This window comes from Haliotis cracherodii, unplaced genomic scaffold (assembly GCF_022045235.1).
Source record: "Haliotis cracherodii isolate W230 unplaced genomic scaffold, xgHalCrac1.p SCAF_34, whole genome shotgun sequence".
Lineage (NCBI taxonomy): Eukaryota > Metazoa > Mollusca > Gastropoda > Lepetellida > Haliotidae > Haliotis > Haliotis cracherodii.
This window is the reverse complement of record NW_027266291.1, coordinates 212734-494113: the sequence shown is the minus strand read 5'-3', so window position 1 is coordinate 494113 and position 281380 is coordinate 212734. Positions and strand designations below refer to the sequence as shown.

The following is a 281380-nucleotide window of genomic DNA, read 5'->3' as shown; positions in this document are numbered from 1 at the left end:
TGATAGCAACAATGTTGTGGACTACACAACCATGATAACAGCAATGTAGCGGAGTACACAACCATGATAACAATAATGTAGGGGAGTTAAGAACTATGGTAAAAGTACTTTAGTGGACTGCACAACCATGATAAGAGCAATGTCGTTAACTACACAACCATCCATGATAACAGCAATGTAGCGGGCTCGTGATAAAAGTCCCCCCCCCCCCCCCCCCCCCAGCCCCTCCATTAAGCTCATAAACTGTTCAAAGTGACGTATATTAAAAGATATTTTCATATATGCGGTCACAGCGACATGGATAATCAAGAAGCTATTTGAGTGCAGAACATGTGTGGCCATGGCGTCCAGGTCCAGGTCCACACCTGGCTTTGATGACTTCATCACGCTTCTTCCGTCAACGTATTTTAACCGTTGTAATATACAGGCGATCAGATTGAGTTCATGTGCCGAGAACTGTTGCCAGGTGATCACAATAAACTGTGGACGCACCAGATGCACCACTCATATGGACTCAATACATGTATAACATGTGTATGTGTGTATACAAAGAAAACATAGCACTTTTTTCTATGCATTGTGACAATTTACTTCAATAATCAGGCACGTATAAAATATGGTAATTGCGATCAATTATATCTTTAGACAAACAATGCATTGTCAGTAGCAAAGTGTAATTAGTCACAAAAATGACTGCAGACACAGACACTGCAGATTAGTTCAAACAAATTATAGTGTTCAGAAATAAATTGCTCTGTTACGAGCCAAATATGAAATACAATTATTTCCCTCGTTACAGGCAAGTAACATAAAAGGCAATGGGGGGGGGGGGGGGGTAACTGACACATGTTTTCATCGCAATTTAGCGGGGTACAAAACGATGATTACAACAATGTAGCAGGCGACACAACTAAGATAGCAGCAACTTAGCGGGGTACACAAGTATGATAACAGCAATGTAGCGGGGTACACAACTATGATAACAGCAATGTAGCAGGCGACACAACTATGATAGCAGCAACTTAGCGGGGTACACAAGTATGATAACAGCAATGTAGCGGGCGACACAACTATGATAGCAACAATGTTGTGGACTACACAACCATGATAACAGCAATCTAGCGCCCCCCCCCCCCCCCTCCCCCCTCTCCTCCTCACACCCCCCTCCCTCCCATCCGCCGAACACAGCGGTTATGAGTTTAAATCCTTAAAAAAGAGCCCAGGAAGTCTGTTCTTAATAAAATAAAAAAATAAATAAACTCCAGCAAAGTTGAAATCGTAAATCATGAATCAGATACTGGTAACGCTTTCACTCCGCAAACATTTCTTTTTGTATCAAAGCATCAAACAATCAAACAATACCAATCCTAGTTCATCTCGGTACCCCTGAGCATCCCCCCCCCCCCCCCGCCCCCCTCCCTCCCCCAGGACCTTGTTTACCACACAGTAGAGCGCTATACTGGTAATATACTGCGTCAGATACTGTCTGTGATATTTGTTTATGTGGCCATTCAAGTGAAAAATATGTTCCAAGTTAACCCTGTGACTGGAAGGAAGGAGAGGAACTTGTTCATGTGTAATCTTCATTCTAAACAACGCCAGTGCCGGTTGTGGTTGGCTGTTTACCCGAAGTACACCCCACCTCGCTGAAGGTTATCTTGACCCTTCAAAGCTTCACGGAGTTTAAGTATATGATCGAACCTGGAGTAGATACATCATTTATTGATAGGCAAAGTTGTCTGTCTGACCAACTATACTAAGCTAACCTATCTGTACATGTATATTTCACTGATGTAGATAGCCTGAGGCATGAGTACTGCAGTGGTACAGGCAGATTGTAGGTTAATCAACGTCTATGCTTTGCACCACATCTGTTCTGTTTGACTGTCAACCCAACTCACACTTGCATGCGTACAAAAAACATAATGACACAACTGATGTAGAAATAATAACTGTAATTGATAAGAACAGTTCATTTATACAACTCTGCCATTATTATCGCGCAAGGACACGTGTCATTTGATCACTCAACTTACCCCTATACCTCGACGTCGAATATACACAGATGTCGACTTTCAAATATATCAGACAACCCAGTGAAAGATCCCCAGGTACCCATTTACTGTGATGAATGTAACTAGTACCATTTCAAACTCTTAAAGCCAATCTTTAGTCGAGCCTCGTTGTGTCGAACTCGTGGGGACTTCGGGGTTCGAGATATCATGGGGATTTTATGCTTAATTTGGATACTTGGGACTCCGAATAAGTTCGAAACATCAGCGAATTCGGCACATCCAAGTTCGACACAACGATAAGGAAGTTAAGTTAGATATTCATCAATATTAGTTCATTCATGTTTATACAAGATGAATGTATCCGGTCGCATATCCCGCTTGCATTCTGACATAGGTGCTGCTGTTGAGGAAACAGTTGTAAACACTCGCTTGCACTGGCACACCATACGGGATGGTATGTGTCGCACACCCTGCTCCACAATGTTGCATGTCTACTGCATAGGACAGGGGAAGTGCGTCACGCCTCCCTTCCATTGACCTTAATCTTACTCAACCCGGATCTGATTGGATTAGAGGCTTGCACTAGGCTGCACCTGTTGAACAGATTATTAATGACGTCATAATTGAACTTGCCAAAAGTTTTGAGTATAAATATGCCAGTTGTACTGATGGGCACTTATTAAAATGCGTTTCTTCTTGCAGGTAGTTATGGTATGTTTGTACGTGGGGGTGGGGGAAAGTGCCTGTCCCCACCTAGAGGCTGGGCTGGAGAACTGGGGGGATACAACGTCCTGGACATCGGGGGTACTGCCGAAAGAAGGGGACAAACTCTTTATCCAATCAGGTAAATTTTGAATAGTTTCGTGACCATTCCACTCTTTCGTAGTCAGAGGTTCTGTAAAGTCGTGACCGCGGATACAGGTGTACGACATGATGTTAACACGATCAAAACAAGCAAAAGTTGCCTCTAAAATTGACTAAGCGTCATCACCTCTGTTTGACAAACAAATAAATACACCTTTATAGTAACAATTTGTCTTAAATACTGCCGATGTGACTTTTAGACTTAGAAGTATATTCAAAAGTGTTTGTTCATGTGGCCAGTCCCGTCTAGATGAAAACTTCACGGTGAAGGTCACTGTCAGCAGAGCATCATCAAGTACTAGATACCCTAAGAAATATACAATTTCATATTCAACACTATCTATATGTTATCCTGATTCAATTTACTCAAAACTATTTACGGTTGAAGTTGAACAATTGAAGTCAAGTAGTCAAACTGTTTCATTGTTAAGCACGGTCTGCCGGCTACAGCACTTCAAGTGCGTTGCCTTTAACCTTTACGGTAATTGTCTAAATACTCGAAATAATTACATCAAGTGAGGGAAGTAATTTTAGAATGTTTCATAAAAGCAAATTCATGATGTCATCCATTTACTCGTGAACACTTTTGGCATTTTACTATCATAATAATAGCCACTACTTACTGGAAAACGCAATCTGGTAATTTTAAACAGCAACATTATATGTCATATATTTCGTGTCTTCTATCTTAATATTTGCAAAATAATTAATCGTTATGCTTCGCTCATTTTGGATTAAATAAACCTATATTGTATGTATTAAAACAATGTGTCATAAAAGTATGGCCTCTCTAAATAATGACTCTTCATAAATGTCTACCTATGTGGCATATTGATTTAAGAGCGGTTTCAAAGTTCACTCGGAATTAATCTGATCTGAGAGTCACAGATACAACGCACCAATGCCCATTGTTAGACGTTCGAACTAACATCTACGAAAACCACTTTTTTCAATGAAAGCATCTAAAATCGTAGGACACACCGCGACCGAAAAAGTCCCCGGTCCATTTAGGACATTCGTAACATAGTTTGAGCTTAAGTTTCATTCCAGGCAAGAAGCTCCTCCTGAACGTGTCCCCGCCCTGTCTGTCCTCCATCACCATCGAAGCAGGGGCAGCGTTAGTCTGGGGCGACGTGGACAACCTCAACGTCTGTGTCAGCTACATCCTCATCAGAGGCCGCCTCCAGATCGGCAGCGAAGACTGCAGGTTCACCAGGAAAACTCACATCAGACTTATAGGTAGGACATAAGATTTATTAAGAGTCAGATATATCGTTGTGTCTGAATGCCTGGTGGATACAGAAACTATGAAACCACAAAGGGGCATATGGATCATGCGAAGTGTATATAGAACATATTTAAACAACATAACAGTGAAGTAAATGCAATGGGAAATTTTGTAGGTATTGTTTTACTTTCTTCATAGAAATGTTCCCCATTTACCAAGAGCCGTTGGACCCTAGGGACCTTATGGTTAGTACATACTTCAGTGGTCAATGCCAATGTATCGATGAAGACAATCTGCCTAAATAAATACCCATCATCTCTGCTCTGTATACCATGAAACACGTGCATATCAATGCAAATGAATCGTGGGATGACTTTAAGAAAGAATTCTGAGATCTGCAACATTTCCCTTCCCCAGGCGAAAGTAACTCCACACTGTCTGTTTCTGGCTTTGGGAGGAAGTTTATTGGCGTGGCTGCAGGAGGCACGATTGAGGTGCACGGAGAAGAGAAACCATCATGGACGAAGTTGATCCAGACAGCTAAACCCGGCTCCTGTGACAGCCTCTTTGATTTCCAGGTGAGTTGGTGTTGTGTTCAGATACTTTCACACAGTGGTCGCTGTTGAGAAATCGATGACAGCTCCTTCAACTTACAGCCAGTCGATGTAGTGCTGAGATACCGATGACAGCCCCTTTAACTTACAGGTGAGTCGATGTGGTGCTGAGATACCCGTGACAAGCTCTTTAACTTACAGATGATCATGAGTCAGTGTAGTGTTCAGTTAGCCGTGACATACACTTCCAGCTGAGTCAAGGTAGTGTTCAGTTACCCGTGACATACACTTTCAGCTGAGTCAAGGTCGTATTCAGTTACCCGTGACATACACTTTCAGCTGAGTCAAGGTCGTTTTCAGTTACCCGTGACATACACTTTCAGCTGAGTCAAGATCGTAATCAGTTACCCGTGACATACACCTTCAGCTGAGTCAAGGTCGTGTTCAGATAGCCGTGACATACACTTTCAGCTGAGTCAAAGTCGTGTTCATATAGCCGTGACCTCTTCTTCTAGCTAAGTCAAGGTCGTGAACAGACAGTCGTGACAACCACTTCCAGCTAAGTCACGGTCGTGTTCAGTAAAACCGTGACAGCCACTTCCATCTGGGTCAAGGTTGTGTTCATTTAACCGTAACAACCACTTCCAGCTGAGTCAAGGTCGTGTTCAGTTAAGCGTGACAACCACTTCCAGCTGAGTCAAGGTTGTGTTAAGATAGACGTGATAACCACTTTCAGCTGAGTCAAGGTCGTGTTCAGTTACCCGTGACATACACTTCCAGCTGAGTCAAGGTCGTGTTCAGTTAACCGTGACAACCAGTTTCAGCTGAGTCAAGGCCGTGTTCAGTTAAGCGAAACAAACCACTTCCAGCTGAGTCAAGGTCGTGTTCAGTTAACCGTGACAACCACTTTCAGCTGAGTCAAGGTCGTGTTCAGTTAAGCGTGACATACACTTCCAGCTGAGTCAAGGTCGTGTTCAGTTAACCGTGACAACCACTTTCAGCTGAGTCAAGGTCGTGTTCAGTTAAGCGTGACAACCACTTCCAGCTGAGTCAAGGTCGTGTTCAGTTAACTGTGACAACCACTTTCAGCTGAGTCAAGGTCGTGTTCAGTTAAGCGTGACATACACTTCCAGCTGAGTCAAGGTCGTGTTCAGTTAACTGTGACAACCACGTTCAGCTGAGTCAAGGTCGTGTTCAGTTAAGCGTGACATACACTTCCAGCTGAGTCAAGGTCGTGTTCAGTTAACCGTGACAACCACTTTCAGCTGAGTCAAGGTCGTGTTCAGTTAAGCGTGACAACCACTTCCACCAAATCAAGGTTGTGTTCAGATAGTCGTGACAGCCACTTCCAGCTAAGTCATTTTAAGGTCGTGTTCATTTAACCGTGACAACCACTTCCAGCTGAGTCGAGGTCGTGTTTAGATAGCCGTGACAGTCACTTCCAGCTGAGTCAAGGTCGTGTCCAGTTACCCGTGACAACCTCTTTAACTCATAGGTGATCATGAGGCAGTGTAGTGTTCAGTTACCCGTGACAAACACTCCCAAGTGGCAAAAACAAATTAAGAACAAATGTTGATGATTAATAACCTTCAGTCAACAAAATATACTGGAGTTCTCTAGGTGCGATATCTTAGGTTTTCATTATCTAGTATTAACTAAATATGGGATACTGAGATACACGAGGAATATATATTAGAAAAGACGAATAATTGTGTGCTATCTTACAGAAGAGCGTGTTCCAGGCGGAGTCTGCCCGAGGCCTGTACGTGTCTGTGTTTAATGAGGACAGCTCTCTGTGGGACTTTGCCGTGTTCAGGACCGGGGAGGACATCGCTGACGAGGACCTCCAGTTCCAGGAATTTGTAGAAAGTGAGTTAATCAAGAAAGCGATTTCATTATAGTTTTTGTAAAAAGAGGTTATTTTGCTTTTTTGCTTGGCATTGGTTGTATTATTATGCCACTCACATACATTGACGACTTGTCCGAACATCAAAGGTTCTGCTTCATTTTGCTTCACCCTACTAGGTGTGGCGTGCATTTGTTAATTTACAACAATATGCCATCCCGTCGATATTTGTATTGGTGGCACAAGTACATGTATTTACTGTTAGAACAAGTCACGGTTCCATTTCAGGAGTGATCCAAAATTGGATTCGCAATTTAAACTCATGACGAAACGTAGTCATCTTGTGGTATGATTTGAAAAGCGACACTTTTAAATTAGTATTGCTTGTGTTGCACTCACAGGTATTCCCCAAGACAAGATCCTGGCAGTCGCTCTTCAAGGTGAACTTGGTAGTGGGGACATGGCCGCTGTGTACGAAACACTGGAGACAGCTGGGGGTCTGACGTCATCAGCCATCAGGAACGTCACAGGCAGACAGGCTTACGCCTTTATCACAAGAACAGGTGAGAATTAATTGTATTCACCCGACATCGACGAAAACCGATTGTTTCATTTTAACATTGTGTGTAGGATTTCATCCCCAGCAATATCTGCTTGTCAACTGCTGAAATTATTTGACCTTCAATAAACTAATTGTCGCTTTCAATCGATTTCAATTAATCATGAGTCCATAAACATTACATATAAACCCCTATGTCAATGTAATAGTGTACATTCTATCAGGTCACAGTGATACTACAGCCGAGAGACATGTCCTCAACCCACGTCACAAAGAAGTTGCTGAAACGGGCTATCTGGCTGTCGATGTCAAAGGATTCCAGTTCAGTGTGAACAGCAAAGTTTTTTCAAATACGAATATAAGGAAAGGTGTGGACTTCCGGGTTCTTCCAGCAGAAACAGCTTACCCATGCCTGAAGCTGAATGCCGAAGTCTCAACCTGGAGGCCGGGTGTGTGAATAAACTAGAATTCTAAACCACGTACACATATGAAGAATGTGTGCGCAGCGGAATCTATTTAACACAACCTTCTGCAACATCTACATATTTACAAACCGCGTCAATCCGGAAATGTGTTTAACTTAAAGTGAGACGTTGCTCGGCCAAATTGTCAGTCCTGGCAAGTAAGTTCCAGGTCAGAGACCACTTAATGCGTCAATCAATTTAACACATACATAAACACAATGTCTGAAGTTCGTTCAAACTATAGGATCTAGATTAGGGCATGTACAGCAGACCGCGGAGCACACTCCCCCTTTAACCATGTTAGTGTGGTTTCACTGTACAGTTTGTGCGTCTCAGGACATACGTACATCGGTCTACAAACTGTATCGAACCACCAAATGCTAGGGTGGATTCGAAATAGTCCACGTCCACGGCGAAGCTAAGTGCAACTTTATACGCGTGTTAATTGTAGATTTGCTTATTGTGTTGTATATGCAAGTGCTTGTGAAAATATAACTTGGAACTGGGTTACTGTTAAACATATGAATGGTGTTTGAATCCGTTTGATTTTATGATCATAAAATGAAAATGAACGACAGTCCATCGACTTCGCACCACATATCCAACTACATTTAATCAGTTCAAAACGTCTCCCATTAGTCTAATACATCTCCAACTACAAAACACCTCCTACCGGTCCCGTAACACCAAGTACCGTTAGTTCAAAACGTATCCCATAACACATAGTACCATAAGTTTATCACCTCTTCAATGAACAGGTTTTACTTTGTGTACATGAAGAAGTTGTTCAATGAAGAAAAGGCCAAACAGAGGGCACACTGGGCCCAGTCGCCTCAGGAAATTCTCTGTGCAGAGTTGTCTTCATTTGGAGTTACACACTCCAATCATCGTGGTCTAGAACCCCATATTCAGATTCTGGGTTTGTCAGAACCCTACCCGTTTACGATGGTTTTCACCAACTTGTAAAATCTTTTCGAGTTTTCCTCAACATTCAGCTGCCACGACTGAAATAATGTTCAAAGCGGCTTTAAACCCAACTCAATCCCAGTAGGACAGTGTCATGACAATTACATTCATCACACTGACCAGACAGCTGTTCCCGCCCAGAGGCTGTAGGGATCAGGTAACAGCAATCCAACAGTTTTATTTGATAATGCAAATGGTATGGAAAAAAAACTTATGTTTCGCATTGCGCATCAGGTGACAAGATCGTCATAGCATCCACCGACTTCGACTGGAGACAGGCTGAAGAAATGACCATCAAGAGTTGTCCTTCTTGTGCGGTCAACGAGATCTGTCTGACAGGTATGTAGAGCTGGGGGATCTGGGTTGCTGTCAATGTTTCCGTAGATCAACACGTTTCCTGTATTCAAAGTCAACAAACAGTCTATTACTTTCCCTAAACATATGTCAGATGTATAAAAACATGAACAGGACATTAAGCTCATACATGTAATATTTTGTACAATTTAATAACTTTTATGACCAGGTTTTATATCCATTTATTCTACAACAGAGCCACTGGAATACATGCACTATGGGGAGGTAACTCTTGGTGTAGACGAGAGGGCGGAAGTGGGGCTGCTGAGTCGGAACATCCTCATAGAGGGCGTGATACCGGAAGACGGGTGCAGTGTCAACGAGCCGGAAGATCAGTACCTCTGTGACCTGTTTGGATTTGACACATTTGGAGGTCATATCAAGGTGAATAAACATAGTTTTCACTCTTGCTCAGAAGTCACGAAATATTTGTCTGAAACCAACATTTAAACAGGGAGTACAGCAGAGTTGCATCAACCAGTTGTACACCACAGTTAATCTAATTCCAACATCCTCACATTTCAGACTTGCAGACAAAGTGTACATAGTTGTACATTTTGGAAAAAAACAACATTTGTTAATTCTTAGAAAGACAAATAATATGTTTTGATGTTTGATAATGATTTGCTCTGGTTTAGGTTTTGAGAGGTTTCACAGCTGCTCACATCCAGGGCGTTGAACTCTACCACATGGGGCAGCAGCGATTTGTCGGTGAGTTCCTAATGTCAGCTTGGAGGGTTAATGTCATGATTGTGTTTTGATTAGAGAGGACATGGTTGGCAAGTGATGTTAACTGCAGCTGGTTGATGTGCGTAGCCACCAGCTGTGCCATGATCCGCGAGTCCTGGGTTTGATTCCCATATCATTCACCCCGATTGTAAATGTCCATACTCATAGGTGTTCGTCTTCGGACTGCGTCACTTTATGTTTTTCTCTACTTGAATCTGGTACATCGTTATATAACTGGTACTGCTCTTCCAAGCAGCGTTAAACACTCGCTCAGTAGAAATTTGGTGTTCACGTGAAATATAAAAAGCATATTCTCTTCCTCAGGCACCTACCCACTTCACTTCCACATGTGCGACGACGTGGACGGCAACTGGTTCCGTCACAACTCCATCCACCACTCTCTGACGAGATGCGTCACTGTCCACGGCTCAGATGGAGCTGAGGTTCGTGAAGTGTTGAGCTATCTGTATTCACTGCGTCTGCTGATCTTGTCTTCTGGTGACATAAGTACATTGCTTTTAAACTACTATCTGTTTGCGGTCTCCCTATTTGTTTAGCATGGTACGTGGGTTATCTGTATCTCATAGAACGTGTCACACATTACCTTCTACCTGAAATACACTGTAGGTTTGCTATATACATGTACGTCTCCTGACATATACGCATACATCTATGTTCACACCATATTGGCTGGTGCGCGTCATTTGTACAAAACAAGGTCGTCTTACAGCTTGTCGTTAATGATATTTTGGAACACCAAAAGTAGGGTTTATATGAAGGCACGTGACACCAAATATCTCGCAACGTATGATTTCTTTACATTTCTGACAGAAAGTCATTGCTATATTTTTCTCAACACCAGGTGTCTGACAATGTGTGCTACCTCCATCACGGGCACGGCTTCTTCCTGGAGGACAGCGCGGAGCAGAGGAACGTCTTCAACAGCAACCTGTGTATCGGCACCATGCATGGCACCCACATCATGTCCGACATGAAGAAGGAATGGTGCAATGCTACCATGAAGGAATTCTGCGAGTAAGGAGGATGGGTTTTTAGTAGGGCCCTGTGTTGGGGTGGGGGTGGGGTGGGGGCTTCGGGGGTGGGTGGCTGTGATTGAAAGAGATATTTGATCGTTAATCATTCAAGACAAATATTATTGGTGTTATTCTTTGAGCGTGGGTTTTGTTATTCACGTGTTTGGGGTTAATTTTACCCCTTGTGCTTGCAGCGCCGTATCCTCCTACTGGATCACACACCCAAACAACACCTTCATCAACAACGTGGCCGCCGGCTCAGATGTAAGTTACCTGTACAGTATAATTAAACTTAAAATAAAGCTAAAGGCCGGACTCTAATATGGAGGATCTCTTCGCATTGTTTTACACGAGAGAATGAATAACATATCTGGGTCTATGTTTTCGTATAGCGAAAGTAGAATACAATAACCAGGAATTACATGAGTAATTGTTCATGCGTTTTGTAAGACGATGGCAAATCATCGATGCGTCCGTGGTGTGCATGTATCAATAGTAATAGTGAATGTTTGCTTCAAACATGGAGTTAATGGATTGATGGATTATAGGTAATTTAACATTCCTTAACTATTTATCAGCATGCAGGATTCTGGATCCTTGCGTCTCGTCTCCCCCTCGGCCCCTCCCGACAACGCCAGCGACAGAGGGGGCTGGTGCCCGAGTTCCATGCCATGCAGACCAAGGTCAAAGAATTCAGAAACAACACGGCTCACTCTAATATGAATGTACGTTCCAAACCGTTTCATATTTCCTAAAGTTTATTGACTTAATTGTTCTTATTTCGATGTAAAATGTGTGAGAAAATCCCGAAAGGGTGCAGGTTGTAGACTCTTGCCACTTAGCTACGAGCAATGATATGGTACTGCCGAACCTAGTGAACCATGTGGGATTCGAACTGAGCATCAGCGGATTTGGACGGGTATAGGACCTCAACTCTGTCTAACGAATTGCGACACCTTAGACAGAACACTTGGTACTTCGTGGCCGCACGGTCCACGTGTAAGGTGTCCATTGTTTTCTCAGTACTTACTTTATAAACAGCACAGTCGCACGGTGCGGAGGTTAATCATAGCATTCATGGCACTACAATTTAGATTGACTCTGTCTCAACAGAGAGGTCTTCGAATTGACAGACGTATTTCGCACGGAGAATACAGAGACAAAGTATACATCCCCGAGAATGGCGTTCTTGGTGCCCAAGTGTCTCACACACCCATGACTACCCCAACAGACACCGGAGGACCGTTTGATAAGTCCTACCTATATGAGTAAGTGTTACTTAATCATGTAATACATTCTATGCCGATAAGCAATTTATATAGAGTTGTGTGTGGTAAATATATATTGTTATTTGATAGTATTCTGTATCCAATAAAGCGACAAAACGCCTTTCATAATTATAAGAAATCTCTGCTAAAAGTCCATTGTGTCATTTCGACTACAGCAAAGCACGCGTTCACGAAAACATGTAATACTTCTGCTGTGCATGAGGTCATTCAATCATTACAAATATGTGAACTGTTGTTTTATTAAGTTAAATGTGACATGAAAGACTTATGCACTTGCCGTGAGTAGTTTCCTTGAAATACAGATTTACAGCATACAAAAACAGAGGCCACAATGTTTGGACTAAAGCTGGAATCGTCATTATGAGTAATTTCACGTAAGTATTTTCTGAATATCTGAAATGGTGTTATCTCTGTTCCAGGACATACATTCCTCTATAACCACAGTGTGTCCCCTTGATTTACTCCGGTCCGTTCCAGTACATACATTCCTCTATAACTAAAGTGTATCCCCTTGAAGTACTCCAGTCCGTTCCAGGACATACATTCCTCTATAACCAAAGTGTATCCCCATGGAGTACTCCAGTCCGTTCCAGTACATACATTCCTCTATAACCAAAGTGTATCCACTTGAAGTACTCCAGTCCGTTCCAGTACATACATTCCTCTATAACCAAAGTGTATCCCCTGGAAGTACTCCAGTCCGTTCCAGTACATACATTCCTCTATAACCAAAGTGTATCCACTTGAAGTACTCCAGTCCGTTCCAGGACATACATTCCTCTATAACCAAAGTGTATCCCCTTGAAATACTCCAGTCCGTTCCAGTACATACATTCCTCTATAACCAAAGTGTATCCCCTTGAAGTACTCCAGTCCGTTCCAGTACATACATTCCTCTATAACCAAAGTGTATCCCCTTGAAGTGCTCCAGTCCATTCCAGTACATACATTCCTCTATAACCAAAGTGTATCCACTTGAAGTACTCCAGTCCGTTCCAGTACATACATTCCTCTATAACCAAAGTGTATCCCCTGGAAGTACTCCAGTCCGTTCCAGTACATACATTCCTCTATAACTAAAGTGTATCCACTTGAAGTACTCCAGTCCGTTCCAGGACATACATTCCTCTATAACCAAAGTGTATCCCATGGAGTACTCCAGTGTGTTACAGTTCATACATTGCTCTATAACCAAAGTGTATCCCCATGGAGTAATCCAGTCTGTTACAGTCTTAAAGCGATGTCGTATTACGACTACTTTCCAAACATATTTATTTATCAATATATGTACTGAACGTGAAACTAGTCTTGCAATCGGGGATAAACATTTAATACATAGGACACTAAAATGTTCGTTTGAGTATATTCTATGAATATTTCATAAGATGAGAATAGTGTACTATGATAGAGTACTGTGATATCTAAGTTGCAATACGCGACAGAGACGCATAACTGTTCCATCTGCATTAATGGTGCGCAATCCGACTGCATCCTCAGCCTGGCGGATGCTGCGCAGGGTATCACTATGGCCGCGGCTTCAACAGGGACGTACGCCAAGCTGACCAACTCCATGCTGGTGGGCGAGACAGATAACCTAGGTCTATCCCAAGAACCATTCGGACGTTCCAGATCTGGAATAGCGTATGTTGTTTCCTGGACATTATTTCTCTAACTGTGCGACTCAATGTACTTCAGTTTGTTCAACAAATCAAATCTTAGCACAACGTATCGTCTTTAACATATGAATGAAAGTACTAATATGTCTTTCTTCATTATGTGCATGTAGCATTTATTTAAGTTGTTGGTGTCGTAAGAGGCTGCCTTCAGCTGCCCCTGTGTTGACGCCTCGGAAACCCAGTGTTGGCCTGCTGATTGTCACTCACTCACTCTCGACCCTGGATTTCAGGGTGGAATTGGTCCGAAGAAACTAATGCTTGTCGACAAGGACGACTAAAGTGGCTCGGTGACTTAACTGCGTGTCACGGCTCATTCTTTCATTCACCTGTTTGCCTATTATATACCTTATTATTATTATCATTAGGCTTGGGAGAGAATCAAAGTGTCAGTGAACTTTGTCTTCAGAGATGAACCTCTACAAGGGGTGGTCTTCTACCAGGGTCCAGGTCATGTGATTAATACCTTCTTTGACAAGTATGAGACGATTACATCAAATCAGAATATCACCAGATACGCGGGGGCCATCAGTGTGAAGCGCAGCAACCCCTACCCCCCTAAAGCCAGCAGCCATGTTGAGGGGATCAAGTTCGGTTTCTGCGATGTGGTGCGTTCTCTGCTTACAATGTTCGATCTTCTGAACATTAGGGAAACAATGTTGTGCTTTGCTAGTGTTCTGGTCTGTTATATATAAGCACCTGGGTTTATAAAGGAGACTTAATCTATAATGTGGCACATACCCTACAGGCTTATGACGGGATCTGGTCGGTGGGACCTACTTACTATTGTGCAATCTGTGGGATGTGGGACCATCATGTAATGTGGAACTGATCTCTGGTATGTGGAACCATGTCATATAGAGCTATTCCGCGGCATATGGGCCTGTTCTGTGGTATGTAGGGCGCTGTCATCATATAGAATTGTTCTGTGTTATGAAGGACCCTGTCATCATATAGAACTGTTCTGTGTTATGCAGGACCCTGTCATGATATAGAACTGTTCTGTGGTATGTACGACCTTGTCATCATATAGAACTGTTCTGTGGTATGCAGGGCCCTGTCATCATATAGAATTGTTCTGTGTTATGTACGACCTTGTCATCATATAGAACTGTTCTGTGTTATGTACGACCTTGTCATCATATAGAACTGTTCTGTGTTATGTACGACCTTGTCATCATATAGAACTGTTCTGTGGTATGCAGGGCCCTGTCATCATATAGAATTGTTCTGTGTTATGTACGACCTTGTCATCATATAGAACTGTTCTGTGTTATGTAAGCCGCTGTCATCATATAGAACTGTTCTTTGGTATGTACGACCTTGTCATCATATAGAACTGTTCTGTGGTATGCAGGGCCCTGTCATCATATGGAATTGTTCTGTGTTATGTACGACCTTGGCATCATATTAAACTGTTCTGTGGTATGTAGGGCCCTGTCATCATATGGAATTGTTCTGTGTTATGTACGACCTTGTCATCATATAAAACTGTTCTGTGTTATGTACGACCTTGTCATCATATAGAACTGTTCTGTGTTATGTACGACCTTGTCATCATATAGAACTGTTCTGTGTTATGTACGACCTTGTCATCATATAGAACTGTTCTGTGTTATGTACGACTTTGTCATCATATAGAACTGTTCTGTGTTATGTACGACTTTGTCATCATATTGAACTGCTCTGTGGTGTGTACGACCTTGTCATCAAATAGAACTTTTCTGTGTTATGCAGGACCCTGTCATCATATAAAACTATTCTGTGTTATATAGGAACCTGTCATGACGAAGAACTGTTATATAGAAATGCTCTGTCTTATGTAGGACTCTGTCATCATAGAATTGTTTTTTTATATGTAGAACTGTGTAATGGTATAGAACTGTTCTGTGGTATGTAGGACTGTGTCATGATATAGAACTGTTCTTCGCCTTGTTCCAGATTGAGGGGAACTGGGCTTATAAGGGAGACCCATCTGTTCCGCTGATGAGAAACAGGGACGGCAACAGACAGATCACCTTCAGGGACATCGACGGCAGCGTGTCGGGGATGGCAGGGACCCAGTTCGTGCCGAACACACGTTTCCACACCACCAACCAGTGTGACTACAGACCTGTGTCTAACTTTGCTGTGTGCCCTCATGACTACGCTAAGGTATCACATTTTTACAAAATCTCTTATTTTTATTCGCACGCTCTGTCTTTGTCTCTTGAGCCTGTTCAAACAATCCCGTATTGCTGTATTCAGAAACGTATCCATTATTAGATGACTAAATGTTTATACTACATGTTGTAGCGGTATTGACATCCAGCCTTTTTACCGAGTTAAATACGAGAGCCTTTTTCTGTTTCAAGAGAACGCGCTCATTTATTTAAATGTACCTTGATTGGTCAATGTACTTACCAAATGTGTATCTACAGACCGATCAGCGCCACTTCCGACTCACGATTCCATATGCTATATTCCAGGCTGTCTTTAGTGGAGACGGAGCTCTTAAAACATTGAAGGAGAAGTACCCCATGTACATGCGCCGGGACGACAGACCTGATGATCCCTTTGCCTTGCAAGGTAGTTGAGTATGCTTTTTGTATCTAAATACTATCACCTTGAAGGCTATATTTGGTGTCCCCTTCTAACTGACTGAATATTTTAAAGGCGGCCGTGAAGATCCGGATTTTTAATTGGTCTTCAGCAACCCGTGCTTGTCATAAGAGGCGATTGACGGGATCGGGTAGTAAGACTCGCTGACTTGGTTGATGCATGTCATGGTATCCCATTTGCGTGTATCGATGCTCATTATATCAATCACTGGATTGTCTGGTCCAGACTCGTTTATTTAAAGACCGCCGTCATGTAGCTGGAATATTGCTGAGTTCGGCGTGAAACAACAAACAAACAAACTAACAAAAGGCGGCATAAAAGCACATTAAGTGGGAACTAAAGTGATTCAAATGTACGTTTCTGTCATCATATTTCAGCTTTCCGTCAGTCAGTGGAGACAGAAACATGCGTCTGTTGATGATGACGTTGTCTAAGTGCATGCAGTAAATGTATTCCATTATGAAACTGTATATTCCAAATTTAGGCACAAAGGGAAATGCCTACCTGGTGATCAAGAAGAAATCATACACGGTATATTTCAACGGAACAGCTCCAACTAAACTAAAGGTCGCAGGACAGAACTTAGAAAGGTAGGTGGACATAAAAAGGTCTAAAACGTCTTCAGTTCGGGGACGATCATAAACTATAACAGTTCTGTTTACACATAGCTAATACTTGTCTATGATGGGGTAGCCTAGTGCTTAACGCGTTCGCTCGGCACGCCGAAGACCCGGGTTTGATTCCCCGCATGGGTAAAATGTGTGAAGCCTTTTTCTGTTGTCCCCCGCCGTGATATTGCTGGAATATTGCTAAAAGAGGCGTTTAAACCATACTCACTCACTCACTTAACTATGATAGCGAAATGCTTAGTATGTTGGCGTTACAACGAGCGTCATTGAAACTGTTCAAGCTTTTGGGGTGGCCTGCAGAAAAACTATAAATAATTGGGAATGTTATAACTAAAGAAAGCTGGTGTCTCCTTGAATAAGACATGTTGCAGTGTTGCAGGCCGAACACATCTGTTTAATCTGTTACGACTGTTCTATGTTTCAGGGGGGACTATGTCAGACTCGGCCTGTGTTACCCGAAAGACGTGACAAGCTTCAGCTTCTCCAGTGGACTTCCCAAGATAGGGTCAGCTACTCCTGCAATCAGCGTCAGCAGCATCAGCGACCTGGACCGCGACACCACGGGGAGGGCCTACTTCTGGGATACGTCCACAGGGTGGGTATAGGTACAGCAGAGTATGGAAGGGCCAAGACATAGTGGTGTTCACAGGGTGGGTATAGGTACAGCAGAGTATGGAAGGGCCAAGACATAGTGGTGTTCACAGGGTGGGTATAGGTACAGCAGAGTATGGAAAGGCCAAGACATAGTGGTGTTTACAGGGGGGGTATAGGTACAGCAGAGTATGGAAAGGCCAAGACATAGTGGTGTTTACAGGGTGGGTATAGGTACAGCAGAGTATGGAAGGGCCAAGACATAGTGGTGTTCACAGGGGGGGGGGGGGGGGTATAGGTACAGCAGAGTATGGAAGGGCCAAGACATAGTGGTGTTTACAGGGTGGGTATAGGTACAGCAGAGGATGGAAGGGCCAAGACATAGTGGTGTTTACAGGGTGGGTATAGGTGCTGCAGAGTATGGAAGGGCCAAGACATAGTGGTGTTTACAGGGGGGGTATAGGTACAGCAGAGTATGGAAGGGCCAAGACATAGTGGTGTTTACAGGGTGGCTATAGGTGCTGCAGAGGATGGAAGGGCCAAGACATAGTGGTGTTTACAGGGTGGGTATAGGTACAGCAGAGTATGGAAGGGCCAAGACATAGTGGTGTTCACAGGGTGGGTATAGGTACAGCAGAGGATGGAAGGGCCAAGACATAGTGGTGTTTACAGGGTGGGTATAGGTACAGCAGAGTATGGAAGGGCCAAGACATAGTGGTGTTCACAGGGTGGGTATAGGTACAGCAGAGGATGGAAGGGCCAAGACATAGTGGTGTTCACAGGGTGGGTATAGGTACAGCAGAGTATGGAAGGGCCAAGACATAGTGGTGTTCACAGGGTGGGTATAGGTACAGCAGAGTATGGAAGGGCCAAGACATAGTGGTGTTCACAGGGTGGGTATAGGTACAGCAGAGTATGGAAGGGCCAAGACATAGTGGTGTTTACAGGGTGGGTATAGGTACAGCAGAGTATGGAAAGGCCAAGACATAGTGGTGTTTACAGGGGGGGTATAGGTACAGCAGAGTATGGAAAGGCCAAGACATAGTGGTGTTTACAGGGTGGGTATAGGTACAGCAGAGTATGGAAGGGCCAAGACATAGTGGTGTTTACAGGGTGGGTATAGGTACAGCAGAGTATGGAAGGGCCAAGACATAGTGGTGTTCACAGGGGGGGGGGGGGGGTATAGGTACAGCAGAGTATGGAAGGGCCAAGACATAGTGGTGTTTACAGGGTGGGTATAGGTACAGCAGAGGATGGAAGGGCCAAGACATAGTGGTGTTTACAGGGTGGGTATAGGTGCTGCAGAGTATGGAAGGGCCAAGACATAGTGGTGTTTACAGGGGGGGTATAGGTACAGCAGAGTATGGAAGGGCCAAGACATAGTGGTGTTTACAGGGTGGCTATAGGTGCTGCAGAGGATGGAAGGGCCAAGACATAGTGGTGTTTACAGGGTGGGTATAGGTACAGCAGAGTATGGAAGGGCCAAGACATAGTGGTGTTCACAGGGTGGGTATAGGTACAGCAGGGGATGGAAGGGCCAAGACATAGTGGTGTTTACAGGGTGGGTATAGGTACAGCAGAGTATGGAAGGGCCAAGACATAGTGGTGTTCACAGGGTGGGTATAGGTACAGCAGAGGATGGAAGGGCCAAGACATAGTGGTGTTCACAGGGTGGGTATAGGTACAGCAGAGTATGGAAGGGCCAAGACATAGTGGTGTTCACAGGGTGGGTATAGGTACAGCAGAGTATGGAAGGGCCAAGACATAGTGGTGTTCACAGGGTGGGTATAGGTACAGCAGAGGATGGAAAGGCCAAGACATAGTGGTGTTCACAGGGTGGGTATAGGTACAGCAGAGTATGGAAGGGCCAAGACATAGTGGTGTTCACAGGGTGGGTATAGGTACAGCAGAGGATGGAAAGGCCAAGACATAGTGGTGTTTACAGGGTGGGTATAGGTACAGCAGAGGATGGAAAGGCCAAGACATAGTGGTGTTTACAGGGTGGGTATAGGTACAGCAGAGTATGGAAGGGCCAAGACATAGTGGTGTTCACAGGGTGGGTATAGGTACAGCAGAGTATGGAAGGGCCAAGACATAGTGGTGTTCACAGGGTGGGTATAGGTACAGCAGAGTATGGAAGGGCCAAGACATAGTGGTGTTTACAGGGTGGGTATAGGTACAGCAAAGGATGGAAAGGCCAAGACATAGTGGTGTTTACAGGGTGGGTATAGGTACAGCAGAGTATGGAAGGGCCAAGACATAGTGGTGTTCACAGGGTGGGTATAGGTACAGCAGAGTATGGAAGGGCCAAGACATAGTGGTGTTCACAGGGTGGGTATAGGTACAGCAGAGTATGGAAGGGCCAAGACATAGTGGTGTTCACAGGGTGGGTATAGGTACAGCAGAGTATGGAAGGGCCAAAACATAGTGGTGTTTACAGGGTGGCTATAGGTGCTGCAGAGGATGGAAGGGCCAAGACATAGTGGTGTTTACAGGGTGGGTATAGATACAGCAGAGTATGGAAGGGCCAAGACATAGTGGTGTTTACAGGGTGGGTATAGGTACAGCAGAGTATGGAAGGGCCAAGACATATTGGTGTTTACAGGGTGTGTATAGGTACAGCAGAGTGTGGAAGGGCCAAGACATAGTGGTGTTTACAGGGTGGGTATAGGTACAGCAGAGTATGGAAGGGCCAAGACATAGTGGTGTTTACAGGGTGGCTATAGGTGCTGCAGAGGATGGAAGGGCCAAGACATAGTGGTGTTTACAGGGGGGGTATAGGTACAGCAGAGTATGGAAGGGCCAAGACATAGTGGTGTTTACAGGGTGGCTATAGGTGCTGCAGAGGATGGAAGGGCCAAGACATAGTGGTGTTTACAGGGTGGGTATAGGTGCTGCAGAGACTGGAAAGGCCAAGACATAGTGGTGTTTACAGGGTGGGTATAGGTGCTGCAGAGACTGGAAAGGCCAAGACATAGTGGTGTTTACAGGGTGGGTATAGGTACAGCAGAGTATGGAAGGGCCAAGACATAGTGGTGTTTACAGGGTGGCTATAGGTGCTGCAGAGGATGGAAGGGCCAAGACATAGTGGTGTTTACAGGGTGGGTATAGGTACAGCAGAGTATGGAAGGGCCAAGACATAGTGGTGTTTACAGGGGGGGTATAGGTACAGCAGAGGATGGAAGGGCCAAGACATAGTGGTGTTTACAGGGTGGGTATAGGTACAGCAGAGTATGGAAGGGCCAAGACATAGTGGTGTTTACAGGGGGGGGGTATAGGTACAGCAGAGTATGGAAGGGCCAAGACATAGTGGTGTTTACAGGGTGGGTATAGGTACAGCAGAGGATGGAAAGGCCAAGACATAGTGGTGTTTACAGGGTGGGTATAGGTACAGCAGAGTATGGAAGGGCCAAGACATAGTGGTGTTCACAGGGTGGGTATAGGTACAGCAGAGTATGGAAGGGCCAAGACATAGTGGTGTTCACAGGGTGGGTATAGGTACAGCAGAGTATGGAAGGGCCAAGACATAGTGGTGTTCACAGGGTGGGTATAGGTACAGCAGAGTATGGAAGGGCCAAGACATAGTGGTGTTTACAGGGTGGCTATAGGTGCTGCAGAGGATGGAAGGGCCAAGACATAGTGGTGTTTACAGGGTGGGTATAGGTACAGCAGAGTATGGAAGGGCCAAGACATAGTGGTGTTTACAGGGTGGCTATAGGTACAGCAGAGTATGGAAGGGCCAAGACATATTGGTGTTTACAGGGTGTGTATAGGTGCTGCAGAGTATGGAAGGGCCAAGACATAGTGGTGTTTACAGGGTGGGTATAGGTACAGCAGAGTATGGAAGGGCCAAGACATAGTGGTGTTTACAGGGTGGCTATAGGTGCTGCAGAGGATGGAAGGGCCAAGACATAGTGGTGTTTACAGGGGGGGTATAGGTACAGCAGAGTATGGAAGGGCCAAGACATAGTGGTGTTTACAGGATGGCTATAGGTGCTGCAGAGGATGGAAGGGCCAAGACATAGTGGTGTTTACAGGGTGGGTATAGGTGCTGCAGAGACTGGAAAGGCCAAGACATAGTGGTGTTTACAGGGTGGGTATAGGTAAAGCAGAGTATGGAAGGGCCAAGACATAGTGGTGTTTACAGGGTGGCTATAGGTGCTGCAGAGGATGGAAGGGCCAAGACATAGTGGTGTTTACAGGGTGGGTATAGGTACAGCAGAGTATGGAAGGGCCAAGACATAGTGGTGTTTACAGGGGGGGTATAGGTACAGCAGAGGATGGAAGGGCCAAGACATAGTGGTGTTTACAGGGTGGGTATAGGTACAGCAGAGTATGGAAGGGCCAAGACATAGTGGTGTTTACAGGGGGGGGTATAGGTACAGCAGAGTATGGAAGGGCCAAGACATAGTGGTGTTTACAGGGGGGTATAGGTACAGCAGAGTATGGAAGGGCCAAGACATAGTGGTGTTTACAGGGGAGGGTATAGGTACAGCAGAGTATGGAAGGGCCAAGACATAGTGGTGTTTACAGGGTGGGTATAGGTACAGCAGAGTATGGAAGGGCCAAGACATAGTGGTGTTTACAGGGTGGGTATAGGTACAGCAGAGTATGGAAGGGCCAAGACATAGTGGTGTTTACAGGGTGGGTATAGGTACAGCAGAGTATGGAAGGGCCAAGACATAGTGGTGTTTACAGGGTGGGTATAGGTACAGCAGAGACTGGAAAGGCCAAGACATAGTGGTGTTTACAGGGTGGGTATAGGTACAGCAGAGACTGGAAAGGCCAAGACATAGTGGTGTTTACAGGGTGGGTATAGGTACAGCAGAGACTGGAAAGGCCAAGACATAGTGGTGTTTACAGGGTGGCTATAGGTGCTGCAGAATATGAAGGGCCACATCACAGTGAGTAGAGAGCGTCCACAGGCAGGCTATAGATGCTGCAGAATATGAAGGGTTAAATCACAGTCAGGAGAAAGTGTCACAGAGAGGTGTTTAAATTGTGTTCGTAGTATGTTGTTATTATATTCAAGCTGATGCATTCATCTCTGAAACCGACAGTCGACTTGCCGCATAAATCTGATTCGACCTGTGTTGAGTGGGTTAGCTGGTCAAGCCCACTGGCGCTGAATACGCAGGTTCCATACCCTACATGCATAATGTTTGATGCCCATTCGTGTCGCCTCATTTGTGTTCCTAATACCTACTCATTTAGACAATGCATTGGGTTCGACTCAGGTACCTTGCGAAATCATTTTTCCGACAGGAAAGCAACACACATGGTTACGATATGAGTTAAGTAAACTTATATTTACTTCATATGACCCTTGATGCATATACAGGAAATATATATTGACATTAGGCAGTATTCACAAGAGTGAGGCAGTGTTCGTTTTTACGAACGGGTGCGAACTACATTTGGAACATACCAATTAAGAGATGTCACATATATCCTCTTGAGTGGAATATTGCATGCACGAAGTTTGATATTGCAGTTATGTCTTGATTTAAGTAATGATACTGATACACTAATACTCGCCAATACTATTGGTGATTATTACAAACTAGTCTAATCTCTTATTTGAAATACATATAAATATCTTACTTACGATATTTCACAACGTTATGCCTCTGTAGCTGTAAGGATAATTACCGCTACCCTTCTAAAACAATTGGATGCTCAAACCAATAGGGTTTAACCACGTACATTATATCTGATTAAATAAAATGATTAAATTGGGAACTAGACAATACTCTGCTGGAATACCTTCACCTGGTTTTAGCTTACTATTACCTTCTGAAAGTTCTGATTCACTAAGGTCACCAAAATGTAAAATTATTGCAGCTTACCAAATATATTCCCATACGATTTGAGCAGGGATATTTTTATCAACTGTTATTTGTAAATGTCTTTATTAACCCCCAAACTGTTTAACAGTCCCCTATTGCAGCTGTGGATAAATCAGAAACTTTAGGCTGGAATTAGGGCTTCTTTAACTCGCATGGTTGTTGAAACATTCTTCTAGCCTCTTTTAAAAAACAAAAGACAAAACATTATAATGAGTAGAACATCTACGGTATACGTTTAACTTTCCGTATTCTGCCCTTTTGGAAAATTTACATTCCAAATCAAACCTTTAGTAAATATACCGTCTCATAGTGAGCCACAAACATTGAATATATCAACCATTTCATAAACGACAGAGCGAATACACGTTTACCTTAAAGGTCTTTGATATTTCCTGTACGATTGGTCTTTATAAACTTTCACCTTCTTTCCATATATATTGTATCCAACATAGCAAACTTCCATTTTAGTGCTTGGGGTCACAACATTCTGAAATGGTCAAAACATTCTCGACATCGAGATGCACGGGACATCACCGCCAATTGTTTAACATATTCAAAAAGGGACACGCATGTGTAATCTGGGGTACTCTTTCCATTATGCCTAGTATTATTATAATCAGTGGAAATATCCGGAAATCGTCCATTACAAATATGAATATCAACCATTTACCTAGTTTTAAAATAATAACTTACATCGCGGTCTTAACACTCAACGTCTGCATCTTGCATAATCTTGGATGAATGTATTTTTTCAGCCTACTTTTCATCAAGATATATTCGAATGTCGACCGTGTTGATGGAGAGAGATGTCCAGGGTACAGATGTCCGTCCATCATCATCACTAGAACCGGTGGCAGTAACGACCTTGCAGACTGCTATCACGACGCGTACGATGGGACGTACAACCAGCCTGAAGATGTATGTTGTCAAGCACAGTTCTGCCGTGCAACATTTCTTCATGTCCAGAATTAACAACCAATCCTTGCTACAGAAATCGACCATAAAGAAACTCGCCAGATAGTATCAGTATTTAACATGCTGAAAACTAACCGACAATACGTGCATAGCGGTGGTGGCATATTCAACCAATCCACATCTTCTTTGTGAAGACACACAAAGTGTCTAATGTGATTTTAGACGATAAAGAACAGGAATTAAACAATATAAAAACAGTATATATCTTTTAAAGGCTGAATCACTGTCGGTGTGATGTGCACATTGTTCTCACTATTGTCTGCATGAGTGTACGTTGTCCCTCCAGAAAATAGATTGATGAGTGAATGAGTTAGTTAGGTTCCAGGACTATTTTACCATCATTCATGTCATATCATGGATGAGGACACCGAGATTGAGCTTCACACACACCTTTTTGCCAACTATTTAACTGTAAGATTACTCTACTGCACACATTAGTATGTAACACACCAAGTACACCATGTGTGACAAGCTTCCACGCAGTCGTGTTCGTGTGCTCACGTTTATCATGTTTAACCCTGATGTTGTTGTAATTGCAGAATGCAGTGAATATCCCTAAAGCTAAGCCTTGTGTCAAGACTAAATCAAAGGTGAGTTGTAACGGCAACCTTCCCCATTCTTGTCGGTCAGACCCCTTCAGTGCGTGTCATCATTATAACAGTGATTCGCGTGTTCAGGTTCTTGTCGCTTCCTTGTCGCTACCTTAACGGTAGCTCTATCACAATACTTTCATCGCTTGTCTTCATTGTCTTCTATTTAATCTAAATCAGTATATTTCTCTTTAAGGCATTTGGTGCCGAGGTGGAGCCGAACTTCTTCAGTGCTAGACCTTCTACCCCAGTGTGTCCCTCTGACCCTGTACATCAAGGTATATACTCTACCCCAGTGTGTCCTTCTGAACCTGTACATCAAGGTAAGTAGTCTACACCAGTCTGTCCCTCTCACCCTGTTCATCAAGGTAAATACTCCACACCAGTATGTCCCTCTGACCCTGTACATCAAGGTAAGTACTCCACACCAGTGTGTCCTTCTGACCCTGTACATCAAGGTTAGTACTCCACACCAGTATGTCCTTCTGACCCTGTACATCAAGGTAAATACTCCACACCAGTATGTCCTTCTGACCCTGTACATCAAGGTAAATACTCCACACCAGTATGTCCTTCTGACCCTGTACATCAAGGTTAGTACTCCACACCAGTGTGTCCCTCTGAACCTGTACATCAAGGTACGTACTCCACACCAGTATGTCCCTCTGACCCTGTACATCAAGGTACGTACTCCACACCAGTGTGTCCCTCTGATCCTGTACATCAAGGTAAGTACTCCACACCAGTATGTCCCTCTGACCCTGTACATCAAGGTAAGTACTCCACACCAGTATGTCCCTCTGAACCTGTACATCAAGGTACGTACTCCACACCAGTATGTCCCTCTGATCCTGTACATCAAGGTACGTACTCCACACCAGAGTGTCCCTCTGAACCTGTACATCAAGGTTAGTACTCCACACCAGTATGTCCCTCTGACCCTGTACATCAAGGTTAGTACTCCACACCAGTGTGTCCCTCTGACCCTGTACATCAAGGTAAGTACTCCACACCAGTATGTCCTTCTGAACCTGTACATCAAGGTTAGTACTCTACTTCTGTGTGTCCCTCGTGTATCAGGTTTCATGTATCTTTCCACGTCGTGCATTATTTAGAATTCTTGTTTGTTGGCATGTGTTTTTAATCTGTACTACTCCATGGATATTGTTATGCTCCCTTGCCATTGCCAGGTCGATCCAACCCAGAATCGAAGGGCTGTTTCAAAGACTCCCCATACAGAGATCTCCCCTACGCCCTTCTCGAACTACCACTGTCAATGACAGTGAGTTTCTGTGTTGAAAGGTATTTACAAAACTGACGTAATGAAATTGACGTTAATGGACGATAACGATCATAACTGTTGTGGAGAAACGCCAAGGGATACTCATATCATGAAACATACAGGCCAAAACCAAAGGATCAAAATCAGTATGAATCTGGGATTCGAACCGACGATCAGCGGATTCTGGAGCGACAAAAACGTCATCATAATTGTCTGGGCCAAAGTTGTTCATACCACAAACTAAGCATTTTTCTGACATCTAGATAACTGGATGCACAGAACCTCCTAGGTGTAAACGAGCAGGAACACAAACACAAATATTGTAATATGCTTAGTGTTAAAGAATGGTCAAACATGTGGAAAACTGAAATGTGGTCAAATATGAAGGAAAGTATATTTTTCAGATGCTACTACCGGGGCTATGTGTACGCTGCTCTACAGAACGGTAACGAATGCCGATGTGGGAATATGTACGGAGGCTTTGGAAACAGCACCATGTGCTCCAAGTCCTGCTCTGGCGACAACACCGTCAACTGTGGGGGTTCTCTGGCTAACGCTGTCTACACCACCGGCAACCGTGAGCATCTATATCTGATAAAACAATAGGTAACATCATCCAGCAGGATTAAACGTGCCTGGGTTGTACCGAAATAACAACATTGTGTGTGTGTGTGTGTGGGGGGGGGGGGCATGACACTCGACATATATGTTACCAGATATCAATATATATAGGTGAATGTATTTTGTGAGAGTGTACATGAAAGGACCATATGAATCTTTGATCATGTCTTTTTCAGCTGTAAGTCCGGCCATGATCACGTGTGGACCTGGCGACAATGGCACAGTGATTGACGGGAAGTGTTATTACCTCACTTCCGGAAGTTACTCTTACGTGGAAGCTCAAAGGCAGTGTGTCCAACATGGAGGTGACCTGGCGACCATCATCTCGGGAACTGTCCAGGTTCCATGTGTCGTCTCATATAGAGTGGCATTTAAGACATAAATTGTCTGTTTTCTGTATTTGAAAGCATAACTATTTCTCCCTTCTTTACATGGTTTAAGTAACATTTCGTAAATTCGAAATGTTTATAAAGTGGGGTAATTGGTGAGATGAAATGCGAAAGAATTACATTTTTTACGAGGCAAAGGTTACAGGAAATTGATAAAGTAAAAAGAGTCGTAGCCTGCCCCAGTGGTTGCACCCGTCACTAGCACATGCAAAGGCAAGTCAATTGTTCACCTGAGAAGCCAGGGGAGCATATGGTGCAAGTCAAAATAGGAAATTGCATTGTACATCATATGTTTTACTGATGCGTCAACGAGTGTATGCGTAGTCCAATCTAAATGGCGTAACGAAATCAACATCAGGTTCATAAACTGTCGTGCATCATTTGGTCGATTGCAGGATTTATAATGCATGTATACCGTCAACTTAGCGCCGACAGATATTCAAATCGTTTCATGTTTTTAATCGAATTGCTCACGTGATTTGATGCACCTCGCGATGTAAGACCCGTTTTCTTACAATATAAATATTGATTATGAACCAGATTCTCTTCACTGAAGGCCGCCATTTTGTTTGAAGCAAATACAAGTGATGTCAGAGGTGGAATCTGATTGGTCGCTAGGAGGAACATAGAAGGGACAACACTCGTATTGGCCACTAGTGGCGCTACGTACGATCGAGCCCAGAGTTCCCATATCGTGGGTTTTTTCTTTTCAGTTTGAAGTGGAGCGCTACATGAGACCCTTCAAGACTGATGCCTGGTTTGGTCTGAACGACGTTGCCAGGGATGGCACCTACGTCTTCATCGATGGGACTACACTTGGCAGTTACAGCAACTTCATTAAAAAAAAAGCCATGTCATCAAACCCTGACTTTGGAGGTTGGTATACATCAGCCTGTGCTAGTGTTGTTGTTTTTTTATTATGGGTTATAGAGGACATATGGCTGTCGGGGGGTATACTAACTAAGGATAAGATGTATTGATGAACAACTTCTCTATTACAATTAAGAGTTATAACTTCAACTTGTAAATGTCTCTCAAAGAACTAGACCTACCCCAGCCGAGATATACAAAAAGAAAGAGATATTTAGCTACACTAGAGTCCTTGGGGGGCCTGCGAACTGCAAGGCTAGACCCCCGGGTGGTTGTCTCCGGGGAGCGATTGACTGTAATGAAGTATTCTGGTATAGGATTGTAGGGAATAAAATACCTCGATGTTTCTCTTTCAGTGCTGAAAGCAAATAGCCTGTACCGTTGGGGCGTTAGAGAAGACGGGAGTTATCCCGCTTTGTGTCAACTCCCCGTCCTTGTCACAACGCCAGGTATGAGTCAGTGAAAGGTTACCGTCACACAATATACAGTTGTCGAGTTGCTAAACGTCTCTTGAAAGCTTCCTATTTACGTCGATCAAAATATTCGGAACTTATTTCGAGAACTTAATTTCATAAGGCGCAATTTGAAATATTGCAATGCATGGTAACGAAGAAATAATACTCTTTCAGTACGTTGTGGCCAGAATAATCACGGTCAGCAACTGCAAGGCGGCGACTGTTACCTTGTCATCAACACAGCCCTTGACTACACCATGGCTCGCTACGCCTGCCACACCAGACGGGGAACACTGGCGGATGTCTCGACTCCCCGCGAGCTGGTAGGCACAATGTAGCTCCATACCGTGTCTATCGGCACCCCATAGATAGTTGCCATGTGTGTCGGTGATTTGTAGCTACTTCCCATGTGAGAGCGGTAATTTGGTGGCCCGATACCATGGCCATGCAATTCCAAAAGACGTTAAAAGATATGATAGTTATTGTTACCCTGCCTAGCGATGGGGATTTGGGGATAAAACAAACACACAGTGGGTCATCACCTGCATGCACATAGCTAAAGGAAAATATTTTTGAATTTCACCTCACCCTCACCTGACTTGCTGTGTGTATCGGTTACCGCGTATCTACTTGCATGCACACCACTCAAAAGACGTTTAGGGTCACTCGATTTTTTTCTTATTGCTACAGTTACTTATTCGTATATTCTTCAGTACCTCGGAGCTACTTGTCATGTATATAGGTACCCCGTAGCTTCTCTGTCTCGGTTTAACGGTTTAACGGTTTAATGTTTCACAACAATGACATAGTGTGTGGCAAACATGCTTGCTGCATGCATGACCCGAGGTCACTTCACCATCCAGCCCGATGAATAGGGGATGTCTTAAAGACTTAATTTTAAATGAGTTATGAGATGGATTTAGATACCTGTAGTACTTAATATATGAAAAACTGATGATATACATAGACACGCTGATTCCGTGCTCTTCATTCAAGATTTTATGTTCTCTTTTTGAAACAACCGAGAGATGTCGAGATTGAGTCTCTCTATATATATAACACTAAACGAATAATATCACGGACATACGGTGACATCATCTCCAGGTTACACAAGATTTCTCGCCTATACCGATACTGCTGTTACAAACAGAGGTGTTAGGTGACCTTGGGTCATGCATGCAGGAAGCATATCTGACATACATTGCGTCCTTGTTGTGAGACGTTAAACCGTCTGTATTTAACCCAAACTACAGCACCATGTCAAATGTCACCAAACCACATGATAATAGATAAGGAGGTGTTTATATTCGGAAATGAAATATTACAAAACTGGTATGTCTAGTTAGGTCAATAATAATTATTAAAAAATAACCATCTTTTGTCACGTGATTTTGGTGTTAATGGAAAATAATTGAGACTAACCTGGTGGCAATATGATCGTTGGCGGACTATACTGTGTGTTCCAACTGAACCTGTGTGTGCCGTTTTAACCACAGGCCGCGGTGACGGAACACATCTTCAGGTTCGGTGGGGCAATGGACTACTGGATAGCTGAAGAAGGAGGCGACATTATTGGTGAGTTGTTTTCGTGTCTTTGTACTGTACTACGGGCATTTGTTTTCTTACACATTGATACCAACGACTGATTTAGTGGCGTCTTCTACGTTGGTAGCCAGTCAGGCGTTCTGGGAGAAACGTTTAACCTTGAAACTAAAGTAGCCTTATACCGTTCCCCCGTGTCGAGCTTCTATCAAACGCATTTCCACTTTGTATCGAGTGTTCAGGTAGCCACATTCACTGTATTATGTCTTGGTCAGTCAAATTATTTCGGTCTCGGGGAACATATACAGTTAACTGACATGAATAAAATATGTTACATGGTAAACTGTTTACATCGGGACATGGGGCGCGCAGCATTGCTTTGCTGTAAGAAATTGTCTATTTTCACTTAGTCATCGTTCGTTATACAGACGGATAGTATTAACTTCACTACTGTCTTCAAATTACGTGCCCCGTGAAGATCCGGATTAGACTAGGTCTTCAGCAACCCATGCTTGCCATAAGAGGCAACTAACGGGATCGGGTGGTTCAGGCTCGCTGACTTGGTTGATACATGTCATGATATCCCAATTGCGTATATCGATGCGCCTGATGTCAATCACTGGATTGTCTGGTCCAGAATCGATTTTTTACAGACAACCGTCATATACCTGGAATATTGCTGAGTACAGCGTTTAACAACAAACAAACAAAAACAAATCAAAGTACGAGGGGTCACGTCCCGGACCCTTAAGGCGTCGTAATATGTGGTGAACGTCACTATGGGCTTTCCCCCACATTAGTTATGTAACCCAAACTCACTCACTCACACATTTCAGAGTTGGACCACGCCCTGATTTACAATAAGAAGAAGGGGAACGAGGGGACCAAGAACGGTGTCGTGTGCAGCATTGGTGAGCATATGCAGGGACATCAACTACCGTGAATACTGTAACGAGTGTATGATCTATAGCATCATTGTATCCCGACAAAAGAACGGCCTTCTATAGTATATGACATGTTAGGTACTCGTGTATGCTGATTGTACGCTCTCCTACATTTCCAGAATCCCTGTCTGCTGCAAGGCCGTGTTCAACCGGTAGGTTATTTTATAGTATAAGACTACAACAGTTTACGATCTTTTTGTTTTATTCATCTAAAGTGAGGATAGTGTTTTTAGACGACCAATTGATAGTATTATGTTCTCTTGTATAAGCGCCAGTTAGTCAATGATTTAGTTAGTTATTGATTTTGAATCCATTTTCCTTCAGTTGAGTATTACGGTATTTGCTTTTGACCCTATATATTAATGCAAAATTGGGAATTAATGGGCAAACTATTGCGACCTCAAGAATTATCAATCAAATCACTATACAAAATTTGAAGTCGATGGTCTGAGGTGAGGTGAGGTGAAATTGGGTTTTAACGTAATGGGGTTTTAAGTGTTGCACTTAAAAAGCGACGTGCACGCACGTGTGTGAGTGTGTGTGTCTGCTAATCCGGACAAATGCCGAGTTTATAGTGCTAGGCCACTGAGATACAATGCCGCAGTTTAACAAGAATACCCCTACCACTAGACCACGGAGGCGATACCTCAAGGTTCTGAAGCTTATTGGTTGTTAAAAATACATACGAAAATCATTTAGTAATACTCTAACAATCGGATACCGTGTCTATTTGTCGCAAGGTGTTTGAGATATCGAGAGTCGAACTGACTCTTGCATGAGGAATGTTTGGTCACGCGCACACTGTCAGTTGCGGAAATAACGATGTCCGCTCCAGTGCAAACTGCTTACTACGGCTGCAAGTGTCCAGTAGTTGTGTATATGGCACACGTGATTAACGCATTTGGCAGACAACTAACTGATATGAAATGTGACAGGGATTGTGACCTCTATCCTTCAGACTGGCTCCACAACGATGGCAAGTGTTACCTGTACAGCGGGGACCGCGGCGACTACGACAAGACCAAGCTGTTCTGTAACCAGTGAGTGTTGCGGTCATGGTCAGTGTGTAGCAGGGTTGACTGGCTGTGATTGTAATGAGTGGTACTTTAATCTCAGTTTTCATTATTCATCAATGTCGTACTGTTTCTGTTGAACGTTTCTTACACAATGTTTTCAATATGTCTTTTCATTTATCATTTTGAATAGCTTCGGGCAGCTACTATGGCACTGTTTGTATTACAGGGGTGACAGCCAGGTTCTCACGGTTCTCAGTGACGCTGAAAACACCTTCGTGGGAGACACTGTGAAGACAGAGACGCTCAATCCACAAGTCCATATCGGTGAGTATACTTGCGTCAGAAATGCACCATTGCCTCATTTCCGATTAGCTCTCAATGCCTCCTCCATGGAGATATGGAAATTATCATTCTGTTCATAGATTCAATATCAAGCACAATTAAATCGTCCCGTTGGTCTACGGCGCCGGGTCTTCTTGTGCGAAACCGGGTACCTCAGTCGAGCCAAGGCTCAATAGTTGTATGTTCGAATCCCACATGTACACAACTATGTTCCTTCAACATAGCCATGGTCGTAGACTCTACTAACTAATGTAAGCCTCCTTGTCTCTACCCCGCTGCAGGGTATGTCTACAAGAATGCCACCAGTGCCTATGAGTGGGAGGACGGGTCTTACTCAGCCTACACCAAGTGGGACAACATGCAGGGGGAGGACAACGTGGCCAAAGGAAGCTGCGTTGTACTAAAATCTCACAACTCCAAATGGCGGAACACCAAGTGCAGCAAGATCGGCGCCATTATGTGTAAGTCGCGGGCCGCGCAATGAGAAATGCATTGCTGGGGTACAGCCTGTGGGTCTGGTGTTTACAGATGTCTACCCTGATATTATAGTGAATAAGTTTATGTTTCAAAATGAACATTATCGCTTTACAAAATGTCACTCATGACAATATGACCTTCCCTATACTGTAATGCAGACCCTGAAACAAATATATTCGATACAGCCCATACAAGTCTATAATAGTTGGCAAGTCTAGATTACTACAGTCTGAAAATGAAGAGCGTCTCTGGGCTCCTTTTTGATATATTTTAGATAAATTTAACAACTGTTTTTGTGTAAACTATTTCCATTTCAGAGACTAGATGTTAGTGTAGACCCTCTCTTTAAGATCGGTGTCTGGTGTTTGGATTTCATTTATAAACCATTAAAATGTAATGGTCCATTTCTAACGTAGACTTCCTCACTAATATTAATACGTCATTATGTCATGTCATTACCAACACGAGAGCAGGACAATGTTCTGTTATGTAAACTGTTTCATGACGTTCTGTCATAATTGTATTGTTTATTATGTGTTTTTTATGTGTTGGACTCGTGCAATAGTAGAACTGCATCTGATGTCGGTCATGTCCACATGTCTATTGTATGCTGTGACAAACATTTTGACTTCCTCACATTATCATGTTATTTATAGTTAAACCCGTTACTGGATGTTGTCTTCCATGACTTTAATGTTTGTGATTCACGTGTTATTATCGTATTGTTTGAATAAATCATAATTGGTATAAATCTTTGTTAAATATTTGACTTGGAAGCGAATCAGCAGTTATACGAGGTAAGTATCATGCAAAAACGTGCCTTATATGTTACCAATGTACTTGGGCTTTGATTATGGAAACCTCCAGTAAATCTGCCCCTTGTAGACAGGTCAAAAACAAATCTGTGACTTTCTGTATATACACGACACGAAACCCTATTTTCATTTCACGCTGGCGGACCTGGTTTCAGTAGCATATTCCAGAGACCTAACACCGCAATGTTTGTTTGTTTGTTTCTTGTTTAAAGCCGCACTCAGCAATATTCAAGCTATATGAAGGCGGTCTTTAAATAACTGAGTCAATCCAGTGATTGACATCATGAGCATCTATCTACGCAAACGGGATGCCATAACATGCATCAAAGAAGTCTGACCACCTGATCGCGTTCGTCGCCACTTAAGACAAGCATGGGTTGCTGAAGACCTATCTTAACCCGGTATACCGATTTGGCATGATGAAGCTTATTATTAACATTAGTTCCATCGTTATCCTCATTGCGTAGAAATGGCACAATACATTCTATATATAACAACATGAGCAGATGAACATGAAGAGGATGCAGATGCATACCAGGGCGGATGACGCGGAAAAAAAGGGCGGGCGACTTCTGGGTAGGTCCGAGCCCGATACTTCCGGTCCCCTTGTCAGAGCCTGAAGTGTTCGAGCCGACTGCAATTTTAAATAACGAAACGTAACACCAATATATTTATGAATAATTTTGTCGAACAAATCTATTCTTTCTCGTCCTGTAGCAAATGGATGCGATTCTTCATGAATCCCATTGCAGATTGTCCATTAAACCTTAATTCATGGCTACAGCTTAATATCAGATAAGGTACAAAGGTACCTGTAAAACGGCTATGTAATGGACAGAAGTACTATTGTCAGTGACCCCATTGTTTGATCTATCCAGTAAACCATGACTAAATTTCACTGTATTCAAAAGTCGAATGTGCAAAGGGGAAAAAATAAAAAGGTTGCAAAGATGCATACTCATTGCTGAGCTATACCTGCATAAGTGCGTAAATGGCTTTCCGGGATATGCAAATTGCCACTTATGACTCAACATAACATTCACTCAACATTCAGAGTGTGTCTGAATGCGACGTCTGTGTGGCTCAGTGCTCACGATGTCGGCCACATGTTTCCACGTTGGCGATCTAGTCACACAAGAAGCTGCTCAGAAGTGGCTGTGCCATTGATGGATACATTAAACGTATATTAGTCAACGGAGTCAAGCGTGTTTCTTTACTCACCGAATACCCATGCAGCTACTTCTCCGGAACCATTCACAACCATGGCAACACTATATGTGATTGGCAGTCGTTTAAGTGCTACCTTCTCGGTGCCACTCCCGACTCCGAACACGTACTCTCCTTCGTCCCAGCTCACACACAGATGATCGAGGCTGGAGCACATCTCGATGATGGGCATGGCCACTTTTATGGAGTCAGTTTCACATTGATCATTGCATGTTAGGAAGGCGAAGTGAGTTCCGGATTCGGGATGTTGAAGGTGACGCTGTGGTTCCTAGTCCAGTTGGCGTAAGTACGAAGCCGGTGCCACACGTAGTAATCCTGAAGGGCAGAAATGTTCTTGAGGTCACGCTAATACCGGTTGAGAACAGGAAGGCTATAGCCTCCACAGCTGTCTCCAAAGAAGTCATGCACGAACAGGGTGTGGATGCTAAGGTAAGAGAACAATGTATTATCCGGTATTGGCATTTACCTGACCGCCTCCGTGATCTAGTGGGTAGAGCGTCTGCCCGGAGAGCGTAAGGTCGTGGGTTCGATCCCCGGACGCGTCATACAAAAAGACATTAAACATGGTACTAGTTGTTACCCTGTCTGTTTCTCGGCATTAAGGGGCTAAGGACTCGTCGGCTCGGAGTCAGTGTACTCCCCACGTGGCATCGTCACGAGGCAAGGGAGTTAACTGACTCTAAAAGTCCAGTTTCCACGTGAAAACTAGACTTTTACTTGCCTCGTGGTGATACCCCCATGGGGACAATCTGTGAAACAACATAGGTATTTCTAATCATCATGTTACGTATGTAACATGCACTCAAGATTTCATTATAAGGATTGCTTAATGGTTTACAAACTGTTAATGTTCATTTTGTTTACTTGCTGAGTCAGCATGAACAGTGTTGAGGGAGAATTGACTCTCTGCATACTGGGATGAACTTCGCAGAGACAAAATGATGCCACTTTAAAGCATACGTCATATTCGCTCCGCCTTCCTGTGAACGCTAAGTCTACATGTACCCACCTCTAAGAATCCCTGACAGGATGAATGCAATCTATAGCTATCAGAGCCTTGGCTGTCGAACGTCTGTCATGGTGTTACTACAGATTACCTTGCCATCAAAAAGATCTGATGTTATTGCAAGTCATTTTAATGCCCAATCTGACTGTGCATTGCATGGCTATCTAAGATTTCATATGTTGTCCTCATAAACTCTTTGATATGTTCTGGCTGTGTCCTTGAGCTATACCTGTGACGCACCTCTGTAATGAAAGCGATGCATTGACAGGCAGCACGCACCCATTCACATTATCGTTCATGTAAGATCCGAGTGAGTTGAGCCGGATTTGAACAGTTGTCCGTTTGTTGTTTAACACCCCACTCAGCAATATGACGACGGTATGTAAATAATCTAGTCTGGACCAGACAATCATTCTACCATGAGCACCGATCCACGTAATTGGGATACGATGACATGCAGCAACCAAGTCAGCGTGAGCCTGACCACCCGATCTCGTTAGTCGCCTCTTACTACAAGTATAGTCGCCTAGGCGGTAAGCATGGGTTCATAAAACCTATTCTAACCCGGATCTTCACGGTTACCACGTTAAACAGTATGTCAATTCTATCACGCATTCATGACCTGCTCGTCCCATTCCGAAACAAGCTGAACGTAGACTCGGGCCCCTCTCGAAGGTTTCCATTTGGGCGTATGAACAGGACTATACTTCAAACAAGAACGATAACTCTTATTCTACCCGCGCCTCAGTAAAATTGATGTAGGCGTTACAGCAACGCTCGCTTATCAAATCCCGTTGTAAAAATATTGAACCTCTCTGATATCAATACTAGAATATTCTTTTGTACAATAGTATATTTCGCAAGCCATTCAACTCATTCATTCTCAGCTGTTCAACTTTTGTTTGCAAATTATTAATTTATGAATAACATTAAAATTAGATGAAGAAAACAGACAAGACGAAGGCGATTTTCGGATTTAAATTATTTCAACAATAATTTTTTCAGACATATTCAGTTAAGCGTGGCAAATTTGTCGTTGTCTTTCCAATGCTTGAAACACATTATAAAAAAAACTCCTTTATTTCATGTCTGAATCTGTCCTTTCATGGACAGCGTTAACAAATAGTACACAGATTCTATATGAATTAATTAAATAAAAATTATGAAGAACAGCTATATCCGTCATGTCTAAGAGATGTATAGAAATATTTCTTAACATATACCAACAACATTGTGAGACCATGTTAATATTCAAACCCCGTGGGATTTCCCAAGTAGCGCCATGCCTGACTTAATGGATGGGGTGATCAGACTCGGGAACGTGGTTGACTGGTGCCGTCGTATCTCGACCGCTTGAATCGCTGCTTACAATGAAGTGAAGTCTCGATTATGTAGGAGCAGCCGTCATATAGGTGGGCTATAATGTGGCGTTAAACAACAAACAAGCTTTGTATATTCAAAGCTTGTCCAAATTTCAAATTTTAGGAAAAAAGGAAGAATTACAATCTTATCAACTTATGTAAAGACATGTTGGTGAGTACAAACTATACGGGCTAGGTATAACATTAATAGCTCTAACTGATTAAATTGTGTTGGAGTAACGCACTAAACTAAAGGGCAAAAGAAACTCCACCAAACAATTTTCTGAAAACAGGCGCAATATTTAGTATGTTTTATTATAAAAATATAATTATTCAAAAGCGGTATTTGAAAATGACAAAAAAACATGGGTCATGGTTTGTTTTTTGTTTTTTTTTAAATGTACTTAGAATTCTGCAGACACGTTTATCATGCTGGGTGCACTGTCCAGTATTCGATCACACCCGCAGAATCGATGTCGATCTCTTTTAAAGTCCCGTGCTAGACACATGGCTCAGTATCAGATGTGACCCCCTCCAGCAACGATGCAGGCCCTAACACGACGTCGAACTGATTACGCGAGTCTCCTGACATCCTGATTAGGTATCCTATGTCATTTGTCCTGCATGGCAATTGCCAAGGCATCCCTCGTCAATGGCGGCTGTGGACGTTTCCGAATCCTGCGTCCAAGTTGGTCCCAGATGTGCTCTATGAGCGACAGGTCTGGTGATCTGGCTGGCCAGTGTAATACGGTCACGTTGTTAGTGTTAAGAAAGTCGCTAGTGACTCGAGCTGTGTGAGGGGTGGCGTTGTCCTGCTGAAACAGCGTCCGTGGGTGTCGGTCAGGAAGGCAGAACATAGGCCGCAATGGGATGTCCTCAGATTAGTTTGGTTGGTTTAGCGGCAGCGAGAACGTAGGTCTGATTTGAGTGAGGTTGGTAGACAGGTGGCTATCTGGACCATTACCGCTGTCACTACAAGTGTTTCAGTAGAAGAGTATAATGATCAATGAACGAAATGTTGGCAAAGAGGCAAAACACGTTTTTTAAAGAAAACACTTTAAAATAGAAAAAAAGAGTTGGGATTCATTACTGTACAGTTGCACATATATACAGAAATTCACACAATAATGACAATGACACAACATGATTTGTTCACCAACATGTCTCAACGATATGTTCTATATATGTATATTTATACTGTTATTATTCGCGGGGTATACACAGTCGTTTGACGTATTTGTCAAATGAGTGGTAATCAGACCATGAATGTCAACAAACTACACCCTATTATATAAATGAAAGACAGGTGTAGCCATGCGGGGAACTGAACAAATTAAACAAAATATCATGAAGTCACAGTATCTGTCCACCCCTACTGTTGACCGTTATATTTTTTATTTATACCTGTGACACAGCAGTTCTACAAAGTGTACTAATTAGAAAATAAATATCATAAATACTAGTAATCTTCTTGCATACCTATTGACAGAAACCAATAATTCCTCCTGGAATGACTACGGATAAAACTTGCTCATAATATAACTCCAAATAGCATATTGCTAATCATAGCTTGGTTTGACCAATCTTTTCTTTCCCGGTGCGTTCCTGTGACCACACAGTTCAGGGGCCAGTCGTCTGGCAGGTGGCATCCATACACTGGTGGAGTCTACATTCTCATTCCAGCCAAATGACTTCTCCTAAAATATTCTGATTTGCACAAATGATACACGTTTATGGTGAAATACATACATTACATTATTGAAAGATTCTACATAGGCAGTGTCCATTTTGAAGTGCAATAACATTTTTTTCTGCTTTCGCATCATTTATGATAATCTATGATGATTCATAATGTTTCTCTCTTCTACACCTGGATTGCATCACACTCATGCTGTATTGTGTAATGATTTCCAATATTAACTACCGAAGATTTAAATTTGATTTCATACCCCTCTGAATGCCTCATAGCATAATTAATGTGTGTTCTAATTGAAGAAATGTTGTCAACCCTCATGCCCGGTAACACCATGCCTGTGCTGGGATTCACTGGAAGGTTTCCTTAGCTCACTCTCCACAGGGCCGCCTCCGTGGTCGAGTGGTAGAGTGGGGAATTCATGTAGTATCTCAGTCAGCTAGCACTATAAATCGGCATCAGTACAAGCAGCCACACACACACACTCACACACACACACACACACACACACACACACACACACACACACACACACACGTGCATGCACGTCAGTGCAGTAATCTCGGACCCAATTTCACCTCACCTCACCTCTTTCCACAGCCTTCAAGGCATGCCAGGTATCATTCTGGTTGAGAGTGAGATGCAGCGGCGTATGAATGTACTTGTTAAAAGTCATGCTTCTATCATGGGCATGTACTCTCACAGATACAGGTCCATCTGGGTGAGTCCAGATGGGTAAGGATACTCTCTGTACCCAGTCGTTCATGGCGCTGTGAAACTGAATCATCTTCCGTGGTTACGATTTCGTCTCTGAGAACTTTGTGGCTCTTAATTCCGATGCACACAACATTGTGTTGACATTTCTTACGCCATCCATGTCGCTCTTCTGTCATGATGTCAGTTCCTGCCTCAGCACCCTGATCTGACATGAATGTAATATCGATCTCTTCTCTCAAAGCATTGTCACAGCTGTCTTGATATTCCACTGCCACACAGTTGTTATAGACAGTTTCATCACCTTGCATATTCTCTCGCATATACCCAAGAGATACATGTCCAGTATTGGCAGCTTGGCACATGCTCGTACTGCACATGGAGCATTCCACTACAGAAGTATCCATGGGCCATTCTATAGTTCACGAAAAACTGTTTATTTGGGAGGTATGGTGACGATGCCCGTGGGGGGAGAGGTGTTTTGCAAGTCTCACAGGATATGTCCAAAACCGCTGCATGTCCACGACAGTACTTTTTGACTGCAGAGAACATTTCTGCAGGTTTGTACATGAACAGCAGTGTATCCAGGACATAAATATGCACTGGTTGACACCCCCCAGTAGGTGGTGCTGTAGTTGGTTGACATCCCCCAGTCGGTGGTGCTGTAGTTTGGTTGACATCCCCCTATCGGTGGTGCTGTAGTTGGTTGACACCCCCCTGTAGGTGGTGCTGTAGTTGGTTGACACCCCCCTGTAGGTGGTGATGTAGTTGGTTGACATCCCCCCTGTCGGTGATGTTGTAGTTTGAGTGACATCCCCCTGTCGGTGATGTTGTAGTTTGAGTGACATCCCCCTGTCGGTGGTGCTGTAGTTTGGTTGACATCCCCTGTCGGTGGTGCTGTAGTTTGGTTGACATCCCCCTGTAGATGGTGCTACAGTTTGGTTGACATCCCCGATGTCGGTGGTGCTGTAGTTTGGTTGACATCCCCCTGTCGGTGGTGCTGTAGTTTGGTTGACATCCCCCTGTCGGTGATTTTGAAGTTTGATTGATATTCCCCTGTCGGTGATGTTGTAGTTTGGTTGACATTCCCCTTTCGGTGGTGCTGTAGTTTGGTTGACATCCCCCTGTAGGTGGTGCTGTAGTTTGGTTGACATCCCCCTGTAGGTGGTGCTGTTGACATCCCCCAGTCGGTGGTGCTGTAGTTTGGTTGACATCCCCCTGTCGGTGGCGCTGTAGTTTGGTTGACATCCCCCTGTCGGTGGTGTTGTAGTTTGGTTGACATCCCCCTGTCGGTAGTGCTGTAGTTTGAGTAACATCCCCCAGTCGGTGGTGCTGTAGTTTGGTTGACATCCCCCAGTCGGTGGTGCTGTAGTTTGGTTGACATCCCCCTGTCGGTGGTGCTGTAGTTTGGTAGACATCCCCTTGTCGGTGGCGCTGTAGTTTGGTTGACATCCCCCTGTCGGTGGTGTTGTAGTTTGAGTGACATCCCCCTGTCGGTAGTGCTGTAGTTTGAGTAACATCCCCCTGTCGGCGGTGCTGTAGTTTGGTTGACATCCCCCAGTCGGTGGTGCTGTAGTTTGGTTGACATCCCCCTGTCGGTGGTGTTGTAGTTTGAGTGACATCCCCCTGTCGGTAGTGCTGTAGTTTGAGTAACATCCCCCTGTCGGCGGTGCTGTAGTTTGGTTGACATCCCCCAGTCGGTGGTGCTGTAGTTTGGTTGACATCCCCCTGTCGGTGGCGCTGTAGTTTGGTTGACATCCCCCTGTCGGTGGTGTTGTAGTTTGAGTGACATCCCCCTGTCGGTAGTGCTGTAGTTTGAGTAACATCCCCCTGTCGGTGGTGCTGTAGTTTGGTTGACATCCCCCAGTCGGTGGTGCTGTAGTTTGGTTGACATCCCCCAGTCGGTGGTGCTGTAGTTTGGTTGACATCCCTCTGTCGGTGGTGCTGTAGTTTGATTGACATCCCCCAGTCGGTGGTGCTGTAGTTTGGTTGACATCCCCCAGTCGGTGGTGCTGTAGTTTTGTTGACATCCCCCTGTCGGTGGTGTTGTAGTTTGGTTGACATCCCCCTGTCGGTGGCGCTGTAGTTTGGTTGACATCCCCCTGTCGGTGATGTTGTAGTTTGAGTAACATCCCCCTGTCGGTGGTGCTGTAGTTTGGTTGGCATCCCCCAGTCGGTGGTGCTGTAGTTTGGTTGACATCCCCCTGTAGGTGGTGCTGTAGTTTGGTTGACATCCCCCAGTCGGTGATGTTGTAGTTTGAGTAACATCCCCCTGTCGGCGGTGCTGTAGTTTGATTGACATCCCCTTGTCGGTGGTGCTGTAGTTTGAGTAACATCCCCCTGTCGGTGGTGTTGTAGTTTGAGTAACATCCCCCTGTCGGTGGTGCTGTAGTTTGGTTGACCTCCCCCTGTCGGTGGTGCTGTAGTTTGGTTGACATCCCCCTGTCGGTGGTGCTGTAGTTTGGTTGACATCCCCCTGTCGGTGGTGCTGTAGTGTGTTGTTCCCTTACGTGCAGGAGTCTACATCTCTGTAAATTATGACTTCTGTTGGAAAGCTTCTGCGGAAACATGTGCAGACACCGACAAAGGCGTTTGACCGCACGTCGCGGGAAGCTGATACAGTAGTGGGTTGGGGGAGGGAGAGATACGAGTCTTTCTTACATTTACACTATGTTAAACAAACTCCTAAACATGGTCAGATCCTTCAAAACGTCACAATAGATGACATTAAAGATATTGGCATTACCATGACATGAATGGTGACATCTTTCATGAATCTATTTCCGGTTCGGAAGATGTCAATTCCAGTTCTGACGTCACTTCACATACTTAATCTCACCAGTCATCTTAATTTCAAAGGGTTTCTTTTCATAATTAACATAGCTACCAGTTAGTGTGGACTGTGGGACATCAGGCATTAGGACATCAAACAGGAAAAACACTTCTTTCATTCAGGGAGCTAGTGGGGTATCCGGGTGAAGACCTGGTTGAAGATGACATCTGGGTTTCCCTGTGTGCTATATGCCATGTGGCATGAGAAGATGGGCACTCTGCAGCTTTGACATTCAAAACAATCAGGAATGTAAGTGAAACAATTGGGAACAAATCGTCATATTTGTTTGAGCGCCATTGCCTATTTTCAATGATTATATTCATTGTCTTTGGGCAGGGTTATCAAGTTAGGACTGTTACATTCACAGAAAGAGTTTGAAGCAAGTCAAATTAATACTACGTCCATTCACAAAAAAATATAGTATTGGCTTGACTTTTCGCAATCACAGTTTAATTCTGTCAAAACATTTGATTTTTCAACCGGAGCATGAGGCTATGTTTTTATACATGGTGACCATAGATATAGTTACATCTCCCTCCTCAGACGTTCAGGACAACTTGTCAAACATGAAAGCAAATGTCATTTACTAAGAAAACAGTATGCCAAATGCTGGACATCCTCATTGATAACATCTATGTAACATTGGGGGGTAAGGCATTAAGTAGGCATTAAGAAGTAGGCATCCCCATGGACACTCATTGTGCTCCCCTCCGGACTAATCTGTTTCTTTATGCACATTCATCAGAATTTCTGATCGGATTGGCAAAATCAAAACAAGGTAATTGTCATGAATTTACAATGTAGTTCAATAATGGTCAAATAACTAACTCCTTTCCACTGATTTACCCACCGAACTAGAAATGGAAACCAGTGAGACTGCTTCATCTGTTTCATATTTAGATTTATGCATAAAAATTCAGAGTGACAAAAAAAACTCTCCACAAGACTCATGCCAAGAATGATGACTTCAACTATCAAATTGTCAACTTTCCCTTCATGTTGAACAATATTCCAGCAGCACCAAACTTTTGGTGTCGCCATTGCACAGTACAATCAAGCATGCTCTTTCATTGAAGATTAAAAAAAGCGTCACACAACTCTTGCTAATAAGTAAATTGATCAAGGTTACAACATTCAGAGCCTCAGGAGAGCTTTCAAACTGTTTTATGCTTTACATGTGGAGAACATTTCCAGATTTGACGCATCATGGACTAAAATGATGTCAGATTCTATTACCTATTTTTACTCATTCCATATGTTCTCGTGTTTTTTCAGGTGTACATTTGACTTGCCTGTGCATGTGTTTGTGATCGGGGCAAAATATGCTCAATATTTGGCATTCAACTGGTATTATCATCATTTCATAGTGATTCCTTTACACATGCTCATTATATACTGGAATCGTACAACTGACAATCTTATGAATATTTTCATTACTGAACAACAAAAGTTCCTGTGACATTGAATAAGATTTAATGCAAAGTTATGATTTTTACCAAATCTGAAACAATTTCGGTTGGCAACATATAAATGACTCCTCTAAGTGTTCAAATGGTTTAATTTGCCATACTGACTTCAGAAAATGCGTGATTTCATAAAGAACCATGAACATGCCAAAATGTCAATTTGCAAGTCAATAGCGTGTGTGTCCTACTCTGGTTGCGCTGCAAGCAACACATCTCCGTCTCATGGAATGGATCAGACGTCTCACAAAGTTCTGTGGGATATCTGTCCATATCTGCTGGAGCATGTTTCGAAGTTCCTGAAGTGTCTGTGGTGAGAGATCAAGGGAACGAGCCGGCCATCGGACGACATTCACGTTATTTTGTTGAAGAGAATCCTGAACAAGTCGAGCAATAAGAGGCCGGGCGTTGTCATGTTGAAAGGTAATGCCTGGGCCATGACGACGCAAAAACGGTAGAACAACAGGGCCGATGATCTCGTCGCGGTAGCGCTGTCCATTAAGATTTCCCTCTACCACTATCAAACGGGTCCCCTGTTTGGCTGTAATCCCACCCCATACCATAACGCTGCCGCCCACGAACCAATCTTCTTCCATGACACAATTATTGACGTTACAGTCACTTCGACGTCGGTACACTCGAATCCGTCCGTCCCTGTGGCTGAGGTGAAAACGAGACTCGTCAGTGAATAGAACTTGTCCCCACTGCATGGCCGTCCAGCGTAGACGCTGTCTGCACCACTGTAGACGTGCTTGACGGTGGTTTCCTATCAAAATGGGACGTCTGGCGACAATCCCTGTACATCTGAGGCGACGACGTACGGTTTGTGAAGATATTCGTCGAAGGCTTCTTGCAGTCACTGTTGGTGGCTGGAATCGATTTCGTAGGTGTGTTGTTCGAATCCAGTTGTCTTGTCGATTATTGGTTACGCGTGGCCTGCCACTCCGAGGATGGTCTCTGCTGTATTCGTCTGTTGCCAACGTTGCCATAAACACCAAGTTGTGTTTCTGTGGACGTTAAATTGTCTTGCAACATCACGTTGACTCGATCCTGCTTCAAGCATACCAGTGGCTCGCTGACGCGTGGCATTTCGTTATGTTGAATAATTGCGTAACTCTGTTGTTTTTCTGAGCGGTTGTTGTCAGCACTATGCTAAACAATGCATTTGGAATCCCGTTAACGTCCCTATTTTTATACCCATTCTTGGGTATTGAAATGATTGTGGCTTGCATAAAAGTCAACTTTTGCATGGAATGCATGCTTTTCTGTAGCAGCTGCATTTTTGTGACTTGATTCCATTCATGTTCTACAATACTGAAAACCAAACTTTTACTTGTTTGAAAAATGCACTAAAATATTGGTGTCACAGGAACGTTTGTTGTTGAGTATATATTCTCATGGTCACCAGGTTAGTCTTCAGGAACCCATGTTTGCCGTAAAAAGCGACTATGCTTGAAATATTAGGCGGCTAACATGATCGGGTGGTCAGGCTTGCTGACTTGGTAGATGCATCTCATGGTATCCCATTAGTGTGGATTGATGCTCATGATGTCAGTAACTGGATTGTGTGGTCCAAAATTGATTATTTACTGACCGCCATCATATAGCAAGAATATTGCTGAGTGAAGCGTTAAATGACAAACAAACAAATTCTCATGTTACTTCAACAAAGAAACCCAGTCAACTATTAACCAATCTGTGACTTAATATGGGAGGATAGAATTTTTAGCCAACTTATCTGCATGTACCATTAAACAGACGTTGAAGTTTATACCTGAAGGCCATCTTGTGACACTACTTCAGACAAGCTTACAATGCACTGATTATCAAGAACCATGCTGAGTCACAATTCTCTATTACTTGTAGACACGGAAAAGGTTTACAATGCTTGCAGAAACAAGGCCACCACATATATATTCATATCAGTTTATTTTTAGATCCACATATGCATCAAACATTAATCAGTGTAGAAAGTAGGCTATCAGTACAACTACTTCATCAGTAAAATCTGGATATCAGACAGCATTTCATTTCTTGCTCTAAAGCAAAAACATAATTTTGACAAAAAAGTGACATACATTTCAGACTAAAGAAGTGGCTGTGTGGCTGCATAATTTTAGAAAATCATGCTGCCTTAAAATCAATATTCCCCAAAACCTCATTTCCATGGTTGCAGATATTTTTCTCATGTTTGTGAAAGCTTGTACAAACAAAACATGGGACATTGACATTGCTATATTCTTTAAAAGTACTTGGTAACAATATTATTCACTTAACAGAAGTGTATGCTATCACAAATGTACAAAAGTACTACCTAATTTGTAAGAGAAAACAGTGAAAGTTAGTAATCTAAGTATGATATCATATTATTTAAGACTCACTCACTCTTGCAATTAATCAATACACACAAAGTATGGAGTCTAGTTGTGAACAGATGATGTGTCACTGAAAGTAAGCCACTAAACATGTAAGACTAGCCCTCCTTGTAACTGTGTCGTCAGTAAGGCAGGAACACGTCCACAGTCACAGGCACATTTTGGGGTTGCAGGTTGTAACCCATTTATGTCTTTACACTCACATCAGCATGATCAGTGCCACATTTCACTAAGTTGTGAAGCTACAAAACATACTCCTGGATCTCAAGCTCTCCAATAATGCCACTGCACTGTACTTCACATGGATATGTAGTCCAGTTTCAAATGTCAGCTAAGACAAATAATTATTTTCTGCATACATTAAATAACAAACATGAAACAAGAAATTTCATGAACATTTCTTTTTCTGTCAAAACGAATTCCACATGGCATAATGTAAAGCATCACATACGCAACACTAAGTGGCCTTTTGTGCCAGTGAGGATTGTTCTTTCCGGTCACTACATTATTTTTACTTGTTTCACAAACCATAAACTCTTACATTTGATGCCTTTTGCTAAACTAAATCTCAATATTTCAGTCCCCAGCATCTTAGAAAAAGGTTCAGAAACTAAGCATTTCTGTATTACATAGATGCAGACCCATCACATCCTTTCCCCATGATGCACTGAGCACACTTGACTCTACATACAGCCATGATCATTCACAATAACAACTTCCTTATCTCGGACTTTTGAGAAGATGTTTTAAGTTTTCATGGAATTTCATTTTATTTTCATATTATTAATAAAAGAACAAATGCCAACAATTGGAAGAAACTATGCTGTCATAATTAAGAACAAACATGCATGTCAAACTGTAATTTCATCAGAGAAAATATATTTGCAGAGGCCATAATGTACTTGGGGATAACTTAAGGCTTCTGTTGAGTGTGAGTGAGTGAGTTTGGTTTTACGTCGCTTTTAGCAATATTCCAGCAATATCACGGCGGGGGACACCAGAAATGGGCTTCACACATTGTACCCATGTCGGGAATCGAACCCAGATCTTCGGCCTGACAAGCGAACGCTTTAACCACTAGGCTACCCGACCGCCCCTGGCTTCTGTTGAAGTTATTCCAAATAACTAAACTACTAAGCATATATGATGTGCCCCAAATAAAACTATCAATACATACCTAGAGTTAAACTTTTTAAATCTGAGGTGGCCTAATTAGCAGGAACAAACATTCCAAGTTTCAGTTTCAAGGGTCCTGAAGTTTTTGAGAAGGTGAAGTTTCCATGTGCCAGTGCTACCAACGGTTGCCAGACAACTAGACCATAGCAGATGCTCTTACAGTCGGATGAGCTAAGAAGTTTACACCTTAGGAGTACAAGTTTTATACAGTGAAAAAGAAGCCTTGATAACTAATTGCCTGAGAACCAATTATGTCTTTGATCCAGCCTAGAAGGAAAGAAGATTCTCTGCTGGTTGGGCTGGTTGGATCTCAACATGAGGCAGGGCTGACTATACCACAGCATGTCAGATAACACACATATCATTCACTCCTATGTTAGAAATCAACAATGACATATATACAATAGGTTTCACAGCATGCATAGATTAAAATTACACTTGCTATGTGCAAATGAGAACAAAAAGCTAGGTGTTTTGATCAACCTCAAACTTCTTTGATTGATAAGCATTTGCTAAGTGCAATACAAATGGAAGTAGAAACATTAGACAATGTACATATTCTACATATAATTATGATAAATTCAGTAAAATACAGGTGGCTATCACAAGGTTTGAAAGACGTGAAAATGAATTAAATTATACATGTATGAACAATATGAATCTTTGCTGTTATTCTGCTTAATAGGCCTTATTCACAAAGAGCAAGCATGATTATCAACATTGGTTTTGATACCTTCACTTCAAAATGTCTGCAAGGAAAGATATACATTTAGGTTTCCGAAAGTTTAAATGATAGAGATCTGTCCTCAGTCTTGTAGGAAGTTGCTGGTATTAAATGGTTTGCAAGCATCTTTACTTTCAGGCAAGTTAATATTTATATTAATTAATCCTTACTGTTTCTGCTTACAGTTAAATGACAATTCCCTTGGCTAATGTTTAATGAATATCCTGACTAGAGCATATCAATTGTTACCATGCCAACCAGTTCACAGTACCAGACAGCAATGCTCATGACAAGAACACCAGTGTGTGGTCATAGACTATGTGATCAGCTTCAAGGATGAGAGAGTCGGTGATATTCCCGCATCAGCAATTTCCCGTCTGGGTCTACCCTCGGTATGTTGTCAGTTTTTTTTCCTCCTCATCAGACTCAGACAAGAATAATTACATCAGAAGAAGGGGTCCAAAACAGTGCTGTACGTCCATGGTCTGAGCAATAAGTTAAATAGCAAAACCACTGTATCTAGTAAACTGAACACCATTCTTTCATTTCTTGAGGTCTCCTATCTGCTCATATAATAGTATTGGTCACTATATGGCTGAAATATTGCTGATGTGACGTTAAACTTTAACTCACTCACTATAATAGTATTGATTAATCTTAATTAATTACTATTTAAAATATGTTGCAAATCCTTGAACCAAACAGGACAAATCAAACAGAATTCACTAACATAAAAGTATAGAATAACATAACTTCACTTGAACATAACTATACCTATCGGTATTCAGTATAGCATAACATGACTTATTACAGAAAATGACAGCATTTCATTGAGAAACCCCAGGAACATCAACTTTCACTATCAGTAGCTTACATCAACAACTGACTCTTATGTCTATCATCGCCCTTGTGGGTCAAAAGGTCATTATGATACTTTCAAACTTTATGCAGCTGAAAGAAAATTGAAAATATGCGCATAAAAGGAATACCTGCCATTTTCATTGGCAATCGAAAGAAGGCATGCACAATTTGGAAGGTGCATGCTCACTACATTGAAAGTATACGGCGAGAGACCATCACAATTTTCAATTATGCTGTGTGGTGATACAGAACAACACTTATATACTTGGTAAATACAACTTGGAACTATTCTGGCCATGATCACGGCTGACTGATATCCCCCGGTAATATGACAGGCTATTTTGTGTAGCATCCATGCACTGTGTTCATCACTGGCCCATGTTTGACTTTTCTCTACAAAAATAAGGTAGTCATCACAGACTTGATAGACATTTTGAATCTATATACATGTAAAATTACAACTCAGGAAGAGTGGGTGAGATGTTCTTAATGCTGTTTGGAACAGTAATCCCAATACGTCACCCCATTTCAGCTGAACCACCTGCACAAAACCCACCAGCACATTCAGCACAGAGAAACATTTGTACAATATGTAGTTGTGTTCTGAGATATAAAAATAGATATTATTTCAAAGGTTTAAGACACACATCAAACTTCAAATCAGTCCTCTTTTGTCCTGCATTCCATGGCCAGGGGATAATCACAGTCTTACAAGACAACAGAGCTGGTGACCGGCATGCAGGAGTAGATTATACCAGTACTCCGGTGAGCCATGCCATACTTCATCAAACATCATTTCTTATTATAGATGCCCCACAAGTGGAATCAACAAATATCTCCCCAAGTTTTTGCATAAAATGTATGATACTTGTATCATTCAACAACATAATTTGTCAAGTGTTAACGTGTAAAATTGGAGACTCCCATGATCCCATTATGCAACAGCAATTGTTCTTCACTTCACATATTTCCAAGTCCAGTCATTAACAATTCTTGGAAATGTTTAATCACTCATCACAAATAAAAGCACTTGTAACTGCCCTGTCCCTTTGGTCATTTATGTCATCCTTTGCTTTTATAAGCAATACAAACAACTGGAACTTATACAACTTTCTGTCCTCAGATGACAAGTCTTCGATTGGCTGTGTGAATATGTAGCATGAAGCCTACAAATGACAAGTTTAGTTCTGAACAATCTTTCTGTTCATTTGTATAAAGACCAATCTAATTCCTAAATAGCTTTTTCTGTTCAGAAGTTCTTGTAGATAAATCCGCAGAATGTCCGACACATTCAAAGGATCAAAACAACCTGAAGGAATAATCAATTCATTTCTCCAGTACATACGCTCACTTGAGTCCCGTGGTAATGTTACAACATCACTGTCACAGATTCTCCCTGCACTTCCTGCAATCAACTTGTGCACCAATGTGCCATCACGTTTACAACTCGGCTTAACATACACATTTGTCTCCAATGTTAGTATGATGGCTACTGAGTACAATGTCCTAACACCATCTTCCAGACACATACAGCTGGCCTTGTTCCAGTCAACTGTCACTCAAGACACTAATGACCAGTTACACATCTCTGGCTGACAGGTCCACTGGGCATAGAATCTTTGCCGAAAGCAGTGCATCCTCGTACCATCAATATATATGCTCTTCACCAAACTGTTACTCCTTGTACTCTGGTCCACTCATTTGCATAATTACATATTATGCTTCATCAAATTTGGCTAGAGTTGACTCTAGCTTCTGTGTTATCTGAAAATGAATAGACAAATGTGTCACATGAGGTGTTCAATGCCACATTGAACTGTGTTATATTATATCACTGTGTGTCAGCTGGCAGGAGAGCCTGAAGAGATGCAGATCTGACGGTCCACAAGGATAGGGACAAATCTGGATCCTAAACCACTGACAAGTCAGCAGACACTGACAGCTGAGGGGTCAGCAGTGCAGCAGCTCTTTACAACACTAGGCCACTCATGCATGTTTCACGTATACATCCATCCATCACAAAATAGTTGATGTAGTTACAACAATAATTGTGGTGGGATACAAAGGCATAACTTTGCAACAAGTTATCACTGGAGTATTTATAGGACACATCCTCATCTTATCTCATTATTATTACAAAATGTATACAATATGAAGACATTGAGTTACCGTTTTAAAGAATTTGATTTGTTCCTGCAGAAAGCTCTTGGTCATTTTCTTGTAGTCATTGACCCTTTCCTTCTGGAAGTGGTTCATCTCGGCCAATGTCCCATAGGAGATGATGTCCGACTTCTGCATGACCTCCTGCACTTCTTTATCTGTCATCTTCCCCTCATCTTGCAGCTTCTGACACTCCTTTGCCTTCCCAATAGCTCCCTAGTGGAAGAAAATACACAAAATAAAACAAACGTAGGGTCTAACACCAGTATCAGAGACAAGTAAGCTCTGCAAATGCACTACAAGAGTCATGTCACAGCTGCCTGTAGTGGGCAATATTAGTAATACAGTCATACCACAGCTGTCTGTAGTGGGCAATATTAGTAATACAGTCATACCACAGCTGCCTGTAGTGGGCAATATTAGTAATACAGTCATACCACAGCTGCCTGTTGTGGGCAATATTAGTAATTGTCATACCACAGCTGCCTGTAGTGGGCAATATCAGTAATACACTCATACCACAGCTGCCTGTACTTGGCAATATTAGTAATACAGTCATACCACATCTGCCTGTAGTGGGCAATATTAGTAATACAGTCATACCATATCTGTCTGTAGTGGGCAATATTAGTAATACAGTCATACCACAGCTGCCTGTTGTGGGCAATATTAGTAATACAGTCATACCACAGCTGCCTGTACTGGGCAATCAATAATACAGTCATACCATTGCTGTCTGAAGTTGGCAATATTAGTAATACAGTCATACCACAGCTGTCTGTACTGGGCAATATTAGTAATACAGTCATACCACAGCTGCCTGTAGTGGGCAATATCAGTAACACAGTCATACCATAGCTGTCTGTACTGGGCAATATTAGTAATACAGTCATACTATAGCTGTCTGTACTGGGCAATATCAGTAATACAGTCATACCAAGGCTGTCTGTACTGGGCAATATTAGTAATACAGTCATACTATTGCTGTCTGTACTGGGAAATATTAGTAATACAGTCATACTATAGCTGTCTGTACTGGGCATTATTAGTAATACAGTCATACCATAGCTGTCTGTACTGGGCAATATTAGTAATACAGTCATACCACAGCTGCCTGTACTGGGCAATATTAGTAATACAGTCATACCATTGCTGTCTGAAGTTGGCAATATTAGTAATACAGTCATACCACAGCTGTCTGTAGTGGGCAATATTAGTAATACAGTCATACCACAGCTGCCTGTAGTGGGCAATATCAGTAACACAGTCATACCATAGCTGTCTGTACTGGGCAATATTAGTAATACAGTCATACCATTGCTGTCTGTAGTGGGCAATATTAGTAATACAGTCATACTATAGCTGTCTGTACTGGGCAATATTAGTAATACAGTCATACTATAGCTGTCTGTACTGGGCATTATTAGTAATACAGTCATACCATAGCTGTCTGTACTGGGCAATATTAGTAATACAGTCATACTATAGCTGTCTGTACTGGGCAATATCAGTAATACAGTCATACCAAAGCTGTCTGAAGTGGGCAATATTAGTAATAGTCATACCATAGCTGTCTGTAGTGGGCAATATCAGTAATACAGTCATACCATAGCTGAATGAAGTTGATGATTTCAGTCATTTCACTGCTACCTGTAGCAATATGTATTATACAATATCACATCACCTAATCACTTTGTTCTGTAGTAGGCAATATCACAGATATTCGTATATCATAGTCATATTTCAGCTCTTTTGTCTGTCTGCTGTTTATGCTGCATGTATGATAGAGGTCTGTAAATAATTGAGTATGGACCCGGCAATCCAGGCATTGATATGATGAACAACAATTCAGGCCATCGGGGTATGGTGACCAGCTATCAACCGATTCACCAGCCTGATTTTCTGATTCATTCGGTTGCCTCGTATGACCAGCATTAGCTGCTTTGGACCAATTCTCACCCGTGGGGTTCATACCTGTAGAAGTAATTGACAATGATATAACCATGTTTTACAAAGCCCTGCTAGCTACCTCACAGTAACCTTGAGCTCGGACATATTTTTACCAAAACCTTTTTAAAGGCTTATCCCAATCTCGGGAAGGAACATTTCAAATTTGAAGATAAATGTATTAATACCTTTTGGGAAAGGGAATTAAGAAACATTTTTGTGAGTTGTTTTTCCTATCTGGCTCCCATTACCTATAATATATCATGTCAATAATCTTTTAGCTTTCACATTTTCAGGGTCATGTGTTGTTGTTTAATGCCGCACTCAGCAATATTCCAGCTATATGACGGCGGTCTGTAAATAATTGAGTCTGGACCAGACAATCCAGTGATTGACATCATGAGCATCGGTCTATGCAATTGGGATAGGACGACATGCAACAACCAAGTCAGTGAGCCTGACAACCTGATCCTGTTAGTCACCTCTTACGACAAGCATAGCTTGCTGAAGACCTATCTAACCCCAATCTTCATCGGTATCAGGGCTACTAAATATATACCATTTGCAAAAGACATGACTAATACATGTATTGTCCACTACAGGCAGTGAGTGTTGAGTGTAGGCAATACAAAAGAGCACCTGGTACAAGCTTCCCACATAACATCCTTGTGGGGAACTGACCATAGGCCTTGGCATTGATGATCTGGACAAGCCAATCACCTCTAAATGACCAGTTAATTAATTATGTGCCTGAACAATTTTCATTTTGGAAATCGATATCAGTTTTTGTTCACATTTTCTTTCTCTCAATAAATGATTAACATAACAATCCTCTGCAGGTCACCTATTCTGAAGGGGAAAAGAGGTAAAAAGTGTGAGTGGGCCTGAACTAGCTACAACAGATACCATTGTCAGGCTGAGAGAGGTTGAATAGCGTACCACTAATACTGACCTCATGAACTTTGACGACATCAGGGTACACATGGAGAATACCCTTGTACTCCCCCACAGACTCAAACAGTGGCCAGGTATCATTAGATGGCTGAAAGGGGAAACTTGCATATACTAATACATAGATTTTAGTAGAGATTTCTTATGATTATTGGAATGATTTTTGATGCTTTATATCTTAAACAAATGTTAAAGCTTCAGAAAATATGCATTGGTATACAAAATGATTTACATAAACATACTTTCGACCTCTGCAGGCTAAAGTACATGCTACACTACCTTGTCTAACACAAAGGTCAGTTCACAATCTCAGTAGAACAACACAACAATGGCGACACTGACAGGGCACATAAATGTGCTGGTTCTCATCACACACATTCCTCAAAATCACGTTGAACTATAGATAATAAATAGTGCCATTGTACTGTAGTTCACCTCAAAATGTTATCAGAGATGTCACTTTTAACAAAAGTTGATGTCTGGTTTGATATTCAAAAATGTGTTTAAACCTTAAACTCTTAATGATTTGAACAAAATATTACGTCATCAAAAGGAGAAACTTAGTAAAATCTAAATATTTTTTACATTTGTATACTTATCCTGCATTACTCCGTATTGCATTTACTGCTGTCTTTGACAGAGTGACGAACTGTGTGAGATCCAGCTGCTGAAGAAAGTTGTCCCAACCAGCTCAGGAGGCAGCGCCCTCTCACAGTCGGCACGTGACCCGGAAGTCATGACGTCACACAAAAACACATAACTGCTTTAAACATAACATCTGAAACTTCGTGGGGAGGTAGCGTAGCGAAAGGGAGGGCACTTAGACTTCGTAATGCAGGATAAGTATACAAATGTAAAAAATATTTAGATTTTACTAAATTTTTTAACTTATCCTGCATTACTCCGTATTGCATCTTTATCAGACGGCATGGCCGGTGGGCATACCTGCAGATGTGAACCATATTAAACCCTCGTCAAGGTCCGATGAATCCGCACCGCATACAAGTGATGACCGGAACATCTACGACCATTCCTGTCTTCAGGAAACAAGAGTCGATGCAAAAACGAAACGCCCGAATAGGTAACCGAAATACAATGAGGCGTGTTGCCAAAATATATAACTTACCGAAGAGCGAAAGCGAAACGCAGTAGAGCCCTCTAATCTGAGGCGATAAACACCAGAGAGATTGACGGGCCCCGCTCGGGGAATCGAAGAATCAGCGGCGGCGGCGGCAAAATCTACGACCAATCCCAAGAGCGAATGCGAAACGCAGGATAGCCCTCTAGGCTGGAGGCAAGGAACACCGGTGAGGTCGACGGGCACCGCTCAGGTATCAGAGAAGCAGCGGCGTTGGCGTCGGCGTCCACATCTACTACCATTCCTGTCGTCAGGAAACGAGAGTTGATGCAAAAAGTAAAACCCGGATAGGTGACAGCAATAGAATGAGTCGGGTAACCCAAAACTAAAACTGACCTAAGAGCGAATGCGGAACGCAAGAGATCCGTCTCGTCTGGGGTGATAAACACCAGAGAGGTCGACGGGCCCCGCTCAGGGTATCGGAGAATCAGTGGCGTCGGAGATAGATGACCTGTTGGGCTACAACCAGGGACCAAAACTGTGAACGCCGGCGACAACTTTCAAGGCTACATCACGGAAGTAGTGGTTGGTGAAGGCGGTGTCCGATCGCCACGAACAGGCTTCCCTGAACGACTGGATGGAACAGTATACCTTGAAGAACCAGTGTAAATACGATCGCCCTGATCTCATTTTATTTCAGGTGATAGCCTTTGGGGGGAGGGTCCAATCCGGCGGCTCGTAAGCTTTAAGGATGACCGTCCGGAGCCACAGGGAAAAGTATTCCGGCTGACCAACGACTGCGACGAAGGGGAGACCGGCAGAAAAAGGTGTTTCCTAGACTTGCGGCAGTCTTTAGATCGTAGAATAACCTTCAGTGCCCTTACTGGGCATAATGACGCTCATCCTCATCCTCGGCACCCACACTGGACGAGGGGGGAGGGGACAAGGAATGATCTATCAGGCTGTCCTGGGAGTTGAGTCTTTACGCTGACGTCCCAGTACGGTCCATGATGAACGGCGCCCTGGGTACCGCATTCGAACCGGGCACGGGAGACGTCGAGGGCGTGCTGTACATGGACTCGAGCGGCAGTAGTCAAAACCAGTAGAAACACCCGTCTTCTACTTAAGGTCGTAGAAGGAAGACGAGGGGAGTGGTTCGAAGGGCGTTGAAGACCACCTTCAGATCCAACGCAGGCGGTCCGAACTTGGCCTTCAGGTCTTCAAGACTGAACGAGCGCAGCCAGGCCCGTAGGTCGGGAATTTTCGTCTTTCTCCGATCGTCCGGGATGGCCAGAACGGAGTAGATGGCGACCAGGTGTGTGGGGGTGGTAAGCCCTTCAACCGACGGGTGCTACGCAAGTACAGAAGGAACTGATCCAGGATCTGCGGTGACGCTGTCATCGGATCCTGGTGTTTGTCAGAACAAAATGCCTGGAACAAGCATCATTTATCAGCAAACAGTCCCCCTGTAGATGGACGGTGGGCTGAAGCAATAGCCTTGGTCGCTCTAGCCGAATAGCCCTTGGCTTTCTGCAGGTGTGTCAGGCGTGCAGCCGATAACATGCGGGTATGAGGGTGTGGCAACAGACCGTGTGGATGGAGCAGAAGGTTGGACCACACCGGAAGTTCCAGGGGTTGTCTCTGGGTATGTTTCGGAGGTCGATAACCCAACTTCTGGCTGACCAATAAGGCGAGACCAAAGTCAATGGCAGGGGTCGAGTGGCCTGGATCTCTGAAGAACCATGGGAGGGAGAACCGGAGTCGGAAAAGCGTACACGCGTAATCCTTCTCAGGAACGATGGAAGGCTTCGACTGCCACAGCGGTCGTATCCGGCACAGGTGGAATGGAAGACGACAGCTGGCCACATTCAGATATGAGGCAAACAGATCTAGGGTTGGGGTGTCGACCGTTTGACATATTCTGGCCCGAGGCGCCGGAGAGCGTGAGGCGTCGGAGAGCTTGAGGCGCCTGGAACGCCGAAGATGGTGATTCTCGGGGGCGCCGGTCGAGTTTGTAGCGCCGGGAGAGGGGCGAGTACTCTGGGTCCGCAAACACCACACTACGGTGACGTCGGCAGTGGACACGATCAACAGGGCGTGACCGAGAAAGCACTGTCAGCAAGCGACGTCCTGGATAAGCCTTTATCTCGAGGCTGTTGCTGTGCCAATGGTGTTGATCTCTGGATCACAGGTGGTCACAATGTGGGCTGGTGTGGGCCACTAGCCACTGACAAGGTGGCAGGGGAGGTAGTCAGCAACAGGGGTCTGCGATTGCGTACCGTCGGTACGATTCCGAAAAAGGTGTGATCGCCTGCGAGCCAACCTCAAGTAGACGAAGTAAACCAGCTTCACAATCGACCGCCGGGGCATCGACGTAACCGAGTAGTAGGAAGTCGAGGCAATATGGCCATTGCACGAAGTAATTAGATCGTTTTCATCCCTGAAGCGGCGTATAAGTACTCCTGTTCTTATATCGAGGTGACGATGGAGGACGACAACACGATACGAGGCAGGTATGCAACAGGGGTCAGTGGGACAGCCGAGGGACTTTAAGTATCAAATCGACACTGTGTCCGGTAGTCAAGGCGGAAGATAGGAAGGTGTCGTAGTCGAAAAGATCAAACCGGACGAAGGAAGGCGATCTTTTCCATCCCTTGAACGCCTATAGGCGCTATCGTTCTTACAGCGAAGGGTTGATGAAACAAGGTTCCTCGTGACAGCCGTGTTGGTAGAGGAGGTCTATTGTTTCCAACATCCGTGCATGGATGGACTGCGACAGGCGCCTGGTTGAGTGGTAGCACCAAGCGTACAGGTAGACATGGAAACCAATCTGTAGAAATACATGGCACCCCTTGCCATGGTAAGTTGACCTAATTCCGGTCGGAGTTGTTGACAGTCCGAGTACTTGACACGTGACATGTAAATCACACTGCGCAGTAGCCGAGAAAACCGCCTTGGAGTCGGAACTGAGGTGCAAACTCCACACACAGACAATCCTCAATGAACTGCGTGAGAGACGATCAAGTGGTGTACCCGAGTTTTGCGATAAAACACGGAACCCCATGGGCGTCGTGGAAAACCCGGTGAGCGCCGAGGAAGAGTCTCTTTCAGGAACGCTGGCGCTAGGGTAGGGTAGAACAGCGTTGGTGTCGGCGATGTCGACGAAGTAAACTCTTTGTAAGTGGATGTCGTCGTCGAATCTGATACAGACGCTGTTCACATGACGCTCTGTTTCGATGGAAACCCGCAGGTCATCTCTCCGGAATCATAGCGCTTTAAACGACGGGATTATGGATAACGTCTCAGTGGGCAAGTTGAATCAGACCAACTGTCTATTGGTTGAAAAGATTCCACCCAGGAACGAAGTAGAACGATAGTCACGATCCCGAAGACCGACGGGAGAGTAGCGACAGGAGCGGCGACAGTTGTTTCACCATGCTTCTCCGTGTGACGAGTTATGAGACGGCAGCAAGAGAAGAGGGCAGCAAGAGAAGAGGGCAGTGGCGCCGGGGAGGCGATTGCCGATGGTGCCCCTTAAGCCGCAGTAGAAGATCGGATAGTCGGCTCGTTGATCTGAGCTTGATAAAGCTTGTTGATCTGGGCGCCGGAGGTCATCTTAGGCGCCGGATATATCATAGGCGCTTCTTCCGTAACTCTTGAGGCGCCGGAGTAGTCAGAGGCGCCAGAGACATTAGAGGCGTCGAGGATCATGAGATCAAAGACCTTAGAGGCGCCGGGAGCGCCGAAGACATCAGAGGATGCGGAGGCGCCGGAGCGCGGAGACATCAGAGGCGCCGGGAATGCACGAGGCGCCGAGACATCAGAGGCGCCGGGAGCGCCGGGACATCAGAGGCGCCGAGACATCGGAGGCGCCGGGAGCGCCGAGACATCAGAGGCGCCGGGAGCGCACGAGGCGCCGAGACATCGGAGGCGCCGGGAGCGCCGGAGGCGCCGAGACATCAGAGGCGCCGGAGGCGCCGGGAGCGCACGAGGCGCCGGGAGCGCACGAGGCGCGGAGACATCGGGAGCGCCGGGAGCGCATGAGGCGCCGAGACATCAGAGGCACCGGGAGCGCACGAGGCGCCGAGACATCAGAGGCGCCGGGAGCGCACGAGGCGCCGAGACATCGGAGGCGCCGGGAGCGCCGGGACATCAGAGGCGCCGGGAGCGCACGAGGCGCCGAGACATCGGAGGCGCCGGGAGCGCCGGGACATCGGAGGCGCCGGGAGCGCCGGGACATCGGAGGCGCCGGGAGCGCCGGGACATCAGAGGCGCCGGAGGCGCCGGGGGCGCCGGGGGCGCCGGAGACATCAGCGTTGATGTGGTGGTGTTGGAGACCGTGAACGGTCGTATGTCGTGCCAGGGGAGGCAGACTCTACGTTGGGAGCGCTGGAGCCGCCGGTGGAGTAGGAGACCGTGAACGGTCGTATGTCGTGCCATGGGAGGCAGACTCTACGTTGGGAGCCGCCGTTGGTGCTGGGAGCACTGCGAAGCTCCGCTGAGCGCTGCTGCCGTCAACGTAGGTGGGGGTCGACGAGCACGTTGAGCGAGGTGTGTCCTGGATACTCGCATGAGCTGAAGGATCACAGCGACGAATGACTGCAACATCGGCACTGCCTTGTGAAAGTACAGGGCGTCTTTCAATCACGGCAGAAAGGGGCGGCCCCGACCAGATTTGTTCCCGCGGCAACAAGTGCAGCGAGGCAGAAAATCTGGAATTTAAGCAAAACATAACTATGTGGCAAAGCCACAAAGTGCGGGAAGCATAATGTGATTCAGAAACTTTGTATTTCAATGAAGTATATGAGATCAAACAATGACGCTAAAAGGTAGCGAAAACGCATAGCTTTAAGCAAACACATAACCATGTGGCCAATCACAAAGTATGGGAAGCATAATGTGATTCAGAAACTTTGTATTTCAATGAAGTTTATGAGATCAAACAATGACGCTAAAAGGTAGCGAAAAAGCATAGCTTTAAGCAAACACATAACCATGTGCAAACACGTAACCATGTGGCAAAACCACAGAGTACGGGAGACATAATGTAACTCAAAAACTTCGTATTATATTGAAGTTTATGAGAAGAAACAATTACGCTGAGAGGTAGCGAAAAGGCAAGGCTTTAAGCACACCAAAACAACATACATAAATGTAATGTATTACCCAAGCCAAAGAGAGAATTCAAAACGCAGAACACGACATTACGTGGCCACGTGGTGAATGGCCAAAATGGCGGGAAAGAAAACAAAATGGCGGGAACAACATTGCGCCCGTAAATTACTGTGACGTGAGCCACAGACGAGCGATAAACGTTACAATTTACGAATGGGAAGACCCTAAGGTCACGGCCCATAACAGGTAACAATGTAGCAGCATATAATGAATGTAGAAACACGCAAAATATAAAAAACAAATAATAAGCTTTAATTTCCACAAGGGATACACAGTACGTCCGTCCGTGGAGGTGACAAAGCAGTTATGTGTTTTTGTGTGACGTCATGACTTCCGGGTCACGTGCCGACTGTGAGAGGGCGCTGCCTCCTGAGCTGGTTGGGACAACTTTCTTCAGCAGCTGGATCTCACACAGTTCGTCACTCTGTCAAAGACAGCAGTAAATGCAATACGGAGTAATGCAGGATAAGTTAAAAAATATAAAAGTTCAACATCAAAATTAAAAATACCCCTAAAAGTAAAAACAATGTGCATGTTGAGCCACACTATTTCAATACACTATCAAGGGAAAGACTTATGGCCATAAGAAGTTTCAGCTTTAAGTATGGCTTAGATGCAAAGGTCAAATCAGGGTCAAAATTAAACATATCGCAAAACACCAACATGTACACATGTATGTCGAGCCACACTACTAACAAAACAAATACCAACTTTCATTAGATTTTGAATGAATATGGCTTGCAATAGCCATATGCAGGTTTTTCAGTATGGCTGCTGTGGGAGAACCACTTCAACAAATCGGTGTGTCATCACTGGCGTGAACAAGCATGTGTGGTTTCCGCTATATTGGTCCAGTGGTTTCTGTGGAGGAGATGTTTACACGACACACGACACACGACACACGCCAGACAAACAGACCACAACACAATCTCAGTTGACTTTCAATGGACAAAGTCCTGTGAGTGGTGATGTGTTAGTGGTGTCGACTAACCTGTTCTCCATACAGGTCTCCGATTTCCTTGTATGTATCCCCAGTATAGTCCATAGCTGCAGTCAGACTCTGGGAATCTGCAAACACAAGAACACATACTGACTACCACCTATACAGATATATCTTACACTGACTACCACCTACCCCCTATACAGATATATCTTACAATGACTACCACCTACCCCCTATACATATATATCTTACACTGACTACCACCTCCCCCTATACAGATATAGCTTACACTGACAACCACCTATACAGATATATCTTACACTAACTACCACCTACACACTACAAGGATATATCTTACACTAACTACCACCTACACACTACAAGGATATATCTTACACTGACTACCACCTACACATTACAAGGATATACAGTTTGTTTGACTCCAAATGAGAACGATGAATTGCAAAATAACTCGAAATCCAGAAAAGTGTATGAAACATCAATACCGTACTTGACCATGAATACCCTGTACCCAACAAAATCTGCAATCAACAGGAATGTCACTGACATACTTTTACAAATATATGGAAACGTCATGGAACAAACCAGATGACGTCACTATTCAACGTGACATCACCTATTCTTATCCCCTGACGTCACCTAACAAAGGGCGTGATAATGTCTCGTCTTCAAGCAATATGAGGGCATTATCAAGATACAGTGGCCCGGCTCATTTCTGATAACATGTGAGCGCTTTAATGATAATTCTATCCATTTTAGCTATAAATCCTTGTAGTGTATAGGTGGTAGTCAGTGTAAGATATATCCTTGTAGTGTATAGGTGGTAGTCAGTGTAAGATATATCCTTGTAGTGTGTAGGTGGTAGTCAGTGTAAGATATATCCTTGTAGTGTATAGGTGGTAGTCAGTGTAAGATATATCCTTGTAGTGTGTAGGTGGTAGTCAGTGTAAGATATATCCTTGTAATGTGTAGGTGGTAGTCAGTGTAAGATATATCCTTGTAGTGTGTAGGTGGTAGTCAGTGTAAGATATATCCTTGTAATGTGTAGGTGGTAGTCAGTGTAAGATATATCCTTGTAGTGTATAGGTGGTAGTCAGTGTAAGATATATCCTTGTAGTGTGTAGGTGGTAGTCAGTGTAAGATATATCCTTGTAGTGTATAGGTGGTAGTCAGTGTAAGATATATCCTTGTAGTGTGTAGGTGGTAGTCAGTGTAAGATATATCCTTGTAATGTGTAGGTGGTAGTCAGTGTAAGATATATCCTTGTAGTGTGTAGGTGGTAGTCAGTGTAAGCTACAGTCCGTTTGACTCCAAATGAGAACGATGAATTGCAAAATAACTCGAAATCCAGAAAAGTGTATGAAACATCAATACGGTACTTGACCATGAATACCCTGTACCCAACAAAATCTGAATTTTGTTTATTTTAAGACCCATGACGGATGAAGTTCTTTAAGAAACTATCATGTAATTTTGTATAGAAATGTGTACATGACACGTAGGGGGGACAAACTGTGGAAGGCACAGCGCAAGCATGCATGCACTGCACGGTCTGTGGTAGGGGAAATGACAGAGTTAGAGGGGCCGTCTCATGATAATTTCAGTCACAATCTGACTCGCTCATGCTATAGATCTCGTCGTTGGAACTGCTGGTGCCTGAACCGACTGCCACTATTATAGGTTGGACTGTTGCTGGCCGTAGTCCATCTCGTGACCAATAACGTGGCTCTATCTCGTCAACGACTGTGGCCACACAACGCCTCCATGTTTCTACTGTTACCCGACCAGGGGATTCCTTTACCAGTTGTTCAACGTCTCGTAATTTGAATGTTGTGTTCGATCGTCAAACGTCACCCTTGACGATGCCCCATACAAACTCAGTGATAAGGTGGCAGTCGTAATACAGGGTGACCCTGACCCTTGATGTAACTGTCAACTTTATACGTGGGGTCAGGTTTCATAGTTTTGATGATTTCATAGAGCTGTGGTTTCGTCGCTCGAGAAGGAAAGGTAATGTTCCTCCGTTGCAGCCAAGTAACCATGTCTCCTTTATGGTTATTAGAGGTTGGAGTCTTGCTTTCTGGATCCTGCACACTATGATACGGTGCATTGTCCATGACAATGAGAGACTTGGTAGGCAAAGCAGGGACTAATTTATCTTTCAACCCATCCAGAAATACATTTCCGTTCATTTCTGTGTGGTAGTCCCTGTTGTCTTTGGCCTTGGCTCTAAAGACGAGGTCACAGTCTGGGAGAAAACCCTGACTAGCAGAACCAGCATGGAGAACTATGAGTCTTTCACCCTTTCCCATTGGTAACTACCAGACTCCTTACAGTCACCACTGGGTACCCACTGACTGCTGGCTGTGTGTGATGCATTTACCCATGTCTCATCTCAGAAGACGGGCTGATATCCTTCTTCACGTTTCTGTTTGATGGTACGAAGGTAATGATTTCGGATACGAACAATGTCAGACCGTTTACACAACACAGCCCTATTTTCTCCAGTTATCGTTTTGTATTTGTAACCAAATGTATGCAACAGCTGCCATAGTTTGTACTTTGTAACACGTAAATCATGGTCAGTTTCAAAGTGTTTCTTCAAAATTCTTACGGACAGGTACTTATTTTCTGAGTGCAGTTTAACAATTGCACGTCTGACTTGATCCCTCTGAAAACTGTCTAATTTATCAACCTTGCGTGGTTTTGACATGTTCCCCACCTCCTTGGCCTGACTATTTGTATCTCGTCGACTAACAACATTTTTAAGTTTCTTAGGGGACATACCAAGAGCTTTTGAAGCTCGTTTCAAGAATTTATTAACTGCATAAAAAGGCTTTGCTCTTTCTGCTTCACTTCTAAGGAAATCATACACATTCAACATCAACTGTTTAACATCTTTTGAGTAGCGCATCTTGTCACTGAATGAACACGGTCACTGTGAAGCATGTGCAGACCGTGCTTGCGCTGTTCCCTCCACGGTTTGTCCCCCTACGTGTCATGTACACATTTCTATACAAAATTACATGATAGTTTCTTAAAGAACTTCATCCGTCATGGGTCTTAAATAAAACAAAATTCAGATTTTGTTGGGTACAGGGTATTCATGGTCAAGTACCGTATTGATGTTTCATACACTTTTCTGGATTTCGAGTTATTTTGCAATTCATCGTTCTCATTTGGAGTCAAACGGACTGTAGCTTACACTGACTACCACCTACACATTACAAGGATATATCTTACACTGACTACCACCTACACACTACAAGGATATATCTTACACTGACTACCACCTATACACTACAAGGATATATCTTACACTGACTACCACCTATACACTACAAGGATTTATAGCTAAAATGGATAGAATTATCATTAAAGCGCTCACATGTTATCAGAAATGAGCCGGGCCACTGTATCTTGATAATGCCCTCATATTGCTTGAAGACGGGACATTATCACGCCCTTTGTTAGGTGACGTCATAGGATAGGAATAGGTGATGTCACGTTGAATAGTGACGTCATCTGGTTTGTTCCATGACGTTTCCATATATTTGTAAAAGTATGTCAGTGACATTCCTGTTGATTGCAGTAAATGTTTCAAAACTGATATTGTTTACTTGATAACAAATTCCTTCCATCTTAGCTATAATAACAGTAACACTATTTTTCAGGACACCATTTGCAGACGCCCTCGGTCTTTTCAACTGCACTCCTTCGTCGGGCAATTAATGGAAGACCTCGTGCTTCTGCAAATGATAACTTCCACCTTGAATGCAAGGATGTACCATACATTTGTGTATTGTTTGATGCTGCACTCAGCAATAGTCCAGCTGTATGATGGTGGTCTGGAAATAACGAAGTATGTTCCAGACATACCAGTGGTTGATATAATGCTCTCGGCACCACACCCAACCCCACTCCACCCACTCCGCTGTGTACAATGACAGTTAGTCAGGAGAGGGGAGGTGTCCACTAACACGAGGTCCTCTAAAGCTGATACAAGTATTACTATTGCTACTCACACTCTCCTCTGTCCAGGTTAAATGAAGCTGCGAGCTGTTTGAATCCCGTCCCTATCTTATGGTACTGGCCTTTGAATCCTGAATCCAGAGAACAAACAAGATTAGTCAATGCTTTTATGCAGAATTAAAGTCTAGAATTTCATCAATTGAAGACATATTCGTTGACACATTATCATGATTATAGGTATATGTACAGGTATTACACTATATATAAAAGAAATTTCTATACAATATTTATCTGTGTACAGAGCAATCTATATTCAATGTTTAGTCATATTTTTTTGAGCTTCTCTTCAAGGTGTAGTTTGTGATACAATCAACTAATAATCAACCCAGACAACATAACATGAAAAACAAACGATAATGTGGTCTGAAATTTATGCAATTCCTACAGTATATGTGATTCTTGGACAGATAAGACACATCAACGTAGCAAGTTATGTTACATCACATATCTCATGATCATAATTCATTTTCACCAGAATTCATTTATTTCTTATATGAGGTTTCAACATAATGTACAGCCTCTTTAAGGGTATTAAGTAAATATACAAGCTTTAAACACATTTACCTGTAAATAATGATGATGACTCCCTGAATACGATCAGACCTTGTCAATGTCGGACAAGTCTATTTTATGAACAAGGGGGGTAAGTTTGGTATTTATCGGATGTTCTCACAATTGTCAAGTTGATTATCTGTACCTTTTTTCCCAATAGCGATTGTCATATCTCTTCTATTTTGGGGTTCGGTCGTTTGACCACTGCATTTACCTATGTTGCCCAAATACCTCTATGGGGAACAACTCACTAGACACTTCCCTATCAAAAATAACAATTTTCGATGGTAGCGAGGGCATGTTTGAAATGTTTTCGTGAGAAATATACCACACTTTGTTCTTCATTGTTCTTGGCTATTCATGGCGTAGCTATGTTATATAGCAGTATAACCAATGCCCCCCTCCCCAGCATGTGTACGGTGTACACTGTTATCTTGTACACAAGGAGTGATGAGGCTGTCGCCATCAGCTGGGCCACACCACACAGATGTCCGTCCACTTACCACCTGATTGCTTCTTTGTGTGTTCATGTAGCACATTCATGAAGGATTTTGTACTCTCCGTCATACTCATCACAAACTTGCAGAAGTTCTCCATCTTAAGTTCTCTGTAACCAGCAAATAGGAAAGTTCAATCAGTGAGTTGTGTCGAACATCACAGTTACTGGTATTGTAGTGAGTGAGTGAGTATGGGTTTACGCCGCTTTTAGCAATATTCCAGCAATATCACAGCGGGGGACACCAGAAATGGGCTTCACACATTGTGCCCATGTCGGGAATCGAACCCGGGTCTTCAGCGTGACGAGCGAACGCTTTTAACCACTAGGCTACCCAACCGCCCCTACTGGTATTGTAACTTATTGTGTTAAATGTATTGATAGTTTCCTCCACATCGGAGAGATGATGTCTACAGATACTGGCATTGTGTCAAGGACCATAGAAGTAACGATATTCAGAAAATCAGTTTGATATACTCACACTTCTCGTAAATCAAGTGGATGGGGTGGGGTTTGTAATAACAGAAAAAATTTTCCTCCCAAAAATTCATCCTTTTCAGCTTTTCGTTTCCCAGCTTTCCATCTCTGAAATTCACATTACAAATACAGTTTGAATATGCACTAATATATAGCGTTAATGGACTTCTATCAATTTCTTTTAACAGTTCTGATGTATCAGATGGTACAAAATGTATTCATGATATTTATTAGATAGGTCGTGGGAATGTTATTTAAGTAGAGCTACAGATTAGCTGCTTATTTGCATAAAATAACCCTCAAAACTATTCAAAACCCAATTACCTTCAATTAACTTACATACAGAAACGCATGCATTAAATGAAAAACTCAATTGTTGGGAAAAAGCACGCGTAAATACCCAAAGAAGCTTTTTCAGCATGCGTACAATGGTGTTAATTTCTGAAACTCAATTACTGGCTAATTCACTTTCCGAGTCAGGACTCATTTAGAACCATCATATACATCTAAAACATTATTTCATTTTTTTTAAATCTCAAAATGCTTACTCATTTTGGGAAAACCCCAATAGAGTGATGAATAGATGAGTGAAAAAATATTGGTTACCCAATGAAAATTGTAATAACCCAATTAAAATAGAAACCTTCGAGTAAAAACTCAATTGTTCAAAAAGTTATCTGGAGCTCTGTTTAAGCCTTCAGTCCATAATGTATAGGCCTACACAACAACTAAACATACCTGCTAGGCCTTTTTACATACATTAACTGTGCTCTGAAAAATGACATAATTCATGCCATACATTAATTCATATTGAGATGACCCATCCCCCAAAAGAGATTAAGTCAATATGTTACAAAGACATCGTGAACAAAGTGCCCTGGCTCCTGGACTTCCCTGTGAGTGTTTTGCTGCACCATCCAGGGGTAAGGAAGCTTGTACAAGAAACACCTACCTTTTCATCTGTACAGGTGAGGAAGTGAGAGAAGACATCCGACTGGGACACTATGGGGTGACGGGCCATCCTGTCCACCCACATCTGAAGCTGCCTCATCCTCTCGTTCACAAAGTCATCCTCATAGCGACCTGTAGATAGATGCTTGTCATTGATAGTTTTACCATGGTTACTAGGACATTAGCTCCTGTCCAAGGGCTCACTCTCTGTCTTATGTGAATGGCAGTTCCGCAAAACTACAAAATTAGCAAAATCTAAATATTTTTTACATTTGTATACTTGTCCTGCATTACTCCTTGAATGTATTCACTGCTTACCTTACGACAACAAAGACAGCGCTCTTTTCCATTTTCAATTCCTTCGTTTTGCATTAGACCATCGCCGCTGTCATATAACCTTGATGACAAGTCACCTTCCTCATATCACTGCCTGTCACCCAGGCTTAAAAAACAATTATTCACACCAAAAAACAACCTACTGTGTCACTGAGCCAAACCTTGACTAAAATAAAGCTGGTCATCATTTCACCCACTGGGTTATCTCATACGACCTGCGCTGGAAGTAGACTAGCTCTGTATAGGGCGAGTTCATTATTTGCATCAAAGGTTAGTTACCTGCTGGGCTACTACCAGAGGGCCAAAACTGTGCACGCCTTTGACGTCTTCGAATGCCACATCGCGAAAGATAATGACGAGCGAAAACTCCGTTACATGTTACTACATGAGGATTAATCGCTCTTTGCGGATCAAGTTTGGCGATCTGGTAAGCCTTAAAGGATGACTGCGCGTAACCAGAGAGATATGGTATTGCGACTAACTTCAGTCTTGGACGTAAGGAATACAGGTATGAATAACCGTTTCGTCGAACCACGCCTAGTTAGGAGCGGCGGATGCAAACTCATAGTGTGCGCACCGGACACCAGAGGAGTTTACCTTCATCTTCAACTCCCATAATCGTAGAAATTGATGGTATAGTGAAAGAACGATTAGGTTGCCTAGTGGTTGATTTTTTGCTATAAAATCCCAGCACAACCCAAGATGCACCATGCTCAAAACGGACCCAGGTGATGTTGATCATATGTAATTCGCTCACCCACAGTGGCTAATGCCATGAAAAATATTGTTTTCTTGGTGAGGCCATAAAATGAGGATGCTTTGAGTACTCAAAGTACCACATTCAAATCCCACGCAGGGGAACGGAAATTGGTATTCTGATCCCCTAGCCTAAAGTAGGGCCGGTATTTTGGGGGTCTTCGTCATGTTACGATTTCCCAGAACGGCCAACACTGAATTAAACGCTACCAATTACATTGTACGCTTCAAATGTCTTTGATACGCAAGTGTAGGAGGTATTCAGCTAGGAATTGGAGTGATGTGTGATCTTGATCCTTTACCTTATCAAAAAAAAGTTAGAAATGGTCGCCACTTGTCATCGCATAACCCTCTGGTAGAGGGACGATGTGTCAAAATAATGTCCTTAGCTGTCCGCTCCGAATAATAATAGGTGAGCTAGTTTGTCATGAGGGTGGATGAGTAGGTTGGACCACTCTGGGAGTTTATTTTCTGCAAGTTTATTTTTAGGTTAACAAACCACCTCCTCATCGTCCACCAAGGCATGATCAAAGTCAGAGCAATGCTTTTGTAACTTTGATCCTTAGTATCAACCTGGGAAGTAATGCAAGAGGGAAAAAAAGCGTATGCTTTTAGCCCTTACAGAGGACGCTGAATGCTTCGAAAACCCTAGCCAGCAGATCTGGGAGCAGGTGGTGGTTCTCGTGCATCACAAACAGGTCAGTGTTTGATTGCCCAATCATCAGTTGCCCCTGAGTGAAGTTTCTACTCTCTGGGAACCACCCTGTCTGAACAGAAAGGTCATCATCGGTCAGGATGTTTCGACGCCGGGGGATGTACTGGACTCTGAAGTATAGTCTCATGCAATCCACTAGATGAAAGAACCTGAACGTCTGTTGCAGAATGGAGTGCTTGTGTTAATTATCTCTTGATTGCGTAGGCACCACACCACTGTGCTGTTGTCGGTGGACATTGTGAGTGGGGTGGACTGTACATGCTCCTGCCAATGTGAGATGCCCAGAATGAGCGCTTCCAGACTCTGCCAAATCTGACACTAACATGCCAAATCTGTTGTGCGCATGACCACAACCCTGAGGCTGTCTGGCCCTGTAACAGAGCACCCCTGCCGGGAAACATTTACAAACAGATGTAAAATCGGGGCTAGCCCGAATAAGGAGACGCTCGACTATCAACCACCAGTTGAGAATGTCCTCAGTTGAGACGGTAGATTGATAGCTGAATACAGGTCTTGGCACCTGCAACACTTGCCATTGACAAGAGTGTATGTGGCTGTTGAATAATGGGTAGCAAATTGTTGTCTACAAGTTTTTGTAAAAGTTAAAAAAATCAACTATGAGAGCGCTTCTAGTTGTGTCAGCGATTTGTTCAATGAACAGGATGCTAGTTGATCAAGGTTGACGTACATACCCCGAAAATCCTCGTCCAGTGCCCTAACCATATCCGTCAACATCGGATCCACCGGAATTGAGGTGTGATGTGACCATATAATATCCTTCTTATCAACCCCATTACCAGGGGAAGGCGCAACTGACACAGTCTGATACCCACTCAGGTATTTGTGCTAAGCTAAGATGAGTATTCCACTCAACAGAGGAATCTCCATCCTAGCAATTTGATAAGTCCAAAGAATTGGAACAATGGTGACGCACTCTCCCATCTTCTCCTACGGTGCTCAACCCTTCCTCTATCAAATTTTACCTGGTGATAAGGGCTGGTGCGACGATACCCACGTACAAGCTGGAGTATTGGCACTAACCAAGGGTGTATGGTTTGAACAGAATACACATCAGGTGTTTGGTAAATGTTAGATGCCGGTGTAGACGCTGACACATGCGTAAGAGTTCTAGCTGACGCTGGCGTCTGGTACATAGGTGCAGGTGTTGGGTACAATTGTGCCATAGACTGCTGCCACATGATTGTATAAAATAGTACTACTGTTGCGCTGCTGGATAAGTAAGTGGAATAGCACTAAGCTGATCATGTGTTTCTGACATAATGAGGTATGCTGACAGCCCTGAGGCTAATGTAATCGTAGACGTGCCCTTGGGGGTAGGAAGGCGCTGCATTCAACTCAGCCCTTGAGAAGTGACGCCCATCAGTGTCGACTGGATCGTGGCTTGTGTCTGCCCTCCCCCAACAAAAGTGTCATAAGCGGCCTTTGCAATGGAAGTCCTAGTCACCTGATAATAAGAAGCAGGTATGATAATCACAGGAGCCTCCAACATTGTTGAAATTGGAGGAGGGTGAATGTCTGCAGTCACTATTACGGAAGCCATATTACCATGATTACCAACCGAAGATAACGGTTGCATAGTTATGACAGAAGAATGTCCGTTGCTCGCATCCTGCGACTGAGACATTTTCCTCACAACACGACGGGACTTCTGCAAAATATGTTTGTGTTTGACCTGTCCATAAATAGCAAAACACGATGGAGAGAGAGGTGAACAAACATCACACTTAAAGTTCAGAGAGCAAATTTGCATGCAAGCCAAACAACGTGGATGAGGATCTTTGAAAGATTTTTAACCACGACAAATGGTACACCGAGCAAGCATATGTTACATAAATAGGGAGTTGTTGGTTGATACAGAGTTGAAGAATTGCCATAGAATTTTACAAATATCTATCAGCAAATATTTTACGAGTTGAAAGTGTATACAATGAAATGATACACAAACTCTATGTAATGCCCCAAAGTACCAGTATCTTGATACACATAAACATGTTATAAACATGTAGCTACAAATTGAATGGCAGAAAACAACAAGCCACGTGGCGGGAAAAAAGACAAAGTCTTTGTACACCAAAATCACCCACATATTGATACACAAAATAGTGAAAGAAATATGAATAGAATACATCACCCATCGCAGACATAAATTAGAGTAATAGCCCATGGAATGGAACCTAATAGCCGGTCTAAAAATATCCAATTTGAAGAGCTCAGCTGAGAGTGTCCCTGCTGTTACACTACAGGCAGTGATGTTAGGAAGGTGGCTTGTCATCAAGGTGACATGACAGCAGGGATGGTCCATGCAAAAAGTAGGAGTTGAAAATGGAAACATTATCTTTTTTTTCACCCAAGACCATCGCTGAGCGCTGTCTTTGTTGTCGTAAGGTAAGCAGTGAATGCTTTAAGGAGTAATGCAGGATAAGTAAAAAATTTACAAACTTAATAATAAAATGTACTGCATCGTATGTGACAATTTGTCAAGCCTGTCTCTAGACGTTGATTTAGATGTTGAAATTCAAGTTTCATTAATGACTGTATACAATAATGATGTATGATGAAAATAAGCTGGGCAGAAGATTCAAAACAATAAATTATATTACCACAGAATCAAATCAGATGTTACATGATATCTGATACTATTACCATGATTACTGGTTACTAAAATTCATTTTGGTCCAAATCACTAGATTGGACATTTGTGATAAAAGGCAAATTTAACATCAATAGATGACAAAATCCTTGGACTTTCATCAAAGTATTAACATAATCAATTCAACAAAATAATCAGCATTTGTTCAAAATTAAGAACAGATCATTGTGGCTGAGTTCAAATGTGCCTCTGTTTACCCAGCAGGGAATGGATAACCGATATGTGAGATGGATGTAAAAACTCCCCAGGGAGTTGAGAAAGATAACCGGAATGCATACAGGTCCACTGGTGGGGAATAATCAGCTGCATTTGAGCAGATACAAGTAGCGGGATATGAGTGAGTGAGTGAGTGAGTGAGTGAGTGAGTGAATGAGTTAGTGAGTGTGGTTTTACGCTGCTTTTAGCAATATTCTAGCAATACCGCGGATTGGATAATATACTCATTTTTGTACTTATTCTCTAATGTTAAAAAAATTATGATTTAAAAAACATAAAACTATCAATGACCTTTTAATTTCTTTCTCTGATAACGCTAGACTATGACTAATAAAAACAGATTATTGTTTTCCATTAACCTTGTTCAAGTTGTGCTAGGATGGCGGTAGATGGAGGATAGACACACATCTGTACAGGTTCTCCTCCATTCAACATGACACAACTCATGTCAATTCCTATGATGTGTGCAGATACCGGTAGGGAGTAAGAATAGTACAAGGAAAGTAATGTCACATGGGGGTGGGGTCAAACTGGTGGTAAAAATCAAACCTGTAATTGAACTGAAAACTGGAACTGGAAATAATAAGACGAAGATACATAACTTTGGAAAGGCCCAAGGGCTGATCGAGAGAAGTATGTATTAGGATGAGGTCTCGTATCGATATTAAACAATATGTACCAGCAAGACTGAGAATCGTCGTGACCTGGGCCCAGTTGCATCAAACTGTAACATGTTTGATGATGCATGAATGTGTCATTACATCTCCATCAAGTGATATGCCATTAAATTCAGTTGGAACAAAGTGGAAATGACACCATCCATACACAAGAGGCCATCAACTTCATGGATGTTTGGGAGTTCCATTAACCGGTAACATAACCAAACGTGTCTGATAATATAGCTATAAACATCTGTAGTAAAAGAAAATTATCAGTATGAATTCTCGATTAAAAAATAGAAAGAAAAAAGAAAAAAGAGATTAATGTATGACGTAGGCTGGGAAATATTTCTAAAACCCTCATTTATTTATTGTCTATACAATATTGATGTAAAATATAGACAAAACAATTAGAATTAAGATGTAGAACTGCATCTGTTTTACTATATATATTCCTTCAAATATTTAAATGTGATGTATAATGTATATTTTATGAATATCAATGTTACAATTAATTTTAAAATGATATCTCAATCACACATAATCTATTTAGTTCTTTTATCATTACTCAAAGGGGAATAACTCAAAATTGCATGAGGTAAGAGAGAATGTCAGGCAAGGTAGCATCATCAATGGATCATGGTATTTATGATTTCTTGGTGTGTGTTTATATTTACACAGGCTTTTCGTAACATGTCACAGCTGGATACACATATCACTTCAGCTAGTGTCCAGCACAAATCACATCACAGCTGGGGCCACATGAAGTCAATAATGTCACCATGTGCACTGACTTATTCCAATAAGGCCTTATTCACATTAATTCAAATTCTAATATGTTTCTTAGGTTACCATGAATTCAAATACAGAGCTTAGATTTCCAATTCATAGTAATTTCTGATCTGGTAATAGTGGTGTACTTAAGAACAATAGGTTGCTTCATTTTCTTGAGGGAGGTCAGTTTGAATATTTGAATATTTCAAGGTATCTGCCTACTATGGCTAAATAACAATAGGTTTATCTTCTGAATGGAACCTTAAAGAATCATTAGGGTTTAATGTAGCAGTTACTTAGTGAGGGTCAGATACAACTTGGTCTTGATTATCAAGGGAATCTGGGATTTAAGCCCATGATCCGAAGTTGGGCATGACAGACATGACTCTACACAAGCTGTACAATGTAAACTACTGGACAACGAAGCAACTCTCACTGTACACAGATGTTATTTCATGGAAACCATTCCAGTAGGAGCTGGAGGGGCAGGGGCTATGGGTGTCGGTCGGTACTCACCAGATATTGCCTTGTCTGGGAGGGGAGGGATAGGGATGCAAGGAAACTTTTCTTCCAGTCTTTCGTGCAGCCAGTCAAAATGTTTGTACCTTCGACTGACCTGAATACCATTGAACTTAAAAAAGAAAGGTTTATTACATGAATTTATTAGAATGAATCAAGAACAAAACTACAACAAGAAAACAGTGTTCAAATTATCCCCCGCCATTGGGCACATTAGAGTTTTGTTTGTTCATATAGTAGTCAACAAAAACAAGAGTCCTATAAAGCCTTAAGAAGAGACAGGCACTAGGTTTGCTTTGTTTACACACAAAAGGCCCATTCCCTGGAAAAAATAATTAATGGCACCAATTCTCGAACTCAGTCATAACAAGTATCACTTGGATAAGAATGCAAACTTTCATTCATGTAAAAAACTTGAGAAAACTTGTCCCCAGTGCAGACACTACACACTAAGGTTGAAAAGCATAGATCAAAGGCCATAACTCTGTAAAAAGAATTAACGGCACCATATTTCATACTCAGTCTTGACAAGTATCTTTCAGCTAAGTATGCAAACTTTCATTCACATAACTTCACTAGTTACTGAGAAAACTTGTCCTCGCTGTAGACACTGTGCACAAAGATGAAAAGTATGGATCCAGGGACACAACTTGGAAGAATTATTCTCAACGATAATTTGATATGCTAACCCTAATTGTTTTCAATTATGTAGTATCATGAACAAAGTTTTGCTATACATTTCATATCAGACTTCAGTGTAGAATTTCAGCTCAAGTAGATAAGAGGGAAGAAATCTTCACACATTACCTTCCTTCACTAAGAAAAGAATGTTGACATGGAGGTCATTTTCAAATGTCTCGTATTAATGTTATCTATACAATATCATAATAATATCAAATCAGCTTAAAACTGAAACAAATGTAATTACAAAGTAACACAAAATTCCTGATAAACGTTAGTTGGTATCTATTCAAGGAAAGAGAATGGACGTGCGTTGGCCTGCACTACTCACTGATGGAGTTATCTGGTATGCAATAAAACTTTTGAGTCCCTTCATTTTGCTCTCCTTCTTTGGCGATGCCACCTCACATGTGTACTGGCTCTGTATGGGGGTCCACTCCGGCCCATCAATTGTTTCCTGGAAATACAAGCAAAGGTTCCAACACCCCACCATCTTTGCTTTGAAGAACTGAATCCTACCTATTTTACTAAGTTTCCTGTTTATTACAGTGACCCTGTCTGTTTCTGTTAGGCACAGTTACATATATACAAGAGACTTTAAGTAACTAGGATTCCTTAAACATGTTGAACCAGCAACTGTTTAACAAAAATGATTCTACTTAATCTATCTGTTAGGATGATTGTCCATTCTTGGGCTCCACACATCCAGTGTCCTCCACAACACTCACATGAAGTTAAAGAGTAGGAATTAGTGCCTACAAATGATTCCGAAAGTCAAGCATATGGAAGCTACAATTGGTTGCAGTGCTGTCTTACAATCATCCTGATGAGGTCACTCTCAGCTACTCGTGTGTTCCCTGTGTTCTGGCCCATCATGAAGGCCTCGCCACCAGACTTGGCAAAGTGAGACCATCTGCAACAGCAGTATCAGAAAGCTGATTTCATTTTGCCTTTTATAATAATCTTGCAATAGTTTCATAAAGAGATCAACAAGCAATAATCATAATAAAGTGTTAAATGAAAGTAAGCAACTTGTAACTCAACCAACTGACAACTAGACTACCCCACACGCAGTCATCCTGAAGAACCCACAGAAACACTGAACTTTCAAACTGAGTTCCCCCAGGAAAGATAATCTGCATTTTCTCATAGCATGAACCATAAATTCTGTTACTCTCACCTATTAAAGCTGCTCTTAATGGTACCATATTTGGACATTTCAGAGGTGGGGGAGTGGGCCTTGTGTTCCCTCTTTGGCACTGACAGACCAAATGATCCTGATCCTTGGAGGTCCTACAACAAAACAGTCATCTGATGTCTGAAGCTGAAGCTTAGGCAAGTCTGTATGACGGTTGTATTCTGACTTTAAAGAATCCCCAAGAACTGCATAATAGTGTGACAAACAAACCGCACACCCTAGGCAGCAAAAACAGCTTCAATAATCTGCTGTGGATGAGTGTAAGGTGAGCATGGCCAGGAGATTTGATCACCTTCCTCAACTCAATCTGGGTGATAGAACAATATGTCTGTAAGTGCAAGGGGAGGGCATGTTTTACATGTCATCACGCCATTGCTGCATCCATTTGTGCCATATTTGTATGGGTAAAAGGTTTCTGCACACACTTACCATGCATACAGATGTAATAAATACAAACATAATACTTCTCCAGATTCACCCTTTACCATGAAGATTGTTTAGCTATACAGTAACATAAGATTTTATATATTAATAATTAATTATAATGTGTGTACTTATTTTGTGCCAGGGTGCATGCTCAAGGCACTTACATTACCCCGGTCTATGGATCAGTGTGCACTTGCTTTTCATTCTCAGCTGCCTGGGGAGTATACAACCCAAGCTGCCAGTGAGGCGCCAGAAGATTAACTGTCACATTACAATCTCATCCTACCAGGTATCCATTCACGGCTGGGAGAACAGAGGGACATTTCGAACAAAGTCACTTGCATTATAGAGTGTAAAAGAGCATGACAATTTGTGAAATCAGCTTAACTGTTTTCTATGTTTATAACAGTGTTTTAGTTGTCACTGTATGATAGCATAGTATGGTATGGGAGGAACGCCCAAAGTGACTTTAAGGAAATCCATGAGTGTGGTGCTGACAAACCACTGGCTACTGCCGCACCCCCAATTCACACATCCAAACCCCTACCCAAGTAACCATGTGTACTGATGGTACCTGATTTGCCCCTCCAGTGGTGCTATTGCTGGACTGATCATCTTCATCGTCATCCCAGTCTTCGTCCCATTCATCATAGCTCTGCTGCTGCTGCTGCTGCATGGCACCGTGCTGGCCATTCTGGTTGTACGCTCCCCCCCACCCATTGGCAGCTGGGGTTAGGTCTGCTGGACGGGTGGCTGGGACGGCTGTTGGGATGGTAGAGGGGATAGTAGCTGGGAAGGGCACTGGTGGAGGTGGGAACTCAGGCTCGGGTATTGACACCACCTGAAACATTAATATTGATCAAGAATATTTGTGCTACCAATCATTCTTAGAGGAAAATCATCAGTCTACCTGAGGGCTTCTTTCCTTGAATTTAGTAGTGGGTCTGTCATGTTTCATGGATTACCTCCCCTAAATTCTCTCTGCACAATTTACCTCAACTCAACACTGATGGCATTTCCATTGACTTGTTCATTGACCTCCTGCACCTCACTGATGGTAGCATGTGTATACATAGAGTAAGAAAATCCACCCAAGAAGAAAATAAATGGCTCTTGCCTAATCATATTACAACAGTCAATCGCTTTTAGAACTATGATGATTCCAAGGAACCCTCAACTCATAAACCCCACTTGGCATATCCAACTTCATTAATCACAGGAACCCTCAACTCATAAACCCCACTTGGCATATCCAACTTCATTAATCACAGGAACCCTCAACTCATAAACCCCACTTGGCATATCCAACTTCATTAATCACAGGAACCCTCAACTCATAAACCCCACTTGGCATATCCAACTTCGATAATCACAGGAACCCTCAACTCAAAAACCCCACTTGGCATATCCAACTTCGTTAATCACAGGAACCCTCAACTCAAAAACCCCACTTGGCATATCCAACTTCGTTAATCACAGGAACCCTCAACTCAAAAACCCCACTTGGCATATCCAACTTCATGAATCACAGGCAAAGGTACTGAGTTGGTCACTCGGAACTCCCCGCCACATGACTGCCTCAGGACTTCACTATGTCCAGAGTTGACTATTACAGCATTTGAAATGCTTAGATGTGTACATTTGTACAGTTTTCTTATTCATCATTTCTTTCTTTTCTTTTCTGCAATGATCTTAATAATTAAGGTTCAAACATTATCATATTTAAGCCAAATTCCATGCATTTTTATCCAAATCTGAAATTGTCAACAGATTTTGTTTGCAATTTTAAAGTTTCATGTACATTTTCTTGAGGATAGTGCGCACTTTTTTTTCCAAAAAACACAGCTGTGTAGAGGGGTGTGTGCACATTATACACGAAATAATGAGTTTTGATGTCCCCCCCCCCCCCCATGGAAAGACATTACCATGAGCACGTAACACCGCAAATACCATGTCAACAAATCCATACTGAAGTAAGCAAATTAATCATGTAATTACACTGTCTGGCTATAAAAAAGTGTTCTTTGGATATCTGGACTTATCTTTGTAACTTATTTCATTTATTTTATTCAAAATTACTTTTAATATTGTTTTAATTAATTTCTGCAAAATCGTGTGTGAAGCGATCAGGTGATTGCGCAACTCACTTTGATTATACAGCAACCACGGTCAGATTACCGCTATTGATGCCTTGAAACAAACTTTAGTTGACAGAGAATGGATACATGTATCATAAATGCCAACACTTAGTTCTCGCGACGCGATCACGTGCGTGGGTGCCTTGACGGTGACTGGTCAGACTGGTTCCATGTGAAAAATAATAACCGGCAATAGCGATCAGCTGATTCGCTTAGGGTTATTATTATTTAAAATATGTTTAGTAAAAGCTGCAACTTAATTAACAAGATATTGGAATATTTTATTCCTGATAAAAAAATAGTTTCAGATACAATTTTTGCCGATCCTTGCATTAAAATCCTGTAAAGTTATATATCATTGGGTATGTCTTGACCCAATCACCGGTAGATTCCAAGAAAACGTGTGTACAGCTGATTGCTGTTTTGGGCTTAGTTTACGAGAAAATACAGAAGGTAATCTTAATCCCTGGATGGAAAACAATGCCTAGCAGAAGAAAAAATACAATTTAAACGGTAAATCAACATGTCTGGTGATTTTTTATCTCAAATTTCGAATTTGTACTGACCAAGTTTCTCATCACCCGTTCGTTTACCGGACTTTGCTGAAGGGTACAGTGTAATATTTTTTTGATAAGCGAAATTTTTTTAGCGGGGGGTGCGCATTATACATGGGTGCGCACTATACTCAAAAATTGAAAACACTTAAAAGAGTATCGTCTACACAGATGATCAGTAATGCATATAAAGCCACCATGAACATAGTGCAAGGTTAATCTTGTGTAGTGCAGTGACTGGTACAAGCAGTGGCTTACATTACAGCCTCTACTGATCATCACCACACGTTCTTCTATACAAGCAATGCCATGACTACTGGGACTCACCTCCAGGTACGACTCTGGCACAAGACCTTGATCCCCTCGGGAATTCTTGGCCTCCCACCATCCTTCTCCTATGTCCTACAACAACAAAGGTGGTTTCTAACACCTATTGCCGAACACCTCAGCAGGCACCTAAGTGCCCCCTTAACTACTCCTCTTACCCAAACAGTCAGTGCAAATGCATCCTGGCGGGCTCTTGAGCAAATGATATTTTGAAAGTGATCAGCATTCCTGTTTACTTAATGGTTAAGAACTCATATGAATAATGGTAATAATTATTCTAAAAACACATAGAGAAATTATTTGCAATTTACTGTTTAGCGTCTTGCTGTCTGTTTAACTGACTGGGGCTGTGCCCAGACACCTACCTGTCTCAACACATAGATTGTCTCCCCTGCGGCCAGGTTCAGTTCTCCATTCTGTGTGTCCCCATCGAAGTCGTATAGGGCAGTCGCCTGTAAATAGGACCAACATGAAAATTAAGATATCTTCAACCGTTTTTGTTTTTTATTTTAAATGTCAAATTGTTACACATTTCTCAGAGATTTGAAGTCCTTTGCTATAAATGAAAAATATTAGATGTGAATGTCTCCACCCCCCAGTGAGGTCCTAGATGCCATTAATCACAACAGGTAGAACGGAGGGATAAGTCTGCCAGAGTAAGCTGTTGTGCCTGCAGCCCAGAGCTTCAGATTGATGGCAACATATGTGTATATGGGTCAAATAGGGGACCACACGACTCATTCTGCTCATCAATGAATGGTCATTTGCCTTCCAGTTATCTCAAGCACAGTAAGCACTTATCATACTTATACAAAGAGAAAACATAAAGTTAAGTAAATGGTACACCATGTCATACATGCAACACTATAATGCCAATTTAATAAACATAAACATTTCCAATACGAGAGGCATGGATGCCGACATGAGGCAGGTGTGTAATGCTGGATACATCAGGACCAGTGTGTAGTCCTACAGGGGGAAATGTCAGTGCTGGCCAGGCTGGGTGAGGTTACAGACATGGGGTATTCAGGCATTCAGACAGTAAACAGTCTGGCAGTGTGGGGAGATGTAGGATAATTCCATTTATCTTATGAATCACACAGGAAGAGTCCATTCATCAGGCATGCTGCAAGCACATGGGCAGCAATATAGCACAACTACCGGATTGATTCCAATAAGAACACCATTCATAAATAAACAAACAAAACAAAATTTGAAAAGGTTTTTTAACTTTAAAAAAAACTGACTGCCAATCTTACTTGGCATAAAAAATATTTCTGAGCACATTCCAAAATATAATGTTAATGGTGTTAGTGCAGTGGCTGGTATACAGGACAGTGACGTCACTCACTATCCAGGAGCAGTTATACTTTGACATGATGAACACTTCAAAACTGGTAACAAACTGAATATTCAAACAACATGGTTTTAAAATGTGTTTTCCATCTCTTATGATCAGAAGATACATTTATTTCTAAGCTAAAGACAATTACATTATTTCCAAATAATTTCTAAATGTTAATCATGATATTGCCTAACATTTATTTCACCTGTTCCAACTACCGGTAAACATGTTACGAGCATAACTATGGTAAGCATGGTAAGTTTGCTGTCCGATCTGCTTCCTGCCATTTAGTATGATCAAGTGCTATCATTCAATCATGTGGTCACCAAATGGCCTAGTTTATGTATTTGTAAGCAGAGAACTAGGGCAATGTTGTGACGCAAGGGGTACAATGTGGTACTGAGGGTGGCTAAAAAGTGAACAGGCAAGGTCTATAACACCGGATTTCCTTTCACTTTCAATAATAAAAATAGCAATAATCACGACAGGTTCCTGTTCATCAACATAAATCAGGATATGTTTAGAGACCATTCTCTGACCTTTCTCCAATGTTCTTATTTCTGCCTATTAGTGTATATCATACATTCATCACCTTTCAAAGCTGCAAAGCTGCACAATATGGAAAATAACAGGCTTAGACCATTGTCAACCATATCAAAGATAAACAATACATTGCACCATTTGACTTTGATGTTGCAACTGATTAATTCCACAATATATAAAATGTAATGCCACAAAGGCATGCATGGTGACAGGTTGAGTGCGGCCTGGGCAGCAAATGTTCTAAATGAGAGTTTAATTGTTTGTCAATAGAGCAGAATTATCATCTAAGTTTTATAACCATATTTCCACAAACTCCCCATGAAAACACATTACTGAACAATGATATTGATTATGACTATTGCTGATTATGCATGTTTGATTTTCAATTTACCCTGAGTATACCCATTAAGGAGTTGAGATGAATTTGAACAATAAGACAACAACAGAAACTAGCACCTTGAGTTTATCAACAGTAATTGATTCCATAATACAGTGAGGTTGCAACTCATGCAAGGGCACTGTGGCACAGTTCATTCAACAAGGAACACTCTACTGGAGATAATGTAGATAAGCACGACAGGCCTAAGATAAGTTAGCTGACATGAGACCCAAACAAATAAATGACATTCTTGCAATTATGTACAAGACCCTACTTACTTATCATGCTATTATAATGATGATTATGTCTTGAACATGTTGAACACTGCTTGTGCAAACATTTACAGAAGAAAACATAACCATTTTATATCATAACTTTGGAATTGATTTAAACATTAAACAAGAAAACAGTGTTATCACTATCCCCTGCCATCAGGCACATTAGAATTGAAGCTGATTTTCTAAATGCATGCACTGGAAGCAGGAAGCACAAATTCTAAAGCATGGAGAATGGTTGTGCAACTATGAAAATAATAATAATTAAGGCATCATTTTTTCATCTGTGTGTCTTAGACAAGCATGCAAAGTTTCATGCATGAAACTTCAGTAGTTTCTGAAAAACCTTTTGGCCACTATGCACTTAGTAAAACAAGGAAACAAATAATATTTTGTCTAGAAATACCAAAACATCCAAAGGCACCAGTTCACCATGTGTCTGATACATATGCAATGTTTCATAATAAAATAAGCAGCGGTTTCGATCTATGCTCCGGAAATGGATGCTACATGTATTTGAGTCTCAGTCCAGCTTGTTGCCAAGGAAACAAAATTATGTAAAAAAAAATTACAGCTCCAGTTAAGCATGTGTTTCAAACATATGCAAAGTTTTATAATAAAATATTTAACGGTTTCCGAGTTATGCTCTTGAAACGAAACGTGACAGAAAGACAGACATTCCTATATACCCCTCCCCCTTCGTGGCGTGGGACAATAATACAAAGTCATACAACACATGCATAAATGTACACATGCATGCTGACTTACTGTTCATTTATCCGTGGGGTGTTGATAATATGTGTACATTCAAAGCACATGGCCTACAGATCACATTAATAAACACAGCATTAGTACTGTTGTACTGTTGTAACTATTGAGTCTTACCACAGCTAACTCAGCAAACAAGCATATCATCTTCAGAGATATTAACACTAGTATCTTATATTACTTGGTGAAAGGATCTACCAATCCAATTAGACAAATGTGGCGGAATAATTTAACTTTCAGAATTTTTTTTTGATCTGCCAATCCTACACACATGCTATTTTGTAAACCAAGTGATAAAGAACATGTTTTACAATAGAATGATGCAATGTAAGTATGACATGAGTAATGGATATTATCTTCCTGGGGAAACATCACCCGTGCTGATGTCACTTGATATAACCTGATCTCATTAAACTCAATATGTACACATTTATCATGCTGTATACTTGCCAATACTTGGACACAAGTGCAGGTGCTTTGCCCAAATGATATGGAGCTAGTGTTTGGTAAAGGGCTATGCACATTGGTACAGATGTACATCACTAGCACTTGTACAAGACTGGCAACATTACTTGTCACACATGTTACAATATTTGACAAACATCTGTATCAGGTGACACCAGTAACTGCTGCTGCCAAGTGAGTGCATGAGTTGGCTTAACACAACTAGGAACTAGGGCTGGCTAAGAAGATCGATTAGCAGAATTATTGTTGATGTGAAGAAGTATTTAGATTATCAATATAAAAAATGTGTCATTGATAATAATCTTCCATGAGCTATTGTGAGGAAATAAAATTTTAATTTACCCAAACAGACTTTTTATTGTCACTTCGGAAGATGGATAGCAACTGTTTTGGTTATATCTCAAATGTCCAGAAAGTAATCCACCATTCACCAGGAACATAAAATATGTTGTTTTCTTTTGTAGCCTGTTGCATATTTCCTCTACAATTTACTTAACAATTAAGGGGGGGGGGGGAGGCAAGGCACATTGGGCATTACATAGTTTTTGTGATTAGATTGAATAAAGAATAAACATGCCACATTGAATAAGAAAAAAGAAACTATAATGAAATATTTAAGACACTTCAAGTTCATTAAATCAAGAGTAAAAACAAACAAATCTAGAATATGAAATCAACACACGTTTTCACAACAACATTACCATGATTACTGATTATCATACAGACTGAATGGCACAAGAAAAACAAGAAATGCCATATTATCCTGATGACTGTCAACACAACAAGCAAGGAGAGGGAGGGAGGGAGGGCATGGGGACTGGAGGAAATCACTCCGATCCTTGTAAATCAGATGTGGCTTCACAGCTGCACAGGCCATGCAAGGAACTCTTGTGGGTCTGGGTCACAAAGGGAGACAACTTCAAGTACATCACCTCAAACATAACAGGCAAGTCGTCCTCATCCTGGCAGCATTGAAATGGAGAACACAAGTCAATAATGTCGAAATTGTTGACACAAGACAAAGCTAATATGACATTCAATGAATTGCCCTAGTCCTCATCAAACAACTTAATTCACTGTCTCAGACCAGGCTTAATATGACTGAACAATGGCAGTCTTCTATGTGATCAACGGGCTTGTGTGATCAGCTGATTTGAGGAGTTTACCTGCCCCTAATGTACATGAAATGCAACATAGCATAATCAACAATACACTGATTACCTATCAGGAGAATGTATATGTACACAATTGACCTCTGAAAATTAAATATGTTTTATCATGATTATCCTAATATGTCCCTGCCATGATATCCATGATAAAGATCATGGTCATAATGCCAACCGAAGGCTTTTCAAATATCATGCATGTCAAGGCAAATCTGTAAATGTTCTGGAGGAGGACTAGTCATATGAAAATCATAGTCATGAAACCAGTTGAGTAAATAATACAGTTCATCTTTGGTCTTTTGTCTTTTCTATATACATTAAAAACACTTATATGCACTTTATTTAATCATGAGTCCTTGTGATAGTGTCCTACAGTCACCTTCACTACTGACCAATTTTGTCTTTAAGGCAGTGGGACATCTCCATTCCTGGTTCCTTTGTTGACATTTTGCAAATTTAAAATGGTATTGTTATGTCTGAATTCCACCCTTTAAACATGATCTAAATTCTAATTGTATACATATCCATTATCACCAAAGAGGCTTATGCATGTATATATATTTAAGAATTGACCTTCGCTTTGTGTGAGTTCATTGGAAGCTCTGACTTTCATACAGTTTGGCCCTCACTCTATGAAGGTTCATACTCCAATGAACTAACACAAAGTGAAAGTCAATTTTTATAAAAAAAATTATCACAATTTCTTATCTCAAAGGATGTAGGCCAAGATCTAAACACAATCTTATTTAGTATGTGTGTCCACAACAAGGCCGGGGCCACAAAGCAGGATAAAACCTGTGAGAGAGATGGGCCTGGCTCTATTAATACAGGGTTGTCATGGTTAATTGATCCCTTACTGCTCAGATGCTCAGGGACATATCATACTTTAGGTCATGGCCCATGGTGATCTGACCCACTGAATATCTGGTATCTTCAGTAAGTAGAGGAGATATTTAATGGCACAATTGGAGATTCCATATCCAAGTGGAACTCAGATTTTTTGTTAAAAATAAATAAAGAACAATCTCATTAAAATCAGACCTTAGTTCTCGCTACCGCTAAACAAAGATCTGAAGACATCCTATTAGGGGTCACGTCAGAACGATTTCATCCGAATAATCAGAGCATGGCTTACCAGATCAGGAATTGACAGTCGGAATGTGATTTCTGATCATACAACCTCATTGGTCAAAATATTTTGCGAAGCAAGGTCGACAATTTGAAATTACATGTAGTGCCGTAAAGCACAAGAAGACTGCCCTCTGATTGGACATTCCATTGGTCAGTCAAAGTTCGCGCAATGTCGGTCTGATGTGACCCGTAATGGGATGTCCTCAGATCTTTGTTTAGCGGTAGCAAGAACTAAGATCTGATTCAATATATCTGGGTCTGAGCCAACATGTAAGTCAGACCACAGCACAATACATCTGGGTCTGAGCCAACATGCTAAGTCAGGCAACACAGCACAATACATCTGGGTCTGAGCCAACATGTAAGTCAGACCACAGCACAATACATCTGGGTCTGAGCCAACATGTAAGTCAGACCACAGCACAATACATCTGGGTCTGAGCCAACATGTAAGTCAGACCACAGCACAATACATCTGGGTCTGAGCCAACATGCTAAGTCATACCACAGCACAATACATCTTGGTCTGAGCCAACATGCTAAGTCATACCACAGCACAATACATCTGGGTCTGAGCCAACATGCTAAGTCAGACCACAGCACAATACATCTGGGTCTGAGCAAACATGCTAAGTCAGACCACAGCACAATACATCTGGGTCTGAGCCAACATGCTAAGTCAGACCACAGCACAATACATCTGGGTCTGAGCCAACATGCTAAGTCATACCACAGCACAATACATCTGGGTCTGAGCCAACATGCTAAGTCAGACCACAGCACAATACATCTGGGTCTGAGCAAACATGTTAAGTCAGACCACAGCACAATACATCTGGGTCTGAGCAAACATGCTAAGTCAGACCACAGCACAATACATCTGGGTCTGAGCCAACATGCTAAGTCAGACCACAGCACAATACATCTGGGTCTGAGCAAACATGCTAAGTCAGACCACAGCACAATACATCTGGGTCTGAGCCAACATGCTAAGTCAGACCACAGCACAATACATCTGGGTCTGAGCCAACATGCTAAGTCAGACCACGGCACAATACATCTGGGTCTGAGCCAACATGCTAAGTCAGACCACAGCACAATACATCTGGGTCTGAGCCAACATGCTAAGTCAGATCACAGCCCAATACATCTGGGTCTGAGCCAACATGCTAAGTCAGACCACAGCACAATACATCTGGGTCTGAGCCAACATGCTAAGTCAGACCACAGCACAATACATCTGGGTCTGAGCCAACATGCTAAGTCAGATCACAGCCCAATACATCTGGGTCTGAGCCAACATGCTAAGTCAGACCACAGCACAATACATCTGGGTCTGAGCCAACATGCTAAGTCAGACCACAGCACAATACATCTGGGTCTGAGCCAACATGCTAAGTCAGACCACAGCACAATACATCTGGGTCTGAGCCAACATGTAAGTCAGACCACAGCACCATACATCTGGGTCTGAGCCAACATGCTAAGTCAGATCACAGCACAATACATCTGGGTCTGAGCCAACATGCTAAGTCAGATCACAGCACAATACATCTGGGTCTGAGCCAACATGATTTACCAACAAGCATTTTCAACATACTTCCTTCATTGCCAAACAAAGCTTGTTCCCATGCCTTACACTAAATAACCTGGTCCAGACTGAACACAAAGCAATACTTTCAGCAGGTTCAAAGAGCCTACACAGTACATTGTGTCATAATTACTCTTTATTTAGCCATGATAGCTATTTATGCATGCACAGACCATCACAGTATATTTCTTATAAGACAACACTTAAAAACATCATAAACAACTAATAAACAAACACGTTTTCATGAGTATATCGCAAATCAGGTATAAAAATAGATGTATTTAGGTAAAAAGCATGCAGTATATGGTAGGTTACCTTGGCATCCATCATAAACAATTAAGAAATTCTTTCCTCAAATCATTAATCTGTTTTTCCTGTGAAGATAGAACAATGGAACTGAGTCGGCCACTGTGGCCCTACTCGGGAGAGACTGGAGCCTACACACACTGTGTCCTGACTACATGTGACTAGTGATCCTAGGGATATGACAGCAAACAGTTGCTGAAGATCAGGTTGGACACGGATACTGATAAATGTTCGTTACTGATAAATGATGACCTTGAACACCTGCCACACATAATTGGACTCCATACCAAACATCCACACTCTGCATCTTGTACATGGTGTAGAAAGCATGGTGAGACCATAAAATTAACTAATTGTGTTTCCATTAACTATATTAACGTAACCTACCCATTATTTCACTTGCAACCACCTAGATTTGTATATAGTTGTCAAGGAAACTCATCAGGACTACTGACCTACTGTCCCATGTTTGTCATGGGCATGTAACCTGAAACACAAGTGTCATTATCTGAGGCCAAACTCTTGACATGCAGTCTGGGTCAACAAGAGTGAGTCCACAGGGCCAACTGTAGGAATTTTATCAACAATCAGTTTGTTCCCCCAAATCAAAAATCAATTATTATCTGAAGCTAAGTGTGTATTAAACAGAATGTAAAAAACAATTTTCAACATGGTTTGGAAATTTCACAAACATGACGAACATTAAATGTAAATGAAAATACATTTTTCTTAACAATGACACTTACTCAAACTGTATCATTACATCCGTTGATGGTAACCATCCTTTCATCACTGGTTACCTTAAATAAAGACTATGAACATACCCACTAAAAAAAAACTGTTGTGAATTTGGTCAGGACTGAAATAGGCTCAACTGCAAAAAAAGAAGTCACAAAACATTTGTCAACGTCAGGAATTAGGGAATCAATGATAGTATTGATACCACCACTGTCCATCGATCATGAATATGGGTAACTGGGTATAGTTGTCCTTTTGTCGCAACAAAGCTTTTGGAAGAAGAGGTTTAAAATAAACATACTTAACAAGTTTTAATGAAATCTTACTTTAATTTCATTCCATTTTTCTTCACAATCAGAAATAGATTCATCAACAATACAATTAGCTAAATTCATGGACTAGATATGTATATTAATAGAATTAACCAAATCTCAGACATCTAATCTGCAAACATTCAATAAAATATCCAAAACATCCCATTGGGAAATATCCCTGGCACACATGCATGATGACAGAATCAGCCTGAGTGAGTGACCTGGGTAAAACAACTTCAAACAGTAGTTCATATACATGTCAGCTTAATCATGTTAATGAGATCAGAAAACATTCATAAAGTGAAACAGTGACACATATAGTAGATACCACTTATATCAGTGACTGTATGCTCCACCTCATACAATAAACCGTGCACTCCAAACAATCCCTGCTGCTCCCCTTATCGACCATGTTGAAAATCTAATTCCAATCTAATTACCTTTGTGCACGTCTGGCAATCTCTAGGATGAGTTATTGGATTGTGTGGCAACTACCAGCAATGATCAGCTATGAGGAAGAACGCCTATCCATACAACAGAAAATATCAACAAAAAGGAAGATATCAAAACCAGAGCCTTTGTCATAAGCCATGTGTAGTTATACCAGTTAGATCTCAGTGCACTGAATGCAAGACAAATGTTGAATTGGAAACCTCATTATCATTGTAAAAAAAACCTCATTGTTAATCAGTTGGGTATTGTCACAAACATGACAAGTGACTTGTAAAACTGTCCGTAAATGTTCAACAGAATAAACACAATAATACTGGAGACATGTTGGACAAAAAAATAAGCACGCATGCACACAAGCACACACACACAAACGAAAAAATATTTCCAAAAGCTACCTTCCATACAAATACTTAGACCCATGAAGATCTGGGTTAAAATACGCCTTCAGTGGTCGTCAGGCTTGCTGACTTGGTTGATGCATATCATTGTATCCCAATAGCGTGGACTGATGCTCATGATATCAATCACTGGATTGTCTGGTCCAGACTCGATTATTTACAGGCCGCCTTCATATAGCTGGAATATTGCTGATTGCAGCATTAAACAACAAAACAACAAACAAATAAAACAAACACTTGACTCCGAAGCACACTTCATCTTGTACATGTATAGACAATGGATAATTGGATTACCGAACATGCCAAGGACCAGATACGGCCAGTGGTCTGCTTAACTAAGCCTGAGACGAGTGAAAGTCTGGAAAGCCGAAACATTTGCCAAATGTTTTCCTGAAAACCTCTATGTAACATTCTAAGTTATATGATCCAATAGAGACATAACTTGGCCACTGACCAATTAGAGATAACTCATGGCGTCTACACACAATCCTGCATGATACTACAAACACCAGAGAATGTTCTTATCAATACTAATTTCACACACAGGAAATAACATAAATTAAGTTTGGGGCCTCAACATCAACCAGTATTAGGTGCTTCCTCTTAGCCAAGCTGAAATTGAGGGTGAGTGGAATTGTTTAAGTTCAAGTGCTGAGCTGCATACTGTCCTGATACAGTAATGAAGGACGTGAGAGGGATCTATCTACCTGGATCTCAGTCCCTCCAGGGTTCTACAGCAGTCACAACAGCACAACCAACACAACAATAATGCTGAAACATGCCCTTAAACCAGCATCTTTCATACGCTATAGTCACATTGTTCTTAATATTATGAAGGTTGTGTCCATAGCTTAGTTTTCTAATTCTGATACATTTTTTGAAAATTAAGAAAAAAGCTGGCATTAGTCTTTTGATCTGAAATACCAATCACTAAGTTTTAACATTAACCTCATTGAATTGCTACCAAGTAGCTGAAGGGGTTATTAGCAAGTGATGTGTAAACATGTATAGTATATGCTACAGGAAAATACTTTAAACACTGATCTGGAAGTTAATTACCACTGATTACTTACACACATATAGTAGCACACCTAATCGTGAGACTATGGATGCTCATACCATGATGAACATGATGAAACAGGCACATCGACAAAGTGTGTTCCTCATTGAAAGGGAGATAGTGACACATTGTCATGGAAAACAATCTCCCCATTTACACTGTTAGAACCATGGGAATCTCGGGGATCCTTGAGGATTATAGTAAATTGTTTGAATCTAAGAGTGACAATGGACCCCTAAATCTCTCATTTAAACATGCAGGAAAAAAACACTTGCTTTAATAGCACTACTACATTGCAATCTGATAATAGCTGTGTTCATGCAGTCTGCACTGTGCCTAAATGTTTCATGAACCATCTAAGCCATACACCACACCATAACTTGACGACAAAAAACAGCAGAAAGTTTCAGATTTTAAAATAAAGATTTAGTAAATCCATAAAATTCCACATTTCGCTTTGAAATTTATTCAGAAAACCTTTAATAATGTTAATGCAAGCAGAAGACATGCAACATTAACTTATATTGTAACAATATATCTAATTTTCATTTAATTTAAATAACACTTCAAACTAACATTTCAATAGCCTCCAAAGAGTAACTAGGAAGAGTAACCAGGAAGACTATGGTTGATAACATTTACCGTTAAACATCTGGAAGTACAAGGAAGTCAAAAAAGATTATTGATGATTGAGTGTTACTTTAGACTGTATGTTTTTATTGATTGGATCAACATTGGATCAACATTGGATCAACATTAATAGCCTTATAGCCTCATAAGTCCAATGATTTAGAAAGTGTTCAACAAAAGCAGTTCCTCTAACCACTAGTCCAAAGCATGAGTGTAGTTAAAGAGAATTTAAACGACTGGCAGTTGTTCATCGCACAATAAAACACTGCAGGCAGGCAATGAGTATGAGTCGTTTTGTTTCGTATATATATGAGATATCAACATTATGTACAGCCTCTTCAAGGATGTTAAAAAAATGAACAAGCTTTGAAAATATTTATCTGTATTTAAATCAAGATGACCCCCTGAATACAATTTGATCTCCGCAATGTCAGACAAGTCCATTTTATGAACAGGGGAGTGAAGTTTGGTATTTCCTGGATATTCTCACAATTGTCACAGCGATAATCTGTACCTTTTCTCCCTGTACTGATTGTCTTATCTCACCTACTTTTGGATGCAATCGTTCAGCCATTACGTTTATCTGCGTTGCCCAGCTACATCTATGGGGAACAACTAGACACTAGATCCTTCCCTCTCAAAAATTTCTCTCTCTCCAATTTACGATGTGTTGCTAGCTGCTAAGCATATGTTAGAATCTCATTATAGAACAATGTTTTATCGTGAAATAAACCACTTAGTTCTTCACTGTTCTTTGCAATCTATTGTGTAGCTATCTTAGATAAGGTAATAGTCTTTATACACACTAAAACTACTGAAACTGATACACAGCACAGATCAAGTACAATGAGAACTGGTAGACTTTGTTCACAAAAATGAGTGAGTGAGTGAGTGAGTGTGGTTTTATGCCGCTTTTAGCAATATTCCAGCAATATCACGGCGGGGGACACCAGAAATGGGCTTCACACATTGTACCCATGTCGGGAATCGAAGCTGGGTCTTCGGCGTGACGAGCGAACGCTTTTACCACTAGGCTACCCGACCGCCCCTCACAAAAATGAGAAGATCATGTCAACATGGTCAACAGGTCAAGGTAAAAATGAAATCCTGAAAAACTAATCATGCTAATGTGAGTTTCAACATAAACATATTCTACTTGCACAAAAACATCACAAGACATGACAAAATCCTATCTTCATTTGCGGTAGAATGGTTTGTTTATCTGACATGTTTATCTAACATGTTTCAGAAGGAAAAGTCCAAGTGTTAAAAACAATCAAATATTGTTTTCACAAAGGTCAATCTTACAGCAAGCCTGATTAAAACCCAATTAGTAAAAACAGGAGTAGGAATGACATTAACTGTAATCCTGCTCAAGATTCCCATGTTCAAAATAGAATTTGACTTTTATAAGCATCATCACCCAAAATTGGTGCTTAATATATTTATAATATGGGAATATTATACTGAACAAAATAAGTAAGGGATCATGAATATTTTGGGGGATATGTTTTTGAAGTGAAGACTGAACACATAAATTCATAAAAATATCCCCCAGAATATTCATGAGCCCGAAACATGTTTGTTCAGTATGTTTTAGTTTTTCTCAGCACCCTGAATAATGACAGCATATTGACAAGGCATATAATAAGTTATTATTATAAGAAGTTTGCCTTAACATGCTAAATGATACCTTTAATTCTCTTTCTGGTGAGTGGATGAATTGTATTCAAACTAGAACTATAGCGTACAAAAAATTATTTTCTTCGATACTGGTATTTCTCTCATGACAAAGCAATGTTAAAATAATTATAATATTTCAAAGTTCTTAATGACCTTCTCCCTTGCTTTGATTTACACTTGAACACCCACAATCATGATAAGAAGAAAGCTTGCTACCGTCATCAACTGTGACCAGCTCTCATGTATTGTACTGATGCCTTTGTGCAGGAGACACACTGACGTGTCGGCAACATGGGTGTAGTTGTGTGTGACTGTATCGTTGTCGTGTACTTCCTCAAAGTGTCAGTACGTCCCACCTACCGGAGTGCTGATTTCCTCTGGCGGATCAGGTAGCGGTAACTCTCTCTCCACATTTGGTTCCAGCGGATGAAGCGTGTATGACCCTCGTGAGTTGCGGCGACGTCGGATATTAGCTATGCTAAATGTGTGAAGCAACATTTTCCCAGGCATTTTTCTTATTATGTGTTTATTTCTTGTATCACTAAGTATGATTGCAGGCTGTGATGATTAGAGTCATCAGTCCACTGTCGAGCACCATCCATGTATCAAGTCACAAAAACAAACTTGAGAAGTTGAAGAAGCAATGATAACCAGAACAAAAGTGATCCATGTCTTCAGGAAAGAAGATGCCAAATTGTTCAAAAAAATAATTGTCAGGCAAAAGCGTACAGAGTTTAACAGCCTTTATTTGCTTGTTTTAATTATCTGTAGGTCTAGTCTCCTTTTTAACCCTCACAAACCACTTGTGTCTAACAAGTTCTTGGTCTTTGTTTGTCACCTGCAGAAATGACAAGCTTGGGTGACCTTAACCATGTACATGTTGACAGGAACTGGTATGCACGGAGACCTAATGTTAAGGTCAACAGATCATCAAGGTCATGGCACAACCAAATTAACAGAGTATCTGTGAGAACAATTAATCCTTGAAACAATGCCTTCACAACCTGACACACATATCAGGCCAAGGGCAACACAATTCCTTCACCTTGCTGACCATGCTGTTTCCATGTCAACCTAAATGTTAGTATGAATCATAACAATATATGACAGAGGTAGTCAACAAGTCAGACACATTCCATGACATCAATGGGTCACCCTGTTCACAACAGCTGACTATCTCCAGCAATCTCCATGGTGGAGCTGTAGGTGCAGATATCCAGTACAGGGTAGAAGGGATCAGTGTGACTTTTCTGTGGATTATAGCTATATAACATTACCTCGTGATGTGCAACAGCTCCGGTATTACTTCACAACTGATATTCTGATTACCCAGAGTCACCCACTGTTAACATGGTCATAAGCTCTCGTCTACATGCATCTCAATATGCAACTGTGATTTTATTCATCCACTGGACATCACATGTCATTGTTCACAACATCAAGAGGAAAATGCTGATAAAATCTGGTTCATGTCCCTCTAATGGAGCATTTTTATCCTTGACAATCTTCCAGTTATTCTTTCTGACGAGTCGATAGCGACTCCGCTAGCTGTCCTGTGATGACTTAAGCACAAGACCACTAATTAAAGCTTCTCGTCTGTCTGCCACAGGACTGCCAAGGTCATCACAACCCTGTAGAACATCATCAGAGATAAAACAGACACAAACAATCAAATTAAGGCACATGGCACCAGTTCTGATATAATCCTATCTGGCTCCCATTAAGTGTACATGAGTTGTGTGCAGGTGTGTGCTGAGTGAGAGGTGTATCCATGGAGGCCCAGGCCCTGGGGACTTGATGAACAAGTATGTGGTGATAAGTGATGAGTAGCTGTCCACACCCCCAGGCAGAGTCTTGACACCAAGCATACAGCTGATAAATGCCTAGTAGTGATCCTCATCAAAATGCAAATACTTTCTACAATTCATATTTCCCTTCACCATAAAAAAGAAACTTTTATGAAGGTTGTCTTTCAGTTGACATTATCATTAGGCCAGACGAAATGGGTTTTTTTTATAGAAAACAATATCATGACAATGGACAAACCTAGCTTTTCAAAAGTAAAAGAACAAACAAATAAATAAAATGTTGCATCAGCTTTTATCTTCGATTCTTTATTGTTCAACCTTGTTCAAAACATGCTTAAAGTTAGGTTTTGTTCAGAAAATTAATTTGAGTCTAACCATGTAACACTGACAATATTTTATTTAAGTTGTGTGTTAGCACAGGAAAATCTGTAACACAAGAGGGTTGGTCCGGCCTTATGAAGCTGGAAACAGATGTCAATTAGACCCACTGGCAGTAGCTTCCTTCTTTAGTTCATATTAATTGTCTTTCCTTCCGAACCAAAGTGTTGACAGTATAACTGAGTGAGTGAGTAGGTGAAGATGAAAAATGAAGCATGTTTATTTCGTTACACAATTTTAAGATTTGAAAATATATGTTCACTAAAGAAAATGACAATCAGAATTATCGTTAATGGGTAGAAACAATTAGCGATATAAAAATTGTGTTATTGATAATATCTTACATGAACAATTGTGATGAAATAAAGTTTAAATTTACCAAACAGACTTGTTATTATCAATCATGTCAATTGCCAAAGACGGAAAGCAACTGTTTTTTCCATAGAGTAATCCATTAATTGTGTCACCACTCACCAATGGCATGAAATATGTTGATTTCTTTTGGACTTTTTTTGCATATTTGCTCAAAGTTATTTCTCCAATATTTATCGATATTGATTGATATTTAGGTAACGATTATCAATCTCCATGATCTGCATTGATAGCCAGCCCTAATCATGCTAATGTTCGCAACTTGATCACGTCATATATTGAATGTTATTATGAAAGGGAAGTGTCTTGCGAGTTGTTCCACTTAAATGTAGTTGGGCAACGCAGATATATACAGTGACCAAACGATCGCCTCCAGAAGAGGGAGATATGAAAATTGGTATTGGTAACAGGTACTGATAATCAATGTGAGGGTTGTGAGAATATGCAGGAAATACCAAACTTAATCCCCTGTTCTGAGGTTGGATTCTATTCAGGGAGTCATCATTATTTCAAAACGGGTAAATCTTTAAAGCATGTATATTTTATCAAAATCCTTAAAGAGGCTGTACATTATGTTGACATCGCATAAGAAATAAGCAATAGTCCAGCAATATCACGAGGGACATCAGTGAGGAATCAAACCCAGCCAATAGGTTACTCCAAGGTCTCTAGCCACTAGTCATCATGGACACCTCAGTTTGCTTGATATATCATCTGACATGTCAAAAGCAAAGTACCGTAACTGTTTAACTTTATGGTCCGGCCTCTTCCATTGTCTGACACTCACACTCGGCAAGTATCAAATTGCTCAAATTACAGATAAAATGATATATATATATATATATAATACATGCTTGGATTTGTTATGAGTTGGTATACAAAATGTTTGGCAAAATATTCAATGTAGTTGGTTGAAAAACACAATAAGAAACTATTTCAACTTCCAAACTTACATACTCTTTCTTAATAAATCATTTAATCAAAAACAAACAAGTTTGACTTGGGAGGGCATCATGATATGGGAGTAGATCATGATATCTCTTCAAGTTAAGGATATCAACCTGCATCAGCCAAGACTTTGATTGTAATCTCTAAAATAGTTTCAGTAGCCTATCAGTTCAATTTTTTTTAATTCTAATTTCAGTTTCTTGTTAACCAACTACAAAAAAAAGCCACAATAATTAATTCTTACGTCATGTCTTCAGGAGCTTATTTTGAAAAAGAGTCTCTTTAAAGTTTTTGTTATTAATGGTATACAGAGTTGGTCTGGATCTGTCCAGATTGTCAGTTGACTATCTCAACCATGTTATCTATGATGAGAATGTGCATGAGCTGCTGCTGTCATGACTGTGTTGGCAGAAATATGACAGCTGCCATGAAAATAAATCATCGTTACCTGTGACACCAATCAATGAGCATGATGAGGGTACTTTGCGAACAACTTAAGGTATTTCTAAAATGATAAAAATCCACATAATTCATCAAATGTCTATGTGTTCTGGCACCTAACTAATATTGTGGCTTACCATGTGCCCTAATTAGTCCTGTTTACAGATCAGTTGACATGTCAGCTGTGTGACTGTTGTAGAATATATACATGTTATAGGGACATCTTTGTCAGCATTGGTGAGTAATCAGCATTTTAGTCATTAATCACGTAATGAACATGTCATGATGATATATGAATGATGCATGCATTTTGGATTACTGAATAAGTATCATTACATACCAAACATAGTAAGCTATGACACCTAGGATTCAATCAAGAGCTGTTAGTCATGCTTGTACAAGCATTTGATAATAACTGTAATAATATCTATACTCACATGAATACTGTTATAGCCAATTTTAACGATATAGAAGTTATTCTTACAAGCTTTATTACAGTTTATATCAGTGTATAAACTGATCGTGGTCAAAACTGTTTAACTAAATTGTATTTTATTCATATTGCCTAAGATTCGTCGCTTACATCCAAAGTACATATTGCAACCATTTATTTCAAATGCCAAATATAGGCAATAACTAAGTCAGTATTAAATCAGCACTGGTCTCACATGTAAAACTGGTCAGCAGATATGTGGTAAACCGGATCACAAGTTTAGCTGTACAGTTTGAAAACACAATCACCATGATCATAGTATCTTAACACTGAGCTGTAGCAGTGGTACTTGAAAGGCCATGGCATGATTAAATGTGTTAAGTCATAAATCTTTTAAATATACAGTTCATAAATATAAACATGTTTAATTAATCAACTATAACAACTACCTGGTTAGGGTTCTCATTTTTTAACACAGCCTATAGCAAAAACTAGAAGTTCCCAGTTAGCCATTGGCCAAAACGTTCACACATGAAAGATGAAGTGATTGATAAGTCCTAAAAGTGGGTCATTCCCTCCCGAGAGTTTGCTGAAGTGTTCCGCTAGTGCTATGGTGAATCAGGGAGATCATGCAAGGTAGGAACTTCTTCACTGATTAAATTACAAACTTTGGCAGCAGAAAGTACTCACTGAAATAACAACAACAACATTGGAAGCAGCTTTGGAATGCAAGTAAATCCAATCATGTGAATAAAATGTTGAAGTAATAACAAGCTTAATGCTTGCAGGCTGGAGAAGACTTGACAATGCAACGATTTCAAGCTTTATCTCTGAATACCACACTGTACATAACTTGGTTAATTGAATAGTAATGAATGCCATTTACATTCTCAGAATAACTAGTGAAAGTAGTATACCTCACATTCCGTCACTCAGTAGCCGACATTTTCTATCACATACTTTCAGGTTGGCCCTGTGTCTACTTCTAACATGTCTAACCCCAAGTCAAGCTCTGTACATGCTGCACACTTCAGATTAAACTAAAATGTTGAATGCCATGTCAAATCCCATCCATCCCTTCTTCACAATAACATTTTGGTTGCCATACCATCTCCCTACCTTTGAAAGCACTACCACCCAAATATACCCACAACAGTTTTCAATGTTAAACATGGTTAAAAGAGCGCTTTGTTGAACACTCAGCTGATATCATAAACCCTGTTCCCATGATTCCATTTGACTGCCATCGGCTACTTCTTTTATAAATATTTATGTTTCTAGACGTTCATAAGCATTAAATAGCAGCTCATTACACTTTTGAAGAAAACATTTGTCTGGTTTCAGCTGTTTTCAAAACCCCTTATCTCAACATACTGATGTTGTAGTTGTAGAAGAAATCTGATGATTGGAGATGATCCATGTCCAAATGTTCCCCGTCTATACCAGATGAGTTTACTATACAACTGTTACACATTCAGCCTCCTGTTTGTCCCTGATATCAGATCCCAAATAATCAGAAAACCATCATATTACTTTGTTTACTCTCCTCTCTCAGGCTGACTGCACAAACAAATACTTCAAGCCACATCAGCCTCAAGCTAAACTTCACATAAGAAATGTCCCGGTTAAGCTGGAAAGAAGGTCCAGCTCAATGGCCTAAAGTAGCACTCTGGGGTTAATTGTTTACATATTGTGATAAAAGCCGATCAAAAAGGGCGTAACGTGACTAAGAAAACAATCTAATCACAGCTAATTCCAACCCAAACGGGACAAACAGTGCAAGGCGAACGAACATCGAGATGTCTAAATACCCATCATTCCTCAAATACAACACATACCTTTACCTGGTGCATGATGGCCGACCAAGTTGCAAAGGTAAATCCAACGAAATGAAGACCCCAATGTTCGAGCAGAGGGACCGACCACAGGTTAAAATATTCTCACATCCAGACGATGTTGAATGTTGCGAGCTGACAATTGGAAGACGTAAACAATGACTGAGTCTCTGATGTAATGTTCTTTTGACTGCAGTCACACACAATGGGCCGTGAGTAGTGAGGTCAACCGTGACTCATTAGTCGTGGTAACTGTGTCGGCAGTCCCCAGCATAAGTCAGGCTAGTTCAGGGGAAATGACATTACGATGCAGTAGTGTGGTGGAAATGTCAGCAGCATCAGGCCTGGGTCTACAGCATGCATGAGTGTGTACACTGTCAAGTGGGTGTGTTGACACTGCTGGAACTTAAGTACACAGTGCTGACTGGTTAACACTTCATAACACACACCTCTATCATAGACCTTGTCCCACCTTACTGTCTCTCTGAGAGCTGTCTCACCTTCCCTATTCTGTGTGGGCATAATGTTGTGGCAAGGGGCTAAACGTGCCCTTGATCATCATGTTTGTGTTTGTGTTGAAGTCAGGGAGGACAATCATGATGAACCTGATGAGAAGCCCGTATCAATGTCTACTTCTTCAGTGACCAAGTAAATGTGGGTTCCATATACGTGCTGTTTGGCCAATCACTTGACCTGGGTAACTGTCAGCAGGTGATGTGTGCCATGCAGCAGTGTGAAGCCATGTCATGCATCACTTGTCATCATGGTCATGGTTCTTGAATAAACCAACACTTCACAGTGCTGACTCAAACAGCACACACCTACCTGCATAAAACAAGAACATACATACATGCAATCCTGACAACACAAGTATATCACATAATCACTGAACTGTGTCACAGTACTGAACCTAAAGCACTGCATTGGTTTTACTAGATGTGAGGCATGTAGACCTGCCAGTAATGAGTCACAGAAGTTTAACACACACGATCACAACCCCATGTCTTCAACACCATGAACACAGGAACAAACTGCTGCATTAATAAACACAGATGTTACGTCATGTACATGGATGCAATCAATGACGCTCCTCCTGCAGTAAGCCCTGTGACCTAATTGTGGACCAATTATTGCAAGCAAGCATATAATCTGATAATATGATGGTAGACATGTATTTCTGGCCGCATCAAAATGCTCCATTCAAAAACATGCAGGAAAGGACGAAGCCTAATACCTGAAAGTTTTTATATGATAAAATCAGGTGAACATACAATACTAGATCAACATAATGTCAAACATGTCAATTACGATTTCAATAAAGCTTTAAAACTGCTACACTAGTTAATGTTATCTACACACTGGTCAACTAGACAACACAGACACTAGTCACTGTTATCTACACACTGGTCCACTAGACAACACAGACACTAGTCACTGTTATCTACACACTGGTCAACTAGACAACACAGACACTAGTCACTGTTATCTACACACTAGCACTAGTCCACTAGACAACACAGACACTAGTCACTGTTATCTACACACTAGCACTAGTCCACTGGACAACACAGACACTAGTCACTGTTATCTACACACTAGCACTAGTCCACTAGACAACACAGACACTAGTCACTGTTATCTACACACTAGCACTAGTCCACTGGACAACACAGACACTAGTCACTGTTATCTACACACTAGCACTAGTCCACTGGACAACACAGACACTAGTCACTGTTATCTACACACTAGCACTAGTCCACTAGACAACACAGACACTAGTCACTGTTATCTACACACTAGCACTAGTCCACTAGACAACACAGACACTAGTCACTGTTATCTACACACTAGCACTAGTCCACTGGACAACACAGACACTAGTCACTGTTATCTACACACTAGCACTAGTCCACTGGACAACACAGACACTAGTCACTGTTATCTACACACTGGTCAACTAGACAACACAGACACAAGTCACTGTTATCTACACACTAGCACTAGTCCACTAGACAACACAGACACTAGTCACTGTTATCTACACACTAGCACTAGTCCACTAGACAACACAGACACTAGTCACTGTTATCTACACACTAGCACTAGTCCACTGGACAACACAGACACTAATCACTGTTATCTACACACTAGCACTAGTCCACTGGACAACACAGACACTATTCACTGTTATCTACTCACTGGTCCACTAGACAACACAGACACTAGTCACTGTTATCTACACACTAGCACTAGTCCACTGGACAACACAGACACTAGTCACTGCTACCTACACACTGGTCCACTAGACAACACAGACACTAGTCACTGTTACCTACACACTGGTCAACTAGACAACACAGACACTAGTCACTGTTACCTACACACTGGTCCACTAGACAAATATAATAAATATAATAAATATAATAAATATACATGTCGATTTATTTAATACAATAAGCTGCAGTTTCTTAAATGAGGTCTGAAAAGTTTAGTCAGGTCCTGACAGCAGCCCCAGGCAATGGCAGGCATTATTTTATCTTCAAACACTAGTGTGAGGCATCACTGGAATTGTTAAATACAAATCTATTTGCTTTATGTAAACTTTATGTATCAAACCATGTCAAGTTGTTTGAAACTGTTGGCTGACTTTGACATACATAGGTGTGTCAAACCAAAGGTCAAACACTAACGTGCACCTACTGAGTGACTAGGCGAGACACACTAGGCTATCAACAACAGACACACACTGCATCACAGTCCACCCATCCGACAACAGCCCATGTCAGGTGAGCCAGCCAACAGAGGGAAGTGATTGGGACAAATACAAATGACATCATATGGTGATCATGATCATAATCATCATTATCATCATCATCTTCATCTTCATCATCACCACAGCAATGTTCTACACAGCTAACGGTCAAGGTTTCTAAAGAGTACCTCAAGCCAGGAGTATAGCTAATTATTCATATGCCCATTTAGGCTTGTTGATGAAATCTGAAAGTGTCAATGATAGCGATTGATTATATCATTTATCAATTAATCGATTGACTGTATATTGAACATGTTGAATCGATAACATAATAATAGAATAGATAATATACTTTAATAGCATAGCTTCCTCAAGAAAAATCATTCTTATCTAACATGATAAATCAATGTTTGTCATTGTCTCATTAAATAAGCCAGAAAATAGCAATCAGCGGGTCCACATTATCTCCCATGATCTAAGGGTGATTCAGTTAAAAATACCAAATTAACAGCTGATATTGCAATACATAAAAATATAAATATAAAAATATATATAAATTATAGTACTAAGTTAGGCATATTCAACCTGATATCAGAATGGAGTCATTGTTGAGATAAGGTGAGGTGAAATGGGGTTTAACATCACGTCCAAGATTATTGCGCTTAAATAGCGACATGCATGCACGTGAGTATGTTTGTGTGTGTGTGTGTGTGTGTGCGTGTGGCTGCTTGTACTAGTCTGGGCTGATGTCAGTTTTATAGTGCTAGCCCACCGAGAAACTATGTCACAGTTTAACATGTATACACCATAATGCCTAGTGCCGGACAAGGTAACAAGAAGTACCATCTTTTAACGTCTTCTGTTAGGACACAGCTGGGGTCAAACCCCGGAACTTCCGCTCTCAGGGTGGATGCTCTACCACTAGACCACGGAGGTGGTCCTCGTTGAGATAAATAAGTCACTGATCACGATATGAAAGCACCCTACATTTACAATAGTCAAATAACAACAAAAACCATACACCAGTCAAAGTATGGTTTCATGAATTATTTATCCTTTTGCTGGCGTCAATAGTGGGAATCTGATTGTTGTCGGTGTAAACAACAGTGAGTTAGCACTACCTACCAACCAGTCCACACATGACTTCACCAAATTAATGTTTTTTATATGACTAAATTGTGTAATAACAGGACTAACCTGCAAAAGAGAGCCAAGGTAAATGAACATGGAAACAAATCCTAAGATTGTTGTGAAATTCAAGATTTTCAACATTCACTGTCAATAAATTGTTGGCTATTGATCCATGTATGAAGTTGATTATCGACCACAAATTTCGGGGTAGATTCACAACACCAGTCAATAACAAGTTGTAGAGAAGAAAGTCTGTTGATCATGTTGAGTATTGAATGTTCACAGGATATTTTCACCACTATTCTATTTTTTACACAATATATCACATGTAATAATAACTGGCATTCTCAATCCCTAATTATCTTCTTACTTATAGTCGAAAGGTCACCGAATTTCAAATCTTGGTTTAAAAACAGGTTTAACAAAATTGCAGGAAATACAAAGTGAGTGAGTGAGTGAGTATGGTTTTACGCTGCTTTTAGCAATATTACAGCAATATCACGGCGGGGGACACCAGAAATGGGCTTCACACATTGTACCCATGTCGGGAATCGAACCCTGGTCTTCGGCGTGACGAGCGAACGCTTTAACCACTAGGCTACCCGACAACCCTGCAGGAAATACAAAGCATGTGTATCGTCAACTTAGCGTCAACAGATATTTTCCAAATCTTTTCATGTTTTTAATCAAGGTACTCATATGATTTGATTTTACAGACTCATTTTACCACAATATTGATCTTTATTATCGAGCAGATCATCTTCACTGGGCGCCAACATTTTGTTTTAAGCAAATGCAAGTGATATAAGAGGTGAAATCTGATTGGTCAATAGGCGGGACATAGAAGGGACATAACTCGTAATAGCCACTGGTGGTGCTACGATGGAACCCAGAAATTCCGTCCTTGTTCGGTAAGGGTGGAAACTGGACTTTTAGTAAGTTTTACAGTCTGTTAACTTCTTTGCCTAGGAAAGATGGGGCTGGGATGGATCAAAAGTTATTACCCGGCCACACACACCAGACCAGACCTGGCCACTTGTTACCGTGATCTTGATTTGTTTATTGAGGCGTTTCCCATAAGCCGCTTTTAAGTTATTATCATGATTATATTATTTCATCTTTAGTATATTACGTCACTGGGGGTCCACTGGAGCCCTAGTTTTGCAAGTCAAGGGTAAAACCCTAAAACCCTGGGTGTTTATTAAATGAATCACTGGTAGATCATGGGAGCAATATGTTCAGCTCAAAGACTAATGATGGGCAAGATCACAAAAAAGGGAAACATCTGGAGTCAAAACCAAGAAGAATGGGATATCACGTTTGGTCAGTTAAGTAGAACCCAAGGTCTCTATTAACTGCATAAACATTTGCATCTTTGCCGAAGATGACTTGAACCATGAATCACTACTCCACTACATGCATGAAATAACTAATACTAATAGCATTAAAGGTTTTGTCTTTGTCATAAAATTAAATCTAGCTAAACAGAAGACGAACACAAACTTGTTATAAATGGTTTCTTCAACAGTCTCATGTTCACTGGGCTAGGTAATGAATTTAATACACAGGTGACAGCATGACCCTACACAAACTTGGGTAATCCTGGCCCTAAAGAACCCCCGCTAATTTCCAACAAAGCTGCATGGCTCAAAGAATAAAAGCAATTCTTTTCTGGACTGGAATGTACCAGTACAACAGTACATCAACCAAACATGCTCCATTGTTTTCCATCTTTGTTCAACATGTTAAACACATGGGGAACAAATTTAGTAATTACAAGAATTACAGTATCAACAAAGGAAACCATGGCAATTTCCAACATGAATAAAAACAACCTCTGCATTCTGAAAGGCTTGAATGAAGTCTGCTGGCCTGAAAAGTGAAACAGAAGGCTTTCTGTTTGCTGCTCAGGACTAGTCACTTCCCACTCAAAACCGTCAATGTGTGATTTTGCCTCAAAAAGTGAATATGAAATGTAGCATGATGTAGATGTAGCATGATGTAGATGTAGCATGATGTAGATCATGCAATGAATTTAATGAGACTGTCCAACACATTGTCAGTGGCAACATGATCATGATGATGGAATGGCTCGATCTTCGCAATGCTTGTGGTTTTGACACCGAGGTCCATCCATGGTACGACCCGGAATATGTAGAGGGCGTCATGGAAAATGATTAATACAAAATTCTTTGGAATAGGCCTGTATACATGGTATACAGCCACAGAAGTATCCAGGCCAACAAACCTGATCTTGTCCATTTTGATAAATCCAATGAAATCATTTATATCATTGAATTTTCTGTTCCTTTTGACACTAATGTGATTGACAAGTTTGAGGAAAAACATGGTAAATATGCGGAAATCGCTTTCGAAATGTCACGCTTGCATCCCAAGTACCAAGTTGTCAGACTCCCCATAGATCTTGGTGCCTTAGGTTTGGTACCTCCCAATATGCTAACTGACATTGGGAGAGTGTTGCAGTGTTGGGGATCTTCACATTCTCCGAAAAGTTCTGGGTGGGTTTGACTAGGCAGTGCTTTCTGGAAGATGTCCCATTCGCTGTCTGGGCTGCTCGTAGAGGAAGGAGAAGGACCTGAGCTGATGATGAGCCTAACCAACCTGACTGTGCCAGGATCACACAAACCGTCTTTGCTGCATTTTTTAATAATTTTAATCTGTACACAATAAAAATGATGATGATGATGATGATAAAGTAAATAATTAATTGTGTTTATTGTCGTAGTCAGTATGGTCATCAATATTTCACAATGACCCATATATAATATTAGCGAAACAGTGACCAATTGTGACTGCAACCATGAGTAACAATCAGGATACGATGACACTCTATTAGCTGAGTCAGTAAGTCTGACAATGTGATCCAAATTTTATTTGACTCTTACAAGGATGGAGCAATGCTCAAAGTGATGGGCATCATAAGCATCTATCCCCGCAATTGGGATGAGATGACCTGCATCAAGCAAGTCAGTGAGCCTGATCTCCTGATCTCGATAGTGGCTTCTTACGACAAACACAGTCGCTGAAGACTAATTCTAACATGGATCTTCATGGGTGTACTGGAGCTTCAATACCCACACATCATAATGCTAAATGTCAGGTTTGGGACACAGGCCTCAATTACTCTGGGGTGGGGTAGAGGTTGTGTGTGGAGAGCTTTTTAACTATTGCAAGAGTTACAAGAAGTTAACTTGGCTAATATTCAGCCCTGTACATATCCAGAGTATATAGCAGAGCTCCAGATAAGCTGCGTATCTGCGTAAAATATGCATAAAAAATATGCAGAAATATGCATTAAAAAAAATCCAAGCGTATCAAATACGCAACGGACATTACAGATTCGCTACAAAAATAAAACTTTTGCATATCATCAAAATATTGTGAAGTAATCCTGCATATTTGATTAGCAAATCAGCAACTTATTTTGAAATTATAAACGGACATTCAGTCAACCTTGCCAAACTCCACGATGACAGTTACATCATGATCATTTGCCATCACACTTTCTTGTGGCAGTATCGTGGTATTTTTTAGTCCTATAAAGCTCTCAAACCCACACGACACCAGTTTGCAGGGACTGGATGAATAGTGTTTTTAAATATTTAACTTTAATACCCACATGTGTAAAAAACTAGTGAGTAACAAATTTGAATACCCAGATAGAATTACTGATACCCAATGATTTTAAAATGCATGGGTAAAATACCCACAACACCAAAAGCTTATCTGGAGCTTTGATATAGTAATATTGACAAAATAAGTTTTCCACCATTATGAACAATATCACTTTACAGTATGAGCATGTATGAACATTATTGAATAAACTATGGACAACCCATTGTCTCAAGTTGTGACAAAAGTATCCTGAAAGGTTTTCTTAAGGTGTGCCTATGCAACCTGTGACAACTGACATGCCAGGCTTATGTCTACCCAATAACCCTTGATAATCCCCAGAGATCAGTGACACACTGAAAATAGTGAAATACACTAACACTAACCATGCTAGCAGAGATAAATCTGGGTGTAACAAAAGTCTTGACAAATGTAAATAGGTCAATAACCATTGTAAAGTTTTTTTCACTCAACGTTCAACACTTGTGAGGATTAAAATGTTTTCCCCATGGATGCCTTGAAATCTGCAATCCATTTTCCTTGTCTTCAGCAAATAATTTGATCAAGTGACAGGGAACATTAACTAATTTCCTGACATGAGTACTCAAAAATGTCAGATTTCAATGCTACATTATTCAGTTACTGGAAATGATGACTTGATAGCAAACCATATGCCAGTTATATCAAGACACAGTGTTGTCAAACTGAAACATACACTTATATTCTGAATGCCAATTACAACAAATCACCTGATTAGCAGATTATTTTAGTAGTTGTATTCATCAATATTCCAGCTATAACACAGTGACCTGTATATTATTCAGTCTAGGACAGGCAGACCAGTGGTTGATATTATCACCAATGTCCCAAGCCTTCAGGGTAGAACACAAAATCAACCAAGTTATTAAGTCTGACCACCTCATCCATTATCTCATGATAAGAATAGATAACTTTGCACCAAATCTACCAAAGTTTCCCGACAGGGATGTTTGCTTTCAAAAAATATAGTATCCCCCTAAACATGTCAGTCATGTCCAGCAATTAGGAACCTGATGTCCAATGTGACAAGGTTCATACAGATATAGAACACTAAATTTCAAGGCCTTATCAAAAATTTTCAAGGCTACCAATTTTCGTGCGGCTTTTTAGGTTGGGTTATTAGCCCTAGTCTGTCAATATTTTATTAAATCCAGCTTACGATATATTAGTTGTAAGACCTAAAAAGCAATATGATCATTACACAAGTTTTAAGTTTCGCAAAAAAAAATAAAGTAAGTCTGTCATGAATTGTTCAGGGTCTTTGGCACACAAATCTATCACTCTGAGAAATCTCACTTTAACATCTTTCGTACATATTTTTTGTACAATTTCAAGGCTTTTCAAGCTAATTTGGTGCTTTCAAGAGAGACCTTAAAACTCAAGGTTTTTTTTAAGCCTGAACAAACCCTGTGTGATGATGTTGTATTGATATTTGAGGTCTGATTCTTCATCCCACCAATTCCCTCTACTCGCACACGGATATCTTTTTGTTATAATCTTGCTGCTTAATCACAGCTATGTACTGATCCACTATAGATATTCAACATTGATTTGGTAGCTAAAGCCTTTACAAATCGCTCCTACAGAACTTTCTTATAAGAGTCAGATGCTGATTGTGCTAAGTTGGATCATTCATGAATAAATGTAGTAGGAAGTTTAATACCCTAGTTCTCCAATCATTTATCTATAGAGCAAAGCACAATGAAAAAATGTCAAGTTCTACCACTTTTCTAGAACACATCAACAGGGACAAACATTTGACACATTCTTAGACAAAACGCAATTTCAATGGAAACATATAGTAAAAGGTTTGGGAAATAGGAGAACATAAATGTTTTTTTAAGGGTGGTGTAAATATCATCATTGGACTATCAGCACAAGAACCTTACCAACAGGCATAAACATACATCAACTGAAGGAATACCTTATACATAATCTTCATAACCATCTTGCATAGGTATCTAGATTTATCAATAAGATCACGGTCATACTTGAAAGTTGAATGTACATCATGTTCAGTAGACTGCCACACTGCTGCATACATGGAACTATCTAGAGACAGACAATCTGTGACAGAGATCTGCTGGTACATAGGACTAAAAAAGACTAGATTCGTTGATGCTGAAATGTGAATGGTCTATATTTCGGGGATCTGCATCTACAAACCTCCAACTGCGACTGTTGAATTTCACCCACTAGAGTGGGCATCTTCCTTCTTTTAAAATATTAAGTAATAATCTTAAATTTCGAAACAACAGTAGGCCTAGTTTGACTTCAGTTTGACAAGTTTTTCTTTTCGATAGCCTATTTCCCCACCACGTGAACTTTGGATTGAATGAAATTATAACTTTTTTTGTGAGTTCTTGACACAATATGAACTCATCACCCGGATAATTTGTGAGTCAATATTAGTGAATTGCGACATGTGTTCTGTCAAACTGTAGTTGAGCAATGCCGTCACTGGGGCCAGTGGGGGCGTAGAAACCAAACTGTCACTGTCAGAATCTGATGTATTTTGGATTTCCGCACTACCTAACTACACTACACGCTGTCAGCTAGGCATGAATTGGTCATGTTGTGCAGAATACATGTCAAATTACGCGCTGCAGCATATAATAACAAATTACAGACAAACACTAAATTCCATACTCGATGACTAACCTGTATCTCCGCCATGTTTATTACTAGGTCAGCTGACTGGAGCTGCCACCTGTTTCTGATGAAAGGTAGATAACTCTTCCGGGTCTGACAAGAGAGAATATGGATTCTTCCCGGCAACAGACGGAACACGAAGAACTAACCATCGAATGGATGCAAACTTTCTGTTTTAAGTTAGCGCCATTTATTTATGAGTCTGTTGCTTGCCAAGTGATGGCCATTTTGATGTGTACGTGTTCACGAATCAATTAACAAAATACTTTCGATGAAGAGGTGAACAAACGACTTGGCAGAATCTGTCAGTAGGGAAAAGAAATGAGATTTTGGTTTCAACACTGCACAAAGAACTCGGACACATTCATACAAACAAAACCTGTGAAATTTCCTTCTTTTCAGAAAACGATACGGAAGGCCCGGTCAAAGACTGAGTTCCTACAAACCCGGTAAATGTAAAGTTATGCGACTTTTCAAAGTTTGATTATTTCTACTTCATGTGGTTCGCATATCACTTAGTGAAACTAATGTGGTCGAATGTATATATACTGTCTACACAAAATCAACAATCTTTAAGTTCAGTAATAAGCCATAAGCTAAGCAATTCTTTAAAAAAAAACTTAACGATGTAGATGTGTTGAACACTAAGAACTATCGACCACCTGTGTCTGTCAGAAGAGGTATTTCACCTATGTCAAGTGAGAGCGAGATGAGGTGGGGTGTAACTTTTTTCACTCTCATAGCGACCGTGTATGTGTGGCTGCTTATACTGAGCAACCATGGCGCAGATTAACATGGATTCCTCCCATTAGTAGGTTATGGGCCGGGAAGGCGAAAATCAATCCCTCAGAGTTAGAAATTACGTTCGCCTTCCCGGTCATCACAAAAATTCTTATTATGGCAGATGATCGCCTTCCCGGTACTTGTTAATTACAAATAAAACACCAATGAAATGAGGACACTATTTAATCTGGGCAACAAAGTCAATATATAACAAGTATAGTACAACTTATCATATATCATGCATGTATTTGAAGATGTATATAGACATACATTTTATCATTTATGTAATAATTCAGTTCATTCCCAGTGCAGTAGATCTGCCACATCGTCAGTTTAGTCCATTGTTGTCGTCAATTGGTTCAACAGATCTTCTAGAGTCAATCACTCGGTATTTTCTCTTCCGAGCAGGTGCTCATGGGTGAGCGCCTAGCTGCTCAACCCTCACTTCTGTTAGAGATTGTTCACGTTTCAGAAGATTCCCGCGTGTTGTTATATCTTCATCGTTTCTTTACTAGATTACTTAATCTGAGTTCAATGGAAGTTAGTAATCACATTCTCTGAGTTCAATTCTAACAATTTTAGTAGATTATCTCTTTCTTTATTTTTCCGTCTCACGAGTTCAATGGAAGTTAGTAATCACATTCTCTGAGTTCAATTTTTTTTTTATCTCTTTCTTCACTTTTCCGTCTCACAACACCCCAGTGTCCTCAATGTATAAGTGTCCGTTGTATACATAACGAGGGTACACATCACTGATCTTTTCATTCGCCTTCCCGGTCCCCAGTCCCTTACCCCTCCATTCGCCTTTCCGGTACTACTGGTAAATAGATTTTCGACTTCCCGGCCCGACACCCATTAGTAAGACAGCCCAGTTGTGAGACACCTTAAAACAACAATGTCATACCTGGTTGCACATGATAATGAGGTAATTAACCCCTATCATGAAAATGGACTTGTCTTATTATAGACAAAAGAAATGACTCAAGATGCTTGATACCCTCTTTTACATTATTTCATTCAACATTTTAATTCATCCATCCCTTAAATCCATTGTTTTAACATATTCGCCACTTAGAGTTCAGTTAAAGTTAATATCACAGTTAACATCACAGTTCACATCGAGGTTGTCACACTGACACAACCTTAATCCATCTTCAGAAGTTTGCCAACAGCATCCAAGAACTGGAGTGGTGTCTTGACACCCTGGGATAGCTGATAGTTCAGTCTGGAAAGTCGATTGTCAATCTCCTTGTACACACGCTTTCTTGCTGGTGGAGCTGCACCTAGGTCTAACTGAGATAGCTTGGTCTTCTCAGATTTCTCAATCTTCTTGATGATCTCGATGAACCTGTAGAGATTAGGATGACGATGATTCAGTGATGCATTGAGGCGACTGTGGAAACCCTCCAGGTTGTTGTTGGTCCTTGGGCCGAATGTCTAGTGATGGTTCCACAGCAAAAGAGGGAATCTGGCTTCATAATCCACCCAGTTTGTGACTATGTAGTCGTTGAATTCGTCAGCATTCGGTACATCGGGAGACTGGTTCATGGAGTCAATCCATGCACCCTGAACCTGTTGAAGAGGCAGCAGAGTCAAGGCAGCAGCTCGTCGGATCCACTGGAAGAAACACCCCGAAACACGCCGACTGAGCTGAAGGAGGGAAATATAGCTGCAGCCTCCGGATCATGTCTCAAGACCTCGTCGTTGTAGAGGGCTAGCGCAGGAGTGGTTGGTTCTTCTCTTGCTCTCTTCCTTAAGCTGCCAAGGAACTGCAATGGATTCTGCTGGTGTCTTCTGGTGGGTGGTTGTGTACAGTGAAATTTCTAACAAAATTTCCAACTGTTGTACATTTGCCAATGCAGGTCTTAACGGTACATCGCCAATGAGTACCAGTTTGTCTTACTTTGTTCTTGTAGTAAGACGAATTCTATGGATAGAACTCGTCTTACTTCATCACACCAACTTCTAAATGCCACTGAAAGAAGTTTGTTCTTGTAGTGGAGATTTCCCTGAAAGAGGACCTGGAGAGTACCTCTTTGACTGCTAATGAACTCAACCTGCGGCAAACCTGCCATGATTGTGCATGAATTGTTCATTACTTACTTACTTTGGAGATTTAACGTGCGCTTTCCGATTGATGCGTATTTCGCACACGGGCCCGGCCAGGCCATTTAATGCGTTTCCGAACTGTTCACTTACTTAATTACTTACTTTGGAGATTTAATGTGCGCTTTCCGACTGGTGCGTATTTCGCACACGGGCCCGGCCAGGCCATTTAATGTGTCCGAAAGGGGCGAAAGTGGTCTGTGCAACCCAAGAGGGGGGTTTTAGGGGTTGCTTATATAGAATTTGGGAATTTTGAGATTTGGAATAGATGCCGATGGGATTGGAGAGGAGAACTAAGAGAGCTGGGTATGGTGGATGTTTGTTTGTTTATGTGATTTTGATTTGGTAGGTTATTGTGTTTTTAGATGCGTTTTATTAGTTCCGTTTTTATTAAGAATACGCCTAAGGCCTTCAAGTTTTCTAGTTTATTTTGTGGGTTTAGTATTGCTTCTAGAGTTAGAGCCTTGTTTAGATTGAGGGTGGTTTGCAATGCGGTTCGATGTGTTAGGTAGTGTGTGCAGTGGATGAGTGCGTGTTCTGGGGTTTCTGGTTGTTTGCAGTGTGGGCAGTTACCTGTAGTGTGTTTTTTAATTTTTTTAGGTGGTTATTTAGGTTGGTGTGTCCTGTTTGGAGTTTAGTGATTACTCTGTCGATTTTGTTTTGATGGATGGAGAATTTTTGGTTTGGTTAGTGGTTTGCTGAGCACTTTTTTGATTTGGCTATTTGAGTTTAGATATAGGTTATGCCATTTTTTTTTTACACTTTTAACGTGTCTCCGAATTGTTCACTTACTTACTTACTTTGTAGATTTAACGTGCGCTTTCCGACTGATGCGTATTTCGCACACGGGCCCGGCCAGGCCATTTAATGTGTTTCCGAAAGGGGCGAAAGTGGTGTGTGCAACCCAAGAGGGGGCTTTAGGGGTTGCTTATATAGAATTTGGGAATTTTGAGATTTGGAATAGATGCCGATGGGGTAAGGGAGGAGAACTAAGGGAGCTGGGTATGGTGGATTTTTGTGTGTTTATGTAATTTTGATTTGGTGGATTATAGTGTTTTTAGATGCGTTTTATTAGTTCCGTTTTGATTAAGAATACGCCTAAGGCCTTGAAGTTTTCTAGTTTATTTTGTGGGTTTAGTATTGCTTCTAGAGTGAGAGCCTGGTTTAGATTGAGGGTGGTTTGTAATGCGGTTCGATGTGTTAGGTAGTGTGTGCAGTAGATGAGTGCGTGTTCTGGGGTTTCTAGTTGTTTGCAGTGTGGGCAGTTACCTGTAGTATGTTTTTTTATTTTTTTTAGGTGGTTATTTAGGTTGGTGTGTCCTGTTTGGAGTTTAGTGATTACTCTGTCGATTTTTTTTGATGGATGGTGAATTTTTGGTTTGGTTAGTGGTTTGCTGAGTACTTTTTTGATTTGGCTATTTGAGTTTAGATATAGGTTATGCCATTTTTTGGTGATTTTTTGCTTATTTACACTTTTAATTTCTGATTTTGAGATGGGTAAGTTTAAGCTTATTTCTGGGATTTTGAGGGATAGTTTAGCTGCCTTATCGGCGTTTTCATTACCGTATATTCCTACGTGGGCGGGTATCCACAAGAAAGTTATTTGTTTGCCTGCGTTAGTTAGGTCGTTGGAGCTTTTAAGTATTAGATTTATTAATTTAGGTCGGTTTTTGGTATTTTTGTTTTTGAGGGCTTGCAGTCCACTTAGGGAGTCGGTAAGTATTAGGATTTTATTGTGGTTTTTGGATTCTTGACTATGGAGGGCTGAGGCCATGCCCATTAGTTCTGCCGTGAATATTGATTGGTTGTTTGGGAGTCGGAAGGATTGTGTAGTTTTAGTTGGTTGTGTGGTATGGACTCCGAAACCTGTGTGTTTGGAGGTCGGATCTGAAGATCCGTCCGTGTAAATGTGACACCAATTTGGCCAATTTTCGTGTATGTATGCTAGTGTGGTGGTTTTAGCTATGTTTGGGTCGGTTTGTTTATTTATTTGGCTAGCTAGTGTTGTGTCTATTTTGGGTATTTTAAGTTTAGGGGTGAAGATATTTGATTGTTTGCAGTTTTGTTTAAGATTTTTAATTTGGTGTTCATTTAGGTAGTTTGTTATTCTTTGAGATATTGGGGTAAGTAAGGGGTGTTTACGAGCTAGAGCTTGGTTTTTGGGGCTGATATTTTGGTTTATTAGGTTTTGGATGAGAGGGTTTGATTGGGATGCGGCCCAGAAATTTAAGCTTAGCTGTTCCCTGCGTAGACTTAGTGGCATTTCTCCTGTTAAGGCCTGGAGTGAAGTGTAGGAGGTGCCATGTTGGGTGCGTGTAATTAGTTTGAGAGCCTGATATTGTATTGAGTCAAGTTTTTTAGATAGAGAGTTGTTTAGGGTGTTGTATATGGCGCAGCCGTAGTCTAGTTTTGATCTAATTAGTGATATGTAGAGTGAGAGGAGGGTATCTTTGGAGGCTCCCCAGTTTGAGCCAGTGAGGCATCTTAGGGTGTTTAGGTCTTTACTGCATTTAGTTGTTAGGTTTTGGATGTGAGCATCCCAGGTGAGATGTTGATCGAAGATAAGTCCTAAGAATTTGGTTTGTTTTTGAAATTTGATTGTTTGATTGTTTAGCTGGAGAATTGGGGAGGCGGGTTTCATGTTTTTATGTTTGAATACTATTCCTGTTGTTTTTTCTGAGTTAAGGGAGAAGCCCCATTTGTCAGCCCATTGTTGTATTTTATTAAGAGATTTTTGGAGTAAATTTTGGGCCATATTAATACTTTTTGTGCGGATCCAGAGGGCTCCATCATCCGCGAATTTGGATGTGTTTACTTTAGGGGATAGGCCCTCGAAGAGATCGTTTATCATTATATTAAAGAGTGTGGGGCTGAGGATACTGCCCTGGGGAGTGCCATTTTCTAGGGGACACTGGTCCGATAGAGTATGGTCTATCCCCACTGTTATTTTACGTTCGTTTAGAAAGTCCTGAATGTAGTTTATTATTTGTCCTTTTAGTCCTATTTTTTTAAGTTTTTGTATTAGCCCGTTGTGCCAAACCATGTCGAATGCTTTGGAGAAATCCAGAAAGATGCCTGTTGTGTATTGTTTGTTGAGTTGTCCCGTCTTTATGTCCTGTTCTAGTCGGGCGAGATTATCTAAGGTTGAGCGGCCAGGAGTGAAACCGCTTTGATCTGTGTTTATGATGTTATTTTGAGTTAAGTAGTGTTGTAGTCTATTTTTGGCCATAGATTCCATTACTTTACATAGGTTTGAGGTTAGGGATATTGGTCTATAAGAATTTGCCTGGTTAGTTGGTTTATCGGGTTTAGGGATAGGGATGACTAGTGCCTGTTTCCAGGGAGTTGGTACCTGTCCGTTTTGATAGATTAGGTTATATAGTTTAAGTAGTGCCTGGAGTAGGTTGGGGGGGAGTTTTTTGATTATTTGGTAGGATGTTAGGTCTAGTCCTGGGGCAGTTCCCTTTTTCCTATTTTGGAGTACGTACTGGAGTTCTTCCATTGAGTAAGGTTGGTTTATTTCGAGGTTATCATTATTTGGTTCTTTAGTAGGTTTGGCTTCTGCTTTAAGTTTTTGTTGGAATTTTTCGCTGAAGTTATTGTTGCTGCTTATGGCCGAGAAGTGGTTTGCTAGGTTATTTGCCTTTTCGGTAGGGTTGGTTGAATTGTTTATGTTGGGTGTTTTTTTGTGACGTTTTAAGCCTCTAATGGCGTGGATTTTTCGCCAGACACTTCTGGCATCTGTGCGATTATTTACTCCTTCACAAAATAATTTCCAATCTTTGGTTTTAGCTATTTTGACTAGTTTTTGGACCTTGTGGTTTAGTTCGTGAGCTACCGTTATATGGTTATGGTCGCGTTTGGCTCTATTGAAGGCTGTTTTACGTTTGCGTCTAGTTTGTTCTATTTCCTCGTTCCACCATGGTACCGAGGGTTTGCCTACGTTATTTGTTTTATAAGGTATTGATGCTTTGGCTGCGTTAATTATGTAGTCTGTTAGGTTTTTGCAGTAGATTTCTGGGTCCTTATTTTCTAGTTTGGTTAGGTTGGCTTGGTTGCAGATATCCTGAAATTTGTCCCAGTTAGCTTCTGTTTGGGTAGGAACGTTTGTATTGCCTATGGTAATGTTTATAGGGAAGTGGTCACTACCTAGTGGGGCGTCGTGAACTTCCCATTGAGTACTTTGGGCCAGATCTGGGGTGCATATGGTTAGGTCGATAGCCGACATTTTATGGTTTTTCTTATCGTATCTAGTTGGTTGGTTATTGTTTAGGAGTACAAGGTTATTTGTTTCTATCCATTCAGAGATTAGTTTGCCATGATTATCTATTTTTTCATCTATGCTCCAGGTGGGGTGGTGAGCGTTAAAGTCTCCTAGGAATATAGTTGATTTATTGCTTATTTGCAGTAATTTGTTTAGGTCCTCAGCTTGAATTTTTTGTTCTGCCCAGTGGTATACGTTAATGATGTTTATTTTTTGGTTTTTGAGAGTTATTTGGATGCCGTTTGCTTCTAGGTTTGGTGTGTTTATTTTGATTTCTTCATAGTTAATGTCTTCTCTGATTAGTATTATTAATCCTCCTGCGGCTCTAGCGGTTTTAGGTTTGGCTCGGTCTGTTCTAACTGAGTTGTAGTTTGGTAGAGTAAATTTAGATTTTTTTGAGAATTTGGTTTCTTGGATACAGGCAATGTGCGGACCCTTATCTTGTTTAAATTTTGCTTTTAGTTCGTGGCCGTGGGAATTTAGTCCATTGGCATTCCACTGAAATATGTTTAGGCCTTCCATTATTTGGGCTTTTAGTGTTTGGAGGTTAGGTTTTGATTTAGGCTAGGGGTTTTTACTTGGTTGAGGTAGGGCTAACTAATTCGAGGCCTATGCTGAAGAATTCGAAGGTAAGGGTTGTCAGTTTAAGCTTATTTGCTACGGTATAGAAAGCTTTAGTGCTAGCGTTTGGGTTTATTTCCTTTAGCATGTATGCGAGAAGGATGGTTAAGTTGTTTAGTTTGTTGTTTGACATTTGCTGAGGCCTGTGTTTAAAGGTTTTGGTTTTTTGGGGGGTTGAGAGAGTTATTTCGTTTATGTCTGTTTATGTCATATTCTTCTGTGTTGTTAAGTTTAGTTTCCTCACATTCCATGGGGGTGGTTTGCGTGCGTGCTTGTGTTTGTGGTCTGGATGTGGTTTCCTTACTGTCTAGGTTTTCGGGTTGTGATTGCTTGGGATCGGTTGTTGTTGCCATAGCGGCTGTGGTTTGTATGGTGCCGGGTTGGGTTGTGGCGGGCGTATTGTTGCTTGTTTTGCGTGCAGGTGTGGATGTTGTGAATGTGCTAGTGGAGGGTTGTGGGATGGACGTGTGGTGGATGTGTGTTTTGGGTGCTGGATGTACTCTTTGCAGGATGCCATCCCATGCCGAGTTTAAGTGTGGGGTGTTGTTTGGTTGTGGTGTGGGTAACAGAGGTTGTTTTGTATGCTGTGCTTGTCTTTTTGTTTGGAGTTTGGCCGTGTCGATATTGATGTGTTTGTTGGCCTGTTGTGTGAGGGTGTGTCTATGAGGGCAGTGGTTGGATAGTGAGGAATGTTGTATGCTTTTACAGTGTATGCACCAGGGTGTGCATGTCCCTGGGCAGTCAGTTTGGGCGCATTTCCTGCATTTAGTTTTTTGGAATTTACATTCATTGGCTGTGTGGTTGTATTGGAGACAGTTAGAGTATGGTTTGACTTCTAATTTAGTGGTTGCTCCGAAGGAGATAAATTTAGGTGCTTCTGGATATTTAGCTGATTTTTGGAAATTGATTATGACTATTGGTGTGTTTGAGATTTTACCGTTTCTATTTGAAGTTATTCTTCGGGTGCTAGTTATTTTAGGTTGGGGTACATATCTTGGTTATCGTTAGCGTCTTGTGCGTACATGTCTAAGTCTTCGTTGTTTTCTTTAGGATTTACTCTGATTACGCCCCTAGTGAATAGCTGCCAGTTTGGGGTTTGATGAGTTACTGTGTATTGGAAGATTTGGGTGATTTTTTTGGCTGCGTTTAGGGAGTCCTGGTCTGGGAAAATTATTTGGAAACCTTTGTTAGCCTCTTTAATTTTGTCGAAGTGAATTTTGTGCTGTTTGAACCAGATTCCTACTTTATTGGCTGTGAGACATTTAGAAAGGACGTTTATGGGGCCTGTAGCGCAAAAGTAAAGGGCGAATGTGGTGATGATGGATGCGGGCGACATGTTTGGTGGTGGTTGTGTGTTGGAACTGTCCAGCTTCCTTTTTTTGGTGTTTGTTGTGGGGATCGGCGATACGGCTGTTTTGGTGGGTGAAGCTACTGGTGATTTGGAGCCGAAACCGTCAGGTATGAGTGGGAGGGATGTCCTCCCGGAAGTGTTGTGGGCTTCCGAAGGTGTGGGTGATTCTGTTTGGTGGATGTCTGCCTGGGTAGTGTTGCGGGAGTCGGACATGTTTTGCGGCTAGTGGGGTGAGGTGAGTGGATGTGTTGAGTGGGTTTGTGTGGAGTGAGTTGGTAGTGAGAGTGTGTTTTTAGGGAGTAGGTGGTGGGTACTGGTTGAGCAGGTTTGTTGAGATGTGTTTAGGTTTTTGAGATTGTTATTTAGGGGTTGTGGATTATCCTATTGTTTACCTATGAGGATTTTTAGTGTTTTTGTGGATTTGCGGGCTTGGGTGTGAGTAGATTTAAGAGAGAATGTGGGTGGGTGTTTTGATAATTACCTCCTCTGCTGGCTATCAGTGAAACTGTGCTGGCTTGGGAGGCTTTGCTGGGTAAGGTTGGCTTGGTGGCTGGTTGGCTTGGGTGGCTTGGTAGGCTGGAGAGGTGTTGCTAGCTTGGAGTACAAACTGCGACTGGGGGAATTGTTCACAGACTAGGGGGAATTTATATGTGTAATAAGTAAGTTTTAACAAAACATGCATCTCAACTTTTTGAGTAAGCTCCAACAAGCTCCTAACTCATTTATTTCCTGAGAATATTCAAACAGAATTAATGGCCTACTCTTATTAATTAATCCGCTAATCATGGGCTGTGACCATTGTTAAATGGGTAGACTGGCTGTGTTTGTTTAATTAATCCCACCTACTCCACTCTCTTACAATGGGTGTCTCACTGGTTACAGGCCGGCAAAGCCACATTTCGAAAATAGATAGCCCAAATTGATGTGGCTCTCGCGGCAATGGTTATGGTTGCGTGATTGTATAATGTGGCTCTCGCGGCTATGCTGTCAAAACATGCTTTGTGATTCTAACAGGTTACCGTATATAACAAAACAAGTCTTGTTTTCTCATTTTCTATTCAACAAGGATAACATATTCATCAAAACTTTACATTCATGAATATGAATAGCATATGAATATCATAATGCAGATGAAGGAGGTCGCCCACATGGTCAGCATATTCCATCTCACTCAGGTGTGGGTTCAGGAGCTGGATCTTGAGGGACGCAATACGTGCATCGATTGCCTTGTACTTCTTTCTTCGTGAAGGTTCTGATCACTGGTGTGAGAGTCTAAGGACTGCAACCTCTTTGAGTGACTGCTCTCGCTGAAATAGCTTCACTACCTCGTAGATGTTCGGGTGGCACTTCTTGGCAAGTTTCTTTATCTTGTTGTGCAACCCTTCCAGGTGATTGTTGGTACGGTGGCCTTGGTTTTCGAAATGGTTGGCATGAAGGCCCCTCCTTGAACCCAACAGGTTGTCACGTAGTCCATGAAGGCAGTCACTTTAGGGCCAGCAGGAGAGTCAGCAATGGCATCAAGCCACACATCATCTACTTTGTCACGAGGTACTAGAGGGAGGGCAGCAGCTCTTGTCACCAGCTTCTTCACCTCCTCATCTTCCTTATAGTCCAACACCAGACCTTCTTTCTGCACCCTCTTCCAGATACATTGGGTGAAGTGAAAGAAACACCCTCTAACTAATGTCCCAGGAAATACCTCAGTCACGGCATTGTGAGCTGCACGTTCAAAGTCCAACTGAATTGTAAGTGGGGCAAACTCTAGACCTCCTCTACTAGCAAAATCGCATAGGTACTGAAACATGTTGACATAACTTTTGTTCGATTGGACAACAAACAGTAAACTAATGGAAACATATGGCCAAACACCTCAGCATGTAAACAATAAATCTGATCAAACATCTTGGGACAGGCATAAAATGTACCATCACAAAATACAATGTCTGCAGTACACAAATGTTCAATGTTCTTGTCTGTAGTGAAGATGATGATGTCGTCACTAACACGGTGTAGGAACTGGTCGCCTCCCTCAGTCTTGGAGTACCGCGCTTAGTAATTTAAATGTGGGACACTCATATAAAGGTATCGGTAATCGGATTTATTAATTACCTGCTAGAATAGGCGAAATGCACTCAGCTGAAAATGTGGCTTTACCGGCGATAGCCATTTCTGAAATGGGTTACATGCCGGCAAAGCCACATTTCGAAAATAGATAGCCCAAATTGATGTGGCTCTCGCGGCAATGGTTATGGTTGCGTGATTGTATAATGTGGCTCTCGCGGCTATGCTGTCAAAACATGCTTTGTGATTCTAACAGGTTACCGTATATAACAAAACAAGTCTTGTTTTCTCATTTTCTATTCAACAAGGATAACATATTCATCAAAACTTTACATTCATGAATATGAATAGCATATGAATATCATAATGCAGATGAAGGAGGTCGCCCACGTGGTCAGCATATTCCATCTCACTCAGGTGTGGGTTCAGGAGCTGGATCTTGAGGGACGCAATACGTGCATCGATTGCCTTGTACTTCTTTCTTCGTGAAGGTTCTGATCACTGGTGTGAGAGTCTAAGGACTGCAACCTCTTTGAGTGACTGCTCTCGCTGAAATAGCTTCACTACCTCGTAGATGTTCGGGTGGCACTTCTTGGCAAGTTTCTTTATCTTGTTGTGCAACCCTTCCAGGTGATTGTTGGTACGGTGGCCTTGGTTTTCGAAATGGTTGGCATGAAGGCCCCTCCTTGAACCCAACAGGTTGTCACGTAGTCCATGAAGGCAGTCACTTTAGGGCCAGCAGGAGAGTCAGCAATGGCATCAAGCCACACATCATCTACTTTGTCACGAGGTACTAGAGGGAGGGCAGCAGCTCTTGTCACCAGCTTCTTCACCTCCTCATCTTCCTTATAGTCCAACACCAGACCTTCTTTCTGCACCCTCTTCCAGATACATTGGGTGAAGTGAAAGAAACACCCTCTAACTAATGTCCCAGGAAATACCTCAGTCACGGCATTGTGAGCTGCACGTTCAAAGTCCAACTGAATTGTAAGTGGGGCAAACTCTAGACCTCCTCTACTAGCAAAATCGCATAGGTACTGAAACATGTTGACATAACTTTTGTTCGATTGGACAACAAACAGTAAACTAATGGAAACATATGGCCAAACACCTCAGCATGTAAACAATAAATCTGATCAAACATCTTGGGACAGGCATAAAATGTACCATCACAAAATACAATGTCTGCAGTACACAAATGTTCAATGTTCTTGTCTGTAGTGAAGATGATGATGTCGTCACTAACACGGTGTAGGAACTGGTCGCCTCCCTCAGTCTTGGAGTACCGCGCTTAGTAATTTAAATGTGGGACACTCATATAAAGGTATCGGTAATCGGATTTATTAATTACCTGCTAGAATAGGCGAAATGCACTCAGCTGAAAATGTGGCTTTACCGGCGATAGCCATTTCTGAAATGGGTTACATGCCGGCAAAGCCACATTTCGAAAATAGATAGCCCAAATTGATGTGGCTCTCGCGGCAATGGTTATGGTTGCGTGATTGTATAATGTGGCTCTCGCGGCTATGCTGTCAAAACATGCTTTGTGATTCTAACAGGTTACCGTATATAACAAAACAAGTCTTGTTTTCTCATTTTCTATTCAACAAGGATAACATATTCATCAAAACTTTACATTCATGAATATGAATAGCATATGAATATCATAATGCAGATGAAGGAGGTCGCCCACGTGGTCAGCATATTCCATCTCACTCAGGTGTGGGTTCAGGAGCTGGATCTTGAGGGACGCAATACGTGCATCGATTGCCTTGTACTTCTTTCTTCGTGAAGGTTCTGATCACTGGTGTGAGAGTCTAAGGACTGCAACCTCTTTGAGTGACTGCTCTCGCTGAAATAGCTTCACTACCTCGTAGATGTTCGGGTGGCACTTCTTGGCAAGTTTCTTTATCTTGTTGTGCAACCCTTCCAGGTGATTGTTGGTACGGTGGCCTTGGTTTTCGAAATGGTTGGCATGAAGGCCCCTCCTTGAACCCAACAGGTTGTCACGTAGTCCATGAAGGCAGTCACTTTAGGGCCAGCAGGAGAGTCAGCAATGGCATCAAGCCACACATCATCTACTTTGTCACGAGGTACTAGAGGGAGGGCAGCAGCTCTTGTCACCAGCTTCTTCACCTCCTCATCTTCCTTATAGTCCAACACCAGACCTTCTTTCTGCACCCTCTTCCAGATACATTGGGTGAAGTGAAAGAAACACCCTCTAACTAATGTCCCAGGAAATACCTCAGTCACGGCATTGTGAGCTGCACGTTCAAAGTCCAACTGAATTGTAAGTGGGGCAAACTCTAGACCTCCTCTACTAGCAAAATCGCATAGGTACTGAAACATGTTGACATAACTTTTGTTCGATTGGACAACAAACAGTAAACTAATGGAAACATATGGCCAAACACCTCAGCATGTAAACAATAAATCTGATCAAACATCTTGGGACAGGCATAAAATGTACCATCACAAAATACAATGTCTGCAGTACACAAATGTTCAATGTTCTTGTCTGTAGTGAAGATGATGATGTCGTCACTAACACGGTGTAGGAACTGGTCGCCTCCCTCAGTCTTGGAGTACCGCGCTTAGTAATTTAAATGTGGGACACTCATATAAAGGTATCGGTAATCGGATTTATTAATTACCTGCTAGAATAGGCGAAATGCACTCAGCTGAAAATGTGGCTTTACCGGCGATAGCCATTTCTGAAATGGGTTACATGCCGGCAAAGCCACATTTCGAAAATAGATAGCCCAAATTGATGTGGCTCTCGCGGCAATGGTTATGGTTGCGTGATTGTATAATGTGGCTCTCGCGGCTATGCTGTCAAAACATGCTTTGTGATTCTAACAGGTTACCGTATATAACAAAACAAGTCTTGTTTTCTCATTTTCTATTCAACAAGGATAACATATTCATCAAAACTTTACATTCATGAATATGAATAGCATATGAATATCATAATGCAGATGAAGGAGGTCGCCCACGTGGTCAGCATATTCCATCTCACTCAGGTGTGGGTTCAGGAGCTGGATCTTGAGGGACGCAATACGTGCATCGATTGCCTTGTACTTCTTTCTTCGTGAAGGTTCTGATCACTGGTGTGAGAGTCTAAGGACTGCAACCTCTTTGAGTGACTGCTCTCGCTGAAATAGCTTCACTACCTCGTAGATGTTCGGGTGGCACTTCTTGGCAAGTTTCTTTATCTTGTTGTGCAACCCTTCCAGGTGATTGTTGGTACGGTGGCCTTGGTTTTCGAAATGGTTGGCATGAAGGCCCCTCCTTGAACCCAACAGGTTGTCACGTAGTCCATGAAGGCAGTCACTTTAGGGCCAGCAGGAGAGTCAGCAATGGCATCAAGCCACACATCATCTACTTTGTCACGAGGTACTAGAGGGAGGGCAGCAGCTCTTGTCACCAGCTTCTTCACCTCCTCATCTTCCTTATAGTCCAACACCAGACCTTCTTTCTGCACCCTCTTCCAGATACATTGGGTGAAGTGAAAGAAACACCCTCTAACTAATGTCCCAGGAAATACCTCAGTCACGGCATTGTGAGCTGCACGTTCAAAGTCCAACTGAATTGTAAGTGGGGCAAACTCTAGACCTCCTCTACTAGCAAAATCGCATAGGTACTGAAACATGTTGACATAACTTTTGTTCGATTGGACAACAAACAGTAAACTAATGGAAACATATGGCCAAACACCTCAGCATGTAAACAATAAATCTGATCAAACATCTTGGGACAGGCATAAAATGTACCATCACAAAATACAATGTCTGCAGTACACAAATGTTCAATGTTCTTGTCTGTAGTGAAGATGATGATGTCGTCACTAACACGGTGTAGGAACTGGTCGCCTCCCTCAGTCTTGGAGTACCGCGCTTAGTAATTTAAATGTGGGACACTCATATAAAGGTATCGGTAATCGGATTTATTAATTACCTGCTAGAATAGGCGAAATGCACTCAGCTGAAAATGTGGCTTTACCGGCAATAGCCATTTCTGAAATGTGGCTCTCCCGGCTAGACACCCTGAAATGTGGCTCTCCCGGCTAGACACCGTCTCACTAATGGGATGTCTTACTAATGGGATGTAGTGACCCCGACCCGGCCAGTTCTTGCTTTATCCCTTCAATGGTGAGCAGTTGTAACGAGTACCATCGTTCAACGCCTCTTGGTGTGAAACGGCCAGGAGATCTAAACACTCAGAGTGTGAGTGAGTGAGTGCCTGCGTGAGTGCGTGTGGGTGTTATTTTATTGTACACTTCGCAATATATTACATTATAACGGACTACATCAGGTAAGCCATATCAGTGATAATTGTGTGAAGCAGTATGTGTGGATGTGGCTGGGATATTGCTAAAAGTGGATTGAAACCGTCACTGCACTCTGGTGTGCCTGATCCCATTTCATTGACTTCCAGTGATAAAGTGTTGCACAGCTTTTAGCAATATTCCTGCCATAGCATGGTGGACACTTGAAATATGCTTCACACATAGTGAGTGAGTGAGTTGGGTCTAATGCTATCGTATCATGGCGTGTCAGTTTAATGTAGGAAGAAAGCCCGAAGTGATGCAGGTCTCAGTCGTTAGCACCTTGGTTAAATCCACGAGCATGGGTATGGTGCTGCCAAACCTAGAAACATAATCGGTGAAAAGCGGGATTCGAAGTCCTATATAATGAAAGGTTTCTGGCAAGCCCTTAGGACGCAACTCTCCACAGCGAATTGCGGCGCCATAGACGATTAGGCCACCCGTTATCACACATAGTACCCACATGGGCAAACAAAACCAATGTGGCCTTGACTATACCCCACAGACCCTCAAAGAGAAACAGGCTGATAAGTATGCTGTAATATTAATGATTACGGTATAAAGCTACAATCAATTATTCGCTGAAAGTAACAAAACAGGGAAATGTGTACTCTACAAAACGCACGGAGTCACTGCCCCATGACTACAAAAACAACCAATTCATTAAAATTATTCATTGTTTACCATGTTTACAGTAATCATACAATTATGCATATTGTTTAGATTAGAGGTTAACATCGAGTGAGATATTTTCTTGGCTGCGTCAGATGGGGGTAGCCAATGTGATAACATGGCAACACTCGTTTCAAACACAACTGAACATATTCGATCACCTGATAAAAACAACTATAACAAAGTGCAGAAATATCAAAACACTCGACCACCCAACAACATAAATCCTATGATTTGACCTCATAACAACCAGAATGAATCTGGCACTAAAACGGCACGGTGAATGAGTGAGTAAGTATGGTTTTGGACCGCTTTTAGCAAATGACGGCGGGGAGTGACCAGGGAACGCTTTAACCGCTCGGCTACCCCGCCACCCTGACCAGGATGGTGGGACTCTCAGGGCTGCTGTATTACATGAAGTCATCACCAAGCATACCAGGGGGCACGAGTGGCCCAGTCGTCTAAGGCGCCGCGATTCGCTGTGCAGAGTTGCGTCCCTTGGGCATGCCAGAAACCTATGATTGTGGGTTCGAATCCTGGTTCGCCCCGATTATGTTTCTAGGTTTGTCAGCACCATACCCGTGCTCGTGGGTTTCACCGAAGTGGTAAACGTCTGAGACCTGCATCACTTCGGGCTTTCCTCCCACATTAAGCTGACACGCCGCGATATAACTGGAATACTGTTAAAAGCGGCGTTAAACCAAACTCACTCACTCACTCCAAGCATACCAAGATGACTCAAGTGCAAACCTTCCTTGCACCAGTGTCCAGCTCAACAAATTGAGTGAGCGAATGTTCCTGCTATATCCAAACAAGTCTGGACCAGGCAAACCAGATTTTGAAAACATGAGAAAGGATGACACAGCATAACCAGAGATCCGCATCTTCGCAGGCTCGAACAAGGTACTGGGTCGACAAAGGGATTACAGCAGCATGATTACCATTGCTAAGGTATTGCTACAATCATAGCGCTAAGATGGCTTTATAAAATCTCAAGAGATCCAGCGGGAACTGATTTACCGCAATGAAAATTCCATTTGCATCGTAAGAAAATGAAGGCCAACAAAGCATATAATTCAACAGTATTGGCACTATTTCCTCAATGACACTAATCTATTTTTCCACAACGTAGTCCATAGTATATAGCAGTTTTGTTCATAAAATGTCAATCAGATCAGTTTGTCATGTCTTGTCTGGACCAGAATTTGCCATCAGTTAGAGGCTGATATAAGTGTGTTCATTCATCCTTGCGAGTTTTGGCACTAGCATCCCGCACAAGTGCTGGCTGAAACTCGGCATCCTGTCTGTTGTGGAATCCAGGCATCCCTGATCACAGACTGACGGCTTCATCTACACGACGGTGTGTTGTGCTGGAGGCCAAGGTCACGTTGTGTGAACTGTGACCTTGATGTGAGTGAGTCTGTGTTTTGGGCAAGTCTGCATGGGGTCACTACAGTTTTCCCGAGTTCACAAGACTACCTTAAGCGAAAGAATTTTATCTACAAGAAAAATATTCTTCAAAGAAATCTCTCTGGGATTGCAGTTTCTATCACACTCTAGGGCAAATGTTAACGCAGCGGATTTCTGACCGTTTCCAGTGAAATACTCCAGATTACCAAAGTTCCAGGTTAATGATACATGGGTACGTAGTAATTCTCATGGGTTTCCGGATAAACTTAGGTTCACTGTTCTTCTCATCCTATTTTTAAGAACCATAGACCATACACACATTGATATATGTTTCCACAGTTACGCACAACGTCTTCAGATAACTTATTTACAAATATGCGCACCAGTAATGTAATACGTACCTTTTATGAAAATATATTAAATATGTTTAGATATATATCGATAATGTGAAAATCTCTGACGAAATATCCAAATGACATTGTCGTGTGTACTCTCGCTATCATTTATTTGTATTTGTTGTTTCTATTCGTTCCTTAGTTGGAGATAAATACCTGTCTAAGGTAATAATCACATCGTTCATGCCTTTATTCTTGCGTGACTTAAAATACAGTACCAATATTGCACCTAAATGCATTTTTGGGGTGTGAAAACGGACCGGCCTATTTGAACCCCTTTTCTAGGCAAATCTGACTGGCGAAATATTTAACTTAAACTTGTGTTTTCTGGTTTTTAATACGCATAATATAATAATATCTAACGTTTATTTAGTTTTTAGCGGTTTTGAAAAGGGAGATACTTTTTTATAACTTTAAGAGTAGGCTCCCTTCTAAGAATAATATTTAGGTAAGGTAAGTTTTCTATGTTTAACATCTGTATTTTCGGGGAATTAACTTTGTTGTCATACTAAATATTTCATTCATTCAAATGTCCTCCTTTATAGGTCCACTTTGTAATGAGTAAATGTCCACATATATCCTCAACAGTAATTGACAGGCCATAAGGCCGCCCGGGTTTATAACACTATCTCTATACCAGGGGGCTCGAATCGACATGACAGCGTTAGAAATTGGCACTGGTCCTATAGGCCAAACTGCCCAATAGTATCATAAGGACAAGAAGAAATTTGCCTTTTGTGGTTTTGCTATTACGTTTTCTAATAAGGATGTGGTCTGTGTTTCTAACGCTGCATGATAGAACAGTATTCAAAGAGACATTCAGTAATCCCGATTGCATATAAGAAAATCCCTGTTTGTATGTATCGTAACCTTCTTAGGGAAGAATTATATGTGTAATGCAATGTAATGCAATCTCTCTCTCTCTCTCTCTCTCTCTCTCTCTCTCACACACACACACACACAAACACACGCACGCACGCACGCACGCACGCACACACACACCGCACACAGATTGTGGTTATAATTTTGTCATTCACGTAACTCTTTATCTCTCATGCCAGCCCATGTTTTATAATGTATTTATCACTCTTAATGAACACAAGCACTGGTTAGTTTATCATTTGTAGACAAACCCTGACAAACGACAGTGTAAGAATGAGGCCCCTTTTAAAGGCTTTGGGTCACAATAAATCAATTATATGATTACAAATCCAGTGATGTACACATTACGTCAGCGTTGCCTGGCCTTGGTTTGTTGAAGGTACAGTAGTGACAATTTTTCACGGGTTAAGGTTCCTGTGTACCTCAATGTATGTGTCCTATTTTGGGGTACAACACTAAAACATGTTGGTGGATAGCCTGAGATGATTTTGTCCCAAATCTCCATGTTCTTATTGAACATCAGGTACCCATGGTTTATTCATTCGCTGATTAATTTATTCATTGTATGTATTATACTTACAGATTTCTCTTGTGAGATTCAAGTCTGGAGTAGAGTGCTCTACTAATCTTGAGTTGGTGCAAGAGAGGTAACTTAAGTGATTTAGGCATTTGTATGAAACATTGTCCTTATTAAAACTTCAAAAGCGTAGCCAAAACGAAAAGTATTATGTTATAATACATGTATCTTGATTTTTCTTGTAAATTATACTTAGAACATAAAATTGATCCCCAACACATTTCCGGACCACAAGATGTTGTGTCCCAATGAGAGTTGGGTGAGCCTGGATGACTTTCAGCCTCGCTGTACCTGTCTCTACCCCCACACAACTTGGACTGATCATGCCATTCCCCCCCCCCCCCCCCCCCCCCCCCCCCCCCCCCCCCCCCCCCATCGCCACTAGAAGGTCCCTCAGCCCTACTAATTCTACCCGTAGATCACCCATGTTTGGCAGTAACGACCCCAACAGCACCATCAGCATGTTTCTAGAAATCCACGAGTCCTTCCTTTTTCCCGAATGTCCCAGATTTACTTCATTTCTTGACACCTATGATCTAACAACATTTCTATCAGCTGCTCCATATATTTGGTCTGTCAGTCCAAGTGATGAGTCTCTCCCAGCCAGCACCAGCTCCAGCCTGACCAGCTTGAGTACCATCAGTCTTACTGACCCCATCCCCAGCTCTTCTACCCTTTTCAAGAATTCTGAGGAATTCCACAATGATCTTCTTCCCTCCCCATCTTCCAGCACCACCTGCTTGAACTCGGGACCCAAACCTAGCAGTTCCCCGGAATCAGTCATGTCAGGTTTGCCAGATGGCATCCCCCTCTCAGCTACAGTTTACAAAGACTTCTGGTTCTGTAACATCTCTGACCCTTTACAGTATGGACCAAGACTGACCTCAATCACCACATCTCTCCCTGTCAGCCCAGTGAGCAGCTTCACCAACCTGAGCCAGTGTGATGTGTCCTGCAGTCTGACCAGCCTAAGCCACCAAGGAGTGCCACTTCCAGTCTCCAGCAGGAGACCTGGACCCCTGAACAAGATGGTGGACAGGAAGAGAAAGAGAGATGAGGATGGTGAGGCAGAGGTGTAAGAGGGCCAGCCTATAAGTATGGTAGGTATGGTCAGAATTACAGTGGTAATGTATGTCGGACTCTGAAGCAGCTTTTTCAGTAGAACTAAAGGCTAACTTTTCAGTTTTCTATATTTATCTCTGAATGGAATACTTTCTGCCATTATATACTGTAATACTGTAATACTTGGTTACACTACATTTTATTGTCCTATCTATGTTACATCTCTATATAATTTCTCTGAATAGTTTAATGTTTCCTCTATTATTGCCAATGTGAATGTAAGTCACTACTATTAGTTTGTAATAGCTTAAGGCCTTACTCTTATCACTGTCTTGTAATTGTGTCCCGGTCAGCTATTGCCTCCTCTCAGTGTTATTCTTCAGGTCATCAACAGTCCTGCCGTTTCTTCTACTGTTCACTCATAACACAACCAACACTGCTTTTATGTAGTATCTGGTAAGGTGAATCTGGCATTTGTTTCAAGTTAGAACTATATGTAAAGGCAACAGAAAGGTGAATACATAATTTGTTGTCCAAAATTGACAAAATTGACTAAGTGTAAACTTTTGTTTTAAAACCAATCTGTGCATTGAAAAAAGGCTCATTTCCATTGGGCTGTTGGAAATCAGATACTATTTTCTATCATTCATTCATTAGATGTAATGTTAAAGTCCTAGCTAGTACAGGTGGTGCGTGCGTGGCTAGAAGGGGAGGTGGAGGCCACTGTTTGGTTAGGCTAGTAGTTTCTATACAGTGTGTAAATAAGCTGAAATGATGTGTTTTTCTTATGATTTTGAATGCAATAATAATTGTTTGTTTCTGTTTATTCATGCATTAAAAATATAAATCCTAATATGTTAAATCTGTGTCTTTTGTTGTCATTCATACCCAAGGCAATATCTGGGCGGCTTACACCAGAAACGGGCTTCACACTTGGTACCCATGTCCTTGGCGTGAGGAGCAATACTTTACCCACCAGGCCACACCCACCGCCCCCACCCAAGGCAGTTGTGGGCCGAGTCAGTGTGCTCTGAAAGTGAGGTTTATTACTCCCTTTGACCATATACTAGTATTCACAAAAACTGATGTTTGTCGTTTGTTTGTTTGTTTGGTGTATAACGCTGCACTATGTGGCCACTGGATCAGTCCAGCAATTTCATTCTTGCCTGAAAATAATTGAGTCGGGGCCAGACAATCGAGTGATTGATGTTGTGAGCAAAGATGTATGCGATACTGTAATGTAGATGTATCAACTCAATTAGAATATCTCCAGCTAGAAGCTGCCAGAATAGTTACTGGGCTCCCAAAGTATGCTCCCACAAACATCTGTATTATGAAACGGGATGGTAAACGTTAATAGAACGGAGGGAGCGTATGCAATGTTAGTTCTACAAAATACAAAGTAATATTGCCTCAGCGTATCTTAAAGACACTGCACAAACCAATGTAGGATCAAATGTAAGATATATTTTAAGAAATTCAGACAATACTGTGGTTCAAACTACTAGACGAAAACACTCAACCTGTTCTTTTATTCAATCAACTGTAAGATTATGGAACACTTTTCCTGTTCAAGTCATACATGCAGAAAGAGCAATGTGTTGCACCTCCATATTTTCCCTATGGTGTTAGGAAGCTGAATATTTATCATATTCGATTAAGATACATAACAAGCTAGTCATCTAAAATATACAGAATAGAGATAAAATGTGATCTGAAATGTAAATGTGGTGGTCCATGTAACATATCATATCATTTCAATATTTATCAGAGTGTCCATATTGTAACCACCAAGGAAAATCTATGTTAATAATGCGGGACATTTACAGAACGACGTGAACACAAATGTTGAATTACATTTGTAAGTTTGATGTTAAACAGACATGAATGTTTATCCACAATCGAAAGATCAACATGTCTTAAAACCAGTGCAAATGTTTATAACTCCTGCAAAGAGATTTGGGTAACTCATAAATGTAAATACTAGTGTTTCTAGGGTACATTCCTATTACAGCTAAACACTTATCTGTCCCTGTATATGATTTACTGTACAAGCTTTGTAAATACCATGGACAGGGAGTCCTAAGTTGGATAACTTGTTCCCAATCCTTTTCAATCTAAATAAAATATGTTTAAAACAAAACAGACGGTCGGGGAAGGATGTCACTCAATAAACATAATACTCAAAGTAAAGTCACGGAATCTGACCATTCGTGACCAACTCGTGTTATTCCGGGACAAGTCGAATAGCCCCTCTCCATTCGTGACCAACTCGTGTTATTCCGGGACAAGTCGAATAGCCCCTCTCCATTCGTGACCAACTCGTGTTATTCCGGGGCAAGTCGAATAGCCCCTCTCGTGACCATTGTTGCGACCAGGTTCCGTCTAAGCGCAAAGGGGCATAGCTTAAAGTATTGTCTACTTGTTGCGTAATGATTCACAAATATTTCCCCATATATTATAAACATATCAGAAAGATTAATCGAGATGGAAAAATTGAGTTACCGAGACTATTTTCACTGTGAGTCTTTGCTGTACATGCTAAGCATTATACCCACCTCAGATAATGATATCACCATTCATAAACATTCTAGGCGTTTAATAGAATGCCAGGCGGGACTACAATGCGGCGTTTTGCCATTGAGTGGGGCTGTTTTTATCGAGAACGATTTTGTTCTATTGTTTCCATATTTGGTGGATTTTACAAGCTTTCACTGCAGTGGACATGACACTTGGTATTTCACTGCAGTGAGCATGACACTTGGTATTTCACTGCTGTGGACATGACACTTGGTATTTCACTGCAGTGAACATTACACTTGATATTTCACTGCAGGGAACATAACACTTGGTATTTCACTGCAGTGGACATGACACTTGGTATTTCACTGCAGTGAACATAACACTTGATATTTCACTGCAGTGAACATTACACTTGATATTTCACTGCAGGGAACATAACACTTGGTATTTCACTGCAGTGGACATGACACTTGGTATTTCACTGCAGTGGACATGACACTTGGTATTTCACTGCAGTGGACATGACACTTGGTATTTCACTGCAGTGAACATGACACTTGGTATTTCACTGCAGTGAACATGACACTTGGTATTTCACTGCAGTGAACATAACACTTGATATTTCACTGCAGTGATCATGACACTTGGTATTTCACTGCAGTGGACATGACACTTGGTATTTCACTGCAGTGAGCATGACACTTGGTATTTCACTGCAGTGAACATGACACTTGGTATTTCACTGCAGTGGACATGACACTTGGTATTTCACTGCAGCGGGCATGACACTTGGTATTTCACTAAGGTTAACATTCGACTTGGTATATCACTGCTGTGGACATGACACATGATATTTCACTGCAGTGGACAAAACACTTCGATGAATCTAGTCTTTCAAGAGTTGCCTCCCCACCGATTATCTCCCTTTATCGTAAGTGTCTCGCTCGTACGCAAACTGTTGATGTCCTATTTACGTTACCACATGGACATGGCAAAATAATGACAGATGGTCATTTAATGAGTAAATATCGCTTCTTGTGGTTTTTTATTCTCTTGAAAATGTTTCGTTATAAACAGTAAGTTTCTCATTTAATTCGTCAATCGAGACTGTTTGTTGCACAAAGCCCCATTTTTGTTTGATCAGCGTGTTTTCTTTCGCTTCCATTACAAGGGACGGTGAAACGTCCCTGCGTGTCGGGTACGAAGAATTTACGTTTCAATGTTTTACATTTGTAATGGAATAAAACATTGAAACGTAAATTCTCCATACCCGACACGTAGGGACGTCACAATGTTTTAGATTTGTAATGAAATAGACTCGTGAAGATCCGGGGTAGAATAGGTCTTCAGCAACCCATGCTTGCCGTAAAAGGCGACTATGCTTGTCGTAAAAGGCGACTAAGGGGATCGGGTGGTCAGACTCGCTGACTTGGTTGGTGCATGTCATCGATCCCAATTGCGTGGATCGATGCCCATGATGTCAATCACTGGATTGTCTGGTCCAGACTCGATTATTTACAGACCGCCGTCATATAGCTTGAATATTGCTGAGTGCGGCGTTAAACAACAAACAAACCAAAAATTTAATGAAATAATTCATATTTTCGGTAACAGCTTCACACAAAGTATGTTATAAATAGGATATTCCATGTGTAGAGTGAAATATCATGTTTCTCTCATTTTGGTCGAATTGCATCAGGTCGAATTGTTTGGGCCAGCATGTTGCCTAGATTACCCCAGCATATACAAGCAATTTCGATACAAACACTTCAAAACAGGTTTCATCAGTCACACACAGATCTAAAGACGAGGAGCACGATTATGCATGTGGCCACCTAGAGCTGTTTTTCAGGACAAGAGCTACCTCACAGCTCCTTCTAGTTTGAGGAAATAGCTGCCGATTGCAGTAATGTTGAAAAGTCCCACTCCTAGTGCTTACCTTAAGAGAAAGACATATTCACTTCCGATTAAACAAACATAAACCAAATACGATGTCCCTATGTGGAATAAAATAACGAACCAATTGCATACGGTACCCCCGTAAAATAGGCCAGCACGATCTACAGCTGTTACCATTCAGGTTCTCTTCACTTGTCATACTACCATACATAGGGATTCAAGTCACATACCACAATCATATAATCATTTCATTCTTGACTATGTCCTTATCCTGACATGGGCTACTTTATTAAACAATTAACAACAATATTTACGTGTTGTAAAAACAATGAATATGTACGACGGCTGAAATGTTCTGAGGCTAACTATGATGGACTACGTTGATGGAATTATATTTTAACGCATCCCCCTCGAGGTCCACACACTTCGGCCAACGATGCTCTATAGTGCCTGGTTCCCGCTGATGTAGAAGACTTCCTCCCAGTGATGTAAAGTATCCCCAACAGCAGAAATGACGTCATGCTTGCCCTAGTGCTTGACTAGTTTGGGACAAGATGGAAATCTGATGGTGTCAAATCTGGTTCAAAGCCACAGTCATGCATTGCTGCCATGACAACAGCAGCTTTGTGCACAGGAGCATTGTCCTGGTGGATCAACAGGCCTTAAGTGAGTTTTCCACGACCGTTCACCTTGATATTCTTCACGCAGTTGCCTAAGCAGATCAGTATAATTATTCGTACCTACCTTCGTCGGAGGAAGAGACATTCAGTGTTTCCACTGCTTGTACTGTTGGTGAACCCAACATGGTTACAAATCGCTCAACACAATCAGCTGGGTCATCTTCAAAACGCAGTATATTTTAACGAAAGAACAGGAACCTGGAGCGTTCCCTATCAGGAGTCAGACGTCTTAATAGGAACTCAGCATGGGAACCTTTGTCGTGCTCTGGTGTTTCCTCAGAAAACTCTCATGAGAGATGCCTACTGTATTCATGAGTCATCCCAAATCGCATCATGTACATGCATATTATCAGCCTGTCCCTTAGTGGTGGCAGTTGAAGGTCTTTCTGATCACCCCCGAGGCTCTCTGTTCACCTCTTGTCCATGTCGGCATGGGTGACTGGAAGTTATTCATTTCAGTTGCATAAACTCGGAAGACAGAGCCTTGGCCAGTTGTGTCCATGTTCGTCAACAGAGAATGCCTAGTACTTGGTGCTTGCGAAGTGTCTGGGGATATGCCTTTGCTGGATAATTAAATTGGATGTTCAAGGATGGTATTTGTCCCAGGCTTGCTGCTCTGAAGTTGTACGAGATTTGAAAATTCGTATTGGGAAATTACCCGGTTCATCTAATTGGTTAAATGCACGCTATTAGCATAGAAAGTATTGTACTTAATACATACAAAATATCAAGCGTATATTATACACCCTTCGCAGTCAAGCTTAGAACATTTCAGCCACCCTCGTACCCCAATAATGGTTTGTGAAGAACAGTGTCAGATTCGGGTATGGTGTTGACAAATCAAAAATCATAATTAGGAATCTGGGAATCGAAGCCTCGGTCAGCAGATCCCTGAATTGCAGCGGCGCCGTGTTTGGGCCTCCGCGACTTTCCTCTATGACTGGAAAAGTTTCTGTGCACAGCAGGCATTTATTGGTATCAGCCGGTATTGCATAATGCGAACATAAAGCGGAAGATTGGCGTGAGTATTGTTTTACGCCGCCTTTATCAATATTCCAGCAATATCACGCCAGGGGACACCAGAAATGGGCTTCACACGTTGTACCCATGTCGGGAATCGAACCCGGGTTTCCGGCGTGACAAGCAAACGCTGTAACCACTAGGCTACCCAACTTCCCTAAAGCGGAAGATAAAACTTGAGTCTCCAAAACAATGGTTTCACAATCCGATGACATAGTTACGTTGCGGTTCATATATATTGTATCAAATTGAACATCTGCTTTCAAAGTCAGAAGTAATGTTCTCTTTCTGCAAGATAAGCTACACAGGATTTTAACTGTTTTCATTTATTTTACATAATAATATGAGCTTGGTATGCACTATAAGCAAATATGAATCTCTTCACTTTGATGTAGTCTTTGATAGGCAATAAGAAGTTAGAAGAACATGAATAAATAACACTCTTTATGGATAACAACTTCTTTTATTTTTGGTATTAGCTCTGAAGCTATTACAAGAAGCTATTATCCATAAAGAGTGTCATGTGGTTGGTTTTCTGTTCATATTATGAGTGTTTCAGTCAATTTGACATTAAATATTTCTGACTGATGCCGTGCCGTCATGTTGTCATTTTGTGAAGGTTAATATTAAATAAAAGGAATTTATTTGGGTCGGTCTTACATACATAAGAAATCTGACGAGGTCGAATTACATATACAGTAAACTGCGGTTATAACGAACCCAAATAGACCACCAATTTCAGTTTGTTATAACCGCTGTTCGTTTATTAGCATATATACATCTAATGGGCGAGACCAAAAAATGAGTTCGTAATATCCGTCAGTTCGTTATAAGCGTGTTCTTTATAAACACTCTTTACTGTCTATATACGAAACGATACACATCACTGAAATACTTTCTGAAAATGAAGACGATGCACAGCTTTATTTCAGTTACTGATATACTTAATGGCTGTGTCGAGTATGTCATGTGTGACTGGTCTCATGGAAGGATTCCCTTTGGCTTGGACATTCAGAAACTGGCAGCACAACATGGAGTTGGTCACTGGAATCCTGGGGATCCACCCACACCTTCTAAAACTGCTCGCTGGTTCCTCCTTAAGCCAGGATTGTTATGAACTCAATTCCATGGTTAAGAAGAATACGAGTCCAAACATAGTGAGAGATATTCAGAGGATTTTATACAAGAACGCTAGACTTTGCATGCATCTACTGACGCCTCCAAAGATTCTTCCATGGTTCGTACTGCTGGGGCTTTCTGGATCCCTGATTATTCTATCTCCGACGTGTTCATTATTCATGATTACATTTTGCATTTGCAGCAGAACTTACGGCACTTCTGCAAGCATTTACATGGGTGGATAAATATGACAATGAAGCAATCATTTTACTGATTCATTGGCAGCCATTAAGGCTATGAAGTCTGGAGTTATAGGGTCTAGAAATGATATTGTTAGCGAAATTTTGAAACTGGACACATTTTTTAATACTGAATATATATCCTGTGTTATTGTATGGGTTCCAGCTCGTGCTGGCCTGAAGAGTAATGATAATGATGCTGGGCAGGATTGCTAAAGGATGAGGTTGATAATTCTGAATTCAGGCCTAGCTGAAGAGATTTCAATATACTATTGCGAAGTCGGCCTCCATAAAATGGCAACATTTGACGGATGTTGATTCTACTTGACGACATTTGCAAAGACTATGCTCATCAGTTACACCACATTTACAACTTGCCGTCCCAAGAGACGTGATGAAGTCGTTTTGACGAGACTTCGTCCTGCATGGTCACTGTGCACTGAACGCCTACACAAGTGTTGATAAGGAGGTATCCCCTCTGTGAGGCCAATGTAGTGAACATACACCTGAAGCAAGTGCAACATTATCTGTTAGAATGTCTTCGCTATGACAACATAAGACAAAATCTTAGAAGTATGGTTCCTATTCTTTACAATATACCTTTCGTCTAGGTATGTTCCTATTGCTTTTACAAGTTTCTATTCCTTTGACTTGACGTGTTCGTCTGCTGTTGACTGGATGATCCTATTCTTCTTACATGTTATATGACAAGATGTGTTCCGATTTTTTCCCTATAAATGTTCCTCCTCTTTTGACTAGATGTGTCTGTCCGCTTTGACAAGATGTGCATATTCTCTTGACTTGGTGCTTTTCTCTTCTTTTTACTAGATGTGCTCCTATACTCTTTTGATTAAATGTGTTCCTTACTTTAAATTTGATGTATTCGAGTAACAGGCGACTAATGGGATAGTTTGTTATTTAGACTACAGGGCAATATGAGATAACCGGAATATTGCTGACTGTGGCCTCAAACAACAATCATCTGGATAATCTCTGTGACAGATTGTTCCTGGTATAGACACTAGTTTTGTATCCAATAACATTATGAGCCGAGGCCTTTGAACACTACCCTACCCTTTGTGTGCCCATGGTTTAAGTAAGTGTCAGATCTAGGGCATATTTCCCATCTAGGGTTGATCTTACACAAGAATGAAAACAAACATTTGAATATAAAGAAGCTAGATTTTGTAAAAATATCCTCATCTTACCGGGATTGCCCGTATGCCCCTGGCCTATGGACAGAAAATAGCGCTTTCTCATTTAAAATGTTATCAGAAATTTAAGAAGCTAACGCTTTCTTACCTAAACAGGGGACAACCATTACTGAAAAAATAAGAAACTGTTCAATTGATTTTACTCATAAAACATGAATTTTAACTTTGAACCGGACTTACTGTTGAATGCACAATGCACTGGTGTAGTGCATCGCCACGTATTAACTTTCGAAGGGAGTAAGTTATTAATTCAAGGAAGATCACTCAAAAATAAATATCTGCATTTAAGATCATGGGCCTAAATACGAAATTATTTACGTTTTTTTGGCCCATGAACATAATAACGCGTAATAACATATCTCGAATGTGTGGTTGGTTTCTCATGTGTGATTTAAGTTCTAATTATATGCAAAACAATTGCTCTTTCTTGATTACTGCATATCCATGCTCTTTCCATGCTCTTGACATGGCCACAGTGATATAACTTTGTAGTACCAAATTTATATAAAGAGTAAGAGACATTATGCTGACAGATACCATTAGAGGGAGGAATCCTGCATGTAACGTACCAGTGCCGACTGAGAAGTTATATTGACAAGGCACCATTGGTGGGAAGAATCCTGCATGTAAGGTACCAGTGTCAACTGAGAAATTATATTGACAAGGCACCATTGGTGGGAGGAATCCTGCATGTAAGGTACAAGTGTCAACTGAGATGTTTTATTGACAAGGCACCTTTGGTGGGAGGAATCCTGCATGTAAAGTACCAGTGTCAACTGAGATGTTATATTGACAAGGCACCATTGGTGGGAGGAATCCTGCATGTCATGCGTCGGTGTCAACTAAGATGTTATATTGACAAGGCACCATCGGTGGGAGGAATCCTGCATGTAACGTACCAGTGTCAACTGAGATGTTATATTGACAAGGCACCATTGGTGGGAGGAATCCTGCATGTAGCGTTCCAGTGTCAACTGAGATTTTATATTGACAAGGCACCATTGGTGGGGAGAATCCTGCATGTAACATACCAGTGTCAACTGAGATTTTATATTGACAAGGCACCATTGGTGGGAAGAATCCTGCATGTAAGGTACCAGTGTCAACTGAGATGTTATATTGACAAGGCACCATTGGTGGGAGGAATCCTGCATGTAACGTACCAGTGTCAACTGAGATGTTATATTGACAAGGCACCATCGGTGGGAGGAATGCTGCATGTCATGCGTTGCACCATATACTTCTTCATCTGTACCATGGGTTACATACACAATAACATTTTATTAGCAGAATACAACAACAGTATATGCGTAATAGATATAGTATCTTGGCATTTGGAACTAATAATGTTGTATATGCATAAAATGTGCCTTGATCAACTAGCGATTCTCAAATAACAATGTCCGCAGGATGTCATGAATGGCCGATGTCCGCTTGAATTTTCTCGAGCAGGTAGTGTATTTGATGTTTCATAACTGGCTGGCCCTTGTGCGTCTTCTTACACAACATGAGGTGTTTCTTCTTCCTCTTGCTGTTATACTGACCAACAGCTTTCTTCTGTTCTTCCAGCCTCAAGAGGTTTTCCTGTAATGAACAGAAAGCATTTAAATATTAGAGACCCAGTAAGACAGGCCACTGGGACCAAGGTTCATACAGACATGGAACACTCAAAATCAAAGCCTTTACAAGGCTGTCAACTGTCATTTTCAAGGCATTTTTGGCACTATTACATAATTCCATAAAAGCAGTATGACCATCACACATTTTCCAACAAGATCTATTTTCACGTCCAACAAAGGACAATAAGTTTGTGATTATTTCTTCATGGTCTTAGTCACACAAATCAATCACTGTGATAAATCTTACTTGAACATCCTTGGTACATATTTTTGCATGCTTTGATACTTTTATTAACAAGTAAATGCCATTTTGTACAAATTCAAGGCTTTTCAAGCTATGTTGGTGATTTTGACACTAAAAGTCAAGGCTTTTCAAGAGGAACCCTAAAATTCAAGGCCTTTCAAGCCTGTATGAACCCTGGTGACTAACTATATTCAATGTCAGTTTCTCCTATGACTAGTTGGGATACAAGGTATCTCACTTGACTGACCACGTCTTGTCGTGATGCAAAGCGGGTAGGCTGTGCTTGCATCATCTCTCAACTCTATCCACCCAATCCTTCATAAAATAGAGGCATTCTGCATTAAAAAAATAAATGCAGAATTCCTCTGGCATACTTTATGAACATATTCTGTGTTCAAAAGACCGCCATTTGTGACAATAAAGCCCCTTGTAACAATAAAAATTCTACCACTTACAACACGGACAATTGTCATGGGAGGCTATTCATGTTCGGCCTTGAGTTTGAGATCAACAAAGATCAATTATGTATCTCTTTACGAGCTTACAACGGTAACTTCATATGTTTTTTATCAAAAGGTGATGATAACAAATAAAATAACTGACTACGCAGCTATCGGGGGGTGGGAATATGGAAATCTTGATGATTTTTTTTTACATTTTCTCAAAAATTAGAGTCGGAGGGTCCGTAATCCGAAAAATATAAAATGCCTGGCTTAACACACATTTCACCCCACTTCAAACATGGATTTAGATTAAAAAATTACCCCAGACACAAGAAATGCCAAATAGGAAACCATTAGGTAATCTGTGTGGTGCTACCACTAATTATACCTGTAAGAAATTGAGCATCAAGTGAATGATGACAAAGACACAGGTGTAGGGTTTTTCCAGAAAACATGGATGACTACAAGGGAGTAGCAATCATATTATCCACGCAATCCGAAGTCCGAAAATACTTTCACTGCTGGGATACTTTTTAAAAATTGTAAATTTTCTAATAAATTGTATATTTGTATAATACTTATCCTATCTCACACTATGCATTTCCTCTTATTCTTCGATCCTGATGTGGAAACGTCCTAGAACAAAGTTTCCAGCTTCAAAAACATCAATCACCCCAACATATCCCACGCATCACCAAATCACCACTGAGATCATGGGTCATGCACCACTGCAATCCCGTGCGGCACGACCCCAGCGATCTGATCACCTGACATATCCAGCACCCTCATTCTCATTCTAGAGCGTACAGGCTGGTGTAACTGTGATGCGGGGATGGTTGGGTGGGCATTTAGCGTGTGAGATAGGATAAGAATACAAATATGCAATTTATTAGAAAATTTACTAATTTTTAAACTTATCCTATCTCACACTATGCATTTATCCCACGGTTGGATGGTGGGGCGCAGATACCCTAGCCTGTAAGGACTTCAACCGTGAGACGCACACGAGGAAACTGGAACTAATCAGGAAAATTCAAAGGATTTCACAAGGATTAGTGATAAACTCGTGTAAGGGTTGCTTCAAAAAAACCTCTTTGTGCTACCAAGAGATATACATCATGACAGCAGGGAATCATGTGTTCCATGGTTTCACACAGGACGCCGTTTCAAGAATGACCGCATAACCATGCGTCAGGCAACACCTACTCGGTCACGACTTAACCTCACCCCAGATAGGAAGAGGTGTTTTGTTTCAAACACCCAGTCCCCGGCGCAGGTTCTACAAGACAGACCTCACACATACGCTCCCAAGGACGTAAGGCGGACCAGCTTGGCATCTCTTTTATCGCTTTGTCAACCTATCAAATTCACGTAGAGATTGAATAAGCTAAGAACGAGAAGAGGAACGATTGACAATACCCGTTTATCACACAGGTCTTCAATCAACTATTGAGACATCACATGCACAAAGACAGAGGTGAGCAGGTAGAAGATCGAGACACCATTTAAACAAATGGCCACACCGGATGGTGACTTCTGTTGATGTACACCCGTTTATCACACAGGTCGTCAATCAACTACTGAGACATCACATGCACAAACACAGAGGTGAGCAGGTAGAAGATCGAGACACCATTTAAACAAATGGCCACACTGGATGGTGACTTCTGTTGCTGTACACCCGTTTATCACACAGGTCGTCAATCAACTACTGAGACATCACATGCACAAACACAGAGGTGAGCGAGTAGAAGATCGAGACACCATTTAAACAATTGCCGCACCGGATGGTGACTTCTGTTGCTGTAGACCCGTTTATCACACAGGTCGTCAATCAACTACTGAGACATCACATGCACAAAGACAGAGGTGAGCAGGTAGAAGATCGAGACACCATTTTAACAATTGCCGCACTGGATGGTGACTTCTGTTGCTGTAGACCCGTTTATCACACAGGTCGTCAATCAACTACTGAGACATCACATGCACAAAGACAGAGGTGAGCAGGTAGAAGATCGAGACACCATTTTAACAATTGCCGCACTGGATGGTGACTTCTGTTGCTGTAGACCCGTTTATCACACAGGTCGTCAATCAACTACTGAGACATCACATGCACAAAGACAGAGGTGAGCAGGTAGAAGATCGGGACACCATTTAAACAATTGCCGCACCGGATGGTGGCTTCTATTGACATAGACCGAAGTCCCAACAGACCTCTGGGAGCTCGTCTGGGAAACCCGATTAAACATAAAAATTTGAAATCATGTAAAGACTTTATTGCATGATATACAGGAGACCAAACGCGGTACTTGTAGTACGCTGGGTATCCTCATCTGCGCTGTGAGGCTGCTGTAAGCTGTTGTGCCAACACAAGAGGGCCAAAGTGATGAAGACCTTGGACATCGGCGACAGAGACATCCCGAAGGTAGTGGGAGGCAAAGACCGTATCAAAACACCAGAAACATCCCTCCATGATTGTCGAGAGTGAGCAATTACTGAGCAGCGCCAAGGTGGAAGCCACTGCCCTTGTCTCATGAGGATTGGAGACAACTGGGGTTGGTAGTCCCGCAAGGTGTAGGCCCTGAGGATAAGAGAACGCAGCCAAAAGGAGATGGTGGTTCCTGATACCTCTGACGTAGCAGCCGATGATAACGGGATGAACAGACGCTTGCGAAAGCGACGGGAGGTCTGGGATGCCTTCAACAAGATCTTTAAGGCTCGGACTTGGCAAAGTGAGAGGTTTTTCCATGTCATCAGGTCCCAATATTGATGAGAGGGGTGGAAGGGATGTCCTGGGAGTTCATTTTCAGCAATGAAGTCCCAGCGCAATCCCAGGAAGACTTTACCAAGTTGATGACGTTCAAAATTGGCTCTGGCAACGTCTAATGCATGAATCTCACTAAAACGAGCTGCCGTAGCCAGTGCGAGGAGGAAGACTGTCTTGAACGTAATGAGTTCGAAAGTCTTCTTTGGAAGTGGTTCATACTCGTCCGAAGACAAGTGACGTAGAATGATGTTGAGATCCCATGCTGGAGGTCTGAAACGGGATGATTGGCCCACAAGGCGGTAAGATCGAATCAACGCCTGAAGCTCAGCAACAGTGGAAACCCGGGAACCAGTTGTCGTGGCAACGACTGAAATAATAGCAGCCAAGTAAGTAGATAAAGTAGAACCTTTCAACTTCCTAGTAGACATAGATGTTGGAGGTATTCAGCTATTATCTGAGAAGACGCAGTAGTAGGAGATGAAATATCCCTACTGAGCAGTAACTTTCAAACGCTTTCCACTTGTGGTCGTATAAGGCTTTAGTAGATGTGCGATGTGCCACTGTAATAGTTCTCGCCACCTTCCGAGAATAACTCTTGGCTACAAGAGATCTCTGGAGATGCGCCAAACGCAAAGATGGAGAGTGTCTGGTGACGGGTGTAGTATGTCCGAGTGCGGTTGTAGGAGGAGGTCTGGTCGCTGAGGAAGAGGATGGTAACCTCGATCTGCGACATCGACTTCTCACTGGCCAAAAGGGCACCACCAAAAGAAGTAGAAGACGTTTGGTGTTCTTTACCTTCTGTAGGATCCGAGGAAGGAGGCCTGTCGGAGGGTATGCCTAAGACCTTCCCACGATATGGCTAGGGCATCGTGATCCCATGCTAGTGGAACTGGTATGGGAGATATGAATCTCGCCAGCTGATTGTTGAAGCGGGTTGCAAAGAGGTCTAGGTCTGGTGTTTGAAAGAGGTGGCAGATCCAGCAGAAGAGTCGCGGTTAGAGTCGCCATTCTGTCGGGGATGGTTGATCGGGTCGGGATAATGCATCCGCTATCACATTCTTGATCCCAGGAATGTGTCTGGCCCGAACTTGTATGTGAAGGGAGTCTACGAGGGTAGAGAACTGGAGCGCCATCCTGAGGAGGGAAACAGACTTCGTCGACACCATCTTGTTGATGTATTAGACGGTGGCTGCATTGTCTGATTGGATCATGACCGACGAAGATCGTAGAAGATCCGCCCAATGAGTGACGGCGAGAAAGACCGCTTTGAATTCGAGATTGTTGAGTATAATATTTTTTCAGCACTTGACCATCGCCCTGCCGTCTGTAGGTCGTGAAGATGAGCGCCCCAACCGACTGTGGAGGCGTCGACGAAGAGGTGGTGTATCGGTTTAAACAGCGGCAAAGAGACTCCGGCGCAGACATTCGACTCCTGAAGCCACCAGCGAAGGTGATCATGGAGGTTCAGTGGGAGCCGAATCTGGATCTCGCAATCGTCCTTCTGAAGGAAGGGCCGGAAGAAGCACTGTAGAGGGCGTAGGTGTAATTGACCTAGCAAAAGGGGAGGGCTTGTGCCGACGTTGGAAGTCCGAGGAGTTTATGCCACTGCCGGAGAAGTAACGGTTGTCTGAGGGCCAATGGAACATGTCTCTGTATCTTTGCCCACCTGTCTGGGGGAACAAACATCTTTCCCACCTGAGTGTCGAAAAGGGCTCCGATGAATTGGAGATGCTGAGTCGGGATCGTCTCCGACTTGGATACATTGATCAACCATCCTAGTTGATGAAGTAGCTTTCTTGTAAATTCCAGATGAGTCACCAGTATCGCTGAACTGGCATGAGCCTGGATACAGTCGTCTATGAAGGCCTCGAAAACAATGCCTCGGCAACGCAGGTACTGTGTCACCGGTTTCGTGAGACGGGTAGTGCATTCCATTGAAGAAGAAGCGGAGGTATCGGCGATGATCTCTGTGAATGGGGACGTGAAGATCGGCCTCCTGAAGGTCGAGACTGATCATGAAGTCGCCTTGATGAATGATTGTGCGTAGTAACGCGATTGAGATCATTCTGAAGTGTGGTGGAGGGTCTAGGTATCGTGCGTTGAAGGTCTTCATGTTGAAAATCAACCACATTTTGTCGCTGTTCTTCTTTGGAACGATGAACATCGGGGAGTAAAATCCTGGAACAAAAGGAACGGGACCAAGACATTTTATTGCATGTTTTGTGATCAATGTACCTATGACCTCTGTGATGGTTGACAGTTGGTGGGCAGCGTAGACCTTTTGCCTGGGATGAAGAGTGACTGGAGGCAGAGTTGTTAACGGGAGTCTGTACCCTTCTGTCAAAATCCTTGTTACAAAGGGGTCGCCCAGTAGAGTCCAGTTGGCTGCATAAAAAGAAAGTCTTCCGCCTACAGGAGTGTGGAACAAGGGGACGGCTGGGGATGGAAGTACCCAGTCGTGCCGCTCCGGAACAAAGTCACTTATGGGAAGAGTCAACCGGCTTGGTTGACTCACCTGAGGCAGATCCAGTAGTGAAGGACACGGTTCCTGAGGGGGTGGCTCTTGTCCCACAGTTGCCACGTCCACGAAAGCCCTTGCCGCGTAAGGAACCACGTCGATTGCTGTAGGTTTCTCTGCTATGATGACGATCGTATGGTTGGGAGAGCTGTAACTGTATCACGATCGTGCATGGAGTGACGAAGAGACGAATCCCTCGTGGGTTGGGGGGAAGGGCACCCCTCTGCTGGATGTTTAGACTTTACCAACGTTTTCGAACGAAGGGGGGAAGGCTCAGACAACAGTACGGTCAGGTGGTCAGTTGATAGTGGGATGACTGTAGGAGACAGCGAACTGTCACGTGCAGGGGGCGTGGTCTGTTTACCAGCGGGAATGTCAGCATTAAAAAAACGAGTCGGGACAGTAAATCTTCCTCCACGGAAAGCGAAGTAACTGTTGCCGAATTAGTAGATTTATTCCCTTTCTTGCAAGACGATGAAGGCATATTCACCAGAGATATTACTTGTCGCTTGGGTTTCTTCGCGGAGGAAGGCCTGTGCTCCTTCGAATCCTTTGATGCTTTTGATCTAAAATCAGCTGATCGTTTGGGGCACTTGCGTAGGTAAGTTTTGAAGTCCTATTCCGATAAGTTTGCACACTGCATACATCATGTTGCATACATACCCCACGACAATCACAACAACTGAGGTGTGGAGGGATCGAGAGGGGGAAACAGACTATGGCAGTCGGAGCAGAGGGGGCGTGATGGCTCCATATCGTTTATTTGATTACTTGTGAAAAAAAAAATAACAACAAAATTTCTCTGTTCAAGTGACTTCTTAACATTCAGGCGATAGAATTGAGAATGAGGGTGCTGGATATGTCAGGTGATCAGATCGCTGGGGTCGTGCCGCACTGGATTGCAGTGGTGCATGACCCATGATCTCAGTGGTGATTTGATGATGCGTGGGATATGTTGGGGTGATTGATGTTTTTGAAGCTGGAAACTTTGTTCTAGGACGTTTCCACATCAGGATCGAAGAATAAGAAGAAATGCATAGTGTGAGATAGGATAAGTTTAAAAATTTAAACTATAACCATTGGGGGTATTTCTAAATAACGACATCTAATGAGCTTCCACCGTACTTTTTGTCTGTTTGTTTAGGCTGTAGAAATTAACTTGGGCCTTTTTGTCGAAATCTTCATAGATCACGGGTAACCAATCAGTGTTCAAACATGAGTAAAACAGATATTGCCTCAAAGTTTAATTAGCTGTCCTTACAGACGGTAGCCAAGTCTCTTGTCACGCTCAGTTACGCGAGCAAATATATTCATGGCAGCTAGTGAGCCCTTGCAGGCAGTATTAGACAGCTGAGAAGAAGCCAGAGATTGGTGCCCCTTTGATGCTTTTCTTGATTTGATGTAAATAGCAGTTTTTGCTAGATATCTGGAGAAAGACAATTACAGTAATCCAAGCCACTTCCCTTGATTCTCACTCTTTAAACTGGGATCAACTAGTAACCATGTAGATAACCCATTTTGGAAAGATGTCTTGGATGTACCAATAAGATTAATTGGTTAATATATAAGACAACCAGCTTCTGCACAATATTCCTGAATCTTGGCATCATTAGATTAAAACCTTAAATCAATATCCAAATCTTTGACTTCAGTAAGAAGTTGGGATGTATTCTCTGCTTTACAAAGGGTTCTAAGGGTCTTTACAACAAGTTTGTATAATTCAAAAGTTTCCCCTTACAATAAAGAAATGGGAACAAACAATTGAGGTAAACACCCCCTGGAAAAATATTTTTATGCAATCTAGAAATTGTACAAAAGATACAAAATGGATAAATTTTCAGTATAGATTTATTCACCATATTATTTTCACAGTCAGCACTGCTCAAAACCTTCCGCAACCTCATACCAGATAAACGAGGAGCCTAAAGACATTTCCAATCTAATGACACCCTTCATGTTTCGAAAAACACGTCTCATGCAAGTCCAGCAAAGTAGGGGGTCACTTTGGCAAGGAGACGTTTTGGTCTGCACGCTATGAAAATACAAGACTTTCCTTACCTGTTTTTGTTTTTCCTGATTTTCTTTCTTCTCATGAAAACGCTTCTGAGCCTCAGAAAAAATATGCTGTTTACCCTCATGCCTGTCTCGTACTCGGAAACTCCTGCAAATACCCACATGAACATATAAATGAATGCAAACTAATAACAAGGACATCATAAAAGACATGACAGAACACACCTGAAATCTAACTTCACAAATACTACTTGTACACTTTTGGTGAGAAAGAGTCAGAAAGATAAACGTAGATGCAGAGTAACACTTCTTCTGTAGGAGTAAACTCACGAGGAGTTGAAGCCTCGCTTCATGTTGAGGAATGAGTCAAATTCTGTAAATATTTTTTAAATTTTTTTAAAAATAAAAATCATTTTAACACTCCGCGTCTTGAAAACACGTCCAAAGCAGTGAAACGCAACAATACTTAAAAACAATGCGATCCAATATAACGTGTAGTTACATCCCTTTACATATGCACTGCTTTACTGCGCATCTCATGTTATAGTTACTGCGCATCTCATGTTATAGTTATGGTGGCAAAAGGAGTTTGTGTGCTTGTTTTGCCTTTTGCAAATTTAGTCAATGATAACATGAAATTTACGATAAAACATCATTAGACATGATGATATACAAATTCAGTGTTTTTTGTGTACTGAATGCCGGACAATGTTTCATACGCAGAGGTTAACATGACATGTGTATTTGTCTAAAAAAATAAGCTGGTAATAGCAATCAGCTGTTCACCCATTTTCTTCCCTATCTTCCCTATCTATCATGATCTGTGGGCGATTTTGTTTAAAACATTCTTAATATCATGGCCAATATCATCATGATCATAACTGAAAAGAAATTTCAATACAGTGATAGGAAGAGAAAAGACTTTGTATCTACTATTGACTAATGTTCCTTTCAAGGTGAGTTCATGGTGAGTTGATGTGATTTGCTTATCGGTTCATTCACGATTTCGACGAAATTTATGTAAATAAAACTGTATGAAATCTTGGACAAAAGTAGTACGATGGATTTCAAACGGAAGTCCAGATACACAGAGAAGACGTTTACAGCCAGATGTGTAAAAAAAGGAAAAACTTGCATACTTCAGTACAGATTTGTTGAAATGTTTCTTCCGGTGTTGTGTGCTCACAATAACAATTTCACTTTGTGAAATAAAATCAAAGCTCATTGTATTATGCACACACTAGTAGTCAAACGGTAGTCAAATACTGTATTCTACTCATCAAGGAATACATTTATGTAGGCAGGCCGTTTCCTAGGTTGATTGTACACAACTGTTTATTTGGTTACATACCAGTTTGAACAACCAAAAACAAAAAATGAAATCCCACCCTCCCTCACTATTTTTTCAAAAGCCATTGGCTGAGAACCAATTCTTTTATGTTGTGAAGCCTTATCAAAATATATTTTATTTTACCTGATTGTAAAAGACATTTATGGAGCAATTAAACACATAAAATGGGTCTGGAGTGTTTGGAGTGTTTAGTTCTAATCCTGCTTATCTCATCCTTCGTTTTCTGTTAACGAGATGACACTTGAACAAATTTGGTAAACCGTGAAGATCCGGGTTAAAATATGTCTTCAGCAACCCATGCTTGTCATAAGAAGCGACAAACAGGGTTTGATGTATCCAAATTGTGTGGATCGATGCTCATGATATCAATCTATTGATGATCTGATCCAGACTTGTTTATTTACCAATCTCCATCATAGAGTTGGAATGTTGCGGGGTGTGGCGTTAAACAAACAAACAAACATTTGGTACACATAGAACAAATGACACACTTTGTTCAGTTTATAAAGCTTTTGACTTGCAAAGACAATACCTTTGAGAAAGCGTGTCAACAGAATATGAGCTATATCTGTACTCACGTCTTTATACACAATACTGGGGCACATAGGGAGAAAAAGTATACCTTGTAACCATCATGTGATGAGGAATTGGTCAGTGAAGCAATATGTACAAACTCCAAATTATTCAGTTTGAGTGAGTATGGCTTTACGCCGCTTTTAGCAATATTCCAGCAATATCACGGCGGGGGACACCAGAAATAGGCTTCACACATTGTACCCATGTCGGGAATTGAACCTGGGTCTTCGGGGTGACAAGTGTACGCTTTAACCAGTAGGTTGGTTGGTTGGTATGTTGTTTAACGCCGCACTCAGCAATATTCCTGCTATATGACAGCGGTCTGTAAATAATCGAGTCTGGACCAGACAATCCAGTGATTGATATCATGAGCATTGATCAACGCAATTGGGATAAATGACATGCATCGACCAAGTCAGCGAGCCTGACCACCCGATCCCATTAGTCGCCTTTTACGACAAGCATAGGCTACCCGACCACCCCCCAATCATTCAAGACAGAAAAAGTCACCTGTGCTTTTACAATTAAGTGTGTATCTGCAAACTATCTAAAATGACCTGAAGGTTATGATATATTGGTATGTTTCACTAACAAACAACAGAAAGGAAAATGCTTTCAATGACCTTGAAAATGAGCTCACGGACATTATTTTTATGACCTTGAAAACAAGGTCATGGTAACATTATCAACTGGGTCTGCAAATGACATTGATACACCTTAAATGTCACCAAATTTGAACAGAATCAAATACCCCAAAGAAACTTTGGCACCAAACCTAAACTAAATCAATACATACCTTTCAGGCGTAACTCGCTCTCAACAACAAAGGAATGAAGGTACAGTAAACTATGGTTGTAACGAACTCAAAGGGACCACTAAGTTTAGTTTGTTATAAATGTAGTTCGTTAAAAGCATATACACCATGTACACAGCATAACTACAGCAATAGTCAGGACAAACAAGAAAGTTTGTTATAGCCGTCAGTTTGTTATAAGCCTGTCCATTATAAACATAATTTACTGTAATTAAAAACTGGTCAACTGGCAGATCAACAAACCTTGGTTTAGCCATGTCAGCGTCAATCACATTCCCCACCACCTCATCAGGTCCACTTGAATTAGTAATATTTCTTTGTGATTCAGCATTTTTTTGCCTCTTCTCTTTCTTCAAAAGCTTCATGTACTCATAACGCATCTTCTTCTTCCGTTTCTCTGCAAACCCCTCACCTGAAACATTTCAAATTTCCGACCTAACCTTAATCAAATCAAACAACAGTACCTTGATTGGTATGCAAAGGTGTCAACAAACTTGAAGGCAGATGACAAGACAAAGGCTGTATACATGTATCTGAGGAGTGTGATGAAACCTATCGGTGCGTGCTGGGTCATGTTGGCCTTTGGCGAAGTGTTTCGTGGGTGGACTGCTGGAGTGGTCAATGATGCCTAGTTTGACACGAGTGGGTAGAACTCGTGACCCCAGAAGTGATAACTCACCAGATGTCTATTGTGTAATAAATATTATTTGAATAATATTGTTATATAGTTGTTATATACTGCTGCTCAAATAAACTGTGTTTGTGTATATATTCAAGTTGGTATTTCCGCTATCCAAGTGTGCAGTGAAACGGTCTTATTGTTGATAGTCATTTTCGTACATAAATGCAAAGTTTCATTAATGCGAACATTTAATAAACGCTCGCGTTAATTTCAAGATTTGCTGTACATGATGACAAAATGATTTTGATACCTTTGACTGGAAAGTGCAGCTGATAATAATCAGATATAATTAGGAATTCAAACTCTCAAACAGCACTGCTCTCAGGAATATTCCATCTGTATCAAGTTGGCCCTTAAACAATCAAGTCTGGACTAGACAAACCAGTGGTTGATATAATGAACAATGCCCAATACCATCCTGATATGATGACATGCAATCAACCAGTCCACTCAATTCATTAAATGTCAAAAATGTCAAAACCAACATGGAGAAAAAGTCAAAATGGTAAACTAAACATCAATTTATCACATTTGTCTTATCATTTTACATGATGAGTGGAACACAAGGAATTCCAAACACTACACAAAATACTAGTTGCTTCTAAAATAGACACACAAAAGCAACAGCCATGGAAAATCAAAGTCAAAATGGCCATAAAGAAATTAGTGAGTGAGTGAGTATGGTTTTACGCCGTTTTTAGCAATATTCCAGCAATATCACGGCGGGGGACACCAGAAATAGGCTTCACACATTGTACCCATGTCGGGAATCGAATCCGTGTCTTCGGCATGACAACCGAACGCTTTAACCACTGGGCTACCCGACCGCCCCATATATAGAAATTAAATGTCCATGGAATAATTATAATTCCCCAATATACTTATACTGTATTTAAAGGAATGTAGAAAACAAACAATGAAGATGTTTTGTTGTTTAACACAGCACACAGCAATATTCCAGCTGTAAGACAGTGGTCTGTAAGTAATCGAGGCTGGACCAGACAATCCAGTGATTGATATGAGCATTGATCCATGCAATTGGGATATGGTGACATGCATCAACCAAGTCAGCAAGCCTGACTACCCGATCCCATTAGTCGCTCTTATATCAAGCATAGTCGCCTCTTACGACAAGCATGGGCTGATGAAAATCCATTCTCTATCCGGATCTTCACTGGTTATTGTATAGTATTTGAAGGAATATTCCAGCTATATGATATCTCTCTGGAAAAGAGTATGCAGTGACTGATTGCAGTGAATTGCTTGTTGTTTTACAGGGATGTATTTACTGTGTGTCGAGGATAGTTTTATGTCTGCCAACCTATATTCCAACGATAATAGTGTCTCATAAACGAATATCTTAGATAGAAATACGAAATCGGGTTCCGAAGTTTCTTATTTTCCGGGTTACGAATTTGTTTATGTAACGTTATTACCAACAGTAATTTATTTTGGTTGGGATACATTTTAGGAGGCTCGGATGTGTACCCTCACAATTTTGAGTTCACACCTTCTTGTTTACTTCCGTTGAATTGTTTCTGTGGATTTATCCTTTTTTTGGAAGTGTGATATTGTGTATAACTCTTTCCCTTCCCCTCTGGGTGGTGACTGTGAGATTTTGCTTCCTTTTTTTCCATATTTGAAGATATCAGACTTCGTAATGGTCCAAATTCATCGGTTCACAAAAATCGAATCCACATGTGTTTACTTCCATTAGTGACCTTCACCTTTGCTTTAGTGCGGAATTGCAATTTTAGTATGAAATGTAAACAAAGTATATTTTATATATCGGAGAAATGAAATAATAATATCAACCTCTAATAACGTTGATGGTATGATTTTTGTATTTTTCATAACTCTTATTTTAAGTTTATTTTAATAGTATTAACTCCGTAAAGAAATGACGTCATTTCACAAGACGCCATTTACAGGAGAGGTAAACAAGGGCTCACTAGACTTCATATATTTATAAATACATGTGCCATCTTTCGTCTGTCACTGTAAGCGGTACTTTTATATTAGTTTGAAGTCATAACTACGTAATCGTGTTGAAAGAGTGTAACGTTTTGTCAAATAGTTATCTTTTGAAAAAAGACATCTACTAGGGTAGCTTTGTCGAATAATCACCAAAAACGTCACCGAATGAGGATGAGTGAATATGGCATAGTTTAGTTCGAGCTTAATTATGTATTCCGGGAAAAGAGGTGTGACATTTGAAAAAAAATATAGCTGATATCTTTCAACAAGCAGGTAATGTTGAAACTTCAGCAAATAATAAGCAGCAAAGGGTCATTTGATATTGTACAAACAGCTTTGTCAATGAATGATAAATGAAAAGTAGTTAATGAAAAGTAGTAAATAAAGTAATCCCTTAACTTCCGATAGGTTTCATATTGTTTTACAGCACCTTTTTGTTCAATTAGATCCTGGTGATCACCATTAAAATTAAATCACTGTTATGTGTTTCTTTTGTAAAATATTGTATTATTAGCTATGGTTTCCAAAGATACAGCTGTGATGATGATGGTGAAAAGTAATCATGGTGACTTTGATTCACTCTATGTGTTGAGATTGTCATGCCATAACCCACAGCCTCAAAACATAAAAAATGAAACGTGTATTTTTTCTGTCAATATACACTACCATGTGCCAATTAAATAATCACTTGACAGAAATTTTTATCTTCCTTTGAATCCAATTGAGAGCTTGGTCATTCTCTCATACCACATTTGTCATCTTTACTCACAGAAGTCAGATTGTTCTTCCCAGATAGTTGATAGTTAATTGATTCTAACTTTCTGAAAGGGAATAATGTTTAGACAGGCAAGTTATTAATGACGTGAACAGGATAAAATTGGCTCTGGGAGTAAACACAGTGCAGTGAAGAACCAAATATGGTATTGAAACCATGGCTGTACATGTAAATTAATTACTTTAATGATATATTAAATATAATGACGCTGTTATCATGGTTGTGAATTAAGGGTTAGATTTTCTGGCTGGAACATATTAAAAACATTGTTTAAGGGGAGTTCTGTGAGTATTCGGTTAGGTATGGGAAATAGATGGTAAGGGTCACACCAGCCTGATCAGCAGCTGTGCCATGTGAAGCGTGACACATTTCCAGGATCAAGACCAGAGGATATGTTATGGTCCTGTTTCTTAAAGCAACTGTGCTGTAAGGAAAGGACCAGTGAGTCCATTTATCATTTTCAAGGTAAGAATAAAATTATTTCTTTTCCTGACAGTGACACAGCATGTTGCATTTTCCTTCTTCTCCTCAATCATTTAACACAGAACCAAAACATGCCTCTTCTGTTGGCCTTTGTAACCAATCAGTCATCTCTTCTAGCTCCCTCACTTTCCTTTCCATTGCACAGCGATATACACGTGTGCTTGCTTTTGAAATCCTTTTTTGTTGTGCTTATTATGTGTTCAGGCGAACAAGACATCTGAGATAACTTTCTAGGAGGTTCTTACATTATGGTATGTGGGAATGTTTCATCTCACATTATGTAAACATGGTAGTGATAGAATTTTTTCCTTGTGCAAACATTTTCTGTCCACATATCCAGTTGAGAATTCATTTTAGACGTGAAAAAAACAACAACCTCAAAATCTGGGCCTCAAAGAAAACCTGATGGACCATTGCTGATAATATACCTGAAATTGATAAAATTGTATGAAATGGTGATTTACAATTTCAGTTGTATTTCCTGTTATCCTAGGCTTATGTATACAGTCAAGTCCCGTTAATCCGACATCCATGGTTGCATATGATTATGTCGGATTAACAAGTAAACGATATTTAGTAGTATCAACGTTCATGATCGAAAATCGGACAACTACACGGTAGAAAAGGATTCAAACACGTAATAAAAAATATAAAATAAATATTCATATTGTTATGTTACATTGTTGGCAGAATATGTTTTCTTATCATGCAACCTATAAAGTTTAACACAAAACAACTGTTACGGACTGTACAACTGATTCAAAATACTTTAAAAAGCATAGTCTGGAATGGAAGTCGCAACTTTGAAACTGGTACCCAAAGCTTAAGAAAGCTGCTTTCTAAGTGGCCAACATCGACTTCCTATTGGTCATTTCATTGGCAGGTCATAGTTCGCGAAAGGTTGTTCGGATGTGACCTGTAATGGGATGTCCTCGTCGATAGCGAGAACTTGTATCTGATTTTAATAAGATTGAGGTAATCTAAGCATGTGATTTATCCTGTTTTCCTTATTTAAAGCATTAATTGTTTATTGTTAAGCAAGTTTATCTCTGCAGCCGTTGTAATATGCAACTACCAGCCGATTAGTCTGGCATCAAAACGCGGGCTGTGTACTCTCGGGCAGATGACCACGGAGTACGCTGATCACTGTGTCGGATTAACGAGACTGATTAATGAGTGATTTCGGTAATTTGTTGCAAATTAGGTGTGTCGGAGTCAGAGTGCGAGACTGTCGGATTAACGGGTCTAAATAGAACTGATTTAATCGGTTCCCATCATTAGTATCTGATAAAGCCGATTGTCGGATTAACGAGTGTCAGATTAACGAGACTTGACTGTATATGCAGAGATTAAGATTTTCACACGTAATTGTCTTAAGCCGGGATCATGATGCTCCAGCCATGTTTTGGGAAAACCTCCATGTATAGACAATCCTGCCACTAGCTGAAGTTGAGGGAGACCAGGGAGAATCAACTGCTTTTGGTACCGCCTTTCGGGCTCTTTCTGTTATTTGATGCAACTTGAAATTTTGGTCCTCTGGACATATGACGCATTGCATGTTAGAGTAAGGATATGACAGGTAATACAGGATTAGTGTAGGGAATGCTTGCTGAGCATAGCGTAAACCTCTGTGGGATAAGCTTTGCAATGTGTTGTGTCAGATAAAAATTATTTTACATGAATTTGGATGAAAATTGGTGTAGTTTCCCAGACACAAGTCTCAGGCCAGCCTGTCAGTTCCCTGTTAGGTATCAAGTTACATGCTGACGAGAACGAGAACGCAGTGAGGCAGCAGGGACAAATACTGCAGACTCTGATTGGTAACCAACGACATTGGGTGGCCCGAGTGTAGAAGAGGCACATTTTGAGTTCTTTGTTATATGTTTTGAAGAGATGGAGGAAATTGCAGTATCATGAACATGATGAATATGTTGTGTCAGGATAAGTATGCTTATATCATGAATAAGTTTATGTAATATGCCATACATACCGTGCATAATTAATGTTAAGATTAATGTTAACATGGTTAAAAACATATTAATGTTTATTCATCATTATGGTCATGGTATGTTGATTTATATATGTTAAGTTTTCACATAATGTTAGATGTAGCAGCTCTAGTAAATGAATAACCATGATAAATTATAATGTGATCATAGTAATTGCAAAACTTGTAATTAGTTTCTTTTGTCCTTGTTGACAATGATGAACTTTTTATTGCCCAAGTGTAGTTATTATGTTCCTTTCAATTGCAGATTGCTGGCCATCTTCTGATATGGATATGGATTTGTGATACACATTAGAATACTTCCAAATTTTGGAATTAACCTTCTCGAGTTCTTGAGACTTCTGTTGTGCTGAACAACTACTTAGATAAAATGACAAGACAAACATGTGTTTTGTTTGATGAGACTACTTTGTGCTTGGATAGTCTGGTGCATCTGACATTTGGATTACAGACAGTCCTGATAATCTAGGTCATGTCTAGGTCAGGGTTGGACTGAGACTGAACTATCACCAAATGTTCACACTGAAGCTTGCCAACATCAAGTGGAGAAGGATCAATGTTTGGTTTTGATTTTTAAAAAAATTAAAAAGGGATTCCGAAAAAAAATATGTTTAAAAAGAATGTGTAATAAGGTTATTTCTTCAGGATCAAAGACAGGATGGCACAAACTGGAGATGATTGCTACTTCTTCTACTACTCTGCATGTACAAAGGTAATAATAAACATGATAAGTCAACATGCTAGTTGCTTTTTCATCACTGATCATACATGTGGTTTATTTACCATTATGCATAGGGTTGAGTACTGCAAGGATAAGAACATGGTAATATCATGATAATATTGGTAAATGATGTGATCAGTAGTGACTCGTGTACTGCTGTAGGAACTCAGGGTTCATAATAGTGACTGCAACCTGGCAACATGAATATAGATATTGCATACAATAGTGTCTAAACATCTGACTTCAGTTGACTTGTTTCCAGTCTCAGAGCTTATGGAGAGTTGTTAGCAGTTATGATGATTATGATGTATTTTTCAGGGAGTTAGTTGCCCATTCCGTCATGTGGAGGCTGCTCTAGGATGTGAGGTGATGTGCACCCACTGGCAGGCAGGGAACTGTATAAGGCCGGGATGCAAGTTCAGACATATGGAAATCAAGGTGTGATGCAATGCTTTCTTTGTTTTGTTTCATCTTCCTCTTAACAGGTTAACATGGTTAATATCAGAGGCACATAAGAAATAATAAGTAAAGTAATGATCATCAATGCCCATTAAGTGATTGACATGATTAACCTGGTAACAGTAGAAATGAGTCCCAACAACTGTTTGATTAGATTAACATCAGTAAGGTAAGGTTGATTTAGGTCAGGTTAAGGTAGGGATTCTCCTGTAAACCTCACAAAAGCCATTTTCTCTGTGTATACTAGTAATTACACTGGGGGGAGGGTGTGTGTGTTCAATGGGGAGTTGCATTCATATTGAGTCACATTTTTGGCTGGGGGCCAGCAGTCGCATTCATCCTGTTCATTTGGAGATACATTCATTTCAAGATTTAGAGTATTTAAGAAATATGTGGGATGACGTCGGAACTCTTGATAGCTTACCACTTTCCACTAACTAAATGGTATATTGTTCGTTGGATTTCGTTTCAGGTTGACAGAAGCAACATACCATGCTACTGGGAGTCTCAGCCCACAGGATGTACCAAGGCACATTGTGCTTTCAAACATTTCAAGACTAAGGATCTGGACACAGTAATTTCTACATGTTCAACAGGTAATACTGTAAGATGCTAAACGTCTTTCTTAGAGACCCATTTTTATTTTAACATATACTGGTCCAGTGCTCCATAACCTCAGTACAAATGGTAGCCCAGATATCACAAATTTAGTGACATGGGTCAATAACACCAGCAGTCAGTCATGCATTCCCTCATTTTGTCAAGCGTGTTAATATCATGATTATGTTCCCTGAATACTTCTTTTGAGAGGCATTTAAAAGTTGGAGTACCACGTAAGGATAAGATTTATGAATGAACAACTTCATTACAATTAGGAGCGACGTTTCAGTGTAGGTTCTAACAAGGTCACTTGTTTGATAACGATGTTAGAACCTACACCGAAATGTCGCTCCAATTTGTAATATAGAAGTGGTTCATCCATAAATCTTATCCTTACTTCCCTGAATACCTTGATTAAATTAGACAACAAATATTTTGAAAAGACTGTTGAGTGGTATACACAGAGTATATTAGCAATCATGATTATGATATTTGTTGCTCATATTTTAAGCCAGAAGAAACTATACATTTTTTTAAACTTATCCTATCTCACATTATGCATGTTCGATCTTAGTGTTGAAACAATCCTTGAACAAAGTTTCCAGGTTAATGAAACACCTCACTTCAACACATCCCATTTACCACTACACCGACATAGCTTATCCCGCTGCAATCCTGTGCAACCCTACCCCACGCGATCTGATCACCCGACATTTGCTGCACCCGCATTCTCATGGCGCAAATGTGAGAATGTTCTAGAACACAGAATATATTTTTTTTGTAAGATAAGTCGTATCTGTCTCTGTATTTACAACAGCTACACACATTTCACTTGTGTTATGGAGCCGATATGCTTATCTTACTGAGAATGCAAGCGTGTTCCTTCTGACCCCCACACAATTTGTTGAGACTGCTGTGGATTGTGTACTCTCACTGACCGTCGTCTGCTCTGCCGCCATCTTAATGAGACATGTTTTAAAGTTTATCTGCGAAAGTGCCAAGGCTTCATTGAACATTGGCACACCCACTTCCAAGGAACCTAAGCGGACAGTTATCACCGATATCAGGACGCCAACTTTTGCCGTTCTATGTTGCTACATACAATGTTTCTACTTCCCTCCGTGCATTGGAGTCTCCCTGTCGACTTTTACAGGAAGACCAGTATATCAACACATTCTCCCGAATACCTTGGCTCATCGTTCAAATTCATCTAACTTTACTGACTGTAACTTCCCGACTTTAGTCCAAGCCATGTCCACTGCATTCGGTAAACATTCCAAACTATGATCAAACCTGGACCATGCCTTCTACCTGTTACACGATTACAAGGACAAACTCAGGCCCCGCATCTCTTTTCTCTTGACAGTAGCACACATGGTATGTCCTCTCTTACCTGCTTTCCGGACAATATTCACGTAGTCAACCCAAAGTCCCATTCATCCATCGTGAATGATTGGCATCTGGCCCATTTGCACTCACCATCCAATGTATGCTTCCTCTGTTATTTACCGTCTTCTCAACCACAGAATTGGTTGCCATGTCTGTAGCGCACTGCTGTTTGTCTGAGGAGGCAGACATCCAGCGCGCCATCGCCATAGTTAACGACAAGTTTTCCGGGGTTATGGATCTTGTTACTCCCTTCATTGGAGCTGTCACAACTCATGGCATCGGGATCACCCAGTAAATTTATGACACAGCTATACCAACTGCCATGTTCCTCCCCATACCTGTTTACTAACAGAATACATGAAGTGGCGCAGGAGGTAGCTAATGACACCCATCTGTGGATCACCTTAAGCAGTAACGATCTAGGGAGTGGTTCCAATATCTTCAGGCCCAGCAGGACATTAGAGGAGCCTACATCTATCAAGGTAGTTCCTCTTGGGGGAGGGAAAGGGTATTAAGGAGAAGGTTCCAAGGAATCTAAATCCACAACAGCCCCATCCATGTCTTCTACACCAGGACCTGCTTCATGAGGGTCAACCAAACCTGTTAACTTCTCACCCTAGTGACTCCAGACCCCATGGGCAGAAGAGTTCATTATTTTGCAGCCAACTGGGCTATCCTGGGTGACCCCTTTGTGATAAAGCTCCTGATAAGGATACAGCCTTCCGCTTGTGGCTCCTGCTCCCGTCACTGCCTACCATTTGCAACAAGACTATCCTGCTAATCAACTGCCAGCCTTCAGAGAAACAATAGGTACCATTGATAATGAAACATTCATGCAAATGATTCTTCATCCCTTTATCGATGACTGCAAGTTCTGAAGTGTCTCATACTACTGTCTCCTTTGGCTGAGGTCAGTGATATTGCAGCCGTACAACTTTACAAGAAAACCACCATGGCCTCCATCCATCATGAGACTAGGGCAGTTGCCTTTACCATGGCCCTACACATTTCTATTCAGGGAATGTAAGGGTAAGGGTAAGGGAAGGGTAAGGGTAAGGGTAATAAGGGCAAAGGTCCCGCGTCTTCATCTTCGGTCTCCAGTAATAAGGAGCCTAAGAAGTCAGGGTATCCGGCAAGTAGGCTTCCCGTAGATCAGTCACCCACACCTGCACCTTCTGTCAATCTGGCTGATATTTCTTCCATCTTGAGGTCGCAGATGACATCCATTTTCAAGGGGATCAAGTCCCAGCTCCGCGAGGAGTTACGGACAGGGCTTCACGAATATCGGGTGTCGGACACGGCCTCGGAGCCTTGTGGAATGCCCTGTGTCGGCCGTGGTAGGCCGCTTGGGCTTAGGCTCGGGATTGAGATCGCTCTCCAGCGGAGGGGTGGCGGGCGCCGGCCCGTTCACTTCCTCCGCGCCTGTTTCCCAGGCGGAGCCGGAGGCCGAGGCTTCGACCTGTGGTTCCGTGCTCAGTGGTCAGGTGGTTCTTTCGAACCCCCAGCACCTCGGGACCGGGATTCAGCTTCGGGCCAGGGACAGCCGGGGGAACGGAGGCCGCAGGCCTTCGAGCGTCTGCTCCTGATACCGTCTACTTCTTCCCAGGTCGAGGAGTCGGAGTTAACCTTCGGCTCGGAGACTATGGATGAGGAGTCGATGGAGGAGAGAGAGGAAGGCTCGGAGACCCCTGCAGGATTTTCCTTCGCTTCCTCTCTGCGACACGTACGGGACAAAATTTTCCAGGTACTGCCGCAGGTGGCTGCCCCGCTCCCGAGTCGGACCTGTCTGATATCCGCCTTCCGGAGTACGCGTTTGCGCCTTGCAAGCCGCCCAAGGTGCGACTCCGTATTCTGTCATCGTTGGCGCACGAGGTCATCGATCCTCTGTTGTCGGGTAACCGAAAAAAGTTTGACCTCCCCGAACTTGGTAAACGGTACGCTATGGCAGAGGACAGGGATTTCGAGGTGCCTTCAGTCGACGAATGCGTCTGGACCTTGGTGACCCTGTGGGGTCTTCGACCCCCACTTTGGCTGAGGCCAAGCAGGGCCGGCGATTGCGGTACAGAGGGAGCTGGTGGGAGCTCAGCAACCCAAGCCTTCCAGCCTTTTCGAGGAGCAGGGAACCCACAGGGTTCCCAGTAACCCTCCAGGCGCCCCGGGTGAACCCACAAAGACCAGTCGCAGAACTGTCTACTGTCGGGATTCACTCCCTCAAGCCAGAAGTCCCCCTACTCGGCCGCCTTACTCTCTTCCTGTCGGAATGGGAGAAGGTAACATCCAACCCCTGGGTCATGTCCACACTCAGTGAGGGCCACTTGCCTCAATGGAGACTTCCTCCGCCACCCTTCTCCGGGATAAGACACACCCCAGTGCCCGCTACCCGAGAGAAGGCAGAAATGCTAAGGGCCAAGGTCGTAGCACTTCTACAGAAGGCAGCTTTAGAACCAGTACCCTTGGGACAGGAAAACGAGGGTTATTACTCGACGTACTTCCTCGTCACCAAAAAAGGCAGAGGGTTCAGGCCCATTCTCAACTTGAGACGGCTGAACAAAGTAATAGAGGTACCGTCCTTCAAGATGGAGACACTGCGTGCAGTGATCGAAAGGGCGGTTATGTCACCTGTACCTCGACAAATGGTTACTACGAGCACTATCTCACCACATGAGCCAGATTGCTACACAAGATTGCCCAACATGGGTACAATGTGTGAAGCCCATTTCTGGTGTCCCCCGCCGTGAAATTGCTGGAATATTGCTAAAAGCGGCGTAAAACCATACTCACTCACTCACTTGGCTCCAGTTGCTAGGCAACATGGCGGCGACAGTGGATGTGGTTTGGCGAGCTCGCTTAAGAATGCGACCCATTCAACAAGCGTTGCGCCAGCTATGGGCGAACTCGGAGGACCTCGAGACAATACTCGAGACCCCGACATGGCTCATTACACACCTTCAGTGGTGGACTGAGGACGAGAATCTGTCCCAGGGGCTCCCCCTTGACACTCCCGTTCCGTCTCTCACAGTTCAAACAGACGCGTCACTCTCCGGATGGGGAGGCATTCTGAACGATCACACTGCATCGGGACTATGGTCCCAGCAAGAGATCACACTACACCTCAATGTGCTCGAACTGAGAGCGGTCAGGTTGGTGTTCCAACGCTTCCAGGATATGCTTCGGAGCCATGTGGTTCGTCTAGAGATGGACAACCAAACGGCGATGACAGGGGGGAAGGGTGTCTACGTCACTCCTCCAAGAGACGTGGCAGTTCCTCCTGTGGTGCGATACCCACGACATCAGGGTGATACCTGTTTATCTCTTGGGGGTAGACAACGTCCGCGCGGACGCTCTGTCTCGCCGGATCCTCGCTCCTCATGAGTGGAGGCTCGACCCGGGGATATTCGGGGTTATCGCCTGGTTGTACGGGTCGTTCCAGGTGGATCTGTTTGCGTTTGGCGAATCACCAGATACCAACATTCTGCTCCCGAGTCCTCAACCCGAGGTCGGTGGCACCGGACGCCTTCCAGCTAGATTGGACAGACGGAGCTCTGTGGACCTTCCCACCAGTTACTCTGATTTCCAGGGTCCTATCTCAGCTAGCCACTGAGCCTGTGCGACTACTTGTGCTACTTGCACCTCTTTGATCGGCGCAGAGTTGGTTTCCCGTAATTCTCAGGTTTCTGGCTCAGCCTCCTGTTCTATTACCTTTACGACCGAACCTCTTATCCCAGAACAGGGCCCTCCACCCGAAACCCAGGATTCAGTGGGTGGCTTGGCCACTGTCAGGAATCGCCTCCAGAACAGCGGTATTCCTGCACGAGTTGCAGACACAATACTGGCTTCGAGGAGGGATTTGACAAACGTTCAGTATGAGGATAGATGGGCCGGCTATGCGCGATTGTGTGTCGATAGGGGGGTTGCAGATCCCTTTTCTGCAGATCTAGTAGCTGTCCCGGAGTTCCTCCAGTTGCGACTGGATGACGGCTTGGCCGCATCGACAGCCAGGGGGTACTCCACGGCTATTGCAGCCTTTCACGTACCTATTGACGGGGCACTTCTGGGTGCTGAAGGCTGATTCGGTTAGAGCAGTGGCAAAGTCCAAAGCGTACGCCGCGGCTCTGCCCATTGAGGAGATCTGCTCTGCTCATTTGGAGCCGGCCGATCACGTTCATCAAACATTACCAATTCGACAAACACTCTAAGGAACGTGCTCGGTTCGGTCAAGCAGTACTCCGCACTGGACAGAGCTCTACGTCTCTAGCCGATTGAGTCTTCGTGATCGTAAAGTTCTCTGTCATAATGATAAGTTTGGCTCAACGAAGCCTTTTTTTTATACGAAACTGGCGATCTATGATGTCATCTCTAAACAATCTGCACTCGTTTCCAAAAGCACTCTTCGATACTATTGGGACCCTCTAGTCTGACTAAGGGATTCTCTATAGATTTTGAAGTCCCCGTAAAATTCACCCGTATACGGTGAAGAAAAAGGTGGGGGGGGGTGTGTTCTCAATATTCACCCACAGAGGGTGTATAATTATGGTTACGACTAGAGGGTCCCTGTAGTATCGAACGAGTGCTTTTGGAAACGAGTGCAGATTGTTTAGAGATGACATCATAGACCGCATTACTACGTCTAAGTACCCACCCGTCGCAGACTTGCCTCCGCACTTTGGCTTCAGAAACCTCAAAAGACCTTTTTAAGCTTGGGCGCCAGGCAGTGATGTGAGGAAGGTGACTTGTCATCAAGATCACATGAGAGCGGCGATGGTCCATGCAGAAAGTAAAAGTTGAAAATGGAAACATCTTTTTTTCACCCAAGACCATCGCTGAGTGCTGTCTTTGTTGTTGTAAGGTAAGCAGTGAATGCATTAAGGAGTAATACAGGATAAGAATACAAATGTAAAAAATATTTAGATTTTACTAATTTCTGCATTACAGACATAGCTGCACCTAGGGAAAGCAAGACAGTGTCGTTACATACTGGCCTCCCTGATACTGAAGTGGGGACACTACGGACCACTGCATCTCAGCAGAACAGAGCTAGTCCTAAGATTGAACCAGTTGTTGTCAACCCATTTGAAGATGGTGAGATTAGCAATAGTATTGGTATCTTTTGCCTTTTGGAATCCTTTTCGCCAGGTAGTTTTGACCATGTAGCTTTTGACGGTGGATTGCTTATTTGTTCTACTTAACAATGTTTTAATTGGTTTGAAAACAAAATGATGTTTGTGTTTGATCAAATGCTGTTCATCTTCAGATTCTGATGTGGAGAGCACTTCTGGGTCTCCTCAGAAGAAGGCTCTTCTGCTCAAGAAAAATGTTGTTAGAGTATCAGCCCCAGTAACGAGCAAGGCCTCTGTGAAGGTGACATGCAAACCAGTTGCTGCTTCGGTACTAATGACAAAACCAACAGGGTTGAAGAGGAAGATTAAATTGATTGGTGAGGACGTAATACTGGAGTGGTGTTACAAACAGAGTAATTTCACATTTTGTGAAATCAGCTGGAATGAATTTCAAATGGTTCTTTGACATCTTTAAGAACATTTTCATGTTGCAATGCCCATTCACTTGACCATGGTTTTTGTTTTGAAATGTAAACATGAATGTCCACTCAGACAATGTTCTTTAATATCACAAATTTGATTTCTTGTGAAACTATATTTTGACAGATGCTGTTTTTTTATATCCACAGAGAAAGATGTTACTCCTGTTGATAGTGATGGACAAAACGATACAAGGCATTCAGTCTCCGACAGTGGTAACTAGTTTTGTTGTCATCATTAATTGCAGTTGGCTCAAGCAACCCAATGATCTCATGCACCACAGTTTGTTGTATAGAGTTATATGTCTCAAGCTCCTTCCCAGCATGTGATACCTTCGTACCACTCTCGGTAATATCGCTACCACCAGTGTGGGCAGCCATTACAAGAATCTAACCCCAAATATAGTAACGTTTATACTTTTGTTTATGTCTTTGGGAATGCTATCATTGTTCATTTTGAAAAGGTTTATGACTAACCATATTACCCAGATAATTTTAACTTTTTGTTTGTTTGATCAGACTGGTTTCGAGATTGCCCCCTTACCATACTTACATTCTTACTTTACATAATGATTGAAATGAAATAGAAATTTAAATTGACAAAGAAAGAAAATAATTAAGCAAGGGTAAGAGTATTCGGCGTCACGGCAGTCATCACTTGTTTGTAAACATAACAGTCAGTCGGTTGTGAGTTCAACTCCATGCATGGTTGGAGCCACCTATCACAGTGGAAAGTTATGACTGGTGGCAGCGATAGTAAAAGGATTGGTCAGATGATCTGTAATGCGATGTCCTCAGATCTTTGACTAGCCATTGTGAGAACTTAATACTATTTATTGAGATTGATTTGAATCTGTGACACAACGTCTGATATTATGTTTATTTCGAAACAGTCCACAATCCACTAGTGTCAGGGTTTTATGTGATTGTCAGATTAGCAACAGTTTCCAAAATTAACTTTGAGTAGTTATGAAATTGGTGAATATGTTTAAGGAGTACCTCCTGTATGCATAATTTCAAATAGGCTTCTCATAGATATCAGGCACATGTTTTAATAACTTTCTTTATGCTGCTAAAAGCAATGTTTAACAAACTGAACTGACTCCTACTCAGTTGCTATGTTATAACAGCCGGGATCAGCCTACAGCTTTAATATTGGGTTTGGTTGCAGATCTGTTGAAAGAGTCGGCTGTTTCCAGGAGAAATGTCATCATTGATGGGGATTCAGATTCAGGTGACCACTGGTAACACTTCATCTGATAGAAGTGTGCTTACAATGATTGAGTTTCAGCAACATTATTTGGCTGTTAATTCATGCGTATGACAATCATTAGTATCTCTATGTAGTGTAGATATAGTCAAGTGAGCTGATGTTGTGACAATGTAAATTGTGTGGTTGACTGTCAGTTGTCTGTCTGTCTTTAACTTAGGTATTTTCCTCTGAAACTGAAAGGTCTGTGAAGCTGAACCTTTGCATGAATGACCCCAGGTAATGCATCTTTATTAAGTAAAAAGTGCTCACAAAATTCTGATCTCATTGTAAATATGGCCTCTTTGGCAACAATATTGACATTATCTTTCCACATTACTCAGCCATTTCCGTGTGCATTTTTATGAAATTTGATATGCTCTAAGTATGTTGAAAACATGAGCAATAACATATACTAGTATTTTTATCGCCAACGAAGTTGACAGGATATGAAATGAGTTCCGTTTGTGCGTGCGTGCGTGCGTGCGTGCGTGCGTGCGTGCGTGCGTGCGTGCATCGTTTCCGGTGCATAACTCAAAAACCATTAAATATTTTCTTACAAAACTTTGCATGTCTACTAGGCACATACTGAACTGGTGCCTTTTGCTATTTAGGAATTTTTAATTTTTTTATTTTTTACGTTTCCATTGCAACAAGTTGGACTTATGTTCTATAGGGTAGAGTTTGTTTCGGGAGCATAACTCAAAACCCATTCAATACTTTCCAACAAAAACTTTGCATGTTTACCAGACACATACTGGACTGGTGCCTCTTGCTATTTAGGAATTTTAGAAATTTTTATTTTTCACGTTTCCATGGCAATAAGTTGGACTTAGATTCTACAGGGGTGGTGTTCGTTTCCAGAGTGTAACTCAAAAACCGTTAAATACTTTCTTACAAAACTTTGCATGTCTACCAGGCACATACTGAACTGGTGCCTTTTGATATATAGTACTTTTAGAAATTTTTATTGTTTATGTTTCCATGACAATAAGTTGTTTTTAAGTTTTAATATAGGATTGGTTTACTTAAGTAGTATAACAAATAAACGGTTAAATATTTCCTTGCCAAACATTGCATGTCTATATATAAAGTGCATACTGAACTAGTGCCATTTGATATTAAGGAGTTTTAGAAATGTTTATTTTAGAATTTCCTTGCAGCTATTTTGACATGGACTAAGAGAAATGTTGGGTCAGTTACCTGGTTTGGGACCATAACGTGTTAAAATGGGTGGGGGATATAGATGACTTCGCCAACTATACGCTTGTTGTCAATGTTATGAAGTTTGGCATTCATTTCACCTTCACAACTTAATACCAAAGTGAACATGCAGTCATAATAAAATCAAAATCCAAGTAGGTGCAAACTTGGAAAAGCATAGTTTAGACTACAACCACGTTCCATGAAACTATCTGCATATATTGGGAAGCAGTGGCAAAATGTTGTTCTTGCGTATTGTTGCCATGGACAGGAAACTTGAAATGGAACAGAAATAGGTTACGGTATTCGACGTAATAAGCACCCGGCTCTAATAAGCGCCCACGGCGATACTTGCTCATATATTGGCAGGTGAACAATCACAATTAGCACCCCTTCCAATTGATCAATGTACACAAGACTTATTTATTTGGGTGTAATAGGCAAATGGGTGTTATATGCACCCTTAATTATGGGCAATTAAATTCTGGAAACATATATCTGTCGAATATAAACATTTCAGGCTGTCAGCATAAACCACAAGATTTATCCTTTAACGTCTTAAAAAAGCCCCCTATTTCTAATTTTGAGAGCGCCCTGCTTATTGCGTCGAATACGGTATGTAATATTTGGAGCATCTTCCTGAGGCAAGGGAGTTAACTGACTGTAAAAGTCAAGTTTCCTCCCTTGCCAAACTGGCTGAGATTTTGATCTTGATGGTTTTGATCTTGGTGCTCAAGTAATTTCATGCACTTTGCAAGTAGAGGCCCATTATGTTACAATACAGATCTTCATTACATATCAGACTTGGTGCTGCCATCCAGCACTTTTTGATAAAGGAGAAATTGTTTGAAAGAAAAGTTTAAGCAGGACAATTGTGTCAACTGATGGCAGGCCAATGTTTTGCCAATTTGACAAGTGTGTCATTTGGCCCTTAGCCTGTCAAAGCCAATGCATCCATTTGTATGAGTAAGGGACCTACCTTCTTAAAACAGGACAGATTTGTCACAGACTATGTAACAAGAATTACATCACCCTGTGACACTGATGTTTGCACCTTTACCATGTTATTAATATCTCCTCTGAGTCATATTCACTAATTTGGCATGCATGTTCCTAATTATGAAGACATCTTATTTTGTGCCGAACACTGTGATTATAGTTTAACTTTTCTTTTTTAATAATATTTAAAAAAAAAATTCCAAATGTTACAGATTAATGTTCTTAAGAACCACTGGACACAGAGAGCTTAAACATTGTGTGAAGGGTAATGACTAAGAAGATACGAGATATCATAAACAATGTTTCAAGACTATGTCTTTTGTTTCTTTTCCTTAGAATCTATGGCACCAATTTTCTTTATCTCACTCTAGATGTCACATGGCACATCATGGAATTAATTTTTCATAATGCAGGGGAGCTACAGTCTTTTGGCTCAGGTTTTGTACCGCAAGACATCCATTTCAGTGATATGTCATCTTTTTCAGGGAAGACTTTTCATGACATGCTGAAGAAGAGCAGGAGTTCCTCGAATGTGACAGTAAAGAGGTCCCCAGAGAAAAAGCCAGGTATGTATTATAAGACAGTCTTCTAATCTTTCTAACTGTGACAATGTTGTGATGTAAACATTCATATGAACAAAGCATGTTGTCAGTTTAGCTGTCACACCTTCAGTAAGGGATAAATGGTGTGATGGGCTTCTTATGCAGTTTTCAGTGTAGAGCTAGGTTACCTGAAGATTTAACTGCAGCGTGAGGTTTTCAAATCTTAAAGTTAGCTACCATGACTAAATAAAACGTGAATTCTTTGGTGTTAACAAATATATTGAGTGAAGAGCGATGGGTTGAGTCCAATGTTTTGAGTGCGATGTCAATCAGAATTTACAGAATCACAGACAACAGCTTTTATGACAATATGGTGCTTAACCGTAATACTTCACTCGAACTTATGACCGACAATGAAAGCATGTGGCATGGCAACTTCGTAAGCTAACATGAGGTGGGCACCCTAAAGAAAACTCAGCAAGTCTTGCAAAGATTTTGTTCCAAACCGCACGTCACTATTATGATGTCATATCCCTCATTGTGACGCAAAAGATATGACGTCACAGTCGGATATAGTAAAGCGCCAAATAGCAATCTCTCTGTTCTTCCCCAAACTTGAGATACATTCTCTTTGAAGATTTCTTTTGTGTTTTCTGCACAAAATGTATTGCCACACACCGTTTGAATATTGTAGTAACTGCAACTAAGCATTTAGTAGGCTATAATTGTACATATAATTATGTATATATATGCCTACCATCAATGACTGTAAAAGAAATACTATTCTAAAATTATTAGCTTCCACAGTGATGCGGCCGTCAAATCGGCTGTTTCAATCAGAGGGGATTTATTGTGATTTGATACCTCTGATTGACTAATCAAATCGACCTCTTCCAAATTCATGGTAGAATTAAAGTTAGTGTTGACGTTAGTCCTCACCCAAAACAGAGTCTATTTGTTAGATGTAGCCATGTGTTTACAGTGAAGCTTGGTGTGAAGAATCGACTGGGTCGGCCTGACAGGGAGCCCCAGCAAGCAGAGCCAGTGAAGATGAGCATCAAGAACCGACTAGGCGGACAGGGGGCGGGGAAGGATGATTCTCCTCCGAGAACAAATGTTCGGAGTCGACTAGGGTTGAATACACCAACTGCAAACCTTGGAGCGAAGTCATTGACTGATTTACGTACAGAGAAACTACAGATACTCCAACAGTTAGCTGAAGGTAAAATAAGCAGAAGCCATGTAGTACAGATATAGTTCAGGATATACATTTATGTATTTTAATTATTTTTATTTCATGTGACAAAAATTGTGCATACAAGTGATGGTCAGAATGCCTCTCAACAATTAGCTTTGAAAGTGACAGCCTGTCTTCTTGGAAAGTTTCATGTGACATGTTTGCTGTTCATAACAGTTTCTGCAGAGCCGGAGGATGAAGAAGATGATACATCTGACATCCAGATCAAGTCACTTGAGGAAATAAAGGCAGAAAAGGCCCGTAAGGCTTTGAACACAAGAGGTAGGACTATAACTACTACATTGAATTTGTGTCTTTTACCCAGTAAGGCAAGTTCCAAAATTTATTAAATGACTCTCTTGGCTTATTATGTAAGATCCATTAAGTGAGATAATAGTCTCTTAAGTTGGTAGAGTTACAATATTTGAAGAATGATGATATGTCAAATAACACTTGCTTATATCTATGTAAACCTTAAACTACTTATAGGTCTTAAGCAAAAAAAACATATCTATCAAAGGAAATATTGATCTTTCCTTCCTGAAAAGTACAATCAACAATTTAGTTGAGGATAACTTAACTTTTTTTATAACAGTGTTTTGAGAATAAATATTCCTTGTGTTTGAAATGAGGTGATATCAGGTGCTTACAATCTATACAACTTGACCTTTCCAGGGCATGCTTCTGGTGAGCGAGGTTTACAAAAGACAGCCAAATATGTTCTTCCGCCAGCTAAACCAGCACCAAAGAGAAAGATAATTACATACTCTGGTGAGTTGCTGCATTCCATGTTTGGTGTTTTAGATGACTTCCTGCTTCTCTGGGGGCATAGTAGGCCCAGTTATTTAAGGTGATGCAATTCAGTGTTCTGAGTTGTGTCCCTTTGCCTACCAGGACCTGCTGATCATTATTTCAGATCCTTAATCTGTCAATACCTTACTCAATGAATACTTATACAGCCTACAGATATTCTTTCCTTGTTTAAAGGACTTTCTTACAGATTATCTTTCAGTTTCCTCAGTTGGCATGTAAAACAGTTTAAAAAGGAAGACTAATGAAAGGAATGAAATATTGTACTGTCCTGTCTTATCTTCTTATGACCTGCATCAATTTGTGTTTTCTTTCCACATTTCCACGATTAAGCTGACATGTTGTGATACATCTAGAACACGGTACAAAGTGGTATAAGCCCAACTTATTTCTTTAGTCAACGACTCTTTAAAGCAGACAAGTAAAAAATAAATAATTACTGTCTATAATTTGTTACTTTGATATTAAATATATGTTACATACATTTAGGACACCAGTCAATTGTTTCTGATCCTGGGATGATGTATTGCAAATTCCTCTTAATTGCATTCAAAACTGCTGAAAACATTCCGACGGGGGAAGGCAGGGCAGGCTTCAGATTTGTTGTATCAGGATAAGTTTACTAATACAATAAATATTTTTATTTATTTAAAGTATTTCTTGTCTTGATACAACCTATTGCAAACTTATCCTTAAGTGTTGCACCACATCCACATCCACATCCACATCCATGTCTGTCTGTCAACATTTTAGAAAGAATTGATACTGCAGTCACAAAACTAACCACAAATAATCAAACTGAGGACATAATGTTACACAATGATTGATAACAGGAAGCATTCTTTTCATTTTGTCTTGTCACCACGATCTGATGACTATCTGCTTAAAAAATGCATAAGGCAAAACATATAATCAAGGCATCATCTTATACAGTAACCTTCAAAAAAAGGATTATCCAAATGTTATGCAATGATAGCAAATTTTAGTCTTTAGTCTGTTAACAAATCAGCTTTAAAATGTGCGTGGAAGTTCGATGAGAATGAAAGTGAGGTTTCAAGGGGAAGTAACTCTGATTGTTTGCCAGGTGGAGAGACCAATTTGGGTTCTGTGTTAAATAAAGAGAATTTGCAATAGGTTGTACCAGGATAAGTATACTAATATAATAAATATTGAAACTTTTTAACTTATTATGCATTACTCCTCAATGCATTTACTGCTGTTTTCTGACGGAAGGACAAACTGTGTGAGATCCAGCTGCTAAAGAAAAGTTGTTCCAACGAGTAACTGGCAGCACCCTCACAGTCAGCACGTGACACGGAAGCTATGACATCACATAAGAACACCTTACTGCTTTGTCATCTCCACGAAAGGTAGTACTGTTGTATCCCTTGTGGAAATAAAGCCTATTGTTTTGCTACATTACATGTTTCTACATTCATCGTTTGCTATTAATATGTCATCCTCTGTTTATGGTTTGTGCCCTTTGTGGTCCTTTGATTTCACCACATGGCCACATACTTTCATGTCTTGCATTTGGATTTCTTTTATTTGGCCTGGGTAATGCATTAATTATCTTTTACCTCATGTTTGTGTGTTTTAAAGCTTTGCTTTTCACTACTTTTTGTGTAATTGTTTGCTCACATAAACTTTTAAAAACCAAAAGTTTTTTAGTTACATTATGCCTCCCGTTTCCAATAGTGTACTTGCCACATCAATATGACTTGGGACCCCCGAGCCTCTCTCCTTTGATTGTGCGGTGCCCTGTACTTTCACAGCGCAGTGCCGACATTGCTGTCCCTTGTTGCTTTGCTCGCCTTTATTGCCTTATTGCCGATCTATCTCATCCCTTGGTTTACATCGACATGGAAATATATCGCTCTACATAGGCTTGGACTTGTGCTGAGGGCGTTGTGAAGATTCCTGCCTTTTTCATTGGTAAACAAGCACATGGAGAGGGTGATAGTTCTCCTCCCTCTGAACTTGCTTCACATGGTTTCTGGCGGACATCGTCTGTATCAGAACTTGCATAACTGTTCTCGCTCATTTAGCCTTTTTGACAGCTTTGTCATAGGTTACCGGGTACCCACTTCTTGGGAAAATCGTTGCCTGGTCAGGACAAGGCATCTCTAATATCATGGTGTTCATTTTTGCCCCACACCGGCCCTGCCATCCGACAATGACATCCACTGTCAACGTAGATGCTGGCACCAGCACTCCTCTACCTTGACCAAGCGCGAGCATTTCTCAAAGAGGCTCTTCCATGGCACTCCCGGTCTTTACACAGCGCTCCTGTTGCTCCCGCAGGTTTTTTTCACCTAACTCGGGTACACCACTTGTTTGTTTACCACACAGTTCACTGGGGATTGCCTGTGTCTAGAGCTTGCACCTCATTTCCAGCTAAAATGTACGTAATGGTGCAATCACTCAACCAGACGCCTGTCGTAGACCATCCAAATGCAGAGGATGGAAACGGTCGACCTCCCCTATCAACCCGGCAGTAACGAGGCACCACATTTCATTGCCCCCTTGCAATAAGGACGGGAGCGCTTATACGGCTTTCAGGGGATGGAAAAGATCGCCTTAGTTTGTACGGTATGATCTTTCAGACTACAGAATTTTTTATATCTTCTGCCTTGGCTACCAGACATAGCATCGATTTTCTAATTCTTCCCACGACCATTCCATTGACCCCTGATGACTACATGCCTAGTATCATGTTCCCTTCCCTCATCGTTACCTCGATTTAAGAACGGGAACGCATATATACAACGTTCATGGGATGGAAATGATCCCATTACTTTGTGCAGTACGACCTTTCTGACCAAAAACTTATATCTATTGAGATACAGTCATTTTTATGACTCTTCCCACAACCGTTCTATCACTCTCCACTGACTATATGCGAGTAATGAGGCACCTCCCTTCATCGTCACCTCAAAATAAGAACAGGAGTGCTTATCTAACACCCAGGGGATAGAACTGGTCACCTTAAGTCATATGGTGCGATTTTCTAGAACCACAGTTTTACAGATATCCAGCCTTTTCTTATGGATACAGCTTTGACTTCCCACTAACAGGTTTCGTTGATGCCTTGGCGATTGGTCGAGGAACAGGTTTATTTGGGATTTGGTATTAGTTCGCAGGCTGACACACTGTTCCACATATTGTCTCGACAGCACATGATCAGAGACCCCTGCTGTTGGCATTTCAACTTCGCAGTCTTGTAGACGACTTCATCTAACATGGCTTCCCACTCTTCAACAGCTACTTCCACTTTGTCAGTGGCTAGTGCTCTTGGGATTGCTCACACCAGCCCATGTTGTAACAGGTTGAGGTCGACAACTCTTGCATCAGATTCAACAGTTCCATCCGTTGGTGGAAAGTGGCATCGAATGTCTTCGGCGACATCTCATTGACAGCGCTACATCCCACGATCCAACTGTTCGTTGGAACACATCCACATCCAAACGGCAGGGATGAGATCATCTCCTTTGGCACAGCAACAACCTCGAGCTAAAAGCACTTATCCTGGCCGTAGAGCACTCGTAGAGCATTCTACGTCACGCCCAGTTGACCATATCGCTTCTTCGAGCACAACATCTCCTGCTTCTTTCACTTGATGGTCAGCCTTCAAATGTTCCAGGCCCCCCGGAACCTGACACTGATTTTGGTCGTGCCCTGGTGGCCAGTAAGAAACTGGTTTGTTGATCTCCGAGCCCTTGCAACCCCCAAATACTTTGGCTCAACCTTCTGACATATCCTGTGTCCTGTTTGAATGTGGTACTCATGGTGCTGTTCATCTTGGGCTGTGGGGCGGTCGGGTAGCCTAGTGGTTAAAGCGTTCGCTCGTCACGCCGAAGACCCGGGTTCGATTCCCGACATGGGTACAATGTGTGAAGCCCATTTCTGGTGTCCCCTGCCGTGATATTGCTGAAATATTGCTAAAAGCGGCGTAAAACCATACTCAATCACTCACTCATCTTGGACTGTGCTGGGACTTCATTGCCAAGAATCAACACCCAGGACAGCCTGATAGATCATTCACCATCCCCCTCCCCCCCCTTGTCTATCGTTTGGTGTCGACAATGAGGCAGAGCTTTGGTTATGCCTGGTGCGGGCTTTGCATGTTTTCCTACAACGCCTTTTCTTGTTGGTCTCTCCCTTGACGCAGTCAGAGGTCAGCTATAATGCTATTTCCCTGTGGCTCGGGGTGGTCATCCTACAAGCTTCCGAATTAGACACACACACACCACACACACACCACACACACACCCCACCCCACCCCCACGGTTTTGGTCCCTTGGTGGTAGATAAGTGGTCATTAATCCCCAACGCCACTGATTCACCGATACCAAGAGCGGGGCCCGTTAAACTCTCCAATGTTTATCACCCCAGATTAGAGGACTCTACTACTGCATTCCGCATTTTTGCTCTTAGGTCAGTTCTACTTTTGGGCTACCAGCCTCATTCTATTTCTGCCACCCATTCGGGTTTCCTGATGCATCAACTCTCGTCTCCTTCTGTACTGTCGGATAATGTTCATCACAGAGTAATTTTTACTTTTGTGTACTTATCCTGTATTACGATGTCTAAGTGCCCTCCCTTCGCTACACTACCTCCCCACGATGTTTCAGATGTTGTGTTTGAAGCAGTAAGGTTCTTATGTGATGTCATAGCTTCCGTGTCACGTGCTGACTGTGTGAGGGTGCTGCCAGTTACTGGTTGGAACAACTTTTCTTTAGCAGCTGGATCTCACATAGTTTGTCCTTCCGTCAGAAAACAGCAGTAAATGCATTAAGGAATAATGCAGGATAAGTATACAATTCAAATATAAAAATTATTTAGATTTTACTAAATTTACATAAAACATTTTATCACAGCCATGTTTTGCTGCAGATGAATTGTTTGATGATACTGATAAGGAAACCCCTGAGATGGCAGAACCAGTAGCAGTGTTGAAGGTGAAAACTCTGACGGACATTAGGGCAGAGAAGGCAAAGAAACAACCTTCTGTCAAGAAGGAACGGCCGATATACATGCCCCCTGCGATGAAAAACACTGGTAAGATATAACTTTCTTAATGTACGGACTGCAAAAAATGGTTTCTGAAGGTATTTGTAGAAGAATGAATTTTGATAAATTCGTGCGTTATTATCCCCCGCCATGAAGTGGAAGGGGGATATAGGAATGGGTGCCGTCCAGCCGTCCTTCCGTCTGTCTGTCACAATTCGTTTCCGGAGCAGAACACAAAAACCGTGAGAGATATCTTAACCAAACATGGCACATAGATAGGTCTTGTGGTGAACTGGTGCCTTTTGATAGTTTGGGATTTTTAAACACATTATTTTTCGAGTTTCCATGGCAACGACTTTGACTTAAACCAAAAATGGTGGTAATCCTCGTTTCCGGAGCAGATCTTCAAAAACGTAAAATATTTCTTCACCAAACTTGGCACATAGATAGGTCTAGTGGTTATGTTGTGCCTTTTGATAGTTTGGGATTTATTAAAAAGATATTTATTCAGTTTTTGAGACAACGACTTTGACTTAGACTGAAAATGGCAGTAGTCCTCGTTTCCGGAGTAGATCTTGAAAACCGTAAAATATTTCTTCACCAAACTTGGCACATAGATAGGTCTAGTGGTGAACTGGTGCCTTTTCATAGTTTGGGATTTTTTACAAAATTATTTTTCGAGTTTCCATGGCAACGACTTTGACTTAGGCTCAAAATGGCGGTAGTCCTCATTTCCGGAGCAGATCTTGAAAACCATGCCCTTTGATAGTTTTGGAGTTTTTACGAATGTTTCCTTAGCAAGAGCATAACTCAGAAACCGTTTGCATATTCTACAAAAACATCTACACAGGGTTGCCTGAGAACCGTTACCATGATAACCTAATTGAGATGTATACCACTTGACAAGGTATATGGTGAATTATTTTGAAAACACAATTTACAAGTGGCACCCGAACCAGCCTACTTCACCACAGTGCATGGTGGTAACATGAACAGTGGCACCTGAACCCGGCTACTTCCTCACAGTGGGTACCTGTAACATGAACGGGGACACCCGAACCAGCCTATTTCCTCTCAGTGCCGTGATGCAAGAAAGCGAGGTCCTGTCAGTTTGAAACATGCAGTACCAATTACTGCTGTAACAGCCTTGTTCTCTGTGTCAGACAATGCTAAATCTGTCATGGTTGAAAGAAAACTGTATCCAGGAACTTTAGCATGGGCACTCACAATCCACAAGTCACAAGGTAGCACCTATGAGCAGATGATTGGGAACATGACAATTGCTCAAGGAAGTAAATTTAAAGCCCAGCCTTGTCAAGTGTATACGATGCTCAGTAGGGTCAAAACAAGGAAAGGCCTAAAGCTTGTAGGTTTTGATGAACACAAAATTGTAGTAAACAAAAAAGCATTGGATGAGATGACTAGATTGCGGAATGAAAGACTGTTCACCTGGACACACCCTGTAGAGAACATTCAATGTGATGGACTCAAGGTAGCTCACTTGAATGTTCGATCCCTCAGTGCTCATTTCGAAGATGTGAAGAAGGACAAGTTTGTTGGTGTGCTTGATGTTTTGTGTTTCACAGAAACACACATTAATGATTACAGTGAAAGAGACCTGCCAGAATATAAAGTCTATCCAGGAGACACTACACATGGTATTGCTGTGTATGTTTCAACAAGTTTCAAGAACAGTGTCCAGCTATGTGATGTAATGTCATTTCGCAGCATTGAATACATTTCCTTTCTTGTTGGCAAGTTCTGCATTGCTTGTGTGTATGTTCCTCCAAAAGTGTCATGGACACGGTTGTCGCATTCACTTTCTCATTTCATGCAGAAACTTCAGGATCTCTCCAAGCAGCATGAATGTGAACATGTCCTAGTTACTGGGAATTTCAACTGTGAACTGAGTGAAAAACTCAAACTTGAAGATTTCTTTCATGTGCGAAAAATGACTCAACTCATTCACTCTTCAACTCACTGTCTAGGAGCTACACTGGACTTGCTGTTTACTGATAATGCCAGTGCTGTAGCATTCCAGACTCCAGTCTACTACTCAGATCATCAGATGATTGGTGCTGTACTTCTCATTACACCTCATGGTGACCCCTGCTCTCAATGATCTCTAAGTAAAGCATGAACTCCCTTACTTCTCTGATTATTGTTGAAGTTATAACACATCTCATTACAAATACAACTGTAAATGTATCTTAAACCTACTCAACTGTATAAACACTGCATTGCATCCTATCCTGTATATATTCTTGTCAACCATATTCTGTACTTCACTTGCTTGAAAACGGTGTTAGAACCTACACCGAAATGTCGCTCCGAATTGTTATAAGGAACTTGTTTGTCCATATATCTCATCTTTACTCATTACAAATACAGTTACGTATTCTATCATAAACTGCAGAACATAGTTCACAGGAGCTAATGCATTGCACACAACCCGACATGTCATACTGGCGGGGGATATGAGTATTTCATGCTTGTTTTTATTAGTGTTTCCCATGTCTATTGTACCATATGGTTGTAAAAGCCTGCTGACAGTGGTATTCAGGATGTAGTGTTCACCTTGACCAGTAGCAGAGACATTTTGGTAAGCACAACGTTTGAATCTGAAATTGTCAGTTATCTTGTGGTAGGGAAAATGGTCTGTTATTACTCTCCTGCTAAGAAAGTATGATTTTCCTATATTGTTCTAAATCCCAAACACTTCAGCCGAACACACCCCTCAACTGGAAGTTAGCATTATTTTTAGATTATTGTAATATGGTATGTATTTGTACCTGATAAGCATGATTTACAATAAGATTTTTTCCTTTTGCAGTTAAGACTCTACCAGTGAAGCAGCGTATATCAGATATTCCAAAGCCTGTAACAAAAGAAATAGCAATTTCTGAGGTATGTACAAACTAACTCGAAGTAGCATATTCTGTGCGTAGTGCAGTGTTATGTCAGGTAAGAAACTCATGCATTTTACATTCTTCTGTTTCTTTTTAAGTGGAATGTTTCACAAAACTTTATTGTAATGTTCAGTATAAATGGAAATCAGACATCAGACATTTATGTATCAATATGTATGTTCTTTAAGTACCTTGTGATGTGATTCTAGGTAAAACCGACCAGCGATGTAAAGGTGAAGACTTTCTCAGAAATAATGGCAGAAAAGCGACGCAGACAACAGGAATTACGTGCAAGGTTTGAACAAGAATACAAGCCTGAAAGTCCTAAGCCCAAAGTGTCCTTTACACCTGTTGTGTTTGACATTGAACAAGAAGGTAGTGCTTCCTCTCAATGACTATTGTACATGTGCCTTTGCGGACATTGCCCCATCATAGTATGCGTAACAGTTTCAATAGCTGCTATTAGTTGTATATGTTGTATGCATAAATTATGTGAATTTCAAACCTGCCTCTTGGAATACGACAACTGCAGAGTTACTTCAGTTTGTTTGAGTAGTGATGGAGGAAAATGGCTGACTTTCAGATTTTCAGCAATACTTTATTCATTTCTATTGCATTGATTAATATAATTATGAAGCCTTAACGTTTGTTTTCTACTATCACGATACTATTGCAGTAGTGTGGGCAACTATAGCAGTACAATTGCAATGGTGAAAATAGCCCCGCTAGACATCCATAGTGAAAAGCTATCATGGCTGTTGCCACAAATTTCAATGGCAAACTATCTGAATATTGGCTCCAATGTCTTGTATCAAATTATTTTCGTTTATGATGAATTGCATTTTAAGTCTATATTTTGAAGTAATTTGTATCAAAATGTTAATCATGAGTCCTATTTCCTTTTCAGATAAACCTCAAATAGAAAATACAGTTTGTGTAAGACCAAGTGCCAAACAAACTCTTTCAGTTATGCCAATGAAAAATAGCAATACACGATCAAAAGAGAATGTGTCAGTAAACAATAGCAGTGAGCAGAGGAGTGGTGGAAATGGTCGTCTGTTTGAGGGCCATGTGTTAAGTTATAATGTGTGTGACAAAGTGAAGGACAGAGAGAAGAGTGTTGACAGTGAGCAGAACGAGACTGAAGAGTCAACTCCAGATGTCTCCCTTCCAAAGAGAAGAACATCCAGTCAGGGTTCAGACTTGTAGGTGTACTTTAAGTACTTTACATGGTGCTACGACTAGTTTACTTCAAACTGACAATTGTCACATTATATGTGCATTTTAGCCCTTTGCTTTGGGGAACTGAAAATGCCATTTTTGCCCTTAATGTTTTATATAAGAATTCATTTTAATTTACTGAAATTACTTTGATAATTGGCCCTTGTCCCACCAACATCAACGGAGAGCTCAAACGGCACAAAATCATTAAGATCATATACATGTAGATGCAGATTTTGACCATGCCCAGCCTGTGTGTAAGATTAACATTCCACCAAAGCAGGTGAATGAAGTGTTGTACTGCAAGGTGTCACTGGGTTTAATTTACCCCTGAAGATCTGGGTAGAGAATAGGTCTTCAGCAACCCATGCTTGTCGTTAGAGGTGACTGATGGGATCGGGTGGTCAGGCTGTCTGACTTGGTTGATTCATGTCATATCCTAATTGCGTAGATTGATGCTCATTATGTCCATCACTGGATTGTCTGGTCCAGACAGCCCGCCGTCATTTAGCTGGAATATTGCTGGCTGCAGCGTAAAACAACAAACAAAAAAACAAGCTGGGTTTAATATGATACTGGTATCATGATTATGACGGTGTGTTTATGTATATTTGCAGGCCTTCAAAGAAGAAATCAAAGCAGTCGGTCAGCCTTGCTGAAGATGATGATGACTTTTTCTTTGGTGAAGATTTGGATGAATTTGATGATGGAGGGAAATTAGATGAGGGAGATATATTGCAGGACATTGATGATCTGTTGGCATAGTTTGCTATTCTGTCTGCATAATGACTCTCTACCTTTTAAGATAAATACATTTAGGTTCTGGTCTGATTTAACAGTAGTATAAACAAAGCAATGAATGTTGGTGGAAAAAAATGGTAGTTTGTAACAGTAAAATGATTTACATGGTTGAGTTACAGTACTTGTTATTTAGGAAGGATTTTAAATAGTTTCAGGGTCCAAATTAAAGTTCATTTTATTGGTAATAAGTTTGCAGATATTTGTTATGGGGTTTTGTTTCTTTGGAATTTTACCCCAAAGTTGTGGTTTTAATTTGCCCTCACAGTCAGTCGAGTTCATTGTTACCCATTGACATTACCTTCATCAGTTCAATGTCACTGCCAGTGAAACTTTGTTTTGTTTGTTCATATTTCATACTGTATGCCATATACATGATTTTCAGCAAAGAACAACTATCCAAAGTCATCAAAAAGAATCAAGATCTCATTGATTATATACAAACATAAATAATGTATCTGCTATTGTTTGTACTCATTATGTTCCAACCCAGTTTCCTTGCAACTTCTACACTGGTACGTGCAGTATTAAGACATGGGAGAAACTGTTTCACACACATACTAGCTGTTAAGTTTGAATTAGTTATTCTTGTCAAGAGAAGAATGTTCTGACACCTCATCTTCTTTTGGCTGATGGTGCCAATGCATGCATAAGAAGGATTTATGTCTTCGTTAACTGTACATGTATTCACAGTGCAATGTCCTTGGTATATCTTGTTTAATGCAGTATTGCCTCTGTAAGTGCTATTTTGTGATATATGTGTATTTGTGGACCAATATATTTTGAGGAGGGAGAATTTGGATTTGAAAATGAAGGCCTAGACTGGTATTCAGAGTATGAAAGATTTTATTACTGATAAGATGTGACATATGTACATATTGAAATAAAATATTTGTAAAAGATGTGTGTTCTTTCCTTCATCTCATCGGTTACTGTCCAGCCAGCCAAGCTCTATTTATACTTTAAACAAAGTCAGATAGTGTTTCCTCTTGTGCTTTTGAGCAGAGTTTGGAATCAGCATTATTTTCTTATGTATAGGAGCTCAATTATTTTTTGCAACTTACAAGAGCTTAATATATTTTTTTTAAATAAATAAAATTATCCCAGGCATCCGTTGATCTTGTGAGATCACAAATCTGCGCCCAGGTTGAAGGTGAGTCAGCTGGCAGTTTTGTGGCTCCTGTTGTGGCTGTACAGCTCTACTCGAGAATGACAGTTCCTGTTGCTGCGGCTGTTCTTCCACCGAGTCTGTTTGTCCTCGGGGCCTCACCTGTCCAGACTACTGAACTCCTTCCTCCATCGACTGGGGTTGGTGGGGCATTCCTCGTACCTCTCAAATTCCATGTATAGCGCCCATAATTCCTGCTTCAGTTGTTTGAAGCAGAGGTGCCAAACTAGCAAAGTCAGCAGTATTGGAGAATGCTGAAGAGACTCGCATATGTTTGTGAATCGGTCTCTCCAGAAGATCCCGAGGATGCAACTCAGGCTGAGCATGGGGAAGGTGTTCAGAGTATTTTTTTTTATTAGTTATCGAAGAAGATTCCAAACAGGGTGGGGGCAAGTACACAGGGCCAAACAGCATTAGCCATGGTTTGAGAAGGGCGCTAACTCTGTTTGCCTAATCGAAAGTTTGAGGTGGGCCCACTAAACGCACTTGTTGAGAATATGTACTGTGTAAACAAACCCGCATTACGAACTGCTATTTTGGCTACTTGAAATAAGTATTATGACTTATAATTGGATTAGAATGTACAAATGCAAAGACACTACAGCAGAACTTGCTTCTACGAATACCGCAAAACTAGGTTGTGGCGTCATTGATATTTATGAGTTATTCCTTTTATGGAATAAGTTCCCGGAAAAGTTTTTGGTAATAGGCTTGTATCATGTCCGAGTTCAATTCAAGTGTAGACATATTTTCAGGCTTATATCGCCACCAACACTTATGATTAGATTGATGTGTTATACTTGAAAAAGTGGAATGAGTGGTATTGCCTCTAAGTTTAATTTGAAGTAATTCTTAGTGTCTTGCTTTCTATTTTTTGCAAAACTATTACCGTATTCGACGTAATAAGCGCCCCTCTCTAATAAGCGCCCATGGCGGTATTTGCTTATATATTGGCTAGTGAACAATCCCAGTTAGCACCCCTTCCGATTGATCAATGTTCACAAGATTTATTAATTCGCGTACAATACGCACTCGTGTGTAATATGTACCCTTAATTATGGGCAATTAAATTCTAGAAAAATATATCTGTCGTACATAAACATTTCAGGCTATCAGCATAAACCACGAAATGTATCTTTCAACTCTGTTTTTTTCACCAAAATAATATTCTAATAAGAGCCCCCTATTTCTAATTTTGAGAGCGCCCTGGGCGCTTATTACGTCGATTACGGTATGGAATGAGTGTGGTCAGCTATGATGACGTTATTCAAACAAAACCTTTTGTGCCTTTCGTGGAATTAACGTCTCACTAAATAATTTATAATGACATTTCCCATCAATATTACAAAATGAGAATAATATATATTGCTACATTTCCATGCAAAATAATTACAAATAATAACCCAATGAAGCCCAGTGATTTACAAATGGGGGCCCACCTGTTTCGATCACTAAATGACGGAAGAAGTCAGCCCACATTTTAGTAAATGGTTATAAGTAAGCCAACCAAATGAAGCTTAGCGATTTATAAATGTGGTCCCTCCTGTTGCAATCACAATGATGGAAAAAATGGGCCCACCTTTAGAAATTGATAATCAGCACTAATTACGGAACCTAATGAAGCTAGGTGATATATAAATTTGGGCCCACTTGTTTTGATAATGATATATGACAGGGGGGAAGTGGGCCCACATTTTAGAAAATGGATATCAGCACTAAACAAATCTAAGAGGATGTACGGATGGAAATATAAATATATAATGCATGTTAACATTTAATTAAGAATATGTTTTACCTTACAGATAAGATGGCCATTTAATAGCTAGATCAACAACGTACATTGTCTACAACTCGATGAGTGTGGACACATGTGGCCTAACAGTGTGGAGGGCATGATGGGGTGTAGGAAACTACCTGGAAGCATGGAGGACAAGTGATGAACATAACATGTTAATTACAAACAGTTACAAGACATTTAGCTGTCTTATTGGCCATCTGTCTGATTGTAATACCCTGTACAGTACATGTAAAACACTATGGATTGTACAAGTGTTATTGTTTGGTCACCATGGCACTTAGAATATATGATACATGCAGAAAAGTCTATTGTTTATGTTTGGTTTTGATTTAAAAAACATTGAAATTGAAGTACATGTGTAATGCAAATATGTATATAATTATTAGGTTGGTGGGAGTAATGCGCTTTGTATTGTCATCAACTGTGTGGTCACACTGTTCAAGATATCTCTCAATGTGTGTGGTTTATCCAAGTACACAGTAGTATTTATCCAACCACTATATGCAAGTACATATACATTGGACAAGACAACAGACCAGTGAAGATGCAGGTTCAAATAGGTCTTCAGCACCCCATGCTTGTTGTAAGAGGCAACTAACGGGATCGGGTGGTCAGTCTCTCTGACGTGGTTGATGCATGTCATTGTATCCCAAATGTGTAGATCAATGCTCATAATATCAAACACTGGATTGTCTGGTCATGACATGTTTTTACAGACTGCCATCATATAGCTGGAATATTGCTGAGTGCGGTGTTTAACAAAAAACAAGAGACACAATGCAAGTTGATAACTAAAATATTCATGTAAAGAAATATATAATTATTTACAAACAACCTGATTATGGCAGAGTATTTTACAAACTGGTGTATATTTTTCTAACATTACCTGCAATTCCTTCACAGTGTAGATTAGCAATATATTTAGATTTTAGCCTGATACACTTGGTGTTTTGACATGGTCCGCCATGTGTTGACGGCTTGTCATTTGCAGTATGTGTAGGGACTAACATGTCAAATAGGTTTTTAACATTTAAGGATGAGAGAAATCATTTCGTGAAATATGCTCACCTGAGTCATCTAAAAAGTGTCAACTGTCACAATAAGCAAGTCATAGAAAGATGTACACAACAAACACACATTTATTTACAATATATGTACATGCGGATATATATCCTGCAACAAAGGCCTCGACATATTGCTGGACACAGATCACTGAAAGTATGCCTGTCTTCAAGACATATTTACATCTTGTACAAAACAATGTCATTGTGTCACATGTTTACAATATAAAAACTCTGAGCATTGATTATCTGTTATAATCAGGAATTGATCATTGTTAACATGTAGTGACAATACCGGTACTTAGTATATATTCCATCTTGATATCTGTATTCACATGAAGTTTTGCAAAAACGCACATCATCACACAAACACAGATGGATCATACTTATACATGTATAAGACAACATTCTTGAATTGAAATGTGATTAAAATATTTGAGGAACATTTTGCTATCATTTCCGACATTTCTCAACTTCACCAGACACTGATGTTTAATGACCTCATTTGCAATAAAACAATTCAAACTGCCAATTTAAGAATATTCAACTTAATCATAATACAGCTTAAGATAAGCCAGCTTTCGATGATATTTCTTCTCTTCTTTCGTGCTGAGTAACTGAAAGAAAAATGATGAGTAAGCAAATGATTCACAGAGAGTAAATGTGTTTGTTTGGTGCAGGAAAGGTGAAGATACCTCATAATGACTCCAGGGCACATATAAGCTTTTAAAACTTTAGAAAAGGATATGTCAAGGTGAGTGACTGCTTGGACATTTTGACACGCTAACAGTGTCCAATATTGTCATGAAACTGACAGTTTCCCCTTCTTTTAAACATGTTTCAAGTGAAAATATTTCCGTAAGTTGTACTCTAGGTTCTCAGCACCCCTATCAAAATTTGAGAACTATATGTGTGTTTACAAAAATGAGCAATATCAGGGAACTGTTAAAAAAGCATCATTCAAGTAACTCCCCTTTCATTACAGCTGTATACAACATGGCTGGGTCTCTAAGAGTTACCCTAAAACAGGTGCCAGATGCAGAAACCTTATATTAGAGTCAACATGTTGGATTCATTTTTTTTTAAGAAGAAGTGTCAATAATTGACAGCATACATGTATTCTGTATATAAAAATGATCTGATTTGTCTCTTGGAACATCTACAATGATGCTAAGGTACAGGTTATTCTAGTTCTTTAAACATAGTACTTTAGACATAGTTGATAAAAATGTTTTGCACACTTGATACTTTTCTATGACCCTCTTTTAAGAAGTAACATAGCATTCACCTTATCTGTGTTTTTCTGTATGGTGCTTGTCACCTTGACTGCAGGCAACATGATGGGCGTTCCACCAAATGACTGGTGCCACTGAACCATTCTGTTCTTAGGGCTCTGGTGCTCGTATGTGCCTGGCCTGCAAAGAGAAGTACACAGCCTCCTGACACATCATTCATATATTGCTCGAACCCTGGAAAGAATATCAGCTAAAACCATCTACATGGTTTATCAGGAATTCTAACATGACTTTAAAGTGCTTGGTTCCAAATTAATACACATGACCTACACGATTACAGAAATCTGAGGAATAAGACAACTAACGTCCTGCATGGAATATAGGTTCATTATTGGTTGTAAGACATGTTTACAGGTAAAATAACATGACATTCAACATGTTGGAGTACATGTATTGAAACAGCACTATAGTTCACAGAGAAGTGAAGCAGCTGTCACGTTCTTCAGTGTCAGCATTGATGCATATATATTTTATAGACAAAGTGACAAATATAACACTTACAAATAAATCTGTCACAAGAACATATAAACCTTTAGAGGAGGACTAGGCTCAGGAGAAGGTTAACTTTGCATTAGTGCATGACATAAGTTTCCAATTATTTCAAAGAGTGAGTGAGTATGGTTTTATGCTGCTTTTAGCAATATTCCAGCAATATCACGGCGGGGGACACCAGAATGGGCTTCACACATTGTACCCATGTAGGGAATTGTACTTGGGTCTTCAGCGTGACGAGCGAATGCTTTAACCACTATCCAACCGCCCCCATTTCAAAGAAGATCTGGTTTAAGGGAACCCCTTCCCCTACATTGACAGTGACTGTTACCGACCCAGGTAAAACCTCACTGATGTCCCTCCTGCACACGGGGAACCTCTCCCCCTACATTGACAGTGACTGTTACCGACCCAGGTAAAACCTCACTGATGTCCCTCCTGCACACGGGGAACCTCTCCCCCTACATTGACAGTGACTGCTACCTACCCAGGGAAAACCTCACTGATGTCCCTCCTGTACACGGGGAACCTCTCCCCCTACATTGACAGTGACTGTTACCTACCCAGGTAAAACCTCACTGATGTCCCTCCTGTACATGGGGAACCTCTCCTCCTACACTGACAGTGACTTTTACCGACCCAGGTAAAACCTCACTGATGTCCCTCCTGTACATGGGGAACCTCTCCTCCTACATTGACAGTGACTGCTACCTACCCAGGGAGAACCTCACTGATGTCCCTCCTGTACACGGGGAACCTCTCCGCCCCTACTTCAAATGGTTTCTTAGATGCCGAGAAGGTTCTGGGTTCTGTACAGGTTGTCTGGTAGACCTGAGGGCTAGGTGTCTGAAACTAGTTACATTAAAGAAATGTTTTGTTAAGTCAGATACATGGTATAATTTTGTCATTTGTCTTAACTATGTTATACCATTGCAACAGGTTTACTTCAAAAAAGGATCAGCAAAATGGACCTAGGACAAATAGAGAAGATTTTTTTCTTAGGATTATAATTTATTCAGATTGTAACCTTGTCACATCAATATAACTTGATACAGATACAAAATCCATATGATGTTGTAAGACAACCCTACATTTAATGTAATGTAAACCAATATATTCAACTATCATTTGCATCATGTCAATTATGTGACTGTGATTATGATTACCTTTGCATCTGATGGTACCCTGTTTGACGTCCTAGCTCCGAGAGTGTAGCCCTTTTCACTGGTAATCTTGTTCTTCACACCATACCAGAAGTTTGTTTTCTGAAACGGGTATGAGATGATGCTACAAGTGGCACTAATAATATTGTTCATAACAAATATTACTGGGTATTGGCTGAGAATTGACATAGGCCGCTTCCCAACTTGATTTTCATCTTTCTCTGATTCTGAGTGGAGTTTGACACTGCCTTGAAGTGTATTTTCAATACTAAAGCTTTGTTTCACAAAGTGACCAAAGTGACAACACGATCGTGACTCCCATACTTCGACATAACCTTACAATCATCTAAGCACTTGGTGGATATGAAGAATGAGACCCAGATGAGTTATATCACAGCATGTCAGGTCAATATGTGAGTAAAAGTGATGCAGGTCGTCCACAAGGTTCACCGTTGTGTATTTTTCTGACAGACCAAGGATAACTATTGGTCCAATCTGGGATTGAACTCATAATCAAATGATCAGGGTGCAGCTAAGGGATCATCGATTATATTTCTATGGGGGTGGGTTGCAAGTTTTTTAAATGAATACTTTGTTCAGAAATATGACCAAAATGAATAGTTTGTTAAATGTTGACAGTGGTAAAAAGAATTAATAGTTTTGTGGAAAATACACCCTAATATTTTTGTGTTTATAGTGAAAATAATAGATTGTTTAATGGTTCTCAGTAAGTACATAATTTGTTGGATAATGTTGGGAAAAAAATAGATTGTTCTAAAAAAACAATCCCTCCCCTTCCCCCCTAAAAATCAAATGCATGTTCCTTTACGGATGCACACACAACTTTATCACTACTGGACCTCCTTGCTCCAGATTATTATCTTGGAGACATTTACTGATATATATATATATATATATATATATATAAGATAGCTACGTGACAAATTACAAAGGACAATGAACAATAAAACATTGTCCTATCATGATGTCAATTCTGGAGATTCGAACATGTGCTCGCAACTTGATGACGTAAATATTACGCCATTTTATTTTAGAGGGCAGTGTCTAGTGAGTTGTTCCCCCATAGATGTAGCTTGGCAACACAGATAAACACAATGGCTAATCCAAAAGTGGGGGAAATATGATAATTGGTATTGGGAGAAAAGGTACAGATAATCGACATTCGAACTGTGAGAAAATGGAAAGACTTGTCCAACATTGCCGAGTTCGGGTTTTATTCAGGGAGTTTTATTCATCATTATTAAAACAAGAATAAATATTTTTTACGCTTGTACATTTTGTTAACATAATATTGATATTTCATACCATAAATAAACAACCAGTGGGAGTTGTTTATCGTACAATAAAACTCTGCAGGGAGAATAAACCATGAGGGGCACATACAACTTAGTATCTATAGCAATGTACAATGTAAGGCAGGAACAGAGCCATACTTCTTCATTTTCATAGCAGCCCGGTCCTCTGTGAGGAGCACCTCGAAGTGGAACTACCTCATTACCAAAACGATTTGGTGGCATTTTGGTAGGGAATAGTTCCCTATTTAGAGTTGTCATGAAGGCAACCTTAGGTCTCTTGTCCACTGAAATAAAAGAAAATACTGTTTGTAAAGGTACATTTTTAAATTGTTGAAAAAGTTCTAATAACCAACATATAACAGTCAATAATAACATATTCTTTTCCATGTAAACAAAACGTATCTGCCCTTCAACATACACAAGTTACAAGGTGTTAGTGATTGTGGCAACTAAGGTTTGATTGAAACATTTCTTAACTTCTCTTTTCATTATTCACATCATTGGCTATGTATGGCTATGTATGACCATGACTACAGATGTTTGGGCACACAGCCTCCTATTGCAGCTGGCCATCGACACTGGCTGTCAGTGACAAATGCATACAAAGTGGAATAAATCTGTGACCGGGGTTTTGTACGGACAGATGCTCATAATCACAAACTAGAACTGTTACTAGCAAACATGAAAAAGGTCAAAGCATTCAAAGATCAAATCACAAACAACACTTACTTGTACAGTCATTTATTCATCATAAAACATTTGTTATTTTGGGTAATAATGCTTTCAAAGCACAATTTGCTTTCACCTGTCAGGGCATTTCGAAGATTCCCTTGTTAAATATTGGAACCCAGACTTATCATATGGACCCTTTTTCAAGGTCATAATTGCCACACCCCTTGTGACAATTTGCAAGGGACAGTATGTCTATGTGTTTTTAAATCATGCAACGTAAGCACTGTGTAGGGTAAACTGGCTTCTGTCTTGTTTTTTAATAGAGGCAAATTGAAGAGAAAGCTTGTGTGTTTTACTTGCGGCTGAGTTCCAAAATACTAATTGCCAGCTTGATTAGATTAGATGCCAGTTTTTATCAAAGCCTAGATTATAATATCAATGTGCCTCTGTCGTGTGAAGCCAATCACTCTCCTACCCAGGATTCCTTGCGGTCAGCCGAGAACCTCTGTCACATCGTCAGAACGTAGACAGTATCAGTTTCATGTTGGATGAGTCAACACGTTTATATAAACATGTGTCATGAAATGTTTAACTTTTTTTTGAGAAAATATCCTAAAACATGAAAAGCTGTATCCATTTGTGTAGTTATCCTCCACGTCCTGTCATCAAAGCCCCACGGACAGCTAGTGATGTGGTCACTTTGATGTGTAAGCTGTATTGTCATGCCTACCTCATTGTCGCAGTTGTAGTAGTATTTCTACACAATTATGCAAAACAATATGTATAGTGCACCAACAGGCTTGCATTAGGCCTGTCTGTGTTTATTTCAGAATAAGCGCATTTGTTTACAAACAAGAGAAAAGTGCTGTCACATGATAAGCCTACACCGATGTGGGCACTGGAGCAGAAACAGAATAAGGCGCGCAGCTCCGAGTAGGCTCGAGGGTTACCGGCTACTGTTTACAAACAAAACTTCAGAACAGTCGACGTCCTGTTCCTTTAAGCAAATTTAGTTGCCTGAGATCCTTCTTGAAAACCAAATATAGGGTACAAGAAGAATGGTTATGTCTTCCCTTCAATTATAAATATATCTACATATCCACACCTGATTCTGGAAATGAGAAACTTGCCTTACCCCTAGTAACAAAGAACCTACCCAAATTCACTGAATTGACTGTATTGCTCAATGGTACTCAACCCAGAGTATGTCATCGGCTTTGGAATTTCACCCTAAGATTATTGATTGGGTGTCCTTGTCCCTAAGATCATAAAGGGGTATGGTGAACACTGGCGAGATGCAGTGCCCAAAGACTAAACTGACTGTAAAAAGAGAATGCCATACAGTGGTAATGACACTACTGCACTAAGATGGAGGGTTATATACATTGACATTATAACACCTACTCATTTAAACAAGAGCTTTTCCACATTTATATTTTGATGAAACTAACTACAAGGGCTCCATGCTGATTGGCAAGATTATGTTCCCAAACATCTTTGTAGCTATGTACAGATTTTGAACAAATAGAGATACCATTCAAATTTAAAACCTAGTTACCATTTAAAATTAGGTTGTCACAACAGAGGCATTATTTTGGCAAATGAGCGGGGCAGGCAGTACCCGGACACATAACAATCATCCCAAAACAACACACCATCCGAATTGAATGGACAATTGCTGATACAAAAGGACACAACTGCTAGTGGTGACAAAATTGACCAAAAGGCAAAGAACTACTTGCTCAGTCTGAACGTGGATGCTTTGAGCTTGACGACAGCTTCGGTAGTACACGACATGGTCTGCTGTACCCAGACAGAGAGGCAGTAGTCGGACACTTCATATCTTGAGGGTTTTTTTAAATTGTGAGATTAGAATGGAATGGAGACATTAACATGTCTCATAATAAATAACTGGCCATGAATGCAAGTGGTATCATGTAAAAAGTGTGATACCTATCGAAAAAAAGAAAATAATCCAATCCAATCCAACGAGGAGTGTTGCAGCTAAATCTTGCACATATGTTTTTCAATATACATACACTACATTATAATCTTGTTTAGGTAATTTATATCAATGTAAGATGCAACATTATAATACTATAGGTATCTTTTAATTCTAGATACTTGTACATAATATGTGTGTCTTGATATACCTGAATTATGACCAACATCATAATGTGTCTACTTTGGAACGACCATACCCAGTCTTTGAAATTTGTATAACCCATTTGGCCACTTGATGCTCCTCATCATTTTGATATTCCATTGGCACTTTTTGTTTTATCTTATCACAGAGTGTAGTTTGAGAAATAACATAAGATACAGCAGCTTTTCCTACGGACATTTCGCGAGCAGTGACTGCTTCAACTGCCTTTTTCAGATTTCAAGGTAATGAGAAGGTTTTATGTTCATGTTGGCTCACTTCCTAAAAGTTCTTGGAAAATATATTAGTAGATTTTATAGATATTTAATCGTAAAATTAAAATGCAATAATAAATAATTACACACAGACTAAGAACAATTTTGAAGAAAATATACCTTATTATATGAAGAGCTAGGTTGAATATAGACATCTGAATATTGTTATATACACAAATAAAGATTTTATTTCCATCTTATTTTATAAATCATGCATTAAATTATATTAATTTATATGTCACTATGTACAATAAAAATAAAATCTTATTTGTTGAAATGTGAAGAAGATGTTCAATTGATTATTTTTTTAAAAATGTCTGAGTACTCCCTTGCCACTGTTTCATCAAGGTAATACCCAGACATCGCTGTCCCTCCTCTTCAACCCTCACTTTGAAGTCAATTAAAATTCAAAATACATCACGCACACAAATAAACTTCACTGTTTTGACTTCTGTGGGAAATTCCCCATTCTGTGATAACAGCCACTGTCATTTTAGGCAATGCAAAATTACTGAAAAAGACCTCTAAAAATTAGGTACATTGTAAATGTCGCCATTTTTCACACATTACTAAATCACCATTCATGGCATTATTTACAGCATGTTTTAAAATCTAAATTTTGGATATTGACTCTGAAAAATGAATTTCAAAAATAACATATTAGTGATCACAGGTATCTGTCGTTTATCAAATCACCAATGGGCATTCCAAAACGCCGCCGATTACCCTAGAATGGTTTAGAATGTTTTTGAAAAAATGCTAACACGAATGCCGAAGTGAACTTTCCGCCATATTGGATAGTGTTTACAAAACCATGTTACACTTATGCCGGTAATGAGATGCCTATCACATCAAGTATATTTCAAACTCAGCAGCGATACATACATCCTTGAATTCCTCATATATTTTAGATTCAAATGACAAATTGTCTTTGACTTCATTGTAAAGTATCTAGAGGAAATCAAGCAAAATAAATAAGGTGTGAAAGCGAACACTGAGGTCGGAAAAATGCGCTAGTTTGAAATGTAAACAAAGCAAAATTCAGATTTTACACTGTGTAACATTATCTCCTATTTTGAGCTATCCATTCGTCTATTTGTTGCATACATTTGCTCAAAGTTTTCATGATATTCGTGGTAAGAGAATTGTAGCAAGAATTGGGTAATTAAAAATTAAGATACACTGCAATGATTTGGTAAATTCAACAGAAATTGTAAAAGGTGCCGTTCTGTGTGACGCCATGACTGACGCAAAATCATGCTGAGCGACAACAGTATTTATCTCTGACTAGTTATCTTGGTTTCAATGAAAAACATTTAAAAAAATAACAGTACACAGATTGTCAGAATGTTTCTGATTACTTACATGTCACATTTATGTACATACTATCCCTGAATCATCGAAAGTCCCCTCGTAATATCCTTCCTACTGTTGTCAGTGAACATGCCATTTTGTAAAAATGGTCACCAGTAGTGATGTCATACGTCAACATTGTTGGTATGTGGTATTTTCTTTGAGGTGAAGGTCGGTTAATGAAAGTAAACATGATCATTGTATCATGCTGTTTACAGTTTAAATAATGATGTAGATTTTGCATATATTTTATACATTTTTTCACACAATTAATCTCCCTATGAATATTTATCAATATTCAATATGATATATACTGAGAGGCAATGAAAACGCAATCCAATTTTCAAACGGGAATGCTATTAACATAAGAACATTTCAAAGCTTGTATTAAGTATATTAGCAAATACTGATCACTATAGAGAAATTCTGCATAAAGCAGTGTCCAATATCATCAGTTCCAACCCCATTTACAGGAGAGAGATTGAACAGACCCTTAGTATCTGGTGTGTCCACCTTGAGCACGAATGCAAGCTTGCAAACGCCTTGGCATGGAATTACGTAAACAACGGATGAAATGAGCCGGGATTGTGTTCCAGTGATACTGCAATGCCTGAGTGAGCTTAGCAACATTGCGGGGCGGAATCTGGTGTCGTCTCACACGCCTACCAAGTTCGTCCTCCAGGTGCTCAATTGGGTTCATGTCTGGTGACCTTGAGGGCCACTGCATGACCTCCACGTTGTTTCTCTGAAGAAAATTCCGTGTCAGGATGGCAGTATGGGGCCTAGCACTGTCATGCTGAAACACTAGCCGGTTTCAACCATGCTGTCTTAAGAGAGGAAGAAGAACTGGATGTAGAACAGTATCCACGTATCGTCGTGTCGTCAAGTTACCTTGCACAATAACAAGCTGTGATTTAAACACAGCATTTATGGCTCCCCAAACCATTACTCCTCCACCACCAAAGCGATCTTGTTCAATAACACAAGGTCGCACATAACGTTCACCTTGACGTCGGTACACACGGAGCCGTTCATCTGGGAAAGAGACGTTAAAGCGAGACTCATCAGAGAAAACAACATTCCTCCAACCGACGTTGCCCAGAAAACCACCTGCTGCAGCCCATCGCTGTCATTGAAGTCTGTGATTATGCGTTGGTATTATGCGATCTGACCTTGTACGGTCGACGTGACCATATCCCTGCTGCAGCAAGACGTCGACGCACAGTTCGACTGCTGATGGATCTTCCTCTGCTTCCGATAATGTTGTTAGCAGTCTGTACAGCTGTCTGAAATCGACGTCGGAGGTGTTGCATGACAATATAGCGATCCTGACGTCCTGTTGTCACCCGTTGAACGCCTGGGCCTGGCCGATCCTCCGCCCTGCCTCTGACTTGGTAGCGCCTTCTGAGACGACTGACAGTTGATGGATGGACATTAAAGTGTTGTGCAACGTCAGTTTTTGGAGTGCCAGCTTGCAGCATTCAAATGGCCTGGTGTCGCTGATCTTGGGTTAACCGTGGCATGGTGCATATGGACACCAGTTTCAAATCATGATGTGATTTTATAGGGGATCAATGTGTACTGTTTGCATGCAATTCAAAATTCATGTCGTGCACGTGCATTTCGGACTGCAAGCTGAAGATGTGTTTTGGCGTTTTATTCAGGATGGTGTGCACACAACCAAACATGTCTGTACACACAACGACAGAAGACAATAATCACATAACTTTTTTCAATAACTAATCACTTTGTTTTCTCCTCTGTTACTATTCTACGATAAAAACTGCTGATTGTGTTTTCATTGCCTCTCAGTATACGTAGATATAGGCCACAAAACATATAACCTTTGATAACCTACTGTTTGTTTGAACATTGTTTACATAGAAATTGATAATTTTATAGTGTTGTATTAAATATTTCTTTCCTTTAGATGAAATGTAAGTGTGAAATGAAATGTAAATGTAAGTGTAACATGTTGGTATTCTTTTGAATGTATTAGTCAATATTGTAATTTCGTACAAACAGGTTCATTTTATATTAAAACTGAAACTGAATATATTACTGTAAAAAAGGAACAATTTTTATTGTTAAATATATGCACACATTTTAAGAAGAATTTGTCATTGGTTTTTTAATGTTGTTTGATAGTGATGTCTAAAGATATGCCAGATGCAAGTTAGTCACAAGTGATTTGCGAATTATTCCTCTCGTTTTGTATTACATTATCAATGGGTTCACCCTTTATTAAATATTGTGATCACAGGGTATTAAACTCTTACCATTTTTCTCCAAGAATTGTAAAAAGTGTAAATATATAAACCGTGCCATGTACCCCATTGGTCAAACCTTATATGATTATCCTGATAATTCTATACCAAAGGAGCTTTCTTCGCAATCTCATTAAAATCAGATCTTAGTTCTCGCTACCGCTAAACAAAGATCTGAGGACATCCCATTACAGGTTACATCAGACCGACCTTGCGAGAACTTTGACCGACCAATGGAATGACCAATCAGAAGGCAGCTTTCTCTTGCTTTACGGAACTAATTTCACATTGTCGACTATGCTTCGAAACATATTTTGACAAATTCTCGATTACAAATTTGAATCCTAAACAAAGAACATTCTGGAATGGCTAATTGATGGTCTAGATTGTATGTATTCAGTCGTTAAACCCGTAACTATTGTACGGAGTTAAAGTTTTCGAGGTTGCATGATTAGAAATCACATTCCGACTGTCACTTTCATAATAAGGTAAGCGATGCTCTGATTGGTCAGAATGAAAGGTCGTTCTGAAGTGACCCCTAATGGGATGTCCTCAGATCTTTGTTGAGCGGTAGCGAGAACTGAGGTCTGATTTTAATGAGATTGCTTTCTTCACATCTTTTATTGTATAATTCTGAGGCGAGATAAAGAGAAATAATCACATAATAATGAACAAAGACATATGTCCAATTTGAAAATAATGTTGTTTGCTTTGAAATATTCTTTTTGGTATTTGATTACGTAAAATTGATGCCAAACAGGTGCATGTCTTGTCCAATAAAGATACACGGTAAACCATCTCATTGTTTAACAAATTCCATTTTACACATCGAGATTTGCCATTCTATGAGCGAAAATTAGTGGAGTGAGTGAATATGGTTTTACGCCACATTTAGCAATATTCCAGCAATATCACTGAGGGGGACACCAGAAATGGGCTTCACACATTGTACCTATGTCGGGAATCGAACCCGGGTCTACGGCGTGACGAGCTAACGCTTTAACCACTAGGCTACCCAAAACCGCCCCGAAAATTAGTGGAGATATATATTAATCAACATACCCATGTCGTCTTTCTCTGACGTTGGCAGAGACATAAAACCTTCAATGACGTCAAAAAAGAATAGTGTCATTAATATCAGTAATTCATTACATTTGATGACAAGGCTAGTGCTCCATTAATAATGGTGTAACATTAGTCAAATTCTACTTACACAATCAGGAGAATGCTGGAATTTAATGACTAATTTATAGGTTAGATAGGGCTATCCATTTCGCTGTTACTTCCTTTTTTATATAATATGATTTCATCATTTCTTATACCTAAAATTTCCTCAAGAACAAAACACCACGAAAATATATTGTCCTTATCCACAGGTAATTCTCACCAAGAATGACCTGAGTACCAATAAGCTTGTGCTAAGCATAGCAGAGTTATGCCCCCTTTTCTTTGTACATGCATGACCTCTCTGTCGTCTTTTGACGTCATAGAGGAAAATCAGTTTTTCGTCATTTACGACATGCTATTTTTTGGATTGAAAGTATAATGTTATACATAAGCATATAAATCCTATTTTTAGTACATTCTCAGTCGACACTTAGCCATATTTTGTTTTCAAACTGGTTTAATATTTGCAGTAAAATTTACACCAACAGATAGGAAACTTGATATTCTACATCTCTACGTAATTATATAGCTGGAGGTAGATCCATTGCGGTGTAAGCTCAATACTTGCGCAACCATCACTTTTCACATCTTAGGAAAATGTACGTCAAAAAACAAAACTTGGCATCCAGCAGGTTAAACAGTACTATTTATTGAATTTTCAAGTCATCGTCTTTCCAGGAATGCTGTTACATTTTGATAAAATCCTACCATACACCAAAGTTCATTTAAAATGAGTTGTTTGAAACACACAAATTTAAGACCGGAAACAACTTTGCTTAGCGATAATGTAAGAAAACCTAGGGGTGGGGCATGCATGTTTGAAAGGTGATCCTGGACAGTTTGTTTAGAGAGTTATCTCTTGCTGACACATTTTTAAATGGCCTATGAGGAAAACAGATCATTCTTGCCTGTTAGTTTTAGGTATTAGCAGTTTACTAATTAGCTGTAAATAAATGTTTGATGAGTGTCCGGCTACTACCGCTGTCCGGGTACTGCTGTCACTGCTCTAGATTTCTTTTGAAAATATTTCCTTTCACCGCATTGAACCAAACGGAAAGAACCAAATGTTGTCTGTCATCAGCTGACTATCCGACGTATACGTTGTTACAACTGTAGCAGTAGTTTGTGGTCAAACTGCACTATGGCCAAAAACACAAACAGTCAAACTTGGCCTTTCTGAATACACGAATTTAGGGGACGTATACCATTATCTTGGCGGTTGGGATCGCTTGAGTCCAAACACTCAAGCCCACGATAATCTACAATATCCTTTTCCTTCTATATACCCATATGGCATACAAGTAATTAATGGTCAAAGATATATTGAACTTACCCTCCATTTTGAGGGACCACAACTGATTAGAGTTTCTCTAAAGTGTCCTTATTTCCTTATTTCGGCTTCTCGTAGTTACGCGTTACTATGCTTCTTGCGCATGTGTGACATCGATTTTTGCCAGGAAGTGTCGCAAAACTCGATTTCCGGTTGTCGTAAATAGGCATGTCCACCGGCAAGTGCGTGTTGTTTTTGACGATGTTTAGTTCATGATTTATCATAGAATTATCTAGTCACTGCTTGCTGTTTTAAGGATGGTGTTAATGAAATACTGATCTTGGAAAAGGTGAATAAAGTTTCATGGTTTGATTTGAGAAGTTTTGTAAACACAAACGTCAAAGTCCTTATACAAGGAGTTCTCGTTGACATTGTATTTTTCGGTACTTTAAACTGTTTATGACTTTAACGTTTGATTTGACTTTATTCTTGTCAATGAAAATGTTGAATCAATAGCATACGAATCATTGTGTGAATGCCATGTACAAATTAAGATCATTTGTTTTTAACTTTACTCCTCCAATAATAGTTTGATACACCCAGGCGGCATTTCTTAGAAGTTGACGGATGACAAAATAGACATAATTTATGGATAACAAATTCTTTATTATACTGCAATCAATAGTGACGTTTTAGTATGGATCTTATACCATTGTCAACCATGACACAGTTTATTATTATTATTATTATTATTATTATTATTATTATTATATATCATCATCATGTTAACAGTTTGGTTATATAGTAAAGTCATATGAAGTACAGTCATAAATGAAAAAATATATTAGAGATCTTTTTCTCCTTGAGCTCAAAATCTGTGGTGTAGTGGATAGAGCATCTGCCAGGAGATCAGGTCAGTGGTTTGATCTACTGACCCTGTCATACCTTAAGATGTAAAAAGATGGTACTTATTGTAAAAGTGCCTGGTGTATTAAGGGGATAAAAGAATTGATGGTTGGTTCAGGGTCTAGTAAAACCAGCCACACATGCACACGCATATGTGTCTCTGTGTTATGATAATAATTCTAATAATAATGTTGAAATTTATAAAGAGCCAAATTCACACCCTTAAGCATGCTCAAAGTGCTGCATAATCACCTGATGCAAGTTTAAGTACTCATTCACCTCACCAAGAGCTCAAAGTACAGAACAAAACCTCACCGGTACAAGTTGATGGCAGTGAATGGGAATGTGTGTCAGCTATTTATTAGCTGACAGTGACAGATTGTCGTAATACTGTATCATAATCAGTGTTTGAAGTCATCTTGCAGACAATCTCCACAAATAGCTGCAAGATTGCTGATACAGCTTTATGCCATAACCATCTCATGCATATTATCATGAAGGTATTTTGAATACTTTCCTTTTTAGAAAACAACCCATTGACTCATTTTTTATTGACTCTAATACTTTAATTTTGGATCATAATTTACTGTCCATAGTTTAGGTATAATTTTTTGGTACCCATGTATTCTTCAGCCCTTGTCCACTCCTGACTGGATTTACTTGGAAGTAATGATATTCATGGTAAAGTAAAAATCCTGTCATTCTTGACCCTGTTCATCAGGAAAGTAATTCTCTGGACCAGAACTGTTAGTAATGTCTATATACACATGATACAGTTGAACCTTGTCATCCTGAATGTTCCGATATCTCAAACCTGTTCTCCGGTCCCGACCACCTTACTATATACACATTCATGCCTAGTTAGCTCGAATGTCTGGGTGTGTCCAAGTTACAATGCGGTCCTGCTAGGTTCAAGATAACAGGGTTCGATTGCATATATATATATATACACCCACACTTGTGATTTGAATTTAATTCCACTGAAAACAGAACCGTCCACTTAACAGGGTTTCTTGTATATCATTACCAAGTCCAATGTATTATTGCTGCTTGTGGCTTCAAACCCCAGCATATTATATTGTAAGTGTTGTTTCAGTTGTGATCTCCCAGGCCATCAGTCCCCATCGTCATGTCCAAATCATCTGAGGAGGTGCTGCTCATTGTCAACCATGTACGACAAAAGAAGACTGATGGAACTCTGTATCTCATGGGCACCCGCTTGGCATGGATGCCGGGGGGGAAGAGCTCTTTCACTATCAGTCACATGTATGCCAACATTAAAAGTAGGTACTCTAATTCTAGCTTGATATTTTATTCCAGTTGCGTCATCAGTGTTTGTTTACCGGTAAAATAGGCAGTGTGTTGGTAAAATTTTATCCTGTCAGTTCAAAATATGGTACATTCCAGTATTTTAAAGTCCTTTTGGTCCAGTAAGCTGATAAGTTTATAACTGACTAGAAACACAGGCCCTGAAGAAAATTGTATCGAAACTGTACTTTGTGTAGGAATTAAGAAAGTAGGCATTGTGTTAGATGTAGCTTTGCTTGCTGTGTCGGTATGGGGTCCCACATTTCTTTTCAAATAAGGTGTAGTTTGGATAAGACCTATAATTGTGAAGGACTGGATTATTGTTGATTATTTTGTACAATGAAATAATTATTTGATTTTTATTCAAATGTGTTAAATGTGTGAGACATTTTGTTAAGGTTAGTTTTGTTTACAAACAATTTAAGGTATCTGTGCACATTAACTGTTTTCTGATGTTATACACACAAAGTAGGACTGTTTGGTAGGACTCTGTATAGGGTGTATTTCACCAAGTCAAGAAAGAAGAAACACACATTTAGCAGTGTCTGTAGATATTTGGGGACCGTAAGATGATGTGAGGTGGGGTGTTTGAACTGGACATGCGGTAAGCAGGGGTGAAAATCTATTATGTAATTTAGTATGATCGAGTATAATAAGCATTATTATTTGGAATATATGGTTTAGACATGTTAGAAATGCAATTTATATATCTGTTGTTTATTATGTTTATGATTAATAAGAATACTTACTTGTTAAATTGATTTGCTAATATGTCTGCTTTTCTTGAGGCAACCTCTGGTACAAGTGCTGCCACATTTTGCTCCATCATGATCAGAGAAAATACTACAGTAAACTACGGTTATAACAAACTCAAAGGGACTGCTAATTCTAGTTCGTTATAACCGTAATTCGTTATAAGCATATATACAGTATAACTACAGCAAATAGTCGGGACTAAAAAGTTAGTTCGTTATAACCGTAGTTTACTGTATTTCTTCCCTGCTTTGTTGTAATATGGGTATGACAGAACATGTCTGCATGGAGTAGGATTTGTCCAGAGTGTGTATAACAAACATCATTTCCAGTATTGTCTGGGGATGAGTGTTCAGTACGTTATACTTGTGTAGAGGAGTGGACTAGCACGAGGGTCAGCCTGCCACAGTGCTACATAAGGTGTAGGAATGGTGCATGTCGTGGCTCACACTGCAGTAGGTAATTCCTAGGACCACGTGTTACAGCCACCATGTACAGAACTCTCACTGTTGATGCTATTGAGTTACTCAATATTCACGATATGGAATCACAAAGAAATGTCATGAAATTATCAATCATTTTTTTAAAAACTCTACTAGTTCTGAACTATAAGATGATGTAAACATTGCAGCGCAGAAAATTTCCCCAGACACAAAAGATAAAGTGCAGTTGCAGCTGGTGATGCATGATGGTGGTGCAAACACATTCCACTTCAACAACGCCGAGGGCCGGTCAGCACAGATGCGGGATCGCGACAGTGTCAAGGAGCTGCTCCAGCAACTGCTGCCTAAGTTCAGGATGAAAATAAGCAGTGAACTAGAGGAGAAAAACAGGTACTTGGATGTTTGCTTCACGTCGTACCGAACGTCTCATGAAGCGCCGTGATGTGTATCATCTGTTAAAGTATCATGGTACATCTACCTATTTTTGTTTACAGTCCAATAATGATGTTAGCTATACAGAATTACAAACCTGCTGCCCCTAGTGTATTGATGTTGTAAATTGTTATTACCTAAAATACCTAACCTTGGCAAAGATCTATGAAGTAATATACAGTCAAGTCTCGTTTGTCCAACACTCGTTAATACGACAATCGGCTTTATCCGACACTAATGATGGGAACCGATTAAATCATTGCTATTTAGACCCGTTAATCCGACAGTCTCGCATTCCGACTCCGACACACCTAATTTGCAACGAATTACCGAATTATCAGTCTCGTTAATCCGACACAGTGATCAGCGTACTCCGTGGTCATCTGCCGGCGAATACACAGCCTGTGTTTTGATGCGAGACGAATCGGCTGGTAGCCGCATAATACAACGGCTGCAGAGATAAACTTGCTTAACAATAATCAATTAATGCTTTGAATAAAGAAAACAGGATAAATCACATGTTTAGATTACCTCAATCTTATCAAAATCAGATACAAGTTCTCGCTATCGACAAGGACATCCCATTACAGGTCACATCCGAACAACCTTTCGCGAACTATGACCTACAATGAAATGACCAACAGGAAGTCGACGTTAGCCACTTAGAAAGCAGCTTTCTTAAGCTTTAGGTACCAGTTTCAAAGTTGCGACTTCCATTCAAGACTATGCTTTTTAAAGTATTTTGAGTAAGTCATACAGTCTGTAACAGTTTTGTGTTAAACTGTAGAGGTTGCTTGATTAGAAAACATATTCCGCCAACAATGTAACATAATAATATGAATATTTATTTTATATTTTTTACTACTTGTTTATCTATCGTGTAGTTGTCCGATTTTCGATCACAAAGCCAGTACTTAAATTATTATAGATAAGTAACTTGGCAAACGGGAGGCCGGGGTTATTAGCACTGATAGGTGGAAGAATGGACATAGCAAAGGGCAAATTGGAGACAGCTAGGTAATTAGTCCCAACAAAGATCAAAGCAATAAGTCCCAAGCACTGGGCAGATAGGTTCCCTGGTCACAGTTCATGGCTGGCTGGTGTCTCCTGATGTCAACCTTGACCAGGGAACCTGTCTGCCCAGTGCTTGGGACTTATTGCTTTGATCTGTTGTAACAATAGATCTCCTTCTGTTCCTTTCAACTTCTGTTACCATGGTTATGTTGTGAACAGTAGATGGGTATATCTCCCTCTGTTACCATGGTTATGTTGTTAACAGTAGATGGGTATATCTCCTGTTACCATAGTTATGTTGTGAACAGTAGATGGGTATACCTCCTTCTGTTACCATGGTTATTTTGTGAACAGTAGATGGGTATATCTCCTTCTGTTACCATGGTTATGTTGTTAACAGTACATGGGTATATCTCCTTCTGTTACCATGGTTATGTTGTGAACAGTAGATGGGTATACCTCCTGTTACCATGGTTTTGTGGTGAACAGTAGATGGAAATATCTCCTTCTATTACCATGGTTATATTGTGAACAGTAAATTGGTATATCTCCGTCTGTTACCATGGTTATGTTGTGAACAGTAATTGTGTATATCATCTTCTGTTGTAACAATAGATGATAATATCAACTTCTGTTGTAATGGTTATAGTGAGAACAGGGGCGGTCGGGTAGCCTAGTGGTTAAAGCATTCGCTCGTCACGCCGAATACACGAGTTCAATTCCTGACATAGGTAAAATGTGTGGAGCCCATTTCTGGTGTCCCCCATCGTGATATTGCTGGAATATTGCTAAAAGCGGCGTAAAACCATACTCACTCACTCACTATAGTGAGAACAATAGATGGATATATCTACTGTTGTCACGGTTATGTTGTGAACAATAGATGGGTATATCACTTTCTGTGATGTTATGTTGTGAACAATATATGTGTGTTTTCACTGAAATCACGATACATAACACACAGTCTTGAGGATGATTGGTATTTTGTTTTTGAGGATTTTAACTTAAAGAAGCTTCCTTTATCGTGTCATAACCAATAGACGTTTTTGTAAACAATATTCTGACTTCTCTGAATGTAAACTTTACACTTATACTTTTTTATGTACCATATCTACTTGAGTATATTGAACACTTTTCATTTTTTTTAACTATTTGTTTTTATACAAACGGGCTCCGTCCTTACATCCGTCTGTCATGTTTCGTTTCCGGAACATAACTCATAAACGGTTCAATATTTTTTCATGAAACTTTGCAGGTTTGTCAGGTACATGATGAACTGGTGACTTTTGCTATTAAGAAATTTTAGAAATTTTTATTTTTACGTTTCCATGGCAACAAGATGGACTTAGGTTCCAAACTCTTCTTTTTTTTACAATTTCCATGACAAGTTCCACCCCGGTTAAAGAAGGTTAGGGTTTGTTTAGATTTAATTATGTCATAAATTCTGCAACAGGGGCTGGGGATATAGCCACGTCAGTGGCAAACTCTTGTTTTCCCCAAAACACATCTGGGCAGAAGAGGGTGTGCATTATACACACCATAATGAGTTTTGATGGGTTTTTTCCCCAACGCAAAGACATTACCATGAGCACGTAACACCGGAAATACCATGTCACCAAATCCATACTGAAGTACACAAATTAATAATGTAATTATCTAGCTGGTTATAAAAAGTGTTCATTGTATATCTGGAATTATATTTGTTACTTATTCCATTGATTTTTAAAAAATTTCTTTTAATATTGTTTTTCGGCAAAATCTTGTGTGAAGCGATCGGAAGATCACACAACTCAACCTTATTAACAGCAACCACAGGCAGATTACTGCCTTTGACGCCTTGAAACAAACTTTAATTAACAGAGAATGAACACATATATCATAAATGCCATACTTTGACTCATTAAAAGTCATATATGTTGAAGTTTGAAGATTCTATGTCAACATGTAGTTCTCGCGATCACATGTGCGGGAGCGGTAAATAATTTATTTATTTACTTATCCTGCTTTACTCCTTAATGCATATTACTTGCTTGTTCTTGACAGAGAAAAGAGCTGTGTGAGAGGTCTTTGCTGGAAGAAGTTGTTCCAACCAGCTGAGAGGCCAACCCATCTCGCAGCTCGCACGTGACCAAAGGAAGTGACATCACGGATCCTCACATTACTCTTGTCACTTGTTTTTGCTGTAGCAAAAACTGATTCAAACCCTCACGTGTTTGCGCTTTGAGTTAATGTTTTTTGTCTTTGTGTTGTGCCTACGGTTTGTATTTTGTACATTCTATGTTTGATAAACATGTAGCATAACGTTATTAGATACTTACTGACATGTTCTCAAAAGAAACATTATGCCAGGTGTCTTGTTGCTCAAAGTAGCCATCTTGAATATTTTGCGTGGCCAGCAGTTAATGAACTGGCTTGCGTTCTATATTCTTTTGCTTGGTGCCCCACGATTGGCGTATCCTTGCAAGTGTTGTTTGTTTTTGTTGTATGTTGTCTTATGTTTGTCGTAATATTTGTTTCATAAACCCACACAGTGGGATAAACAAATTATAGCATACATAATCAGGCAGGGACGTATTGTGATTTTACACTGCTTCATTGCAGATATCATGTCCTCCTGCTCAAAGTGCCGGCGTAATATGTCGGCGTGGGATCCCCACCCGCTCTGCCTCAATTTTACATCTCACTGCCTCCAGGGTCAAGGATGTAAAGACTGTTTACTGCTTTCACCCACAGCATTTACTCAGTATCTCCCGTGTTTCAAAGAAACTCAAAACACAGCAGGCTAGGAAACACCGGCACAGGATGTCAGACCTCTCCGAGAATTCCCCCGCAAGATCGGCCATCTCGGATGACTACCCCCCCGACTTCAACTACTACCTTGATGTTGGACCCCATGGTCGCGGTCTCCACCCAGAGCACTCTGACGACAACTACAGTGTCTGTCTTTATGGCAGAGGCCACCTTGAGGCCTGGCGTGGTGCTCACTTACCAGACGGCGCTTATACTATCCTCTTGACAGACACTCGGTCTCCCGCCTAAGGCACAGACGCCCATGATAGATGCCTCTCTCCTTCAGTACATTCAGTACTTACAGGCCAGACAGCCGTCGACGCTTCTCCTAGCGCCTCCTCTTCATGTGCTCTTTCAGACGACACCTATATATCCTACAGTGCCTATACAGATGCCCGCGCCTCTGCCTCCGTCTCGGCAGCCGACCACACAGACATCATCTACCTCTCGTCACTCCATGGACTAGGCTTCCCCAAGTATGTCTTCACTTCGGAGTGACAGCAGATCTTATCATCAGGGTCATATATCAAGGAGCCGCTCCCCGGTTAGCAGACGCTCCAGTGGCTATCAGTCGGAGGTTGCCTTCATCCCTTGTTACGACGACACCCCCATGGACGGTGAGTCCCACCTGGGTTTAGACCAAGTCGCAGACTGACTGGAGGCAATCGCTCCATCGCCCGGCCTAGAGGTCGATAACAAGACAGCCATCCATGCGAAACCCACCTCGATCCCGAATGACCAACTGATCAGAGACATGATCTTAGCTTTGGACGAGGACTTCAGTAAACTGTCACAGACTCCGTCCTTCAGGCCCCCACGCTATAGACGAGATGACTTCCCAGTCCACTCTCTTCTAGTCGCACTCCTTAGATGAGGACATGCACCGCATGACAGGATCAAACCGCTCCACCTCAGTCCGAGTTTCCGACAACAAACTAGCCTACGTGGAGACTCGCCACGCGCTTAAACCTCTCTCACTGATGGCGTCGTCCTCCAGAGCCATAGTGCAGGACTTATTGGAGGATAACCCCTTTTGGATTGACCACCTAACAACGGTTGTATCCTACCTCCAACAACAAGTGGAAGAGATGCGCTGTCATATGTGCGCTGCTCTGATCGAGCTCACTACCACCAGACGCCTTGTGTACTTTGCCTTGTTGAACTGGGACCCAGAGTATTAAGTGTCAACCTTGGTCTGGCTCTGACCTCTTTAATGGACAGATATCCAAGACAAACTCCCGGGTCTCAGCCTTCACACGTGATGAGACGGCTCTCAAGGCCCTAGCCAGGGTGTCACAGCTAAGGCGTCCCAGTCTGCGCCACGACGCAACACCCTCCAGACTCAGGGGCTGGGCTCCACCTCAACCTCTCGGGGCAGAGGCAAGGGGAAAGGAAAGTCCCGCCACGGCCACCCCAAGGAAGGTAATGTCGTTCACAGGAACCTCAAATGAATCGCCAGACAGGCACGACTGGGATCTCCCCCCCCCACCAGCTGCTCAAGTTGTCGACACCCAACTAGGTGGGAGACTGAGTTGCTTCTGGCAGAATTGGGAGATCCTGGGGGACCCGTATGTCACCAACATCATCCGACATGGGTACAAGCTGACGCTTATAGACAACCCGCCAGTCATGTTGTCTCCCATGTCTCTCTCTACACGCCATCATGAAGGGGTGTTTCTGGTGATCCAACACAGTCTTTGCCAGTCACTACCTGCGAGATGTCGCATTAGAGGATGTGCAATGGTCCCTTAGTAGTGGCCCAACAGGTCACCACTACTACACGTCACTGACCACGCCTCCAAGTCCAGAGCCTTTCGACCTCCCCTGGCGTAAGCCCTGGACTAGAAGATTCATGCCCCACTTGCATACTGCTCGGTGCTACAGTCTCGACCTAACCGACAGTTACTGTCAGGCTGCATAGTACCAGGACACAACACCTACCTGACTCTTCCCTTCCATGTAATGTAAGGGAAGGCCAACCATTGAGCCGAAGAAAGGCTGAGTTTTTCCCATACATGGAGTGGTGACCTGACGCTGACCACACAGCCGAGGACGGGCTGAGGGAATTGAAGGTTCCCGTACATGGAGTGGTCACCCGATGCCGACCACATAGCCAAGGCTCGCTAGTCTGGAAATAAAAGATGAAAGCCCACATCTGAAGGTATGCCCTCCACCGATTCCGTCCGATAAAGATGCATTAAGGAGTAATGCAGGATAAGTTACAAATCTAGTAAAATCCTAGATATTTTTTATATTTGTATACTTATCCTGCATCACTGTGTCTAAAGGGACCCACCCATTGCAGATCTACCTCCCCACGATGCCTTCTGATGTTTTGAACTCCAGAGTAATGTGAGGATCCGTGATGTCACTTCCTTTGGTCACGTGGGAGCTACGTGATAGGGTTGCCCTCTCAGCTAGTTGGAACAACTTCTTCAAGCAAAGACCTTCACACAGCTCTTTTCTCTGTCAAGAACAAGCAGTAATATGCATTAAGGAGTAATGCAGGATAAGAATACAAATGTAAAAAAATGTCTAGGATTTTACTAGGTCTGGGGATTTTTTTATCTCAAATTTCAAATTTGTACTGACCTAGGTTCTTATCGACCATTTGTTTACCAGAATTAGCTGAAGGGGTACGGTGTAATTTCTTTCTGCGCATAATGTTTGAACATATTTTTTTCCAAAATACTGAATCCGCTAGACGGGGGTGCACATTATACTTGGGTGCACACTTTACTCAAGAAAATACAGTAATGACATCAACCGAGATCACACTTTGTTTTTTGTCTTCTGTATCTTGACCATTTAGATTGTAACTGTGGCATTTGTCTTATTCCCCTGAATACTGTGTTATACTTGGTAGTGTTGTTTTCCAGAATGCTGCAGGATGATCCGGAGTTGTTTCAGCTGTACAAGGACCTGGTGGTCAGTCAGGTGATCTCGGCCGAGGAGTTCTGGGCATCACGTGCTCATGTATGTATGTGTAGGGAGTTGTTGATGGAGGGTAGAGATGGGGACCCTAGTGCCTCCCTTCCTGTTGGTTGGGAGTGAGTGTTTGACTTCACTGATTACCATTTCTATCGTTCTATTATTCTCATTTGTAGAAATTTACAAACAATACAAGCAAGCCAGAGACTAAGCAAGTTGTTGGAATTTCTCCTGCGTTCTTGGTAAGTTAGCTTAAACCAGTCTTCTTGTTAATGCTTGGTCATGAATTTTTTATAATTGAGAAAGACCAGTTTGGCTCATTATAGGCAAATAAGACTGTCAACATCATAGCCTGAGCTAGCCTGACAACATTTTACTGATGAAAGTTGTTTCATGAAATGCAGGCAGATATCAAGCCTCAAACAGACGGCTGCAATGGTCTCAAGTACAACCTCAATGCTGATATTATCGAGTCTATCTTCAGGACATATCCCATGGGTGAGTCGACTTCTTAATATGAGGCAATTCATGGAGAGTGGGATATTTGAAAGGAAGAAACAGTCATGTCTTTGTAGTAAATTGTCAACTGGCAACTTGTCTTGGCTCAATTATTGAAATACTGTACGAGGACGTGTATTTTGTCTGCAATTTGTTTTATCTTATCCTGCATTACTATCTCAATGCTTTTACTGCTGTCAGAGCTGTGAGAGGTCCTGGCTGCAGGAGTTGTTGTTGCTTACAACCCACCTAGAGCCAAAAACAACCCATGAGATTCAAGCCGTCGCTCTTGACGATGTGCAAGGTGTTCATAGTTTCCGTTCCCTGGTGGTGGCGCAAACCCCAGGCGGTCTTTCACACCTCGGAACTGATCCTGCAACCTCCCTGGTAGAAAATACCCCAGACTAGAAGGTTTCATAATTCTGTTTATTCCAGCTGCTTGAATTGGAATTTAGAACTTTTCCTTTTTCCATGACTGGATTTCACACCTCCTACTGTGCCTTGTGTGGCTCTATCGGACAGGAAGGTCTGTGTTTTCCGGTGTTTTCCGTTCAGGATGCTGTCAGGTTACCCAGACTGGTTGGAGGGTCTATTCTGAAATTCCATCTGAAGGTTTGCCCCCTCCGTTCTGTCTGATAAAAATGCATTAAGGTAGTAATACAGGATAATATAACAAATTTAGTAAAATCTAAACATGCTTTATATTTGGAAACTTATCCTGCATTACAGCGTTTAAAGTGCTTCCCCATCGTTTTGCTACCTCCCTGCGTAGTGTCAGATGTCCAATACTATCAGTAATGTGGTTATACCTGACGTCACCACTTCCACTCACGTAGTAGGTGTGGGAGGTCATATGCCACTCAACTGGTTGGTACAACAACTTCTGTAGCAAGGACCCCCATGTTGCCGGAATATTGCTAAAAGTGGCGTAAAACCATACTCACTCACCCACTGTAGCAAGGACCCCATGTTGCCGGAATATTGCTAAAAGTGGCGTAAAAAATACTAACTCACCCACTGTAGCAAGGACCCCCATGTTGCCGGAATATTGCTAAAAGTGGCGTAAAACCATACTCACTCACCCACTGTAGCAAGGACCCCCATGTTGCTGGAATATTGCTTAAAGTGGCGTAAAACCATACTCACTCACCCACTGTAGCAAGGACCCCCATATTGCTGGAATATTGCTAAAAGTGGCGTAAAACCATACTCACTCACCCACTGTAGCAAGGACCCCCATGTTGCCGGAATATTGCTAAAAGTGGCGTAAAACCATACTCACTCACCCACTGTAGCAAGGACCCCATGTTGCCGGAATATTGCTAAAAGTGGCGTAAAACCATACTCACTCACCCACTGTAGCAAGGACCCCATGTTGCCGGAATATTGCTAAAAGTGGCGTAAAAAATACTAACTCACCCACTGTAGCAAGGACCCCCATGTTGCCGGAATATTGCTAAAAGTGGCGTAAAACCATACTCACTCACCCACTGTAGCAAGGACCCCCATGTTGCTGGAATATTGCTTAAAGTGGCGTAAAACCATACTCACTCACCCACTGTAGCAAGGACCCCCATATTGCTGGAATATTGCTAAAAGTGGCGTAAAACCATACTCACTCACCCACTGTAGCAAGGACCCCCATGTTGCCGGAATATTGCTAAAAGTGGCGTAAAACCATACTCACTCACCCACTGTAGCAAGGACCCCATGTTGCCGGAATATTGCTAAAAGTGGCGTAAAACCATACTCACTCAACCACTGTAGCAAGGACCCCCAGGTTGCCGGAATATTGCTAAAAGTGGCGTAAAACCATACTCACTCACCCACTGTAGCAAGGACCCCCATGTTGCCGGAATATTGCTAAAAGTGGCGTAAAACCATACTCACTCACCCACTGTAGCAAGGACCCCCATGTTGCTGGAATATTGCTAAAAGTGGCGTAAAACCATACTCACTCACCCACTGTAGCAAGGACCCCCATGTTGCTGGAATATTGCTAAAAGTGGCGTAAAACCATACTCACTCACCCACTGTAGCAAGGACCCCCATGTTGCCGGAATATTGCTAAAAGTGGCGTAAAACCATACTCACTCACCCACTGTAGCAAGGACCCCCATGTTGCCGGAATATTGCTAAAAGTGGCGTAAAACCATACTCACTCACCCACTGTAGCAAGGACCCCCATATTGCTGGAATATTGCTATAAGTGGCGTAAAACCATACTCACTCACCCACTGTAGCAAGGACCCCCATGTTGCCGGAATATTGCTTAAAGTGGCGTAAAACCATACTCACTCACCCACTGTAGCAAGGACCCCCATATTGCTGGAATATTGCTAAAAGTGGCGTAAAACCATACTCACTCACCCACTGTAGCAAGGACCCCCATGTTGCTGGAATATTGCTTAAAGTGGCGTAAAACCATACTCACTCACCCACTGTAGCAAGGACCCCCATTTCTGGTGTCCCCCGCCATGATATTGCTCGAATATTGCTAAAAGTGGCGTAAAACCATACTCTCACCCACTGTAGCAAGGACCCCCATGTTGCTGGAATATTGCTAAAAGTGGCGTAAAACCATACTCACTCACCCACTGTAGCAAGGACCCCCATTTCTGGTGTCCCCCGCCATGATATTGCTGGAATATTGCTAAAAGTGGCGTAAAACCATACTCACTCACCCACTGTAGCAAGGACCCCCATATTGCTGGAATATTGCTAAAGGTGGCGTAAAACCATACTCACTCACCCACTGTAGCAAGGACCCCCATATTGCTGGAATATTGCTAAAAGTGGCGTAAAACCATACTCACTCACCCACTGTAGCAAGGACCTTTCTGCAGCTCAGTCTTCCTAGTCAAGAACAGCAGTAAAATCATAAATGTAGTAATGAAGGATAAGTATCCAAATGTATAAAATATTTAGATTTTACTAACTTCGTAGGTATATCAGTTGATTGGCTGTGATATAATGTGGTACTGCTGGCTTTGCATCACTCACTCTCTCTACGAAGGAGCATCTGCCCGGAGAGTGGAAGGTCAGTGGTTCGAATTCCTGGTTGTCTCATACCAATGTCGTTAAAAGATTGTACTTGTTGTTACCCTGCCTGTCATTTGGCATTAAGGAGATAAAACATGGACTGGTCAGCTCAAGATCAGAGGATACCAGTGATGTTGACACATAAACCTGTGTTTAGGTCAATGACTTGGACCCAAGAAATGTAATAAGTCAATGGCAAAAGTCAATAAGTCAGATAAACAAAATTGGCAGACGAAGCATAACCACAAATCAATGCAATTGATTGGATGAATATATATGATCTGACCAATGAAGATTGCAATAGGAAAAGCATTTGACTAAGTCACTATAGCTCCTGAGAGTGTTTCCCTATGATACAGAAAGTATGATGCAAAGACATGCTGCTCCGAATTTCAATTAGATTTTTAATGGCGGTGCATTGTTTTGTTTAATCGATATTGTAAGTAGGACTTATCCTTACTATTTACTTATCCACCTCTACTCGCCTCACCTCACCTCACCGTAAAGCCGTCCCTCACCATATGAATGCAATATTGCTAAAAATTGCATAATTAAATCATCTTTATGGTTGTTCAGTGGTATGCTAGACTTGGTTAGAGTCCCTCCATGGGAACTCTCCTATCAGCTGGAAAAGTGAATTGAATGATTGTCTGAGTAGTGAGGTATTCTTGTTCCAGTGAAGAGGAAGCATGCTGAGTATGTGCCCCACAGGATGACTGAAAGTGAATTCTGGACCAGGTTTTTCCAGTCGCACTACTTCCACCGAGATCGTACGCACACTGGCACGAAGGACCTGTTCTCTGAATGTGCCAAGAATGATGATGAAGGTAAGCATGGAGTTGTAGTTAACCATTCCTCCATCAGTTGGAAAAATACTTGTCTCTGGTTGGTCAATCGGAGATTTCAAATCACAATTAACACCTCTAATTGAAATAGCTGACTTTATGGCTGCATCACCTCAGAAGCTTTGGCTTACTAACTGCATAGTTTTGGGTACTGTGTATTCAAATTGTGTTTGAGGGCCAGTAAGGTTCCCTATAGGTTAAGGCGTTCGCTCGTCAAGCCAAAGACCTGGGTTTGAATCTCAACATGGGTACAATGTGTGAAGCCGATTTCTGGTGTCCCCTGCCCTGACACTGCTGGAATATTGCTAAAAATTGCGTAAGACGAAACTCACTCACTCACTCAAAGTGTGTTTGGCAATAGATGTTGGCAAGAGCAAATGATAGAAATTGACTGAGAGAGTGTATTTCAAGTTTTCGGGGCAGCAAAGTGCTGAAAATTTGCTATATCCGACTGTGGTGTCACATTGTTTGTGTCACAATGAGCGGCGTGGAGAGATGGGTAGAACTAATCATTGCAGAGATTGCTTGGTTTTCTTTAGAGATGCCCAATTGATGCTGCACACTTCCAGTGCCTTACATATATGTGTGAGTCAAGCAAATTGGTGTGAATAACCAATGTTTCAGCATATACACAGCTAAACTTTGTTTTCACAACTCAGATTGAAAAACCCCCACAAAACATTGGACTCAACCAATGCCGCTTCACTCAATATCTACACTAACGCCTATAATTTTGTCATGGTCGAAGGTATAGCTAAAAAAAAGTGTTTTTTTGAACATGTAAATCAACAAGTGAGGGAAAAACAAAGGGGCAGTAGTTGCGTTATAAAATGGATTTGATGACAGCGGGCGAGAGAAAGACCATGTGCAGCATGCAGACAACTGAAGTAATGTAAGATTGAACAACCTTTGATCACCTGCCCTGGTGGCTCAGAGGGAAACAGTGGGTTACAATACTAAACGTGATATGTGAGGTTGTAGGTTCGAAGTTTTAGGCAAAAGTGGCAGAAGTCGTCTAAGCCCAGTCGTCTAAGGTGGCGCAATTCACTGTGCAGAGTTGCATCTCTTGGGCATGTCAGAAACCAGTGATTGTGGGTCGATTCCCGGATCACCACAATAATGTTTCTAGGTTTGTCAGCACCATACCCGTGCTTATTGGTTTCACCAAAGTGGGAAACATCTGAAACCTGCATCACTTCGGGCTTTCCTCCCACATCAAGTTGGCATGTGTGATTTTAGTGGAATACTGTTAAAACAGGCATTAAATTAAACCCCACTCACTCTATCACTCACTCCCCCACAAACCCACTCACTCACTCACTCACTCACTCACTCACTCACTCACTCACTCACTCACTCACTCACTCACTCACTCACTCACTCACTCACTCACTCACTCACTCAGGGTGATGTTATTTATGGATGTTTGTTACCAGGACATGATTTTCTGTGTGAGAAGAACATTACACTGATACATAACTGTCCTCTAGCTTCATGCAGACCACATTATGCAGACAAATGATGTGTGAGCAATTAAACCCCTCGTAACCATGATAACCGCCACATTGTCTAACTTTGTGACTGAACATTTTACAACACGTAACATTCAGTGACCAATGCGCTATGTGTTAATGTTCTTGATGGCAATTAAGAAAGAGCCTCCAGTACCAGTTTTACTTCTGTCACAAAGTAAAGCTAAACCACCTGATGTTTCAGACATGAAGGAGGAGATTAGCCGCAATGTATCGGACCCACTCATTGATCTGTCCCGGATCAGAGACACGGCCATAGAGGAGGTAGGTATGCAACTGTCAGCCGCAGTGATCAGGCTACATCGCCAGCTGTCAGATAACTCACATAATTAATATTGCTCAGATGTTGCTTATGGAATTATGGGAACTTCTGTTGTATTAAGGATGCAGCAACATCTTCCGTGAGTGTTCAAAGGGGTGGTGGGAGGGCACCACAACTCACCGTTCAGAGTTACGTCCCTTAGGCATGCCAGAAACCTGTGATTGTGGGTTCGAATCTTGGTTTCGCCCTGATTATGTTTCTAGGTTTGTCAGCACCATACCCATGCTCATGGGTTTCACCAAAGTGGTAAACTTTTTAAGCTGACACACCACAATATTACTGGAATACTGTTAAAAGCGGTGTTAAACCCAACTCACTCAAAGGGGTGGTGGGGTAGTTTAGTGGTCAAAGGGGTGGTGGGGGTGGTGGGGTAGTTTAGTGGTCAAAGGGGTGGTGGGGTCGTTTAGTGGTCAAAGGGGTGGTGGGGGTGGTGGGGTAGTTTAGTGGTCAAAGGGGTGGTGGGGTAGTTTAGTGGTGAAAGGGGTGGTGGGGTAGTTTAGTGGTCAAAGGGGTGGTGGGGTCGTTTAGTGGTGAAAGGGGTGGTGGGGGTGGTGGGGCAGTTTAGTGGTCAAAGGGGTGGTGGGGTAGTTTAGTGGTTATGCATGACCCGGGATATTCCCTTCTTTGGTGCAATGTTTGAAGCCATTCTGCTGTCCTCCGTGGTGCTAATGGGCGAATATTGGGCTGAAAGTGGCATAATGACCATACTCACTCACTGTTTCCTGTACTAAAATCTAATTAGTTTAAGCCCATTGATGTATCTTTCTTGAGAATCCAGCTCTGTACCATCTTCATAAGCATGGATGATGGCCTGATATCAACTCTTTGTTTTTCTCAAAACACAGATATCTTGTCATAATCAAAGGTCCCCTGGACTTCTTCCATAGGCTAATGTTGACAAAGGTTTTCTGTGTTTTAAGTCTTTATGGAAAGGAACTGCTGAACTTCTTATCATGTGATACAAGTCACTGTTCAAGCTTCCTCAGTTTCCAGGGCCCATTTCTTTAACATTCACTAGCAGTCATCATGCTGTGTTCACGTTTTTAAATGAGGCCTGTGTATGTTTAAGATTTATATTGACATTGTTTGGGCTTTTAATTGAAAAGGGTTATCGAGGAATGATTGAGGATAGTCGAAAGAGCAATAATGTCACCAACTTGTCCATGATCCGACGCTTCAACCATCACTCCACGATGGTTTTACGGGCATGTGAAGTCAGTACCAGCAGCATCTCCCTGGACGATTCCACAAAGACCAGTAATGGGGAATGCAGTGTTCAGAACGGAGGCTCTGCAGGTCCAGAGGCAGCCACACCTTCTACCAGTAAAGATTCTTCAGGAGAACCTGTCAATAAGAAGGTATGGAATATTACTTGAAATGTAGTTTACTAGTGACTATTGCACTATTTACTGTGTGATTTGGATATCATGTGTTCAAAGTCATAATGTAAATGTATACATTGTCATAATAGTTTTTGTGGTAGTTGAATAGCCTTGTGGCTGCCTGGTCCCTCTGAGGTTGTGTGTACAATGTGTATAGCCCACCATCTATCAGTCACACCATCACCCGGCAGCACCATCTGTCAGTCACCCCATCACCTGGCAACACCATCACCCGGCAGCACCATTTGTCAGTCACACCATCACCCGGCAACACCATCTGTCAGTCACACCATCACCCGGCAACACTATCTGTCAGTCACCCCATCACCCAGCAGAACCATCTGTCAGTCACACCATTTGTCAGACACACCATCACCCGGCAACACCATCTGTCAGTCACCCCATCACCCAGCAGCACCATCTGTCAGTCACACCATTTGTCAGTCACACCATCACCCGGCAACACTATCTGTCAGTCACCCCATCACCCAGCAACACTATCTGTCAGTCACACCATTTGTCAGTCACACCATCACCCGGCAACACCATCTGTCAGTCACCCCATCACCCGGCAACACCATCTGTCAGTCACCCCATCACCCGGTCACACCATCTGTCACTCACACCATCACCCGGCAACACCATCAGTCAGTCACCCAATCACCCAGCAGCACCATTTGTCAGTCACCCCATCACCCGGTAACACCATCCGTCAGTCACCCAATCACCCAGCAACACTATCTGTCAGTCACCCCATCACCCAGCAACACTATCTGTCAGTCACACCATTTGTCAGTCACACCATCACCTGGCAACACCATCTGTCAGTCACCCCATCACCCGGCAACACCATCTGTCAGTCACCCCATCACCCGGTAACACCATCTGTCACTCACACCATGACCCGGCAACACCATCTGTCAGTCACCCAATCACCCAGCAGCACCATTTGTCAGTCACCCCATCACCAGGTAACACCATCCGTCAGTCACCCAATCACCCGGCAACACCATCTGTCAGTCACACCATCACCTGGCAACACCATTTGTCAGTCACCCTATCACCCAGCAACACCATTTGTCAGTCACACCATCTGTCACTCACACCATCACCCGGCAACACTGTCTTTTCTTCACACCATCACCCGGCAACACCATCAGTCAGTCACACCATCACCCGGCAACACCATTTGTCAGTCACACCATCACCCGGCAACACCATTTTTCAGTCACACCATCACCCGGCAACACCGTCTTTTCGTCACACCATCACCCGGCAACACCATCTGTCAGTCACCCCATCACCCGGTAACACCGTCTTTCCGTCACACCATCCCCTGGCAATACCATTTGTCAGTCACACCATCACCAGGCAACACTGTCTTTTCGTCACACCATCACCCGGCAACACCATTTGTCAGTCACACCATCACCCGGCAACACCATCAGTCAGTCACACCATCACCCGGCAACACCATTTGTCAGTCACACCACCACCCGGCAACACCATCAGTCAGTCACACCATCACCCGGCAACACCATCTAACATCTCTTCCTTTTTGCAGCGGAAACTCCAGGAGAAGCTTGAGTACTCGGACCTGCAGAATGACTTGATAACAAACCATGTGAACCTGAGACTGGGGAAAATGGAGCGCTACCTGCACGGCCCCACTCCTGTCATGGCTGCTAAGTACACCACCAGTGAGAATGTGATGCAGGCGCTACATGCTGTTGGGGAGGAGATCCAGCACTGGAACCCCCAGCTCACTCAGGTGATGATTTCGCCAGGGCCAGTAGTCGGTCGCTCTCGTTGGCCCATCTCATCTACTCTTGGAGTCACCCACCAGCAGGCTTTCCTTCAGCATTTCACTGTCATATCTAACTTGTGGAGTGTTGTCATGGTTGTGGTGCAGCCCTTCAGTGTTTATTTCTTATATATGACTCCTATTTATTCCTATTCAATAATATAACGTGCGATGAAATGGGATAGATACCAGACTTTGTCTTCAACCTTGATGAAAGGTCTTGTAACTAGCTGTTGGATCATTTGAAGAATGTCAGTGTGGCTTTCTTGTCTGTGTGATGTGTATTATCCATCCCACCCACTACCATGGTGTCACTGCCAGTACCTACACTGCAGGCAAACTAGTCCTGTAGACCTGCAGACTGGCAGACATCGCTTACCTGGTTGAGCGTGCATTGACACCTGATAGAGTGGATCTGTGTTCATAATGTCAGTCAAAGCTTGATAGGTACAGGCTGCCGTCCTACAACTGGAATATTCCTAACTGCGATGTTAAACAACAAGTAAAGACCGACAGCTAGCTGATGTTACATCTCCACTTTGTGTACTGCAGGTACTCCCCGGGGGCCAGGCGATGAGCATACTCAGTGAACTCTCACCAGGGGGCACTCTCATGCAGGGCACCAGTCAGCAGCAGTTACACCGTATGTACACATTTCCCTGGAGTAGTAGCACTCGCTCTGTAGCAGGGCACCAGTCAGCAGCAGTTACACCGTATGTACACATTTCCCTGGAGTAGTAGCACTCTCTCTGTAGCAGGGCACCAGTCAGCAGCAGTTACACCGTATGTACACATTTCCCCGGAGTAGTGGCACTCGCTCTGTAGCAGGGCACCAGTCAGCAGCAGTTACACCGTATGTACACATTTCCCTGGAGTAGTGGCACTCTCTCTGTAGCAGGGCACCAGTCAGCAGCAGTTACACCGTATGTACACATTTCCCCGGAGTAGTAGCACTCGCTCTGTAGCAGCACACCAGTCAGCAGCAGTTACACCATATGTACACATTTCCCTGGTTGTGAAGTATCAGTCTACCTAAGGCAGGTAAGGCGGATCTTGCATAACATAGTAACACAACTGATTCTGTGTTCATGGAATAAAGTTGCAACATCTGTTTAACCGAGATACTTCCAGACGAACATGATGAATGACAATGTATTGTTGATATTTTCATTGTTTTGACTTTGCTGAAGTGTTTTCAATCTAATTCACATGATCAAGTATCTTGGAACCTGATGGAATTACAGAGAGTAGTAGTCTGTAAACATACTGGTTACCAAGTGAATAGACCTTTTGCTTATGACAAGTCATGATAGGATTGAATGACTTGTCTGTAGGATGACAATGTGGTTGTTGGTGACTGATCACCTGTCATTGATCCTCCGATGAGGTGTAACAGTGCAGCTGTCAAACATACACCATGTCTCTGTTGTCTTCACACAACAAACACATATTCTGGACTGAGATTTGTATGGCAATGGTATACATGGTATTCAACAACAAAACATTGAAATCAAGAGATGTTGTAGAGACGATCCCTGGTACTGTGTTTCCATGGTAACACTGTGATACACTTTGTTGCAGAGATGATTCCCCGTGATGTCCAGGAGGAAATCAAACAGCAATACAACGCTCTCTGTGAACTCCTGCGACACTTCTGGACATGTTTCCCACCATCGTCAAAGTTCATCGAGGAGAAGGTGAGTCAGACAGGCTTCTACTGCGACCATTTAGGACTTCTTGTCGATTAAGTTTAAAACTGGATTCTTATTTCTGTGTTCACCTTTGGGGTATTAGTTTTGTGTGCATAGCAATGTGCAAGGATCGTGCGCTCATTGCAAGGTTTGCCCGGGTACTTTTCTTTGTCAACACATTCCTCTGCCAGTTTGCTAATGGGTTTCACTAAATGTTAATGCTCTGCAACCTAGCTATTGTACTGCAACCTGAGCACTCATCTCACAGCCTGAGATATATCTGTATAACTTATCCTGCACTACTCCTGAATGCATTTACTGCTGTCTTTTGACAAAGAGATGAACTGTGTGAGAAAAAGTTGTTCCAACCAGTAGAGGCAGCACCATTGCACAGTCATGACCTCACATCAAAACACATAACTGCTTTGTCACCTCCACGGACGGAATTACTTTGTATCCCTTGTGGATATTAAAGCTTATTGTTTCTTTACTTTGTAGCTTATCTGTGCTTATCCTGGCTGTCACTTGCTGACACAGCATGCTAGGTCTTGCACTGTTGATCATATCCATGGACAACATCACCATGGCGTGGTGTTTGAGGGAACAGGGAACAGGGTACTCTCCACTCTCCATCCCTGCTAAACCAGACCTTCCACTTTTTCGACATGGTGGTCAGCCTAGGCGAGTAATTTCTCGTATAGCACTCACCAGGTTGAGAGCATGTTCTGGCACAGGCTCTGTCCAGGGCAGACAAGGTGGCTGCCACTGAATGGAAGCTCTAACCAGAGGTCTTCGCCAGACTTTGCCAAACAATTTGCACCCCAAACATCGATCTGTTAGCCACATCTCAGTACTGCCAGCTATCAACTTACATTTCACCGGTGCCAGTCCGGCCTCTGTTGCAGTTGATACCTTCAGTGTTCCCAAGGAAGGATTACATGTGTATGCTTTTCCCACCTCTGGTTCTCCTTCCCAGGGTTCTTCAAAAGATCCACGCCACTTGGCACCTGACACTGATTTTGGTTGCACCTTGGCTTGTCGACCTCTGAAACATCACCAGAGACAACCCCCTGGAACTTTCAGCGTTGCCCAACCTTCTGCTCCACCCACTCAGTAGGTAGCAACACCCAAACCCTGCACGCCTGGCACATCTGTAGAAAGCCCTAGGAGCCAAGGGCTATTTGACTAGAGCGTCAATGATGATAAATGGTGCTCGTTTCAGGCATTCTGCTCAGAGAAACACCAGGATCCGATGACAGCGACACCGCATTTGCTGGCTGAGTTCTTTCTGTATTTGCGCAGCACACTTCGGTTGAAAGGCTCTACCATCTCCAAAACCTGGTCGCCATCAACTCAGTTCTTGCCATCCTGGACAACCGGAGAATGAAGAAAATTCCCGAACTCTAGGGCTTACTGCGCTTGTTCCATCTAGATGACTAGAAAGTCAAGTTCAGACTGACCGCATGGGATCTGAATGGGATCTTAAAGGTTCTTCTGACAGCTCCCTTCGAACCACTCCACTTCTATTCCTTCTACGACCTAACGAAGAAGATGGTGTTTCTACTGGCCTTGGCCACTGCCACTCGGGTCAGTGAGCTCCACGCCCTTGACGTCTCCCGTGTCCTGTTCAAATGAGGAGCTCATTCATCTTGCAGGTTCATCTTAGGCTGTGCCGGGACTTCATCACAACCCCCCTCCCCCCCCAGGACAGGCTGGTAGATCATTCGCCATCCTCCCCCTCGTCCATTGTGGGTGCCGATGATAAGCGAGCAGGAGCTTTTATTATATATATTATACCCTGTTAGAACACTGAAGGTTTTCCTACGACAAACTAAAGGAGTCTAGGAAACGCCTTTTTCCTGTCGGTCTCCCCTTCATCACAGTCGGAGGTCAGCCGGAATACTATTTCCCTGTGGCTCCAGGCAGTCAGCCTCCGGATTGGACACCTCCCCTCCCCAGTCTAACAACCCACACGAAATCAAGGCGGTCGCATCTTCCATGGCTCTTCACAGTAACTGCTCCTTCCAGTCAATCATGGAAGGCTGTTGCCAACCACTACCTCCATGATTCTGTGGTCTTCTAGAACATCCATCCAGGGAGAGGCAATGGTGTCACAGCAGCTCGGTACATTGATCAAGTCTTGAGACCACACGCCAAACCTCATTTGGTACGTCGCCACAACCACGAGTTTCAGCATGATAACGCCCATGCCCACACTGCGAGAGCAGCAAGAGACTTCCTCCAGCAGAATGGCATCAGAACCATGCAGTGGCCTGCCCTCAGTCCCAATTTAAATCCCATTGAGCACCTGTGGGACGAGATTCAAAGATGGCTGAATGACGTCCGACCAAGGCTGTGGGCCTCAGAGTGTGGGCTCTAGTGCCTATGGCCTTCATCAACTGCCTCATCCATTCCATGTATCGACGTTGCACGGTAGTCATCAATGCACATGGCGGACACACGAGATACTGACTTGTGATGCCATTTTCTCAGAGACTAGTGTTGTGTTTCACTTAAAGGCCAGACACTGCACCTTACAATTGACAAAATGCTTCACAAATATTTGTTAGTTTTAATTGGTTACAACTTTGAGGTATACATATTAACAATTGAAATAGAGTCTTTTCCAGGTGATGTTGCCACCGGTTGCCATGGAAACATCCAAGATGGCCGCCGCAAGCCTGAAAAAGATGGAAATTAGTTTCAGTTTTTCTCTAAGACCAATAAAGATATTTATATAATTTCAAATGTATAACAAAGCTTGTATGGTGTTGGGTGCAATGACAGAAAGAAAAATTAAAAAAAGACTGGCATATATTTTTAAAATAATTTTTCAAAATTTCCCATTTTGTAGGTTGATTTTTACCCATAATTTATTTTTTAAAATCAAAATGGCCAACAAATTTCAAAAAGTCTCTCTGTTATTGCGTAAAGTAATCCTCTGCCTATATGTACACCAAATTTCATCCAAATCGGGCCAATGACGGTTGAGATCTATGTTCACTAAGATCCAAAATGACGTTAATGGAGAAAATGAGGAAATAAGTTTGTATATGGTTTTCTTCCTTCAGCACCTATTAAACACTTACAAAATCTTAGTTTACTGATGGGATGTATTCAAGATACTTAAAACAATGCATGTACAAAGAAATAACAGGACTTAAAACTCCCCAGCACCATACAACAAGCCTTCAGCTGCCTCAACATGAACTCGGTCCCTTTTTTTAGCCTCCTACTTTGCACTTCGTTCTATCTTAGATGTCTCCTGGCTTTGCTTCCTTGCTTTGAGGGTTCTCACATTACAAGTCTTTCAATAGAAGCTGCTGTTATTTCATTAGCTTCTATTGCAAGCTTGTTCATTACCTGAGTAATGTGACATGTACCCTCATTGAACGAAGCTATTGCAGACGCCACTGCCCGATGCAACCGCCTTGCACCCACAAAGACGGTCTTCGGACAACGGGACCAGATCACGGAATGCAAGCATTCATTTGCATTCTGTGTCTTTCCTTTCACCATCCTCTTAAGGAGGTTTTCATCAGACATTCTTTGATACACAGGTACCATCTTTTCTGCAATTTCTGCATCGAGAAAATGTCTGATGTTGTCTGCGTGAGCAGGAGGCTCAAGATCATTAGCCAGTGCTCTATTATAAAAACACCAACTTGAGGGACCAGTGGGACATCTAGTGTGATGGGGAGAATCATCTGTTGACATGCAATGAAACAAACTTGCCCAGATTGCATTCCTTGTACCATCGATGTTACCAACATTGTTAGTGATGGCAAAGCGGTAATAATACTGAAATTTTAGAGCTTTGTCTTTAGTCAGCTTTCCTTTGCCCCTACCACCCAATCTCAACTCTTTTGACAAATTAAGAAGAGCAGTGCCCATCCTTTTATGAGCATGGTTAATACAGTCTTCCTTGTCAATACTGATGTCTGGTCCATAGGGTTGAAGGTCGTTGATTGCCTTGTGGGTTTTGCTGTCACCATCTGAAAGTATACATGTGTAACGTATATTATACTTTTCCAAAGAACGGGACCATAGCCTCTTAGCGGCTTCAACTTCCATGGCATTGGAACTACCTTCGTAATTTTGGCAACACCTACCAGCATGTCCTTCATACCACTGTCTGAACTCTGTGATGTCCTGTCCTAGACTGTTGATATGAAGGGTACATGCATGGCAGTATTTTGACAGGACTTCATAGTCAATCACTAGACCTGTCAAAACATCTATAACCGCCCCAACACCATAATTTGAAGTGTGGCCTCTCTTCTGCCATGATCCGTCATAACTGACAGTTATGTCTATAGGTACATCATTTGAAACTGTCTGTTGCTCACCATATGCATGTTTCATAATTTCAACACTCTGAGTCAAAACTTCCTCAGTATTTTCAACAACAACCTGTGAAAGAATGTTTTGTTTGTGTTGAAATGTCTTTGGATGGAGACCTTCCATTCCAAAAACCAGACAAAACTTTTTCATAGCGGCATGTCCAAGTCCTACCTCTGACAGAAAGAGCATAAAAATGTCATTGACCTGAAAGGGATTGGTACCAGATTGATTACCTGACCTTTGTGAAGTGTAATTTTTGGCAATACACATCTGACAGGTTTGACATGTCAACATAATATTTACAGCAAATCCAAATCTATCAAAATTGTCACTCTTTTCAAACAACAAAGACCCCTGTTCGTGACATGATGGGCATTCAATCTCCTGAAAAAATAAATTCATTTGTCTCATGTCAATTAACATCCACTGAGGTTTGGGTTCACTGTCAAGCACGGGAGATTTTATATTTTCAGCAGCTTTAAATTGTGATAGTTTTAAGTCGCTGCTTGAAGTTGTATTCAATGAAAAAGAATTCTCACCTTCATTGTCACCAACGGGGATTTTTTCCTCAACGGCGTGCTCCCCGGATGATTCCGATGCATCCAAAACGTCAGAGCTGTCAGAATTTGACACAGGGTCGATCGCGCTGTCAACACGGGTCGTAACTCTAACACCGCATTTCGAACGTGCCTCCTTCAACTGACTAGCCCTTCGCCTCTTATTCTTACCATAGGCGTGTTGTGACCTGTGTTTTCCCCTCATTTTCAAAAAATACAACAATTTTCAGTCAAGAAAATATCAAAAACGATGTTTACCTGTCAAACTTTTCGCTGAGCAGCCGCCATTTTGTATACCTACCGGAAAAGGCCGAAGTTTTGTTGCTAAGCCGAATGGTGCATTGTGGGATACGTTTTACTTTATTTGGATCGAACGAATATTCCCGAATGTTGCATTATGGGATATTTCTCCTTAAATGGTAGTTTACGTACAAAATCACTCGCGGGAAAAGTGACGATAGCCTCACGTGGAATATCTATTTTTAGAATGTTTTTGCACAGAAAGATGGCGGAAACGATCAGCTTTCTATCGATGTATAACATGAAGGGGTTCGTTACAGCTGCGGGGGCGTTGTCATGAGTGAAAGTTGAGGTTTTTCCACGTTGATTACGATCATATTTAAAAACAATACCACACATTATGATTTTAATAACGTTTTTTATTCATTAAATGTACACAATATCGTAAAAAACATGTTGCATCACAAAGTACATGTATTATATGTGCGAAAAAAATCAAAATCTCGATTTTGACATAGTGAAGCAATTATGTCAATTTTAGGTGCCGTGTCTGGCCTTAAGAACATTTGACACTTTAATTTCAACCTTGATCATCAGTTTTGCCAAGTTTCATCTTTTTAAAATGTCTCAAAGTATGTTTACAGTGTTCGGACAAATAAGGTTTCTCATCTATCTGTCCATGGTGATGTTTCTTTTGTGGTTCAGTATATTTCTGTCACCTATTCGGGTTTTTCCTTTTTGCATCAACTCTTGTTTCCTAAAGACAAGAATGGTCGTAGATGTTGCGATCATCACTTGTAGGGGATTCATCGGTCCTTGAGGGTTTATCATGGATCACATCTCAAGGTATGCCCACCGGTCGTGCCGTCTGATAAAGATGCATTAAGGAGTAATGCAGGATAAGTTAAAAAATTAAGTAAAATCTAAATATTGGTTTACATTTGTATACTTATCCTGCATTACAATGTCTAAGTGATCTCCCTTCGCTACCCTGCCTCCCTACGAAGTTTCAGATGTTGTGTTTAAAGCAGTTATGTGTTTTGATATGACGTCATGACTTCCGGGTCACGTGCTGACTGTGAGAGGATGCTGCCTCTACTGGTTGGAACAACAATCTTCAGCAGCTGCATCTCACACAGTTCGTCTCTGTCAAAAGACAGCAGTGAATGCATTAAGGAGTAATGCAGGATAAGTATACAAAAGTAAAAAATATTTAGATTTTACAATATTGACTAGTATGGTATGGTATGGTATGGTATGGTATGACACCAGGATAGTAGTCATATTTGTGTCATTGTGTTTCAGATAGGGAAAATGAGGACAACTTTAGAAAAATTCCAGCTCACCAAGCTTAACCCACTGAAGGACAAGCTAGCATCATACCATTACTCTGTGAACGTAAGTAGCAACTGGGTGATAACAGTCATCTCCACTGGCGCTGGGAGGAACCAGAACTGGAACAAGGCCCCTGCATGTGCACATGCCATGAGTTGACCTCAGTCAGAACCAGCGTGTGTTTGCTAAATGTGTCTCCAGCTACTTTTTGGTCCAAATCAAAGTCTGTACCAAGTTTGTGTGCAATATTACAGTGTGTAGGACGAGTCAGCTGGCTTCATGAGCCACATGGGGTAGGATTTCATTAGTATCACAGTATCTCTGATCGTTGTACCATTAGTGCAGTCCAACAGCAGTAGTGTGATGGGTATAATCACCTTCCTGAGTCTCGTAGCTTAACATGCAGTTACAGTTACAGTCTGAAGTTACAGATGTCTGTTATTGCCTTGGTTCTGCAGATTGCTGGAGTGATGATTAAGGTATAATTTGAAATTAAGGTACATGTTGTGAATGGAAGCAGGATGCCTTGCAAACAAGGTGCAATTTGAATACAACTGATAAAGTACATACTATAGCTGTTGATCTTTCAAACCATGTTAGTCCAGTATGGCACTGATGTCATCTAGTGATGTGTTCACTAGTCATGTATATATTGTCATGGCACTGATGTCATCTAGTGATGTGTCCACTAGTCATGTATATAATGTCATGGCACTGATGTCATCTAGTGATGTGTTCACTAGTCATGTATATATTGTCATGGCACTGATGTCATCAAGTGATGTGTTCACTAGTCATGTATATATTGTCATGGCACTGATGTCATCTAGTGATGTGTTCACTAGTCATGTATATATTGTCACGGCACTGATGTCATCTAGTGATGTGTTCACTAGTCATGTATATATTGTCATGGCACTGATGTCATCAAGTGATGTGTTCACTAGTCATGTATATATTGTCATGGCACTGATGTCATCTAGTGATGTGTTCACTAGTCATGTAGATATTGTCATGGCACTGATGTCAGCTTGTGATGTGTTCACTAGTCATGTATATATTGTCATGGCACTGATGTCATCAAGTGATGTGTTCACTAGTCATGTATATATTGTCATGGCACTGATGTCAACTAGTGATGTGTCCACTAGTCATGTATATATTGTCATGGAACTGATGTCATCAAGTGATGTGTTCACTAGTCATGTATATATTGTCATGGCACTGATGTCATCTAGTGATGTGTTCACTAGTCATGTATATATTGTCATGGCACTGATGTCATCTTGTGATGTGTTCACTAGTCATGTATATATTTTCATGGCACTGATGTCATCAAGTGATGTGTTCACTAGTCATGTATATATTGTCATGGCACTGATGTCAACTAGTGATGTGTTCACTAGTCATGTATATATTGTCATGGCACTGATGTCAACTAGTGATGTGTCCACTAGTCATGTATATATTGTCATAGAACTGATTTCATCAAGTGATGTGTTCACTAGTCATGTATATATTGTCATGGCACTGATGTCATCAAGTGATGTGTTCACTAGTCATGTATATATTGTCATGGCACTGATGTCATCTAGTGATGTGTTCATTAGTCATGTAGATATTGTCATGGCACTGATGTCATCAAGTGATGTGTTCACTAGTCATGTAGATATTGTCATGGCACTGATGTCATCAAGTGATGTGTTCACTAGTCATGTATATATTGTCATGACACTGATGTCAGCTAGTGATGTGTCCACTAGTCATGTAGATATTGTCATGGCACTGATGTCATCTAGTGATGTGTCCACTAGTCATGTATATATTTTCATGGCACTGATGTCATCAAGTGATGTGTTCACTAGTCATGTATATATTGTCATGGCACTGATGTCATCAAGTGATGTGTTCACTAGTCATGTATATATTGTCATGGCACTGATGTCATCTAGTGATGTGTTCATTAGTCATGTAGATATTGTCATGGCACTGATGTCATCAAGTGATGTGTTCACTAGTCATGTAGATATTGTCATGGCACTGATGTCATCAAGTGATGTGTTCACTAGTCATGTATATATTGTCATGACACTGATGTCAGCTAGTGATGTGTCCACTAGTCATGTAGATATTGTCATGGCACTGATGTCATCTAGTGATGTGTCCACTAGTCATGTATATATTTTCATGGCACTGATGTCATCAAGTGATGTGTTCACTAGTCATGTATATATTGTCATGGCACTGATCTCATCTAGTGATGTGTTCACTAGTCATGTAGATATTGTCATGACACTGATGTCATCTAGTGATGTGTTCACTAGTCATGTAGATATTGTCATGACATTGATGTCATCAAGTGATGTGTTCACTAGTCATGTATATATTGTCATGGCACTGATGTCAGCTAGTGATGTGTCCACTAGTCATGTATATATTGTCATGGCACTGATGTCAGCTTGTGATGTGTTCACTAGTCATGTAGATATTGTCATGGCACTGATGTCATCTAGTGATGTGTCCACTAGTCATGTATATATTTTCATGGCACTGATGTCATCAAGTGATGTGTTCACTAGTCATGTATATATTGTCATGGCACTGATCTCATCTAGTGATGTGTTCACTAGTCATGTAGATATTGTCATGACACTGATGTCATCTAGTGATGTGTTCACTAGTCATGTAGATATTGTCATGACATTGATGTCATCAAGTGATGTGTTCACTAGTCATGTATATATTGTCATGGCACTGATGTCAGCTAGTGATGTGTCCACTAGTCATGTATATATTGTCATGGCACTGATGTCAGCTTGTGATGTGTTCACTAGTCATGTATATATTGTCATGACACTGATGTCATCTAGTGATGTGTCCTCTAGTCATGTATATATTGTCATGGCACTGATGTCATCAAGTGATGTGTTCACTAGTCATGTATATATTGTCATGACACTGATGTCATCTAGTGATGTGTCCACTAGTCATGTATATATTGTCACGGCACTGATGTCATCAAGTGATGTGTTCACTAGTCATGTATATATTGTCATGGCACTGATGTCAGCTAGTGATGTGTTCACTAGTCATGTATATAATGTCATGGCACTGATGTCATCTAGTGATGTGTCCACTAGTCATGTATATAATGTCATGGCACTGATGTCATCTAGTGATGTGTTCACTAGTCATGTATATATTGTCATGGCACTTATGTCATCTAGTGATGTGTTCACTAGTCATGTATATATTGTCATGGCACTGATGTCAGCTAGTGATGTGTCCACTAGTCATGTATATATTGTCACGGCACTGATGTCATCAAGTGATGTGTTCACTAGTCATGTAGATATTGTCATGGCACTGATGTCAGCTAGTGATGTGTTCACTAGTCATGTAGATATTGTCATGGCACTGATGTCAGCTTGTGATGTGACCCGTGAAGATCTGGGATAGAATAGGTCTTCAGCTTGCTTGCCATAAAAGGTGACTATGCTTGTTGTAAAAGGCAACTAACAGGATCGGGTGGTCAGGCTCGCTGACTTGGTTGATGCATATCATCAATCCCAATTGTGTGGATCGATGCTCATGATGTCAATCGCTGGATTGTCTGGTCCAGACGTGATTATTTTACAGACCGCCATCATATAGCTGCAATATTGCTGAGTGAGGCATTAAACAACAAACAAGAACAAGAACCCAACTACACTTAGTTTGTGTGAATCTACCCAACTACTGTTAGTTTCTGTGAAATTTTAGCTGAATTACTGTTGGTTTGCTTTCTGTAATGTAATCCTCACTGACCTTGACCTGTTTGTCTCCCCAGCTGTGCGGGCACATGGAGGAGATGCTACAGGCTGCCTACAACAAGTTTGATGCCTGGCAGGCCAAGAAGCTGAGTCGCAGATGAGACGGACTTCTTCTGCCGTGTTTACGGCTTTTATTTGGTGCTAATGTCAGACAGTGCAAACTGCATCCATCAAGACCTGCCCAGGGTCAGAGCAGAGAGGACAGGGAATCATATACATTGACAGCACTCGGTGCTATAGTCCACCATTGTGTGCACTGTGTAGTGCTCCTCATCACCACTGTGTGGGTAACACAGTTGTAGGAAAGAGGTGGAACTTTCTGTGGATATCAGCATGATTGGAAAGATATCAGTATTTATTTGTGACAGAAGACATGAGGACATGTGCTGTGATGAGAATCCGCGAAAACCCGATTTTGTGCCTTGGACAATTGGTGGTCTTTTCGAGGCTAGTATGAACAGCTGTGTGGAGCTGTATGGTTGGTGTGCCAGGTCTGAGTTTCCCCCATTTAAAAGGCTCAAATCCCCATCGACAAGTAGGGCACTGGAGGAAAAGATGGAGGAAATTGACTCCATGGTTACAAGATGAAGATGAAGAAATTTGCAAGGAGACATGAGAAACGAGACACGCTGTGGTGTGTTGAAACTGAGACTCAAGCTTGAAGAGTCATCACTTGTTTTGTGTAACCATAGTGATGGTGACTGGTGAGAAGGAAGCCTGGGGTTGGTGGAGCTCACTCTGTATCCAGTATTATCATAGCACCAGAAACGTGGAGTCGCTCCTTCACAGGTGTACCACAAAATGACATCGTACAGGGATGCTTCATACTGATAGAAGCGTGTTGAGGTGTACAAGGGCTTTGCAGTAAGCACTAGATTAGCAGAGTTGATGGAGTAACATAGCCTGATGTATCAGTTGATCCTGTAGAATCATCTTCTGTCCCTACAGAGTAAAACTACATAGTCTACGGCTGGTATTGGTAGCAGAATGTTTGGTTCATGAGTCTCTTCAAAGAAGTGAAAATATGACTATGATCATGTGTCTATTTTTCATAAGATTTTAAAAGTATTTTCAACTCCTGAAGTTAGATCATGATTCATATTGAGTATGATCAAGGTCATATAAGGTCAAGTAGGTTTGGCCAAAAATGTCCCATTAGCAATAAGCGATATGACATCACAATGCTTTGTTGTTGAGAACAATACAATATGACCATGATGACATCACAATTTGACATCATGTCATTTAAACAATAGGCTAACAACAGTGGAGTTTTTCTGTAGGGTTCATATTTTATGTTTTCTAACTTTTCTTTCTTTAAGTGACAATGAGTAATAAATAGAGTTACCAACTGGGAATTATAGATGTCCTGTCCCTTGTGAATGAATGATGTAAGTGGCCATGGATTGGCTTTTATTCCAATGGGAGGGATATTGTGGAATTCCTTGTAAGCTGTAACTGATTGGATAATATTGTGCTTATGTTCAATATGTGCACAGAGGTAGATATTCCAGCTGCTATATGTTGTTCTTGCTTGTAGAAATACTGTTTGTAAGTAAGCGCTGTATGCCAGGAGTCCAAAAGTCACCATTTTTGTGAGTATTAATTACTGATGATTTGTGGATGTGATATGTCTTCATACATACACACCACCCTGGACAGTGTAGTAGGACATGCCTGGACAACATTGCACAATTAACAGTAGGGAAAGTATAGTTTTCTCCCAGTTGTTAGTTTAGGCTTCATGAGACGTCTGTACCTGTTTTTATGGACCAAAGAAATGACATAATGACTGAGGACAAATTAAGTCTGAGGTCAGTCATTTTCCTGTCCATAAAAACAAGTATTGACCTCCTGTAAAGTTTATAATTGTTTTATTGTATAACAGAGACAATAACAATATAGAACAATATGTAACAATATATACTCATCCTTTGAATTTGGTTGTTGGCATACTTTAGTGCATTTCTTGAGAAGACAAAAATGAGAGGAATGTCCCTATTATCCAACATGACCTAACTTAACAGCTGCTTGGTGTGTGTATGATCATGCATATAGTTTCCATAACTTCTTAATAAAATCAACTCGATGCCCTTGTTGTAAGGTCATATTGAGATGAAACATCATGAAGAATACCTAGTATGTCCTACATTCTACCCAAGCAAGTCGCCATCCTGCAGATTGTTAGGGTGCTCGGCACTACATATGTATAATGCAGTAAACATATCACAGTGGAGATTGCAAGGTCAGTAATCTTCAGTGCGGACAGATTCTCACTCTCCATCCAATATATTAATATGCGAATAAAATGCAAACGCCATGGCTGCGCTAGCTACAATAGCATTAGGTGGTTCCGGCAGACAGGTTTGGAGAATACCACCTCATGTAATTTCCATTTTATTTTTAGTAACTCTAATCAATACCTTAAATTATCAGACCTGACATGGGGTCAAGAATTGTTTCTGTTGAATGACTCCTGACCGCAACTAGGCCAATTGATATGGTGGAAACTTTGTATTATGTGATAATTTTAATTACGTTTTTCATTTAAAAACATATTATCATTTTTACTGACACAACAATTAATGAGGACCAGTCATGTGGTCATGACAGAAAATAGGCAACAAGGGTATAGATAGGAATTCACTGGCCACAATGGTGGGAGGGCATAGCTAATACTTTGGACCAGCTAGGAAGTCCTGACTTCACCTCTCATCTGGGCTGTCACTGTAATCAGGTGCTGTATTGGATCAGGTGTAATCAGGCTGCTAATATTAACAGTTGCCGAGTGCAATAGTAATCAATGAGCAGAAGAACTGCAATAATTTCATGGTTCTGTAGTTGAATAAAAAATTTTAGAATTCTTTTCACATTTTGCTCAAATCTTCTAATAGAATATAAATATTACAGATCCACTTGTAGGATATTGATGTTAATAAACTGCAACAGCTCCATTCGTCTATTAACATTGGTTGATGCGGAGATCCATACTGTTTGAGATGTACGACTGGGCTAGACAGTGGGAATGACCCTGCACCATTTACATATATTCTTTGCTTCCATCTTTTCCACATTATCTTTCATCACCACGCAAGGCTGTAGGAAATTGGCACCGTCTTTTTCGGGCCCTCTTTTCTTTTGTAGCTTGAGGTCTTGAGGCACCGACAAATAGTCCATTCTGAAACTTCAGGTGAACCTTCACATGTAGCCTTTATAGTATTGCTACCTGTTTCACTGACCAGTTAGGTTATAGTGACGCAAGTCATTCACATTGAAAGTCAGCCGAATTCCACTTCCCAGCCTATCCTCAGCATTTTCAAATGCTTCAAATTTCTACAAGCTTAAACTTTAACTGTAAAGCGATGTTCTATGTAGCAAGTTTTTGAAGCTTTCCTACTGATCGGGGACCTGATTCAGATACTACTGATAGCCTATATTTCCTGTATACTTTGTTCATTGTCACCTTCGTGTCCAGTAGTACTGTCACAATTCTGTTTAACGGAGATCATCAAATAATTTCAAAAGAGGACATTTTGCACCACTACATGCATGTATGTAGTTACATGATCGAGTCTAACGTGAAATACATTTGTCGTATTTTTCTGTTTGGTGCTATGCTATTTCAAGCTTCAGTGGTATGGCTGACCACTGCTGATTCAGGTATTGGGCAACATTTCATTGCCGACTTATCATTTGTGTGAAAACCTGAAATGATTTGCTAGGAATTGGAAGTGTTTGTAGTAAGAGTCCTCAGGTTTGAGGTTGCCAATCTGTATGTGTCTTCTGGAGAAGGGTTCGGAACCCATTGTTTGAACTGTGATATTGCTGCTGCTGCTGCTGCTGTCGTCATCCAGGCATACCCTACATACTTGCAGACAGGGACACATTAGTTTATACCTTTGTACTATTTGTACAATGAGACGGTGAACAGTTGGAATCAAGATAACATCTTAGTTTCCTGAAGACTTATAACAATGAATATCATTACAAGTTACCAAATCAACATTATGGACATCATTGTGTGAGAATGAGTGTTTAACTAAATCTCTATAAAGTTTTTGTTGTTAGCTGTATTTAACATGTTCAGTGATGTTGGACATGTTTACTTAATATATATGTGACATATGACTGTAGTTACACCAAGGTCAGGTAGTTACTGCAGAGAAATGCCACTGCTGTAAGCATGGTCATGCAATCCATTGTTGAGGCCCCACTTACATCGTTCCAAGACAAAGGTACACATATGATATGGTAATGACCACAAATAATACCTCGGGTGGTCTAGTGGTTAAAAACTTAGCAGCTTTAATTGCTGGTAGGGAACACTGTATAAAGCCCATTGCTGTCAGTCTCCATTGGGATATTTCTGGAGTGGCATCAGATCATAATTCTGCACTCACTTGGTGCATGTTAGTGACAAGATGGAGCAGTGGTCCAAGGGGCCACAACTGGAGGAGCAGATTGTTGGCATCTAGATTTACCTGATCTGCTTGCACTTTCTGACCTGGTTTGTTTGTGGCTCCTGTAATATGTTAACAGGCCATGATATTATGCTGCTGACAGCTGGAGAGCACGAGTTCCTCCCTATGCTGCAGTGTCTACAGGCATGTATGGGGGAAAATTTGTTAAATGCTGTCCATCTATTATGACTGGCAATAGATCGTATCTCATGTTCATGTTGTTTGTTGAAACTTTGTTTACATTATCATCAATCATGACATTAATAAAATCCTATGTATCAAACGATATTTTCCTTTTCTAAATTTGTGTGGGTGCATGTAATCCCAAGTTAAAAGTGAATAGTATTTCGGTGGGTGACTACAATCCAATGCATGATGAGACTGCTTGCTCTCCTGTCAGATCTTGCTGACTCTATTCAGTGTTTTGCAATTTCGTTCGTGTGCCATACTGAGATCTGCTAAAAATGGCACGATTCCCTTATTCTACCCTATGATGTTTTCACTTTGTCAGAACCATGCTCATGGGTTTCTCATGGCTTGACTATTTCTAACACACAAAGGGTTTAGTCTTCATAATTCTTGCAAATGTACACAAAAACAATAGTTAAGCACTTCTGGAAATAATTAAGACTGAAATATCCCCATTCGCAACAACGGTAAATGTCTTGATGACTGTCAAGAATGGTGTTCTGTCGAAAGAATAGGAAAGTACAATGGCAACTGTGATGTCACATCGCAGAACAACACACGTGCAGCATGCATGTTTCAACATGCAGTATCTGTACACCACAACTGTGTGTATTTAACGTCACTGTCTTGCATTGTTGAAGCAGTATATGTGAACATGGCACGAAAAAGGTTATCAGGCGCAAAGATGGGTATTACTGGTATGCATCGGGCAGGCATGACCTACCAAAGCTTATGGCGTCAACTAAGGTATTATTATACGTAATCAGCAGACTGGTACGTAAACACGGGCTAACCAATGCTGTACAGGATCACCAACGGTCAGGAAGACCTCGCGTGAGGATATGGCCCTATTCGGCTTGTACGTTGTCAACCATTTGCAAATGAAGTCCAGATGGGTAATCAAGCGTCCTTTCCATGCCGATCATCATCGGAGAATTCGTTTAGCATGGTGTTTGGCCCGGATAGCTTGGAATCTGAGGACTTGGCGAAGAGTTCATTGGTCCGATGAGAGCAGGTTCCTGCTCCATATCAAGGATGACCGATTGAGGGTTTGGAAGCATAAAATATGACCAGAAATCGGAGAGAAATCGAGTAAATACTTTCTAGGACTAGAGTCTAGAAATTACCTTAAATGGTCAAGCCGTATGGAAGATTTTGTGGGAAGGGAAATTGATAAACAGAATAATATACTAGAAGAACTTCAAAGATACTATAAATTGCTGTATACTAAGCATGAAACGAGTTCAATAAACTTAGGTATGTTGTTAGGTAAATACGACGTACCAACACTTCATTCTGGAATTTCACAAGGGCTAGAAGGTGAGTTAACGTATGATGAAGTTTTAGCGGCAGTTAGAAATCTAAGGGATAATAAAAGTCTAGGCCCAGATGGATTTACATCTGAATTTATTAAATTCTTTCGGAACGATGTTGGACAGGACCTTATTCGCTCATTAAACTATGCCTATTGGACAGGACAACTTTCAACATCTCACAAACAAGGCTTAATTACTTGTAGCCCTAAGGGTAAAAAAACCAAATGAGTTCCTTAAAAATTGGCGTTCCATATCGCTTCTTTCAATATTCTATAAAACTGGATCAATGGCAATCTCGCACAGAATTAAAACCGTGCTTTAGACACTAATAAGCGAGGACGTCTGGGCGATGTATTGGAGAAATCAAAAGACAAATATATGACTTATCAAGATATTAAGTCTTTGTGAAAGCCTTCGACACTGTCGATTGGTCCTTTAATCAAGCAGTATTAGATTTTTTGGCTTTGGCAATTCAATTAAAAGTTGGATCAGCACGTTCTACAATGGTATACAGCCATGAGTTCTGGTTAATGGATTTGGTACATCATTTTTTTTTTAATATCTAAAGAAATACTGGCAATATTGATACTAAATGAACCATACATCAAGGGAATACAAATAGGAAATATTGAGTATTTACTATCACAATTCGCTGATGATACCACCGGTGTTCCTGCTGGCTCCGAGAGATCCCACTACGCAGTAATCCAGATCTGACATTTTGTGCACGTTTATCCAGGTTAAGAATTAACACTGACAAAACGAGAATAATATGGATAGGAAAAAAAGATACAAAATGAAACTGTCAACAATGGAAGCTAGACAGGAGACAAGAACCATTTAAACTGTAGGTGTACAATTCCACACAGGCCTTCAAGATATGATTGATACCAACTATAAAACTAAGTTTAAAGAGTCTGAAAGATTAATGACAATATGGTCAATCAGAAATCTAGCACCCCTGGGAAGAAATACAGTGAGAAAATCCCCGATTCTACCAAAACTCAATCACTTGTTCTCAGTAATACCTGACTCACCTGACTGTGTTATAGATCAGTTAAAAAACGAAGCTTCAAACTGTTTGTGGGAAATAAGCCAGATAAAATATAACGAAGTTTCATTGTATGTGAAGAAGACGGAGACATAAAGACTCCTAAAAGAAATATTGCAGTCTCAAAAGATATCGATGATACGCAGGACATTTCGCAGTTCTTCAAAATGGTCGCATATGTTCAATATAATTATCCCAAGAATCAATAATGTCAATGCCTTCGAAATAAATAGTTGTAATTAAAAAACAAAGTTACTGGCGCAGACCAGTAGTGAATACTATGAGGATGTACTCTGTACGTGTTTGAACTTTTATAAAAACATAAACGTGAAAGACAATTACGACTTTGGTATTCTTTCACAGGGAATTTGGTATAACGACAGCATTAAAATAGATAACATATGTATTCTGTATAAGGATTGGGCAGATAAAGGAGTAAACTATATCAACGATCTTATTGATGAAACGGGACTTGCCGTTTGAAATATTCAAAGAAACCTTTTAAATAAAAACACACTTTCTAAAATACATGAGTATACTGAACTCTGTTAAACAATACTGCCGTGTAATTTCCAAAAGAAAAATGGAATACCCTATTTTACCTTTAACTACTTAAAACATCCTAGGGAAGTCAACATTACTACTCAACCTCAATACAAAACAATTGTGCCCAAAATCAAACACCTTGATAAATTGGAAAGTCTACTAAAAATTATGATGACGGATAAAGATAAGCCTAAACACAACCTAAAACCTTTTAGAAGTGTAACCAACATGAAACTCATAAGGTTTCAATACCAAATAATGCACCTTATGTTACCAACGAAGAATAAATTGCACAAGATGGGATACGTAGACAACAACTACTGAAGCTTCAGCTCAGATTTCAAAGATACTATTGATCACATATTTTGGTCTTGTAGAAAAGTGAACTCTCTTTCGATTGATTTAGAAAACTGGATATTAAATAAAATACAGATCAAAATTACAATGACTAAAGACGTTGTCTTAATAGGTTATCCAGCACAGGCTACAACTCAATACATGCACTGATCAGTGTATCAAAGTACATGATTTATAGATATATGTTTATAATACACCGCCCGCATTGAACCAATAGACAGAGGGGCTCACACAACATTACTGCACGACCAAATGCAATGCCTCAATATATGAAAGCAAGAACCGCTTGAAATAAATTATTGTTACTCATTGTTTTGTTGATAACTGTATATTTTTGGGTAGCTTGTATACATTTCACGGTCTTTTGTGCCTATTTATAGAATCACGATATGTTCATTTGTAATATGAAACAGGTAAAAAAAAATATAAAAAAAATTAATAAATAAGTCAATAAGTTCAATCAGTAAACTATGACCTACACACCCAGGAACACAAGACCTCCGACTCCGTATGGTTGGGGTTTGGTAAAGGTTTGGGGTTGTCTGTTTCATCACCATCCAAGTAGCGATCGGTACATCCGTAACGTCCTGCAACCAGTTGTTGCGCCGCATTTCGACAACCACCCGCCCGACCTGTATACATGGATGACAATGCTAGGCCACATCATTCCCAGCGTTCCTCCAGAATGAGGCTGTGGCGACACTGCCATGGGCTATCATGAGTCCTGACCTGAACCCAATGGAGCATATTTGGGACATCTTGGGACGTCTAGTACCGACACTGGACCCACCGCTACAAAGGCAGCCCTTCGTCGGGAATGGCTGCAGATGCCCATTCAGCAGATCAGACAACTGACTGGAGGGATGAGACGAAGGCTGGACGCTGTCATCCGGCACGCGGCGGGTTTACCCGCTATTGATCATTTGTGTCATGAATGTCATCTTTGGACTGAACATGACGTGTTTCCGCATCAGTCATGACGTGGAATTGTGTTCCTGACTCTGCACCGCCATTTGTATTGTTGCTATTGTTTTTGCACAAGTACAGGAACAGGATAAACCACATTCGTTTTCCAAAGCTTCTGTCATGAGGTCTTCAATGCCAACGCTCGTACGACCTGTCATTGTAATATACAGGGGGTGCGTACCGGTACCATATTTCTTGTATTTTGCCTGTCATCACACCATAAAATCGACTATCAATTATCCATTTGTATTTGAGCTACCAATAATATCTCCCACCTGTACCCTGTACATGCGCAGCTAGGATACCTCGTTTCTTTCTTGCATGGGCTGATGTCAACATCGTGAAAAAGGAGTCCATTTAATATTTTTCTGAAGTTGTCCACATTATTTGGTTATTTATCACACTGTTACAGTTTAGATTATGAACTTGACTAACGTGGTTTTTGAGTGGTCGTAATTTACTAGTTTAGGGGCTTTGTTGTTGTGCTGCGCTGACCAAGATGGCGCCACCTGTTCCTCATAATTCCTGCTAGACTAGACGTACAGACTGTGCTACACTGAAAAAGAAAATACAGCCATGCAGAACGTCACCAGTCTGTCTCCTCGAAGTCGGACAAGGGCGACGTGGTTGAATAGAAGGGAGCTAGTTCTTCCTCCGTGTCTGACGCTCCTTCCCAAACCACCCCGCACACAACGTTGTCTATGCTGGAGACAACAGGTGAGCATGCCTACGCTGCATGCCTCCTCATTGGATAGGGAATAGGCGCGGACAGAGGGAGCCACTCCGTCGCACGATCACGAGGTGGGGTCCCTGCTTCTCTGCTGTGCAGTATCGGCCTTCCCGTGTTTGAACTATACTGAACAACAAAAGTTCCTGTGACATTGAATAAGATGTGAATGTGGTATTTCACAAATGTATCAATCTGACCTGGTTTGGACAATCATCCTTGGAAGCACATGTCTTTTAACTTACTAAATAATTAACTGTTAGTATTCTCCCTCTTGAACTTTCCCTCGGTATCCACATCGGAATTTACGAATACATTTCTTATTTTTCGGGACCAAATTATTCCTACCATTTTTATTGCACAATAACATCATGTTGGAACATTTCTTTTGCAATCGCGAAAAAAGTTGTATAAGAGTCGTGTCCATTATTTGATCATTTTCACACAAATATATACTGACAACACAAGTTCCTGTGACATTGAATAAGATTTAATGCAAAGTTATGTTTTTTACCAAATTTGAAACAATTTCGGTTTGCAACAGATAAAAGACTCCTGTAAGTGTTCAAATGGACAGTTTAATTTGCCATACTGACTTCAGAAAATATGCGATTTCATAAAAGAAAAATATTTTAAAAAATGCCAAAATGTCAATTTACAAATCAATAGCGTATCCGATGCAAGCAACACATCTTCGTCTCATGGAATGGACCAGGCGTCGCACAAAGTCCTGTGGGATATCTGTCCATATCTGCTGGAGCATGTTTCGAAGTTCCTGGAGTGTCTGTGGAACACGTGGTTGACGTCGAAGGCGCCGATCCATCTCATCCCACATGTGCTCGATTGGTGAGAGATCAGGGGAGCGAACCAGCCAGGGGATTACATTCACATTATTTTGTTGAAGTGAGGCCGTGCGTTGTCATGTGCGTGGTAATGCCTGGGCCATGACGACGCAAAAACGGTAGAACAACAGGGCCCATGATCTCGTCGCGGTAGCGCTGTCCACTGAGATTTCCCTCTACCACTATCAAACGGGTTCTCTGTCTTGCTGTTATCCCACCCCATACCATAAAGCTGCCGTCCCAGAACCGATCTTCTTCCATGACACAATGTTTGACGTCACGTTCACCTCGACGTCGGTACACTCGAATCCGTCCATCGCTGTGGTTGAGGTAAAAACGAGACTCGTCAGTGAATAGAACTTGTCCTCACTGCATGGCCGTCCAGCGTAGACGCTGTCTGCACCACTGTAGACGTGCTTGACGGTGGTTTCCTGTCAAAATGGGACGTCTGGCGGGTCTTCTGGCGACAATCCCTGCACATCTGAGTTTGTGAAGATATTCGTCGAAGGCCATGGCTGCTTCTTGCAGTCACTGTTGGTGGCTGGAACGATTTCGTAGAAGTGTTTTTCGAATCCAGTTGTCTTGTCGATTATTGGTTACGCGTGGCCTGCCACTCCGAGGATGGTCTCTGACTGTATTCGTCTGTTGCCAACGTTGCCATAAACACCAAATGGTGTTTCTGTGGACGTTAACTTGTTTTGCAACATCACGTTGACTCGATCCGGCTTCAAGCATACCAATGGCTTGCAGACGCTCATTTTCGGACAGGCGTGGCATTTCGTAATGTTGAATAATTGCGTAATTTTGTTGTTTTTCTGAGTGGTTGTTGTCAGCACGATGCTAAACAATGCATATGGAATCCCGATAACGCACATGTTTTTATACCCATTCTTGGATAGTGAAATGCATTGGGCTTGCATAAAAGTCAACTTTTGCATGGAATGCAGGCTTTTCTGTAGCAGTTGCGTTTTTGTGACTTGATTCCATACATGTACTACAATATTGAAAACCAAACTTTACTTGTTTGAAAAATACACTAAAATATTGGTGTCACAGGAACTTTTGTTGTTGAGTATATTTATCAGAATCTGTACCCAGTGCAATTGGATGAGTTGCGTCAAGCAACCCTGGATGAAAGTTTTGGATCTTTCGACTTTTGGACACTGTTGGATGGTGCCGTTGGATTACAGCTGGACCAGGAGAAGGATTCTACGGGTCCATGAAAAACAGTCTATCTTCGAATTGTTGGCGTCGAGGACGGTCGTCAGATGACGGACCGTTGGATATCGGGCAGCACGGACTGACGGCATGCGAAGGAAAGTACCGTTAGTTCCAAGGAGACCAGCAGCGCCTTACGGATTTCTTCGGATTCCGATCCGGTTTTTTAACAGTTTGGCTCGTGACATGAGTTAGAACTCTGAACGCCATAGTCATCCTGTGAACCAACCTTGGCACCGTGTGGAGGCAGGACCGTCGAACACACGCTTACGTCTTGATCACATTGAGACCTTACCACTGGCGCACCGGAGGAGGATTTTGAGGATTCTTTGAATTATTAACAATGATAACTGTTGTTTCATGATTACGTGTATTCAAAGCAAACCTAGCTCTACAACTATGGTAAAGATATGGAAAAGTAGGCACCCATCTCAAGGAGCCTTATATGGTCCTGTATTATGACCCTTGCTCTGTCAACACCTTGTAGGTGCTTGGTTGTGGTTTTCACCAAAGTGGTAAATGTCTAGGGTCTGCAATACATTGGGTTTTCCTCCCTCTAAGCTGCCACGCCTCGAGTTGGCCATGTTACAAGGACAACTTCGACATCATAATTTCTCAGTGGCCAAATTCATCAGCCAGATGTAATGCCTTGAGGCGCGCATGAAACAAACTGTTCAAACAGCTCCCAGAAGCAAATGACTACAATCTGAAATCTAATTACATGTGATATTTTCATTTTTTTTAAATCATTATTTTAACACATACATATCGTGTATCCAGTACCGCCTTCATATAGCTGGAATATTGTCGTGTGTGGTGCGAAACAAACAAACAAACAAACGTATCCAGTACATTGAAGGTTCGCCATGTCCTACGGCCCATCGATAAAATGTCGAATCGTTCGACATTTTCCAATTTGAAGTAGCTTATATTAGATGTTAAGTGTTTTGTGGATTGGTTTGAGGAATGCAAGGCCGTAGTTAACTTTTTTTGACAGGGGGGCAAATATTTGTACAATTATCACTTGTCCCCAACTTAATTCAAATAAATCTGTTTTCTATAAAAAAAATTCTAGGAGGGCAACTGACAGCTTTGAAACAGAAGTTAGCACCATCATTGGTTCAGCGTCAGATCATCCTCTTTACCTTGGACACATGTTTATTTTCATTCTGTTATTTTCGCTTCATGTTTTTGGTATGATCCACAATGACGTTGGTAATTTAGTGATCTAAGTAGTAAATTGTTGTAAGAAAACATTGGATATTGTCCTAATACTGTCTTTAGTGGTACTGACATTTCGTTGGACCTCAGCCTGTAGAATGCAAGGAGATACACATATGTATAATAAACTCTTATTTTTATTTCAATTTGAGTTCTTGTATACTTTGACCTTGACATCTGGATCTATTCTCATTGGTAACGTCGCCTATACTGCCTACTTGCAAACTTTGCAAAACCAATTTTTCTGTGTTTAGCCTACAACTGCTTACTGCATACGGGTGAAGACGTACTCGTAGTTCCGAACTCGGTACAGTTGCTTTCCAATGTCAGGATGAAGAGAAGGTCTACTAGAGAGGTTCACTACTGTGGGCCTCTATACTGTGGTTTATTACCTCTTGAACGGTATCGAAGCTAAGATGACAGTGGTAGAATTTGAAATCTAGCTTTAATGGTTCCATATTACTCACAAATGAGAAATAATCGTATTTTGTAAATCATTCGTTAAAAAGTAATGGAACCCACATTCAGTGTATAATATATATATATATGTATAATGTATATATATTCGGGTAAAATGTAAACGATGTAGTTCGTTCAAAACGTATTTACGGGCATACCTCTTTCTGTTTCCATAGCTACATCATGAGAACAAATTGAGTTTTCTTACTTCAACATCTTACAACATCTGTCTTACAGTTTTGAATGAGAATTGTTTCTATTTTTAAAAATAGGTTATTATAAGCAACGTCTTTCTCATTTTCTTTTGTAAAGATGATAATTTCGAATTTTAGTGTACATTTTGCTCAATTTTATATCCATACCGACACGTCCATACCCACACGTCCACCCCCGACACGTCCATACCCACACGTCCATACCCACACGTCCACCCCCCACACGTCCATCCCCCACACGTCCATACCCACACGTCCACCCCCCACACGTCCATACCCACACGTCCACCCCCCACACGTCCATCCCCCACACGTCCATACCCACACGTCCATCCCCACACGTCCATGCCCACATGTCCATGCCCACACGTCTATGCCCACACGTCCATCCCCACACGTCCACCCCCCACACGTCCATACCCACACGTCCATGCCCACACGTCCATGCCCACACGTCCATGCCCACACGTCCACCCCCCACACGTCCATTCCCGACACGTCCATACCCACACGTCCATGCCCACAGGTCCATCCCCCACACGTCAATCCCCCACAAGTCCATGCCCACAGGTCCATCCCCCAGACGTCCATCCCCACACGTCCATCCACCACACGTCCATGCCCACACGTCCATCCCCACACGTCCATGCCCACACGTCCACCCCCCACACGTCCATGCCCACACGTCCATCCCCCACACGTCCATGCCCACACGTCCATCCCCACACGTCCATGCCCACACGTCCACCCCACACACGTCCATGCCCACACGTCCATCCCCACACGTCCATGCCCACACGTCCACCCCCCACACGTCCATGCCCACACGTCCACCCCCCACACGTCCATCCCCCACACGTCCATACCCACACGTCCACCCCCTACACGTCCATACCCACACGTCCACCCCCCACACGTCCATCCCCACACGTCCATGCCCACACGTCCATCCACCACACGTCCATACCCACTGATCCACGTGTTGATCTACACCAAGTGACAAGTTTCCCCTTACGTTTAATCAGTGAATTCGAAGAATCATATCGTGTGCATAAGGACAGAGACAGACGAAGCCCTAAACACGGCTCATGCTGTAGACGTGAAAGGGAAATGCGCACACAGATATCCTGTACGTCAACGCCCTGCGAATACTGCCGTGAAACGTGTGCGCTAAACCCTTAAACACTAATTCCCATTCAGTGCGTGGCAGCTTGTGGTGGGAAGATACAGAATGCCGGACCCCAGACTTTTATTTTCAAGTAAGAATTTTCTAATGCTGCGACAGCATGGATCAGATTCAGCCCCAACTGTAGTCCACATCCTCCGTTCTCTAGTGTATTATATCGCCATTCTATATGATATCACACCAAGGCGTCGTTTTGAGACGACACGTCGTAATGCATAGCCATCCAATCAAAATACTCACACGAGCGAGATTTATTCTGTTAGAGATAGTCGAAATGAAGGGGTCCGGGGTAATTATCAGAATGGAATGGGCATTAAAAATACACTGGATAATCGCGGAAGGGCGGTCCTGTACTGCATGAAGCGGTTCCACTTTCAGTTAAGGCTTAGATGGCAGGGTTAAATATGAAATGATACATCGTCTCTATGTAAATGATGCATTCATCATCTTGCCCCGAGCCAAGTTCCCACATACACAGGGGCGGTGTATCAGTTGCTCGCTTATTACATGCATTCAAGTCGAGACTTTGATAGGAAAAGACACCTGATTGTGAGTCCCCCTGTTTCAGCTCAATTAACCTTCACGTATCAATAGTATACTGTTTCCCAAGTGTAAGTCCTGGTTTCAATTGTAGGTGGAAGGTAATGTGATCATATATACTCAAGATCGGCGGTATCTGCGATTGTACCGATTTCACTACAACACGTTAGACGGTTCGCGACGTGATGCCTATGTCTTGTCACTGTCTATCTGTCCGGAGTGCGACATATGGTTTAACTTGCTCACGTTTCAGTAGTCATGCAAAGCTGTGTTTTATCGTAAGTACATATCAAATTTGGATTGGGATCTCATCAGTCCTTCCAGCCATCCGAGCATTCGTCCATTAAATGTTTCGTACAATTTATTGTGTACGATTCTGTCTCTCCTACAGAAACAATATACGGTGAATTTGCTGATTAGCACGTACCGAAAGCCATGTCTCTTGGCCATAATCTGGATGCACTTGTAGGTGGCCCTGCACCACTACATAACTTTGTTTGCAATGTAAAACTACTCGAGTTCTTGTCCCTTTAATGGATCAATCAAAACAACATGATATACACTCCAGACTATCGTGTGTTCTGGCTTTAGGACACGTAGAATAATTTTATTCTACAGTTGGAGTGGAATTTCTCAACGAAAAGTATGGGAGCGCTACGGTCGTTTTGTGAACTGCGGACATGCTCTAACTATTGCTGTTTCCCCTGCTTCAGTACCTCTAGCCCTGGCTGTAATGTCTCCACACAGCGCCTGGGGATGTCCAGCATTTACAATGTGCCAAACTCGGATGGAGTCTGTACTGGGCGCACACGGCGCTGACACACCCGGCCTCTGTCGGTAGGTAGATCAACGTCCTCGTTTTAAGAACCAACTGTATGTAAACCCAATCTTATGACATCTATGCCTGCATGGGTATCAGAATTTAAGCCTGCATGGATACCAAGTCCTATTTCTGCATGGATACCCGGTCTTATATACTCCATGCCTGCATAGATATCCGGTCTTATACCCTACATGCGTGCATTTATACCCGGTCTTATACCCTACATGCGTGCATTTTACCCGGTCTTATACCCTCTATGCCTGCTTGGATACCCGGTCTTATACCCTACATGCGTGCATAGATATCCGGTCTTATACCCTATATGCGTGCATTTATACCCGGTCTTTTACCCTCTTTGCCTGCTTGGATACCTGGTCTTATATCCTCTATTGCTGCATAGATACCCGGTCTTATACCCTCTATGCCTGCTTGGATACCCGGTCTTATACCCCATATGCCTGCTTGGATACCCGGTCTTATATCCTCTATGCCTTCATAGATACCCGGTCTTATACCCTCTGTCATCCGATTGGAGACCCCCTGTATGTGCATTGATACCTGTTTGTGTATCATTTATGCCTACATGGATTCCCGATATTATACCATCTTTACCTGCATGGATGCCAAACTGTGTATCCCTATGCGTTCAAATTTCCACGGATGATGAACATTATACCACAAATCCCAAGCGACGCCACCGCCCCCAAAAAGGATAACCTATCGGTGTTCGCGTCTGCGTGGATACACCAGCATACGAGTTGAACCTGCTCTCGTCGCTGAATTATACTCTTGAACAATCACGTCGCTGCCAACGTCGCACAGTTCGAGACCACTGACCGCTTTACGCCGACGTTGACAGGTCAAGGCATTTTCACGGTTGGCTATGTTGGCCCGATTTCCTGCAGTAAGTAATCGTCTTTACATAAGGGTCTGACATGCGGCGTCCCAGTTCCGCCAACGACGATGACGTCACCGCCAGGAAATGGTTGCGCAGATGTAACATGCGTAGATTGCAGTCCTCTTGCGGGGTGGTCAAGCGTGATCTACTGCTGCGTGGCCTGTCGCTTGTGTTCCTGGTGGTGTCGCTCAGGTCGTCTGGCATAGGTCAGTCTGCTGTACCAGAGCTGTTTGTCAATATGGATCTGCATAGTCCAATTCCAAGACAACTCTGTCTGTCTGTTTTGTTGATAACTGGCATTTGTCTTGCGTGCAAAAAGAATTGCTGTGGGATCCTACTGCTTTTACACCCTCTGCTCATTTTAAGCCCGTACATGAATTCTCACAATTTCGCAAAATGTACGCATTCCTAATAAGCAGATAATGTCCAATCGTTTTGAACCTGAATTCCGCTTCCTTTAGCCAAGGTATTACACATATAATTTAACAATGTAGACTTTCTGTTGAACGGCAGTTTATATTGCAGAGGTCTGAGAGACTACCTTGCATGTGCCCGGGGTGCGAGTGCTTCTTGTGGAGTAGCAGAGAGAGGATACGTCGTAGAGGCCTTCAACCTCGCCAACATGAGATACTCTACGCTCTGCTCAGCCCTCTACACGAGTAGGTCTAACATCACTAAATGGTGTTCCGTGTACAATAACATCAAAGTAGGTCTAACATCACTAACTGTTGTTCCATGTACACTAACATCAAAGTAGGTCTAACATCACTAACTGGTGTTCCGTGTACACTAACATCAAAGTAGGTCTAACATCACTAACTGGTGTTCCGTGTACACTAACATCAAAGTAGGTCTAACATCACTAACTGGTGTTCCGTGTACACTAACATCAAAGTAGGTCTAACATCACTAACTGGTGTTCCGTGTACAATAACATCAAAGTAGGTCTAACATCACTAACTGGTGTTCCGTGTACACTAACATCAAAGTAGGTCTAACATCACTAACTGGTGTTCCGTGTACACTAACATCAAAGTAGGTCTAACATCACTAACTGGTGTTCCGTGTACACTAACATCAAAGTAGGTCTAACATCACTAACTGGTGTTCCGTGTACACTAACATCAAAGTAGGTCTAACATCACTAACTGGCGTTCCGTGTACACTAACATCAAAGTAGGTCTAACATCACTAACTGGCGTTCCGTGTACACTAACATCAAAGTAGGTCTAACATCACTAACTGGTGTTCCGTGTACAATAACATCAAAGTAGGTCTAACATCACTAACTGGTGTTCCGTGTACACTAACATCAAAGTAGGTCTAACATCACTAACTGGTGTTCCGTGTACACTAACATCAAAGTAGGTCTAACATCACTAACTGGTGTTCCGTGTACAATAACATCAAAGTAGGTCTAACATCACTAACTGGTGTTCCGTGTACAATAACATCAAAGTAGGTCTAACATCACTAACTGGTGTTCCGTGTACACTAACATCAAAGTAGGTCTAACATCACTAACTGGTGTTCCGTGTACACTAACATCAAAGTAGGTCTAACATCACTAACTGGTGTTCCGTGTACACTAACATCAAAGTAGGTCTAACATCACTAACTGGTGTTCCGTGTACAATAACATCAAAGTAGGTCTAACATCACTAACTGGTGTTCCGTGTACACTAACATCAAAGTAGGTCTAACATCACTAACTGGTGTTCCGTGTACACTAACATCAAAGTAGGTCTAACATCACTAACTGGTGTTCCGTGTACAATAACATCAAAGTAGGTCTAACATCACTAACTGGTGTTCCGTGTACACTAACATCAAAGTAGGTCTAACATCACTAACTGGTGTTCCGTGTACACTAACATCAAAGTAGGTCTAACATCACTAACTGGTGTTCCGTGTACACTAACATCAAAGTAGGTCTAACATCACTAACTGGTGTTCCGTGTACACTAACATCAAAGTAGGTCTAACATCACTAACTGGTGTTCCGTGTACACTAACATCAAAGTAGGTCTAACATCACTAACTGGTGTTCCGTGTACACTAACATCAAAGTAGGTCTAACATCACTAACTGGTGTTCCGTGTACACTAACATCAAAGTAGGTCTAACATCACTAACTGGTGTTCCGTGTACACTAACATCAAAGGGGACAGTGGATCAGTAGGACTGGTACTCAAACGTTTACCAGAGATGCAGCGACTTGTAGCAGATGTCATGTTATATAAGGAGGTCGAGACAGGATGCAATGGATGATCTACTTGACGGTATACACAAACAGGTATTTCATAAACGTCTGTATTGGTGTGTATTTTTGTCTCTGCACCCGAAATAGTTTTTTTCAAAGGGTGATGGGTGGGTGGTAAAACGCATAGTGATAGGTATGTTGACACTTACACAAATGTATAACCTACATAAACCACACACACATCAACATCTGGATGGTTAAATGCTTGAGCTGACGGTACCAAAATAGTTCCGCGAGCAAGACCGTATTAAATGATAACCATCCACACAAAACAGTTGCATAGTCTAGGTTGTTCTGGGCAATCTAACAAACTTGCAACAGACGAGGGAGAACCTGACGGACAGACGTCAGGCTGTAAGACCTATACACACAATAAACAGACAACCTGAGAGAGACGTCGGACTATCTGACACAGACATGCGATAGGCAGACGGCAGACAACCGACAAACGTCAGGCTGTATGACGAATACAAACAATATACAGACAACCTGAGAGAGACGTCGGACTGTCTGACACAGACATGCGATAGGCAGACGGCAGACAACCGACAGACGTCAGGCTGTATGACGAATACACACAATAAACAGACAACCTGAGAGAGACGTAGGACTCTCTGACACAGACAGACGGCAGGCAACCTGGTATTGTCTTATTGATACATGTTGAAATGATTACGTAATGGACTCACATTTTCAATATGGATGCAATTGCAGCCATGTTTAATCGTAACAAACCGACAGTGTCACGGATCAACAGTTACAAATTCACACACCTAGGTTGTACAAGCCATACTTTAAACCATTCCAGCAAGTGTCCCTGCAACGGTAGATTCAACCACAGGAAACAGCATACCGGACAGTGAAGACACCGCTGCACCCTCCACTGAAACGTCCACAGTATCATCGGCAACGACACTAACATCGGTGGGGATGGAGAAGACGACCCCTGAAGCCGACCTATTTACACAGTACCGCCGGGATACCTTACCTCCCGTGACAAGCCTTTTACCGAAAGTGACAGGCGAGCTGGTTACAACGTCTGTGACTTCAACCTCTGCAACAACTGACCCAACGTCGACAGCAGCGGCGGAAAGTGGTTCTGCGTGTATCTCCCCACCTGGTGGTGACGAGAAGCTAGCTTTCCAATGTAAGTAGATGTAGTACTGCATGTTACTCTACAAATTTAAACACACCTTATACCACCCACTGAACCCTTCTCAAAACAACGGAAAATCTCCCGCTGATTCCGCGTGAATAGGCCCACTTCGACAGGCAAAATATTTCAATAATAATGTGTATCAGTGTACTCAGAGAGATGTGTGACAGTATGCACAGAGAGAGATGTGTGTCAGTATGCACAGAGAGAGATATGTGTCAGTGTGCTCAGAGAGATGTGTGTCAGTATGCACAGAGAGATGTGTGTCAGTATGCACAGAGAGAGATGTGTGTCAGTGTGCTCAGAGAGAAGTGTGTCAGTATGCACAGAGAGATGTGTGACAGTATGCACAGAGAGATGTGTGTCAGTGTACTCAGAGAGATGTATGTCAGTGTGCACAGAGAGATGTGTGTCAGTATGCACAGAGAGATGTGTGTCAGTATGCACACAGATAGATGTGTGTCAGTGTGCTCAGAGAGATGTGTGTCAGTGTGCACAGAGAGATGTGTGTCAGTATGCACAGAGAGAGATGTGTGTCAGTGTGCTCAGAGAGATGTGTGTCAGTATGCACAGAGAGATGCGTGTCAGTATGCACAGAGAGATGTGTGTCAGTATGCACAGAGAGAGATGTGTGTCAGTGTGCACAGAGAGATGTGTGACAGTATGCACAGAGAGATGTGTGACAGTATGCACAGAGAGATGTGTGACAGTATGCACAGAGAGATGTGTGACAGTATGCACAGAGAGATGTGTGTCAGTATGCACAGAGAGAGATGTGTGTCAGTGTGCACAGAGAGATGTGTGTCAGTATGCACAGAGAGATGCGTGTCAGTATGCACAGAGAGATGTGTGACAGTATGCACAGAGAGATGTGTGTCAGTGTACTCAGAGAGATGTGTGTCAGTGTGCTCAGAGAGATGTGTGTCAGTATGCACAGAGAGATGTGTGACAGTATGCACAGAGAGATGTGTGTCAGTGTACTCAGAGAGATGTGTGTCAGTGTGCACACAGAGAGATGTGTGCCAGTGTGCTCAGAGAGATGTGTGTCAGTGTGCACAGAGAGATGTGTGTCAGTGTGCTCAGAGAGATGTGTGTCAGTGTGCACAGAGAGAGATGTGTGTCAGTTTGCTCAGAGAGATGTGTGTCAGTATGCACAGAGAGATGTGTGTCAGTATGCACAGAGAGATATGTGTCAGTATGCTCAGAGAGATGTGTGTCAGTGTGCACACAGAGAGATGTGTGTCAGTGTGCACACAGAGAGATGTGTGTCAGTGTGCTCAGAGAGATGTGTGTCAGTGTGCACACATAGAGATGTGTGACAGTATGCACAGAGAGATGTGTGTCAGTATGCACAGAGAAATGTGTGTCAGTGTACTCAGAGAGATGTGTGTCAGTATGCACAGAGAGATGTGTGTCAGTGTACTCAGAGAGATGTGTGTCAGTGTACTCAGAGAGATGTGTGTCAGTGTGCACAGAGAGATGTGTGTCAGTATGCACAGAGAGATGTGTGTCAGTGTGCACACAGAGAGATGTGTGTCAGTGTGCACAGAGAGATGTGTGTCAGTGTGCACACAGAGAGATGTGTGTCAGTGTGCACACAGAGAGATGTGTGTCAGTGTGCTCAGAGAGATGTGTGTCAGTATGCACAGAGAGATGTGTGACAGTATGCAGAGAGAGATGTGTGTCAGTATGCACAGAGAGAGATGTGTGTCAGTGTGCACACAGAGAGATGTGTGTCAGTGTGCACAGAGAGATGTGTGTCAGTATGCTCAGAGAGATGTGTGTCAGTGTGCACACACACACACACGCACGCACACACACACACGCACGCTCACACACGCACACACACACACACCGTGAAAAACAGATTTCAATGTGGTGTTGGTTACAAGTGGATTCGGTTTCGGTGAGGCTTATTAGGAAGAAATATTTCCATTTATTCGTTAAAACATTCCATGTCGTGTTTTCTCACTTCCTTATACCGTGTTACAACAAGTCTGCTAAATACTGTTACAGGGGAGGTACATGAAACGTAGTACAGACTTTGAAAACAGCCCTAGTTCACATGGTGTATGACTAACTCACATCGTGTGTTGTCGGCGGAATTGCTCACGTTGATTCCTGTGTCTGACCTCCCTAGGAAGTAGAATAGTGAGGGAGGGACGACATGGTCACACCAGTCATCTAATACAGACAGTAACGGTTCATATATCACCTCTTGCCATGGCAGTTTGGACACATCTTATGTTTTTGTGTTTTAGTGAGTATTTATTTCTCTATCATAATATCACCGATTGTTAACTCATGGTTTATTGACCAGTAAGTGGTTCGCTGTGTCTTTGCGAGTGATACACGGTGGTGTTCATTATTGTATTTGGAAACCTTTGACATCACTGAGTGTTTTATTTTTGTGTTAGGCTGTGAAATACCTTAGTCGTCTTGTCGTTGTCCAGTAGAGCCGAAACGTCGGTAAAGCGTCTGTCCTGACTATATTACTATTATCAGTTGCTGGACGATAACTTCTCTAACTTCTGTTGGTTCAGGACTAGATTTCATTTCGAAGAAACCCAGAAATCAAAATCCTTACTGTCGAACTTCCACAGCTATAAACGTTGTTGGAAGGCCAGGGGTGACAAGCAAGTTAAACTTCGTGATTTCGACATAATAGCTTGGACAGATGTCTAAAACTAATGTGACGCTAATTCAAATTATAGTAATATCTTATGTAAATCCATCAATGGTATTAAGGTAAGAAACCTATAAAAATGACTGAGACTGGTTTTAGCTATATTCATAACTTCTTGTTTCTGAAACAGTACTTCAAATTCGACTTCGTAAGTCAGTGTAGTCAAAGTTCACATTACCACTGTTACAATAGGCCTCATCTTCACGAGCAAAACATGGAGCAAAAGGGGTTTGTGTCTAAACAATTCCTCAAATGTGATGTGCTTAGTTCTAAATCCAGCCGACTTGGTCGAGTTAGGTCGAGTAGGGAGATTTTAGCAAAACCTGTGCGAGATTATATTTTAATCATAATATTAATCAAAATACTGCAGATGTATTTAGAGCAATTCAGATGTGTCCGTGATAACCAGGAGACGCATAAAAAAGTAACATAGGACATGCAGAGGTGAACAATATATTTAGATAGATGTGAGGTGAGGCGTAGTTGGTGTAACGTCGCGTCAACGAGTATTGCACTTATAGTGAGTGAATGAGTGAGTGAGTGAGTTGGGTTTAACGCCGCTTTGAACAGTATTACAGTTATATCTCGGCGTGTCAGCTTGATAGCTGTCGGGAAAAGTGATGCATGTCTCAGACGTTTACCACTTCAGTGAAACCCACGAGCACGGGTATGGTGCTGACAAACCTAGAAACATAATCGGGGCCAACCGGGATTCGAAACCCACAACCATAGGTTTCTGGTGTGCCAAAGGGACGCAACTCAGTACAGCGAATGGCGGCGCCCTAGACGACTTATATAGAGACGTACATACACGTGTGTGTGTGTGTGTGTGTGTGTGTGTGTGTGTGTGTGTGTTTGTGTGCGTGTGTGTGTGACTGCTTGTACTAGTCCGAACTAATGCCTATTTTATAGTGCTAGTCCGGCGAGCCAGGGTTTGACGTCTTTTGGTATGACACGACCGGGGATCGAACCCCGGACCTTCCGCTGTCCGGGCGGACGCTCTACCACTAGACCACGGAGGCGGTCTATTTACATGGAGATTTGAGGTTTCATATTACAACACGAAACAATCAATTGTTCTTCCTCCAACATTAATTTCAATTCAATGAGGAAGCAAATTGCGAAACTGTGGTTTTGAATTTGGCAGATTAATTAAATTTAGGGAATAAAACTAAACCGGCATGTACATTGTCATCTACAGTGTCATGCAGAGTCATGTAGAGAGTCATTTAGTGTGTTATGTAGAGTGTCATGTGTAGCGTCATCTACAGTGTCATGTATAGTGTCATTTACAGTGACATGTAGTGTCATGTATAGTGTCATGTATAGTGTCATCTACAGTGACAAGTAGTGTCATGGATTTTGTCATGTATAGTGTCATCTACAGTGTTATGTAGAGCTATGTAGAGTGTCATGTATAGTGTCATCTACAGTGTTATGTAGTGTCATGTAGTGTCATCTACAGTGACAAGTAGTGTCATGGATTTCGTCATGTATAGTGTCATTTAGAGAGTTACGTAGAGTGTCATGTATAGTGTCATCTACAGTGTCATGTATAGTGCCATCTACATTGACATGTAGTGTCATGTATAGTGTCATGTGTATAGTGCCATCTACAGTGACATGTAGGGTCATGGATTTTGTCATGTATACCGTCATCTACAGTGTCATGTATAGTGCCATCTACAGTGACAAGTAGGGTCATGTAGAGTTTCATGTATACCGCCATCTACAGTGTCATGTATAGTGTCATCTACAGTGTCATGTATAGTGCCATCTACAGTGACAAGTAGGGTCATGTATAGTGTCATGTAGTGTCATCTACAGTGACAAGTAGTGTCATGAATTTTGTCATGTATAGTGTCATTTAGAGTGTTACGTAAAGTGTCATGTATAGCGTCATTTACAGTGTCATGAATCTTGTCATGTATAGCGTCATGTAGTGTCAATTATAGTGTCAGGTAGTGTCATTTATAGTGACATGTTTGTTTGTTTGTTGTTTAACGCCGCACTCAGCAATATTCCAGCTATATGACGGGGGCCTGTAAATAGTCGAGTCCATTGATTGGCATCATGAGCATCGATCTACATGAGCCATGTAGAGTGTCATGTATACCGCCATCTACAGTTTCATGTATAGTGTCATCTACAGTGTTATGTAGTGTCATGTAGTGTCATCTACAGTGACAAGTAGTGTCATGAATTTTGTCATGTATAGTGTCATTGAGAGTGTTACGTAGAGTGTCATGTAAACCGCCATCTACAGTGTCATGTATAGTGTCATCTACAGTGTCATGTATAGTGTCATCTACAGTGACATGTATACCGTCATCTACAGTGACATGTAGTGTCATCTACAGTGACATGTAGTGTCATCTACAGTGTCATGTATAGTGTCATCTACAGTGTCATGTACAGTGTCATGTATACCGTCATCTACAGTGTCATGTATACCGTCATCTACAGTGTCATGTGGTGTCATCTACAGTGTCATCTACAGTGTCATGTATACCGTCATCTACAGTGTCATGTAGTGTCATCTACAGTGTCATGTAGTGTCATCTACAGTGTCATGTATAGTGTCATCTACAGTGTCATGTACAGTGTCATGTATAGTGTCATGTATACCGTCATCTACAGTGTCATGTATAGTGTCATCTACAGTGTCATGTACAGTGTCATGTACAGTGTCATGTATACCGTCATCTACAGTGTCATGTATACCGTCATCTACCGTGTCATGTATACCGTCATTTACAGTGTCATGTATAGTGTTATCTACAGTGTCATGTTTAGTGTCATCTACAGTGTCATGTATAGTGTCATGTAGCGTCATCTACAGTGTCATGTATAGTGTCATCTACAGTGACATGTAGTGTCATCTACAGTGTCATGTATAGTGTCATCTACAGTGTCATGTAGTGTCATCTACAGTGTCATGTATAGTGTCATCTACAGTGTCATGTACAGTGTCATGTACAGTGTCATGTATACCGTCATCTACAGTGTCATGTATACCGTCATCTACAGTGTCATGTAGTGTCATCTACAGTGTCATGTATAGTGTCATCTACAGTGTCATGTACAGTGTCATGTATAGTGTCATCTACAGTGACATGTAGTGTCATCTACAGTGTCATGTATAGTGTCATCTACAGTGACATGTAGTGTCATCTACAGTGTCATGTATAGTGTCATCTACAGTATCATCTACAGTGTCATGTAAAGTGTCATCTACAGTGACATGTAGTGTCATCTACAGTGTCATGTATAGTGTCATCTACAGTGACATGTAGTGTCATCTACAGTGACATGTAGTGTCATCTACAGTGTCATGTAGTGTCATCTACAGTGTCATGTACAGTGTCATCTACAGTGTCATGTACAGTGTCATGTATAGTGTCATCTACAGTGTCATGTATACCGCCATCTACAGTGTCATGTATAGTGTTATCTACAGTGTCATGTTTAGTGTCAACTACAGTGTCATGTATAGTGTCATGTAGCGTCATCTACAGTGTCATGTATAGTGTCATCTACAGTGACATGTAGTGTCATCTACAGTGTCATGTATAGTGTCATCTACAGTGACAAGTAGTGTCATCTACAGTGACAAGTAGTGTCATGTAGAGTGTCATGTGTAGCGTCATCTACAGTGTCATGTATAGTGCCATCTACAGTGACATGTATAGTGTCATCTACAGTGTCATGTAGTGTCATCTACAGTGACATGTATACCGTCATCTACAGTGTCATGTATAGTGTCATCTACAGTGTCATGTATAGTGCCATCTACAGTGTCATGTAGAGTGCCATCTACAGTGACATGTAGTGTCATCTACAGTGTCATGTATACCGTCATCTACAGTGTCATGTATAGTGTCATCTACAGTGTCATGTATAGTGTCATCTACAGTGACAAGTAGGGTCATGTAGAGTGTCATGTATACCGCCATCTACAGTGACATGTAGTGTCATGTATAGTGTCATGTAGTGTCATCTACAGTGACAAGTAGGGTCATGTAGAGTGTCATGTACACCGCCATCTACAGTGTCATGTATAGTGTCATCTACAGTGACATGTATAGTGCCATCTACAGTGACATGTAGTGTCATGTATAGTGTCATGTAGTGTCATCTACAGTGACAAGTAGTGTCATGGATTTTGTCATGTATAGTGTCATTTAGAGTGTTACGTAAAGTGTCATGTATAGCGTCATTTACAGTGTCATGAATCTTGTCATGTATAGCGTCATGTAGTGTCAATTATAGTGTCAGGTAGTGTCATTTATAGTGACATGTTTGTTTGTTTGTTGTTTAACGCCGCACTCAGCAATATTCCAGCTATATGACGGGGGCCTGTAAATAGTCGAGTCCATTGATTGGCATCATGAGCATCGATCTACGCAATTGGGAACAATGACATGCATCAACCAAGTCAGCGAGCATGACAAACCGATCCCGTTAGTCGCCTCTTTAGACAAGCATAGTCGCCTTTTACGGCAAATGTGGGTTGCTGAAGACCTATTCCACCTAAGATCTTCACGGTCCTAGTGTCATGTAGTGTCATGTATAGTATCTTGTATAGTGTTATGTACAGTGTCATAAAGTTTCATGTATAGTGTCATGTACAGTGTCATGTATAGTGTCATGTACAGTGTCATATAGTTTCATGTATAGTGTCATGTACAGTGTCATGTATGGTGTCATGTATAGTGTCATGTAGTGTCATGTATAGAGTCATGTAGTGGCATTTATACTGTCATGTACAGTGCCATATAGTGTCATGAATAGTATCATGTATTGTGTCATGTAGTGTTATCTACAGTAACATGTAGTGTCATGAATCTTGTCATGTATAGCGTCGTGTAGTATCATGAGTAGTGTCATGGAGTATCATGTATTGTGTTATGTAGTGTCATATATAGTATCGTGTAGTGTCATTTATAGTGTCATGTAGTGTCATGTGGTGTTTCATGTAGTGTAAATGTAATGTCATGTATAGTGTCATGTAGTGTCATTTATAATGTCATGTTAGTTTGTTGTTTAACGCTGCACTCAGCAAAATTCAACATAGTGTCATGTACAATGTCATATAGATATGTATAGTGTCATGTAGTGTCATGAAGATTGTCATGTATTGTGTCGTGTAGTGTCATGTGGTGTTTCATGTAGTGTAAATGTAATGTCATGTATAGTGTCATGTAGTGTTCTATGTAGCATCATGTTTTGTGTCATGTAGTGTCGTGTAGTGTTTTATGTAGTGTCATGTATAGTGTCATGTAGTGTAAATGTAGTGTCATGTATACTTAAGATGTTTTATCACCTATGTTGATTTCAGTGTGCACAGTTACTCCTGTCATATCACAGTTCATCACTGGTTGCCCGCAGTTAGATGACTGTGTGAAGATCGTCTCTTCAAGCTTCAGCAGTTCCGATCACGTCTTCATCTGCCGGTAAAGTTCGACATACAACCTACCAGGCCGTCCATATCTTTTCTGTGTTTCCCATCTCCCGGCCGCCCTGAATCTTCATTCCGACGTGAAATAATAAAAAATGTTTCCGCATCTCAATTTTCACCGCCGCAGTGGACTTTTTCCCTTATTTGATAAAAAACACACACACTACAATCATTGCATACTCATTAAAAACCCAGGTCAGCTTCATTTTTCTTCAGCTATGTTTATTAAAAATTCGTTTCCGAAGCAAAGTGTCTCGATCTACGTCATAAATTACTTTAAAGACAGGTACCAAATGTTTTAAACTTTAAAATGTCGTGAAAAACAGTTTTTATAGTTTTCTTGGTTTGGAAAAATATTTTGTTTCGCCCGTTCTCTCATTGGCTGATGATCGAGATGAGAAACACATTAAAATATGGGTGGTCCTACAAACCTAAAACAATATTTTTAGTGTGCATGATTGATTTAGGTATAAAGCCCCTTTGAACAGTGTTTCTCTTATAACACGATGTGTTAGCGAGGTGTGGGATTTAGTGTGCACACCAGTACTGTGTTAATAGGTCTGCCGCAGGGTTAGTTTTCTCCACCCACGCCGATGTTAGTGTGGTAGAAGATGATAACGTAAACGTTGCAGTGGAGTGTGCAGCAGTGTCTTCACTGTCCGGCATACTGTTTGCGGTGGTTGTGAGGATATTGCTGAAATGGTTAATCTTGCTGGTGCAACCTATGTGTGTGAATCAGTCATGACATTGCTGGTGGTCCAGCCAGCTGTTCACAAAATGAAGTCAGTTCTTAATTAAGCAGTGTTAATCACTCTCCCACTCTAGGTCACTGGTCAGCTACAGAACCTGTGCCCAGAATGCCAGACGTGTGTGCGTCGGAAACATTGACGATTCCGGAGTAGAACAGTCAGTGTTGGATATATATAAACAATCTAACTGCACAGGTATGTATCCAGTCTGTCCCTTTCATCATGTGCCCTGTTCATGACCCCGAGTACACATCCACGAGGCTGTGATTGATAAGATATGTTTTGTTTGTTGTTTAACGCCGCACTCAGCAATATTTCAGCTATCTGATGACGGCCTACACATAATCTGTATAAACAATCCAGTGATTGATATTATGAGCATTGAGCAACGATCCACGCCGTCGAGGTACGATGACCCGTTATCCGAGGATGAGCGCCTGATTTGATAATACATAAGTCGCCTGTAACGACAAGCATAGGTTAGTGGAACCAATCCTAGCCTGGAATCCCCTTGGGCTTGTGTAACTAACATGACATGGCAGACAGTAACTTCATCATATATATGTTTCAGCTGTTCTTAAGGAAATAACGACATCCGTCGAAATGTCTCCCGTTACCGCTCGTATTTCAGAATCAGGTAAACGAAATGGATTTGCATGCTTCCTTTGTCTTTCATTACGTTCAGGTGTTTAAAACAATAACTACGTTGGTCTTCATTAAATATTGGAATGCTCGGACCATGTGTCTCCCTGGTGTTATTGCTGCATGTCGGGCAGTGTATTAGCCCCGTGGACGTACACTTGACAATCATTGCTCGCCGTCATTTGACCTACCCACCTACCCACCTACCCAGCACAGTGTTTGGTGCATGACGCTTGCAAGAGGATGCAGAACAACCCGTTATTGGTCCAAGGCAGTTATCACCATTCTTGACTGTCCTTGAAAGCATGTGTTTGCTGTGTGTGTACCCTCCCCCTGGCTGTGCTTATGTGGTAGACGCCATGTTAAATGAGAACAGTGTCCATGTGCCGCTTTCTGTTATAGCGCCTACACGCGGGATCCCAGAAACTGACGGAACCAGTCAACTCGAAACTTCCCCCTCGGCAACAGCTGCCACCCCTTACATACAAAGCACAAATCGTTTTGAACTGACAGATACCCAGACCACAGACGTCACGTCCACACGCTTGAAGGGTACAAGTGTTCCCACGATGTCGTCTGCACGCAACAATCGTTTTGAACTGACAGATACCCAGACCACAGACGTCTCGTCCACACGCTTGAAGGGTACAAGTGTTCCCACGATGTCGTCTGCACGCAACAATCGTTTTGAACTGACAGATACCCAGACCACAGACGTCACGTCCACACGCTTGAAGGGTACAAGTGTTCCCACGATGTCGTCTGCACGCAACAATCGTTTTGAACTGACAGATACCCAGACCACAGACGTCACGTCCACACGCTCGAAGGGTACAAGTGTTCCCACGATGTCGTCTGCACGCATCAATCGTACTGAAATGACAGATACCCAGATCACAGACGTCACGTCCACACGCTCGAAGGGTACAAGTGTTCCCACGATGTCGTCTGCACGCATCAATCGTACTGAAATGACAGATACCCAGACCACAGACGTCACGTCCACACGCCTGAAGGGTACAAGTGTTCCACCAGTGTCCTCAACAGACAGACAGACCCTTGTCCCATCCTCAACCGCATCCCGCCGGAAGATCGTTACGAACGCAAACCACGTCACCTGGTCCACAACGAAGTACATGTCCACAGTTGTCAGACGACATCCTTCAAGCACACCGCGGGTCACTGAGCTGCCAATATCCTCCACAGATGACGTCACAGTACCGACATCAAAACTTACGTCTCAAATTACCAGTACAAAATACAAGAGTCTAGTAGCAAACACGAGAACCTCCCGAGTCACCCCCCTTTCCATTCTTCCAGGACTGTCCACAGAAGGTTCGCCAGGTTTTCATCAATCCAGGAAGACCTCCACCCAATCAACAGATCACACCGGATATGGAACGAGATCTTCCACTGAAATGAAGAAGTCGAGTTCGCAAATACCAGGGACGTTCCCCACCACCCCTCCGGCTGAGGAAGAGGACTCGACCAGGGATGCATCTAACCCCCAAGGTGGAGAACACGTAACACCTTCTGGGCTTGTTTCATTGTTACATATATGTCACAGTCAATGTCTATTATCAGTATACCGACTGAAAATGTCAGTCATTATGTATATTGACTTTTTCACTCAGGCAGTTTTACATATTTCCTGAAAAATAAGACTGGATTTTAGACTTTAAACCGTGTTGTTAGACATACATGGTCGAAAAACAGAAGGTGCTCAATAAAATCCAGGAGTATATAACATCTGTGTATATGGTACAATGTGACCCTTTCTTTAATTGTGGGCGATGATTGCCCAATGGTCTACATCCCCACAACACCTTGTTGCGTTGAATCAGCCTATACCCTTCCTATTCGTTCTCTGCCAAGGACTGACAACACGCAACAGCGGTGCATCTAGATGAAAGGGATAGTGAATAGTGTTGACATATATTTTCAAATCTCTTTCAGGTGAGGAATCCCCATCTTCAGGCACTGACAGTAAGTAGCGGATATCTTGTAAATATAATCATCATTGGTTGCGCATGCAAATGCAGTTCTACAATCAAGTGTCTGGTAGCTACTTCAAGTGTATGACTAGGCACTGTGTCCTGTGTGAAGATGCCATTTCAATCAGGCTAACCAGGTACTAACCAGGTGCTAACCAGATACTAACCAGGCACTAACCAGATACTGAACAGGTTCTAACCAGATACTGACCAGATGCTAACCAGGTGCTAACCAGGTACTTTCCGGGTACTAACCAGGTGCTAACCAGCTACTAACTAGGTGCTAACCAGGCACTAACCCGATACTGACCAGGTACTAACTGGGCACTAACCAGGTGCCTACCAAGTGCTAACCAGGTACTGTCGAGGTACTATCGAGGTAATAAGCAGGTGCTAACAAGGTGCTAACTAGATACTAACCAGGTGCTAACCAGGTACTAACCAGGTGCTAACTAGGTACTAACCAGGTGCTAACCAGGTACTATCCAGGTACTAACTAGGTCCTGACCAGGTACTAACCAGGTACTGACCAGGTACTATCGAGGTACTAACCAGGTACTATCCAGGTATTAACCAGGTACTATCGAGGTTCTAACCAGGTACTAACCAGGTGCTAACCAGGTTCTAACAGATGCTAACTAGGTACTAACCAGGACTGGCCAAGTATTAACCATGCACTAACCAGGTACTAACCAGGTGTTATCTAGGTATATATTTTCAAATCTCTTTCAGGTGAGGAATCCCCATCTTCAGGCACTGACAGTAAGTAGCGGATATCTTCTAAATATAATCATCATTGGTTGCGCATGCAAATACAGTTCTACAATCAAGTGTCTGGTAGCTACTTCACGTGTATGACTAGGCACTGTGTCCTGTGTGAAGATGCCATTTCAATCAGGCTAACCAGGTACTAACCAGGTGCTAACCAGATACTAACCAGGCACTAACCAGATACTGAACAGGTTCTAACCAGATACTGACCAGATGCTAACCAGGTGCTAACCAGGTACTATCCGGGTACTAACCAGGTGTTAACCAGCTACTAACTAGGTGCTAACCAGGTACTAATCAGGTACTAACTGGGTACTAACCAGGTGCCTACCAAGTGCTAACCAGGTACTGTCGATGTACTATCGAGGTAATAAGCAGGTGCTAACAAGGTGCTAACTTGATACTAACCAGGTGCTAACCAGGTACTAACCAGGTACTAACAAGGTGCTAACCAGGTACTAACAAGGTGCTAACCAGGTACTAACAAGGTGCTAACCAGATGCTGACCAGGTACTGACCAGGTACTATCGAAGTACTAACCAGGTACTATCCAGGTGCTAACCAGGTACTAACCATGTGCTAACCAGGTTCTAACAGATGCTAACTAGGTACTAACCATGACTGGCCAAGTATTAACCATGTACTAACCAGGTGTTATCTAGGTACTAACTAGGTACTGTCGAGGTAATAACCAGGTGCTAACAAGGTGCTAACTAGGTACTAACCAGCTGCTAACCAGGTTCTAACAGATGCTAACTAGGTACTAACCATGTACTAACCAGGTACTAGCTAGATGCTAATCACGTACTAACCAGGTCCTGGTCAAATGGTAACCAGGTGCAAGCAGCTCCTAACCAGGTACTATCGAGGTGCTTAGCAGGTACTAACCAGGTTTTAACAAATGCCAACTAGGTACTAACCAGGGGCTACCCAGATACAACCAGGTACTAACCAGGGTTCCTTTGCACAAAGGGATCTTAACGCTACCATATTGCAAATTCAGTACCTTAACATAGATTTATGATAATCGCTTTGTGCAATCGGACCTTTAGTAATAGAGCAGACCCTACATTGTGGCCAGTTCCCCGTTCTTGTAGTTACCAGTATCAATACTGATGTTGCTTTGTGTGGAGAGGTAGGTTTAGTGCCAGGTGTGGACAATGAGGGACTGTAGACGTGAACCTTGAGCCACCTTTCGATACAACACTTCCGACAAATTCATGGACCGTTTTCAGAAAAGGGTGAATCACTGTTCTCTTGTGTTGCCCCTTGAAGTAAATGTTGATGTTATAGTCCGAGTTGGGGACCTAATCAGAAAGCAAATTTGATTCCGTTGAATGATGGCCCTTGTAAGGGACATAGTACGTGATCATATCATGTGTGTATTAAAAAATGTTGCATGTCCTCCCCAGGTTCCATGGCTGTGTCTACTCTGTCCGCTGTGGCGGTCATCTGGGTCGGCTGCACGCTGCACGTCACCATCACCTGAAAGCACAGGGCTTGTACAGGAGCCTGCACAGGATGTTACATGTCGGTCACATTACAGTTTCCGCGGACTAATATACAGTATCCTGACTTTGTGTAGAAGCATCTCCGACATGTCAACACTAGCGCCAGGGATATGCTCCAGCAGGTCCAGACAGCACGGAGATGCTCCTACTCAAGAGGTCTTTGAAAGTCGTATACGACCGAATTATTGGGTGTAATTGGCCGTCCTTTTTGACAGGTCAAATATTCGTCTCGCTCTTTCAACCTAGTACGTTTTTTTGGTTATCATTTGTTTTTGTTTTGTTTTTGTCACCTTGTATAAACGCAATTCGATAGTGATTCATTGATACTTGTTCATTTTATAGTCAGTATCGTACAATCGACTATGCTTTCAGCAGATTTCTCATGAAAATAGAAATGGTTTTGTCGCTGTATTATATATGTATTACTGCCTCATATACCTTGAGCAACGAATGCTACCAAATATATGACACAGTCCTCTGATCCTTCCAGAAAGTGATCTATTCGAATGTCGTAGCTTGCTTAATTTCACAGTGACTTGACACTGACACTCACTCACACTGCAAGACGCAGAGCTGAAATGCCTGGAGTAGGGCGAGCAGCCAATGCCGGGATGCATACAGAGGGCAGAATGCCTGGCCGGAAGTGTGTGTGTCACAGCCTTCCGCATCCCATGGATGTCACGCATATGTAAAAACAACCAGCATTTCTCGTGGGAATTAACTTCTCAAGTCATTTACTGTTGATGACCTATCAGATAATCTACTGACTTGGTATTTCCACACATGGACTGGTCGCCTCATTGTATCTTTAGTTTGATAAGAGTTTAAGGGTTTTTCGTCATTGTCAGAAAAAAAAACCCGGATCAAATAACTGAAAACAGGCTGTGTACATAACGGTCGCTACAAGTTGTACCTCCGTCCACTACTTTAGGGTACGATGACACACTAAGACAGCCAGGTGAATGGTCATCTCTAACGTCGTCAACTCTCCATTATTCAAAAATAATAAAGCCGAGGCCCATTATTTTAAAGGAATGGAGAGTTACCCGGGTATTCCCCCACTTGAAACACACCCCTACTCTTACACTATGACAAAACATTTAAACACAATCAACTCTCTATTCCTGAAAAATAATGGAGCGCTCAAACAATGGAAAGACGTCACCGATGTGTTTTTAATACCCCATCACATTTGTGTTTGCTCTTGTGTCTAATACCTGACTATTACACTGAGATCGGAGTGGCGATTTGTTTGCGGACGAACCCCAGACCTGCGAGCCCCCGGATTGGATTTGGTCTTCAGCAACCCATGCTTGCCGTAAGAGGCGAATAACGGGATCGCGTGGTCAGGCTCCTAACTTGGTTGATACATGTCATTGTATCCCTATGACGTAAATTGATGCTTATGATGTCAATCACTGGATTGTCTAGGCCAGACTCGATTATTTACAGACCGCCATCATATAGTTGGAATATTCTGAGTTACTGGTTAAACAACAAACAATAAAACAAAACATAACAGATCATCTGGTCATGGTCAAGTCCCTACCCCACCCGGTATCAAAGACCACATGGTCAAGTCCCTACCCCACCCGGTATCAAAGACCACATAGTCAAGTCCCTACCCCACCCGGTATCAAAGACCACATGGTCAAGTCCCTACCCCACCCGGTATCAAAGACCACATGGTCAAGTCCCTACCCCACCCGGTATCAAATACCACATGGTCAAGGGTACAAGAAAGAAGACAAAGCCTTTGCTCATGGACAGGTGGGACAAATGCTGTAGTAGATCAATGATGTATGTATGTATGTATGTGTGTAAGTAGGTAGGTAGGTATGATGCAGATTTGTTTTCAAATATATAGCAATGTCTTGTATTTGCTCAACATTTTTTCTTGCTAATAGTCGACTAAATTTTATTTGTGATGGATACATGTAATAGTAGCATGTGATGTACAGTCTTCTGTTTTGCAAATAAAATGATCAAACTTAAAGTAAATGGATATGTATTATGATTAGATTTATTGCACTTAAGTAAATTAGTATTGACGTTTCATTAAAAAGAAACTATTGATTACGCTGCGTCTTTCTTTTTCCTGATACAGCTGGTTGTTGTATGGCTGTTAGTATAAAAATGACGTCACACGTACTAAAAAAAATTGTGTATACACTCTTCAAGGCATAAAATACTGAAATATTTTTTCTCAGAAGGGACATTTAAGAGCTCTAGTATAATGGTCATGTATATGCGTACGCTATCCCCTTCACACAGTAGATTACAGATGCACTTACACAATGATATATTGTTGTATCCCTGTATCTTTGACGAACACTATTGCAGCATAACGCATAGTCCATTTATTGCATCATTCCTACAAAATAACATTGCTAAAAGATGATCAAATAATAGGATGTAAGTCAAAAAACAATTTCAAAAACGTATCTTAAGGACGTTTATTTTACGACTGTCTCATAATCAGTTCCGTCAAGAGGTGGGCGACAATAGAGGTTGATTCAGTTTTGGTGAAATATGGGGGTCGTTTCATCACAAAACCAAGTAATCAAACAACAGAAACTGTTCATGTTACAATGAAATTGTGAGTCACACACAGTTCCCTGAAATTTAAGCAACTTCCGGATACTGTGACTAGGCCTGACCCGGAGCTAACCGCTGTGATAATAACACGGAAATGAATGTCCTGACTCTGACAGACTGACTTTCAGTTTACAATACATAAAGATACATGCTGTGCATAGATGGTCACATAAAATCCAAGGATGATGTTTATAAACTGCATTTCACTCATCTGGAACTACAACACGTAAACGATTAGCTCCCCATGAAAGTGTATAGCACAGTATAACAGTTGTCACAAGCTGCGTCAAACCGTCTGCTTCAGCTTGAGACAGTCACAGGTTTAACGAGTGACATGTCATTTGTGACTGGTGTAAATCTAGCCAACGGGGTCTTGTTAAGTTGCGGCACAACAGAAGATTGTCCTCCATTTCATACATAATACTGAATAGTACTAAGAGGTGGACCATTTAAGTTCTAGGGAGGGGAATATAGCAGCCTATATTCCCCTCTACCACGTTTTGAAAATGTTCATTATACCATATAGAAGCTACAGCTATGCCAACGTTTTTAGTGTGATAGTGGCTTTTGGCAAATATGCAACTCAGACTGCTATAGGGTACATTTTAGGCAAACTTAATTCTCATGGCATAATGTGACGTTAATGATGTTCTTAATGCATGTCTTTTGACCATACAAGTATCTCCCTTTACAGTTCTGTTTTTAGGAACTACCAGTGTGGGTTGTTTACGTTTCTTTTGCGCGTCAGTTTAGGTTATTGCGATAAACCATTTTTTTAAAAATATATATGTTCATGTTGTATTTTTTTCAAGTAAGGGTAAATTATGCTTAATGGTCATTTCATATCACAGCCAACATCTGTTTCAGCTGTGTGGCTCTAGCAGCCTATATTCACCCCTTTTAGCTCCAGCAGCCTACATTCAACCCCTCTTTGGCTCTAGCAGCCTATATTCACCCCTTTTGGCTCCAGCAGCCTATATTCACCCCTTTTGGCTCCAGCAGCCTATATTCACCCCTTTTGGCTCTAGCAGCCTATATTCACCCCTTTTGGCTCTAGCAGCCTATATTCACCCCTTTTAGCTCCGGCAGCCTATATTCACCCCCTCTTTGGCTCTTGCAGCCTATATTCACCCCTTTTGGCTCTAGCAGCCTATATTCACCCCTTTTGGCTCTAGTAGCCTATATTCACCCCTTTTGGCTCTAGCAGCCTATATTCATTCCCTATTTAGCTCTTGCAGCCTTCATACATCCCTTCAAAATATTTGATTCAATACTTAAACCCAACCTTCTTTAAGGATGCGAAATACGGATACATCAAGATTAGAGGGGGTAGAAAGGGTCCAATATCTACAATATAGATATTATCTTGGTACAGGAATTAACACTCCCAATGTAATGACTTTAGGTGAATGTGGACGGTACCCGTTGTTTATAAACAGTTCGTTTAAATGCATTAAATACTGGCTAAACTAGTTCATATGCCATCTGCTACAAAATGTTATTTAACCCTGATTCAGTTGTTAGACAGAACAGGGCAAGTAATGTCAGACTTATTCTGTTTTGTCCAGGTCTGACTATGCATAGGTCTGTCAAGATGTTGGATGCATAGTTAGTTTTCTTAACCTTTTTGAAGCCCGCTTGAAAGAGCCAAGAATGGACCAATATATTGTCATCTAGTACTTGATATGAATATTATACACTTTTAAGATAAGCCTAGAAACAGAGAAATATGTAATAAATTCGACCTTGTGTACATTTGCTACCGATTTTGCTGGTGCTCGAGTGAAATGTACAAGACTTACTATTGATATCGGGAGACACCACAAAATTCCAAAATCTGAGAGATTATGTACATATTGTAATCTAAACAATATCGAATTCTGTATCATTTCACCACTACATGTACATCCTTAAAAGATATTCGAAAGCAACACATACCAAATCAATATGTAATTCGACCGTTAGTCCAGCAATTTATGGGGGCACGGGTGGCCCAGTCGTCTAAGGCGCCGCGATTCGCTGTGCAGAGTTGCGTCCCTTAGACACGCCAGAAACCTATGATTGCGGTTTCTAGGTTTGTCAGCACCATACCCGTGCTCGTGGGTTTCACCGAAGTGGTAAACGTCTGAGACCTGCATCACTTCGGGCTTTCCTCCAACATTAAGCTGACACACCGTGATATGACTGGAATACTGTTAAAACCCAACTCACTCACTCCAACAATGTATTCGCCTTATGGCAACCTCATATTATCCAGCTATAAAATCTGTTATGTCATATTTTAGATATGCCTTATTGATCAGAAATGTACAGAAATGAAACATGTGATTCTGCTTGTATTGTATCCATCTCATGTGGGCCTAGGAACTATCTTACAATAAACATTTGAACTTAAATGCATCGCTTTTTAGCTCTTACATTCTTTTGCCATCCCTTATTTAGCTCTAACAGCTCGTCCCCGGTTTAATTCTTACAGCCTATATTCATCACATATGTAGCTCTCTAAGGGACTGGAGGCTTCCTTTATTACTCATGGCTCACCGTGTAAATGTCTTTGTTTAAACATACGTAACTTTAATGTTTGGGACTATATGATAGACTACTCTGGGAACCAGACCATGTTCCGCTGCAGAGTGAAGGCAAAGTCATCAGGGGACTTTGGGAACATACCAAATACTCTGTGAATAAAGATTAAATGAAATGCAGTGTGTTTTATGCGTACAGTTTTTGTTGTTGAAACAAGAAACAAACAAATAGTAACATTGTCTTTGGGCATATTCGGGTGTTGGTTTCACTGTAAAACATTTGGTTTCAAAAGTCCTATTGTTTTGCATGATAAGAAACCTGATCGCCGTTCACTCTAAGTGTATGGTGGTACGACTGGTTTCAGGCAAAATACCAGGCGTTGTGACCTAGATACAATGACCCACGACAGAAAACACTCCAATACAAGTAGTTGTGTAAATATAGCAAGTTCTTATATTCTTCATACTCGTCAAAGACATTGCTGTAGTTCCCCTCATGCCGATTGACATCGTTCATCACAACAATAGTTATGTAGTTTTATTAATAACTGAATTTACTATTTCCATGGAAGTATAGCACTTTATATGCACGTTATTTATTTTAGTAGTTATACTTGTCCGCTGTCTGTATAAGTGTTTATGGAAAGGGCGTTTTGAGTTGGATAAATTTTGCCTAATCCATTTGACCATTTAATGCCAATAAAACATGTTTCAAAAAAAGAAATAAACCCAACTTATTGTTAACGTAATTGGATGTACGTATCCACCCATGTGTCACTTCAACCGTTGGAGTGACGCAGTCATTTGGAATTGTGAAGTAATACAACGCATTACTCAGCAGGTCACTAGTTCAGTGCTGGGATGTCACGGCTGTCGATAGAGTTGGAGATAGCGAACTGCCTGGGGAAGAATACCGGGTACATGTATTACCATGGGTTGACGACGCACATGGCACTATGGACGTCAAAATCATAATAAATCAGTGGTATCTTAACCAAAGTAGTTGTTCAAACACGCATTAATGTAGCTGTAGGTCCCACTGGCATATCAACCAGTTACTTGTGTAGCTTGGGACGTTCTACTCCATACAGGGTTGGGAAGTTTGAATATTTAGGTCTCATTGAAATTCATTATCAATCCGTTCTTGCTTTGTTTCAACTACTAACATGAGAATAAAAATAATAATATGCATTACAAAATACAGAATACAAAACTACTTCTACTGCAACAAGTGTATGCATATAGTTGGGCTGAAGTCGTATGTACTACAGATGATAGAGCGGAACATATATATATATAAGCTGGATATGACGTATCGTTAGATCACTGTACAGGTATATCAGGCTAGATATGACGTATCGGAGGAACACTGTATATCAGGCTAAATGTGACGTATCGGAGGAACACTGTATATCAGGCTAAATGTGACGTATCGGGGGAACACTGTCTATCAGGCTAAATATGACGTATCGGAGGAACACTGTCTATCAGGCTAAATGTGACGTATCGGAGGAACACTGTCTATCAGGCTAAATGTGACGTATCGGAGGAACACTGTATATCAGGCTAAATATGACGTATCGGAGGAACACTGTATATCAGGCTAAATATGACGTATCGGAGGAACACTGTCTATCAGGCTAAATGTGACGTATCGGAGGAACACTGTATATCAGGCTAAATATGACGTATCGGAGGAACACTGTATATCAGGCTAAATATGACGTATCGGAGGAACACTGTATATCAGGCTAAATATGACGTATCGGAGGAACACTGTATATCAGGCTAAATATGACGTATCGGAGGAACACTGTATATCAGGCTAAATATGACGTATCGGAGGAACACTGTATATCAGGCTAAATATGACGTATCGGAGGAACACTGTATATCAGGCTAAATATGACGTATCGGAGGAACACTGTATATCAGGCTAAATATGACGTATCGGAGGAACACTGTCTATCAGGCTAAATGTGACGTATCGGAGGAACACTGTATATCAGGCTAAATGTGACGTATCGGGGGAACACTGTCTATCAGGCTAAATGTGACGTATCGGGGGAACACTGTATATCAGGCTAAATGTGACGTATCGGGGGCTTACTGTATATCAGGCTAAATGTGACGTATCGGAAGAACACTGTATATCAGGCTAGATATGACGTATCGGGGGAACACTGTATATCAGGCTAAATGTGACGTATCGGGGGCTTACTGTATATCAGGCTAAATATGACGTATCGGGGGCTTACTGTATATCAGGCTAAATATGACGTATCGGAGGAACACTGTCTATCAGGCTAAATGTGACGTATCGGAGGAACACTGTATATCAGGCTAAATGTGACGTATCGGAGGAACACTGTCTATCAGGCTAAATGTGACGTATCGGAGGAACACTGTATATCAGGCTAAATGTGACGTATCGGAGGAACACTGTCTATCAGGCTAAATGTGACGTATCGGAGGAACACTGTCTATCAGGCTAAATGTGACGTATCGGAGGAACACTGTATATCAGGCTAAATGTGACGTATCGGAGGATCACTGTATATCAGGCTAAATGTGACGTATCGGAGGAACACTGTATATCAGGCTAAATATGACGCATCGGAGGAACACTGTCTATCAGGCTAGATATGACGAATAGGAAGAGCACTGTGTATCAGGCTAGATATGACGTATCGGAGGAACACTGTCTATCAGGCAAAATGTGACGTATCGGGGGAACACTGTCTATCAGGCTAAATGTGACGTATCGGGGGAACACTGTATATCAGGCTAAATGTGACGAATAGGAAGAGCACTGTGTATCAGGCTAGATATGACGTATCGGAAGAGCACTGCATATCAGGCAAGATGTGATGTATCGTTAGATCACAATAGTGAGTGAGTTTATGCTTTACGTCACATCGGCAATATTTCAGCCATATCGTGACGATAGATCACAATAGATCAGGCTACAATTGACGTTTCGGTATTTCATTGTAAATGAAGCATCGTAGGATGATCCAATATCATGCTAGATATGAAATATCGTTGGATCACTGCATATCAGGCTAGATATGATGTATCAGTAGTTCATTGTATATCATGCTACAAATGACGTATCGATCGTTCATCATATATAATGCTACAACTGATGTATCAGTAGCTCATTGCATATCGTGCTACAAATGATGTATCAGTAGTTCATTGTATATCAAGATGGATATAACGCATCGTAAAATCATTTAATATCCGGCCCCGATATGAAATATCGTTAGATCACTGTATATCAGGCTAGATATGATGTTTCAGTAGTTCATTGCATATCGTGCTACAAATGATGTACCAGTCGTTCATTGTATATCATGCTACAAATGATGTATCAGTAGTTCATTGTATATCATGCTACAAATGATGTATCAGTAGTTCATTGTATATTGTGCTACAAGTGATGTATCAGTAGTTTATTGTATACCATGCTACAATTGATGTATCAGTAGTTCATTTTATATCATGCTACAAATGATGTATCTGTACTTCATTGTATATCAGGCTACAAATGATGTATCAGTAGTTCATTGTATACCATACTACAAATGATGTATCAGTAGTTCATTGTATATTGTGCTACAAATGTTGTATCAGTAGTTCATTGTATATCAGGCTAGATATGATGTATCAGTAGTTCATTGTATATCATGCTACAAATGATCTGTCGGTAGTTCTTTGTATATCATAATACAAATGATGTACCGGTCGTTCATTGTATATCATGCTACAAATGATGTATCAGTAGTTCATTGTATATCAGGCTAGATATGATGTATCAGTAGTTCATTGTATATCATGCTACAAGTGATGTATCAGTAGTTTATTGTATACCATGCTACAAATGATGTGTCAGTAGTTCATTTTATATCATGCTACAAATGATGTATCTGTACTTCATTGTATATCAGGCTACAAATGATGTATCAGTAGTTCATTGTATACCATACTACAAATGATGTATCAGTAGTTCATTGTATATCAGGCTACAAATGTTGTATCAGTAGTTCATTGTATATCATGCTACAAATGATCTGTCGGTAGTTCATTGTATATCATGCTACAAATGATCTGTCGGTAGTTCATTGTATATCATGCTACAAATGATGTATCAGTAGTTCATAGTACATCATGCTACAAATGATGTGTCGGTAGTTCATTTTATATCATGCTACACATGATGTATCTGTACTTCATTGTATATCAGGCTACAAATGATGTATCAGTAGTTCATTGTATACCATGCTACAAATGATGTATCAGTAGTTCATTGTATATCAGGCTACAAATGTTGTATCAGTAGTTCATTGTATATCATGCTACAAATGATCTGTCGGTAATTCATTGTATATCATGCTACAAATGATGTATAAGTAGTTCATTGTATATCATGCTACAAATGATGTATCAGTAGTTCATAGTATATCATGCTACAAATGATGTATAAGTAGTTCATTGTATATCATGCTACAAATGATGGATCAGTAGTTCATAGTAGATCATGCTACAAATGATGTGTCGGTAGTTCATTGTATATCATGCTACAAATGATGTATCTGTACTTCATTGTATATCATGCGACAAATGATGCATCAGTAGTTCATTCAATATCATGCTACAAATGATCTGTCGGTAGTTCATTGTATATCATGCTACAAATGATGCATCAGTAGTTCATTCAATATCATTCTACAAATTATGTATCTGTACTTCATTGTATATCATACTACAAATGATCTATCGGCAGTTCATTGTATATCATGCTACAAATTATGTATCTGTACTTCATTGTATATCAGGCTACAAATGTTGTTTCAGTAGTTCATTGTATATCATGCTACAAATGATCTGTCGGTAGTTCATTGTATATCATGCTACAAATGATGTATAAGTAGTTCATTGTATATCATGCTACAAATGATGTATCAGTAGTTCATAGTATATCATGCTACAAATGATGTATAAGTAGTTCATTGTATATCATGCTACAAATGATGGATCAGTAGTTCATAGTACATCATGCTACAAATGATGTGTCGGTAGTTCATTGTATATCATGCTACAAATGATGTATCTGTACTTCATTGTATATCATGCGACAAATGATGCATCAGTAGTTCATTCAATATCATGCTACAAATGATCTGTCGGTAGTTCATTGTATATCATGCTACAAATGATGCATCAGTAGTTCATTCAATATCATTCTACAAATTATGTATCTGTACTTCATTGTATGTCATGCTACAAATGATCTATCAGTAGTTCATTGTATATCATGCTACAAATGATCTGTCGGTAGTTCATTGTATATCATGCTACAAATGATGGATCAGTAGTTCATAGTACATTATGCTACAAATGACGTGTCGGTAGTTCATAGTATATCATGCTACAAATGATGTATCTGTACTTCATTGTATATCATGCTACAAATGATGCATCAGTAGTTCATTCAATATCATGCTACAAATGATCTGTCGGTAGTTCATTGTATATCATGCTACAAATGATGCATCAGTAGTTCATTCAATATCATTCTACAAATTATGTATCTGTACTTCATTGTATATCATGCGACAAATGATCTATCGGCAGTTCATTGTATATCATGCTACAAATTATGTATCGATAGTTCATTGTATATCATGCTACAAATGATGTATCAGTAGTTCATTGTATATCATGCTACAAATGATGTATCGGTAGTTCATTGTATATCATGCTACAAATTATGTATCAGTAGTTAATTGGATATCATGCTACAAATGATCTGTCGGTAGTTCATTGTATATCATGCTACAAATGATGCATCAGTAGTTCATTCAATATCATGCTACAAATGATCTATCGGCAGTTCATTGTATATCATGCTACAAATGATGTATCGATAGTTCATTGTATATCATGCTACAAATGATGTATCATTAGTTCATTGTATATCATACTACAAATGATTTATCGATAGTTCATTGTATATCATACTACAAATGATGTATCGATAGTTCATTGTATATCATGCTACAAATGATGTATCGATAGTTCATTGTATATCATGCTACAAATGATGTATCATTAGTTCATTGTATATCATACTACAAATGATGTATCGTTAGTTCATTGTATATCATGCTACAAATGATGTATCAGTAGTTCATTGTATATTATGCTACAAATGATGTATCAGTAGTTCATTGTATATCATGATACAAATGATGTATGGGTAGTTCCTTGTATATCATGCAACAAATAATGTATCAGTAGTTCATTGTATATCATGCTACAAATGATGTGTCGGTAGTTCATTGTATATCATGCTACAAATGATGTATCGATAGTTTATTGTATATCATGCTACAAATGATCTGTCGGTAGTTCATTGTATATCATGCTACAAATAATGTATCGGTCGTTCATAGTATGTCATGCTAGAAATGATGTATCGGTAGTTCCCTGTATATGATGCTACAGATGATGTATCGGTCTTTTATTGTATATCATGCTACAAATGATGTATCGGTAGTTCGTTGTATATATTGCTACAAATAATGTATCAGTAGTTTATTTTATATTATGTTACAAATGATGTTTCGGTCGTTTATTGTATATTATGCTACAAATAATGTATCAGTGGTTTATTGTATTTCATGCTACAAATGATGTATCGGTAGTTCCTTGTATATCATGCAACAAATGATGTATCAGTAGTTCATTGTATATCATGCTACCAATGATGTTTCGGTCGTTCATTGTATACTATGCCAGAAATAATGTAACGGTAGTTCATTGTATGTTATGCTACTAATCTTGTATCCGTAGTTCATTGTATAGCATGCTACAAATGATGTATCGGTAGTTCCTTGTATATTATGCTACAGGTGATATATCGGTCGTTCATTGTATAGTATGCTACAAATGATGTATCCGTAGTTCCTTGTATATCATGCTACAAATAATGTATCGGTCGTTCATAGTATGTCATGCTAGAAATGATGTATAAGGGGTTCCTTGTATATGATGCTACAGATGATGTATTGGTCTTTTATTGTATATCATGCTACAAATGATGTATCGGTAGTTCGTTGTATATATTGCTACAAATAATGTATCAGTAGTTTATTTTATATTATGCTACAAATGATGTTTCGGTCGTTTATTGTATATTATGCTACAAATAATGTATCAGTGGTTTATTGTATTTCATGCTACAAATGATGTATGGGTAGTTCATTGTATATCATGCTACAAATGATGTATCAGTAGTTCATTGTATACCATGCTACAAATGATGTATCGGTAGTTCATTGTATATCATGCTACAAATGATGTATCAGTAGTTCATTGTATATCATGATACAAATGATGTATCATTAGTTCATTGTATATCATGATACAAATGATGTATCAGTAGTTCATTGTATATCATGCTACCAATGATGTATCGGTAGTTTGTTGTATATATTGCTACAAATGATGTATGGGTCGTTTATTGTATATCATGCTACAAATGATGTATAAGTAGTTCATTGTATATCATGCTACAAATGATGTATCGGTTGTTCAATGTATATCATGCTACCAATGATGTATCGGTCGTTCATTGTATATCATGCTACAAATGATGTATAAGCAGTTCATTGAATATCATGCTACCAATGATGTATCGGTCGTTCATTGTATATCATGCTACAAATAATGTATCAGTGACCAAGACCATTGTATTGTTGGTGAAGTCACCATAGCCATGTCAGTGTTTATTCCAGGTATCGTGCAAGCACCTGTGTCTACCTAGGACATTGAAATGAAAACTGGCCAGACTATTACCCTTATATGCCCCCTGATAACGAAATCTCCTCTATAGTGTTGATATATGTGTGAGAGAATCACGCAGAAGGCTACAGAAGTATTACCCTGCATGCGTCACCCGGCCCGCACCAGACACAGGGGGTCGGTGACGGCCTGCACCATGCACTTGACGGTCTATGTTCTGTAATCCAGTCATCTGTGGCGTCAATAGAAGGGACAGGTTAAACTAGGACACAAACAAGTCTAATTTTGTTTCCTTCCTTTCGATAGTCGGAAAAGATGAAACGAAACGTTAAAATGGCCATTTTCTTATCAAAGATCAAAGATGAAACCGACTGCGGCAGTTGCTGTCTTAATGTACGTTTTTAATTCGTTATTTTACTTGAGAGTTAAAGCATTCTAATACATTCCACTCAGCTGGATCTGTTCTGGTTGAATTGATCGGTACACAAGGCAGTGCATTGTCAGTAGGCACCAGGGAACTCACGTTGGATGGTCATTGCTCTAGTAGTTTAAAGGGCGATCTGGTACCCTGTCTAGATCTACACATTGTGAAAGCTGACACACTCTCTCTGTGTCATGAGGAGACCCGTTCCCTGCTGGATTGATACATATAACTTGAGTTGACCGATAAAGAACTGGAGTTTGGACATTTTGAATAAAAATTGCCAGGACTGCCAAAATGGACCCGAGCCTTGTCTCCCTTTTAAGCGGTTCATGAAGCCGAACATTAGAAGTATTTCGTTTGTTTGATTTGAGTAGAGTACATCTCACTCACGCAAGCATTGTCAGTAGGCACCAGGGAACTCACGTTGGATGGTCATTGCTCTAGTAGTTTAAAGGGCGATCTGGTACCCTGTCTAGATCTACACATTGTGAAAGCTGACACACTCTCTCTGTGTCATGAGGAGACCCGTTCCCTGCTGGATTGATACATATAACTTGAGTTGACCGATAAAGAACTGGAGTTTGGACATTTTGAATAAAAATTGCCAGGACTGCCAAAATGGACCCGAGCCTTGTCTCCCTTTTAAGCGGTTCATGAAGCCGAACATTAGAAGTATTTCGTTTGTTTGATTTGAGTAGAGTACATCTCACTCACGCAAGCAGTCAGACACTCACTGAATCATTCGCTCACGCACACACTCACTCAAGAACTCGTTCCCGCAATCAGTCACTCCCTCAAGCACTCACTCCCTCACACACTCACACACTCACCCAGGCACTGACTCACATTCTCACTCATTTATAAAGAGAACAAACAAATACATTCATTATTCCCTCTGTTAAATCATCCTTTCGTTTGTTTGTACATTGAGGAAACAAGGTGTACCCCTGCGGCAAAATGTTTATGGTGTGACGGGGACTATCACTGACTCAGCGAATACACCAGCTGCAGTAACACTGTATTCTACCTACAATGTATGTCTTTATGACATACTAAATGATATATACCTGAAGCAAAATACACCAGCGTGTATGATAACCTGAGAAGTCAGTCTGTGCCCACGCGCGGATTACCATGCAATAAAAATATGTTCAGGTACCACTATGAACATAAACCGCTTTGTAATTCAATTATCACATTTAAAGATTTCATGTTTCATATTCAAATTAATCTATTCAAAATAAAAATTCAGATAAAATTTGTTTCTTAAGAAGTATGCATCAAGACGCGTCGTGTGTTGGTTCTCATATATTTTAATATAATTTGATAAATTTCGTTCATATTTTCCTGACCATGTATTTGATAACAAGATATTTCGTTACTAGCGTTTGATTAATCTAAATAAGGAATCTAGTTTTCGTTACTCGTCTGAGATATTCCGGAAATAGTTCGTCTTTCCAATACTACTGATGAGTGACGAATCATTTCGTTTTTCGTCACCAAAAATGCATTTCACACCAGAGAAAGGTAAGATTTTTTAAATGTATTTCACTGAATAACACACTCGGAAATTGAAGTAGAAGTTTATCATATTTGGTAGTCATCTTAGCATCTTAGTCAGGCTTAGTTTTGTTCAGAAATCTACCATCTGTTCACTTTTTAGACTGGAAGTACATAGTGCCTTCAGTAGAAACCTACAGTTAAACGTCTGAACCGTCGTCATATAGCTGGAATATGGATGAGTGCGGCGTTATTACTTTGTTCGTCCTCTAACAAACATGTCACACTATACTACTAAGACAAAAGTTCTTGCTGCATGTCGGAGTAACGAAAGACGTTGGGGTCATATTCCTGTGTATAAACCTACTGCTAAAGGTTTGAAAGACGAATAACCCTGAAAGGATTGGTCATTTATTATAGGGGTTGCTGGGCCGCTGGGCCGCTGGGCCGCTGTGATTGTTTTAGGATTGCATCATAAAATGCTGATCCCCCTCCCAAATATAGTTGTGATAAATAATATCACCGGCCCACCAATCCTATAATACATGACTAAAGAAGTATTCCTTTATTTGATTTGTAGATGTGTGTATGCATCATCTAGATCTGTGTCAAACGCCAATAACGAACTAATTTCCGTTTGCTTCAGCCATTATGGCTGTATTTACCAGGACGTTTACAGCTTGCTGTAAAACTATTTCAAAAATAGGAACCAGGGTTTCAGACAATCAGACTTTCCATGCCGTACAAACAGTTTTTACTCCTTTATGGACTATAAAGTTGGCTGACCAAGGTCAAGAACTTTTAATGAGCTGGATGGGTGAACAAAGAGATTATGGAACAGATCGCCTACATCACCCGATTCTCTTGCCCTCAGATATCATTGCTTTCTCAAGAGCAATCTCAAGTTGGATCTAATCTCTCCCGGCAAGTAACTCCCACAGAACATACAACGACAATCTCCCACAGAATTCATTAACGTAACCTTGGCGCAACACATATGGCTAGGACTGTTTGTTACGCAATTATCACTTCTACATAATCAACTTCTCGAATCAATGAGATATGTTACGACGTCAACAATGTTTGTCTGAAGACTGTCTCGTATTCGAGTATTAGTTTTTGTAGATTATGCAATAAACAATTCAGATAAAATAAACACACTAAATTAATTTACGCCGCCATTGAGATAATTATTTTGAGGTGTTCAAAACACATACATTGGTCTTCCGAAACGAAAATTCACACCTGGAAAAGACAAATTAAAACCTGT

General features: G+C 41.4%; 8 protein-coding genes and 1 pseudogene across 17 annotated transcripts; 5 read left to right on the top strand and 4 right to left on the bottom strand.

Moving 5' to 3' along the window:
- Positions 1-2699: 2699 nt before the first annotated feature.
- On the top strand, positions 2700-33408 carry LOC139477678 (cell surface hyaluronidase CEMIP2-like). Its single transcript, XM_071260057.1, has 36 exons — positions 2700-2859; positions 3930-4118; positions 4525-4685; positions 6389-6530; positions 6909-7070; positions 7291-7515; positions 8731-8835; positions 9047-9234; positions 9489-9561; positions 9904-10022; positions 10442-10614; positions 10808-10877; positions 11192-11338; positions 11727-11881; positions 12205-12276; positions 13400-13543; positions 13985-14183; positions 15517-15729; positions 16044-16143; positions 16661-16766; positions 17230-17400; positions 24001-24163; positions 24760-24810; positions 25007-25088; positions 26001-26112; positions 26497-26669; positions 26890-27053; positions 27816-27978; positions 28329-28421; positions 28602-28750; positions 29924-30002; positions 30806-30880; positions 31033-31065; positions 31872-31953; positions 32156-32253; positions 32553-33408. Exons 1-36 carry the CDS (start codon positions 2700-2702, stop codon positions 32753-32755), a joined length of 4794 nt encoding a protein of 1597 aa, XP_071116158.1. The 3' UTR covers positions 32756-33408.
- A 12373-nt stretch (positions 33409-45781) lies between these two features.
- On the bottom strand, positions 45782-109467 carry LOC139477708 (sorting nexin lst-4-like). 5 transcript variants are annotated; one of them, XM_071260091.1, is made up of 17 exons: positions 109429-109446; positions 84457-84486; positions 80115-80201; positions 79750-79824; positions 77305-77571; positions 76287-76399; positions 75923-76019; positions 75438-75563; positions 74423-74537; positions 67781-67911; positions 66833-66936; positions 66359-66462; positions 65297-65374; positions 61299-61375; positions 54056-54145; positions 51166-51372; positions 45782-50760 (listed from the first exon to the last, which is right to left on the bottom strand). In XM_071260091.1, the coding sequence occupies exons 1-17, from the start codon at positions 109441-109443 to the stop codon at positions 50713-50715; spliced, it is 1764 nt and encodes a 587-aa protein (XP_071116192.1). In that variant the 5' UTR covers positions 109444-109446; the 3' UTR covers positions 45782-50712. The 5 variants fall into 5 exon arrangements, with proteins under 5 accessions (XP_071116192.1, XP_071116196.1, XP_071116195.1 ...); XM_071260095.1 differs by lacking the exon at positions 84457-84486 and having other exon boundaries at positions 109429-109467; XM_071260094.1 differs by lacking the exons at positions 84457-84486; positions 109429-109446 and adding an exon at positions 99213-100024.
- A 19636-nt stretch (positions 109468-129103) lies between these two features.
- On the top strand, positions 129104-129947 carry LOC139477668 (uncharacterized). Its single transcript, XM_071260045.1, has 2 exons — positions 129104-129206; positions 129244-129947. The coding sequence occupies exons 1-2, from the start codon at positions 129104-129106 to the stop codon at positions 129945-129947; spliced, it is 807 nt and encodes a 268-aa protein (XP_071116146.1).
- Positions 129948-139936: 9989 nt separating this feature from the next.
- Positions 139937-153376, bottom strand: LOC139477700 (thyroid transcription factor 1-associated protein 26 homolog). Its single transcript, XM_071260080.1, has 4 exons — positions 153165-153376; positions 151216-151384; positions 148277-148379; positions 139937-140208 (listed from the first exon to the last, which is right to left on the bottom strand). Exons 1-4 carry the CDS (start codon positions 153289-153291, stop codon positions 140038-140040), a joined length of 570 nt encoding a protein of 189 aa, XP_071116181.1. The 5' UTR covers positions 153292-153376; the 3' UTR covers positions 139937-140037.
- Positions 153377-153569: 193 nt separating this feature from the next.
- On the top strand, positions 153570-182483 carry LOC139477676 (zinc finger CCCH domain-containing protein 11A-like). 4 transcript variants are annotated; one of them, XM_071260052.1, is made up of 17 exons: positions 153570-154871; positions 157145-157609; positions 157937-158056; positions 158550-158673; positions 164999-165145; positions 165318-165500; positions 165753-165818; positions 166774-166836; positions 169539-169619; positions 170578-170817; positions 171010-171114; positions 171508-171603; positions 176539-176703; positions 179489-179562; positions 179774-179939; positions 180472-180769; positions 181403-182483. In XM_071260052.1, exons 2-17 carry the CDS (start codon positions 157556-157558, stop codon positions 181548-181550), a joined length of 2130 nt encoding a protein of 709 aa, XP_071116153.1. In that variant the 5' UTR covers positions 153570-154871; positions 157145-157555; the 3' UTR covers positions 181551-182483. The 4 variants fall into 4 exon arrangements, with proteins under 4 accessions (XP_071116153.1, XP_071116156.1, XP_071116155.1 ...); XM_071260054.1 differs by having other exon boundaries at positions 153581-153590; positions 157543-157609; XM_071260053.1 differs by having other exon boundaries at positions 153584-153654; positions 157543-157609.
- A 2906-nt stretch (positions 182484-185389) lies between these two features.
- On the bottom strand, positions 185390-199172 carry LOC139477701 (ciliary microtubule-associated protein 3-like). Its single transcript, XM_071260081.1, has 6 exons — positions 199087-199172; positions 190015-190160; positions 188564-188662; positions 188113-188249; positions 186899-187025; positions 185390-186227 (listed from the first exon to the last, which is right to left on the bottom strand). Exons 1-6 carry the CDS (start codon positions 199091-199093, stop codon positions 186159-186161), a joined length of 585 nt encoding a protein of 194 aa, XP_071116182.1. The 5' UTR covers positions 199094-199172; the 3' UTR covers positions 185390-186158.
- A 68-nt stretch (positions 199173-199240) lies between these two features.
- Positions 199241-235742, top strand: LOC139477689 (general transcription factor IIH subunit 1-like). 2 transcript variants are annotated; one of them, XM_071260069.1, is made up of 14 exons: positions 199241-199265; positions 201026-201212; positions 202622-202823; positions 209549-209645; positions 209777-209842; positions 210005-210098; positions 213818-213967; positions 215702-215781; positions 216946-217197; positions 218786-218992; positions 219578-219668; positions 220607-220722; positions 227163-227255; positions 231022-235742. In XM_071260069.1, exons 2-14 carry the CDS (start codon positions 201059-201061, stop codon positions 231103-231105), a joined length of 1686 nt encoding a protein of 561 aa, XP_071116170.1. In that variant the 5' UTR covers positions 199241-199265; positions 201026-201058; the 3' UTR covers positions 231106-235742. The 2 variants fall into 2 exon arrangements, with proteins under 2 accessions (XP_071116170.1, XP_071116169.1); XM_071260068.1 differs by having other exon boundaries at positions 199253-199372.
- On the bottom strand, positions 223862-225822 carry LOC139477687 (uncharacterized; annotated as a pseudogene).
- A 9995-nt stretch (positions 235743-245737) lies between the features above and the next one.
- Positions 245738-266947, top strand: LOC139477691 (mucin-22-like). Of its 2 annotated transcripts, XM_071260070.1 has the most exons (11): positions 245738-245830; positions 247011-247134; positions 248544-248677; positions 251090-251428; positions 259465-259579; positions 260410-260528; positions 260905-260970; positions 261378-262487; positions 262932-262961; positions 263702-263731; positions 265153-266947. In XM_071260070.1, the coding sequence occupies exons 1-11, from the start codon at positions 245803-245805 to the stop codon at positions 265227-265229; spliced, it is 2172 nt and encodes a 723-aa protein (XP_071116171.1). In that variant the 5' UTR covers positions 245738-245802; the 3' UTR covers positions 265230-266947. The 2 variants fall into 2 exon arrangements, with proteins under 2 accessions (XP_071116171.1, XP_071116172.1); XM_071260071.1 differs by lacking the exon at positions 262932-262961.
- The last annotated feature ends 14433 nt before the right edge of the window (positions 266948-281380 follow it).

Bases quoted from the DNA above. Each gene is read 5' to 3' on its own strand.
- LOC139477691 (XM_071260070.1), top strand. From the start codon at position 245,803: ATGCCGGACCCCAGACTTTTATTTTCAA. The intron at 245,831-247,010 runs GTAAGAATTTTC...CCCCTGCTTCAG, and splicing joins CCCCAGACTTTTATTTTCAA to TACCTCTAGCCCTGGCTGTA. The intron at 262,488-262,931 runs GTGGAGAACACG...AATCTCTTTCAG, and splicing joins GGATGCATCTAACCCCCAAG to GTGAGGAATCCCCATCTTCA.
- LOC139477689 (XM_071260069.1), top strand. From the start codon at position 201,059: ATGTCCAAATCATCTGAGGAGGTGCTGCTCATTGTCAACCATGTACGA. The intron at 220,723-227,162 runs GTGAGTCAGACA...ATTGTGTTTCAG, and splicing joins CAAAGTTCATCGAGGAGAAG to ATAGGGAAAATGAGGACAAC. The intron at 227,256-231,021 runs GTAAGTAGCAAC...TTGTCTCCCCAG, and splicing joins CATACCATTACTCTGTGAAC to CTGTGCGGGCACATGGAGGA.
- LOC139477668 (XM_071260045.1), top strand. From the start codon at position 129,104: ATGTTGTGTCCCAATGAGAGTTGGGTGAGCCTGGATGACTTTCAGCCT. The intron at 129,207-129,243 runs CCCCCCCCCCCC...CCCCCCCCCCCA, and splicing joins TGATCATGCCATTCCCCCCC to TCGCCACTAGAAGGTCCCTC.
- LOC139477700 (XM_071260080.1), bottom strand. From the start codon at position 153,291: ATGGAAAAAAAGGAAGCAAAATCTCACAGTCACCACCCAGAGGGGAAG. The intron at 151,385-153,164 runs GTGTGAACTCAA...GAAATGTTTCAG, and splicing joins CAACGGAAGTAAACAAGAAG to GTGAGGGGTTTGCAGAGAAA. The intron at 148,380-151,215 runs GTTTGTTGATCT...GGGTATTTGCAG, and splicing joins GCTGACATGGCTAAACCAAG to GAGTTTCCGAGTACGAGACA.
- LOC139477701 (XM_071260081.1), bottom strand. The intron at 188,663-190,014 runs GTATGGCTCTGT...TACCCGTTTCAG, and splicing joins GCTGCTATGAAAATGAAGAA to AAAACAAACTTCTGGTATGG. The intron at 187,026-188,112 runs GTAGGTAGCAGT...TTCTCTTTGCAG, and splicing joins ATCAGTGAGGTTCTCCCTGG to GCCAGGCACATACGAGCACC.
- LOC139477708 (XM_071260091.1), bottom strand. The intron at 65,375-66,358 runs GTAAGTGGACGG...CTCTGGATTCAG, and splicing joins CACAAAGAAGCAATCAGGTG to GATTCAAAGGCCAGTACCAT. The intron at 51,373-54,055 runs GTCAGTATTAGT...TTCTTCCACTAG, and splicing joins ATGTCGTCAAAGTTCATGAG to GGAGCTATTGGGAAGGCAAA.
- LOC139477678 (XM_071260057.1), top strand. From the start codon at position 2,700: ATGCGTTTCTTCTTGCAGGTAGTTATGGTATGTTTGTACGTGGGGGTG. The intron at 7,071-7,290 runs GTGAGAATTAAT...ACATTCTATCAG, and splicing joins CGCCTTTATCACAAGAACAG to GTCACAGTGATACTACAGCC. The intron at 31,066-31,871 runs GTAGGTTATTTT...TCTATCCTTCAG, and splicing joins TGCAAGGCCGTGTTCAACCG to ACTGGCTCCACAACGATGGC.
- LOC139477676 (XM_071260052.1), top strand. From the start codon at position 157,556: ATGGCACAAACTGGAGATGATTGCTACTTCTTCTACTACTCTGCATGT. The intron at 170,818-171,009 runs GTAAAATAAGCA...TGTTCATAACAG, and splicing joins ACTCCAACAGTTAGCTGAAG to TTTCTGCAGAGCCGGAGGAT. The intron at 179,563-179,773 runs GTATGTACAAAC...ATGTGATTCTAG, and splicing joins AAGAAATAGCAATTTCTGAG to GTAAAACCGACCAGCGATGT.